Source organism: Xiphophorus couchianus, chromosome 6 (genome assembly GCF_001444195.1).
Source record: "Xiphophorus couchianus chromosome 6, X_couchianus-1.0, whole genome shotgun sequence".
Classification (NCBI taxonomy): Eukaryota; Metazoa; Chordata; class Actinopteri; order Cyprinodontiformes; family Poeciliidae; genus Xiphophorus; species Xiphophorus couchianus.
Window position 1 is genome coordinate 8,547,253 of NC_040233.1, and position 266,428 is coordinate 8,813,680.

General features: G+C 40.2%; 20 protein-coding genes and 5 long non-coding RNA genes across 40 annotated transcripts; 15 read left to right on the plus strand and 10 right to left on the minus strand.

Annotated features, from left to right (window-relative positions):
* Positions 1-357: 357 nt before the first annotated feature.
* tox4a (TOX high mobility group box family member 4 a) lies at positions 358-5,471 on the plus strand. Its single transcript, XM_028021234.1, has 9 exons — positions 358-794; positions 880-945; positions 1,071-1,367; positions 1,460-1,705; positions 2,434-2,778; positions 3,377-3,457; positions 3,546-4,226; positions 4,621-4,763; positions 4,858-5,471. The coding sequence occupies exons 1-9, from the start codon at positions 690-692 to the stop codon at positions 4,919-4,921; spliced, it is 2,028 nt and encodes a 675-aa protein (XP_027877035.1). The 5' UTR covers positions 358-689; the 3' UTR covers positions 4,922-5,471.
* Positions 5,472-5,477: 6 nt separating this feature from the next.
* Positions 5,478-12,561, minus strand: LOC114146842 (E3 ubiquitin-protein ligase RNF135-like). Its single transcript, XM_028021235.1, has 7 exons — positions 12,070-12,561; positions 10,513-10,830; positions 10,365-10,442; positions 9,378-9,459; positions 9,185-9,274; positions 8,384-8,434; positions 5,478-7,694 (listed from the first exon to the last, which is right to left on the minus strand). The coding sequence occupies exons 1-7, from the start codon at positions 12,325-12,327 to the stop codon at positions 7,159-7,161; spliced, it is 1,413 nt and encodes a 470-aa protein (XP_027877036.1). The 5' UTR covers positions 12,328-12,561; the 3' UTR covers positions 5,478-7,158.
* Positions 12,562-14,752: 2,191 nt separating this feature from the next.
* LOC114147168 (zinc finger protein 674) lies at positions 14,753-20,972 on the minus strand. Its single transcript, XM_028021744.1, has 4 exons — positions 20,544-20,972; positions 20,168-20,298; positions 19,196-19,289; positions 14,753-17,851 (listed from the first exon to the last, which is right to left on the minus strand). Exons 1-4 carry the CDS (start codon positions 20,791-20,793, stop codon positions 16,878-16,880), a joined length of 1,449 nt encoding a protein of 482 aa, XP_027877545.1. The 5' UTR covers positions 20,794-20,972; the 3' UTR covers positions 14,753-16,877.
* Positions 20,973-23,675: 2,703 nt separating this feature from the next.
* Positions 23,676-34,456, minus strand: casq1a (calsequestrin 1a). Its single transcript, XM_028021725.1, has 11 exons — positions 33,972-34,456; positions 31,767-31,860; positions 30,874-30,974; positions 29,708-29,819; positions 29,438-29,511; positions 28,649-28,779; positions 28,500-28,545; positions 28,293-28,347; positions 28,035-28,135; positions 27,843-27,917; positions 23,676-24,827 (listed from the first exon to the last, which is right to left on the minus strand). The coding sequence occupies exons 1-11, from the start codon at positions 34,206-34,208 to the stop codon at positions 24,372-24,374; spliced, it is 1,482 nt and encodes a 493-aa protein (XP_027877526.1). The 5' UTR covers positions 34,209-34,456; the 3' UTR covers positions 23,676-24,371.
* Positions 34,457-37,150: 2,694 nt separating this feature from the next.
* LOC114147132 (crystallin J1A-like) lies at positions 37,151-41,556 on the plus strand. Of its 4 annotated transcripts, none has more exons than XM_028021691.1 (10): positions 37,151-37,297; positions 37,807-37,873; positions 37,984-38,160; positions 38,319-38,417; positions 38,503-38,595; positions 38,673-38,829; positions 38,988-39,103; positions 40,164-40,241; positions 40,326-40,465; positions 40,552-41,556. In XM_028021691.1, the coding sequence occupies exons 2-10, from the start codon at positions 37,807-37,809 to the stop codon at positions 40,648-40,650; spliced, it is 1,026 nt and encodes a 341-aa protein (XP_027877492.1). In that variant the 5' UTR covers positions 37,151-37,297; the 3' UTR covers positions 40,651-41,556. The 4 variants fall into 4 exon arrangements, with proteins under 4 accessions (XP_027877492.1, XP_027877493.1, XP_027877490.1 ...); XM_028021692.1 differs by having other exon boundaries at positions 37,152-37,297; positions 37,792-37,873; XM_028021689.1 differs by having other exon boundaries at positions 37,164-37,184.
* A 2,961-nt stretch (positions 41,557-44,517) lies between these two features.
* LOC114147046 (uncharacterized) lies at positions 44,518-48,497 on the minus strand. Its single transcript, XR_003596012.1, has 3 exons — positions 48,394-48,497; positions 47,593-48,070; positions 44,518-46,661 (listed from the first exon to the last, which is right to left on the minus strand). It is a non-coding gene; the product is annotated as an uncharacterized LOC114147046 (long non-coding RNA).
* LOC114147045 (uncharacterized) lies at positions 46,659-47,497 on the plus strand. The gene is made up of 3 exons (XR_003596011.1): positions 46,659-46,853; positions 46,929-47,044; positions 47,118-47,497. It is a non-coding gene; the product is annotated as an uncharacterized LOC114147045 (long non-coding RNA).
* A 62-nt stretch (positions 48,498-48,559) lies between the features above and the next one.
* Positions 48,560-54,029, plus strand: eif2b5 (eukaryotic translation initiation factor 2B, subunit 5 epsilon). The gene is made up of 16 exons (XM_028021578.1): positions 48,560-48,849; positions 49,055-49,179; positions 49,258-49,443; positions 49,536-49,713; positions 50,030-50,110; positions 50,186-50,263; positions 50,352-50,664; positions 50,749-50,894; positions 51,417-51,561; positions 51,648-51,749; positions 51,831-51,932; positions 52,525-52,615; positions 52,700-52,823; positions 52,899-53,024; positions 53,107-53,217; positions 53,758-54,029. Exons 1-16 carry the CDS (start codon positions 48,691-48,693, stop codon positions 53,818-53,820), a joined length of 2,130 nt encoding a protein of 709 aa, XP_027877379.1. The 5' UTR covers positions 48,560-48,690; the 3' UTR covers positions 53,821-54,029.
* A 1,672-nt stretch (positions 54,030-55,701) lies between these two features.
* On the minus strand, positions 55,702-58,192 carry mul3 (mitochondrial E3 ubiquitin protein ligase 3). Of its 2 annotated transcripts, none has more exons than XM_028019489.1 (5): positions 58,079-58,192; positions 57,815-57,941; positions 57,647-57,734; positions 57,443-57,563; positions 55,702-56,267 (listed from the first exon to the last, which is right to left on the minus strand). In XM_028019489.1, exons 2-5 carry the CDS (start codon positions 57,929-57,931, stop codon positions 55,775-55,777), a joined length of 819 nt encoding a protein of 272 aa, XP_027875290.1. In that variant the 5' UTR covers positions 57,932-57,941; positions 58,079-58,192; the 3' UTR covers positions 55,702-55,774. The 2 variants fall into 2 exon arrangements, with proteins under 2 accessions (XP_027875290.1, XP_027875292.1); XM_028019491.1 differs by having other exon boundaries at positions 57,815-57,968; positions 58,079-58,171.
* Positions 58,193-64,989: 6,797 nt separating this feature from the next.
* On the plus strand, positions 64,990-96,199 carry LOC114146735 (vasoactive intestinal polypeptide receptor-like). The gene is made up of 13 exons (XM_028021047.1): positions 64,990-65,264; positions 68,660-68,753; positions 70,654-70,767; positions 82,267-82,373; positions 82,486-82,583; positions 84,567-84,696; positions 88,471-88,624; positions 89,269-89,329; positions 89,980-90,046; positions 90,136-90,227; positions 90,681-90,810; positions 91,776-91,817; positions 91,971-96,199. Exons 1-13 carry the CDS (start codon positions 65,205-65,207, stop codon positions 92,160-92,162), a joined length of 1,341 nt encoding a protein of 446 aa, XP_027876848.1. The 5' UTR covers positions 64,990-65,204; the 3' UTR covers positions 92,163-96,199.
* Positions 96,200-96,247: 48 nt separating this feature from the next.
* Positions 96,248-103,005, minus strand: LOC114146734 (kelch-like protein 40a). Its single transcript, XM_028021046.1, has 6 exons — positions 101,506-103,005; positions 100,325-100,485; positions 99,990-100,097; positions 99,209-99,394; positions 97,642-97,791; positions 96,248-96,726 (listed from the first exon to the last, which is right to left on the minus strand). The coding sequence occupies exons 1-6, from the start codon at positions 102,628-102,630 to the stop codon at positions 96,615-96,617; spliced, it is 1,842 nt and encodes a 613-aa protein (XP_027876847.1). The 5' UTR covers positions 102,631-103,005; the 3' UTR covers positions 96,248-96,614.
* A 1,413-nt stretch (positions 103,006-104,418) lies between these two features.
* hhatla (hedgehog acyltransferase like, a) lies at positions 104,419-114,137 on the minus strand. Of its 3 annotated transcripts, none has more exons than XM_028021057.1 (13): positions 113,969-114,137; positions 112,997-113,124; positions 110,809-110,876; positions 110,601-110,714; positions 109,991-110,011; positions 109,575-109,769; positions 108,766-108,975; positions 108,029-108,200; positions 107,008-107,152; positions 106,877-106,912; positions 106,578-106,779; positions 105,772-105,913; positions 104,419-105,596 (listed from the first exon to the last, which is right to left on the minus strand). In XM_028021057.1, the coding sequence occupies exons 2-13, from the start codon at positions 113,100-113,102 to the stop codon at positions 105,454-105,456; spliced, it is 1,554 nt and encodes a 517-aa protein (XP_027876858.1). In that variant the 5' UTR covers positions 113,103-113,124; positions 113,969-114,137; the 3' UTR covers positions 104,419-105,453. The 3 variants fall into 3 exon arrangements, with proteins under 3 accessions (XP_027876858.1, XP_027876859.1, XP_027876860.1); XM_028021058.1 differs by having other exon boundaries at positions 113,965-114,137; XM_028021059.1 differs by lacking the exon at positions 109,991-110,011.
* A 2,309-nt stretch (positions 114,138-116,446) lies between these two features.
* LOC114146746 (CTD small phosphatase-like protein) lies at positions 116,447-133,722 on the plus strand. 4 transcript variants are annotated; one of them, XM_028021061.1, is made up of 10 exons: positions 116,447-116,537; positions 116,640-116,895; positions 117,206-117,490; positions 124,903-125,051; positions 125,227-125,259; positions 127,782-127,883; positions 129,254-129,310; positions 129,642-129,734; positions 130,621-130,806; positions 131,030-133,722. In XM_028021061.1, exons 3-10 carry the CDS (start codon positions 117,415-117,417, stop codon positions 131,153-131,155), a joined length of 822 nt encoding a protein of 273 aa, XP_027876862.1. In that variant the 5' UTR covers positions 116,447-116,537; positions 116,640-116,895; positions 117,206-117,414; the 3' UTR covers positions 131,156-133,722. The 4 variants fall into 4 exon arrangements, with proteins under 4 accessions (XP_027876862.1, XP_027876863.1, XP_027876861.1 ...); XM_028021062.1 differs by lacking the exon at positions 116,447-116,537 and having other exon boundaries at positions 116,543-117,083; XM_028021060.1 differs by lacking the exon at positions 116,447-116,537 and having other exon boundaries at positions 116,543-116,895.
* A 1,108-nt stretch (positions 133,723-134,830) lies between these two features.
* On the minus strand, positions 134,831-156,323 carry LOC114146742 (1-phosphatidylinositol 4,5-bisphosphate phosphodiesterase delta-1-like). The gene is made up of 15 exons (XM_028021053.1): positions 156,064-156,323; positions 152,680-152,838; positions 151,711-151,939; positions 151,389-151,518; positions 149,259-149,487; positions 148,169-148,370; positions 147,469-147,613; positions 147,227-147,379; positions 146,986-147,138; positions 146,756-146,909; positions 146,220-146,336; positions 145,937-146,115; positions 145,723-145,855; positions 144,863-145,012; positions 134,831-135,324 (listed from the first exon to the last, which is right to left on the minus strand). Exons 1-15 carry the CDS (start codon positions 156,293-156,295, stop codon positions 135,233-135,235), a joined length of 2,457 nt encoding a protein of 818 aa, XP_027876854.1. The 5' UTR covers positions 156,296-156,323; the 3' UTR covers positions 134,831-135,232.
* Positions 143,000-144,122, plus strand: LOC114146749 (uncharacterized). The gene is made up of 2 exons (XR_003595956.1): positions 143,000-143,816; positions 144,061-144,122. It is a non-coding gene; the product is annotated as an uncharacterized LOC114146749 (long non-coding RNA).
* A 4,566-nt stretch (positions 156,324-160,889) lies between the features above and the next one.
* On the plus strand, positions 160,890-176,305 carry LOC114146744 (serine/threonine-protein kinase OSR1-like). The gene is made up of 17 exons (XM_028021056.1): positions 160,890-161,127; positions 161,666-161,778; positions 163,737-163,845; positions 164,126-164,267; positions 165,350-165,405; positions 165,565-165,674; positions 165,778-165,879; positions 167,304-167,437; positions 167,529-167,577; positions 168,592-168,657; positions 168,862-168,984; positions 169,334-169,369; positions 169,531-169,680; positions 170,711-170,810; positions 170,879-170,947; positions 171,080-171,144; positions 173,051-176,305. Exons 1-17 carry the CDS (start codon positions 161,058-161,060, stop codon positions 173,123-173,125), a joined length of 1,569 nt encoding a protein of 522 aa, XP_027876857.1. The 5' UTR covers positions 160,890-161,057; the 3' UTR covers positions 173,126-176,305.
* LOC114146239 (solute carrier family 22 member 13-like) lies at positions 175,024-183,652 on the plus strand. The gene is made up of 8 exons (XM_028020140.1): positions 175,024-175,034; positions 176,678-176,762; positions 177,023-177,117; positions 177,192-177,406; positions 177,492-177,600; positions 177,778-177,875; positions 182,566-182,674; positions 183,577-183,652. Exons 1-8 carry the CDS (start codon positions 175,024-175,026, stop codon positions 183,650-183,652), a joined length of 798 nt encoding a protein of 265 aa, XP_027875941.1.
* Positions 177,893-180,328, plus strand: LOC114146748 (uncharacterized). Its single transcript, XR_003595955.1, has 3 exons — positions 177,893-178,226; positions 179,687-179,833; positions 179,935-180,328. It is a non-coding gene; the product is annotated as an uncharacterized LOC114146748 (long non-coding RNA).
* On the plus strand, positions 182,556-192,473 carry LOC114146743 (solute carrier family 22 member 13-like). Its single transcript, XM_028021055.1, has 11 exons — positions 182,556-182,674; positions 183,577-185,266; positions 185,332-185,435; positions 185,758-185,912; positions 186,627-186,795; positions 187,855-187,975; positions 188,350-188,444; positions 188,546-188,760; positions 189,904-190,012; positions 190,774-190,980; positions 191,749-192,473. Exons 2-11 carry the CDS (start codon positions 184,892-184,894, stop codon positions 191,816-191,818), a joined length of 1,620 nt encoding a protein of 539 aa, XP_027876856.1. The 5' UTR covers positions 182,556-182,674; positions 183,577-184,891; the 3' UTR covers positions 191,819-192,473.
* Positions 192,474-194,626: 2,153 nt separating this feature from the next.
* LOC114146777 (solute carrier family 22 member 13-like) lies at positions 194,627-199,303 on the plus strand. Of its 2 annotated transcripts, none has more exons than XM_028021125.1 (9): positions 194,627-195,236; positions 195,312-195,415; positions 195,622-195,776; positions 195,885-196,053; positions 196,124-196,244; positions 197,067-197,161; positions 197,346-197,765; positions 197,846-198,049; positions 198,135-199,303. In XM_028021125.1, exons 1-9 carry the CDS (start codon positions 194,865-194,867, stop codon positions 198,181-198,183), a joined length of 1,689 nt encoding a protein of 562 aa, XP_027876926.1. In that variant the 5' UTR covers positions 194,627-194,864; the 3' UTR covers positions 198,184-199,303. The 2 variants fall into 2 exon arrangements, with proteins under 2 accessions (XP_027876926.1, XP_027876927.1); XM_028021126.1 differs by lacking the exon at positions 198,135-199,303 and having other exon boundaries at positions 194,632-195,236; positions 197,346-197,560; positions 197,640-197,765; positions 197,846-197,971.
* Positions 199,304-204,053: 4,750 nt separating this feature from the next.
* xirp1 (xin actin binding repeat containing 1) lies at positions 204,054-221,286 on the minus strand. Of its 4 annotated transcripts, XM_028021124.1 has the most exons (9): positions 221,145-221,286; positions 220,532-220,676; positions 220,397-220,451; positions 219,458-219,748; positions 219,164-219,242; positions 213,249-213,400; positions 213,053-213,097; positions 206,764-211,194; positions 206,188-206,330 (listed from the first exon to the last, which is right to left on the minus strand). In XM_028021124.1, the coding sequence occupies exons 1-9, from the start codon at positions 221,269-221,271 to the stop codon at positions 206,328-206,330; spliced, it is 5,328 nt and encodes a 1,775-aa protein (XP_027876925.1). In that variant the 5' UTR covers positions 221,272-221,286; the 3' UTR covers positions 206,188-206,327. The 4 variants fall into 4 exon arrangements, with proteins under 4 accessions (XP_027876923.1, XP_027876922.1, XP_027876924.1 ...); XM_028021122.1 differs by having other exon boundaries at positions 204,054-211,194; positions 213,053-213,094; XM_028021121.1 differs by having other exon boundaries at positions 204,054-211,194.
* An 8,559-nt stretch (positions 221,287-229,845) lies between these two features.
* LOC114147125 (cysteine/serine-rich nuclear protein 2-like) lies at positions 229,846-245,047 on the plus strand. The gene is made up of 5 exons (XM_028021684.1): positions 229,846-229,991; positions 233,654-233,904; positions 240,385-240,647; positions 240,731-241,033; positions 242,071-245,047. The coding sequence occupies exons 2-5, from the start codon at positions 233,682-233,684 to the stop codon at positions 242,950-242,952; spliced, it is 1,671 nt and encodes a 556-aa protein (XP_027877485.1). The 5' UTR covers positions 229,846-229,991; positions 233,654-233,681; the 3' UTR covers positions 242,953-245,047.
* LOC114147127 (uncharacterized) lies at positions 235,269-237,348 on the plus strand. Of its 2 annotated transcripts, XR_003596027.1 has the most exons (3): positions 235,269-235,307; positions 236,768-236,914; positions 237,016-237,348. It is a non-coding gene; the product is annotated as an uncharacterized LOC114147127 (long non-coding RNA). The 2 variants fall into 2 exon arrangements; XR_003596026.1 differs by lacking the exon at positions 235,269-235,307 and having other exon boundaries at positions 235,314-236,914.
* Positions 245,048-247,065: 2,018 nt separating the features above from the next.
* Positions 247,066-254,444, plus strand: LOC114147126 (Golgi reassembly-stacking protein 1-like). The gene is made up of 9 exons (XM_028021685.1): positions 247,066-247,254; positions 248,210-248,290; positions 248,662-248,865; positions 248,991-249,077; positions 249,201-249,331; positions 250,222-250,354; positions 250,964-251,072; positions 251,183-251,326; positions 251,410-254,444. Exons 1-9 carry the CDS (start codon positions 247,192-247,194, stop codon positions 251,838-251,840), a joined length of 1,383 nt encoding a protein of 460 aa, XP_027877486.1. The 5' UTR covers positions 247,066-247,191; the 3' UTR covers positions 251,841-254,444.
* LOC114147124 (WD repeat-containing protein 48) lies at positions 253,846-265,070 on the minus strand. 2 transcript variants are annotated; one of them, XM_028021683.1, is made up of 18 exons: positions 264,946-265,070; positions 264,147-264,287; positions 263,972-264,047; positions 263,668-263,880; positions 261,723-261,811; positions 261,463-261,564; positions 261,154-261,378; positions 258,954-259,028; positions 258,710-258,812; positions 258,536-258,633; positions 257,925-258,032; positions 257,684-257,780; positions 256,725-256,820; positions 256,509-256,614; positions 256,322-256,409; positions 255,637-255,713; positions 255,365-255,557; positions 253,846-255,268 (listed from the first exon to the last, which is right to left on the minus strand). In XM_028021683.1, the coding sequence occupies exons 1-18, from the start codon at positions 264,991-264,993 to the stop codon at positions 255,173-255,175; spliced, it is 2,031 nt and encodes a 676-aa protein (XP_027877484.1). In that variant the 5' UTR covers positions 264,994-265,070; the 3' UTR covers positions 253,846-255,172. The 2 variants fall into 2 exon arrangements, with proteins under 2 accessions (XP_027877484.1, XP_027877483.1); XM_028021682.1 differs by having other exon boundaries at positions 263,972-264,050.
* Positions 265,071-266,428: the final 1,358 nt, after the last annotated feature.

The window sequence follows — 266,428 nt, forward strand, 5'->3', positions numbered from 1 at the left end:
TATTGGCTTTCTCGTTTACTTTCTTTTTTCAATCAATCACTCAAGTTTATTTGTGTAGCACATTTCAGCAACACGAAGTGCTTTATTTACATCGAGCAAACATTAAAAAAACCCATCATAAACACATCATACAGGCAACAGTTGTGAAAACCAAAAACAGACATTACATTTTCGCTGGCCAGGAACTTGTGAAACATGTCCTAAATTATTCATTTTATTTAATTCTATTAAAAAGCGAGAAAAGAAGCTTTAAACCTCCCCGTTTCTTCGCTAATAAATTATGGCTCCGAGTGAACAAAGTTAACCGTATCTCATTTTTACGAAAGTCCACTAACGCAGCACCAGCTTCTACCTCCATCCCCTAGAGGGCGCTAGTAGTATTACACCGACGAACATACTTGTTTAGGGTCGCTTGTCAACTTTAGGCTGTAAAAAGACCAACACGTTAAATTTAATGATCAAAACGGACTTTATGTAGCTGTTGTTAACTATAAATCACACAAATATTATCTCATTTAAGTTATTTTAATATGTGTCCGGCTGTAGCAGCATGCTAACCGTCTGTTGGATGCTAGTTAGCTAGCTAGCTGCTAGCGACTATTGATACAGATGTTAGCCCCAGTTTGTGAGCTGAATAGAGGAATAGCTTCTAAAAAAGTGTGATAGTTGGACTCGAGAAACAAGTCTAAATGGATCTCAAGTTTTACTCTGAGCTGGCGGATGACTGTCCTGCAAATGTTGACACGGAGTTTATGGACACCCAGCCATACGGCGGATACTCTGAGGAGAACAAGGTAACGTTACATCCGAGGATGCCTGGTTATAAACCGTCTCTGTTGTACTGTAGTTAGTTAAATTTTATTTATTTATCTGTTGCAGTTTTCTGAAGGCAGCGACAGCTATCTAACCATTAGTGGAGCTGGGCATCATTTCCTATCAGCAGAGGTTAGCGAGTCACTTCATTGATGAACCATCTAATTTCTAGTGGTGTTTTTAACCCATTCTCTCTCTCTCTCTTTCTCTCTCTCTCTCTCTCTCTCTCTGTGTGTGTGTGGTTTTTGTTTTTCCAGATGCAGCAGACATTTCACACTCCTAGTCTCGGGGATGAGGTGTTCGAGATCCCACCGATATCCCTGGATCCAGACCAGGCTCTCAGCATCAGCGAGGCAGTGTCCCACTTTGACCTGACCGACGGCTCAGACGACACCAGCGGGTCTTCCAGCTCCAGGAGCCTGGTGAGCAACCTGGTGGTGGAAGCCAATGATCCGTCGTTCGCCTCCACCTTTGGGTCTCAAGGTCTGGAGAGGCTGAACCTCGGGACAATGGGTCAAGCTGGAGGGGGAGCCCTTCTCAGCTCCTCTGCCCTGGTGAGTTCTGGGATCAGTCAGTCAATCAATCAGTCAAATCTGAATGCTGTTTGAAACCTGGATTTTTCTTTCTCTCTTTATTTTCTCTTCAGGAGATGGGGAACTCCAGCGGCTCACATTTCAGCCGCTCTCCTCCCATGACCATCGACGTTCAGCTGAGCGAATTAGGTCACGGTCTCCTGGAAGGCAGCCAGCTGACCGGCATGAACCCGTCAGAACTGACGCTGGAGCTCGGGGGAAGTAACCCGGGCCATCATCCGGATGCGCCAGAGGAGCCGCTGCTAATATCCTCGTCTCCAGTCGGTTCCCTGCAGGACGAGGACATGGATGACTTCAAGGTAACGACGATTATATGCGGTGGATTGTAAACGTTGTCACGTTCCAATCAAACTTCAAATTGTCTTCCTTTTGATTTATTGTTTTTTTATTCAGTTAATCAAATAATTTGCTATTCCTACTTCAAAGCACTGAGACAATTTCAACAACTTGACTGAAAAGGTACAAGTAGAAGCAGAAGGCTTATATTTAGGCCTGTCCTTCTCATCAAATTAAACTAGAACGCCCCTCCGTAAATCATTCCAACTTATAAAACCCCCAAACATATCACCTCTTGTATGTAAAATCACTTAACAAACATAAAATGGCAGAAAACAATCCAAAACAGATGCATGTTAAGGTTTTTACGCCTGTAGCCGTCAGATATTTCCTTATCAATGTTTTGAAAACTCATAATGAACTACACTCTCATAAGTCTGTGCTTTCATAATTCCTAAATTTAATTCCAACAACATAAAAAAAACTTTTTCTTTTCTTTTTTTTAGCACGATGTTTTGTAAATTTACATTAGAGATCCATTAATATCATCTGCAAACAATTGAGAATCCTTTTTTTTTTTTTTGATTGGCCAACCCCAAAATTAAAAACTTTTCTTTCTTTTCATCCTCAAGTCCTGCTTTGTTTGGATCTATCACATCAATTCCTAATAATTTATATTACTGTTTTTATTTGTAACTGTCTGCTTCACTGATTTTTACATTTTTTTGACCCACTTTCTCTCTTCCTACAGAGAAGCGTGCTGGTGGACTCCCCCGTGTCCATCTCCTCCTCCCCGGTCCTGTCCCACATGTCCCCCTACCCCGCGTCCCCGTCCTCTGCCTCCCCGGCGGCAGCGGCCAGGCGGGTCGGAGGGAAACCCGCCGCTCTGGCCTCGGCAGCCGAAGCGGCGGCGGGAGGAAAGAAAGGAAGGAAGAAGAAGGATCCCAACGAGCCGCAGAAGCCCGTCTCGGCGTACGCTCTGTTTTTCAGAGACACCCAGTCGGCCATTAAGGGCCAGAACCCCAACGCCTCCTTTGGGGAGGTGTCAAAGATCGTGGCGTCCATGTGGGACAGCCTGGCGGACGATCAGAAACAGGTGCTCCGTTTGCCTTCTGTTGATATCTGGAGGATTAACGTCTAGAAACAGGAATAGGGCAATGTGGCTTAGAAATAAAGTCAGATTTCTATTGTGCCAGATCCGATTTTAGTCTTTTGTTTGTTTTTTTTTTTCTTTTGCCTGGTTTCTTTTCTTAAAAATGAAATGACAGAAAATGTTTTCAAAAACTTACTTTTATGTCAGCTATGGCTCCTGAGTTGAATGACGGAGAATTATAACGAGGCTACGAGAACATAGTCATATTAGCAAAAGAAAAATCGACGCAATTTGACCAGAAAAATATATATATATATATATAAATATATATATATATATATAATATGTAACCTGGCCTTAATATTCCACTGCATTGTGGACCTGAACTCAAAGTCCAGTTAAACAGAAGTTGTAAAACAAGATGGCCGCCCTGGTTGCGCCAACATCTCTCTGACCTTTTGAATCCCAGGAGAAAAGAAAAGAAAAAAACAAACAGATTTTTCCAAGAGTTAAATTTTCTAAAACCAAAAATTCACTTAATCGATTAGATCGATTTCTCGCTCAGCTCTAATCCAGAACGACGGTTTGTTGTTTCCTGCAGGTTTACAAAAAGAAAACGGAAGCAGCCAAGAAGGAGTACCTGAAGGCGCTGGCAACGTACAAAGCCAGCCAGCTGTCTCAGGTAACGCCATGCTGTCCTGCGAAGGAACAACAAATAAGTGTCTCGCTCTCCCACTGATATCCCTATAACCTGGATTCCCTCCCTGCAGCCAGCCTCTGTGGAGATGGAGACCTCCCCCCCTGTGGTGGATCTGACCCTGGTAGCCCCTCCTCCTGCGGGCCAGCAGACCCTTCTCCTGTCCTCAGCCAGCAGCAGCAGCAGCATGGAGGCCAACATCATCCTGGACGTTCCTCCCCAGTTGGGCGCAAACCCAACCGGCGCTCTGAGCGCCGTCCTGCCTCCGACCCAGACCGTCACCAAGATCATCATCCCCAAGCATTTGCTGCAGGCCGGGGGCCAGGTGGTGACGCTGTTATCCGGAGGGGTCGGCGCCGTGCAGCCCACCCTCCTGGTGTCCAGCGCCGCCCGCCAGCCGCCGCCTCTGCAGCAGATGCAGAACGCGCCGCCCCCGCCGCGGCTCCAGCAGATGGCGCCGGCCCCTCCGCCGCTGCAGGCCAAACCCAGAGAGGGAGCGACGACGACGCTGGGCCAGCCGGTCAGCATGGCGGCGACGCCTCCACCTCCGCTCCAGATCAAAATAGTCCCTGCGTCGGTTCAGGACAGGTTGGCCACCAGCGTAGTCGCACCCACCGCTACTGCTACTGCTGCTGCTGCTGCTGCTGCTGCTGCTGCTGCTGCTGCGGCTACCACCGTGCAGCCGGCGCAAGACGGGAGTTCTGCTGCAGCTACAAGCGACGACGACATCACCGAAATTCTGGATTCAGACGAGGTAAACCTCTGACTCCGACCAGCTTCCATGCAGCCTCCGTATTTCTAACATCGGGTTGCCCTGTCCACCATGTTGACCGAAAGGTTTGATTGATGTTTGCGAGTTAGGGGGCTTCTGAAGGCTGCGCTGGTTTGTAAGTAGGGATTAGAATAAAAAGCAGTGCAATACAAATGCATGCCACACTTTTCAGTTCTAAATCTATAAAAAAAAAAATTTAAAAGTAGAGATGCAAGTTATCGATTAATGAGTGAAGTCGGTTAATTATGTGCATCCCTAATCCAAACTGTCAAATGCAACGATAATGTGAAACTCTACCGCACATGTATCGGTAAACGCACGATCTCCTGCTGCAGGGCAGCGTTCACATGTGCAAACGCTGTGCTCCTGTTTCCAGGACGTGATGGAGGTGAGCGCGTCCTCCGGCGCCGTCTCGGTGAAGAGCATGTGTGTGAGAGCGGGCTGCACAAACCCGGCCATCGACAGCGAGGACTGGGACCAGGAGTACTGCAGCAACGAGTGCGTGGCCACTCACTGCAGGTGTGTAGACGTCATCTCGTTTGTTTTTTACTTTTTGTTTTGAGCCATCAGAATAAAAAAGAAAATGTAAAAATTCCAACACGTTGTTTCGTAGGGATGTCTTCAAGGCGTGGTGCTCCATCCAGAACCAGAACCAGAACCTGGGGACGGTGAAGTGAAGAGCGCCCTCTACTGATCGACACAGACACAACAACTGAACTATATCAGTTACTATTTTGCTAGTAACACTAGTCAGCTGAAAAATCTGTTTTTGTGTTTTGAAAAACTGGAACAAAGATAAGTGGTGATTGTTGTCACTGCTTTGGATGTAAATTGCATCCAAAGCTGCTAGATTGTAGTTTAGCAGCGAGTTTTCTGGGGGAAGAAATGACAAGTGTCAGTAAATCCGATCCAGAAGTGGAGACGGCCAACGCTGTTACCGGAGGATCTAATGGCAGCTAGTACAGTTTGAAAAGTCAGTAACATTTTACTTTTTCTTTTTTTGAAGACAGAAAATAAATAAAAATCATTCCCAGTAGTGAACAAAATAATAAGCTCCAGACCAGCTTAGCATTAAATGCCTTCATTTGTTTGTACATGTTTGGTATTTGATGATGGCTTCCCATGTGGGCTAATGCCTATTTTTTGTATGATCTTTTAATCAGGCTGTTTAGTTGTTTCTAAATTCTCATGTTTATTTTTTTTAAATAAAGAAAAAAAAAAACTGTAGCAGAGGACCATTTGATTCTTTATTTGTTTTAAATTACATTTTTTCAGGATGAAAGGTTACCTCTAAATCTCCGGAAGCGAATTACGGAGCCTGTCGGTTCTCGTCAAAACTATTACGCTGTTTAAAATTTTAGATAGATATAAACCAGGCAGTTTGAAACAGCATAATGGATACATAACATAGAATGAATATTTCTCTTATGCATTTCTGGAGTTATGCACGTCTTAAATTTGAGTTCTGGGCAGATGATTTCTTCCTGCCGTGGGCCGATGGCCTTTCACCGCACAAAAAGAAATAAGGCTGCAGGTTCACCGCCGGAGATAGTTTTCAGAAACAACTTCCTTAAAAATCAACCTGAAACGGTTTACTGTAAGAAAAGAAAAGATGGATGAGAAAAATAAATACAAAAGAACAAGTGACTTGAACAAAAAAGCTTGTTCGTTTAAACCTCCAACCAGTACAAACTTTATCCCAATTGTAAGCCAATGGAGCAGACGTCTCCAGACGTAACTACAGTCTCTCCTTCCTCCACCCTTTTCCATTAATATTTTAAATTTGAATCAACCTTCTTAGTTTTCCCTGCACGTGTAAACTTCTTGAACCCATTAGGACCATGGGAAAGCAGTGAGTTGGTAGTTAGCATAGTTTCACATCCAAAATGGAGACAAGTTTTATACGTCAACTTCCTCAGCAGTGCAGCACTTCTAATTGTGTGGGTTTATGGTCGAGAGGGCTTGTTTGGACAGTTTTGCTATTTACTGCCTCTCAGAAGGTCAGAGGTCATTCCTGGATGAACTGAAACAGATAAATTCCTTTGGGAGGGAAAAAAGTGTTTAGTTCTCAAACCCCCCATCCTGGTTTCCTTCCTGTGACTTGATCCCAACGCTTCAGGCTGGAATCAGGAATAATTTATCTGAAATCCCACATGAATTGTTTGGTTATCTGATAACACTATCAGATGACGAGAATTTCTTTCTGTGAAACGGAACCCAGGATTTTCAACGTTGTTTAGATAAAATTACAAGATTTTACTTTCAGAATAATCTAATTAATTTTCTTATGAATTCTTTAAATCATTGTAATTTGAAAAACTTTTTGTGTCAAGTATTCTGTATTTTGTTCATGACTATTAGGGCTATTAAAAATTACAATAAAGTCAAAATAATACAAAAAGTAACAATATGAGAATAAAGTCATATTACGAGAATAAATTGGTAATGTTACTTTGTTCTGGTAATGCTACAACTTCATTCTTCATTCTCGTATTATTTCAACTTTACTAACGTTAAATTATGACTTTATTCTCGTAATTTTATTTGATTTTCTCTTAGTATGGCCCTAATACTCCAATGATCACTATTGTATACATAAAGTCAATCAAACAGTGATTTAAAGAATTCCTTAGAAAGTGAATTAGATTATTCTCAAAGTAAAACCTTGTAACTTTATCGAAACAACTTTGAAATGCTTAAAAAAAAACCTTGGTCCATTATAAAAAATTAAATAAATTCTTGTTTTAATTTTATTTTCTTAGCTCCGTCGTAAAACATAACATTCATATTGTGAAAAATAAAAACCCAGAAATGTCTACTTATACAATCAAAAACCTCTTTATTTTAATATTTGTTCCTGAGCTGTAATGAAGCGCAAGGCCACCAGGCTCCATGTAGTTTGAGTCTTATTGCTTCATGAAACCTTCACAATGGAGGCTCTGCTGGGCGGGTCGACGTGATGGAGGCCCAAACCCAAACACACAGGCTGCGTCAGCTCCGCCTTGAACTCGTGCAGCAGCGTCTCGGTGGAGCCCACGGCGCTGAAGCCGATTCTGCCTTCCTCAAAGTTCACCTCCACCGCTATTCTGCTGCTGCGCAGCGGTCCGGACAGAGCGGTTTTGTGTCTGTCGTGGAAGGCGAACAGCTCGCCCTGCCCGCTGTGGGACAGGCTCCACGATTCCGAGTTGTGTCCGAATGCGCTGCTGCCGTCTCTGCTCCTTCGCGGGACGCTCCGGTAGGAGACGGCGATGTCCCAGCAGCCCTCGGCCTCCACCTCCCAGACGTGGGCGCCGGAGGAGAAGCACGGGGCGGAGAGCACCTGCGGGGCTTGGTCGAAGCGGCCGTCGCTGTTGGGATAATGCAGCGCCGCTCTGACTCTCTCCACTGTCCGGAGGTCAGCAGAAAGTCCAAGGATACGACTGGCGGTGTCCAGGTCCAACATGACAGTCCCTGACAGAGCAGGTTTCGACAGAGGGTCACACTCACACATTCCCACATCTGTGCATACATTTAGAGTATTTTTTCTCAAACTTTTTCAGGCTGAGGAGACCACTTGACTCACTAACAAACTCTCACCGACCACTTAACCTGACACGGCTGAATGAAAATATGAGTCTTTTAACTCATTGTCTTTTTTTTTTTTTTTTTTTGCCTTTGTAATTTAGAAGCATAATAAAAAAATAACAGAATTTTGACAAAACAAAAACATTTTTTTTTAACCCTGACATAATTTTGTTTTAGGTGTTAAGATGCATTTAGCCAGCAGGGGGCGCAGCAATGCTCACCGCCTTCTCACCGTCACATCCCACTCAGCTCAGCCGCAGACCTACATCTACATGCTATGCATCACTAATAGTGTTTTAAAAACAAAAGTTTTGCAACTCACCCTGTGAAACTGAAAAATATTCCTATGGACATAAATTCCTCCGATCATATAAATTGTCCTGCTGTTCTCGTTTCTGATTCAGCTTTTCTTTTAAAAGCAATTCATTTGTTATTATTTTTAAACACAATCCTTTGGTAGGCTAACTGCAGCATCGTACTTTGAGCTCGCCTCACGGCAACTAAACGGTTGTTTACCTTGTTGACCAGTAGGGGGCGCCGTGAGTACCACCTGATTTAAAGGGACACATCCATACCTTCGTCTTTGTCTTCTGAAAGCCTCTTCAGAGGATGATCAGCCATGTGTCCTATGCAGGAAGAAGATGGGACTGAGCATGAACATGGGCTCCACTTTAAAACTGTTCCGTTTTCGGGGTTGAATGATGAAAAAACACACCTTTAATAAAGAATTGGAAGCAAATATTTACTGAGCAGGCTCCAAACTATTTACATTGACAACGGACGCAACTTTGAACTTTCTGAGATGTATGTAGACAAATTATGGGCGTGCCTTTGTAATGGATCAGATCGTTTACACAAGCACAAACGTCTGTTAAAAACAGAAAATGCCGACCAGAAATCAGTTTTCTGCCATAGCTCTGGCGCCCCTTCTAGCATAGCACCCATACGCATCACAAACAGTGCATACCCACTTTTTGCGCCCATTGCTGTTACATTTTTGAGATGTGGTGCAACACTAGCAGAGTTTCCCTAAATCACCTGATTTCCTGCCTTTCAAACTCTCAAACTTTTTTTTACTTTCCAAGGTTAGCTCAAACTTTCTGAAACGTCAGAAAGTTTGTGTCCTCCCTCACTCCGAGTCGACAACTCTCAGGTTGAACGTAACAGCCGACGTTTTTTAAAAATGTTTGGATCAGAAAGTTGAAACTTCTAAACAACTAGTTGTTTTTCCATCTCTTAGTCTAACATTCCCTATTTACTAAGCAAAACCTGGACACGGAGACTGACGTCTTTTAGTAGACGCGAGCTAGACATCTTTTCATCATTGAACCCAATATTGCTGGCTCTGATGTGTGTGTGTGACGGCGGAGTTTCACCTGCGATGCTGGAATAAATGTGATGCACATGGCTCTGCTGCCTCTCCAGCGCGTCCGCCAGCGTCTGGTTCTCCACAGAGTAGCTGTAGGCTGGTGAGAGACAAAACATGGACGTCAACGGTTTTATCTGATAACGCAGAACGATCGCGCCCAGTTCAGGGCCCGGTTCAGGGCCCGGCATCGTCTCCCTCACCGTAGTAGAGAACTATGAACCACAGAGAGAGCAGGACCACCGTGACGCCGTTGAGACGATCAAGAGGGTTTCCTTTCCGTTTCTGGATTTAAGAAGAAAAAATAAATAAATTGAAATCTGACTGGCAAAGATGTTTGTGAATCATAACATTGTTTAAAATATAAAATGTAAGGCAAACTTTATTTCAGTTACACAGATCAATAAAGGATCCAAACAAATTGTGTTGAGGTCAATTTTATGCTCAAATTAAATTCTTAACCAAAATATACAAAGAAAGTTACAAAAAAAAAGAGTTCTAAGAAATTTTCCAGCTGCGTTTTCTGGCATTTAGTAAATAGAAATAATTTTGCTGATTCTATCTGACCTAAAGCAAGAAAGGTTTAGTCCACCAGTGAAACAAAAATGTGTCTCTTTGTACCAAGTGTGTGAAAATTTACTGTAAACAATGTTTTCCAAATTTAGGCTTTGAATCAAACGTTAGGTTGCACTTTATTACAAAACTGTGCAGTTTGAATATCAAGCACTTTCAAGAACTTTATGCAGAAATCAAGCACTTTGCAAGTCTTGAAAACACCTAATTGAAACTCAAGCCTTTTGAAGGATTTCAAGCACTTGTACGAACCATGCTAACATAAATTAGTGACGTTTCAGTCATAAATTTCGATTAAGTTTCCTGTGATTTTGTGTGACACCAATTTCCGCTGCAACTCCAGTTTTCTGGTGTTCTATGGAGTGTCTCCGTTGACGTCGCAACACTTGAAGACTGAAAATTGTGTCTATTCTTCTGTGCAAATTAGCCCGGGTACAGTCGGATTGGGTGGAGAACATCTTTGAACAGCCATTTTCAACATTTCCCAAAAGGTTTTGGGCCATTCTAACACGTTTTAGGATTTAGGCTTTGACCTAAATCACTGCGTTGTAGCTCCAGTTGTAGACCTTCACTCTAAGTCTAACCAAACCCAGTGAGCTTTAGAAAACATCACTTACCTCATATTGGCTGCTTACAGCATCTATAGACTCTTTCATTTGCTGCTGGAGCGTCATAAAGTGCTGGTCCATGTGGTCCTGTTGAATACAGATACCCCAATCAGCTTTCACCCGATGACGTTTGCTGTAGGAGCGACGCTGAACTCACAGTTAGCTGTCGCCGCAGGACGGCGGAGGCGTCCGAGGCCGAGCCGAGCCGCTTGCTCTCCAGGGCGCACATGTTACAGATGTAGCGCCTGGACGAGCTGCAGTAGTACCGCAGCACCTGGTCCCGGTGCTCCGGGCACTTCCTCTCCAGCAGGTCGCTGAGCGGATCGACCAGGGGATGTCCGGTGAACGCCCGCAGCTCCAGGTGGTCCTTGGCGTGCTCTCTGCACAGCGACACCTCGCACTTCAGGCAGGACTTGAAGGCAGCGGTTTTCGTCTCGGGGCAGCAGTCGCAGTAGACGCATTCAGCCAGCGTCTCCTGCGAGGAAGCGATCGATCAGCCAGAGGTCAGAACAGATACACACGGGGCCGCAACTGACGATTATTTTAGAAATCAATTTTTCTGCCGATTGTTCTGGTGATTAATCGGATGAGAAACTGGAACACTGAACCTTTTTCGTTTCAGCTTTTAACTCTATTTTATACAAGATTAGAATACTTAAAAAATGTTAACAAAAACACAATTTAATTGTTTTTTTAAAGTAAGAAAACATACATTGCATTGCTTAAAATGCAATAAAGTAGCATTGATCGTTTGTAGTAATGCATCTGCATACTGCTTACATCCGCAGATGTTAGAAGTATGTTTACTTCTAACATCTGCAAGTCAAACTTTCTGCTTGACTTGATGTTTAGTCAAGCAGACATCAACACACTGTAGGACTGATCTGTTCATTAATTTTTGATTAACCTGTTAATGATTGGATAGCAAAGGGTACTTAATACCTTTCTTTTACAGAATTTGAACCAATTGAAGCTAAAGCTATGCCACTTGAGGACTTCAGTATAGAACAGATCTATGGACAAAGAATGATTTTTTTCTATCTTAAATATATTTTTTGTACAGTTTTGGCATAATTACTGGTTTTATAGAATAGACTTTATTAATCCCCATGAGGAAATTGCTTACTTCCTGACAAGCATTTTATATATATTTTTTATTTTTTATTTTATCTACAACTACTACTCAGTGGTAGTTGTTATTGTGTCTTGTCTCTATGCTGTAACTGCAAGGTAATTTCCCTGCTGGGATGAATAAAGTAATTCTATTCTATTCTATTCTATTCTAAGCTACTCCATCCAAGGTATAAATAATGCATAAATAAACAAAATAATAATATATGTTGCTCTTTCAACGACTGCATTTTTTTAAAAGGCTTGATACTCTAGTTAATGATTAATCAATTGCTAAATTAGTTGACGGTTATTCCAATAATTGATTCATTACGATTAATGTAATTAATCGTCCTCCTGGATCAATTTTCCAGAAATCAGCTCTGCTTGGTAAACAGCACTGAAACATCGACTTTATTATTTTTTAAAATGTTTTTTGTTGTTGTCTTGTTCTGTAAATGCAACACGAAAGTACTGTGTTGAATAAAAATCAAATGAAAGTTAGAGTTAGAGGCTTACGTGTGTCGTAATGCATGTCCGACTTCAAAGAAAGCTATAAATTTATATCAGCCTGGTCCGTGCAACCGAATTATTTAACACATACCCTCCTCTTCTTGATCAACCTGAAGTCCTCTGCGATGCTGGCCAAGGCATAGCTCTTCTGCAGCTCGACGACCTGTCCAAAGTCCGCCCTGCAGTCCGGGCAGCGGAAAGGTGAGTCCGTGGAGTGGTCCAGCAGGTTGGTCAGACAGTCCAGACACATGCTGTGTCCACAGGGCAGCTGGCGCGGATCCTTGAAGGTGTCCTGACACACCGGACACCTTAGCAGTTCCCCCCACCGGGTTTGATCTGCATCTTCCATCCTTGACCCCCCTGTTGCTGAGCATGAGTAGAGTTAACTACAGGGATGTTCCCGCCCTGCTGCGCTGTTGATTTGTTTACCGCTATATTTTGGTTGTTTAGAAAAAGTTATGAACTCAGGCACAGAAACGCGGGTTCAAAGCGGCGTTAAAGGGTGGCTACATCGGTGCTTTTGCTTGAAGTTTAGAGTGAAAGTGAAACTCACAGCTCTACTTCCTGGTGGGGCGGGGCCTACTAGGTCACGTGACGGTCCCAGTTCAGGCCACACGTGAAATGAAGAATTGCAGTTTTTCTTCTCGCGTCGTTACGCGGATTTGTGAATATTTATTGTCTGGACACAAAAAAGTAGTCCAGTGATATTAACATAATTTTTTTTAATTCTTTTTCTTAAAATTTGTAATTTACGTTGAGAATTTACGTCAACGAGAAATCCTACAAGCACGTTGTCTACAGGTCATGAACTACGCAGATAAAAGCGTGGCTTAGGACCATACGTCATCGCGTCCGCCATATTGAGAGTGGCAGACTTTATAGCAGTAGTTTTAAGAAATGAAATACTGACGTTTACATTCAACAAAATATTCATCATTTTTACATAGAATTTGCTAATTTTAGGATTAATTTTATTGAGAGTGAACGATATCTAGTAATCAAAATAAGGCAGACCAACCAATCTGATCAAATATGTTTAAATGCACAACTAATTCTAGTTCTAGCACAATTATTTTACAGTATAATATTTACTAGTTATGAACAAATTAATCAAAAGACAGATGTGCAGCAATTTTAACTAAGGTTATGTAATAATTTCCATCATGTATTATAATTAACACACACTTAATAATTAAGACTTACTTTTTACTCCTAAATGTAAAGAATGAGGAAATATTGGAACTGAACTAATATACCAAGTGTAATACCACGTTAATTTTTTTTTTATTTTTTAACGTGGTATTACGTTAAAAAGTAAAATACGTAATTTTACGCATTACGTGATATACGTAAAACATTACGTATATCACGTAATATTTCACACAAGCTTTGAAAAGCTTGTCCATTTTCAAAACACAAGCTTTAATCTATTAGGATTTCACATTAAAAACTTTTTACACAAATAAAATACTGAAAATTGTTGTCAGTGTTAGACTCACCTTAACTCCAAGTTTGCAGCTGCCATTTCCATTTCACCTTTATTTACCAAGAGTCGCTCAATGAGATGAAAAAAATAAATAAAAAAAATCTGAAGCTCTGGACAATTCAGCAGCACAGACGGGTTTAGACACACCTTCAAGCATCAACAGGTTTTATGTGCATCTACAAAAACGTGCTTATTTTAAGTTCTTTTAAAAGTAAATTAACTTTCTAACCTATACCTTTTTGATATAAACTTGCAGTGAATTATTTTTTATTTTAATGCAACACTGTCATCTTAAACGGTTTTTGTGAATGTGGTTCACTTCATGTCTGGAGAGTTTTAAATTGCTTAAAAGATCACAAATTACACAGCAGTTAACACAATGTCATGCTTTGATGCGTTTAAAGTTGAATAAATCTTTCACAAAATTCTTAGGTTTGACAAAAACATTTTATTTACCAACAGCAGTTAAAAAAGATGAAAAACGGACATTTGTCAATATAAAGTGTACATCTTGAGAACCATAAACACTTCTGAAAAAGTCTTTGCAAAGCACACATAAGGTTAGATTTATCATTCGTTTAGATTTAAATGCGTTTAAAAATAAAAACCCATCAAAAGGTGAGCTTGACAGCTCATCAAGGCCATTCAGACACAAAGTTATAATCTCATGACAACACAACCGAGAATGTTCTCAAGATTGCAATTTTTTTCTGACCCGACTAAATCCAACAACATAAATGAGATGTTTTGAAGAACATCTTGAGAGATGAATGATGGGTCAGCTGAAAAAAATTCCTGAACATTCACTGGAGTAGTTCATATTGCAACCAAATGCCATATTTTAACTTCTTAAACCTGCAGGTTTGACCGAATTCTTGAGCAACTTTAAAAGACAACCAACGTCTGAATGACCGTAATGAAACAGTGGTGATGGTTCAGTCCCTCACCTCTGGAACTGGTTTTAAAAACAAACCAGCCCGACAAAATGAGTTTTTTGGGGGTGGACGTCTATATATATTCAGTAATCTTTAAGCAAAAAACCCCATAAATGTAAGGTTAAAAAAAAAACCCCAGTAAAAAGTAAAAAACAACAAAAAAACAACATACATAAGTATACACATAAAGTTTAGCATCTCAGAAACTGTTTGGTCCCGTTACCCAGAAACTCTTGCTGTTGTTCTCCAGGCGCAGAGTTCCTCGTGCAACAACAGACATAACTGATTTCCACTTCCTGCCTCAGTATTTCCTGCTTTCTGCAAACATCTAAAGTGGGCAATATGGCATTTAAAAAAAAATCTTTTCATTCACCAACTTTGTTCACAGAGTAGCTTCACTTTCATATCCACATGTTACTGTTTACTCCCTTTCCCATCAATAAACTATGGACTTAAGACTTTATCATTATAGGTTTTTCTTTGTGATTGGCTATTTTTATGATTTATTGAGATACATGTTTATACAAACAAACTATCACACACAATAGAACTATGCTATTTTCTTAAAGCTTTGTATTTGACATTATTTCTGTTCACTTTGGTTCTGATCTGTTTCCGCCACTCGACTCATAAAATTTGAAAGACTATGACTGGTTAATAAAAAACAAACAAGCAAAAAAAAGAAAAAAAATGATCACAGAAACCACCATGGTCCATATAAACAGTCATGTGGCAGATGGCTCCATTTCATACTCGAAAAAGTCGAGGACACACACAAAAAACAAAAAGAAAAACAAACTATACAGGAGCGTAGTGATCAGCAGCTGGAATAAAACTGGCGCTTATACCCTTTCATAGCATGGTCATTAGCCTGGTTTGTTATAGAGAACAAAAAACACACATATGGCGAGAAAAAAAAAACAAACTCAAAATGGATCGGTTCAGTTTGTACAAAGCAAAAGCAAAAACAGGAACTAAAACAACCCGTCTAAAACTGCAAGTGAGTCTGTAGAGTGCATAGCAACCTGCTGCACCTATCCGATTGTGAGGAACTATAAGCTTAAAAAAAAAACCCCTAATAATCTGAAACGCCATCAAAGAAGATCATAAATCATGTGACCAAAGACAGTGACCGTTTTCAGTTGGACGTAAAATTTGGACCAACAAACAAATGCAAAGATTTTTTCTTTGAAGGAAATCAAATGAAAGTAGGCCTTAAAGTGTTGTGACACAAAACTGAAAGCAAATGTTATAAGTTTAAGGAAAGGAATGGCCATTTGGCAAAAACGAGAATGTCAGTGAATTGTTAAGAAATCTACATTCAGAAAACACAAAGGTAAGTCATCAGATTCATAACAAGTCAGAGCCTCTTCCATACTCGTATTTCCACAAACAGAACCTCTTTAGCTGCCTGGTATGATTGAAAAAGCACCAATAAAAGTGGCATTGTGAAACCAAAGAAGGCCTGGAGTGGAACTTAGTGGGGCCAGAGAGAAATTAGTGTCAGATATCTTATATTTTAAAGGGTAAAAACACGCCACAGCTTCTTCACAAAGTCCTGTGAGTTGTTCTGTGTTGGCAAACCCTGTCCAATGTGCTAATGGGCGACAAAGGATGCGTCTCAAAGGTCCCGTGACGGTAGCCCCGGTGCATTTTCTCTTAAAACCATTGGGAGGCTGACCAATGCTGTCGCAACATCAACCCACAAACTGCCAAGAGAGCTAACCATTACCCGAGTCAACTGCTTCGACTCAATCACGACCGCACTGTTCAGCTCAGAGTCCTCTCAGAAAACGCACTCGCAAAATGTTCTAGCATAAAGTGTTCTGCGAAAGGGTCAAAGCTTTTTGGAATTAGTTAGTTTCAAAAAACCAAACTATGTTCGTGTCACATCCGTGTGGATTTTAAATCGATTTTAAACATTCACCGATTCAATCGCATTTGCTGGGCGTTAAGAGTTGATCTGATTTACTTTTCCTCGCCCCAGAGCTGAAACTCAATGACTGGACAAATCCAAGAGGAGAAACAAGTAAAAAGTAGAAAACCACATTCAGCTGGATTCAGACAAAAATGACCCCTTGACACCAGTACTGGTGTCGCTACAGTAGAAACAAAATATCAGGAGCTGATATGGATTAGATACAGCTTAAAGCAGAGGTCTCACACTCGTGGGTTCAAGGGCCGTGTCATGCAACTTTTAGGTGTCTCTTTGCATTCAGCACACCTGGTTCCAAAGTTAGCTCATTAGCAGAGCTCTGGAGAGCTGGACTGAATGTTAGGGACGCAGTTTCACCATTGAAGTCAAGTGTGTAGGACAAAAGACGCATCTAACAGTTGCAGGACTCCAGCCCTCAAGGAATGCAGTTTGAGACCTTTGACGTAAAGTGTCCTTTCTTCTGCGTTAAGGGACAACAGTCTCCATGAGCAGTCCAGTGTTAGCAGTCTGAGGTAGACAATGGCGCGTGACCGCCGCCGCCTTCACAGCGACAAGCCGGCGATCTTTCTGAATGAGGGCACGAAGAAATCGCACTGGCTCAGTTTGTGTTTCTCCATATTCCTCATGATCCGGAACATCTTCCCGCAGGTGATGCAGCTGAAAGGCTTCTCTCCGCTGTGAAACCGCAGGTGCGCCTTCAGATTGTCCCGCAGCCGGAAGCTTTTGCCGCACTGCGGGCAGGTGTGCGGCCTCTCGCCCGTGTGGAACCTCAGGTGGCGGCGGAGGCTCTTCCTCAGCGCGAACGTCTTGGAGCACTTGGAGCACCCGTACGGCTTCTCCCCAGTGTGGAAACGCTCGTGTCGCCGGAGGATCTTCCGGCGCTTGAAGGCCTTCCCGCAGTTGCTGCAGACGTATCCGTCGCGGGAGTGTGTGACGATGTTCTGGAGGCGCCAGACGTCGTTGTCGCACCTCGTGAAGCAGCAGAGGCGATGGCCAGTGTGGGGACCTTGGTGCCGACGCAGGTCTTTGGGGATAGTCCTGCCGGATTTGTTGTTTGCGTTGAGAGTTTTCGCGGCGTCGTCACCCTCGGTCTTTATCTCTGGTATTGTGAGCATGTTGACCAGCTGTACCTCGCAGGGAAGAAGCAACTTTTGATCTGGAGAGGTGAGCTTCAACTTCATCTGCAGATGGTTTTTGGAGTCTTTCGGCGAGTGGATCCGCTCCCACACTCCAACCTGCGCTGGGGTCACGGCCCCGTCGGACGGCGACGGGCTGTAGGCGGTCCCCTTGGCCGTGCTCACACAGGCTTGCTGAGGCTCAGCTTGAACGGGCTCCTCTGAACTCTCAGCTTTAGGAGCCGAAGAGTCTGGCGTAAGGATTAAGGGGCAAACAAACTTCACCGTCTCCCCAGAAGCCGTGTGTCTCGTATCGGGTTGAATCAGAAGAGGCTTCTGCTTAGCGGGTGATATCTGGGTAGAGCCACACTGCAATGTTCCAGAACCTTCGTCTGCAGAGACTGAAATACAGCACAGTTTCTTTTATTGTTATGCTTAGTGCCAATATACACAAGTTCTCTTGCAAAAGGACCCTTTGACCTTTTTCATATTTTGTCCCTTTATGACCACAAACTTTAATGTATTTCATGAACCACAGAAAAACAATGTGTGATTGTGAAAATAAAGGGAATATATAGCTTGGTTTCAAAATGTTTCACTAAAATTAAATGAAAAAAATAATAATAGTGAAACCATGTGTTATGTTTCTCTCTCTACCCTAAAAGGCTTTTAAAAAAATCAAGCGCAATCAACTGCAAGCAGATGGAATATTTTCACAAATTTACATTTTCTTTCTTGTTTTTTTTTAATGAAGACGAGATCTCGAAAAAGATTTAGGTATAATCTTTGACTGGGACATTTTAGTACATGAATACGATTTGTAATAAAAGTAATAAAAATAAAATAAATTAAACCAGGCTGAATTTATGCTGAGATTATTGCTGCTTGCTACGTATTTAATTCCTGAAGACAACCGGTTGTTATGAATATATGATTTTTGTGTTCTTGCTAACATAACCATATCTACTGATAACACATAAGACCGGCTTGGGTTACACAGTCGTCCATAAACGCATACAACACGCCAACACCTTCTAGTGAGGGTGCAGAATGAGGAATATAAAAAAACACAGTACCTCTGCTAAAAAATGAGTTTGTGTTTTACACTGCACCATTGGGTGTTAAAAATCTTTCAATATATAACCGATAACCTCCTTTTGTCTTAAGGCTGAATGAATAAATACAACTCGGCTCTGGTCTCACCTGGAAGAGGTGAGATAATATTGTGATATTTGGAGGTGCTTCCAAATATCCCAATATAGATATTGTGATATTTATAAGCTGAATGCTTCTTTTAAGCACACAAAAAGAAGCTGGATGCAAATGACCGCCACACTTTTCAGATTATCAGCCATGTTTCCCGTCACAGATATGGACCACATTGTGCTAGCTTCTCAGACAAAGTGGTGAGAGGATTTTGTGAAAATGTTTAAGAGCTGTAACTTCAAACAATTTATAAGAAGCAATCGGACTGAAAGGCAAATTCCAAACGTGACATTTCTGGTGTAGTCGACAAGTAAAGTTCAGTACAGCATTAGACTTGAAAGTATTTCTACCATGAGAAATAAAGTAAAGCTACAGTACAATTACCAAACATGATTTATATGAACATATTGCGTCCCATTTCTTACCAGTAGCTTACTGTAGCTGTAGGTGAAACCAACAGTGTGAGGAGTGTTTTTTTTTTGTTTTTTACTCCATCAAGATAATAATAGCAATGTTCATCAGTTCATGCGAGTGCTTACCAGGTAAAATATCCTTAAGTTGACAGTCATCATCAATGAGAGAGTCAAGCTCGAGGCCGCTCAGCTCCAACGCATCCACAGAATCTGCTTTAACCTGATCAAATAAGAACAGAAAACAATAGAACTTGTTTACCAGACCTAGTGAGATTTCCTGTTTAAAGGCAACACATTAAAGTAGAATGAAATAATTTATTTCAATGTTATTTGTGATGCTCATTTTCTGATCGGCTGCCATGTCAAACTCTTTAAGCTGCTTTGCTCCATAAGCTAGCGTCTAAAGCAAGAAATGTTAGTGGCTTTAACAGAAAAAAACCAAAGGAACTGCAGGAATAAAATAAAATTTGATGTGACTAATATGAAATATTACATATTTTCTTATAGTCAAAAAAGGAGATTGTGATAAAAAAAAGTAATACCTGGTAATAAACCCACCACAAAATGTCAGATAAAATTTTCCACCACAGGACTCATGGCCATCTAATATCAGGCATATGAGGCAGCATTTATGCTAATGTTTGTAATAATTATTGAATGGTGGGTAAAAAAACATTGTAAGAATTGATGTTTCTTAACATATTTTGTAGCACTGTCTGTAAATGTGCAAAAGGGCTCCACCGCTGGAGGTCAATGCTCTTTGGGGAGCCATGACATGGAAAAGTTTGGGAACCCCTGTACTAGCTCACTTGCAAACAAGTGCAAGTACTGGTTACCTAGCAACAACTTCTTGAGAACAATGCCACATTGCCTCATAACTTCTTAAAAATAAAACAGCAGCAGCAGCATGGAGTGAAAACTGTGGATAAAACAGGAGTGGTTATGTCACTACTAGTTTGGAAGTATTTCAGATATTTAAAACAAACAAAAAAAACCGTAATAATTATCGATATCGACCGATATGAATGCTCACATCGTGATACGTTTCTCAGCGATATCGTCCAGCTCCACTTATACAGGCTGTAAGCCCCCACCGACCTGATCCTCCTGAGGTGCCCAATGAGGGTCAGTGTCTTCAGCCAGAAGGACTTCGGACGGAACCAGACCGCTCTCCACTTCCACATTATTGGTCTCCCACAAGCAACTCGCACCAAGCAGAAGGGAAGAGTCTGGAGAGTAGAAGAGGGGGAGGGGTCATGACACCGAAGGAAATGTATTCTTTAGCGACAGAGATTACTCGGAGAACTAATCCGGTTCTGCAGGAATGACTGATGCAGGCAAGATATGCGAAAATGCACCGATTGCTTTAAGCATTTAAGCACAAAAAAGTATTCTCCGGGTTTCCTCATGCACCGAAGCGCAGCATTAATCCTATCCCATCATTGTGCATGGAAGTCAAAACACGCAAACCCACCGAGCTCCACCGTTGTCTTGATATCCTCCTCCACTTGCACGCCGATGCTTCGCTTGCTGCCCCCGTTCCACACCGCGCAGAGCGACTCCAAGCTTACGTTCCGCTGCTCTTCCTCTGCGCGGCCCGCGGCCACAGGCTCCGCTCGGAATCTGCTCTCAAACAGTTTGATCAACTCCACCGACGCCGCCTTGACCAGAGCCCTCAGCACCGTCTCCACCTGCGCCTGGATGTTCACGACGTCCGCAGACATTTTGGCCCCAATGGCTTCACAGAAGTCAAGAGTTTATCCCCGAAAAACCCGTCCTAGGCGAAAGTCGCCATTTAGCATTTATTTACCAACCGCAGCCTGACCACATGGCCTTCTCTAAAAGGAAGAGGCGTGTTTTGGATTGAGCGCATGCGCATCACAACCAGAGAGCAGCTGACAGGGACGGAGCAAAAATATCAAGAGCCCACGGCTGAAAGTCTGCTGTGGAGTTAAATTTGTTTCATAAATCAATCAGAAAAATAAATAAATTAATAAAAAATAATTTAAAAAATCAGGTCAAACAAAAAAGTAGTATTCAATCAAAAAAAACAAATAATATCAAACAAAAAATATAGAGTTGTGATCAAAACTTTTGGATTTTCAAAAAAAAAAAAAAAAAGTTTCAAGCAAAAAATTTATCTCAATCAAATTGTAAGAATTATTATTTTTTTAAACAAAAAAATTGCTTAAAAAGCTTTTTTATTATTATTAAAATCATTCATTTTTGTTTGAAACTTTTATTTTTGCATATCATAATTTTTTGATTGACAGCCTAAGATTTTGGTTGAGTCTAAGTTTTTTTTTTTTTTTTGATGCTCTCTTTTTTTTGGTTGAACTCAACGTTTTTTGGTTGCGAATCTCACATGGACATCCTGGACGGGGCCTAAAGACAAGCGATGTAAGACGTGTTCCTATTGGTTAGCGCTGACTAAAACGGATGACTCCGACTCTCTACGATCTCAGAACTCTGTCCAGAACTGCAGGGCTTCGGTGGCCGGACACAGAATGTGAATGGTAAGTAATCTTCACAAAATTACTCCGTTTAGCAGCTACTAAAGTGTCCACCCAGTTTTCAAAGAAGAAATCTTACACAACTTGTGACGACAAGTTTTTAATATTTTGTCTGTCGCGATCCCCGGTAGCATATCGTGCTAACTAATGTTAGCACTAGGTAAAGTGCATAAACTAGGCTTGTTGGGGAGTCTGTTGTAATATTCGCCTGTCTTTATGTTGAATTCGTTAACCAGAGCACCTCTGTCGAGTGGCATTAAGGGTGGAAAATACCAAATGTATCTGGAGGAAATATGTGTTTAAAACTGTTGTGTAATATTTCGTGTGTGTATTAACTAGCATTGAAGCTAAATTGGGAAAACAGCGGATTGCTGCACCTATCTTATTAGGTCCACATTAATGTGCACCACACGTCAAGTGACTGTACAGATTATTTTTTTACCAAGCACATAATCAGTGCTGTGGATGAGGGGAGGCATTGTAACTCTTAAATATATATTTTCTTCCAGGTGCAAAATGAAAAACCAAGCTGGTAGATCACAGGCCGAAGGAGGATATTCACATAATTTCTGTCTTTTTTATTATTTGGTGTGTATGTTAGTTTTTATTTTTTTGAATTAGACGTAATATGCCTTTTGCTGTGTTATGTTATAAAATTAAATTGGCGTTCTCCTAATTCCCCATTCTAGTATGACCAGCAGAGCTGAAACAGGACAGCGCTTGTAGGCTGAACAGAGCGATTCCTCCAGCTGCTAGAGAGGATCAGAACATGAGGATGGAGAGACCAGCAAGTGTTGAATCAGAGATGGCCAGGTAGGTAAGTGTTGCTTTTAAGGGCCAGGTGTGTTTGGCTAATCATATTTCTCCAATTCTTCTGCCAGGATGTTGGTGGTAATTTTCCTATTTTTATTGCAATGTGCCATTATCAACACATAAGCATGCATTAGTTTTAAAACCAATTAAGAAACCGACTTGGGGAAATATAGTCAGCGCTAACCAATAGGAACACGTCTTACATCGCTCGTCTTCAGGCCCTGCCCAGGATGTTCATGTGAGATTCGCAACCAAAAAACGTTGAGTTCAACCCAGAAAAGGGAGCATAAAAAAAACTTAGACTCAACCAAAAAATTCTGATATGCAAAAATAAAAATTTCAAATAGAAATAAGTGATTAAATTTAAAATAAAGCTTTTTAAACAATTTTTTTTTGTGGCTCAATAATATTTAGATCTGGTGACTGTGCAGGCCATGGGAGATGTTCAACTTCACTTTCATGTTCATCAAACCAATCTTTCACCAGTCTTGCTGTGTGTATTGGTGCATTGTCATCCTAATACTCGGCACCGCCTTCAGGATACAATGTTTGAACCATTGGATGCACATGGTCCTCCAGAATGATTCGGTAGTCCTTGGCAGTGACGCGCCCATCTAGCACAAGTATGGGGCCAAGGGAATGCCATGATATGGCAGCCCAAACCATCACTGATCCACCCCCATGCTTCTCTCTGGGCATGCAACAGTCTGGGTGGTACGCTTCTTTGGGGCTTCTCCACACCGTAACTCTCCCGGATGTGGGAAAAACAGTAAAGGTGGACTCATCAGAGAACAATACATGTTTCACATTGTCCACAGCCCAAGATTTGCGCTCCTTGCACCATTGAAACCGACGTTTGGCATTGGCTATAGCAGCCCGGCCGTGTATATTGACCCTGTGGAGCTCCCGACGGACAGTTTACATATATATATCGATATATATATGTATATATGTATGTGTATATAACAGATATGAACTGGACAGCTAGACTCACATACCCTTATAATAAACACCTTCATTTAAAAACAGAATTTTGCCTTTGTTTGTGTTGTCATGAGTCATACTTAAATTGGTTTTATGTTCTGAATCGGAAAGAGGGGAACACTTTTCTATATTTTTTTCTTTATATTTTAAAAACAAACACCAACTAGCAGATTTGATCTGCTTGCCTTCCTTACCTTATCGTTTCCTCCTGAGAACATTGTTATATCACATACAGGAAAAGCCAAAATGCAGAAAACAAACACCCATGCTCACCTATGTAAGAATTATACTATAAGTGAATTTCTTTCCAAGTTGTTGTTTATTTAAGACTTCACAGTAAATTAAAATTCTCTCGTTACAAAAATAGAATCTGGTTGTTGTCATAATTCATCATCATAGAAAACATCCATATGATGTACAGTACTTTCATTGTACAGCATCACAGTGACTGAACACAGTAGACTGGTGGAGTTTGAGACCCAACGTGACAGACTGTTAGCACCCTTGAATCGGATATTATTCAGTTCAGTACCGGGGAAAACAAGAAAATATCTGAATGCACATAAAACATGCAAACAGCAAAAGACAAGACATTTGGGCTTATATGTTTTGCATAAAAACAACAAAACCCTTTCAATTCTATGAATATAAAAACTTTAATATGTTCAAAATCAAAAGCAGTAGGTGACAGAATTTTTAAAGAATATCTTCTTTTATTGTACAAGACATGTGGAAATAAATAGAAGATTTTTTTACATCATAGATCAGTAACTTTGTCAGGGAGAACGACAAAAAAACTAATGGAATATAGTGATTCTGGTGAGCTGCTGAGAGAGGATGATGAAAAGATGAAGGATTTACATGAACGGACGACTTCGTGATCAGAAATTGTCACAAAAGCTGTTGATTCAGCAAAGTCATCGATGCGATGGTAATGTTGACTCTTTAAATGGCATTGGTCAGACTTAGAGTTTAAATTACGACTCAGCAATCTAATCGTCGTCATCATCGTCGTCATCATCATCGTCGTCGTCATCGTCGTCATCGTCATCATCGTCGTCATCGTCATCATCGTCGTCATCATCATCGTCGTCATCATCGTCGTCGTCGTCATCATCGTCGTCATCGTAATCATCGTCGTCGTCATCGTCGTCATCATCGTCGTCGTCGTCATCATCGTCATCATCGTCGTCATCATTGTCGTCATCGTCATCATCGTCGTCATCATCATCGTCGTCATCATCGTCGTCGTCATCATCGTCGTCGTCATCGTCATCATCGTCATCGTCGTCATCATCGTCTTCATCATCGTCGTCGTCATCGTCGTCGTCATCGTCGTCTTCCTCAGGATCAATATCTCCCGACAATACATCTTCAAGCCACTCTTCCAGCTCATCCACAGAGGGTAAATCCTCCCCATTATCAATGTCCATCCACACGCTGTCAGCCTGCACAGCAACAACAGCAGCAAAGGAATGTTTCTCAATTCCGTTTAATTTAATTCAAATTCAAATTGAAAATCAACTCAGTTATTTGTGAGCAGGGAAAAAGAACTAGACCTCCCCCTTTTTGTCAGTTGTGCCAATTTACCAGATCAGCTGTAAGATGTCAAGTCTAGTTTTTGCATCAACTTAGCAACAGCATTAAAAATAATACGTTCCTATGCTGTCTAGGTCTAGTAGTTGTTTGACAATTATCTCGACAGACTCACAATCATCTGATCCGCCAAATCAGCTGATGAGGCAGACTGATGCAATATGGTGATACAACAAATCATTAACATCTGTCAACTAAAGGAAGGGGATATTACTGATAACAGCTTAGCATAAAAGTATTTATGATCATGAACGCCTCAAACAGGTTCACTGACAAAGACAATGTCCAGTTCACTCTCAGAACAAGCTCACTTTTGTAGTGAGAAAAAGGTTTTGTACAAGGACTGGGAAGCCCATCTGAAACACTCATACTCTTACAGCAGCCCACCCAACACAACATGCCATGGGGGTCACAGCTGTAGATCTTTTTAGCATTGGCAAAACACATATGGACTGGACAACTAGACTCAAGTTAACCAAGCAGAACCAGTGATAGATTAAGAATCTGGTATAGCTTGCCACAGTCTGAAGAAAAGCCAAACTACCCCTCTTAAAGTCAGAGGTAATTGATCAAAACCTATTTTCCAACCCTTGTGTAAACGTTCCAAGTGTGATCCATCAACAGCTGGAGCACTCTGGCCATCCCCTTTTCTTGGGAAGATGGTAGCAGTTCATCCTGCAGTTGGCAGGTAACCAGTTCAATCCTCGCTCTGTCTGCCTCTGTCATTGTGTCCTTGGGCAATAAGGGTGTAAAAGGGCCTGGTGGCATCACTGCATGGCAGCCTCACCTCTGTCAGTGTACTCCAGGGCAGCTGAGGCTACTATGCAGTAGCTTGCCATCACATGTTTGAATTAGTGAATAACTGAATCACTGTTAGGTGCTGTACAAGTACAAGCACAACCCATTTACCATTTTACAATTTTCTTAACAACTGGGACCTCCATCTACTACTGATTCTACTTCTTCAGTACGTGACTGATCTTTAATGTGGCACTAAAGTCAGGTGAAGCCATGACAACCAGAGCTCTCAGCATCTTGGGAGGAGTCACTGCTCCTCTTGGTGCTCTGCTGACAGTTACCTCACCAGTGGTGATGAACCCACCTTACATTTAGTTCTTAGACTCTGTCTTCTCACCACAGACTATGGTGACCAGATTGAGAAGTTCCCAATGTGCTAATTGTCTTGGCCTATATCCTTCATTCAGGTTTGGGTCCAATCCCAAAATGAAATATATCTTTATGTTGGCCCTTTTTTTTCTCCTTTCTTTTTGCCAAAACGTCCTCGAGGCCAAGAGAGAAAAAAAATCACTTTTCCACAGCCTTTCTGAATTCCATCTGTGCCAGAGTTATAGCTTCTGCAACCACAAAAAAGGCAGTGCTTCTGGTGACGTGGTGCTTGTCTGCCGTTGTTTAGGAATTCTCACAGACTACCGAGTCCTAAAGCAGGTGTTCTCAGGGCTGGTGTCCTGCAGCTTTTAGATGTGTCCTCTGGTCCAACAAACCAGAATCAAATGGCTGAATTACCTTCTGAGTAGGCCTTCAGATTCTCAAGAGTCCTGCTAATGACCTCATTATTTGACACAGGTGTGTTGAAGCAGAGACACATTTGGAAGGTGGCGGTAATGCACCTATAAGTTGTTTGCCGACCGCCATAAAAAGAGGAAAGAAGAAGAAGCAGAGACACATCTAAGAGTTGCAGGACACTGGCTCTTGAGGCCGGGAGTTGAAAACCTCTATCCTAAGGGCATGACGTTTTAGCTTGGCAACTTCGGCCACTGCTTGTGCCTATTCAAAGGTCCTGTGCTTTTTATCACAATCGTTACCAATTGCCTCTAGACCACAGCTCCTGGAAGCTGCATCTACTGAGTATCCTGGACACGGACCATTCAGATTCCATTGTCTCAACCTTTCTCTAAACATGAGATAAATTATCCCGTGGATGGGAGTTAAATCACTCCTGAACTGGGTCCTTCATCACACATTCCTAGGTCACCCTCCACTCAAATAGATTTACCTGGTCTTTATGGTAGCTCTCCTGATATGGAATCCAATTAACAAGTAGATGCTTATCAATAGCCAGCTCTGCCCCTCCCTTTAACCACCTTTTGAAGACATAAAGCCAAAGGTCTGATCTTGTGATTTCAAGACTGGCCATTTACATTTGGATGAAGGTGGCGTGGTACCAAGTGCACTCATTGATCCCTTTATGTCCAGACATGTTCTGGACATCCCATACCTAGAACAGACATCCATTCCTCCCAATCATACCTGTGCAGGTGATTCCATCATTGCCAATGGTATGATTAAAGTCCCCCAGGAACACAAGGGAATATTCAGATGCCACCCATTCCAGCACATCACCCAGAGGCTAAATGAAGACCAAGTTATCAGAACTGCTCTTCAGCACATTGGCACAAGTTATATCCATCTATCTCACAACTCTATGTCACTAAAAGGGAAGCCTCTCACTCACTAAGGAGAACTCCAACATATTGGAGCTCAGCCAAGCGCCTATGAGCGTCCCCCAACCTGCACAATGCTGGGATCTAGTGGATTAGAAACACCCCAAAGAGGGATGTGTGTCCAGTACAAAATGTGGCAGATGGCTCCTTTTCATCTTTTCATAGGCGGTCAGAAAAGATCAAAACTGTGAACGGGTGAAATTAAGTGATAACACAGCAGCTGCACCTGTTTATATGACATTCTTATACATACATGGGCTTAAACTATTGCCGTACGGATAAGCTATAGTCAAAAACAGAACCCACCTTAAGTTAAATGTGCTGCAACAGTAAAATTAATTAGCAACATTTAAGAACAGATAAACTATACAAATGTACAAATATTTTCCTATGACTAATACTTACATCATCAGCTTCAATGACACCAATCTGTGGGTGGGACAGGTCGATTCCGAAGGTCTTTTCCCAGTGTGGCAAAAGCTGAAGAGGGAATCAATGAAATAATTATGGCACTACCACTGTTGCCAACTTTTGAATCCAGGTTTTCACTTAGATTGCTCAGTATCATTTATTGTATTGTATCATATTATTTCTTACCAGAGGGAAGTCGTCAGGGTCAATCCAGAGAATGCTGAGGTTGGGGTTGTCGGTGTTATCCTCTGCAACTTGTTTCAATTTGTGCAAGAACTCAAAGCCATCTGTGGAGCAGAAGACCACAGTTCAAGTAAAACTTTAAAAGCTGTTTGCTTCTGTTTTTCATGATATACTTATTTCTTTATAGACATATATGTTTCTGACCATACAAATGCATCTGTTTATTACAAGAATTTTCTATTGAAATGCATTTTTCTTTACCGATATCGGACTCTTCTGCAAAAGCGACAATATGCTCTCCACCAACATCATCATCCTGTGAGCAAAATAAGGATAATCTGTACTTTAAAACACTTGAGATGAAGATAACAATATCAGAAACTAATAAATATATGTATTAATACATTTACTTAAAGCCTCTCCATAAAAAAAAAACTGGTGCAAAGCTGAAAGTGTAACATTTCTTACCCAGATCTCATATAGGTTGCTGGGTTTCAGTTTCCTCAGTGTTGGTCTAAACAAACACAGAGCCATTAAAATAAAAGCATATTTAGCTTATTCCGATTGTTACGCTTTTAACTAAAAATATCTTGTAGCATGCCAACAATAGGAGCTACCTGTCATTATTTTCAATGAATTTCACCAGTTCTTTCTCAGAGTAAGGTTTTCCTGGGATGACCACAGGATTCTCAAGGAAGGATTCATAGAAGTCTACTTCATCGAGCTTCAACTCCAGGGCCTTAGCAACCTGCCACAAAACAACAGTAATTGGATTTATAACCTGACCATGATGGCTGTATCAGTGACGCGAATAAATACTGGGTATCACTGAAAAACACAATGCTCAGCAAGGAAAATATGCATCCTGCCATTTTAACAAATAGTAGCAGGATATAGTGCTAACAGCTGATAGCACGCAGTTTTCAGATTGCACATAGAAGCAGAACAATAAGCCTTTGCAGGTTTTATTAAAGAAATAATTTTGCACATTATGCACACAAAACATTGCATTGTTTATGTCTAAGTTAAATAAAATGCAAAACTGAATGAAAAGCAACAAAAATGGCAGAAGTGATGCAATAAAAACAAAGTACATTCTGTAGTTTAACAAGTAAGTAACAACTTACATTTCTGCTTAGGTATATTCGCAGTTGTTCTATAACAATCTCATTATAGTGTTTCCAAAAAAGTTTGCTGTGTCTTGACTTTGACTAGACCCTTCCATGTCATAGTTTATGTCACGGTCAGTGACTATTTTGTAAACTACCTATCTATTGAGCAGACGGCTTGTCGTGAATGAATCTGAAAACACTTTGGTGTACAGGGAGGCTTATGCACGGCGTTCATATTTTTTCAGTTTTTTAGCTAATGGCGATGAAATCTTTTCACAATTAAAATGACCTTACCTTAGGATTAAATGTCGCAAAGAACTTGATGTGAGGATGGAACTCTTCAGCGGCATCTGCGAACGCTTCGAAATCTGAAATATTACAAGTATTTGTCAATCTATTCCAGCAGGTCAGTCTTTATATGTGAGATCACAAACAATGTACAGCTGCTGCTGACTGTGAGTTAAAATCAGACCCGTGAAATTATTCCAGGCTTTATGCTGCTGAACTCATATCTAGCTACACAGTTACTCGATACAGATAGTCATGCCATCACAATATTCTTACGTTCTGACTTGTGACTCTTAAAGTAGCCCACCAGTTTGATGTCCTCTTCGATGCTTTCAAAGCCTTTCAGTTCTCTGCTGTTGTCAATAATTTCCACAGGATCCTCAAGAACCTGAGGGGGAAACGAAGTGGGAGGGAAGAGAAAAGAAAACCGCGGTGAGAATATCTGGTTGGAATATCCATGTAGCCAGCAAATACAAGCCCTGATCGGAAAAAGGCAAGATGGCATGGACAAATGCAAATAACTACTAACAGCAACAACGACTAAAAGCTATTTACATATTGTCTTTATGTTTTGCTGACTTATGCATTTCAGGTCAGATATATATGGTTGAAACCAGATGTAAACCAAATAAAAGGACATACACACACATTTTTGGACATACACACATTTTTTTCATCACTGTCTGAAGTTAAATCAGACCAGATTTCTCCTGTTTTATCTTAGTTAGGATTACCAAAATTATTTCTATTTGCTAAATGGCAGAAAACATAGTTTATTTTTCAAACGTTTTCTGTAACTTCCTTCAAATTCAGAATTATTACTGTCTCTTTAAGCAATGATGGGAAGCCATGATGATGATGTCATCAGTTAACTCAGACAGGTTAACTGAGCTATTTGAGTTAATTGGAGGGATATATGTGGATTTATTTTAAGGCCACACCTGGAAAACACTGTTTTCTTGTTTGACATGATGGCCAGATGCACACACGGACAAAGATCTTCATTTTTGGAGACATGTCCTGTGTTTTTATTCAGTGTATGAAAATATCTGGTTTCAATCGTAGTAGATAACTGCAATCATGATTTGATAGAAGATCTTTTTATCAAGGCTTGCTGATTTTTCCTTGTCATAAACCTAACTTTATTTCTATAAATCATCTTAATTGTGGTAATAATCTTTGTGTACTATTTGGCATCATTTCTTTTTTTTTTTCTATAGAAAGTTGTAATGGGAGTAGATGTCAGCTCAAAGTGGTCTGGTTACGCTGGAAATTTCTTATTAATATGTCACGTGAATGTGAAAATGATCGTTTTTGTATCCATTTGCATCTTCAAAACGCATCTTGACTTTTTTCCTGATTTCAGGTTCTAAGTATTTTGCTTTCCTTCTTCACGCTTAAGTAAGGCAGGCTATTAACTGGGAGACTATATCCTCACGAACATCATAGATGAACTCCACAAGAGTGTCTGCCTCAAGTTCCCCATCGTACTCTATGACTTCATCATCGGTGAAGATGAAGATGCTGTCGGACTCTTCAAGGCCTGCAGAGAAAGAAGACAGTTATTAAGAGACTGATCTTACGCGACATGTTGTAATGTCTGGGAATTCTGGGGAATATGAGTCCCTTGTAAAAAATATTCCCATGCCTTAAAGCTTTTTACATTATGTCACATCACAAAGAGAAAGGTCAATGTATTTTATTAGGATACTGCATAATTCAAGCTCCTTGCATAGCTTAAATGTGTTTAGAAAAACTAACTGTGCATCACCTTAATGTTCAACAAGACCAACAATTTAATGGTTTTGGTCGAGACACATTCCTGTGTTAGAATGGCCCAGTCAAAGTCTTGGCTTAAGTGGCAAAAACCAGTGTTTTTATGTGGCTCTCTAGACTCTAGAGACGGACACATAAATAGAAAATTCAAGATGACATTTCGGTGTGCAGCTGAAATATCATTTTATCAATCAAATCAACACAGATTTTTTTTTTCTGATTACATCAATATGAAATATTTTTTTAATTTTGAGACGTACTTGTCTAATGCAGAGACGGCTTTTCCTAATATTGTTACTGTTTCTTAGTGGATAGTTTGATCAATTTATGCACAACCGGATTTATTTTGGTAGCTGTAACAAGAAACAATGTAAAAAGGTTCAAGCGGTATGAATAATATGCAGTGTTGTACATCATTACCTTCATAAAATAATGGTCTAAGTCATTTTTAACAAAAAATAATAATAATAATAAAAAGAGTTAGGTAATTATTTTAGGAAGGTGACAATATAATACAGATTTCTGCGTCTGTTTACCATCTCTCTATTAACGTATTTACCTAATTTCTTTGCAACGACCTTGTCGAGCTTTGCATCGATGAGTCCAACTCCAATATCCTCGTCTTCAAACTCATCCAGGACTTGGGCTGCACGCTGCAAAAACAAAACACTCCATTACCTAAACACGTTTCATTAAGGATATCGACATATCGAGGAAAATCTGCACTGGGGGAGCTCCATTACCATAAAAGCCTGCTTTTCAAAGAGCTGCTTCTGCACTTTCTAAATCTGTACGAAACATGAACCTCAAGACTGACTGTCGATTCCACCAATGGGCTGTGACCCTCCTGCCTTGAGGAATTGGTTTAAGGTTGTCCAAGTGCATTTAAAGACTAAAACGCATTTGCTTCATCGCTCGCTGACTAGCTCACGTTCACACATGTAAGTGGAGTAAGAGATCTTGAGCAGCTGCCTTTAGCGGCATAAATAGTCGGCGTAAACAAGCCGCCCTGCAGGTTGTTGAGCAGATGATTCTTTGCATTGCTTTGAGCTCGTCTGTCGTAGATCAGAAATTGGAAAAGTGAAGCATTTTAAATTACATTGTTGGCACATTTTTTGGAGAACATGAATTGTCGTTTGGTGATGGGTCGCCATTAAATCATACTGCAAGCTATATTACAAATAATCTATCTTGCACTAATCCAGAGTACCATCACCTCCAAAATGTCCTGCCTTTTGCCGTTTCCCCCCACTGACAGTAATACCTCATTAAGTTTAAATCATTATCTGTTTCCGAGGAGAAACCCAAGCCTCTAACTCCAGCATCTCAGGTTAAATATAAACCGAGGAGCAGCACCAGCCCAGGCGCTATTTTGGTGAGCGACGCTCAGCACTCGGGGATCCGCTGACAAGTACAGTGCTGCAAGTGTCAGTCACAGCGGGGAGCTGAGGTGGCATCACTGAATCCAGAACCCCCAGTGCTGGCCTGCAGCCCTGACCAAACCCACCCCCCACCAAACGGAGACACCAGAACCTGCTGAGATGATGTGATATGCTAAAGGCAGATGCTCACTTCAATCTCTTTGTTCTTCTTAGTTTTAAATGTTTTGCTTTCAATAATTTACCTTCAACTTTATTTTATCCTTCTTCGTTTATATTTCCACCATAGATTTCACTGTCAGTTCATGTTTTAGGTGAGTTTAATGCAGACATTCCAGTCATATTTGCATGCTTGGAGTGTCCAGAGGCTCATTCGTCACTGTAGATAAATACCTCACCATAATAAAAGAATTACGCCCTTATATATCCCATTTGGAATTTGAGAGCCAACGCATTTTTTTTTATTATAAGTAGGTTGTGAAACGTCCATAAAAGCAGATTTATCTATTTGCTTATTTTTGCAACATGCAGTTCTTGAACACGTCTAAGCATCTTCCTTAATATAATAGCCCAAGTTATTTTTGCTAAAAGTTTTTTTTTTCTTTTTCTAAAATTACTTTTGGCAAAAAAAAAGAAAAAAAAAAAAAAAAAAAAGACGTAGGCCATTATTTTAGGAAGGTGATGACATTAGACATGCACCATGTGATGAAATGTCCTAAATTAGCCACATTCTTAGTTTTTTTGTCATGAATGATATAAATAGAATTTCTTTTAAAAGAGCGCCAACTCTTAGTCTTAAATCTTGTAAAAGGAAAAACAAGGAAAGACAAAGCCATGCCGTTTTTATGAGTTTTAATGAAATGTCAAATCTGCAAACTTTGTTAATGCTAAATGCCAGCAATGGTTTTTGGGGAGTATTTGATGATTGTTACATTATAGATCATGTGCAAACTGACTCTATGATCCTTGATAAGCCGTTCTTCAACACCTTGAGAGCTGATGCAGAAGCTTTATGCTGGATGGTGATGTAATGTGGAGAAAACTGCTGAGTGTCCAGGCTGACAGGGGTCCTAATGTTTGATTGACATGCACATGCACTCAACATCATGCACAGTCTTTGGGGAATAAGAAAGAAAGAAACAAAACAAGGCAATGTGTGGATTTGTTGCCCCCCCCACCCTCATGCATTTACATTTTTGCAAATTATGCAGACATTCACACTTAGGTTTCTTAACTAAGAACATTGTTTGATTTTGAGCCTTTAAACCCAAAATGAGCTACAAAGTTAAAAACTCCACCTTTTTAATAGTACTTATTAATTCTTTTAGTATTATGTTAATTTTGGGTCTATTTTAAATTATTCCTACATATCCATCTCAACCCACCTCGAGGGCCAACTCCTCAGTCTCAAACTGTCTCTGGGCGACGCGGCTGGATCCGGGGTGGTCATGGTAGTACACCACCATAACATCGTACTTCCTCATCACGGACTTATAGTTCTTGGCGTCCAGGTTGTGTACTCGGTCCTTGCCGTCATATTCGGGGAAGTCCAAGCTCTCCGTGGCCAGTGATTGCCCGCCAAATGACAGCAAGACTGCCACAAGCACCCATGTCCACTTCATGGCTTCTCTCTGAGACGATTCAGATTTCTTTTAATTATCGTACAATTAACTGAGTGGGGTCAAAAAATGTCTTTTCTTTGCTTGCAGAACCCTTTCCAATCCGCGTCACCCAGAAGAGAGCGGGACTAAACTCCTGGATCCACCTTATGACAGACCCCACATGGGAAACTGGCAGTGGGGCACAGGGTACAAGAGGGGCTGGGCTAAGTTTGACATAGGTGTGACGGCGTCCGCCTATGGTGGGGTGTAACTGAGCAGGGGTGAGGTGGTTGGTGGGGTGACAACTTTGTGTGTAGGTGTGTTTAAATATTAGCCGCATACCTATAAAACTGGGCCAGAGTGAGACGATGAGGGCCCAACTTGTCAAGAGCAGGAAATTTTGAAGACAAAGCGAAAGCTGCTGGAATGAAGTGCAGGCACGGTGTTTGGACGCTTCTGCTTTTCTTGCCAAACAAATAAAAAAAAAAGAAGGTGCGATAGATTTAGAGCTGGCCGCAAATGTAAGACACTCTTCTCCCATATTAAGTGAAGGATGAAGTCTTGGATCCCAGCTAAAAATAATGGAAGTAGGACAGAGAGGTACATATCAGGAGGGGCTGCAGTCGGTGTCTAATTTGCTGCTGCTGGCATTGGTGCAGTGCTAAAATGTGGAGCTGGGTCACTCAGGGACAAGAAGAGAGAGGGGAGAAGGGGGCCTGGTGAGGCTTCAATGCAAATGTGTCAGTCTTGCAAAAACATAGATTTTTGCAAGACTGGTAGTCTGACTTTCCCTCCTGCAGCTTTTTGGTATCCAAAACAAGCATCCTGTTCATTCTGCCAACTGACCACTTGCTAGTGATGTAGAGGCCACTGGAGAGTACAGTGCCTTGCAAAGATATTCATACACAATGAGGTGCATAATGTCAAGAGGAAGGAAGAGGGGATGTGGTTTCTGAAGATGCTCTAATTAGATGAGACCAGTATTTAACTTTTTAGCCTACATAGTTTGGCATGTGGAATGCTACAAGCTAAGCTCTACCTGTGGAGGAAAACTAACCATCCGCCACGTGAGAACGCTTTATTAGTGCATAACTGTGGAGTGGATACAAAAATGAGACAGGTTAAAAGTTGGATAAAATTAGAAACCGTGTGAAATAAGATAAACAATGTTGCAGCGGAAAAAGTTGACACAATGTTCAATTTGTTGGTTAAATATAGAGAAAAAGTTGAGTTTCTGCTTCTTTTCTCTCGGTGGCGTTTTAACAAAGTTGTGTGTTCTGCGGTTGATGGTCATTTTGTTTTTATGGGAATGTTTCTGAGGGCGTAAAACTGTCATTAGTGCATCTTAAATGAAAAAAAAAAAAACGTCTTGTTAAAAATAATAATAACAAAAATCTTGCTTCCCTTTTATTCTGTAATGAAACCCTTGCTTGATGTTCAAAAGCAAGATGGATGGATCTGTGTGTGTGATGATGTTTGGCCTGCAGCTGAAACAGCAGCGATTTGTGTGGTCTCAGCACCTGTAGAAATTCAAGCTGAAATGTGGTTCTTCGTGTTACTGTAAACATCTAGGGTTGCATGAGTCAGAGGCTAAATGAGAAGAGAGAGGGATTTATGTGTGTGTGCGTGTGTGTGTGTGTCATTTACACCTCAGGTGGTGACAGATTTCATTACGGGTTTTCTGTTCTAATTTCATTAATTGGGCAAAAATCAAATAACATTACAGCTAATTGGTGGGTCAGTATGTTGGATTTCCCTTATAATCACCATTCTGTATATATATATATTTTTAAACATATTTCTAATTTACACTACAGTTTTACTTAATAATGTTTTCCTGGTCATGCAGTGGTCATGTCTGGAACTGTAGTTACGTCAGCTGTCCAGTAGAGGGTGCTCTCTGACGTTAAAACACCTGTTGTTTTGACTCAGTTCTTAAAACTTGAGGAACATTCCGAAGATGCAAAGACGATACTTTACACACGGCCACCTCAAAGGTCAGCATGTTTTCAGCTTTTACTGCTTATCCTGAAATACAGACACGTACAATGTGCATAAATCATGGACATATTATTGAAATGCAAAAATACCTTCGACATTTTTATTTTGCCTTCACTTCAAAATTAAGCAACCATAGCCGACAAATGTCTCTGGCTCTCTCAATTTATAGCCCAATCAGAGTTAGTGTGACATTTACCTGAGTAATGTGATTTCATGAGTACTACACCGGACTTTTTATTGAGTATTATTATTATGAAGTGTTTCTGTATACTCTACGTACTGTGAATAATTGCACTTAAGAAAAATATATGCTTTGACCAAAAATGCACCAGACACAAACCCACAGTTTATGTTATAATTAAATTTATTCTTTGACAACGAGCTTCATTGATGTTATTTTCTATCTGCTGAGCCTGTGATTTGCAGATCAAGCAAAGATACACTAAACTCTATATGTATTCACTTAAAGTAGTTATTCTAACACATATGTAGCTGGTGTATTAGTTATAAGTTGCATATTTAAATACAATTTAGGAAAGTGTTTTTTTGTTTTTTGCTTAAAATGAATCATTTTATAATGCTCCAATAGTTTTATTTTAATATTTAAATATGAGAATTTGCACGTACATGCAAGACTGGTAGTCTGACATATTTGTCTGCCTCAGTTATTCAGAATTTCAATAGCATTTTTACGAAGTACTTTTTTTTAATTCTTCTTTGATTCTTGGAGGATTACTTTTTACTTTTACTTGACCAAAAATACGTTGAAGTAGACCTACTCTCTTGCTGGCTGCTCTGCCCGTCTCTGGATATAATGTAGTTGTAGTAGATATAATTAATGAGATTCTATAGCCTTTGTAATTATAGGTTTAATGAATTTCTTGCTCCTAAGCGTACAAACGTATTAATCACGTGATCAGGAATCGGCGCAGGACAACACGCTACGTGAGGGGCGGGGTTATCTTAACTGCTACCGGTGTGGGCGGGGTCAATATGGTAAGTTTGATAACGCTGCAGGAACATTACGTATCCATAAAACCGTAATTATTTACACCCGAGAGCTGAAACAACCCGCGGAAGGATTTCCACCCACTGACAAGGGGGCGAAGGTCAGTCTTTTAATGTCCAGCCTATTTTTATGCATGTTAAATAACATTTTATTTTAACGTCGCTGTCACAGCAATGGAATAGTTGTTGATTGAGAAACCTCGCAATGAGTTTTGAGCTGATAATCTTAGGGGTTAAACCACAAGCAGCGAACTGGAGCGGACCTCACCACGTTAACCCTGCGTTCAAATAAACGAACGAGTGAACGTCAGTGACCTCTGACCACTGCTACTATTACTGCATTGGTGCCCAGCTCCAGTCCAGGACGGCCAGAGTCAAGGAAAAACAAAAAATGTACATTTCAGCTTTTAGTTTGAACTATTTCAGTTTTGGTCCTCCATACCTGACTGAGTCCTCTTTAGAAGGTCATTCAGGTGTATCGTCAGCATATTTTCTTAAGATGATGTTAAACAATGTGATAAGCTGATATAAATGTTTTAAGGTTGTTTTTTCCCTCTTGTTTGACAACGATATGGCAAAAATAAATCGTATGCAGTCCATGTCTTGACAGATGACTTCAGCTGTGGCCAACAGAGCAATAGGAGCCATTGTTGGATCAGCTGTTGCAGATGCTGCAGGCAAAAGTTTTTCCATACTCTAATCCTTAAGAAATAATTAAATACAATTAGTGGAGTTTTTTTTTTTTTGTGATTATTTTAAAATTATACGTGTGATTCATCTGCTGCAGCTCAGCCTCTCCACTGGGTGTATGATCTCCAGAAACTGAAGGGGATCTTGGCTCAGGATCCGAACCCGGAGTTCCGCTCCGAGTCGGCCAATCCCTTCTATCGCAGGCAGACGGGCCAGCAGAGCTGCTACGGAGACCAGGCTTATGTGCTGCTTGAGTCCCTTTCAGAGTGTGGAGGTGGGCTTGCCTTTTTTATGTCATAATTCAATGTTCTACTTTTGGACTTAAAATGAAAGTACATACTCTGCATACAGAAGATGGTGATTATTACTTATAGCCCATTAAGTATTTGAGACAAACACCTTTTTGTTACCTTTATTGACATTTCTTACCAGGTCTGAATGTTGATGATCTGAAGCAGCGGACTCTGAAATTCTTTGGGCCAGGGTCAGAGTATGACACGCCGGTCAATGATCCGTACCGAGACCGGAATGGTAAAAAATCTGTCCACTTAATATGATTAAGGGCAACATTTTTGATAAAGTTACTTTATCAATGTGGACATTATTTTATTTCCAGGCCCAAGACCTCAGCTGCCTATTGAAGGACCATGGAGACAAGCAAGCTTGAAGAGTTTCTTAAAGAACGTCGATGCGGGCAAAGAGGAGACGGGTAACGGACATTCACTGGTTGACGTCTTGATTTTAAGAGGCACATTTTGTTCAAGCATTTGGTTGTTTTCGTTGCAGGCTGTGAGATGGACTGTCAGATTGACGGCATAGCCAAGCTGGCTCCTATAGTGGCTTTTTACGCCGGACAGCCGGACATGCTGGAAAAGGTTGAACAGGCCATCCGAGTCACCCAGAACAACGACGAATGTGTCGCCGAAACTCTGGCGGCTGCAAGGTCTGTACGCCCGCAAGCACCGTTTGATTACTTGATCTTACTGTTGCGTCTTGAGGGTAAGCGCTTCCACCAGACTGTGGGGATGGTGTGTGTTCAAGCAGCGCGACAGCTTTTGCAAAGCACCACATCTTAGACGACAAACTGGATTCTTCCCTCAGGTTTCTGGAGCATTTCATCCTGACTGGTCCAGACCCAAAAGCTTTGGATGTGGTGCTAAATCAGCTCAGTGACCCCAGCAGAAAGCAGCCACAGGACCTGGACAGAGCAGTGATTGGTGAGTGAACTCTGCAGGCATTGTTGCTTTCTCTCTTAAAGTCACGAGATCGAATCGTGGGATTTAAGGCACCATGCTTCCTCATTCTGTGAAAGGTTTGTGCAACATTTGTCTCAACAAAACCTGTCTGGATGTGAAGATAAAGAGCTGTTTAACATTTGTCTTGATTGGTAGTATTCTCTCATTTGCTATCTTATATTTAGGGCTGTGAGTAATGATGATCCCAGTAATTGTTTAATCTAACGATTATTTTGACAATTGATTAATTGCATAAACAAATGTGCACATTCTGCAAATGTTTATTTCACCACTTAATCCTTTTTATTCAGTATTAAAAACACATAAAAATGCAAATAAACGATTCGTTCAATTCCTTTCTTGAATAGAAGAATAAACATTTTATTGCATAAGATGCAAAGCCACATTTCTTTAGTAAATACTTGGTCTTCTGTAGCAAAGGATGCATGTGCAGCTGAAAAACACTTCTAACATCAACAGGGAAAAAGTTCAGCTCTCTCTGCTCGACTTATCAATACTTAAAAATAATATATAGGGCTGATCTATTGACTATTGTTTTGGATTAATACCGATTAATAACTGAATAGCAAAAGATGTCTGATAGTAGATTTTTACAGAATTTGAACCAAGTAAAAATATGCCACACTTCAATACAGGCTAATAATTGTTGGCTAGTTTTTGGATTAACCAGTTAATAATTGGATAGCAAAATGTGCTTAGTAGGAGTTTTTCTTCTTTGTTTTTTTTTTTTTTTTTACAGAATTTGAACCAGGTGTAGCTAAAACTACTTGATGAGTTTTGGTTAGAGCATAATCACAGATAAATGTTTTATCTTAAATGCAAACTCCATATTTCTTGTAAAGTTTTGGCTTAATTGCTGCTCTGAGTGTGTTGTTCTTCCAACACTTTGCCTTTTTTGAGTCTGTGTGCTCCAGTTAACACTTAATCAGTTACTAAATTTGTCGAGAATTATTTCAATTCCCGATTAATCCGTTTAATCGTTTCAGCTCTATTCATATTCCTCCCACTCTGCGGCTTTCAGGGCACCTTCATCAAGTGAAGGAGAATTTGTCAAAGTCTCCACAGGAGCTGATCCCCGCTGTGTTTCTCAACACATGAGGTGTGTTTAACAAGCTTCCACCAACTTCACTAAACTCCAGCCTGACTCGGATCAGACAGCTAACAGGTGCAATACTCGCTGCAGGTTTGCCAGGTGCATTCCAGGCAGCGCTGCATGGAGTCCTGACAGCCAACCAGTTTGAGACGGCCGTCAGAGACACCATGAGCTGTGGAGGGTGCACCTGCAGCAGAGCCTCCTTCATCGGAGCATGCGTTGGAGCCCAGGTGTGACCGTCTCTCAATTCATCGTTCCAGCCTCTCGTTCTCTCCGGGCTTTTGTCTGATTTTTGTTGTCGGTTTGAATTTTTCAGATCGGGCTTGAAGGAATCCCAGCGTCGTGGCTCAGCAGAACCTCACGATCCACCTCCGTGCTGGCGCACGCCAAGAAGATCACCGGCCACCGCCTGTGAGATTGCAGTCCGCAGCATGAGGTGGACGAGAACGACGTGAACAACTGTTGGGCTTTTGCAGAGCTGCTAATGAAGGCTTCTGTCTAAACTTAGGCGTGACACGAGCCAGATGTTTTTGTCTCTGTAAAAGTTAGACATGTTGGGTTCAAATGTTCCGGAAAAGAGTTTCATTTTTCTTCACCAAAGTCTTCTCTACATATTAATTTAAAACTTGATCAGGAACTGTGTCTATTATTGTTGAAAAGAACTCTTGTGTAAAAACCCCCATTCAGTTTTTTTTTGGTTTTCTTTACATCTTTGATTTAAGCACATGTAACCAGAGTGATTAAATACAATTGTCATTAATTAAAGCTTATTAATGCCAATTAATTCTTTCTTTAGGTTATTATGTGTAGCCCACATAAATGAAACTATGACTACTTAAATCATCAGTGTAAACAGAAAAAACCACTGCAGGTCTAGAGTAAAATGACATCTTACTGAATGAACAACCTTTGATGGTGTTAGCTGTAGAATTGAGCTTTTAAGTTGTTTTCATGGTGGAAGTTTCAGCTTCAGTAATTGATAATAGTCCAAGTTCTTTGCAAATAAAAGCAAATCTGTTTTAAAAACACCCAAATCCTTTCTGTGCATTTTTAAAACATATTTTTGTCTGTTAGATTTTGCCGTAATAGAGAAGTTTTTGTGTGAATTTTCTAATACTTTATTATAGAGGCATGGTAAAAATGTTTAACAGACTTTCTGCTGCAAATCTGTTAGCAGTCTTCGTCATTGCTGGACATGACATTTCACATAATCAAAAATCATAGAAATAAACGCTGTAGATGTATAATATCGTGTGCAAGGAATCCATATGGAGGCCAACTTTTAATATTATTGAAATAAATTAGCTTTTTGATTCACTCATTTGAGATGTGGACATTTACAATTATTTAAATCAAGTTGTGAATAACTTTTCTTTTTAATAGCAAATCTGAATGTGTTTTATTTTGCCAGTAATTTTGATGTCTTGACTTCTGGTTTGATGCACCAGTTAGTACTGCACTTTGTTTTTACTTTTTATGTGTATTCTGTCTGTTACAAGTAACTTTTACACACAACAGAGGAGATTGTTTTAAGTTAATAATTCCTTAGCATTGATTTTAAAAACGTATTATTTCGACTGGCAGATTATTTCACTTATGGGAAAAATGTCTTATTAAAAGTATGACCTGTCAGTGGAAATAGTACTTTTAAAAAAATTAATATTAAGGAATTATTTACTTTAAAAAGCTCCTATCTTGCTGAAAAGTTACTTGTAAGTTAGTTTTGTCTTACTTCATGTACTAAAAAACTAGACCAAAAATACTTAGAGTTTGTGTTTTTGCAGTGCATTTATGACGTGTTAAAAGATCAAGAAAAAAAAAGCAACTGGCTGAGTTTTATTTTATATCAGAATGCCACACTTTTCAAATATTTATAACGAAAAATTGTTTAAAAAAATCTTTCTGCTTAAACTTTACAATTATGTTAATTAAAATTCAAACAAAATACGCTGAAGTTTGTGTTTGTAAGGCAACGAAAAGAAAAAAAACGTTTAAAATCAGTGTAAAAGCTGTGGCGTCTCTCAGCTGCTCCTCTGTGAGGGGCAGCCAGTAAATGTAGGGAACAGTTTTAGTGTTGCCAAACAAATCGTCCAGCAGCTTTGCAGAAGAATCCTCGGCTATTTTGAGAGTGGGAAAAAAAACACAGAAGTTCAACAAGAATTTATCATCGATCACACCGTATACAGCTGAAAGGATATAATATGAGCTGTTCTGACCATCTGTGCTACCTCGTCATTTCCTACAGTAGCATGGATAAATAGCTAAGTCGGTGTGAGTCGGTAGCTATCGTGTCTAAAACTTTTACCGTGATGTTTACAAACCGAAAACTATAGCAGGCTGTGTTAATGTTAAATATTATCATTTCTGATCACTCATTTCTTTATGTGACGAGACTGAAGTGGAAGCTTAGAAGTTATGCTTAGCATAGCATTGGAACAATTTACACGACAAAAACACAAAAATATCACTTCATCAGAATATCCTACCCGTTTCAAATGAAAAGCTATTCTTGAATACTGTTTATCTGTATTTATCTGTATTTGTTTTTCTTGAGGCATAACAAATGTTTCACTCGTTGTACAGTGTATCTGCGAATAGTTTTTTTTTTAAAAAACATCCTCCCAGATTCGACAGAAATTCATTTGCAGTTTTAGGTTTGACCCAAAGAGCACATAGAATGGAGGAAAAGGATTTCTTTTTGGCAAAAGTAGAATCAAGTGCAATGGCAGAAAATGATTTCTTGTTGGAAACGATAGAAATTTTAGAGAAGAGCTGCGGAAGTTCGAGAGAGAAAATGTGCAGCTAAAACAGATGGTGGCAACCTTGATGACAAAAATCGAGCGCCTCAAAGCTAGCAAGAACAACAACGCGACAAGCTGGCAAGCAGTGAATGAGATGCTTTTAAACCGCAAAGAACTTTATAAAAAACAATTTAGGTGTCTCGATCTAGACTTAGAGGAAGCCAGAAATAAAGTACAGCGATTGAAAACCGATTATGAGGCCATGGTGAGAACCAATGTGCTCCTGGAACAGACACATAAGAATCTAAAAGAAAATGCAGAGGATTCGTGGAGAGAGAAGACCAAAGAAATTGAATGGCTTGAAGCAGAAAACGATGAGCTCAACATAGAAATCGTTGTTTTAAAAGTAAAGCTCGACAGGACTAAATCCAGGCTGGCAGAAGAATTAAAGAATGTCACACAAACTGAAGAGACCCTGCTGCTGGAAGAGACACCAACAATATTTCAGAAAATTGGGCATGCTTTTATTAACATGTACGAATCAGGAACAGGAACGTTGTGAAACTGGATGCCATCTTGGACTTTTTAATTTCTGAAGGGGCTCTTTGGGGGTCGCTGGCACCAGGAGCCTTGGGGGATAGCGTCCAGCAGCAGAGGGAGAACTTTGGGGGTCGCTGGCACCAGGATGCCAGTCAGTTTCTCCCAGTGTTTTATTGTGTTGATTGTTCTCCATCTTGACTTAAAACTTTCTTGGCAATCTTCTTTAAGGAATGCTGCAAGTATTTTGCTATTTAAGTTATATTTAAAAGGGAGTTTTTTTGAAAAGTGATTTCATTCTTGAGACGTTGAAGGGTTTGACTTGGAACCTGCACCTGTCCTGTTGTCGCCTTCCCGACCTCAATTTCCTTTTGCATGATTTGTTTCTGTTTCAACCAAAAACTGGATGAATAGTCTTCAATCTGGTGTTTTGTCAACAAAATTGTTCTTTTAAATGTTCAGTAGACTTTAAAGTTTGAGAATGAAGAAGACTCCTTCCCTTCGATCCTGAGCTTCTTTCTTTTCAGTTGGGTTTTTATTTTCCATCACAACATAATGAAAGTTGATGAAAATAATTAAATCTGATTTCCTGTTTCTCCTTTTTATTTGTCTGAACAGGGAGAGCTCTGAAATTAGTAATTCAATTACAGTAACGTATGTATTGTAGAAGTCCATACTAACCAGGAAAAATTGGCCGTTTGTTCAGGAGTGGAGTGATTAAACACAAATTCAGATGTTCTGACCATCTGTGGTACCTCGTCAGATTTTCCTACCGTTGGTGCCACGAGTCCAAAACATCCACAGTGATGGTTACAAACCGAAAACTATAGCAGGCTATGAAATATTATCATTGCATAACATTCTTCGAGTGACTAGACTGAAGTGGAAGCTTAGGAATTATGCTTAGCATAGCATTGGAATATCACATCCTTCATCATGAGAATATCCTACCTTTATAAAACTATTTTAAATATAGTGGGATTTGTAAGAATAAAACTGTATCAGACAGGTGAAACAGGTTTTTATTGGAGTTAAATTAAACAGACATTTACAAATACAAATCACCGCAAGTTCTTTTTTGCGTATTAATAAGTTATATGGCAATCTGTTATCAAATGCAGCGCAGCCACGATTTATCAACTGTACTGCGCAGGTCACTGTTCACCTGAAATAATAGGATATGCTTAATATACCCTAATATTACATCATAGACACTGCTTCAATCTCAAATAATATCACTACCAACATGATCTATTTAGCACAGTTCCAATAAAAACGTTAATGCTTTTTGGCAGAATCTGTGTGACTTTATCCATAACAACATAGAAGCACAATTTATGCTGTTATGGGAAGATTTCTTACTTGGTCTCCCTGAAAAATGCTCAACAATTCTGAGTTTCTCATAAAGCCTTCATTGTTACTAGCTAAATATCATATTCATTGTTCCAGGAACCATATTTTCCTAACTATAGAGCGCACCTCACTATACGCCACACCCACAAAGTTTTTTTAAAGAAACTGGAAACGTGTATATATATAAGCCACACTGGGCTATAAGCCGCTGATGTCTCCGCTGCTCTAAATCTGCTATTAAGGACGCAGCCCTTCGTCTCCAACGCCTAACCACGCTGAGCTTATGTGCAGCGGCTATCGATCTGTACTAGGGCTGAAATGATTCCTCGAGTTATTTGAGAACCTCGATTATTAAAATTCCTCGAGGAAAATTTTTCTGCCTTGACGTTTCATTAAGTTATAATTTATTATTTAGCACACCATGTTCCGGCCGGGTTATTACTTGCGTTGCATGGAGCTCTCACTTCCACCAGAGTTGTTGACGAAAGCTAAGTGTTAGCAGGATAACGTCCAGTTTTCAAATTCGGCTGGGAGGATTCTATTGATTGATGATAATGTCTGGGTCTATGTCGTTTTTCGAGGGACCAATAAGCATCCTTAAAATGACTGTCACGATGCCTGGAGTACGGCAGCTTTTCTCCTCCCGGAGCTGCTCCCCTGTGGCGGTTCAGAGCAATCAGTGGGGAAGAGCGCTGCAGGTGTATTTATACAGGTGAGCAGATAGACTGAACACTGCGGGCGGTTCCGCATTAGATGATTAGCATAAGAGTAGCTTTACGGAAAAACCGGAAAATTTATTTCATATCATCCCAGTCTCAACAAACGGGTGGCGAAGCGCAACATAGCTGCACGTAGCTGGTAGATGTTTCTGTGTGTGACAAAAATGACACAAAATATGTCTCGGGTAATTGAGGTCCGTTAGTTTGCCATAATAACAGTTAGCTTGTCGGAGGACAGCTCTACTTCCGCAAAGGGGCTTGGTCGGCGTCATGTCAATTCCTCTCTCTGATTTGACAAACGTGACTGTGTTATCTTGACTTATGAAACTTGGGTCATTTCTTTTCTTTGCTTCGTAGTGAACAAAGTCATAAAAATAGTCAAAGGGAGGGAAGCGACCTTGGTTTTGTTCTTTATACCATGAGCCTGCAGAGATCCATTTCTCGTGTAGTGCAAAGGGAAGCTATCGGGCTGATTCCATGTGATGTATCCAGGTATGCAAGTCCAGTGAGATATCCGTCCTCTTTGGCTCCTTGTATCTCCATCAATAAATCCCCAAAGTCTCGTAACCTGACATTATCTTTAGCTGAGATTTTAGGGAAGCCTTCCAGTCTTTGAAACAGAGACCTTTCAATGATCTCTGGAGCAGCATAAAACTCACATAGTCTCCCCCATGCTTTGTTCAAAGCTATTTGAGGATCTCCAACATGAACTGAACTGTTCACTTGACTCTTTTCCAAGCCATTTAGTCATGAGGTCCAATTCCTGAGTTGCCTTGAGTCGAACCTCACTAACAGCACTGTTAAACGAAGAGTACCAGGCTCGATAATTTCCAGGCTTATTATCGAATTGGTAAAGACCTGAACTGACAAAGTTGTACTGAGCCAACGGCTCAAACGTCAATATCCTGTTTACTGGTTCTCTAGACCTGGCAGCCAATGGGACATAATTAGAATAAAAAGGTTGGCTGTCTTTTTTGCTGTAAGATTGTGGATGAGGTTTGGATGAAAACATTGGTTCACGTGGTTCAACGTTTTCAGATTTCTCTGTTTTTACACTGTGTCACTTTTGGAAGGTCCTTAATGTGGTGGGATGGTGTTCCACCCTCCCAACTATGTGCACCAGGTGTATCAAGTAGCGTGCAGTTGATTGGTGGGCGGGGCAAATAGTTTTATAGCTGAGCAGGCCGCTGCCAGGTGTGTGTCTTTGTTTCCTCTACTACATGACGGCTGCCCAAGTGGCTGGTGTGCTTGATCCGCTCATCTGAATTGTAAGTGCCATTTTGTACCATCTGGCTGGGATTGTGGTTAGGTTTTGGTGCTATACCTGCCGTGCGTTTCTGCAGCGTTGCTCGGCTGGTGTTAGCGGCTGCAGCTGGAGGTTGTTGCGGCGTGCGGCTTCCATCTAGCCCTCGCTTGCTGATCCGCTCTCTCCCTGGGTCGGCTGTGCTACTACTCCTGGGTAAGCTACCTGTTTAGATTTTAATTTACTTTACCTGAATCCACGGGTTTTCTAATGCGTTTTTTTGGTTTAGGATTGTTTGGGAGTTGCAGCGCTTGGACGCTCTGCTGTCTTGTCTTGTCGGTGTTTGTTTGGGCCGCTCTGAAGGCAACCTGTTGCTGATTGGGCAGGCTGAGCAAGCGGGGCAGGACTCCTCTGGCCCATTTGAAGGGCACTGAAATTGGACAACGACGATTTGTTCCACCGTTTAAAGTGTTTGTGTTTTCCTTTTACAGTTTGTTTGCTTATTATTGAATTTACTAATGAGTTTGCTTTTTTTGTTTTGATTTACTAATTTGTTTTCTTTGGCATTACATGTTTTGTTTGTTCATTTATTTTTTTTGGAATAATTCAAGTTGTCACTTGTATTTCACATGATCCCTTTTCATTTCCAGGGACAGTAGTGGGCCCGAAGCCCGAAGTTTTAAATGAAATTGTTTAAATAAAATATTGTGAACTATTCTGTGTTCTGGTGCATCTTGTTTTAAAAAGAACCCCCTGCTGGTCACATTAGCATGTGAATCAGCATGCTGTGGAGAAGCTTGATCTGAATTTTAGACTGAACAAAACTCGCTAATTCGTCCAATTTTCACCATTGTCCGAATCAGACATCCTGGTTTCATCCTAAACTTGAACTGCCTCAGCCTGTTCTAAGACTTGAGCTTCAGCTGCTGCTGCAGCAGCCTCTTTTTGAAACTTTAACATTTCCAACTCTGTGTCAAGTTGTACAGTTTCCAGTTGACTTTGAGCATCTTTTAGCTTTTTCTGCCTCTTTGACAGCCTTCTCCAGTTTGAGTTTAGCTTCGTGGCTTGCATATAATGCTCTTACCTTGGCAGCCTCTGCTTTGGCTCTAGCTCGAAATACACTGGCTGAAGATTTAGACGTCTTTGTACTGGAGGACAAAGATGACCTCCTGCTCGTTGCCATTTTGACAACTTGAAATCTTGCTTTTTCACTGTAGTGTTCTCGTCAAGGATGTGACAACTCTGACGAAACACCAAGTTAAACCACAGCAAATGATGAAGAGGGAGACATGAAGTAAGGTTGACCATTTACTTTTGACTTCATGGTTTTACATGCTGCGGTGAAAACTGTAGACAGATTGAACACAAAACATACAAACTTAGTTCTGTCTAAACAAACCTTAAAGTACATGAATTTAACCTAATTAGGAGCTCTGCAGTTAACTGAAATGTACCATAAGCAGCCAGATGAAAATACCAGTAACAATAATTGAACGTTAGTATTTTAGCTAAATAATTTCCAATACATCTTAAACGTTATGCATCTTATCATAAACGTAACTTACAGCATTGCTTCAACGAAGTTTATTCGTGGATGGCAAAAGATTAAATGCTGAAGATAAAATAAGGTTCAGACATGTTCGCTGCAGCTCTGGGGAAAAACGGGAAACCTCGGATAATATAGGAAATAGCGCCCCCTTCACTTCCGGAGTGCGATGTTGTCCGTCCCCGCCTCTTTCTGTTTGCTGCAGCGAGGTTCTTCTCGCTTTCTGGCATGCACGTGCGGCAGCAAAACCAAGACTGTCCCTTCTCCGCCACCGTAGTTGCTTCTGACGACATAGCTGGGCTCCTGGGAGTCAAACATGGCTAGTAAAGGGGGAAAACAGAGCCGCTCAAGCTCCGGCTTTACTGGGAGGAAAGGTGCCGGGGAGCAGGAGGAGGAGGAGCAGCCGCTGCAGGCCGTTTTAGTCGCTGACAGCTTTAACCGGAGGTTTTTCCCGGTGACCAAGGACCAGCCGCGGGTAGGCAGCGAGCTGTGCTAGCTGACTATGCTAACACAGGCTAACTGAGTGATGTCCATGCTGAAAGCAGCGATTCAGTCACAAAGATGCAGGCTTGTTGTTGCATGTTTACCACAGACACCCGAAGTTTATTAAGTTTAAGACGTGTTAATGTGTAAAAGCAGTTTCGTAACTTCTTTACTTTGTTCACTCTTAACTCTGTCAGGCTCTGCTGCCGCTGGGAAACGCTGCTATGATCGACTACACCCTGGAGTTCCTCACCTCCACCGGCGTGCAGGAAACCTTTGTCTTCTGCTGCTGGATGGCCAGTAAAATCAAGGCCCACTTATTGTGAGTGTATTCATTGTGTGTGTGAGAGACTTTTGTTCAAAGCTAAGATGTCGAGATGAACCTGACTCTGTCCGACAGGAAGTCAAAGTGGTGTAGACCCTCCTCTCCTAACACGATCCACATCATCACATCAGAGCTGTACCGCTCCCTTGGTGACGTGCTCCGGGATGTTGATGCAAAGTCTCTGGTGCGCTCTGACTTTGTGTTGGTTTATGGAGATGTGGTGTCCAACATCGACATTAGTCAGGCCCTGCAGCAGCACAGGTATGAGATCTGCACCTGTGTTGAACTTAAGATGGATTAAGTGATGAGAGATGACGACTTTTGGGTCATTTTATTTATCTTTTGCTCCTCAGGCATCGGAGAAAGATGGACAAGAACATCTCGGTCATGACGATGATCTTTAAGGAGTCCTCGCCGGGTCACAGGTCCCGCTGTGAAGAAGATGATGTCGTCGTGGCGATGGACAGCAAGAGCCAGCAGATTTTACACTACCAGAAAACACAGGGGATAAAGAAGCTGCACTTTCCAATGGTAATTGGCTATTTTTTTTAAAAAATGATTACAGTGGACAAATGATCATATTCCTTGTGGATTTTGATATGTTCTCATATTAAATCCTCGAACTTTAAAGTATTTTATTGTTTGATGTCACAGATCAACACAATTGTTAAAGGGATGCATATCTTTAAAAGTTTTTGCAAAAATGACACAATTTTTGCTATGCTTAATTGTAATACTGTATAATCCCTCTAACTTTTGTGGTTGTGATGATGAGACAAGATATCTAAATGTTGAAGGGGAATTGATGCTTTTTGACAAGCTTATGATGGAAGCCCCTGTTTCTCAGAACATTTTCCACAGTGGGAGTGATGAGTTTGAAGTCAGGGATGACCTCCTGGACTCCCACATCAGTATCTGCTCTTCGCAGGTCAGTTTTAATCCCAATAGACCCTAATTTTGTGACTGGCTGCGGTAACGTGTGAGCCTTCTCGCTTCCTTTCAGGTTGCTGAACTTTTTACAGATAACTTTGACTACCAAACCAGGGACGATTTCGTCCGAGGGATATTGGTCAACGAAGAGGTGCTGCACAGGATTTTCACGTTATATAAATATATTTTTTTTTCTTTTCCATAGTACCGTGACTCTAATTCTTTGTCTTGGGTTACAGATCCTCGGCAATCAGATCCACATGCACGTCACCAAGGACGGCTATGGCGTCCGAGTTTCCAACTTGCTCATGTACGATTCCGTGTCGTCGGACTTCGTGCGTCGATGGTTTTACCCCCTTACGCCGGAGTCCAACTTCACGGACCAGGAGGGACGCAGCTGCACCTACTCTCGCCACAATGTCTACCGGGGATCCGGGGTCAGCCTGGGTCACGGCAGCCAGATGGTGGAAAACGTTCTTATAGGCTGCGACACCAGCATAGGTGCCAACTGCTGCATCTCCAACAGCGTCATTGGCGACAGCTGCACCATTGGTGAGCTCTCTAAGCAGTGTGTCTGGGGAGGAAGAGTTGTGCAGGTTGCGGGAAAAAACAACATATATATTTTTTCTGCTCCAGGTGACAATGTGACCCTGGACCATGCCTACATCTGGAATGATGTTCACATTGCCAGTAATGTGGCGATCAGACAGTCTGTGGTCTGTGACAAGGCCAAGGTCAAAGAGGGGGTGACCCTGAATAAGCAGTGTGTTCTGGCATATAATGTAAGCGAACATATGTCTGGTCATTGAAATGTAATATGACAGAGTTTTCCTAAAAAATAAACAATTAAAATAAATTCAGTTTACTTTTGTCATTCAAGACACTTTTTTGTTTCAAGTGTCCAAACTTATAGGGGCCCTTTATCTGTGTCTTTTCACTGTATTCGCTGAAGTTGTCACCAAAGAAACACTTTAAACCCGTATTTGCTATCACTGTTAGTGATGTGCATAAAACAAAATCCATAATAGATAAACAAACGATGCTTAGCCTAGTGGGGGAACAAGTAAAGCCTGGAGGCCCGCCAGGCTTATAAATGCACTGGGAGAAACCCTGTTTAATGTTTTGAGGAGATGACGATGCTAAACGACTCCACACGTATCTGTGTTAGATCAGTTAAAATAACTAGAGCAGCAGGTTTTTTGTGTTTTATCTTTTTATATTGAGGCTTTACCTCCCAGCCCTACGTAGCGGCGATAAATCGTAAATGAACACATTTGCGATGATCGGTGTGAACCGTTTTCCAGGTGGTGATCGGGCCGAACATATCTCTGCCAGAAGGAACCGTCGTGTCCATGCACCACCCAGACGAGGAAGAGGATGAGGACGCTGACGAGTTCCTCAGTGATGACGCCGAGGTTGGGCAGAGTAAAGACAAAACCAAACAGAAAAGTGTGTATTATTTCCCCATGATACTCACGTGTTCTGAAGTAGTTCACATGCAGTGGGATAAAGTGTGTCTTTAACGTGCCTTACAGTTTTTAACCCAGCGGAGGTTGGAGCAGAAGGGAAAGGTTACATTTGGAAGCCCGGCGGTCTGGATGACGCGGAGGAAGAGGAGCTGTCCCAGTGCCTGTGGGGTAGGAGAGCAGCTCTTAGCATCTCACCCTGACGGCCACAGGACGTTCGTCCTCCGTGAGGGTTTGCTTTTCGTTGGCCAGGTTTGGTGTTGAACCCGGATCCTGAGAGCGACAGCGAGGACAGTGAACCTGACGACCCCGATGACCTCATGATTCCCTCACCTGAGATGGACGATGTTAAAGGTGAGAGCTCAGCTGAATTGTGAAAATTACAATCAGTTCCATTCAGACAGACTATCATGAGCTTTATGGTTCAAATATATATTCCTGCTCATAAACAACAGATGAACAAAGAATTATCCCTAAAACCGAACAGTGAAAAACTTGTCTTATAAATTGCTAACAATTGGGATAGTAACAATCATTAACCTAGACTTAATATATGTCCAAACAAAACAGAAAATAACAGCAGCAGAGACACAACTTGCATTGGTCAAAACTGGTTTGAAGCAGCTACACCTTCAACCACTGTGCTACTTTTACTCTCCATTTCTTTTCACCAATAGGTGGCGCCTCTGAACTTCATATTAAAAATGAGAAAATGAAACTTCTCGACCTCTATCTAAAACAAAACTGCTAACAAACATGGGTGATGCATATTATATGTTGAGGATTTTATAATAACACCACTGCAGAAGTATTTGCCAAAAACATTTCATTTAAAATGCGTATTTAAATGAGTCTGGAGAAGAGTCAGGGGGTTTGGCATGAGAAACATCAGGCACCTGTTACTCTGAAGTCCAGAGAGTCATCATTGTGGTTTTCTGTGCTGCAGTCTTCCAGATGGAGGTGATGGGGACTCTGCAGAGAGGTCTGGAGGAGAACATCGGCTGCGACAACCTGGTGCTGGAGATCAACTCTCTGAAGTGAGCCGAACCTCCGAACCCGCTCACAGCAGAGCCGCTTCCTTCACGACCTTTTGTTTATCTTCACTCTACGTCTGTCTCCAGGTACGCCTACAACATCAGTCTGAAGGAGGTGATGCAGATATTAACCAGCGTGGTGCTGGAGTACCCCTTCCAGCAGCAGGGCCCCAACCTCACTCCTTCACAATACGTTGCTCTGCTTCTACCCGTATGTATCGCAGCAGACATTTCTCATCAATTTTGGAAGAAAACTGTGGTTTTCATTTCTCTCCCCTCTATTTAGCTGTTGAAGAAATGGGCACCAGTCTTTAAGAACTATGTGAAGAGAGCCCAGGACCACCTAGACTGCTTAGCTGCCTTTGAGGAACACTTTCTGGAGCAGGAGAGCCACTGGCCTGCTATGGTCAAGGTCAGGACCAAACAGAACAACTGATGTTATCATTTAGACGATGGCCATCCAGTCTGTATGCGTTGTGCTGTTTGCATCTAAGGTCCTCATGAGCATGTACGAGCTGGAGATCCTGGAGGAGGAGATGATACTGCGCTGGTTTTCTCAGGGAGCCACGACAGACGCAAGCAGACGGCTCCGAAAGAACCAGGGGGTGAGTAAGAACTCGGGTCAAGGAAACGCTGAGATAACTACAACTTAGGGCTGGACCATACGGCTGAAAAAGTCATCACAACTTAAATGCTTTATATCAGTTTATTTTGGTTGGTTACTTTATTGGTTAGTTTTCTGTTTTAAATATCTGAAAGACTGTGAAATTGGAGGCATGTCAATTACTCTTTCATCCACAGTTGTCACTCCATAGTGTTGTTTTTTTTGTCTATAAGCAGTTATAAGTCATGTTTTCTAAACTTGAAACTGCTGCTGCACAAGTTGCTCAATAGGTTGTTGCTAGGTAACCAAAGAGTGAGTCCATTGATGCCAACAACCTTGCTTTGCCAGTTGTGAGAGCTTGAGCAGCTAAAGCCTTTCCTCTGCCTACTTTTTTTTTAAATTAGCATCATATTATGACCTGAAATGCCCTTTTTGGAAATATTTAAAATTTTCTGCCTGCTCCATTCACTGCCTCTGTCTTCATCCCCAAACCTTCAGTAAATCAGTATATGTGACCTTGATTTCTGATGTCCATTTCCAGCTTCAGAAGTTCATCCACTGGCTGGAAGAGGCGGAGGAGTCTTCAGAAGAAGACAGGGAGTAACGTGGAGCACTTAGTGACAGTTTTAACTTATAAACTCTTTAGCATAAGCTGCCGTGTGACGGATGCAGCAGCTTCGATACCCTGCAGATTCTGATCTGTGCAGATAAAGCAAACACCCATTATTATCACAGACCTCTAACTCGCGTCCAAAACTCTTGTGATCGTAATGCTTGTAAGAATAAAGAACAGGTCATTCTGCTCAGACTTAAGTGTTGCCATTTCTTTGACTTTTCTCCTTTTCCGAAACAAAAGTGATGAAACTTTCGTTTGGAGTCAAAAAGTCTGTAAATTAAAAGAGTCCTATCCCGTGCCACAAATATCTATCTGTGCAAAAGGACTGGAATCATTTTCTACTGGTAAAATTATTAAGTTTGAATTAGATTCACCGTAAAAATATTGGAATGAATGTATGCTTGGACTGGGTACATCCTTAAAAAGTCTTAAAGCCTTTAAACCTCAAATTTGTTTTTTAAAAATGTAATTTGGCCTTTTATGTCAATAACTGGCCTTGGATTTTGCTTGGCAGGACTATTTAATTCTGCCTGGGAAAAATTTGAGTAGTACTCAGAAATCTTGACTTTGTTCTTTTTGATTCAAAGTGGTCGAGGCTACCTCTAGCTAGCTAATTAGGCTCACTAACTAGCCTAGGCTACTTAGACCTTTTTTGCACCTATCATGGGTAAGTGCAAATGTATAGGTTTTTTGGTATTGAATCTAAAGTTTAACTTAAAAGTTTTTAATTAAAGTTAAATGTAAAGTTTTAAAAGTTTTTAATGTTTTAAATTTTACTTACTGAAACCTGTAGATACCCTTTGGAGCAGGAAAAGCTGCAAAAAAAATTTCACCAAAAATTGATTTAAAGGTACACCTTTTATTAGAAGAAAAACTTGTTCCCTTGATTTAAAAGCAGCAGTAGAAATGGCCCAAAAATAATGCAACTAAAGCTTGTGTTGCTTCACATCAATTAATATACCGTATTTTCCGCACTATAAGGCGCACCTAAAAACCTTCAATTTTCTCAAAAGCCGACAGTGCGCCTTATAATCCGGTGCGCCTTATATGTGGACCAATATTGAGCCACAACAGGTCTCGCAACTACAGTAAGCAGCCGCCGACTTCATTTTCCCCCGTAGAAGAAGAAGCGCGCAGTGCATGCTGGGTTTTGTGTAAAGACCCCAAAATGGCTCCTATTAAGAGACACGCTTACGACGCAGAGTTTAAGCTCAAGGCGATCAGTAGAACACGGGAATAGAGCAGCAGCGAGAGAACGAATCAATGGTGCGGAAGTGGATATATATTGTGATTGCACTAACTTTTGATTTACCCTAACAGTACCAGACTGTTTTTTCCGTGTTTATTGAATCGAGGAAAAGTTCCCCTCCACTATATGTTATACCTTGCTGTTGTTAAAAGATAAACTGTGTCACGAAAATACCACGTCACTTACTTTACCTCGGGGAAAATAATACAACAGCTGTTTATTCATTTTGGGAATGAACGGAGTTTTCAGAACGCTGGTTTGTAATCTATTAATAAAGTTTGACTGACCTATCTGACTATTTTGTTGACATTCCCTTTAGCGCAGCTCCAGCTAATGGATGCATAACGTAACCCCAGCCTCTACTGTAGCGTCTATTCTATGCACCTTGTATATGAAAAAAGTTTTAAAATAGGCCATTCATGGAAGGTGCGCCTTATAATGTGGTGCGCCTTATAGTGTGGAAAATACAGTACTCACATTATAACCCTCGGTAGCCACTAATAGCACTAACTGTCATTAAGGCCAAAGGTCATTAGGTCAAAAGCTTTAAATCGGTCCACTTGTGCAAATTTTTAAAATACGTTCCAATATTATTAGGAATAGAAAGTATGCATAGTGGGTTTTTTTGGTCTTGATTTTTGTTCTTTTTTGAGTGGAAACTTTAGGCAGAGCTTTAAACCAGCAGCACTGCGCCTATCTGGATCTGTCGTCCTGTTTTCCGAACGCTTTGTACAAGACGGCGGCGAACAGAGAAGCCCCGGTGAGGCCGGTCATAGCCGTCAGCGTCTTCCACATGCTGGCCGAAGCCTCGTGTCTGTCCATGAAGCTCCTGTAGTCGCTGGGCACCAGGATGTAGCTGCGTCCGTCCTGCGGGGCCCGCAGCCTGACCACCCGGCCACCCTCCAGCACCACCTCTCCGAACCCCGTCAGGCTGCTTCCCACACGCAGCATCTGTTCGCTCTCCACCATGGCCATAGGTTTCTCGCCACTCAGACCCTGCGCCACCATCTCCGCCAGACCCTCCTGAGCGCGTCTCATTTTGGAGTAAACCCTCTCCATGTGGCACCCCGAGGCCTCCAGGGGGTTCTGCACCTTCACGTGAACGTCGGCGATGTAAGAACCGGGCTGGACTAAACTGAAGGGGACAGAGTTGTTGGTCTCATTCTTGTTGATTGTCCGGGAGTTCCTGAAATAGGAGCTGTAATAAATTACTGATATTTACATTTAAGTGACATTTAGCTTGATGGACCAACTGAATATAATGAGGAATTGTGAAGTGGAAAGAAAATTACATTTCAAACCCACATTAAAGCCACAAAAAATAGCTGCAAAGGCTTCGAAGTGCGATTATAGTTTTAGCTTTCTTGCTCATTAAAACCTAGAATTCATAGAAACATTAAAGTAACTTCAGAGAGCCATAGCTCCGGTGGGAAAGTCTGTTGAGAGTACACAAGAAAAACATGGAAAAGGCAACGCACTGCAAAGAAATACCATTGCGTGCCACACTGAGTACTTCAGTTCTGCTGTGAAACACGGTGGTGGCAGCATCATGCTTCCTCTGATGCAACAGAGGTTTTGTTTTCCAGCTGCGCTACAGTGGAATGATTTAGGCGAAAACATATTCATGTGTGGCAGAATAACCCAGACCAAATGTAGAATCTGTCGCAACACTTGGAAATAAATGTTCTCAGATGCCTTCGGTCTTATCTTCCTGAGTTTGAGCTATTTTCCAAAGAATGGAGAAAGCTGCTGTAAAGTCTTTCTACAAGTATTGTAGTACAATTGTGCTAGCCTGGTAAAACCCAAGCTAGACTTTGCTTCTTCCAGACGGTCTCTAGACCATCAGTCATTGAGAAACAATTGCTTCCTGGAGGCATGAACTCTTTTAAGTTTTACATTTTTCCCAATTGCTAAACGTTTGACTGTGAGGCATACAATGCGCCGCTTTGACACTATGAAGCTTACCCAAAATTGCCTGCTCTGTAAGCAACCATCCTCCACTGCAAAGAGTGCCGAGCTGAACAAGGTGGCTGTTAATGCTGATTCAATATGTGGAAGTGTGACCTATAGAGACTTAACAGCTTCGTTCACTTCCTCCACTTCCATTGCTAAAACTACAGGCAGACTACAATTCTAAAACAGCACGGAAAATCACAACTTCTCCAACTGTTTGATGATTCGGTTGGAATTGTAGCCAAGAAATCCAACTCAAAAGGAGAAAGCCCAGATAGAGCACTGAAGGGGGATGAGAGTCAAGCAGCAATGGCCAGACTACATTTACGCTCTCCTCAAAATCCACTGAAAGATGCAGTTGTAACGATATATTCAAAATCTCAACCTTTGTGAGAGAATTATAGTTACCAAGTCCTGGTGAGATAGTTCCAGTATTTCCAGCGCTCTTCCACCACAACCTTCTGAATCACACCATGGCATCGAGGGACAAATTTGCTTTGCAGGACCTCCCCATCAGCCTGAACAACGCCTTCACACAGACAGTCACAAAACTGAAAGTCTTCAAAAACTTCACATTGTAAAAAGTATAATAATAATATTAGACAGATCTACCTTCAACAGCAACATACTGGAGTCGTTTGTGCGAAGATGCGTTCAGCACTTTAAGTAAATGATCATCAGGTTTGAAAACTGGGATTTTCTAAAAGGTGACAAAAACAAATTTCAGTCGCCATGAAACAAGGCAGAGCTTGTCTTATTAATAACAGAGGCCAAACTTGCCTTGAGCATTTTTATCTCCTCCTTCTTTTCCCGGTAGAGCTTATAAAACAAACCGGAGAAGGCAATGCTAGTGCCCATACCGATCAACACCAAGGGGTTTGGAGAAGAGTCACCCATAGCTGAACACCTGGAAAGTGAAACAGTTTAAAACAACCTGCATGGCAAAGCAGAGAAAATGTTGAGGATGGCAGTGTTAAAACATGAGTTTAAAACGGACCCATTACACTGCATTATAGTTTCAAACAGGATAAGTTAAAAACAAACCTTTATCTAATAAAACCGAAGGGTAAAGGAGTCACATATACGTGCTGGAGCAACAGAAAATGAAACAAAGGCTTATTTTGTAGTTTCAATTCCTTGTTTTCTTGATGGCGTCACGTCTGCTCAACCAATAGAATTCCAGCTGTACTTCTCTTGTCCAGCAGGTGGCGGCAGCGACGTGAGAAGTTCTTCCATTTTCATTCACTTAATCCCGTTTAAAGGATAAATAATCGGGTATTTTGTCAGAATTTGGCTCTGCACTGTCTAAATTCAGTGTTTAATATCATAATATGGATTATTTAAACAGTAATGCGTGGCAATAAAATAATTTTTCTACACATGATTAAACATTTCTAGTGTCTGCCCATTCGTTTTTAACCTGCAAAGTCCTGTGATACTCTAATTTATGGATATTATTGAAAAGTTAATTGATTTCAGTAACTCTGCTTACTAAGTGAAACACATTATAGAGAAGAACAACGCCCAGAAAGATATTCTCCAACCTTTATTTCTTTTAATTATGATTATTATTCACAACTAATGAAAAAATGACAATATTATAAAATTACATCAGACTAATAATAATAATAATAATAATCTATTACAGACTTCCAGTCTTAGTGGAAAGTATTTATTACTTGATCCTTTTAATCTAGTGGGGGGGAAAAAAGAGAAAATGCTTCTCATGAATAATATTTTAGAGTTCCTGACAAATTTCTAACTATTTGCAAAGTTATATATAAAAAGTCTAAAGGTGCAAGAATTAATCTTTTTTTTTTTCTAATTTAAATTACTTCTTTAAGTAACTCTCTAATGTTCTTCCTTGTGCTCAGTGCTCTGAGAAGACAACCACTACTCCATATTAGTTTTGTGTATTTTCTGCTTCTTGGTGTGTTACTGGGTAAACCTGCCAGCATAAATGATGCATTTATGACTGGGATCATTTCTAGACTGAGTAACAATGCATTTATTTTTTAGATTTCCATCAACTTTTCTGACAGACACTGGAGTGTTTCTAAAGTACTCGTGCGGATTTTAACTGGAAGTATTTTTCCCTCATTTTCTAATTCCAGCTTTTATATGAGAGAAATGACACCATCTGGCTCATTTGCTTCAATTACAAAATGATTGTTATTTCAGCTTGCCCCCTCTTTTGTGGAAAATATAAAAATGAACACATTTGCAGTACACCTGCATGTTCAAATCGTTCACGCCGGACCAAAAAACGAAAAAAAAAAAAAAAAAAGTGTCACAAATGTGGGCTGAAAAGCTGTGAAGTGCTCACGGCTGCTGAAGCGTGTAATTATGAGTTACAGATCCTTCCTCAATCGCAGGCTTTCCAGACAAAGCTTGAGTGAATTTTGAGTCTGAAAGAGACTGAATGCTGCAATTTCCTTCGCTATGGTAACCTGGGCCACCAATCTGAGCACTCAGAACCTTATCAAACTGACTTATAGAGATAATTACATCCTATATATAAAGACATGCTTTGATATATTCAAACCATAATTCAGAAGCGTTGAAGATACAAGCATTAGCTTGGTTAGCAGTAACATCTTGAGTTTGGCTAAACTGTCCAGAAAGGATTCAAGATTCACTTTGTTGTCTTTTCTTTGAGTTCTTCTATCGCAAAAAAGAAGAAACTACAATATTTGTTGCTCTCCCATCAACTACAGCATCTCCAAGTCTTCAAGAGTGATAGCAGCTCCAGACCATCACACTACCTCCACCACATTAGATCTCCTTTTTCTGAAACCTTCTGTTTGACTTGCACCTGACATGACGAGAAAAACGCCTTCACTTTAGTCTCCTTAGTCAACAGAATATTTCCCCAAATTTCATCAAGATATTTTAAAGCGAAAGGTAAGACGAGCCTTTCTGCTTTTGCTTTAATCAACATGGAGCTGCAACTATATCCCTTTTTTTATTTTTATGTGATGCTATTTCTGGAATTCTGCTCATCAAGGCTAAGAGCGTGACATTCATGTCATACTTTTGTCATTTTTTGGCTCTTTAGAAATAATGGTAGATGCTTTATGTAAGCTTGATGTATCCATTCCAACACCAGTTCTCACGTTTATTTAATTTCTCTTTTGGAATCAACAAAGTAATTTTTGCATTTTGAATTGAATTCAATGTGTGTTTGGGATGATGTCATTGTTGGCACACGTAAGTTTCAATGTACCTGTTGAACTGAAGTGAAGTTGAAGAATTAAGAATGAATCCTTTGTCTCTTTGCTTTGTCCAAGGCACAGGAATCGCTTGCAGCAGATTAGCCCCATTAGCATAAAGCTGCTAGCACTAGGCCTGAAAGTTGGACGCCTCGCCCTGACTCCTTCAAACACTTGGTAGCATTTTGGCCATATTTGGTTTTTGTCGACTTTGAGCTTTTGTACAGAAGGCAAGTCACTTGTCTAGATTAGGAGTAGCACATTTAAATGTTGCTATTCTTACGGTTTGGATCAGATGGTTAAAACATTTGGGTGTTTCAACAGGACCATGAACCTGAACACATATCCACAGATGTTCTGGAATGGGTAAAGCAGGTTTAACCATTGGTTTTCGGAAAACATGGATTTCTCTTGTATATAAAAAAAATCCCCATCTCATTTAAATTGACTCTACTAATGCTGATAAAAAAGTTAAAAATATCCAGCCAGGATTGTATTAGAAGTTTGTTGATTGTGGACCTGCATCTTCTTAAAAGGCATAGAATTAAATATTTCTGAGTGTAAGTTTATATTTGCATCTCTATAATGTTGACCAGGTGTGGATTAGAAACAAATTACGATAATTTCAAGCCTTACACTTAAAATACCGTATCTATAACTCATTAAAATCGACTCAGTGCTAACTGTTAGCCGCTGTCTCGCACCAAACTGAATGTTTTGCATAATTTCAGGAGACTGATGTTTACCGTAGAGAGGCAGGTCCAGAACACACATTCTCTCAACTCTGAAGCAGCTAATCCTCTGATTGCTTTTCACTCAGGCAGATTAGCGGTGACCAGTGCGATCTCGCCATTAATCACAGAGTGAAGTGTCAGGCTCAGCCGGCTTCCTTATTCTCTGCTTCCCAATGTGTGCTGAGCAGAAATCTGCTTCTCTTTCTTGGCAAACATCACCTGCCTGTAACCACACACCTGCCGTACACGGACATTAGAATAAATTATGGCACCCAGTAACATGTTCATTTATTTTCTAAAAGAAAATCAAGATCCAAACATAAAAAGCATTTCCTGTAACATTTAACAAAAGGTTCCAAAAGCTATTTTCCTCAGTTTTAATTGTTTAGTTATACCATTTGATGTTTTGGTTTTTTTCAGTATTGCTAACATTCAGGGCTGGACTTGGAAGAATAAGGGCCCCTGGGCTGTAATTTACATGAACAAAAAATGTTTTACTCATATAAATTACAAAACATTAACAGGTAGGTCTATATATTTGCAGGTACAAATTGATAGATGGTTTGTTTAAAACGTGGCGGATGGCCACATGTCGGTCTAAAAAAAAAATTCCTAATTTTGACATATTGGGGTTTAGTTTCAATTCATAAAAATCCAACAATATTTTAATAAAACACCACATGCAAAATGAGCCCATGGCTTTAATATGAACATGTGCAGTATAAACAAAAAACAATTTCTTTGGGCCACCCCAAAACTTAGAGCCCTGGGCAACTGCCTCTGTAAGCAATTTTTAAAATCTGGCTTAGCTAATGTTAGCACCAATCAACCAACCTGGGAGGAAGTCAGAGTACCTGGAGAGAACCCATCCATGCACCGGGAGAACATGCAAGCAGGAAGACATTTTTAACACATGACTTTCTTCCTGCTCGGAACGAGGGCTCCCAACTTCTCCACTTGTCCTTATACGTCTAAAAGTCACACAGGCTGTCACGGGGTGTCCTAATTTTTCTACATGACTTTATGTGAACCAGCACTTTTCCCTCTCCTCTGCATGCCACTCTCACACAACGTTTTCATTCCTGTTCCCCGACAGAAAAAAGTCACAGAGACTGAAAATGGAAATTCTCTCACTGAAGCAGATTACTGCGTTTCTGGCTATCGGCTCCACAGAAATAGAAGCAAATCTTGAGGGATATCTCTGACTCCACGGGTTTTTATAGCGTAGAGGGGAGGAGAAGAAAGAGACTGCGGTGCATTAAATAATTTCAGTTCTCGCATAGCCTCCTCTGTCGCTTCATAACGCCTCATTGTGATTCAGGTGTTGCTTCATCTCCGGTACATCTGTCCTTGACGGCCCACTGAAAGGAATAACGGCATTCGAATAGATGACGTTGGTTTGCCCATTGTTGGAAGGCTTTTTAAGTAAGGAATATGAAACTTTGCAGCTGCAAGACTGCGTCAAACAGAAAAAAAAAAGAAGAACAAACTGATGGCCACAGAGGAGCCAGCAAGTTACCTGACTGGAAAACAGCTGTGAAGCATCTATGGAGGAATGCAGGGGCTTTACTTAAGGATTCCCACAAGACAGGGCAATAAATTGGGGCAAAATAGATTCTTGGGGTTTACAAATAAAACAAATGTTGTTTCAAAAGCAAAGGGGAAAAAAGTCCAATAATCCTTTATCCAGGAACTAGAAACTTTAAATCATCTACTTGAGGCTTTCTTTCGACAGTGGCTTTTGTTGTACTGTGCCTCCACAAAGGACAGATTTCCACACTCGCTCCCTTAGTTCAAAACCAAACTACAAACTCCTTTTCATATCTACATATAATCCCTATAATGCTTTTACTTTTAGTAAGTAGCATTATTTTTTGGGAGGGTCAACTATTTTTCAGTTTTTAACTTGCTCTGTACAACATCCTTGTATTTTGATTTTTTTTAAATTTTATTTCAGACAGTGGGGAAAAAAATTGCTTCATTAATACTCAAGGTTTGGGATGCTAATTTATGTTCTAACTCTGATTCACTCCGGTCAAATTTAAGACCTTTTAAGGCTCCTTTTTAATGCTAGCTTGAACGATACTGTGTTTATTGGGATTGACTGGGAAAACTTACTACATTACAATCAAGCATAACAAAAACTGTGACTCTGGTTTGCGCTTTTCACATTGCATAGCTACAACTTTAATCCCCACAGTCCCAAGTTTTAAAAGCTCTTTGTTGTCACACAGCCTTGTATGGGCTAACAGCAAAAGTGAGTCAGTGAACGTCATCCAGCCAACTGCCGATAAATTGGCATTTCTTCATGATACAGCTTGCTAGCTAGCTAGCTAGTTAGCTGTATCATCTCGAGTCACTAAAACGAAATTAAAACGTTTGCGTGCGGCTCAAACTTTTGCCTGACAGCAAATACCCATGAGAAAAAAAAAGTACATTAAATATACATGCCTCTACAAAATGTAAGACCTGTGAATAACGAATTAAAGAACAACTTAATTCAAAATAAATAAATACATTTAAGACATGCGTGGACAGTTTTTTGACGCTTTGTCACAACTTTTGTCCCTGACCAGCCCTCGGTCTTTAGCAGAACAGCTGGACTTGTACTGAGATGGGCTCTATTTAAAGTTAGAGGAGTTCTAAGAAAATTTGTTGCAATTGTTTTTAGAGTGTTCCAGGCCAAATCTAGAAATATATTCATTGTGTTATAACAAACGTTATAACGCGACAAAAAGTGGTGGTGGCGGAATCTATGGTACGAAACCTTATATATTTGACTTAGCAATAACAAAGCTGTTGCTTTTTCTGGAACATTTCTTCTAGTTGCGAGCTGCTGCTGTGATAAAATCGCGCTCCTCGTTGCGTTGTGGTTGTTTTGGGGGACTTGCAGAAGATTTATGACAGCACTTGTCAGAAATGAGCAGCAAACCCTTCTCAATCTGGTTTACACCGCCTTGGGACTCCCTGCTCCGAATGTGATTTCACCGCCTGCTCCTATCCTGAGCTCGACGAGTCTGATGCGTCTTCGTAATTATCCTCGCTGCTGCCCACAGAGAGGGATCAGAGCAGCTGTCCGGCAGTCTGCAGCTCAGCTGATCCTTTTTGGATCAGCATCTCTACGAGCCTCATGCCCTGCGTTGCTCCAGCTTGTGCGTTATGGCAACACTTTGCGAAGCGATGACCTCTAATAGGTGATTCATTTTTTGAGCAGCTGATTCTTCATGAGTCATTTCCGTCTGATTAGCATGATATTTACTATGTCCATCCTGGTGTTTAGGGATGGCTAGATTTTTTTTCATACAGCATTTTATTCCCCCCAGAAGCTGACAAAAAAACCGTAAGATTTTTCAATGGATTTGTCCTGTAAAGCCACTAAAGCATTTTCTTTATTTATGTATTGTCCGTTAACAAAAAAAAAAACAACAAAAAAACAAAACCAAATGGATGAAGAAGTTTTTGCTCCGTGTTTTTCATCCAAACATAAGATTATTTTGTCCAGAAATGCAATTTGCCTGTGAATGTTTGAACCAGGATGTTCTCACGGATTACCTGTTGCTCCACGAAGGTTATGGACTTTTGTAATTCTTTACTGCCAGGAAGTAAAAAAGAAATGGGCAAAAAAATAAATAAAAAAATCTTCGGTTTATCTAAAACTCTTCAGCGAGAGCTCTGATGAGTAAAACAAGATAAATCTCATTCCTTCATGTTTTAGCTTCCCCCATTGGCTCCCTGTTAAATCCAGAACTTTCTTTTTAATACATAAAAGCCCTTAATAATCAAGATCTGATTGTTCCTAACAGAGCTCTTTTCTCCCAGACCGCAAATTCACATGTTTCTTTTTTGAATTAGAAGAGACGATGTAACAACACCGATGTGTCCGTGTGACAAAAATCTCCAAACATGTTTGACAGAGAGGACATTTTGTGTGTTATTGGAAGGGGTTTTTTATTGTTTTTTTTTTTTTTTACGCACCTTGTTCGGCGATGATTTCTCATTGGTTTGATTCGACTGGAGGAGGAAGAAGAAGAGGAGGCGGAGGAGGAGGAAGACTTGTGGCGCGGAGCAGATCTCTCCACCAGGAGCGCAGAGCGCACAGAGTGAACACAGCGACCCATTCAAAACCTGCTTCGGATTATCACAGATTTCTTTTGAAGACTTATTTAACATTCTTCATATTTTTATATATATATATATTTAATCTTCTGGTTGATTTAGAGGATTATGTTGGTGCGGTTCTTTAGGAGCATTTGCCTGTTTTTGTCCTGCGCGCTGTTGGATCTGGTGAGTGTATTTAAGCTCTCTTGAGTTTTCTCACGACTTGAACTTTTCGCTCGTTTTTTTTTCTCCAAGCGCTCTCGTCGGTTGGTCTGCTACATTGGGAGATGTCAGACTGACCGTCTGGTTGTAAATCGTGTTATATGCAGATGGTCTCCAAAGTGGCTGCTGGATGTAGCGCGCACCAAACTGCTCCGCGGATCATCATCTGATTTCACACACTGATCCGTGTTTGTGGATGGAAATGTTGCGATTTTACCGTCGTTTTATCACCGGAACGCGATGTTAATATCTTTGTGTGTGTGTGTGTGTGTGTGTGTGTGTGTGTGTGTGTGTGTGTGTGTGTGTGTGTGTGTGTGTGTGTGTGCCTCCATTTCCTCTCCAAGTTCTCACTTGTCAGTTCATTTTTGCCTCCAACCAAAGCCGCAGTCCTCCACTGACTCGGTGACGTCTGCGTATTTTGAGTTTCTTTGCATGACCAAGGTTAGAGAAGTCATCCAGCGGGGAAACCATGGCAACGACCTTTCCTTCGTCTCTCTTCTGCTCCCTGGTTTTCCACTTCCATCATCATCCGCTGATCGGCCCGGAATTCAGCTGGAGGTCGGATTTCTTTGAGCAGCAGAAAGTGCGTCTCAGCTCTTTGGATGAACGGAAAACAGAAATTAAATCAGGGTATTTCTAAACGTGAGATCATCCTCCCTCCTCACTACTTGCACAACTTAACAGGAACTCTCATCCCTCACTGTCAACATTGCCAAATCATCACTGTGGGAAATAACAGAAGAGAAAGTGAAGCAGCAGGACTCATATGGGCCCTGTTAGTGGTGAACTACATCAGTCTGATGAAAGGCAGGACTCATCCAGCAAAGCAGAATCAACAAATCGTCATGAAAAAAAACTTCTGTGGAGTATCTTGTTTTTGAGTTTTTCTGCAAGTAAATAACCCGTGGCGTTTGAATGCAGCCCCATTAACTCTAAAACTAGTGCGCCAGTCAATCTGAAAAGTGTGGCATGCCTTTGTGTGCAGCCTCCTGTACTGCGATAGCCATAAAACACATTTGTGCAACCAATTTCCTTCAGAAGTCAATAGATTAGTATTTTCACACCTTGAGTACTTATTGAAAGCAAGTCCGAGAGGAGTGACGCGCGTTGCATGGAGCCCCCTTTACTCTGGTACCCCAAAGTAGGGGTGGGCGATGTGGACTTAAAAGTTTTATTACGAGATTTTGTTGTACTATCGTGATAAAAGGTGACAATACAAACTGTTTAGAACTTATTTTTTAGGTCACTGACACAACAATCACAAAAACTGCTCTTGAAAAAATATTCCCACTTTTTAAATTACGCTTAGATTTCATGCGCACAGTTATTGTATTTGATAATGTTTTCATATTGGAACTCACACTGAACAAACAGTGGAGAAAATAGTAAAACTAACGATCAAGACAGACACTTTTGTTTCTGACATCATTCGAATTTTTCATGACAACAATAAATTTAAATTCTTATTAGAAAAATTTATTGCAATAAATGATGAACTATATAAACGCTTACCACTACTCCAAAGTAAATCGCAGTGCAACTAATTTTCTAGAGATGCCACCTAATCAAAAATATTTGAAAAGTGTTTACGCCTTAGGATTCTCCTACAAATATAACAGGAATTTGTATTTCAGTCCCTTTTGATGCCCTGGAATAAAACCCAGTGCAATCACCTGCCTTTAAAAGTCATTGAACATGAAAAAAAGTTTTTAAAAATGATTGAAAACCACTAATGTGCCACATTGTCAAAATTGTGGAAACAGGGCATGGAAAACCTGAAGTGGACATGTTATTTTCAGAAACTCAAACCAGCAAATAAACCACATTTTGATGTATTGTTGTCTGAAACAACTTCGAAACACGGTTAGAGTGTCAGGAGTGTTTGAGGTTACATCACTTTGTGCTTTTCAGGAACAATAATCGCACTGTGAATGCACGCAAACCAGGTCAGCTCGCCAGCTGGGTCAATTGGTGTCGGCTTTGTATGGAAAACACACACTGTCTGCAGGTGTATGCAAATGTTTCTCATTGTCAAGCCAAGGAAAAAGCTTTGCCTTATCTACGGTAATGATTCCATTGAAATCTTGCCAACATTCTCTGTGGTGGAAACAAACAAATTAACCAGAGAGCAGCCCACGCTTTTCACAGGCGACCACTTGGACTGTTGCAGTGGTTCCCAAAGTGTGGGGTGCGCCCCCTACAGGGGGCGCAGTGCCATTGCAGGGGGTGCAAGAAGCATTATGGATGAAAACCCCCCCAAAAAACCCAAAAGTGTTTTACTGTAAAGATAGTTTGTAGTTTGTTTTGTTGCAAACTGAAGTGTGAAATAAACTTCAGTGGAGTTTGAAAGCAAAATATGTGTATAGGTTTGTCTGGTTGAACGACGTGTGTGCCCAGTTGATTTTTTTTTTTTCTTTTTGGGGGGGGTTATTGTAATCCATAGGAGGCCCCAGAAAATCTTTGGGAACCACTGGACTATAGTAAGATTTGTTTTCCTAATATTTAAAGAAAGCCACAATTAGTCCCAAGGTCATAGAGGGGGTAAAAAAAAAAAAAAGTAAAAATGTTTTGAGAGGCAAAATTCTAACACTTCTACTGAACCCGAGCACGTCGTCCCCCATGGTGAAACATGGTGGTGGCTGGGTAATGCTGGTGTGGCTGGTTTTCTTCCAACTTGAATAGGAACGTGGATGGAGCTACTTATCTGAGATTTCAATAAGAAAACCCGCAAAAGAGTTGAGAGTAGGGGTAAGAGTAGATGGAAATCCACGCAAACATACGGCTGGGGCTACACAAGAACTGTTTGGATCAAAGCGTGTTCACGCATTAGAACGGCCTAGTCAAAGAACAGACATAAATCCAATGGCGAATCTGAAGAATGCTTAGAAAATTGAAGTTCGCAGACGCTTTCAGTCCAGTTTATCAGAGTTTTAGCTAGTTAGCAAAGAAGAATAGACTGTAAAGACTTGTAGCTGTCTCCAACACATCAAATGTTTTGTGAGAAATTTTTATTTAAAAAAAAAAAAAACACACTTGTTCCACCAGTTTGTGTTGGTTTGTCATTAAAAAAAAATGCTGATAAAATACATTTATTTATTAATTTATTTTCTGGGGACAATATACATTATTTAACATGTTGGTAAATACGACGGAATTAGACAAAAGGCTATTTTTCGTCTATCGATGGCTAATTTTGTCTAAGAACAAACAAAGATGATACAAAACAACAAAATTACTTCATGAAGCCACGAAACGTGAAAAGAAATTCGAGGTGTGTGGACAATTATGCAAAGCTCTCGTGTTGCACAGCACTTCCCGGAAAACGCAGAGAAGACAAAAGTGAAATGTTGTGTCTGCAGGTGCGTTCGGCGCAGAATCCGATGTGTGGCCTGATTCTGGAAATAGACAAGGAGAGAGCCATGTGCCAAGATCAGGTTGGGAACAACACGACAGGTATGTGGGCGCCGTACGTCGTTTCACTAAGTTTGCTTAAGTTTTACTTCACTTTGGTGGCTGCCATTATTCCGTCCCATAATCCTTTGCCCATCACAGAGCTGGGTTGCAAGCCGTTCAGACCTGGCTTTACGTTCTCACCTGCATGGCTGAACACAAGTCCACCTCACTCCAGCTTGTTATCATGTTCAGTCAATGCTGTTTTTGACTCTCCGACGTCTCGCACAAGTATTCATGTCTCGTTAGCTTGTCACTTTAAAAACCATGGTTGTCAATGTATTTCTACGTGACAGGCCAACACAGAGCAGCACACCAAAGCTTTCCAAAGTTTTCACTGGAAAAACTCAAAATCTTACCAAGTATTTTTTGTTTCTAGTGCAAATATCTTAGCAAGGTTGAAATAAGACAAAACTGACGTACAAGTAACTTTTAATCAAGAAATAGGAGAGTTTTTAAGTCACTAATTCCTTAACATTGATGAAAAAAGTGCTCCTTGCATTGGAAGATTATTTTACTTGTAACATGGGTAAAATAAGTAAAATAATTGGCTAATGGAAATAGTACTTTTTCCTCAATATTAAGGAATTGTTGACCTAAACCGCTCTCCTGTTTCTTGCTGAAAAGTTACTTGTAAGTTAGTTTTGTCTTATTTTAAATGTACTAAGATATAGAGCAAAAATAGTTGGTTAGATTTTGTTTTTCTTTTTGCAGCGTTCACATGTCTTCGTTCCACTTTACATAACTGAGAAGTGGAAGGAATTGTTGATAAAAAATTATGTACTGTTTTCAAACTCGTAATAAAAATTATTATTAGAATTATTTAGTGGGTTTGCATTCAGGCCATTTACCTTGATACCCTTAAATAAAATCCAGTAGAGCGAATGAAGTGTCCTCTGAAGGCTTTTTTTTTTTTTTTAACCTGTGTGTATTTCAGTACTTTAATCTCAATGTAAATATTTCATAGATATGGAACAAAAAACAGTATTCACTCTCTATTTGTAGAATTACATTTTACTTTGTTGCTTTTAGTTGTTGTTTTTCTGCTTTCTGACTCTCCCCAAACTGTGATGTTATCCCGTCACAGAAAATTCCTGCAAGTTTCCATCAGAGTTTGTATTTGTGACAAAATGTGGAAGAATCAAAGTCACTTGAAGCTTAATTAAAAATTTCTGGAATCACCTCGCACTGTAAGCAAATCGAGCGCTCCTTTGGGACGGGAAAGCAAAACAAATCCACCCGAGCCAGAACTTTCATTTACACGAATCACTTTTTTACAAAAGAAACAATCAACCAACGAATATGCAACAATGAACCTCAATTTGGTGAATTGTTGTCTTTATTCTTGACAGGTTTTGAATTACATGTGACGAAGTGATGGGGGGGGAAAGCACACAGTACACCATGACACTCTGCTTATGATTTCACCGAGTGTGACTGAAACACTGGCGAGAGACGCTGGGAGACTGCTCATTTTCACACAACACAAAAGTCATTAAACTCTCATCAGCGTTTTCACTTACTCGTGATTTGCAGTGAATAAACTCCATCTCGAATGTGTCCTCAGGGTAGTGTTTCGATAGGTTGTGGGAGCAGGTGTGGCGCCGTGGCGACCTGATCCCTAAAGTTACGGCTTCATCTTCTGAATTCAAACAGCAGCGAAGGAAGGAAAGCTGCTTTAATAGTCATGGTGACACTGTGTTACCTCGGGCTGTCCGCCGTCACGGACCCGAGCCACGGCAGCAAACGTTACATGTTTCAGCTGCCGCGGTAACTCCATCTTCAGCTTAATCGGGCTGGCGTTCGTCATTAACGCCCTGATCTTGAGCCCTTTGGTTGTACTCTGTTGATTATGCATCACTTTTGGTCATTTCGGCTCATATTCTTCTGTTTTCCCTGGTAGGCTGCAACATCACTTGGGACAAGATCGCCTGCTGGCCCTCTGCCGACGTCGGAGAGGTGGTCACCATCCCGTGCCCCAAATATCTCTTCTACTTCACCAGCAATGCTCTTCCTCGTAAGACTCCGCCTTATGAATTAAATTGTGTTTGGTGTGAAGCGTCTGCTAATATCCTTATGGTTTCTGTAAAACAGTTTTCCCACATTTCTGAGCAGATTTGCACTGAAATGACTTTTATAACAACAAATAAAACATGAAGTAAATTACCCTATTTAGTGACTTTTCTAGCCGAAGTGAAGAGTCACTTTGGCCAGTGACTTTATACTAATATTGTAGTATTAGTGTAGTTTATTAGTGTATAAACTACACTAATACTACCATATTAGTGTAGTTTATGTTACAGGCATGTTTCTGTCAGCCGTGCTCAGAACTGAAGAAGGCTTTTGGATTAGAGGTGAAACATCTTTAAGAAACACACGAAGTTCATTTGCCTTCTATTTAGATTTGCAAAGCAAAACATGAAAAGTGAAGCTTAGAGGTGAGGAAGTGTTTTCCAGGGTGTGGTACTGCAGTGTAAATAAAAGCTGCACTTCTGTTTTTAAATGACAGAAAATGAGATAATCTTGTGCGGTTTTGTACATGTGTATGAAATTTGTGCTTTGTTTATTGAACTAGGCTACAAAATCCTATCACCAACCAGTGGCAAGCTGTGACTTTTCACATTTTAATTCGGGCTGTGATAATACACCTGGGCATGGATTATATTACAAGTTAAATACAAGTTTTGGGGGTCATAAAACATAATCCAGTGTCTTTTTCAAAGGGTTAAAATGATAAAACTGAGGGAATAAGATATTAAATGCACTCTTAAACATTTTTTATATTGTCATCCAGGTTAGGAGGACAACAACTGTTGAAGGAGATTACATTAGTCCAAACTAATAACCTGATTGTTTGGCCTGTGGTGTTTCACTCTATCTGTACTGCATCACTGCTGATGGACCATTGTTTGCAGTTCGCGTTGCACATTTGAATATGCCTCGTATGGTGGCTTAGGTTCATTTCTCACTATGAATCATTTGTATTCTGATTATTCATGTGCATGAACGACATGGTTGCCCGATGACTCAGTCTTGCTGTTTCTCACGGCGGTGAAATTCGCCTTGATTTATTATTGTGAGTCAGGGCCTTTAAATATTTCAAAGAGCCTGACAGTTTCCCTTTTGCGGTAGATTACATAGGTTTGCTTGGTTTGACCCATTTCAAATATTGAACTTTATCAGTCCAAGCGTTATCGGTGTAATCGCTGTTGCGCTGATGCACAGTGTATCATAAAAGATGTTATAATCTGTGGTAATCTACTGCTGTTCGTCTTGGGTAATTCTGCAGAACAAGATAAACAAACAAACAACGCTTCCTCTGTCAGCGCTCAAATCTGTTCTGGGAAAATTCACGCTTATCTAGAACTAATTCAGTCATAACATAATTCAAGTTTATAGTTCAGCAGCAATGCATTCTGAATTAAAGTCTAAAATGAACCAGTTCATGTTCAAATAAAGCTTCACATTGTTAGATATTTAATCAGATAGTTAGCGTACTTGTTATGATAGCATAGGTGGCCTTGGCATTGCCAGTTTATTTATGTCATTTTAAATCTCTCCTGCTCTCTTTTCTCACACAAACTGTACTTTAATATAGATAAATTCCCAATGTAGCTGTTCACATACCTACATGTTTCTTTGCTCCTAATGTCAGAAAGCAAAATAAATCTAAACTTATGGAGTCCAAAGGGATTTTTAGAAGGGCAAGAATGGCATTTGTCTTTTAGAAAGATCCTGGTTTTTGTTTAAACCTGTCAGTAGATAGAATCATCACATAAAAACACCATTTGAACTCTTATTCCTGCCATACTTACCTGTGTGACAGTCAAAGAAAAAAGTTAAATGTGACAGTGCACCAGGGTGAGGCTGCATTCCTTTGTTCGTTTCTGTTACACCTGCAGACAAGATCACATTCCCTGCCTGCAGCAGGTTCACACACATTAACACAACAACAAGGGCGCAGAAAGAAAACCTTAGCATAAGTTATCAATTTAAATGGCTTTCAGTGTACAGAGTTAAGCTTAAAGAAATTGGAGAGGCATAGAATATCAACAACCAGTGTTTCCATTACAAACGTGCCCCAAAAATATTAAACAATGTCGAAGAAACTCAATTTCCCAATTGCGGTGTTTCCATTAAATAAGAAACTGAATTAAAATCACACATAAATAAGCTTGTTCATGCAATACGTCATTAAAAACCAATGCGGTGCCATCTTCGCCAGCAGTAACATCCGGTTGTTGATCCCATTTGGATACAGTCCAAAATCTGCCTCATCCCAGCTCAGAAACGGTTTAGCGAAAAACACAAGTTTTCTCAAAATTGCCGCATTTCCGTTGAGCAAATTTATTTTCATAATTGCATTTTGCGCTATTTTATGGCCAGTGGAAACGCAGCTTGTCTGACCTGCATCTACGAACATGTATACACACACAGTCCTGTCCTTAAGTTTGTATCTTCATGTGGAGATGTCACTGTTTTTTTTCTGCATTAAGAAGCTAAAATTAGCTGTGAATCGTCTCATGGTGCCGAGATAAACGCAGCTGAAATTTGTCATGTAAAAGTCACAGTCAATAAGTTCAAAATTTTTCAAAAAACAAGCTTAATGTACAACTCATAAATGCATCTATTTGGACACGTTGCACAACTCTGGTTTTAAAGACGACAAGCTTACAGATTCAGCTGATTGCTCCACCCTCTATATTCTCCTCTTTTACACCCGTTATCAATGGCAACAATCATAATCTGCTGCAACAGGAAGTGTCTTTATCAAGCGTACTTTACATATTTTCCGGTGCACTATGTCGTGTTTTCTTAGTTCTGTATCTGTCATACAATATTCCTCATATTTTCGCAGTTATTGGACTCACCTGTAATCACCCTCCCCAGCATAAACACATCTCAACTCAGTCAGTCACATGTCAGATCTTGTGCTGTTGTCACAAACCTATTGGTTCTTGCCTGCTGTTCAATAAAACAAAACCAGTGTTTTAGTGTTTCAAGTCTGAATTTCTTTTCCAGACGGGAGATAACAGACGAAACTTGAATGTCACTCATCTCACTCCCTCTCCATTTTTAGTTGCAAATATTCGCACCTCACCGGCTGTTGCCAGCATCGTCGTGCTTAATATGCGAGAAAGCAAAGCGGAAATGCTCAGAGCATCCCGCTGGTTCAGACGTATGACGTAGTTCTGCTCCACGGTCAAACACCGTCATCCCAACATCCGAGTGACATGAAACAAAACAAGATCTTCTTGCAGCACCATCAAAGAAGGCATGCTGTTTATGTGTCTTTCTTTGATGTGTGAAAGCCTTGCGGGGATGCAACGCTAATTATGTGCGAACTACCCCCTGGACGAGGAATTCGCTGGCTGATTTGTAAGACTGTGTGGGCCGTCCTTCCGAAAATGATTCCCTGCATCTCTCCACTTGTCACTAATTGTCACACTGGGTCATTTTAGTGTAATTATGCTGTAATATTTGAAAGAGTTGTTTATTTGTCTTCTGTAAGCTGAAAAGCCTCAATTTTATGTTGGTGCACCAATTTTGTATCTTTAAATATGAATACATAGTACAAAGATAAAAAAAAAAAAAGAAGAAAACACACCCAAGCAATTACAAAAAGTAAGAACAATAAAAGAGAATTCAAGAAATAAGTAACAAGTTGACTTGACACTGGCATGAATTTATTAATGTTTACAATATGATGCATTGACTTCTTGTTTTCCTTTGCATGCTGGGATATTTCACATTTCATTGTAAATTAACCATGGATAAGCGAAAGAGTAACACACATAGGAAGGAAAGGTTCTGTGATTTGAGATAAAGTAAAAGATTTAACATGACATGGTCTCATAGCAATTGCTCATCATTAACAAGATAAGATTTGCTCGAATATATTGTCATATATTCACTTCCTTGCAGTGAAGAGTTAGGACACGAAGGTCTCATTGTGACAGGCAGGTTGTGTCCCTGAAGACCACCCACTCGTTTAACAGAGAGATATCCTGACTTTTGTAACGCCGAGCCGGGGTCAAGGTTCAACTTTACTGAAGGAAGGCAGTGAATACCTGTGCGGCCATCAACCACAACAGCTACAGCTGCTTCCTGCTGCACTAGAAGTGGATCTATAGAGTCGATCTCTGTTTTTGTAACTAATTTACCAGGCTGAATTCCCCACACTGCTCTGAGGCCCTACTGCTCCGATCCACAACCTCCTTTACCGTCTTGCTCCTCTTCTCTTTCCTATTTATCATTCTCTACAATTTTTAGGACAGAACGATGTGCATGCACATTACAAGTTTACTTACAAGAATAGATGCACATTTATACATAAAGTTTCTTACAAAGTAGCAATACTCTTTTAACTATTTCCACTTTTTTTTTTACATTATAAATAAAGACGTAAATGTACTTTTGTGGTATTTTATGTGAGAGACCAGCGGTGTGCATCTCAGTCGTTGTGTCTTTGGGTAAAACACTTCACTTGATATAGCGCTGTACAAGTAAAGGTCTGTTACCAATACAAAATAACTCATAAATGTGAATTTGAAGGAAAAATAATTAGGGAAAACTTTAGTGTGTTAATCAATCAACCAATGAATCAAATTTTATTTGTATAGCACATTTTAGCAGCGAGGCATTTCAAAGTGCTTTACATCATTACAAACACAAAAACACAAAGTCATGCAACATAGAATCAACAATCAAACCATTACATTAAGTCACGTGCCATCATGAAATTTGTAATTGATTACGTTTCAAATACAACTCTAAACAGGTGGGTTTTTAGTCGAGATTTAAAGGAAGTCAGTGTTTCAGCTGTTTTACAGTTAATTTAGATTAATTGATTAAATAGACTGCTTCCGTAAACAACAGCGGTGGACATAAAAGTCGCTTCTCTTGGCCAACTGGGGGTTAATATTTGATTCAAAAAACGGTCTGATGGGACGCTGGAAAAGATTATTGTTGTGTGCAAGTTGTTGCCAAAACGACAGTTAGCCTATCAGCAAAGCTATTCAAGCCTAAAATAGCTTCTCAATGCTAAACACGTAGCAGCAGCACTGACGTCCCCAACTCTCTCCACAGTCCACATTTCTAAAAACAACAAAAAAACCTTTTCTTTTCTCCCCTCCAGGGGGTCTTTTTGTGGGCTCTAATGTCCCTTATATGAAACTAGGCTGACAGGAAAGGGGAAAACATGCGGCAAATATCGGCGGGTCCGGGAATCGAACCCGCAACAGTCGCGTCGAGGACTCAAGGCCTCCAAGCGTGGGTCGCGCTATCCCCTACGCCACCACGCCCCAAATAATACATTTTCAAGGAAGTTCCATGAACGATCAGGGGTTCAGCACTGCACCAAGCTGATGATTGCATAACCTAAATGGCAGATTAAAAACAATAAATGTCTTTTTTGTTGAACTCAAATGTCTATTTAATCAATAATTTAGCAGCAAAAAGGCTTTTAAAATTGAAAATGTTGCTTATTTTGCCAATATGTTTTCAATTAAAACAGAATTAGTTTTATTCAATTAATTCATTAATTACAGACCTTGCAGTTAACTTGATCAATTTTAGTCCCAATACTAAAAATAATACATGGTTTTCAATATTTCTTACAAAGGGCAATGTCCACTTGTAATACTTACTCAGTGCTTTGTAGATCCACCTTTTCGTGTGATTATGGCTCCAAAGCTTTTGTTATTACAAAGGAAGTCAAAAGGGTAATGAAAATGGTTGCACTGGATTTCGTTTAGGAGCATTTGGAAATGTCCGCTCTAAGTGAGTGAAACTCTGATCGAGATGTTTAATCTAGAGCCAGCAGGAACAATCTATCTCCTGCTTGCATGTCACTTTTTGGAGAATGAAAACGGTCCCGACCTAAGATTTACGACGGGCGTACAAAGAGTTCAGCTGAGAGAAGAAGGCTTCTGTGGGAAGCTCTGCTTTGACCCAGATGGGAGCTGGTGTGACCTAGGCCAAGACGGCACTCCAGGGAAAAGATGGAAGGAAAGATTCATAGGATCAATTAGGCCCAGATGGTTCAGGACATGATGAAGATCAGACCTCACAACAGAAAGAGAAACTACTTGTTGCACATGATATGTGTAAATCAACTTATTGGTGCAAGCCATATAAGTAGGGAATGTCTGGGCTTTTATACATCCTGAACCTGTGGAACCTCTTGTCCATTTGTTCTCATTCACCTTGAGAGTTTGCAGAAACATAAAGGTTACCTGCTTGCGTGTTTTCCTTTGTTTGTGTGTGTATTCTAGAAAATGTGGAAAGAGGGCCGCTCAGCTCTGTGCCGTCGGGAACAGTTGTGAAAGGCCGGAGCTATTGACACATCCCGAGCTGTTCTTTTTATAAGGCTCACGCAGTAAAAACAAGCATTACGAAACGTGGCGCCACGGACGTCGAGGGGCCAACCCATAAATTGAACTACGACAGCTTGCCATTCTCATGAACTCTTTACCTAGTAGGCTGAGCGCAAACACGCAGCCATTCATCTCGGGAGTCTCACCTTCTCTCCGGGCTCTCGGTGACAGAATGCCCGGACGTCAACCTGCGTGCCATAAAACTGCTGATGCTGATGTAATTCCTCTAACATCCATCTTCATCCTCCCAGAGCTAATTAGAGATGATAACGGAGTTCAATAGATTATACTGACAAAGATTTTTGATTTAACGAGGCTAAAAATGCAACTGTTATTTTACGAGGAACTAATTTTGGCTCGACTGTCACGCGTGGCTTTGAAAATGCTCGGCGTCTTGCTTTTTTGGGGAACGATGAAAGCATTCTTCTGGCAATCCCTCAAACAGGCCAAATCCAGCGGTGGCACTGGCTGAAACAGCGGGGGCTTATCTCCTCCTTTGTGTCTTGTCGTATTGTTTGAAGAAGCTAAGCCTCGTTCTTCTCTGCATTATGCCGCTTAGGTATTTGACCAAAGTTTTAATGCCGAAAACATTCTTACACTCTGGAACTGTTTGACATTTCACCAACTGCGCTTTAATTTGATAGAGGCAGAGTAAAGTGATACGGTTGAGAAATGTCAGGAATGTCAAACCTGAAGCAATCGGATTAGTCTGTCGCCGGCGCGTGACACTTTTTCTTACCGTCACAGAATGAGGTAAGGAAATGTTGCAACGACGCATTGAGGAACAAACAATGATTTGTTTTACTGCAGGATTGTGGATGCTAGAACACAAAGTGAGGTGTGTGTTGATGTTGCAGGACACACGTCTGTTTAATGATTAATGGCCTAAATAGAGAGCTACCAGGAAGAACTGTCATATTTCAATTCAATCGGTTTTACAACAAAGGGAAGTCAAATCACATGTCATTTGGACCTACTTAGGTCTGATTTTTACTTTTTTTTTAAATATATGTATGTATATATAACTGGGATGTTCCACACAGTTCAGTGATTAGTTGATATGCAGCAGGTTTTAGTGTAAAATATTAAACTTTCTGTTTAATCAGAAAGTTTAGGTTTACTGCGTGCCAGAATTATATGCAAATCGGTATTTTTGCTCTAACTGGAATAGTTTTCAATTAAAATTTGCGAAACTTGGCACGTTATATGGCAATACTGACACATGCGCAGATCTAACATTTTAAGCTGTTCTGCATAATGGTAAACAAACGGCAGCCATTGTGATGATATTTCGTCTGGTGCAACGTGCCAACTTTATATGCAAGATGGGACGTGGAGGTGCCTTGAGTCAAGCTGAGAAATCTAAAATTATTCAAAGGCCTCATAATAACATATCTACCTTGGAAATAAGCAAAGAATTGGGCCGTGATCATCGTACCATCAAACGATTTGCGAATAACCCCTAACTTTTCAACGGACGTTCTGACAAAGGGAAGATTCGTAAGATAGCACCTGTTTTGCATCGAGCAATGAGTAGAATCAAGAGAGAAATCCGCCATAACCCTCTTGGAACTAGCAAAGAGGTTTTTGAAAACGCAGACGTTCCAGATGTACCCAAATCAACTCGATGTCGTATCCTGAGGAAGGTGGAAAACCAGAAGTTCGCCCACCATTAAAGGATGTTCACAAGAAGAAGAGGATGGAGTGGGCAAGAAATCACATGAAAATCAATTTTCAAACAGTTTTGTTCACCGACGAGTGTAGAGCGACCCTTGATGGACCCGATGGATGGATGGAGGAGAGGATGGTATTGCAAGGAGGGTCCACGTCCCCATCGAATCAGGCGTCAGCAAGGAGGAGGTGGTGGTGTGATGTTTTGGGCGGCAATCATTGGAAACAAGCTGGTAGGACCATTCAGAGTTGCAGATGGGGTGAAAATGACTGCCAAACTCTACATTGACTTCCTCAAGGAGCACCTGGAACCTTGGCACAAGAAGAAGAAATTGTAATTCCGGAAAAATATGGTATTCATGCATGGTAATGCCCCATCCCATGCTGCGAGGCTTACCAACAAATATTTTTGCGAAGCATGGGAAAATTATGGAATGGCCAGCCTGTTCACCAGATTTGAATCCCATCGAAAATCTGTGGAGCATCCTGAAAAGGAAGCTTTACTCCGGTGAGAGGCAATACTCTTCCAAGGATGACCTCTGGAATGCCGTTCTGACTGCTGCCAACTCATCTCATCAGATGACATCGGAAGTTTGACAGCTTTGATGGACCAAAGACTTTTTTCTCTGATCCACAAAAATGGCAATTACATAAAACACTGATTGTACCAAGAAACCTTTTTGACTATGTTTGCTCTGTATTATTGTTGTTTTCACATTAAATGTTCCTAATCTAATAAATGTTTTTATTTTCCGTCCTCACTTTGCCACATTTGGTACTTTAACAATGATTTGCATATAAACATGGCTCACTCACACAGACTAGATATTACCAAAAAGGCTGCCATTTGCTTACTATTGCTCCATTCAGCTTGAAATTTTAGATCTACACATGTCTTAGCATTGTCATGTAACGTGCCGAGTATCGCAAATTTCTATTGAAAACTATTCGACTTAGAGCAAAAAGACCGATTTGCATAAATTCTGGCACAAATTAATTATGTTTTACTGTTAAGCAGGTACATATTGTTAATTTAAATATGGCACATAACATTTAAAACTTAGTCAGGAGTTATGTATAAATGTCAGTATGCCAATTTGTTTTCACTGAACTTTTTTTTCTGCTTACCAAAAGCCAAATAAAAAGCCTCTGTAGTTTGCTGGTTTTAATGCTAATAGCTGCTAACTTGTATCAGTAGATCTTGAGCAAATCCCACTGGGGATTTGCTCAACATCCCCAGTTGGAAAATCCCACTGGTTTTCCAACTGTCAAGAGTTTCGCTTTCCAGAAGCAAACTTTACTTAATGGTTAGCTAGTTGTTAGCCTGGCTGGTAAAAACCCAATCCCTGTTCTGTGTTATTTGCTTCGTCCAGAAGGTGTGTACACTCCGCTATTGATATTCCTGGAGGTGTGGACTCTGTTGACGTTTTAAATTTTACCCAGTAGCTAACATTTAGCTGTGACGTATGACATGCGATACTATGAACCTCACCGGCCAGCACGGTCTGAACTGCTTCGTTCATTTCCTCCTCTGCCATTGCTAAAACTACAGGCAAACTACAGCGCAGAAAATCGTCATCATTTCTCACAACTTCAGCCAGGCTAGGCTAATGTTACGGTGTCTTGCATGTAAATCACTTTCGTAAAAGTCTATGTATCCTTTTTTTTAAACTAATTTATTTTTTACTGGATACCAAAAACGGTGACATTTTTCATTTTTACTTCAAGTCACATTTTCTGAGTTAGAAAAAACAAAAACCTTCAGACTATTTGCTGCTGAAAATGGTGAATAGTAGATTTTGCAGCAGCTGGAGCTCACCACTGGGTGATGAACTGATGAGAAGCAGAGCAAGACTTGATGAGTTATAGCCCCATCAATGATTAACAAAGCCAATAAGGAGAACACACACCATGTTGTTCACTAATTCTGGTAACCTGATGCAAACTTCGTCCTGGAGAGATCCGTAAAGGCTTGTCTGAAACTGAACTTTAAAATGAAAGTTGCCCATCAGTGTGTACTCAGCCTCTGGAGGACTAACATGTTCAAGAGTATGTCAATCCTGCGATACTAAAAAAAATGATCTTCTACTCCAAAATGGCCGACAAGAATATTTATAGGAATGGTTCTTATTGAAATACTCAATAGGTTTAGAGATTTGTGTTAACTTGGTGCAGGTACATCTGTATACATGCGAATTTAATTTAGAAAATAATTAATTTAGGTAATGTTTTTTAAAAAAAAAAAATACACACATACAATAAACAAAAACAGACAAAACAACAACAAGACATAAACTCATACATAGACTGATTACACAAACTTTTCAGGTGTTTAAATCTGTTTAATTTTGTTGCTCTTACCCAAAACATAAAACTCAGCTTCTTAGAAAATGCAAGTACCACATAAAACCATTGAAGAAGGTGTTTTAGTCACAGAAATGTCAGCCATACTTTACTTGGCATTATCAGTTAGGTGTATTTTTTTTTTATGGGGGTTAATATCAGCCCAGATTGTTGGTCCTTTTGGTTTCCTGAGTCTTTAATGCAGTTATTTGTGCTTTTGACAGTGTGGACAGGTGCCAGGTGGAAAATTAATTTATCATCTCTATGAAGCTCAGCAGCAAAAGAGAAAAGAACGAGAAAGTGCTTGTGAAAAATCCATTCGCACAACGAATGAAGACAGAAGGTTAAAAGATTAACTGCAGAATGAAAAACAATAACAGATATACAGAAATTCACTTTTCTTTTAATGTAACCTAAAGAATATTATTTTCTACATTAGTTTGAGTTTCCGCTTAACTATTTTTTTTTTCTACATTTTAGCTTCTTTTATTTTTATATTCCCTTTCTTCTCTCATCCGGTGTGCCAAGTTTTATTTTTTGCTTAAATCTCCTTCCCTGCGTCCTCCTTTACTGTCCTTAACATCTTCCCAGTCCGTTCAACTCTTCAGTACTCCTCTCATCTCCTCTCTCCTCTCCAAAGCTCCTTTTTCTTCTTCTTTTCCCCCTCGTCATCTTCTTTCCTCCATCGACCGCTAATCTTAACTGGCTTAATCCGTTCACTGAAGGGCAACTTTCTACTCCTTAGCTATTTGTCTTCAGCTCTTTCTCCTCTCCCCCCCTCAAAGAAAAACATCTCTGCTTGACCTCTTTGTTTATGTGTGTGTGTGTGGTCGCAGCGTGAGAGTAATTAAGATACTGATGGAGGCAAATACACATGGGAACTGCGTCTGTATCTCAGAGCCAGTTGGAAAGCCATCCCCCCTTTTTTTGTCCTTTCGGTGTTTGGGAGTATCCCACAGAGACGAGCATATCTCACAGAAACGTAATTAAGAGTGAGTAAATGTAAGAGCTGTTGATTCCCCTTTCAGCAGCCCTACTCATTGCTCTACTTTTACATGACACGTGCGAGAGACGTCATCGCGCCACAGTGAAACGGCGGTAATTCTCCTGTGTCTGCTCCTCAGGTAATCTGTCAAAGACCTGCACTGTGCAGGGCTGGCCCCCCAGCAGCATGGACGCCTACATAATGGACTGCGGCTACAATCCCAACCACACGGCGGAGGAGAATTCGGTCAGTTTGGCGACTCGATGCTGATGTGAATTCATGTGTTTTCTGTTTTATTTTTCTTATCTCAAAATGACTTTTTTTTTTGAGTCTGGTATGACTGATAATGTTGTTGCAGGGAGATTTTTACATCACCATCAAAGTTGGCTACACAATCGGTCACAGCGTTTCCCTTATTTCTCTGATGGTTGCCATCACCGTACTCTGTTTCTTTCGGTAAGGATTATTCTCAAACCAAACATATATTTATTTCATCGTTTAGAGCACAGTTTTCCAACAAACTATCATCCCTACGAACACTGGAGATCCATGGCTGTCTAAGGTTTGACAGTTCTTGACTTTATTTAGGCCTTTATTTATTCATATTATATGGGAAAGGTGACTTTATGTTAGCTCATAGTTTTCATTTTAAGTCCATCTCGGGTCTGTCTGGGCTCAGGGACTGCTTCCTTCAAAGAACCCACCGTAAACCGGATGTGAACGGCTTCAAGTTTATTACAGCCCTTACTTCTGTTGTGTCCTGTCTCCTAGCAACCGCGAAGTAGCTAAACATAAGCTAGTAAAGCCAGAGGTTGAACTCTTGAGGTTTTTTTATTTATTATGTATTTAATCCTTTTTATTAATTAAATTATGGAACTCATCAAATTAAGTTTTTCTTCTTTCTTTTAAAAAAAAAAAAATCATATGTATACGGGCATATTTTTTTTAAAAATTGGACACATCTGCGTTAAGCTTTTAATTTTTTTACCATCAGATTTTATCAAACAAAATTGTTCCAAAAGGGCAAGCCTGCTAATTTATCAGTTTTGGGGTTTTTTTGAGCGTTAAATTTCCACAGCCTTCGTCGCATCACTGTGACGTTTTCCCAGGCGACCTTTGGAGGATGCAGACCCTGAATTAGGACAGACTCTATGCATATCTTTTTACTTTTCAATTTCATAATTGGGTTGTGTATGTTTATTTTACTATATTCTTTCTTACATTTCCACATTATTATTATTATTATTATTATTATTTTATTTTATTATTTAGAAAAAATGGCCTAAAAGGTTCCTATCTAACCTATCTCAAACTTCCAATCTAATATGTTTGTCTTGCGTTTAAAGCTTTATCAAAACTGTAGTAAGAAATTATTTACACATTTTTTTGGTAATTTCTGATAAAGTAACGCCCATTAAACTTTAAAAAGATCTTTTTAACCATCTGTGTTTTGAATCCTTACATCACAGTTAATTCATTTGTCAAGTGTGCCCAAGTGTCACTTGTTTGAAAACCACAGAGATAGACCAATTACACCATGCTCCTTTCCTTTATTTTCCAGAAGCTTAACACTGGTAATGCTAGTGTTAAGAGAATTTTGAAAACTTTGACATTTCTTGCATGAACACTGCAACGCTATTAGTCGTAAGTGACTATAAACTCAAGCTACAGCCTATAGTCTAACCACTTAGCGGGGCGGACGATGTTTACAACATCCTCCAGTTTTGACCCTCTGTCTCGACTTCCTCTTAAACAATAATGCGACACTGATAAGTTTAGCCAGAGTGTGTTTGGCTTTTCTTTTTGTTTAGCAAGCAGCCTTTTCTTCTCACATTTGTGCTGTTTGCACATGACGGGCTAAACAACAAGGCCTGTGTTTACTCCGGCGGGTCACGAAATGCCATTGGCCCGCGCCGCGCAGCAGAAACACAGGATGTCATGAGGCTTTGCTGTTTACGTTCAGCTTTACATGCAGCGCTCGGGCAGCTGGCTGATGCTGCGCCGCGTCTCATCTGATCTGCTCAGATGATCCGCCTGGCGGTTTCACACAATTACACCAAAGTCATCGGCCTAACCGCTGTTTGAAAACACTCGGAGTGAAGAATTCGCATTAGTGGCATGTCATCAAATCCCTGAAATTGTTCGACTCTGCTGGTTGTCAACTTGGATGTTTGCACATCTGTTTCTGGCTGATAAATATGCATTTTTTCTGGGAAAACTAAATCTTTTATGTGTTTAGCAGATACTGTATTTAGTTCTTGACTACTTCAGGGTTTATGTGTTGGCATTCAGAAGCGGCAACAGAACTTTGATTTACGACAGTCAACAGTAACAAACACTAATCTACTTCTGCTTTGCTTGGGTAAACCAATGCAGCTCATCTAAATATAGATCCTCCTTTTGGAAGTGATCCTTTTGTCCTCTTTCTTTCTTCTGCAGGAAGCTTCACTGCACAAGAAACTACATCCACATGCATCTGTTTGTATCTCTCATCCTCAAAGCCGTCACCGTTTTTATAAAGGACGTGGTTCTGTACGAGGTGGGCGAGACGGAAAACTGCCAGGCACTGGTGAGTAAATCCGTCCAATCAGCTGTCTGATCTGCCAAACACCGACCAGCCTAAACACATGGAGATGACCAACGGTGTTTACAGAGCCGGCCCAAGGCATATGTGAGTTAAGTGGCTGCTTGGGGCCCACAAGAGCATCTTTTGATTTTATTTCGTAGTGACAGATTGCACATTTTTCCACAGTGTACACGTTCTATTTCACGTTTTAAAACCAAAAAAGTATTAAACTTGCTAACTTGTTTACTGTGATTTCAGTGTTTGTCTGTAGATGTTACTTTCAAATAGTTAAATTAAAACGCCACACTTAAAGATACCACTCTGCGTTTCAAAAATGTGAATTAATTAGAACGCCTTTGCTTGTTTGCTACTCCTGTAACAAGGTTAAAATCAATAGTCATAATAACACTGGTATGATGTGCACTGCAAAAAAAAAATCTTACTAAGTAATTTTGGTGAAGTTTCTAGTGTAAAAAATCTATGTTCACTTAAAATAAGACAACACTAACTTACAGGTAACTTTTCAGCAAGAAATAGGAGTTTAAGTCAATAATTTCTTGATATTTATTAATAAAAAAAGTACTAGCTCCACTGGTAGATTATAACACAAATTTCTTTCCCTGTTATAAGAGAAAAAACCTGCCAGTGTAGCTAACCATTTTTAACCAATATTAAGGAGTTATTGACAAGCTCCTATTTCTTTCTAAAACAAATAGCTAGTTTTGTCTTATTTCAAGTGTAATGAGATATTTGAACTAGAAACTACTCCAAAAATACTTGGTTAGATTTTGTGGTTTTGCAGTGTAAGCTGATCACAAATGACACTCATAATAGCAGGTATGTTTCAGGTATAGTGTAGGCTAGAAATTATATAGTATCTGGTTTTAACATGTTTGTATGAGGGGCCCTGAATTAAAATCTGCTTAGGCCCCCAAAAAGGCTTGTGTCGGCCCTGCTGAAGAGATACGTCCTAAAAAGTACAAACCTTTCAGGGAAACGACACGGTTAGTTCATTTTTCTCCCAAATCGTTGATTTCCTCTGTTACTTGAAGAAACTTCTCTTTCAGACTTTACTGCCCTAAAAGTGTTTGCTCAGAGTTTACCCAACGTTTAGGGTGTAACGGTGTTTGCAGAGTCCGTTACACTCCTGAACCCAGGTTTTCTAATTCTTCTGCAAAGCAGGATGCTGTGAGAGTTCCTGTTTGTTTAACGCTGAGCCTGGGACGCAGACACCGTTGGCAATAAACTGCATTTACAGGTGCGATGTCTTCTTAGAAGCAATTTGTCTTGACATCACTGTTGCCGCAGGCGCCCAGGCAACAACAGGAGTCCGATAAACGTCTTGTGTCGTTCTAGTGCAGCACGGCTGTTTCAGTGGGACGTCGGTGGAGTTTGGTTTTTTTCAAATCTCACTTTGTCTGATTTATCTCCCTTATCTCTACCTAGAATTAGATCATTAGACTGTAAATAACCTGCTGCTCCGAGGGCTGATTGTTAATGGCTGAGTGGAGATATTTCCTCTCAGGGATTCCAAGATTACTCAACACCAAACACAGCTGCTCACTTTCGAAGATGTTTCTGAAAACACTTTAAAAAGTGACTTTTTATACTTTGGTTCAAGTTAGTTGGAATGAAGAGCTCAAGTGGTTCTAAAGATTTGTTTTTATGCTTGCTGCCTTCTATTTCACTCTGTGCCGAGCCAGTGTCTGATTCACAAAGCAAAAAGGTCCAATAATACCAGCGCAGCCGTCGACTTTAGCAGGTTGGAGTGATTTGAAGTCCTTGTGCGTCAGATCCAGGTTCACGATCTGAGAAACAGCAGGATTTTAAAAATGTTTTACAAGTACAGCTATAGGTCATAAAGGATGGAGGAAAATATCACATTTACAAAATGAGATACAAAGAATTTGTTTGTACAAATATTACATGCAACTTGTACAAAACCTGACTTGTATTAAATTGTCCTATTTTTGCCTCGTGAATGAATGAAAAATGTTTCTAAATATATATATATATATATATATATATATATATATATATATATATATATATATATATATATAAAATCAAAAACAGCCTTTTCTTTGGAGATTACAGAATTAATATTTAACATCACCAGAACCACATCACCACAAAGTTGTTCTTACGCCGTTTCTCTTCCCCTGCGCCACAGTTACCACCAGCATTCACACAGCTGTGAATCGTTCGCGCTGTGCCTCATGGATGGCAGTGGTCTTTGATAACGGGACACTCTTTTCGTTTCGCCTGCAGTTGGAAGACGTGTGGCTCAAACGGATTTCCATCCGTTTCTTAATGCATGGCCGATGCCTCATTTAAATGAAGATAAAAGGCATCAGAGCAGACAGTGGTGCAGAGCTCAGATTAGCTGGAGCAGAATGTTCTGCTATAATCTGATGAATCATTCCTTGCAAATGCCTTAAAGAGCGCAAGCTTTATTCTACTGGGAGCAACCGCCAGGCTTGAAATCGACAGACAAATGTACATTTCAAAACATGATTTCCAATTCATTACGTCTGGTTGTATGATGTAAAGGCATCTTAGGCAGTACTTTTCTTTGTCGTCATGAAGAGTTTCAAAAATAAACCTTCATAAACTCCCAATTTTAACTACGTCATCATTGCTCTTGATTATAATTGCGTTTTTACATTATTTAAGAATGATATACAGCCAGAACAATAAAATAAGGATATTGATTTTGGGATTTAATAGAATAATGAATCTATGGCTCTTTATATTATTTTAATTTTGATAGAATAGTTAAAGTGTGCACATGTGGGAATAAATTGGTGCAAATGAAAATTTGGTAACACTTTATTTGAAGGGGTGTGTATAAGACTGACATGACACTTTCATAAACATGACATAACAGATGTTGTAAACAAGAAGCAGTCTTCATGAATGTTTATGACTGTTGTCATGAAGAGGTAAATTATGACAAAAGGTACCAAAGAGTGCATTAAAATCGCCAACTTTCCATTATTTGGTAAATAATGTCACTTTTAGTGCAAAGTTGTACTAAAACTTGCATTAAACGTCCATTAAAATCGCCAACTTTGCATTGAAATTGTCACTATTTACCGAACGTCTCTTCATGTCATAAACATTCATAAAGACTTCTTCATGGTCATGTTAGGTGTTTTATCATGTTTATAACAGTGTTACGTCAATCTTATACACACCCCTGTTACCAAATTGAAGCTAATTCAACGTAAACATGCTCAAAATATGATGATTCCTACATTATGTAGATCTGAAAACAATCCGTAGGGAAAGTTAAAAACATCCCTCAGAGCGCCAACGCGGACACACAATGTGATCCACTGTGGCGTGCTGGTATTTTCTTCCTCGTCCGAAAGGCTAAACAATTAACCGGGCTGAGGAGTTGATATTTGAGGGAGTCAACCTTCCCAAGTGATGACATCAAAATCAACAACCAAATGAGAAGAATGTCTAAAATTCAGTCAGACAACACACAACACATTCTGTTTGAGCCACTTTAAACCAAGCTAACATTAAATTGCACGTGGCTTTGACTTTTTAAGAAAAGACAATAGCAAGCGGAAACAACAGTGTCATCGGCATAAACACAAATTGGACAATTAATTGGCAAATCCTTTGTAAAAAAGGAGAAGAACCTTTCCAGGCTGCAAAAGCAATTTCTGATGAGAATTAAAGTTAATTATTTCTGTCTTGAAATACATTTACATTGTATTCGCAGTGAAAGCAGCGAGCCACAGACTGGCGCTTGTGTTGCAGGTGGGCTGCAAGGCGGTAGTGGTCTTGTTCCAGTATGGAGTCATGGCGAGTTACTTCTGGCTCCTGGTGGAGGGCCTCTACCTTCAAGCTCTGTTGGCAGTCTCCTTTTTCTCAGAGAGGAAGTACTTTTGGTGGTACATTTTGATTGGCTGGGGTAAGTCTCCCTTTTTTAAAGAACTTATATGACATGTTGGCAAAGTAAATGTTGATTTCAGCAGCAGCGTCTCTGCACTTGCAGTGTAAGATTCAAGAAATTTTCAAAGAGCCGAACTAAGTTATCAAAAACATAAAACTGATTTTAACCTAAAGATTAAACTTTCCCTCTTTGCGTCAGTCATTCAATAAAATCCAAACTTTCTCACAGAAGAGCTGCCAGAATCTGACGTTTCTTGCTTTCACATCTCTTTTAGCCCTTTAAAAACTATTGAGATGGATGATCAGTAACCATGTTTTATTTTGCCCAAAACACCAATAAAATATCTATAAATAGGCTTGAATTGGTATTTTCCAACAGGAGAATGGAGAGAACTCTGTGACTTCCCTGCAGAGTCCCCAGATGAGCCAATATTGGCACTGAGCTCATAAGAATCCTGTAAAAATAAAAGATAAGCATACCCAGAATGCGTAACGGCTTCGGCTATAAAGTAATGCAGGCATGGCTCGCCCACATACTAGGCCGTCTTGATGTTGCGAATGGTTTGTTTGGATGCCCGTGGCAGTAGCTGACGACTCCTGTTTGAGACGGGGAATGTTTTAACACTGATGTTACAGATAATATTGTCTGCTGTCCGTTCACAGGGGCTCCAACCATCTTCATCTCTGCTTGGGTGGTTACAAAAGCGTATTTAAATCCTCCTGGGTGAGTTAAGCGTTCTGTCGTTTTCTAAAAACATTCCAGAAAACGACAGCTTTTCAGTGCGAGTGGCTGCTTTTGGTGAGCCGGTGCACGCACTGTTGGAAAGCCAGTTCCCTGTAATTTAGCTGATGGTTTGACTGAAGACTCAACGACTTTTACAACTAGTAAAAACAAAGAGAGCCTTGGAAAGAAGCTGCAGATTCTTAGACTCTGCAGCTAAGCATCCTTGTGAAGCATCCTCATGAAGAAGGATGCTTCACAAAGGCTCTCACTCCAATTTTTCTTGTTGATTTTTTTTTTGTTTTGATCGTAAAGCTTTCACATCTTAGAAGTAAATAGCATTGTTGTAATTAGCAAATGTAGGAAAGTTTCTTAGCACTTTTTTCTTTTTGAACCATAAACTGGACAGTTTGCCAACTGTTTCTCCAACACTCGACAAAATAAGAGAATATATTTGTGAATTGGAAGGGAAGTCATACATAAGATTCCCTCCCCACTCAAAAAATAAATCTTGCATTTCTAGTCAGTCCGCAGAGTCAATAGTTTAAAAAATGTTTTGTGGGTATATTATAAATGTAGTATTGCTTCCTGCTTTTATTAATCTATATTCTCTCTTTTTTCTTTCTTTTTCTTTTTTTGCTCGTCCGTGCCAGATGCTGGGACACAATCGACGACGCGTCATGGTGGATCATCAAAACGCCCATCTTAGTTGCCATTCTTGTGAGTTACATGAGTTACATCAAACGTAGGCTCTTGACGTTTCAGGTGACGCTCCCCGTTAACCAGCGTCCCACTTCTCTGTTCATCAGATGAACTTTTTCCTCTTCATTTGCATAATCCGGATTCTGCGGCAGAAAATGAACTGTCCCGACATCGGAAGAAAGGAGTCCAACCAGTACTCGTAGGTTTTCCTTTGCCAAACGGCAACACGTCTGTTGAGGCAAAGGTTAACGTCCAGCTGTTTCCTGCTGTTAAAATTTGCCGTTAAGTTATTGCTCTTAGCGAACTAAGCTACACGATACCTTCCAGATGCATTCAGGCATTTTTTTTCAATTTTGTCATCTTATAAACACACAGTTTGTATTAGACGTTTATGTAAGTAGAGCAACACAAAGTAATGCACAACTAAAACATTACTAGTTATGCATTGCTATTGCTAAAACAGCAGTTATGATTGACAGCGCTAAGACCCTCCTCCTGGCTCTGATTGGTTGTTTCTGACTGCTGTATTTCTGCGGGTGGCAATAGGACCACAGGAAGGAGACAGAAAAGCTTATTATACCGTGACAATGGGCACAGTTTTAACAAATATGTAAAAAACATTGTTTATAAATTTTCCTCTTTCTGCTTTCAGGAGACTGGCTAAATCCACCCTGTTATTAATCCCTCTGTTTGGGATAAACTACATAATATTTGCCTTCATCCCTGACCACATCCACCCGCAGCTCAGGATGGTGTTTGATCTGGTTCTGGGATCATTTCAGGTAACACACCTAATCGCTTTGTAAAGCTTGTTCCTGTTTGTCTTCATTTCAAACAGACAGAAAGTCTTTATTTAAACAGACATTTACTGCCAACATCCAACGTCAATATCAGGAGAACCACAAAATAGTGTGTTTTAATAGTTACTATTGTGCATTTGCAATAAGTTACTTGATTTAAAACATGGGGTGTCCAAAGGGGGCCATTTGTGGCCCTTAGAGGAGTTTTGTGTGGCCCTTCATGCAGTTCAGGAGTGGTATAAATGAGGCTGATGCCCATGGAGATTTGTTGTGTTTTTTAGTGACAATTTTACATCTTAAATAGAAAATTTTAGGTACAAAACAAGTGTTTTTTCTTTCATTAGTCTTTTTCTTTTTTTTTGCTTTCACTTTTAACGCCATCTAACAAATCTCCAGTGAGGTTTTACTCAAAAACAGACTCAATCCCACCTCATAACTGAAGTGGGCTAAATCTCACCGAGGGTTTTCAAAGACAGTTCTCATTTTTTGTTGCTGGGGATAAACTAAAGATTATATCTTGACCAACAAGTTAGGAAACTGTACAACATTCATTTACCGCAGAGCAGATAAAAAGAAAAGAACAATAAAATTACTTTTGCATCTTTAATAAATAACTGGCCTCTGAGTGTTTTCAGCTTGGCGATTTTGGCCCCCGGTGCAAAAAGTTTGGACACCCCTGATTTACAGTACTCCACCGGACATGGATGTTGAGAGCAAAGTGCAAAAATGGAAAGTTGGAAAATCCTCCCCGTTTATAAACCGTTTTGGCTCAGAATGCTATCTCCCGGGAACATGTCCCAGACGTCCGCATGATGAACCTCCTGTCTCAGCCTGAAGTTGGTCTTAATCTCGCCGTCATTATTCATGCGCAAATATTTGGAGCATTTCCCTCGGCTGTGCTGTGGAGCGCGGCTTTCTCTTCCTTCACCTCTGCGTCTCTCCGACAGGGCTTCGTCGTCGCGGTGCTGTACTGCTTCCTGAACGGAGAGGTGAGTAAATTCAAACAAAGTTTTTTTATTTTTTTATTTTAGGTGTTAGCTCTTCTTATTTAAAATGCCACAGAGTCTGTTATTTTTTAACCCACCCTTCCTCCTCCTCGCTCTCTCCATACTGTTTACTCTCCCGTTCGGCCTCCCCTGCAGGTGCAGTCCGAGGTGAAGCGTAAGTGGCGCAGGTGGATGCTGCAGCGGTTCCTCGGCGCCGACACTAAGTACCAGCAGCCGTCCATCGGGAGCAACGGCAACAATTTCAGCACCCAGATCACCTTGCTGACCAAATGCAGCCCCACCACGCGGCGGGCTTCGGCCTGCCAGGAGCACCTCTCTGCAATCTGACCCCCTTCTGGTTTTTATTATCGGTTAATAACGTGTGTGACTCACACGTACTGTTGCCATACACTGGGTGTACAGAGGCCATGATAATCCTAACATGGATTTTCTTTCTGTTTTTTTTTTTTTGTTGTTGTTGTTTTTGTTGTTGTAATCTTATATGCTGGCTACAAAAAGCAACAGGTGCTCGGTGTTTTTTCTCGCCAGAGCACAAAGTCATCTGACACCTTCGACAACACTTTCTTATTAATGAAATGTAAAGAAGGTGCGCGCCTTTTCTTCTTTACTTTTCTTTTTTCCAGATCATATAAAATCTGCTGTGATCACAGAGAGAGAGTTCATTGAACTGCAGCGCGGCTGACTAGTGGCACAAGGTCACCGACTTTTCATCCCATCGTGAAGCGAGATTTGTGAAAGAAAGGAAGAAGGATGTCCCTTTCTTACTTCAAAATAAAAGCCTCAAACATTTAAACCCAGGTACAAGACTCTACATATCAAGAATAATTGCAAAGAGTTCGGACCAAAAGAGAACTGAGATTCAAGCTGATGCGTTACCTTTGCTTGACAAGCAACTTTTAGACTGATTCTGTTGTGGAGCTCAGATCATTTTTTTGTCCAGTCAGAACGACTTTCTCACTGAGGAATACAACACAGAGAGCTGGAAGGGTTTGGGCCGTGCACGTTTGAGCCAGCATGTGACTCATAACACGCTAGCTATGAAGAAGCGGACGCAGAGGCTGAAACAAGTGGTGACAAGCATAATGATCATCTTTAGAACTTAAAAGTGGCACAAATCTACTTTGGTTCCTATTCTGTGTGATTGATTTGGTTGATTTACGAGCATTTTCAACACTCGTGGATGTTGTTTTTGGCTGCTAACGCCCAAGTTTCCAGCACAGCTCACATGCAGATGACATACAGATCTACTGTCATGCATGTTAAACACGTAACAAAGTGCATAATCAGAGAGGAACCTGTTTTCAATACTTATAGCTGCATTTTAATATTGTCCGCTCATTCATTCATACCTTAGATCATGTTTAATCTGGAGTCATGGTAAGGTAGATACTTCAACATGAGTCTGTCTCCTTGGCGATCGTTCTTGGCCATCATGGCAGATGATGTCCCCCCTTTTCTGGGACAAACTTAACTTAAATGAGAAATATTAGCATCTTAATATCATGAATCTAAATTGGTTTTTACCTCTACAAAATACTAATATCCAAGGGAAAGATACACACATTAGCACCAAAAGCTATACAAAAAAAAATATACAAATAGGAGCCCCATTGACAATATCATTAAGTACTGGCTCTTTGAATGAATTGTGAATCGATGATTTATGTTCTGAGCTTGAATAACAATTTAATCTCCTAGATAGGATTGATCGGATCGCATAGCTGTGATAAATAGGTTCTGATCAATTGAAAACAAATGACATTGCACTTGGTTGTTTAATTGTAAATGTCTGCCTTTGAGAATAATCACATTATATACACTTTAGCAATTCAGAAGCGGTAAATTCTCAGCTCAGCATGTGAAGAAGTCGTCCTGAACTCAACCTTTAAGCTAACGGAGGAGCAACGTTAGCTACCCTGTGGTAAAATGTCAAGGATGAGTTAAACTGGACCAAATAACTGTAAAGAATAAAATCTAGTCAATCTCAAACATCAGAGGCTAGAGGTTACATGACTCTTAGGTGTCTGCAGTGCTCTACAAACTACCTACCAAGGAGGCCAAACACTAAATTGTCACTCTGTTTAGAATCAGTCAAAAATAGCACAGTGGGTAAGAAGTGTTTTGCTTTGAGTGAGATTTAAATGACTGACATGAGAAAAGGGGGAAACGGCTAAGTATCACTCTAAAAGCGTGAGAGTTGGCAAAAAGGCCAAGCAAATAAGCAAGCCAGAGATCAATGTTGACAACAGCAACGCTGGCTACGGCGTAGCAGCATGCTAACTCAGGCAGGGACAACTTCCTCGCTGCTCTGCGTTTAAAAGGAACTTCATTATCATTTGCTGATTGATCATCCAAAGAGAAGCAAGAGGATAAGTTTTGTTGCAAAGGGGACAAAATGTATGGACATCAGTGATAGGACTGTTCTGACCAGGAGTCACTGAGGAGGCGTCCATTAGCACAGCTAGCGTACTGGGTGTGATTATCCTGTCTGTGACGGTTTAATATGGACCATACACTCGGCTGAATTACTGCCGGATAACATTCCAGGGGAGAGATGGAAGCTCCGGCTTGTGAAACTTTGCTCAGATAACAGAGGCTTTTAGTTTCCTCACAATGGACGGAGCAGATATGTAACATCAGTGAATACTGAAGCCATCTTCTGTTGTCTGGACTGCATGGATAAATGGCTTAGTTGTGGTTTTCTGTTAATATTCCGTACTGTTGTTACCATTTGTTTCCACTGACAGTTGTGTATGTTGACATTGACAAGATAAATTGCCTTTTTTTTTCATCTGTTCATTGTTTCCTAAGGATGAATCTTTTTATATAAAAAGATGAAAATGTTTTCCTCAGCTTCATTATAATTCCATTACGACTCCCTTGTGAGTTTATTTTATTTAATTTAATTCAGGGGTTCTTTTTAAGTTTAGGTCAGGCTTCTAAACAGCTCTTTTACAAAGGTTTTACAAATAGAAATCTGAAAAGTATAAAACATTCATTGTGATTATAGCTTCAAGTCCAATTTAGCAGATAGACGCCAATTTTTCTTTTCCTATTCTAATTTGTAAATAACTCAAGCCCAGTTAGAGTGGATGGACGTCGTCTGTGAACAGATGTTTTTACAAATTTTAAGTCACAAACTCTCAAATGACATTGTATTTATGTTTTGACTTTAAAAACTTAAACCATGATGTCTGCTGCGTTCGTTATCGTCTTCAGCACTGAAAAAAGAAAACGTGATCCAACTTAAAACGTTTTTTTAATTAGCTGCACGTAACCAAATTAAGTTTACCAAAGTAAATATATTAAATTCATTAAGTTGTCATGTTTAACAAATGTTGATGAATTAAGTTTAAACTTAATTTGATTATATGTAACAAATTAACAAATTATTTTTAATTCTCTTTTCAGCTTACCAAACATCTGAACAGAACTGCTAGATTTATACTGAGAATAAATTACTTAGAGCTTAACTCTATTTCCTAAGTAAAACATTTCAAAAGGGATTTGGTTGGGAAAGATTTCATGTTGTAGTATCAGACTAAAAGTAGCTTTGCCCGCCACACTTTTCAGATTCTGTGATTATGTGTGTAGAAAAAGCTGTGGACAGTTTCCTTCGCAATGATGTGCTAATTTTGATGGTGTACAACACAACGCCCATAAACTACATTCGTATGGTTGTGACACGACAAGATGTGAAAAAAATAAGGAGGTGTGAATATTTTTTGTTAAGTATAAAAACCCATTTACCCAACTGATAAAAAAAATAAAACTGAAACTATCAGAGTTGGGGACATGGGGACTGTAGTTCTGACTTCGCTACTTTTTTTCATAAAACCTTAGCATTAGCATTAGCATGCTAACATTTGTAGGAGCAAATTATGACAATGATCGCTGTAGACTTTTCCTGTTCAAAGGTGTAGGCTAATCCAGCTTCAAAAACTGATGACCACTCATGAGCTGCTCAATGTTTGCTCCAAACACTTTATCCTTAATGTGTAAATATCATATTAGGAGACGTGTGACTTTCCCCGTGCTGGTTAAACTACAAACGGAGCTAAATATGTACCTTGAACTTAACGTCACAGAGAGTTCTTGTTGTATATATATTGCTATGCTGTAAATAAGCAAACACAATTATTTTACGATGCAGTTTATGGTGATGCTTAGTACTCAGGTGTCAGCTAGAAATCAATGTTTACATTTAAAACTGCGTTTCTCACTTGCGCTATTTGCATCATGTCAGTGTAAAGATGACAAATGTCTCTTTAATTTGTTGTTAGAGGAAATGTTTTGTGTGTGTGGTGTAGAATTTAAGGTCGTTACTGAACAAATGAAGATGAATATAAACATTTGCACTCTGATTTGGCTTCAGTACCTTTTCTGTTCAGCCAGTGAATCAACCATGAAAGTAGTTTTTTCAACAGTCTTTTATTTGAATGCAGCATTATAGTATACGCAGTAAACAAACTTAATGAAACAATACACCAAAAGGAAAGATACACAGATGAAAATGTCTTCTTTTTTTTCTGAAGTTGGTGAGATTTGTCCTTCTTCTTTCGCTTTAATCAGTTGGCATGTCTCTGTCTCCCCCTGCTGTACAGCACGTGATAAAACAGCTTCACTCTGATCTCACAGCTCATTGCTTCTTCTTGTCTTTAAATGTTGCCCCTGAATCACTTTGTACCCCAATCTAATTTTAGGAAAATGTCCACATAGAAGAATTATATTTCCTCCAGCGTACAACATGAAACCCGACAGAGCAGCAGTTCAGTTTGATCATAACTTGGTGAGGCGGAGAGTGTTGAGTCGCACTGGGAGAAAGGTGGATCCCTCTGCATAGCAAATCTCTCGCAAAATCCCGTTCCAGCACTTCTCCGGCTCATCATATCTGCAGTAAAGACACACGTGTTAGTGCTGGTTGTACTCACCATAGCATCGTGAAATGGTGTAAAGCAGCAACAATGTTCCCAGCGTGCCAGACGCAAACCTTCAAAGAATGATTTCCTCAGAGAAACTCTTGTAGGGTTTCATAATGATACGTGTTGCAACAACACACAGCAGATAAAACACTGGCTAATCTTCCTAGGAGTAGATATCCAAGCAAATGAAACCCAGAATTTAGACACAGCAATGTCAAAAGAAATAAAAAATATAGAATCCAACCTCTCCATTTCAGACTCTATGCGCTTCTGTCTGCACTGTTCGTTCTGAGCGCTTCCCATGATAAGAAAGGCTCTTTGTTAAAATGAATGTGGCAGCAAGACTGAGGTTTTTAAGCTTACAAACTGGTGGACCGCTGGAGATACAGTATGGGCTGGATGACGTTGTTGTTTTTTTTTACATATATGTTTTAGACATTGCAGATTAACTGACTGGTACATCTAAAAAAATTGGATATTGTAAAAAAACAAAACCGTAAACGTATATACAGAAAGTGAAACTCAGATATTAAATAGATTAATTACACACATCTCAGTAGAAACTGATCAAATCCATGCTATGCCGCACAGATGCAGTAATTGACATAAGATGAGCCCCTATTCAGTATTCAATGTTTCCAAAGCCTGAAATATCTGTTTAAAATACTCTGCTCTATTAATTAATTAGATAATCATTAATTATGAATTTTAGCATCTGTGAGTGATAAAAATAAAGACTTAAAATATTCCGCTCTGTCATGAATTTATATGAGTTTCAGGTTGTTTTTATTTATTTTTTTACCACAATCTTTATGTGCATTTAAATCACAAACGGTCAAAGAAACAGTGAAACATCACAGCCATCATGTAAAGTGGCCTCTCACCTCCAGATATCGGTCATCTCAGTTGGTACAGGCTCTTCGCTGGTTTCGCTGGGCGTCATGGCGTAGCCTCCGATAGCGTACAGGTAACTTCCTGTTGAGATGAGACTGAGAGAACTGCGCTCCTGAGGGAACTCTGTAATCTCAGACCACCTGCAGGTAGGAAGAAACACAATCAACAGGAATTTAACACTGTTAATATACTGTATGACTCTGGGTGTTATGATCCCAAAGTGTTATTTCTGATATATCATCAGAATAGTATATATGCTCTTGAGTAATTTAATAATATTGACCTGATGCACTTTAAAATGAATTTTGGAAGAAGACATACGCACCACTAGAAATATTTACACATAAATTAAGTGTGTTAGTTAATACATGTTTAATAATGGCTACATTTGAACAATGTTGTATATTGTTCTATGTGTAACTAATAATACATCAACATGTTAATTAGAAATTAACAAAATTTGTTGATTCATTAACAGTTGTTCTTGCTTGAATGGTAGCCCAAGGCTAGTATATTTCATCATACATGATTATGGACATATTGAATATTAAAAATTGACATTGGTTGAGAAAGTGTCATTGCTGGAGCAAGAATTAACGTTTAATCCAACTTTGGCTAATTTAGCAAAGGCTAAGTGCTAAAGGCTAGCTTGCTAAACTGTTTAACCTTAAAGAAGATTGCTAATGAACGGTAAGTCTTAGCTGTGGTTGTCAGGAAGAGTATTTACCTGCCAACTTGTTAGAATAGTGTTAAAAATATAAATATGTTTAAGAAAGATTCTATTTATTAACTAATTCAGCGTCATTGCTAATGCTATATTCTACGGATGGATTTAACTACAGGGGCTAAGAAATAAACACGGGGCAGTCACATTAAAGCAAAAAACGTTCTTGTTATAACAAGATTTGGATCTCTTTAAAATCAAAGTGTGTTCTCGTTTTAACGAGAACAGTCGTAACAGTAAAAACAGCAACACCTCCAGGACTGTTTTTGTGTGTCTAGAAGAAACCGAGTCAGAGCGGTCAGACTCTTTACGCTTTTTTAAGAAGGAATGCATTTTTATAGCTTTGTACAACAAGAACGTTCCTCGTTTTAATGAAACATAAGACTTGTTTTGTTGAAACGAGAAAGCTTCTCGTCTAGTTTATAACAAGATCTTGCTGCTGGATTTATTGCTCTGGCAGCTAAAGGCTTCCATAAAACTCAAATCTGCGTACATGCGAAGTTTTCTTAACGCCGTACCTTGCCAATGAACGGCATATCTCAACTGTGTTTGTCAGAGAAAATATTTGCATGCCACCTTGTTAAAGTAGATTTTAAAATGTAATTATTTCAGTAATCTCTTGTGACGTAAGCACAAATCAAGTTTTATTTTTTGTTTTTTCAAATGAATCCATGAGAAATAATAGCGAAAGGGTCGTAATTAAAGTCAACCCCAAAAGATAAATGCAGATTGTCACAATCTAATTCCACTGTTTAAAGCTGTAAAAAGTTTGCTTGTTTTATCAGTGGGATGTGTCATAAACACTGGTAAGAAAAAGAAAATGCTTTTCTCACTTGTTGGCGGTGATGTTGTAGACTTCCACAGAGCTGGTGAGGCCCGAGTCGGTCACTCCCGTGGCCACGTAGATCTGGTCCCGATGGACGGCGATGCCAAACAGAGACCTGGCCGTCGTCAGAGGAGCCAAGTCCTTCCACTCAAACTTGGTGGGGTCGTAGACGGAGACTCTTCTCATACATTTCCTGCATGAAATAATGTAAAACAGCACGCTGAAAAAGTTGGGGGCCCATTTTACAAACACTTTTGTAAAATAGGGCCACATTTTATAAAAGTTGAGGGGAAAAAAAAACATATTTAAAAAGAATTACGGATTTTTTTATGAACTGTAAAAGTCCAAGATCTACTTCTGTTTGCCGATGTGTGTCACTGTGGCATGCCTGCCTTCACTGTGCTACTTGGAGGCCTTAATATTTACTGACTTACAATATATACAGAAACAAAAGAAAATGATTTGTCTTGGTACTTTTTATGCACGCTTTGCACTCTTTTAAACGGATCGTGTTCTATGCCATATATGTGCATCAGTAAAGCAAACTTTACAAACTTTAAACAGAACTGTTATGATGAATGGTACATCATCATATCATAACAACACATAAAACAGCACTGAACTAATGTGTTGTTAGTTCAGTGCTATCGTGACACAATTGAATAAACTGGAACAAATCAACTAGAAAAATAAAGACCAGATAAGGGAAGTTACAAAATTAGCATTGAGCCATTTTCTTTCATAATCAATACGTGTGACGCTGAGCGTTGTACGAGCCACTTACTTACTTGCTCTCAGACTTTCCACCAATAACATAGACAAGGCCGTTGTGTGCTACAGTCCCGTGACCGTACACTTCATAAGGCAGCGGGTCGGACTCTCCCCATTTGAATGACCTGTGAGCAAAGAAGACAATGTGTCTCTATGAGCACATCATATCAGTATTAAATGTGAACTCCAACACCAACAGAGTTGTTGTTTGGAAGCAGTATAAAATAGCCAGATATTTCCAGATCTGGATAGTTTAGATTTCTTTGAATGGCTACAAATCTATGGGAAATCAGCCGATAAAATAATGAACCTATCAAATCACTACAAGTTCTTTAAATCGAGATAAACTCACTGTCTGTCATAGATCATGACTGAACTCAGAGCGTGCTCTCCCTCCTTCAGTTGTTTTCCACCGACAACAAAGATGGTGTTTTCAACCTCGGCCAGGCCGAACAGACACCGAGGATTTGGCTGGGAAGGCATCCCCAGCCACTCCGAACTTACTGGGTCAAACTGTGGATGAATGCGTCAGTGTGGAGAGAGATTTTTGTTAAAGTTAGACTTTTAAAAATGACAAACATGATCAAATTGTAGAGCCACAAAAGATAAAAATGTATAAAGTAGAAACAGTAGTTTTCTGTTACTTTTTTATGGCAGAAAAGCAGGTTTAAAATGGAACGTTTCTGCAACAAACAACAAAGAAGCCAAGTTTTGTAGCAATGGTTTTCTACAACAAAGAGGACCTATTATTATTATTATTATTATTAATATTATCATTCATGATGACATATGATCACAAAACATAGAGTATGACTGTGTAGGTTTGTGCGTTTCAGCATTAACCACTCTCAAAATGTTACCACTGCATGTTTTCTGAGATAAAATTACCAACAGTAGCAATTCTTCTTTTTCTCAGTGCCTGAGCCAAGACACTGAGAAATTTGTAATCAGCATGTTACCATTACTGATAACAACCATATGTATAGCACTAGCTTGAAGTGACTTTTAGGGTCAAACTTTAGATGGATCACTTTAGTTTGACCAGTGACAAGGACGATGCTTTCAGAATAATATTCTGACTTGTAGATTCCTTTAATACTGTTAAACTTTTACAAGTAAGAGACTGATGTTATGTTGAAAATAAGACTTCCGGTTTTTTCCATTCACTGCTGAAAAGACATTTATTGCAGCCACCGCTTAACCCAGCATTTCTCTTCACTTTGTCTTCTTCAGTGAAGAAATCTCCCTAGAAATATTCACCTCAAGGAATCACATTTAACCAGGAGACTTGTTAAGCATTGATGCTTAAATTGGCTGCTTTATACATGATTTCATCTTCTTTGGAAAACCTTGATTTCTTTGCACTCTTATTTTTTTTAGCTTTGTACACAATAATCAATAGCTATCCAGATCTACATCACAAGAGAAAATGATGACATATGACCGTTAAAGTCTCCCAGCTCTTTAACAGAAAGCAAAACAAAACGAAACCAAGCTAGTTTCTAAGCTTTGAGAGACAGATGCTCCCTTTACCTGTAGGAAGTAAGACATGAACGGTTCGTCCTTGTCTTCCTCATTATAGAGAAGTCCTCCAACCACAAATACCTGGTTCTGCTTTGTCACCAGGCTAGAGTGGTTTTTGGGAATCTCTGTAGATTCTGACACTACAAAACACTCGTTTCCCACCGGGTCATAGGCCACAGTGCCAGTGTTGTTGATCATAAGTACAAGGTCCATCTCAAACATCCCAAAGCGAGGGTTGTTGTTCAGGACTCCTGGCAGGTATGCCTCCTCGTCATCCTCCCTCTCATCATCGCTCCTCTCTCCTCCCTTTGCCCCATCGCTGCCAAGCCTCTTCGGCTTGGGGAGGCGACCTTGCTGGGCATCTGTGACGAGATCCAGCTCCTTCTTGATTTCTTGGTTAAATCGGATGTACTGGTGAAGCTCAACGTTTTCTTTGAAGTAGTCTATGGGAATGAGCCTGAATCGGACGCAGTGTAACAGCTCAGGGAGTTCCTTTAAGCGCGTTGTCTCGTCTTGTTTGATCCACTCCATCAGGGATTCAAAAACCTGCTCCTCCCGTTCAACGTTCAGGGCGTCTGAAGAGAGGATGATGGCTAACTCACTGGGGCTGAGCTGGAAAAAGTCCTGGTCCCTGGCAACAACCTGGTAACGTTCACAGATGAACTCCCTGGCACCAAGAGCGAGTCTCGGACAATCCAGAAGAAGCCCTAGTTTGAAGATGGCAAGGCAATTTCCCAGCACCATCTTCTCTTGAAGGTAGGTCAGACAAACGGAGAAGATAGAGGGGATCTGGTACATGTTAGCAACCATGAAGATATCCTGGACATTCTGCTCTGTCAGATTAATGTCAGATGTGTACAGGTAGCGCAGGATCATCTCCATGACACTGGGGTCCACATCTTTAAGGACTATCTCCCTCTTCTTACTCTCCTCTAGCTCAGACAGGAACATGGCCTTGAAGAAGGGGCTGCTGGCCGCCAAAACCAGACGGTGGCAGGGGAACTCCTTGTCCTGGATTTTCAGGACACAGTCCACAAACTTGTCATTGTCCAAAAGATCACACAGTCCATCCTGGAGCAAGGTCTGTTGGTACATCCGAGGCTGCCGCATCGGGTCTATTGTCAACGCCGCCATTTTGCTGGTGGGGTTTTGTTCCTGCTACGGCACAGCGGGACTGCCGGTGCTCACTGGCCTGCTCCGACTGCCACAAATAGCCTCAAAGTGTGAGTAAGATTATGGCTTCAGCTGTCTTTGACTGTCACTGAGTGCGGAGGTCCGTGGTATTTATAGACTGGATCCCCACAAAGCAAAGATGGGGCGCGCACACAGAAAGAGCGCGCAGAGGAATGATGGCGGCGGTTAAATCCAGCAAACAACTCATCAGGCAGCTGTTCTGATCTTCAAACTTTAACACACTTTCCTATTTTTAATGTATCACATTGTGGTCCTTCTGAATTACAAGCAGAGGAAGTGACATATACTTTGCTATTAATATGTATTTACCACATCCATGACTCAAGTTAGTATTAAATTTAAAAAAAAGTAGAAATCTACATTAAAAAAAGAAATCTTGTATTGGAATTTCATCATGCGGAAATTATTAAATGTGTTAACATTAAAGCTTTAGAATGAGAAAAAAGAAAGAATAAAAAATGTAATATTTGCAAATGAATAATAATATTAATCCTGTTTCAGGACTTAATTGAAACTTTGCTTCTTTTTTTTTTCTTAAAGAATAATAGCAGCAGTCAGGTCTTTCCAGAATACATTACACTGCGTGGTCATTGCATTGGGACTCGAAAATCACTTATTTATTTCGTAGTGGTGAGTAACTATCAGTCATGGAAAAGTCAAATATTGCTAGAAAACACTGACATCTAGTGGTTAAAATGACACACTGAAAAAAATCTGAAGTTAAAGACAGATCAAAAGTTGTTTTTTTTAGCACACTTTAAATATACAAAATTATTGCCATGTTGTTGTTTTTTTTACATAATAAAATACCTGCTTTTTATTGAGGCAACCTGAAAATACCTATAACTGGTAGAACCATTAGAAACTTAAGAGAGAAATTGGAGAAAATAAGCTATTTTAATAATGATGTTTATCAGAAGTTTCATAATTTAAGTTTTTGTATTACTAAAAAAATAATTGTATTTGTATTTACATTTTCCTTTCGAGAAGCTGAACAATAAACAGGTAGTGTGTGTTGGGTAACAGTAATATTATATAATGTAACATGAAAAAACATAAATCTAATCAATAAAAATGGTCTAAATTTAAATTCCATTTCTAAACTGTATTCACTCAATTTGTAATATAAACATTTACTTACCTTACATGATTTAAATTACGGGGTTTTTTTATATTCTGACTTCATCTTTAGACTCAACACACTAATGTTTGTCAAATTATATGTAAGTCAATTGCAAAACATCAGCACAATCGACTAATAGCCCGTATTTAACATGTCTCAATCCAGAATCCTCTCCCAGAATGCATGCTTAATTTCTGGAAGCTCTGACTGGTCAGTGCCGAATACAATTGAATAATATGAATAAAACAGTTTCACATATTTTACGGATGGACGTTTTTTTTGTGGACGTTTGCATGTTTTTAATTGGCTGGACTGCATGTGAGAGTACTGCATGTATTTCAGGAAGATCCAGGAAATATGCAGAGGAGAACCGAGGCTGAAACGAAACTTAAAGATTTCAGATCCAATATCAAAAGCTGCTTGTCTACCACAGAGTTAAATTGTCATTGTGAGTGAAAAATAAAGTGCCGCTCTATCGTGTCTTTAAATATTTTAGTGGCTAATACGCCCCAAAGACCTTTACAAAGTGAATGGTAAATCTTCAAAGTATTCATTTAGACAAGCAATAAGTCACTTGAGGTATTTATAACAAATTTACCTCGGAGCAGGATGAAATAAATCTTTATTTCAGGACAAACAGTTAAATAAACAGCCATTCACATGAAAGCACCGAATGACAAAACATATTACAGTCTTTATAAAGTTTCCCTCATTACCTTCCACATTGGAGACAAGCTGCAGGTTTTGTTGACAGGCACTGAAAGACTGACCCAGACTCTGTGTTCGCTCTATTGTCTACCAGAGCAAAGTGTGCGCCTGACGTGTGTGAGATGGTTGGAGGAAAGATACACCAATATTTATCAGTAATTTCCTGTGAAAAAAAAACACCCTGTGAAGTGGAAAAAGGCAATCATCTTCTGCACGTGGTTCAAAGACTTAAATACATTCAGCATCCTAAGACATCCAATACATATCAACTATTAAAAACAAAAGTCTATCCTCTACTGTTACTAGTACAAATACATTACAATCATCTGAAAGCCTTGTGGAAGACCTCCACAGCACCCTTTGTTTGTGTTTCTTATTGCAGGTTTCTTTCAAGTTTCATTCCCTTTAGGTTTGTGATAATAGCCTCTGAAGCAGCTAAAGGAAAAAAACAACAACATTTGAATAAAATAAACTACAGTATACTGCAGGCGATGAAAGGCAAGAATGTTCAAATCTGAGAATAATAAAATGGTAGAGTACAAACTGAGCAAAGTAGCTGCTCATTAAAAAAAAAAATTACTTTACCTATCCTCTTAATTGTTTTCTTTGCAAGGCTTGCGATCGGCATAATAAACGTTTGTTTATAAATTTGTATTTTTGTAAAATACAAATACAAATACAAAACATGTCAATCTTAGGTTTGTGCCAAAGTATGTTTATGATTATCTGCTGCAAGTGCACTTCAGGGTACTTTATGTCCAAAAATACTGACTCACTTTTGACAAGCAAAAGCTTCCGCCCTTGTGAACAATAAAGGTGCCAACCGGCTGTCACAGTCTAGTTTTGTTACAGTTGGCGAGGCTAACAGTGAAACCTCGTCAGGGGCCTGCCATAGAAGTAAAAAATAAAAAATACAGTGGTTTTATGGTTGATTATTCAGCTTTCTCTTTGCCATCATCCACTGGCTTCACTGGGTCTGGATCCTCCAGCAGGGCCTGCTGGCGCTCCCTTTCCTTCACCAGCTGCACACCACAGTAAGTCACAAGCAGCACGGAGAGGGTGGACAGAGGAAAACCTGAGGAATGAAAGTTTAGAAAAACGTAACAGGGAAGACTGAGATTACATTAAAGACTAGTCTCAAAGTAGCGCAGCATCAAGGTAAAGCTAAAAACCAAGGTACTGCACCCTTGTCCTTTTGACCTGGGATATTTAAAGCTTTTTACACATCTTTACCAGTGTGTTAGACCCACCTTTGAAAATAATCCTTCTGCCCACCAGCTTGGCAAACTCCAAGCTGTTCAGGGAAAGAACATTGTAGAGGACAATAGCCCAGAAATTGGCAGCGTTGAAGACACCCCTGATCCTACGAGACATGGCTTCACCCATAGCTCCCTACATACCGAAAATAAACAGAAGTGACAGAAATGACTTCCTCAGATCTGACATGGTCAGGTAAATAAAGAGCTAATGCATTTTAAAGCTGCGCATATGTAACTTTTCTTAAAAAGATGTTTTTTGCATATCTATTGAAACTGTCACTAGTATACGAGGCAGATAATCTGTGAGAAATCAGTCTTCTCCACCTTCTCCCTGAGCTACTATTCCACTGCTCCCTGTAAAAACAACCAATCAGAGGGTTAGCTGCTAAATGTGCTAATGGCAGAGAAATAACTTACTGTTATAGGAAAACTGTTTATCCACTGTCATAGGTTGCCATTCTAACTAGCCTAGCATTCACAACAGGTTCTGCTGAGCGGAAGAGTGATTGACAGCACTAAGACCCGCCTTCTGGCTCTGATTGGTTGTTTCTAGTAAGTACTGGCAGCACTGGAAAAAGGCAAAGGAGTTTGATTTCTTTACAGACCATCTGTCTCGTAGCATACTGTCACGACATTATGACAGTTTCAACAAACATGTAAAAAAAAAATCTCACAAAAGTTACACACTGGACTTTCCAGAAGTTTTATTTATATTAATGGACAAAACTACACTCAAACAATAGTATTATTGGAAATTTTAATATATAGAAAGGGGTTATTTTTTGATCACTTCTCACCTCCATGATAGAAAAGGGTGGGATGGAGAAGAACTTTGCCACCCACAGCTCAAAGTTGAGGCCGAAGCAGTTGAAAAATGACCAGATGTAAACCAGCTCACACGGGCCCAGCCACAAGGTGGTGATGGCAAAAGTGCAGACTGTTGCAAGAAGTTCTTTAAAGATCTTGTCATGACTCTCGCCAATGTAGTCATAGACATACCTGCAAAATTTCAATTCAGATTTTATACCGTCTCAAACAGAAATCGCATTATGTTACCAAACAGTCAGGTGTCTGGAAGTTAAATCCAAAAACTCACTTGCACAACCAGTCGTTAATGCCTCTGTCAAAGTGCCTTTGAAAAAAAAGAAGGAAAGACATTTGTTTTGTGCAACAGCTAAACAGTCACCTGATTTCTCAATAAGCAACTAAGGAGGAAGTGACACGTACGTCTCAGCAAAGACGTAGAGCATGGTGATACACTTGGGAGGCTGAGGCGGGTCAAGGTGGTCCAGTGTAGCCACAGTGTTGATGACACCAAACATAACAGCTGCTTTTATCCAGTCATACACCAGGTTGGAATAAGCCAGTCCCGCTACAAACATAGCAGATTAGACAATCTGTCAAAACATTACATTTCTATTCTGCGCAGTTTTTAAGACGTTGAACTCGACTTTTGCCAAAATAAAATTTTTATATGCCTTGAATTTTTTACAAAGCGCCACATTAACACCACACACTTCGATATGTGGTTTTAACAAGCTAGTTTTTACAAAAATGGCATGTTTCTATCTATCTGTATTTCCTCTGATGCCTCTAAATAAAACCCAGTAGAACCATAACTCTAAATTAAAACCAGTAGAACCAATTGGATTCAGAAGTAATCTAAAACAGAATCCAGTTACATGTAACTCTAATCTCACTTCACTAACAAACAGCTTCATAAAGACCAAAGCACCAGCAAACAGTTCAGGAAGAAAGTTAGGGAGAAGCTTAAAGCAGGATTGGGAGATAAAAACAATTTCCCAATCTTTGGACAGCCTGGAAAGCAATCCATCATTGCTTTCATATTCACCTGTGTGGTGAATATTCACCATTGGCATTTGGCTAATGGATAAGTTGTGTGTGTGTTTGACACAAGGTATGAATGCTGGACTTCCTGGTGCAATCGCTTGCAATGGAGGAGGAAGTCTGATCGGTCTGCGTCTAAGTCGGTGAATTAGGATCTTTCCAATGTGTCACTGCTGATCCAGAAGTAGCCTGAAGTTTGCTTGGCACACGGTTTGGATAGACAGCATATGTAGATAAATACTCTGCAGTTTATGGTTGTGACAGGATGAAATCTAAGTGGCTCTGTAGAGCGCAGCCAAACCGTGATGCTACTACTACTTTTGAAATGACATTCTGAGAACTAGATCAAGCAAGGATTTGTGCAAAAGGTTTGTGTGGTAGTAATCTTTCAGTTGCTCACCCAAACACCAGTCAGACAGCTTGTTGACCAACTTCATGTCGCTGGGTATAGTCAAGATGTACAAGTAGTGGAAGAAGACGTCCACCACCAGAATAACTCCCAGGTGTAACAAGGCCTTGGTGGTGATGTTCCACATCTCCCTCTCCTTGCGGGTTAGCTGAGTGTTGTTAGCCTGTGGAGAAGCAATGTAAACACATAGAACATACTAGACTACACTGTAAGAAAAGCAATCCATAAATTATATGATAGAAATTCTAAATATCCGCAGTTGCAGATCATAGAACCTAAAACATTATATTGCCATAGAAAATACATTGAATTACCATTACTCAAGACACGTAAATTTCAAATAATTTTTAGTTAATATCTGTAGAAAACACAGTTCTGAACTGTTAAAAGTGACAGTTGCCCAAATATTACACCGTAATATCTTCTATGGCCATATTTACTACGATATAATTCTGGCAACCACAGCTGCCGGTAATTTACCATAAAGTGTGCTTTTTTTTTTTACAGCGTATAATGTTAGAAACTGAAATCAATTTGGACAAGTGCTTAAGTCAACAAATGGTTTTTGTTCTAATATTACCAGTGCGTGACTGCACACACTACATTCAATGACTGAATGTAGTGTGAAGCGCTTTTGGAGTCCTGTGGACGTGATAAGTAAGAATACCCATAAAGATTGCAGTAGCTAAATACCTCGGGTCAATGGATCCGCACATGTGTGACCTTACCTGGGCATGAAAACGGTCAAAAGTCATAATAGGTCCAAAGAAAAAGAACGGGAGGTAGAAGTTGTATTTCAGGAGGTCGGAGAAGGTGTAGTTGCCCTCTTTCCTGTCACAGTTCTCCAAGGCAAAGCTCATGCAGCGCATGATGCTGAAGCCACAGCCTCCATAGAACAGGATGTCTTGCAGGTCAAACGATCCGGTCACCAAGGTCTCCTACAGGGGGAGTCAGCCATTCCTGAGCTTCAGGCACAGAAACTTTATATTGGGTGCAGAGATGTTAGTGTATTGTCTCGTTTTATTGGTATTTGATGAACATGTTGACAGAACACAATTGAAGTTCTGTGCAAAAACTGTAAACCACCACTTATTTCCTTACATATTGCAAACACGGTGCCAGACTTTCTTGTATTTTTCTTAAATGAGCTTGAGTAAAAATCACCTCAGAAGAACCTAAATTACTGTTCTTAAAGGGCAGCCGTTGCTGTTTGCTACACCACCATTAGTGTGTGAATGTGTGTGTGAGTCACTGACTGTAGAGTGAAACTCACTGGGGAACTATGGACTTAATAAAGCCCTATACAACTACAGGCCATTTATCGTTTGAAGACCATTAAAAGTTTTACAAGAAAGTCCAGCTCCTTGGAAGCAAAGTATGTAGAAAAGAAGAGGTTGAAATCTTCCCCAGTGCTATCTGCAAAGTAAATGTTGTGTTTGGCATTATGCAAACAAATGGTATGTTAATCCTTCTTCTGTAAAACTGGCATAGTCAGTCATCTGTGTTAGGGAAGCCAAAGAGGAAACAGCCCACTCACCTGCCAGGTGTTATACGGCTCCAGCTTGATGGAGGCCAGCGTGCCCAGACCTGCAGCAAAGCACATCCACTTCTTCTTGACCAGGGCGATGCTGTACAATATGACGCAGTGGGACACAACCAGAGTCATGAAGGTCCAGCCCATGGTGACCAGGACGGCCAGCCCTCCGTACGCGGCAAAGATCAAGGGTCTGTGCTGCAGGGTGGGGGGGAAGAAAAACAAAAAACAGGCCAGCATTAAAGGGATGTTTTGACTCATTTATCTTCACTCCTAATTAAATGCCACACTACAAGTAGTGGTGTTAGTAAAAAAAAAAAAAAAACAGTTTCAAGGGGATTATGATAGAGGCGAGGAAAAGGAAATCTACTGTCCTACAAGCAATTTAAAAAAGACAATCACCAGTTTATTAAAGTTACCTTACATCCATCAATACCAATCTTCACAGTAAGCATGTAACAAGACAAGAGACATCTTTAAAACATGGTCGTTTGTTTTAAGTACCTCAAAAATAACAGTAGCAAGCAAAACCAGGCAAGCAAACATCTCAAGAGCTCAAGGTGCAGTTCACGCTCCTGCGTCACCACGAGAATATATCGAGTCTTAGGTTATATCTGCAGCCCCTTTCAACAATGTTCATAAGTATGCAACCTTTTGAATGTCTTGCACTTGTTTATTGCTTTTGCAGATCAACCATGCTCAACAATATTTGGCTCTTTTGAGAGAGGGAATGTACAAAAAAAATGACTTTGTCAAAGTGAAAACTGATTCCTAAAAACAATGACCGTTCAACAACAAAAAATAAGTGATTGTCTAATTATTCAGCCCCTTGAAGTGTCTGACCTAATACCTGCCATGTACATCAACACAAACCCAATCAAATCTGACTGACTGCATTTATTCACAAGACAGATCATATGCAACACATACGTTAAATACAGTCCACATACAATCAACAAAAGACGTGCAGACAAACCAAAGTGCCGTCTCAACGGCATTGCCTCTGCTCTGCAACACACTCCCACACACCTTTGGAGCGAGCAGGGTAAATATCTTGGCAAAGATCACGTGACCGGTGAGCGCAAAAAGGATATGATTGCGGAATGTAGAGAACCACATCATCCACTCGAAGTCCGCAACATCCTGTGAGGCGCAGAAGAAGAAGAAGAAGAAAGGTGCATCGGTAGCTGCTGCAACACCCACTCATATCTGTGCTTGCTGTGAAAGGAGAACTCACCATTTTCCTGCCAAAATAATGCCATCCTGGCTTCACACCTTCCTTAAAGGCCTTTCTGTTTACATTATCTGAATGAAGGGGCAGACAAGCACAAACATGAGTCGAGTAATTTCGCAAAAATTATCCCGCCGCTACTCAGACGTCCTGTAAGCGTTGGTCTGATTATTGGATTATCTGCAGTGTGAATTTAGTAATGTGAGAACCCATTCGGTCCATTAGATGATATCGAATGTTACATAACCCACTTCGGTGCTGAGCTTTCTATTTTTGAGGCGGGAACCTATAATCGTGAAATAATCTTGTTGGAGGAGATTAGTCTTCTATGAAGCCTGAAAAAAACCCAACTTGCAGCATGTAAAGAAATAAAGTCAAATTAAAAAGAGAAACAGCACTTGTAACATTTAGTTTCTGACTGGCTGGTGCTGGTGTAGCTTTTGCCCAATTACCCCAATGGCTGTGAAAAAAAAAAAGACATAATGATGTGAGGGCAGGTCGGGGGGAAAAAGCCTCTTACTTCTTGGAGCAGAGCCAGACTTTTATTGCCAGTATACAGAGCTGCTGCAGCATGCAGACACAGACTGTGGAGACGAGGCAGGCGGTAAACCGTGAAGCAAAAAAGCAGGGGAAGATGACTGGCAGCAGGAAGGTGCCTTGACTCATCATTTGACAGCACAGACGGTGATAAACAGTACCAACCACCAGATTACGCTCGGTCCATTCTGATCCATGTGTTCAGGAGGAGCGTAAGAGGAGTTCTAGCATGTAAGAGACGGATTATTTGCACATTAAACATTGAAAAATCCTCGGTTTTCCCTGTTTTGAAGAAAAGGGCTGACCGTCTTTAAATTGTCATGACATTAATAAGAGCATGCAGCAGCTGTTCCTTTGGGTAAAATGGCCTCATTTCAATCTATTGTGTGAACTTTGGTCTACTTTTGGATTAAATTGATTGGGAAAGCTAAAATAGGTGAAGACCCAGTTTTTGAAAACAATTTCATTTGAAAAGAAATCCCACTTTTGTAGATTTTGCAGTTAAATTTATTTAAACGTTGTTTTACACCAGTGAGCAAGCTTGCCGGGCCACTTTCTAGAAAATTACCCGTCTGTACCTGGCTCTGTACGCCTGTACAGAGCCTTAAAAAAAATGTATTCACATCCCTTAAGCTGTTCCACATTTTGTCACCTTGCAACAAGAAACTTTAAATTTACTGGGAATATTTTGAGAAAGAAGAACACAAGCTAGTGTTCGTAACTGTGACGTGGAATGGAAGTGAAATTTTTTACAAGTAATCTAAAAAAAATGAGCCGTGCATCTGTATTCAGCCGTCTTTTGCTGATACCCCTTTAAAAAAATCAAGTGCAAATAAATTATCTTAAGATATTGCCTTGGTTATTAAACGATCCGGCGTTAGGATGTAGTATCCCGAGCTTTGGAGATCTCTTGAGTCACTGTTAGAATTTGGCAAAACGGCAAAGAAACATAGCAGGACAAGGAGAGAAATAACCAGAGCGGCAGCCCAGAAAACCATGGTAACTCTGGAGGAGCTGCAGAGATCCATTTGTTAATAGGACAACTATCAGTCAAAAACAAAAAAAAAAACTCCAAAAATCTGGCCTTCGTGGAAGAGTAGCAAACAAAGCCACAGGTGCAACACTGGTAAAAAAAATATTGCCAGCGGGTTAACAGAGAAATGCAATTGCGATGACTTCCTCAGTGTGGTTTGTCAGAAAGAGAAGGAGCTTCTTAAAGAGACAGAGACCCCATTTCAAGGTGTTAAATTGATAAGGAAAAATTATTTGAAGTCATGTTTGATATATGCAGCATTATTATAACAACTAAATGTAACATAGTTACTTGATTGTGGTACAAAATGGTACTATGTGCATGGAAAATATATAATATCACCCCCTTATACATGAATGGCTATAATAGAAGAGCTTAGATCAAAGCAAGTGATTTAATAGCCAAGTCAAAGTCCAGACACTGAATCTCGCGTCAATCTATCACACACAAAATAAATCCCATAAAATCCCCTGAAGTTTGTTGTAACTTGACAAAACAGTCGAATTAGAGAGTACAACAGCCCTCTAAGATTCCTGTGTGGGGTTTTTGTGTGTGGGTGTGTGTGTGTGTGTGCGCGTGTGTTTGAGTGTCTTTCAATTCCCCCTGGAGGGGTTACACACTCACCACTGGAGGCTTCAAATATCCAACTGCCAGCCCATATCAGAGCCCCTGCGAGCACAGCAGAGTAGAGATACAGCTCATATCTGGGGAGAGCAGCCTTGATCCCCATGGCGAATCTGGGCGCTGGAGGCCTAAAAGTGTTGAGAAGTAGTTACAATAACCCACCATGGTAACTGAGATCGAACCAACCCATATCATTTCTAAAGAGGGAACGTTCTCAAAGGATTTGGGAGAGGAACTGACTCTATTGACAACCAATGAAAGAGCTGTTCAATCCACGCAAGCTAAATTGGAATACAAAAATACCCCATTAAAATATATATATACATATAGTATATTTTTTAAACGAAGTCCCACTTTACTAATAAACCTTTACGATCGAGAGACTGTAGACTTAAATGGGACTGAAAGAGGTCTGGCTCCTTGGAATCAGCACCGTCAGCTGCGCAACCCTACCTCTCCTTCCTATTTTAGCTCTCAGTCGCTCTGCCGTGCAGCGGGGCAGCTGCAGTGCTATGTGATCTGAGCCCCGCTGCATGGGGACTCACTTCACAGAATAATTAGCTCTGACTGGAATAACCAAGAATGGCGCATCGGGAGTTGGAAAACTGAGGACGGCTACTTTTTTCTTTTTCTCTTCCCACGAGGAGAACAGCGACACTTGCGCCCTGCCTGCGCGTTCATCAAGTTCATTAAGCGCACTCTACTCTACTCTAAAAGGAGTTGGGCTAAAAAACTCCGACGTGCCCGTGCCAATATGTAACCATGGCTGTGCGGGACCCTCAACAAAGTGCTCTGCATACAAATGAAGGTTTTTCTTTCTTTCTGTTTGTTTTTGTTTTTGTTTCACTGCACGACAAAATAAAGACGCGTGCGCCAACAGACTGCGATTGTTTGGGATCTCATTCCAATTTCTTGTAACAAATCGGATAACAATAAATAAAAAAAAAATGTAAAAAAATTACTCTTACCAACCTTGTGTCCGCTTTGCACAATCACGACTCTTCAATAAAGAGAAGAAGTGAGAAATGAAGCGAATGGCGGTCACTGCAGGTTCACTAATTCATCCGTCCCTGTGCGGGCTTGGCGCTCCCTGACACCAGCCAAGGCCGGTCAGGATGTTGCGGGCTCAACCGAAGGAGGAGGAGGAGGAGGAGGAGAAGGAAGAAGAGGAGGAGGAGGAGGAGGGAAGTAGAAGGAGGAGGAGGGGGATATATTTATGCTTCACTATAGAACCGCATTGAGGGGTGGTCCACAACCAGCCCGTCAGCACCAGAGCGAAACACTCTGTGGTGGGAGAAATGAACAGGGTGGCGGATTGCATCCAGTGCAGCAACAGCAGCTCTAATCAAAAACGAATCGCTAAGCAAACGGTGATGGATTAGACGCGATTGGATATTTGAGGAAAACAAAGGAAACAAAGCAATGAAACACAGAAAGCCTGGGTTTTGCGGAAAACAAACGTGGTCTTTTTGTTTGTTTGTTTTACTCGACTCATTTAGCCGTTTTCTTGTACTCACTTTAGTCATTTATGCAGTGGCGCGACGGACATGGGCGCCACCTTAGAGAGGGCGCCAAAACAAAAAGGTGTATAAATGATTTCTAGTCAGCATTTTCTGTAGCCTATTTAACAGCTGCTGTTAAATACAGAAATTATGTGATTTATAACAGTGGGTGGCACGCCTTTAATGTGTTTGCTTACACCTCGGAAAGTCCAAAGTTGCGGCATTTATGCAATTTTGTGACTCAAAAAATTTTTTTTTTAATTTCTACGCACAATACTGTACTTAGATAAGGTGTTGAAGATTTCTTCTGTATTTATTTTTTGTTGTTATTAAATGATTCAGATCATAAAAAATGTATCAGACAAGAATAACAAAATACCAAACCCTGATCCAAATTCAGATCCATTTGTTATTGATCCTAAATCATAACAAATTAATTTAAATAAATTCGTTATGTATTAAGAAAAGTTTTAAAATTAGTCTACATTTGAATATAAATTTTTATTCATTTGTTATTGGGGATTTTAAAAAAAATAAATAATAAGTCTTTAATCGTGAAATAGAAAGTTGTGCCAAATATATTCAGCTAAAAAAATACCCCCAGCCACCAGATGTTGACTTTAAGCATCTGTACACTTGTATTATTCAGCAAGGAAATTATCTAAAGCATTTCCGAATGTCTAAAATAAATAAATAAAATAAAAATAGGGGGTTCTCGTTAAAGTTGACTTCAAATCCAACAGTAGGCCTACTTCATGTTTTTATCACCACAAATTCTTGATAATGGTTGTAGTGGCGATTGTTTGTCAAACCAAACATCCAATAAAAAGTTTCATCCGCCACTATGAGGTACTGGGGTCCAGATTCTTCACGCAGGCACAAAAAGTTTCATGTCCAAACTTCTTGATTTTCTTGGTTGCTTTTATTTTCCTTTTCAGCAAAACACTTATAACATTCAAACTTTCCTTTGTTACTCCTATCTACTTCTGTCTCTGGTGCCCTGTTGCACTGGTGCTCTGGTAAAAACCATAGGCCCCAAACCCAAATGCCTGCTTGTCTTTACATGGCCCCTACACTTATAGAAAGTGGATTGATCCACCACACTTTCTGTCTTCAGAAATCAAATAAATAAGAACAAATAATAAAAACAAAAGATAAATAGAATTGACAATTATTAACCTGCAAATAATACAAAAAACTAGAAATGTAAAAAAATAAACTAACAAAATTCAGATGCATAAAGAAATAAAGAATAAATAGCTCCAACAAATGGTTGTTACTACCAAGTGAAAAATAATTATATATAAAAAAAGAAAAACAGAGGAACTCTGCAATTATTAGTCCAGGTGAAATTTTATACTTTTAGTTATTCACATATTTGTCAAGCTTAATGTAGAAGCAGACCCCTTGCTCATATGTGTCTCATGTTATTGACAGGCCTGTTTAATGATTTATTAATTGGATCTAAGTAATAAATATGAATTCTGGAACCAGTACACCCGCTATATGTAAATGGGGGAAAAATATGGATCAAAATCAAAAGACAGAAATTTAATTAGAACCAACCACATTTAAGATGTGAATTTTGAGGGTGTTTTGAGTTTAAATGAACAGCTATGTCTTGTTGGGCTTTATTAACTATTTACTACCTGTTATTGACGCTGTCCCAATGTTCCTTGGTTTCCATGATGCTGATGGTTCAGTACTGACCTCAAACACATCGAGGTGATTTTTGAACAGTAACAGAAAGAAAACAGTAAAAAGTTAAATCTGAGCTCTGTTGTAACGCCTAGCAACGGAAGAGGATTAGGGCCACCGAGAAAAAAATAAATTCTGAGTTTAAAGTCAGAACTTTAATCTCAGAATTTTTTTTTACGGTGGCCCTAATCCTCTTCCGTACCTAGCAAGTGTTTTAGCATCCTAAATGCATTTCACTGATTTAAACACTAGATGGCGCCCCAGGTTTTTCAGAAGTCCTTAAACGTTGACAAAACACTCACCAAACGTTACGGGAAATAGCTAAACTAGATGCTCGATGTGTAAGTAATGTTGGATAGTTTTTGCAGCTCAAGTAGATTGTATTTGAGTTTATTTTATTAAATGCATGTCATTCGGATTTCGTAATTTGTTGCGTTCGATAGTGCAGGAGGGGAGAGCAGCGTCCAGCCAGCCGCACGGATTGAGCAACGTAGTGCGGTGAGTTTGAGCCGCCCGCCCGTCCACCCGCTGGAGAGAATCCATCACCGAGACAAACCGCCCCCTCCCACTCCAACGCCCCCGCGTCAGATGGAACTCAAAATACATAAAGCCTCCATGTTGCACAGGGAATGTCGGGCCACCAGATGTGAAACGCTGCTTAAAAAGTGCATGTCTCCCTTTTAAGACGCCGAGCCACTTGTGAGTAATTCATGCTTGTTTTTTATTTTTTGTATTTTTAATTTTTTGGGACGGGCAGCAATTCCCCAGAAGGAGCTTCGGAGTGTTTTCAGCGCTGCTCCAGACAGGGACGGCCTCGCATTGGATATTCGGAGCTAACTGGCTAACCCCAAAGCTGCTTTCCGACTTTACTTAGTTTGTAGTTTAAGGTCGGTTTTTAGTTTTCTTTATTCTTTTTTTTTTTTTTTTTTTTGACAGAAACATTGCCGAAGCGGCTCATAAGCACTAACTCGAAACGATTTTATTTTATTATTATTTTTTTTTCGGACAGCCATAGATGACAGCCTCCGAACAGCACCGTGCTAGCTGGCTGGCTCCCACCGCTGCCACGACGCTTCGCCTCGGACGGTTTCCTGGCTTTGTGGCCGAGCTGCTCGCCCTCGGCGTCAACTGCTAGCTTAGAGGCGCTAGCAGACGAAGCAAGCGCGTTACCACGAATAACATTGTTGCAAGACGAACCGAGAATAAACACCCGCCTCAATGGACCACATGTCCATAATAACTCAAGTTTCCAACCCGAAGGAGGAGGAAATAATCTCTTTTAACCAAGAAAAAGGTAAGGAGAACTCAACTAAGGGTAGTAATGCTAGGTGGCTAACTACTTTTATTTGCGCTTGCTGGTTGTTTTGGAGTCACCGACCTCTGACAGTCCGATCAAAACAGCTGCACTGCAATTATAACGCTTGCAACAAGTTAAGTTAGCCATCCTTGGGGAAGTTAGCTTAGCGTTACTTTTGAGTGCTTGCTTGGATAATATGAGCGCTCAGGTGTGCTTTTTGCACTTTAAAAGTTGGTGAAAATTTTAACAGCGATCCGCGTTAAATTGAACGCTGCGCTTTCTCGGTGTAATACAACAACAGCTTATCTAAGTGCATCAGGCTACTTTAAAAAAAAAAAAATTGGACCACATTATCTGAGAGCGGACCTGTAATGTAAATGAGGGAAGGCGATTCTTGGAAGTTACTACAGGCGCTGCGTCCTGGTGACGATAAGCCTGGAGTTTGTTTTTAGCATGGTACCTGAAATTAGAGATGCACCAGTCAATCAGCGAGAGGTCGGAATTGGCCGATTTTTACCCGTCTGTGATTTGAACATCAAATACAGAAAATTCTGTTGGTTTTTTTTTTTCTTTTCATATTTGTTTTATTTGCTGAATAGATTGAAACTTAAAAACAGTTTCAGTTTACATGAATGTCACCCAACAGCACCTGCTTTGTAGCGCCTCTGTGAATTGAATTTGATAAAGGAGACGGCATGGTTAATTGTTTATTAAATTCTTTTTTTTTCTTGCATTACAAACTGTGTTGCAGCCCTTAGGAAAACTGTCAACTAAGTTCGGCTGGCCTTTGCGATCAATAAATGAAATACTAAAGATCAAGAATGACGAAGGAGAAAGGGAAGACATTAGGACGTTTTGCAAAACCCAATAAAATATCAATATTTTGCAACCATAGGAGGATCTCAGTTAATAGCTCAATTAATTGCGCTGTTAGGAAGGTAATTACTCTTTATATGGGAGAGTAATTGTTTCATTTAAAGACATAAACCCTCAGTTTTTACAAACGCTTGTCATACAACTTTGAACACCTTTAATACTTTTCTCAGGATGGAAAAAAAAAAAACAGAAATCCAAGCTCTTACTAAAAATGTATTAAATGTGTATGCTAGTGGGAAATGGAGACCGGCCTACAAAAACTGACTTAAAATTAGAAAATTTGAGTCTGGATGAATATAGAAATGTTGTATGAACTCTGAAGTTGAATATCTTTGGCTTTAAAGCATGGCTCTTAATTATAAGAGTTATAATTATATTATAATTATCTAATCCTCACATGCAACATTCTTCAAATGTACTCTTGTGCACTAAGAAGTCTTATTACCAGTAATTTTGTCAGGACTATCCCATCATCCAGTGAACTGTACAGCCATCTAACTTGGCCCTTTCATACTTTATGCAAAGCAAATGTATTATTTTTAGTCCGTGCCGCCCAACAATGATCCTCACTGATGCTCTTAATATACGTACTCTGCTCTGACCGGGGTGTCACCCAGGTTTGTGAGGTGCGGGTCAGTCGCTCATGTTGCCATGTTGCTTATCAGATCGTTAGTAATGTGAGAACTGAAGTTATTTGGAGCACAACAGCGTATTTTCCTCACAGGGTGCAGATACATGGTGCGGTAACCGAGGTGGAGTCTCTGTGACCGAGACTTGTGTGGGCATCATCAGAGATGATGATGGGAGGTATGTGGGACTTTAAGGAGATTAACATTGCAGGTGGGATTTAGCTTAGCCTTAGACAATATCACTGTATCTCACTTTATGATGCAGTGATAAGCAGCCTTGCCACTTGAGGTTACTGCTCAGCTTAAGATGCAGTAATTTTACCAATATATGAAGTAGTGATTTCAAAGACAATATTCTGAGATTTTGGTATTTTCCACGGAAATTTTATTAAACTTTAAAGTTTATTCAACAATAAACATAAAATATTTTTTGAAAGTTTTTGTTTTCTTCTTAAGGTGCTAAGCAGTTAAATGTTTTACAGAAGTTGTTTTCCTTTCTGACAGTTTGAAATAATGTTTTTTAACTTCTTACTATTAGATCAAACCAAAGAGAGAAAAAAAAATCTTGGTAAAAATATTCTTTTAGAAATGTGCTTTATTATAAAATCTGATTACTATTTGTTTTCTAAATATGTGGTTTTGTACTGCCCATATGTTTATCAATTTGTTTTATCTTTTCTATGATCTGTTACTGAAAGTCTGCTGTAAAGAAATGTGGTCGAAAGCTCATTGACCAGCTAAATATCATCCAGGTATTTTTGCTTTGATCAGGTGTCATTATCTGTCCTTTTATATTTTTATATAAATATATATTATATAAATGGTCAGATGGAAAAAAAAAAACAAAACTGCAGGAGCCATGGCAGTACACACAGATGCTTTAAATTCACACTGGTTTATTGCAACGCTGTTTGAAAATAGCTTTCAACTAAGAGTCTGTAAAGTAGGAGAGAGTTGAGCCTTGACACAATGTAAAGCAATTCCTGCCTATTCCTTTAGTCAGCGAGTCTTTCAGTCATTTCTCCCTGGAAATAGGTTAATAAATTATCAGGTTTTGTTTTGTTTGCTCTTTATGTTCTGCAAAAACCAGTGTTTGGAGGGCTATAATAATTTTGATGTAAACAACAAGAAAGATTTTACATTTTTTTTGTTGTTTTTTTTAATAGGACTATCACAATATACAGGAGATTTGTTTATCCAATGAGCTGCTTGATTGCTGCTTTTATGAATGTAAATGGTGGTCTTCCATTGTTTGAACTGGCACAAAAACTAACCAGGGTTCTTAATAACCTGACATGTGTGACCTGTGTACACCTAACCTACTGAATAGTAGTAAAATCAGGGAGAAATTGGTTGGTTTTCTATTTTTTTCTTTTTTGCCTCGCAGGAATATTGACCTAAATTTCATGTGAGTAATAGGAATCGGAGATTTATCTTCATTGTGGAAAAGAAAAATTGTAAAAGGTATTTCAGGGTTTCCCTCTGTGTATTACAAGCCTGGCGGGCCACCAGGCTTAACTTGTGCCCCCACCTGGCTAAACATTGCTTCTTTTTCTTTTATGTCTTTTTAAAATGTTTGCATTTTTTTAAGACTTTATAGTTGGTGTTCAGGTATTGATCTTCAATACCTCATAATTATCAAGTGATATTTTCAAATTTTCTGTCAACTTTAAACATTTTTTAACTCAAAAACACAATGGGCGGCTGGATGATTGACTGCCTTAGCGCCCAACCACCAGGCTGAGCAAGTTTTCGTGGGGAAACCTTGCATTTAGATTCATCATGACAATAGTAAGTTCCAATTAATAACATTTTTAAAAGCCCCCAAAACTACCTGAATTATTGTTTTACTATTTCCTCCACTTTTGTTTCAAGGAGAGAATCAATAAATGTGAAAATCTGATCAAATACAGTGTAATTTAGTAATAAAAGTCACTTTTTTCAACTGTCCTGAAGAAGTCTGTTTTAAATTTTTTGAACAGTTTCTGTGTATTTTTTGACAGCAGTGAGATGCCAGCCATGAAGTTAGTTGCCTGAAAAGACTGCGAAGAAGTTGTAAAAACCTTTTTACTGTCACTGCTTATTGCAATAAATTCTGCAAAATATGGGGATTAAAATTTTACGTTCATATCGCCTACCGTTGGTGAGTAGGGGTCTGATGGCTCTGTGACTAGAACAAAGTCACTACAACATTTTTGTCATCTTTTATTGTTTAGCTTTGTTTAGGACTTAACTTCCTGTTAAAAAATGATGACGCATACACTTGCATTGTGATCCAGTCATCCTATATGGTTCTGATGGGCTGTGGGTGAATGAACACTCTACTGGTGATTCACTGGAAGGTGACGGCTGCCTCACTGGTCTGGTTTACTTTTCAGAGTCGGAGAGCTGAGACAAAGTCCAGGGGATAAGTACAAACAGTGTTGCTGATGAGGGTATTTTTTTAGTTTGAAAGGAAGCCCAGTCTGTTTGATTACCTCGTCTTTCCAAAAGTTTATTCTGCTTTAGGTTTCACCCTTCACTGTTTCAGACTATAAAACCAATTTAAATATCATAAACACTAAACTTGACTTAATTGTACGTTAGATTCTCCAAGTTATCAGTAATATTTCCTTCCCCCTTTTTAGAAATGTGTAGTATCAGTAAGCTTAATAAGCAAGTACATCCTAGTAGTGATGTTTGTCAGAAAATGAATATTTTCAGTCAAACTATAATTCTTGTCAGTAGAACAGTTTCTAGTAGAGTTCAAAGTTAGCAAATGCTGTCAGTCTGTAATTCCTAACAAACTCTTAAATTTGGGACCATTTTGTTCATTTGTGTTTCTGTGTGAAGTTACATTGGTTGAACCTGCCAGTTGTATCAGGTGAGCAGCGATCTGGTAAGCTTTGTGTCAGACTAGCACCGACGACGCTCCGCTCCTGAACCTCACAGGTCTTGTGGTTTAGAAATGATCCCGGCTGATGAGGCGGATCAACGCAGTTTACATGTCTACCTTTCTAACTTCTACCACCCCCAGGATATTTACTTTTTCAAAAAGTAATCACAGTAATATGACATCTTTCTATTACAGCCAACGATCACCAGTAAGGGATTCACATGACTGCTTTTTGGAAAAGATCCGTTTAGACTAGAAGAGGCGGCTGTCTAAGTGGCTCTTTGGACCTTCCACTGTGGCTGTCAATAACTTTGACTGGTTCCTAATTTTTAGCCAATCTTGTTAAATACAAATAATAAATGCAGGATTTTAACTGTTTTTCTTGCAATATTTGCACTGAATTTCCACAAAGGATGACAAAAAAGTACCAGTAGTATGTTTTTAGTTCTGTTTTATTATTAAGTTGGAATCTGAGCTTTAAAACAATCCCTTCCTTTATGTTTCTTTATTTTAAATCCTAAAAATAGAACTTAAACACTGTATCTTTAATAATAATTTTTGTAAAGCGTCATGTGTCATTTACAACTCTAAATGAGTTTTATTTGGCTGTCCTAAGAGCAAAATGTCTCTTTAGATTGTAAAAATTATTTAATCTTCTTTGAGGTTTTTTAAACAGTGGTACTGTTTAAAAAATTAGATTTTTACACACTGAGGCCTGAGTTTGACTAGTGCATTAAAAAATGTGACTAAGTTAATTTATGTAGGGCTGAAACAATTAATCGTGATTAATCCATTATTGAAATAATCATTAACTAATTTAGTAATCGATTAATCGTTAACTGGTGTATACATACTCTAAAACTAGCCATTTTCTGAAAGAACAGTCAAAGCAGTAATTGAACCAAATCTGTAAAAATAAAATAAAATTTTGTTTTAAAGAGGAAAAACTGTCTGTAAGTTTTTTTCAACGTTTGACTGCCTTGCTAACTTCTGCTACTCCAAGAATGTTTTGACTTTTTCACAAAGTAAAGACACTTCCCTAGTGCGATAGTTTAAACTTCACCCAGTTCAGATTGCACAATTTTTCAAATCCAATTAATCAAGTGAAAAATCGATAGAATCTTCCATTAATAAAATAATGATCAATTTGTGACTTAACAAATAGGTTTATTACTTTCCCCAAAGTCCAGGTATGATTGGATAGCCTGCTTCTGCTCTTTTAAAAAAAAAAATCATCATCTGAAAGTCACTTCTGAAAATAAAATGTTAGGTTTGAAGTGAGACAATAAGAGGAAAGCAATAGTTTTTCACAGCACTTTGCATCCTTGTTGAGTCTATCTTTCTGTTTTAGTGAAGGGACTTAAGCCACTGATCAGATGGCCTAAATACCCAGCATGTCTTTGCTCAACAGGCTGTAATTAACGTCAGTCAAAGCTGTAGGAAACGACAGAGCAGACAGCATTACAAGTAACTGCGACATGCTGCTGTAATCTGCATGTGCAGGAGTATTTTATTCCTCCAAACACAGCTGTGAAAAATCGCCTCAGGGAACATTACAGTGAACAGAGTGAAACATTTCTTCTTTTGGGACTGATGCGCTTCCTGTTTTATTTGTTTAAGGTCAGGAGTCCAAAGTGTCACAATATTAAGATGCCGAAAGATTTGACGTAAAGATTTTTGCTGTGCGCTGGCCCTCTGGCTGCATTCTGCTGGGGGGAGCTGTGGGGTTAATGGCTGGAGAGGAATGCAGCCAAGTATAGTCTCTGTGGGGTCTGAGGGCCTCCCTCTTCCTCCTCCTCCTCCTCCCTCTTCTCTGCATGTTCAGGCTGCTTCCGTCACTCACCTGCCAGCTCAAACAGGAGGGGAAACTATCGTGAATTTAAAAAAAAAATTAAGGATCTTGTCCAATCAGGCGATAGACGCCACTTCTGGGGGTTGGGTAAGGAGGATTGTGCAGCTTCTGAGTCGTCCCTATTAATAAAGACTCGGCGTCTGATTTAGTCCGTGCTACACAGTTCAGGAATGAGAGGCGATTTGCAATTGGAGTAGAGCGCGCTCTGAACTGTCGCAGCCTTTGAGTGATGTGGTCATCCAGCCAGCAGAGTTATTTTCTGATCAGTTGTTCTTCCAGAGGTCGTCTCCAAAATCAACCCGAATGCACCATGGTCGCACTGTTCAGGCTATTGTTTGGTTTGTTCAATGGCCTCAACGCTATTGAGCTAAGTAGTTATCTCATCAGTCTACTTTTAACAGGAATTATTAAATCTAAATACTTTTTAGTAGAGATGTTAAAGTCTGAGGGCCAATTTGTTAAAATTTAAATTTATTTTCTTTAATCGTCTATGGTTTATCTGCAGGTCAAATACTGAAAAACCATTTTTTTCTCCTTTTTTTGGTTTTATTTATGAAATATAAATACATCAACCAACAGCATGTAGTTTGATGTGTTTTGTTTTGAGTTTAATAAAAAGCAGATAAAGATTAGGGATAGGGCTGCAGGTAAGGTTTGGTTTTAGTAATTGAGTTTTCTGGCGACTAATTGCATCAAGACATTTTGGGCACATAATGCAGATTTTTCATTTGACCACTTCATCCATTTTTCATACAGTATTAGAAATGCACTAAAAGGTGCTTTCCAGTTAATCAATTAATTATTAAATCAGTCGACCATTATTTCAAAAATTGATTCGTCACGATTCATTTTATGAATCATTTTATCTCCGTTCAGGGATATGTTTGGTGAATAAATGGGGAAAATCATGCAAGTCCTTTTCAGTTTGAAGTCACTCTTTGGATCAAGGCGCGTGCAGCACCTTTGACCTCTTGTCATGTTTGTCCTTGGGAGAAAAATTGTAACGGTCCAGTCGGATCTCGGATACTTTCAACTGAAAACCGTTTTTGTTTAGGAAAAGCCTTATGGGTGGATCTGTAATTTCCCGCCTGCTTGCCTACCTGTGATCGACATCTCTGCTAGCATTTCTACAAGTTCACCCCCTTCTCCTGTACCCACGCCTGTTCTTTTTCGACAGCATCCCAGTCGAACAGCAGCCTGAAGAAGCAGAGGAGCCGAAGCATATTCAGCACATTCTTTTGTTGCTTTCGCAACTACAATGTGGAGCCACCAGCCACCAACAGCACTCTGCCTCCACCTGTTGAGGAGAACGGATCGCCTCCCAAGGTAGGATAAACCCAGGCTACGTCGGACAGAGCTTACTCTGCAGGTTTATTTCATCTTTTGTGAATAGCGTCTTTGTTAGTGTTTGATTCTGTGACCTTTATCTGTTGTGTTTGTGTGTGTTCTTCTAATCCTTACCCTGGATTTTGTTTGTGTGTTATTTTCTCTTGTGTTGTAGTGTGACCAGGTCGAGGTCATCCCTGTCCCTAGTGTATGTATCATGCACATTTTATTTTTCTTCCTTGCATGCAGGCCGGTGGGTTGGTGCAGCCTCTCTGTTTGGGCTCCTCACAGAGCTTTAAATCTGCTTCATTTGCTTCACTTTCTATTTTCAGCTGATTATATCACAGGATGTGTGGAAGGTGTGTGATGGATGCACCTATTTCACAAAACTGCTGAGCACTTGCAAAAAAAATTGTTATGTCCCTCTTTAAATTAGGGCTGTAACTAATGATAATTATATCGATTGTTTTGACGATTAATCAATTAGGCGATTAATCGGATGAGCAGATGAGCACATTCTGCTTATTTCGCTTTTCTTTTTTTAATTTAACCACCTATTCCTTTTTATACAATATTATAAGTGCATTAAAATGCAAATAATAAATAAGACAATAAACATTTTGTTGCCTAAAATGCTGGAACGTAGCATTCCTTTAATGATCGTTTGATCACTTGTAACAAAGGACGCATCTGCAGCTAAATCAACGTGTGAAAAGCTCAGCCTTTTCTGCCTGACTTGACATCAGTACAGTATAATGTTGACCATTTTTATTTGTAACCAGATCAATAATTAGATACCAAAAGTGGTTAATAGGATTTTTTTTTACAGAATTTGAACTGGGTGAAGCTAAAACTACTTGAGTCTTCACTGGAATATAATCACAGATCATTTTTTATATGTATATTTAATGCTAAATGTATATATTTTGTAGTATTGGTGTAATTGCTGTTGCTCTGAGTGTGTTGCTCTTCCACCAGCTGGCCTTCTTATGACTCTGTATACTCCATTTAATGATTAATCGATTACTAAATTAGCCGACCATTATTTCAATAATGATAAATCACGATTAGTTGATTAATCGTTTCAGCCCTACTTTAAATGTTTGGACTTTTTAATTTTATTTACTACCTCAGATTTGTTGCAATAGTTGAACACAAAGTTGTGCACAATTGTGAAGTGGAAGAAAAATTATAAACAGTCAGGAAAATTGAATGCAAATGCATGCTTGATTTATTTTTGTTTTACGTCACAATTCTGCACTAGTTTGTTGGCCTATCTAATAAAATCCTGCTAAATTATATGAATTATAGTAGTATTGAAATATGAGTTCTTTTGCAAGACAGTTGACATGCATGAATGACACTTAGTCCACTAATAAGTTATTAACAACTGTTTCAGCAGCTCGCTTCAGAAACGTCCATTTTTATAAGCTACCCTGTCATGCCACTAATAAATTAAGTGAAAAAATGACTCAAACACTTCATTCATTGGCTTGTGAGCTGACTTGGGGTAAAACTAATTGATCCCTTTAGTCAAAGCTCTGATCTGCTTACCTGTGACCGGCTAAATCAGATTACTCATCAGCGAGGCTCTGCTACTCTCTGCTACGCCACCGTTACGACACGGAGGCGCATTTCCCGTGTAGGTTGGGTTTACTAGCATTTCCTGACAAACATATAACCCCCCACAACCTCTTATAATGGGGGGGGGAACACAAAAGTGTCAAATAAACAACTAACAGCCTGTCGTCTCATCACAGATATTTTCGTTTTGCTCTTTCAAACAAATCCAATCCAGCCTAGCTTGGATGTCGCTAATGATTTGTAAAGTTTGAGACGATTTCCTGCTACTAGAGTTGAAGCACGGCCAATACTAGAAGATGTGATGCAACGCGTGTGTGGCTGTTTGTATCTGCTACTTTTAGTACACAGCAACACCTTTTCCAACACGTCGGAGCTCAGTTTATACTTTCCAAACCCGCCAACGGAGACAAACTAAATTAAAGATGATCTTGCTTTCAGATTTACATCTAAATCTGAAAGCTTTACTTTCAGATTTGCTAAAATATATTTATATGCAAGCCTGCCTGTCTTTACAAAGTATGCTGTTTAATAAATTAGAATATTATTCAAAAGTTAATTTTTTTCAGTAACCATAAGGTGAAACACATTATTTAAGATTAGTCACACACCCATTGTTTTCCGGCCTTGTTCTGTTAATCATGGTGAATTTCCTCTGACAGTTAATGAAAACACAATAATTAAGATTAGAATTTTACATCAATGGGGTTTCTGCATCATGGGCTACAACTGGGAGCCTGATAACTAAAAGATCTGGCTGCCATTTTACTTCATAAACTCTGGACAACCTGCAGTCTGAGAACAAAGATCTACGCCAGGAACATCTGGAACAATCAGATCTCTGATCCCTTTAAACAAACCTGAAAGTCTGCCCTTCAGTCAGACGTTTGATTGCATCTCATCAAATACTTTGCATGTGTTTGGGAGTAGCAGGAAAATTCCCACTAACGAGGGATTGACGTGTTTGTCATTTTAAAGCTTTGACCCAGTTTCATGCGTAATTCTGCAATTGGCTTAATTCAGTTTCCTTGCTGGCCGTGAAAATGTGCCTTTCTAACACAATATGTTTGGGAACTTCTGCAGGACGCCAAACTTAATGCCAGGTTTCTCTCAGTAGATCTGACATCATCCGCTTCTTCCTCTCTGCAGCCGCCAGCCAAATACCTCCTACCAGAGATGAAAATATCCGACTATGGTAGAAAGTGTGTGGTGATAGACTTGGATGAAACACTCGTGCACAGCTCCTTTAAGGTAAGTAGGGACTGAAGTTCTCGTTCTGCTCGTTTGTCACCAGTAAATGTGTCTGTTCTTTCTGCTTAGCAGTATTTGTTTTAAATAGGAATGCACCAATAAATTGCCACAATTTCTTTTAATTTCGGGAGATTGGTTTTCAGCAAATACGTTTTTGTCCACCAATTTTACCTGCCTCCACAAAGGTTTGATAGTCCGCTACTAGCTGCGTTTTCATATAATTGTGCAATTTCTAAACTAAATTTGCTTAATGGAAGCACCAATTTCAGGTAAATTTACATTTCTCAAAAAAAATAAAAATAGAAAATGTTGGCGCTGGGATGAGGTGGTATTTTTTTGGCCATATCAATATTGGTTTGTTTTGCAAAACTGCAATGGAAAAACTTTATTTGCATGAAGTAAAATACATAGTCGCCCTACTGTTGCCAACTTAGAGACTTAGCTGCTATATGTAGCAACTTAATCAGGCAAAAAAAAAAAACAAGATAAAATTGGTATGGGATGGAATCAGCAGGTCAAAATTGGTGATCTTCCTTTGTGCCATTAATCAAAGTTCTGGCAAAAATCATCTGCATATTAAAGTTTTGTTTATTCCAGGGTGTCTGCATCCTTAAAAAAATCTTAAATTCATCATAAAAAATATACATTGAACTTAAATATGTTGATCACAGGTTTTAAGTCCTGTCATGGCAGGGCTATTCAACTGTGGATGTTCTGTGTAGTTTATTTTTTTTGCAGAACTTTTCTGTCAACCAAACGTTTGGGATCTCATTCTCACATCTTCATTTTGTTCTGTGACATGAGACGGTTGAAGCTACTGCTAACTAGCTAGCTGGTTTTTCTTTTTTTAAATTCTATAATGTGGGAATATAAATTTATCGCCAGTTGACTGGACGACGGTCGTCTTCGCCACTGACTCACCTCTGTTGCTAACCAATGTGATGTTATATGGATTTTGTGCAAAAAAAAGCTTGTCAAAATATTTCCTTTTTTTTTTTTGTAAATTTCTGTCATGATACTGGTCTTAAATCTCATTCATAATAGTCTTTAAAACGTCTTAAAACACCTGCAGAAACCTTGTCAGGCTCTACACCTCTAGTTCTGTGTTTGTTACAATTGTGGCATTATCTGCGAGTAACTCTGCTCAAATTTGATCGTTTTACCAGCAGGTCTTCCTCCCGCCGTCTAGTTAGTCCTAAAATAGCTGCTTCATTGTCTCGGCTGCTGGATTACCAGGCAGGTTAAAGAGAGAAGAGCGACTCATCAGTCAAACCATCTGCTAGGACCTTTTGTCCAAAACTGCTGCAAGCAGGACCTCTGCTGTTCGGTTGCGGTACTGTGATCCTCATGCTTTCTGTTTGTGTCTGCAGCCCATCAGTAACGCTGATTTTATTGTACCGGTGGAGATCGATGGTACCGTTCATCAGGTATTGTACACAACCAAAAACATTTCTTGTGACGCAGACGAGTGACTCTTAGAAGAGCTGGGGGATTGGTGGGGAGTTTCTGTTTGTTTCCTGTGTGAAGACCCTGGAGAGACTGACTGGTATCCAGTTCAAGTAATCCAGGATAGGCTGTGTGTATCCTGGTTGGCCTATTCATGATTACTTGCACTGGGTGTCGGCCAATGGGCGGAGAGCGAGGGACTTGGGAAGTACTTAGGCTAACATCGATGCTGCAGCTGAACTATGTGAAAATGTCAGATGGTGGAAATGAAAGAGTTGGGTTTTTAATGGGATATCTTTGGTTCTGGTTCAGGTGTATGTGCTGAAAAGGCCCCATGTGGACGAGTTCCTCCAGAAGATGGGAGAGTTGTTTGAATGTGTGCTCTTCACAGCCAGTCTCGCTAAGGTTTGGGGGATTTATTATTATTATTTTTATTTTTCTGTTTTGTCTACTAACTAGTGACACTTCATTTTGTTATTGTGCTCTTTTGGTCTTCTCATATTGTTTGATTTGTTGTCGTCCTTTTTTTTTTTTTTTTCTTTTATGTATCTTTTCCAATAATAAATCGGTAAGTTTTCTTACGAGATAATCAAGTAACATGCCTGTAATTATTAGGGATGCACTGATCCACTTTTTCACTCCAGATAACAATATCTGAGCTGCATTGACTTAAAACGTTTATTAAAAAGAAAAGACACATAAATGTGCTAAATAACAAATTTAATTGATTACTGCACAAGTACTTCAAGCTTGGGCAAACATGTAAAAACAACTTTAATTGGTTCAGTCAGTGTAATTAGGAGTAGAATAGCCAATGTAAAATAAATAAAGAAAATTAAATAAACTGCAACAAACCTACTTCTTCCAAATTGTTCAGAAAGTGAAATTAGTTATTCTAAAGTGAATGTTAAATGAATTATAAAGCATAGAATTAGACTGAATAGATCAGCCCTTATAGATCGTAGACATTGTCACCGATACAGATATTAATATCGGATTGGTGCATCTGTAGTAATTATTGCTTTAAGAGCCATTTTACATGCTGAGTAAAAGGCTAGGAACAACAGCGCTTTTTGTGAGCTAGACTAGCGTTTGCTGACATCTTCCTTGTTTAATATTTAATCGAGGATGCCATGCTTTTTCTTTTGAAACAATAGTTTTGCATTTAGTTGTTCTGCTTAGAACTGTGGCTTGAAACATCTCTGTGCTCTACATTAAAATAAAAATAAAACGTGTGTATTCATGTTCGCCAACGTGACGCGTTTGTGTGTGTGTGTGTTTGTTTGGACAGTACGCGGACCCTGTGGCCGACCTGCTGGACCAGTGGGGCGTTTTTCGAGCGCGGCTCTTCAGAGAGTCATGCGTGTTTCACAGAGGGAACTACGTCAAAGACCTCAGTCGGCTGGGGCGGGAGCTCAACAACGTTATTATTGTCGACAATTCGCCCGCCTCCTATATTTTTCATCCAGAAAATGCTGTAAGTTCTTGTTTATCATCTGTTTCTACTTGGGTTTTGCATTTTGTTACATTACAATAACAAAATTCAATGTTTTCCATATTTATTTTAATAGCAGCTGTAGTCCACCTCTGTGTAATCTAAATATAAATCCAACTATTCTGCGAAGTTCTGAGGGTTATTAGAATACGTCCTTTGAATCGTACGTCAAGCCGAGTGTTGACGTCGCTCCTTGTCCGCCCAGGTCCCAGTTCAGTCCTGGTTCGATGACATGAATGACACAGAACTCCTGGACCTGCTGCCTTTTTTCGAGGGACTCAGCAAAGAAGACGAGGTTTACGGAGTCCTGCAGAACTTCCGGAGCAGGTAGCAGGACACGCCGGCCTCCTCTTCCTCCTTCTCTCCATCGGTCGCTCTCTGTCCCTTTCTCCAGCCCGTTGTCGTCTCCGGCCCCTGGACGACGACTCTACGGCAACGCGTCACTGTGGAAACCCTCTCTCTCTCTCTCTCTGTTTCTCCTCCTGGTGACTGGCTGCCTTCCGAGTGCCATCAGAAAAACACACTTAAAAACCTTTATTACCCCAGGACCACTGTGTCTCTCAGAAAGCGGACAGAGCGGAGGACAAAATACTAAGAGGAACGAACTCTAGTCTTTATTTTCAAATCGGCAGACTTTTACTATTCAGTAAAGTGCTCATTTTTAAAAACCAAAAGACAAAAAAATATCAACTTTCCATCTTTAGACTCTTTTTGTGGTACCACACAAAAGCCTGGAAACTATTTTGTCCTCATATTGTTGCTATGCAGGCAGTTTCTGGTAGTAGAAAGGACTGAGACTCTTTTCTTACAGAATGAAGTGCCTTGTGTGAATGTCGTTTATATGGGGAGTCATTTTCTACATGGCAGAATATGCTTTAAAGTGGACACAAAAGTATCTATCTAAGGTTGTACTTTGCGTTTTTTTTTTTTTTGATCATCATCCGCTGGGTATTTGTCTTGTAGTACTTTTTTTCGGTATGCTTGTGCCATTATATAGATGTGACTTTGTTTCTTTTGACTTTTATTGTTATTTGTAGAGCTAGTTTTTAGGAGAACGCTTGCAGTTGAGAACATCAACCCCTCACCTGCAAGCTGTGTTTGTTTGGTTTTTTTTTGATCATTTGATCTGAAAGCTCAGATAAAACTGTGCCATTCGTTCATTTCTCACTCATAATCCCATATTGCATTTTATTATTTGCCAAAATGAGGAAATGCGTTTCAACACGCTTCATATCTTTGCCAGAATTTGAGTAGACCATTATAGTTTATTTTTTGTGTGTTGAGATGATCTGTCATGTTTATCAGATAATTAGCTCTTTTATGTGTGCTTTTTTTTTTTTTTTTTGAAAGTCTGGAGGTTGTTGCAGCAAAATGGTCCTAGTGCCATGTTTTGGTTTTTTTTTGTTTTTTTGTCAGACTCGAGGATATTTAGGAAGAGTTTGTTGCTAAAAATCACACCTTCACCCTGATTTACGTGCGGTCGTGGCCTGGCCTTATCCAGCCCTGGTGTAAAAACCAGCGAAGACCATATTTGATGTTTTTCTTCCCAGACTTTTTCTTTTTAAAGAGGAAAAAAAAAGACTCTTCTTCACCTCAGTGCCTATGTTTGAGAGGAGCCCAGCAAAACCGAATGCTGCAACATTAGCTACCATGGCAATAACCTTTTTTTTTTTTTTTTTCTTCCTTGTTTTCTTGTTCTTTCCTGTCTTAGTATGTTTGTCGTTTCTAAGAGCACTTGACAAATCTCGGTAGTGGAGGTTTGACTGCAACACACGAGTTGATGAAAGACAGCCTTTTTTAAAAATCAGATTTTAAAGTGCTGGAACAGTTTTTAATGTTGCACGGGTGATTCCAGTGAACAGGTCGACTACATCGCCATGTTTACCAGTTTTTGTCAAGGCAGACTGTGAAAAGGATGCCACAGCGAGGGGAGGGGGCCCTCAGTCCTGGTCCAGGTTGAAATGACAAGACTACCAGGGCAATGAAACTGGAAAAAGAGGGACTGTGAAGAACCTAAAATCTTTTGGCATTGACGCCTTACTGCCTACGGAGACACAAAAGCAATTCTTCCTCCTCGATTCCAATGTTACATTTTACAAGGTTGCTGTTGCGTCTGTGGTGTTTTTATTTCGGAGTTTTGAAGCCGAGCTGCACATGTAGATCACGTGCGACACAGCCGAAGCCGTTTGGGCTCTGATGCTGGGATTCATTAATGGGTATTTTATGAGATGGCTACACTACTTCATAATTTCCTTGGGGTGGGTTGTTTTTTTCCCGAAATTTTCAAGGTCGCTGCTCTTTCAGGAAAAGGGAAAACTTGATCATCTGATCTCTGTGTTTTTGCATTTGTCTGTAGTGAGTGTTCAGGTCATTATGGTTTCAGTGCAATGCTTTTTTTTTTTTCCAAGTATATGAAGCATTGCTTCTACTCTTCTCTGCCTCTCACTGATTTATTTATCTGAAAATGTTTCATTGTAATATTTTTCTACCTACATCTTGTCAGTATTTGGTATAAAAATAGCATGTAATCCATCTTTTTTTCTGTTATTTGTTCTTTTCTCTCTCTTTCAGACCTTTTGTGTCCCTTTTTTTTTGCCTTTTGGTAAGAGCCCTAACTCGACCCTCGTATCAGGGGGTGAGTTTGTGTGTCCGTTGGTTTCCGTAGTTTTTTTTTTTTTTTTCACCATGTATCATTTTCACTTATAATCACATTGATCAGTTTGTATTAACACCAAAGTTCGAAAACACTTGAGTTTAATCCACAGTGGTTTTTATTTGGATCAGGTTCTTCACTCTTTTTTTTACACGCTGGATTTTGTTCACTTGAGTTTTGGCAGTGTTTGTCATTCTGAGCATTTGTTTTTTTTTTTCTTTAATAAAATCTTCATTGGAACTAAATTTCTCATGTCTGGATTTTTTTAAGCATACAAAGCTCTGAAAAAGTATTTGCCACTTCTTTTATTACACTATGTTAACCGCACTGCTGACTCAATAAATCAGGGTCAGTCCAAACCTTTTTGGGGCCCTAAGCGGATTTTCTTTTGGGCCCCCCCCACACCAACCAGTCATACCTGATGCTTCATTATTTCTAAGTTACTCTGTGTGTAACATCGCTATCATTAGCATCTTTTGTAATTAGCTTACATCATTACCGTGTGATTATGGCTGTTGATTGTAATCTTACAGGAGTAAAAAACGTTTTAAAAAATGAAATTTAAGATGCAGGGTTTTTTTTGTGTGCTGCATAATTTTTTTTATTGGAAAGAAACATCAGCTGATAAACATAGTTGCAATGAACAAGTTAAGTTTGATATTTTCCCCAACAGTGTCAGCTGCCATCAGCAGGAAGAGATTAATCCATTTACGTACCAACTATAAAAATATAAATTTATTTTTTAATAGCATTTAGTTTCTATTATTCATTGTTATTTTCCTTTAATTTGCTACTGTGAAATGTATGATATTCAAAAAGTGGGAAGCTACTGTAGGTCTCATTTGGATATTCCAAATTTGATCATGCTAGCTCTGGGCTCTTGAACACACCAGATCCATGTGTTTGATCTGGAATAAACTTGAAATGTTGGATTTTTAAAAAAATGTCAAAAGCCACTTCAATAAAAGATTACTTTCTTTTAAGACTGTTATGTCTTTACTAGTTGTTGCAAAAAGCTTATGGGTGTCTGCAGGAATGTTTGGTGAAATAACTTAATGAAACTTCAAAAACGTCAAAGTAAACCTTTTTTAAATTTAACAGGAATAATTACTCCCTTTTCTAATTAATGTCCTGTTGAGATCATTGAGCTTTGACTTCTTCACATTACTGTAGCACTTCCTTGACTGTCTTTTATTGACACTTTGTGTACAAAGGGTGTGTCAACCCAAAGTTCACTTGGCAACAATCTTATTCTGTGGAAAGACGAAAGGCGCTCTCCTTGTGCGAGTCTCCTGAGGCACATCCAGACCGATCTGCTGGACAGTCTGATACAAAATAAATAAAAAGCACAAGTTTCACTTTCAAAGTGTTTACTGATGATAAAGAAAAAAGTCAGATTCCTGCACATGAAAACTAAATCATTAATGGCTGAATCTATTGGTGAAAACAAAGCATGCTGTTTCTAGGCCGTTTTTCTTTAAACTACATAAAATAATTTAAAAAATATATTCTGATTAAAATTGAGGACATGCATTAGTTAAACCCATTGTATCTGCAACGTGACTGACAATGAATCTATAATCCTCATATTACTTCTGCAGTCTAATTTTAAACTACTACAATACCATCTATGAGTTAGCTTTCCTCTAAAACAAACTAAATAAAAATCTAAAAACATGGTTGCTGTGTGAACAAGGTTCGTTTGTTGCAGTGGCGCAGGCGGAGGTTTGGGGTGGCGATACGCAGTCTGGTGGTTCATTCAGCATCCAGGACCATGACGTGCACAAAGAGTCCGGCTGAGGGGAGCTTGTCTCCGTTCCTGGTGAGCAGAGGCACGTGTCTGTATCCTGTGTGGGAGAGGGCAGATAAAGCAGATGTGCTCAGTGATCAGAAAGCCAGAAATAAGAAGAGCTGTCTGGGTAGAGTCTGAAATGAAACCTGTGTTTCCTCCCTCAGAAAAGGAACAGTTCATTTTTCTGTTCCTTTACAAACAGAAAACAAAGTCTTGAACCGTGTCACATTATGGCCACAAACTTCAGTGTAATTTTATGTGATAGAACAACACAAAGTAGTGTTTGGTGGATTTTTTTTATTTTTTATTTTTTTTTAAATTATGCACTGCATTCTGTTATGTCATGTGGCTGCAACTAGGGATGCACCGATCCACTTTTTTCACTTCCGATACCGATATGAGTTTTAGTATCGGCTGATCCAATGCACATAAACAGTGCTGAATTGATTTAAAATCTTTCTTTCTTTTTTTAAACAGAGACATAAATGCACTGAATTACAAATTGATTTGATCAATCTCCACCAGTACTTCACACTTAAATACACCAAAAGCTTCACAAGCTTGTGTAACAGAGTTACAAATGTGTTTCTTTGTAAATTATTATTTGTTATTCATTTTATATTGTGAATTTGTGAATTTTATCTTATTCAGTTATTTTTATTTATTTCGTTGTTTTTGCCTGCGGGGGTCGCCCTTCTGCTCTCCGCCTCGTTTGTGTTTCCTGGGCTTCCGTAGTCTATCCCAGCCCTCGTAGCTCCTCTGCCCCCCCTTTTCCCTCAGAGCGTTGTTCTGCGCTGCTGTGGGTAAGTCAGAGGAAAGTTAGCTGCTGAGATATGGTTGTTTTTCTGTATGGATGTTGTTCATGTTGAGGTCTTTACCATATGCTGTTTATTATTGTTTGTTAGTGTGTTATTTTGTAGTTTTGACTGTCATTGTGGGTTTTTTTATAAACAGTTTTATTATAATTTCCTTTTTATTTTGGCGCGAACGACCGGTGCTAGTCCAGCACAGCCCGGTTGAACATTGTTTTTATTTCCACATTTTTAGAGTCGGAGTGCAGGGAGAAGGAGTTGAGGAGGTTGTTCATTTGTTTTCCCTTCTTCCCCCAGGTATGTTTTTTTATTTTTAATTTATACTCTTTATCTCTGTTTATTTAACTCTGTCCCACTGTATTGTGTTGTTGTGGCCACCAGGTGGCGGTTTTCTCCTCTTGTTTTTAGTTTACTATTTTTGTGAGAAGATTTCTTTTTTTGTTAACTTTTGTTAAGTCTGAGAGCGGTGTTCTGCGCTGCTGTGGAGTCGGAGTGCAGGGAGAAGGAGTTGAGGAGGTTGTTCATTTGTTTTCCCTTCTTCCCCCAGAAAAAAAAAAAATAAAATATCTGGTTGAGACCCACCTGAACGACTTCTGAGACTCATTGATGCCACCTGTTACACTGGTGCCGTGACCCTTTGGATCTACAGATCAGCTCGACGCTCTTCGCCGTGGTTGCTGTGCACCTGTCCTGATCTGCAGTTCGGGATCCTTTTGTGGTCAGGTCAATAAGAGACTTGGAATTACAACACTTTCTTTTACGATCACTGAGTACATACAAAAAAAAAAAAAAAGAAAAGAAAAAAAAATTATTTTATGGTGTGCTACTTTTTTAAATCCAATTTAAGTGATTGTTCTGCTTTGGTATTTTTCTTTGATTGGAAACAATACTGTGGTGCCTTTTATGGTTACAGGTAACTGGTGTATCAGAGATGGATCAGTTTACTACTCCTAAATTACCTAAAGGTCGGGGTGTGTGGTTCAGCCGTACTGCTGACAGTGGAGATGTAGGACATTCAAAACTCACATATGATGCTAGTGCAGAATCAGGGCTAGGTCAGAGCCAAAGTTGTACTGCTATTGATGGGTTCATGAGGGAGAATCCCCCTACTTCCACACCCTGCAGTGATGTTGATGCCCTTCATCACCTTACAGACATGGTTGGCCAGTTAGGTGCACAAATTGGTGAATCAATTGTTTCTAAACTAATGTCAGCTGGTGTTGTAAATATGAACAGTGAACCTCAGCCTTCTTGTGTCACTCAGAACTCACGTGGTGACAGTGACAGACATGACCCATCTCATTTGACAGTCCATGTTAGACCTGATAGGGTACTTCAGACATACAGAGGTGACCACACTGACAAATGTTCAATCCGTGACTGGATTGACTTGACTAGAATGCACCTCAGAAAACAAGACATACCTACCTGTGGTCAAGGAGAGGAGATCATGTGCCACTTAATGGGCAAGGCAAAGGATGTGGTGCAGATTGCATTGCGCAGTGATCCTTCACTTGATGTTACAAAGAATCCTGAACTGATATATGATGTTCTTCTCCATTACTTCAGTGAAACCCCATCATGCCTCCCCCTCGCCGATTTCTATGCTACTCTGCCCAGACACAGGGAGAACCCGGTTGATTATTGGATAAGACTAAACAAGGCAGCAGACTTAGCTCTTGAGGGTCAGCGTAAGCGTGGGAAACAGACGGAAAGCATGAATGATGAAGTGGCTCTCATGTTCGTCAAACACTGCCCTGACCCGGAGTTATCCTGCATTTTGAAGTGCAAGCCAGCTCGTGAGTGGACTTCACGTGATGTTCAGTTAAGGATTGATGACTACCAGAGAGAGTTGAGGGCAGCTAGCAGAGCATCTGGTGTTCCACAGCTAAGAAGCCAGGTTGCTGCCATCAGCCCAGAGCTGCCTACCCCGGTGTCACCTGGTCTGGCAGCTTATGGGCCTTGTTACTCTCCTCCTAGCTCATTACTTTCACCCTCCTTTCTCCAATCTCAGCATCATTCTTCGTGCCAGTCTCCAGCAGCTTCCTATCAGGGTGGTCTCCAGGATACTAGAAACAAAGACTCAGTGCCAGTTGTTACACAACATATTCAGCAATCAGAGGAGAGGCTTCTCACTCGAATGGTCGACATGTTTCAGCAAATGATGGAGAGAATGCAGCAACGCAATACTTTCCATCCTACCCGGGGTGGGAGGTTCCAGCGTGCGCCTCGTGAACAAAGCAACAGAGTGGCAGGTTGCAAAGTCTGTAATGACTCAAGTCACACAACTACTTCGCACTGTATGTCTGAGAGGCTGTGTTTTGTCTGTTTTGCCCCTGGCCACACCAAACTGAACTGTCCCATGAAGAATCCTTCCCAGCCCCAGTCGGAGGGAAACTAAAGGACCTGTATTCGGAGGGAGGCAATGCAGGTCACACTAATGACTCCCAAACTGATGACATGTCAGATGCTGAGACTGTGTACACTTCAGAGAAGAACTCATGCAGTAGCTCAGGAGCTGTTATTTATCAGAATATTCACAGAGTTAGCAGCAGTAACAGTCTTTTCTACACTTCTGTGAACGTGGGTGGGACATTTAAAATGGGCGGAATGCTGGACAGTGGTTCAATGGCCTGTAGCATCAGTGAAGCAGCTGAAATGAAGCTGAAAGAAGCTGGAGTGTTAACTGACCAAAACATAACTGATGTGGATGTGGTTCTTGTTGGATGTGGCGGACTTCGTGTTAAGCCTAAATGTGCTTTTGATGTGGAGATGGAAGTGTATGGCTGTAAAATGGTGGTGCCAACACTCGTTGTTCCAGGCCAGCATGATGACTTGATACTGGGCACTAATGTCATAAAACACATCCTGCATCAATTCAAGCAGTGTGATTCCTACTGGAAGACGGTGTCCACCCCGTGTCCTTCTGGGGATCCAGAAACTGAACGTTTCCTGTCCATGCTGTCTGGTCTTAATCCATGGAAGGATGGAAATGCTCCTGATAAAATCGGTACTGTAAAGTGTAACTCAGCTACCTGCCTTGAGCCTGGACGAGAGTATCTTGTGTGGGGAAAACTACCCAGAAACACTTCTGTCTCTCCAGGCGGCACCATCATGACAGAGCCCACGTCATCCCGCTCAGCACCCCGAGGTGTTCTGGTTGCAAAGCTTGTGACCACATTGTGGGGAGACAGGTGGGTTCCATTAAAGCTCATCAATATGTCCGAAAGACCTGTGTTATTGAGACGCAACACAAAGCTAGCTGATGTCTACCCCGTTGTGGCGCTGGAAGACATGGATGATGCAGAGTGCTCAGAGGTTCGACTTGCTAGTTCTGGACAATCTATCATGCCACCTACTGTGGATGCCAGTCTGGTCACAGATGCGCTGAGATCAGTCGGGCTCGGTGATGTTGATATCGAGTCTTGTGAAGTTTCTGAGGACTGCAGAACAAGAATGGCTAACCTTGTTCTGCAGTATGAGGGTTTATTTTCCCGCCACCATCTTGATTGTGGAGAAGCAAAGAGGTTTGTGCACCGTATAAACCTCTCCGACACCCGACCTTTCCGGCTTCCATACAGGCGAGTGCCCCCTGGCCAGTATCAGAAACTGCGGCAAGTCCTGAGTGAGATGGAAGAGAAGGAAATTATCAGAAAATCCACAAGCGAGTACGCATCACCTCTAGTTCTCGTGTGGAAGAAAAATGGAGATCTCCGTATCTGCACAGACTTTCGCTGGTTGAACAAGAGAACCCTGAGAGATGCCCATCCCCTTCCCCATCAGGCAGACTGTCTGGCAGCATTGGGGGGAAACAGTCTGTTCAGTACCATGGATTTGACCTCTGGGTTTTATAATATGCCACTTCACGAGGACGACAGGAAGTATTCTGCCTTTACTACTCCTATGGGCTTATATGAATACAATCGTCTGCCACAGGGTCTCTGCAATAGTCCTGGGAGCTTTATGCGCATGATGACCAGCATATTCGGAGACCAGAACTATCTGAGTTTACTGTGCTATTTGGATGATTTGTTGGTGTTTGCGCCTGATGAGGAATCTGCCTTACGGCGCCTGGAGATGGTGTTTGCTAGGTTGCAAAGCCACAATTTGAAACTGGCTCCCAAAAAGTGTTTCTTTTTGAGGAGATCTGTTAAGTTTCTTGGCCACATTGTTGACGAACATGGTGTTTCAACGGACCCAAGTAAGGTTGAGATCATCGCCAACATGACTGCGGCCCAACTCATGGAACCAGATGGCGTGACTCCATCTCCGAAGCGGATAAGATCCTTTTTGGGGATGATAAACTACTACCAACATTTCCTTCCCGGGTACTCTGCCATCGCCAAGCCACTGTTTGATCTGTTAAAGGGTGACAGGAGGAAAGGCAGACATCATCAGAATAAACTGCCATCCAGAAAGTTGAAAGCCTCTGACTGGACTACGATACAGGAACAAGCCTTCGAACAATTGAAGTCCTCACTGACGCAAAGCGTTGTGTTGGCTCACCCAGATTTCACTTGTCCTTTTGTGTTATCCACTGATGCATCTCTGGATGGCATAGGCGCTGTTCTGTCTCAGGTTCAGCAGGGTGAGACACGTGCTCGGCCCATTGCTTTTGCCAGCAAGTCTTTGTCCCGGTCACAAAAGAACTACCCAGCTCACAGGTTGGAGTTTCTGGCCTTGAAATGGTCCATCTGTGACAAGTTCAGCCACTGGTTGAAAGGCCATAAATTCACAGTCTGGACTGATAACAATCCATTGACTCATATTCTAACTAAGCCTAAACTGGACTGTTGTGAGCAGCGCTGGGTGGCTAAATTGGCGAGTTACGACTTTGACATCAAGTACATCCCAGGCCCGCAGAATATTGTGGCCGATGCACTGAGTCGTGAGCCATTTGTTCGAGAGACTGTTGGCCGCAGGCTGCTCGCTGAACCCTATGCCAATCTTCTCGCTGAAGTTAGAGATGTGTCAAACTCCTCAATCCAGACTGTCTTTCGATCATCCAGTGGTCAGAAAGAATCCTCCTCAGTGAGTGTTAACGCTCAGTCAACATGCAGCCCACTAAAACTGTTCCCCCAGTCTGTTGCAATGGAGGATGTGTCTGCTGTGTTACACTCACAAGTGGAGTGGGATGCTGGCGCGAGAACCCGTGCCATTGAAATGGTCCATCATCTGCCTCAGCTCATTCCATCTGGTCGAGAAACCTTACCTGCCTACACTGAATGTGAACTCCGTGACAGACAGTTGGAAGACAGAACTCTCTCTCGTGTTCTATACTATGTTGAGAGGCGTAGAAGACCCTCTAGGAGAGAGAGGTTTGCAGAGTCTGTCTCTGTGACGAAGTATCTAAAGCACTGGGATAAATTAACTGTACGAAATGGTGTGCTGTACAGGCTTTCTCGGGACCAGAAAACCAAAGCGAAAAGATTCCAGTACATTGTACCTGACTCGCTCAAGACCGAGGTACTTCATGGAGTTCATGACAGAGCAGGTCATCAAGCTCAGTTCAGGAGCCTCGGCTTGACAAGGCAGAGGTTTTTCTGGCTGACTCTGGACAGAGATGTCAGAGACCATGTTCGACATTGTCTGCGATGCATTGTCAGTAAGACCATTGAGCCTGAGGGCAGAGCTCCATTGGAGTCTATAACATCAACCAGACCGCTTGAGCTTGTCTGTATTGATTTTTGGTCAGCCGAAGATTCCAGAAACAGATCTGTTGATGTCTTGGTGATTACTGATCACTTTACAAAAATGGCTCAGGCATTTCCATGTAGAGACCAGACAGCTAAACAGGTGGCGAGGGTTCTCTGGGACCGATATTTCTGTGTCTTTGGCTTTCCTGAGAGAATTCATAGTGATCAAGGAGCTAATTTTGAAAGTCAGCTAATAAGTGAGCTCCTCAGGGTCTCAGGTGTCAGAAAGACACACACAACACCATATCATCCGATGGGGAATGGAAGTGTGGAGCGGTTCAATCGCACTTTAGGTGGCATGATCCGTGCATTGTCCCCTGAAGAGAAGGCTGACTGGCCACGACGTTTACAGACACTAGCCTTCATGTATAACTGTGCGGTTCATGAGACAACAGGTTACCCCCCATTTTACCTCATGTTTGGCCGGGTCCCTCGCCTGCCTGTCGATGTCCTCTTTCATGCTGTCCTTGATGACTCTGCTGTGGGGAACTATGACAAGTATGTGGCGTGTCTTACCAACGACCTGAAGGAGGCCATGACGATTGCTCAGGACCATGCTTCAAAAGAACAAAGAAGACATGCTCGGTTGTACAACCGGAAAGTTAAGGGCACTGACATTGCCGTCGGTGACAGAGTGCTCTTAGCCAACAGAAAAGAGAGGGGTAAGAGGAAGCTTGCTGACCGATGGGAATCAACCATCTACACTGTGACAGATATTAATCCAACGACACATACGTACAAGATCTGTGACACAGTCACTGGACAGAAAAAGGTGGTTCACAGGAACATGCTGATGCTGGCCAGTTTCCTCCCAGTGGATCCCACATGTGAAGTATCTGATTCTGCTTCTGCCTTCTCACTCTCTGCTAATGCATCCTCAGTCCCAGAAGCAGATGACTTTGGAGGAGAGTAGGAAATGTTGCATGAGAGCTACAACAACACCATGCATGAGACAAGTGCTGGCTTTGATTGTGGCAGTGTTGGGGACTTACCTGGTGTTCTGGAAGGGGTGGTGAACCCTTCGCCTGATCCGACGCCTATGGATTCCGAGAGGAGAACCATTGAATGGATAACACAGCTGTCTGAGCCGAATTCATCAGTGGGGGAGGTAGCTGACTTACAGAGTATGACCTCCAGTCCCAAACACTGCTCAGTTTTGCCCGTGAGCTACACGACAGGTCAATCTGTGGGAGGTGACTCTGCTGCCTTGACTGCTGTCCCGGTGGATGTAAGGGACCCAGATCCCAGCGTTCGTATTGTGGGCCATACAGATGGTGCTTCTGACATTCTGCATACTGTTGACCAGACCTCAACTGTGCACTGTGATGACTATACTGCACAGACGGAAGTTAGGTCCAGATTTGGTCGCCTAGTCAAACCTGTGAACAGGCTCATACAGACTATGTCCAGGCAGGATGTCGTTCAGAACAAGTTCGATGTTAAAGCTGTTTGCAAATCAATGTTCCAGGCCTATCCTGATTGATTTCTTCGCCAGCTAAACTATAATCTTCTTGGGTCTGACGTTTTTTTGTTTTGTCTGGACATGATATTTTCATTTTGTATTGTGTGATGAGCCTGTACTACACTGTGTGTTGGGGTTTTGTGGGGTGTACAAGGCACCCTGTGGGCAGTTGATGGATTGGGGGATAAGCGCTACCCTCATACCACTTCATCCTTATGGGATACGTTAGTTGTCTGTGTTCTTAATGCTGACCCCAGGTGATCTGTGATTTATGTTATTTCCGATGATGTATACTGTGTGGTTGATGCTCGTGTTCGATAAAATTCAGTGGGGGTGAGTGTAACAGAGTTACAAATGTGTTTCTTTGTAAATTATTATTTGTTATTCATTTTATATTGTGAATTTGTGAATTTTATCTTATTCAGTTATTTTTATTTATTTCGTTGTTTTTGCCTGCGGGGGTCGCCCTTCTGCTCTCCGCCTCGTTTGTGTTTCCTGGGCTTCCGTAGTTTACTCCAGCCCTCGTAGCTCCTCTGCCCCCCCTTTTCCCTCAGAGCGTTGTTCTGCGCTGCTGTGGGTAAGTCAGAGGAAAGTTAGCTGCTGAGATATGGTTGTTTTTCTGTATGGATGTTGTTCATGTTGAGGTCTTTACCATATGCTGTTTATTATTGTTTGTTAGTGTGTTATTTTGCAGTTTTGACCGTCATTGTGGTTTTTTTCATAAACAGTTTTATTATAATTTCCTTTTTATTTTGGCGCGAACGACCGGTGCTAGTCCAGCACAGCCCGGTTGAACATTGTTTTTATTTCCACATTTTTAGAGTCGGAGTGCAGGGAGAAGGAGTTGAGGAGGTTGTTCATTTGTTTTCCCTTCTTCCCCCAGGTATGTTTTTTTATTTTTTATTTATACTCTTTATCTCTGTTTATTTAACTCTGTCCCACTGTATTGTGTTGTTGTGGCCACCAGGTGGCGGTTTTCTCCTCTTGTTTTTAGTTTACTATTTTTGTGAGAAGATTTCTTTTTTTGTTAACTTTTGTTAAGTCTGAGAGCGGTGTTCTGCGCTGCTGTGGAGTCGGAGTGCAGGGAGAAGGAGTTGAGGAGGTTGTTCATTTGTTTTCCCTTCTTCCCCCAGAAAAAAATAAAATAAAATATCTGGTTGAGACCCACCTGAACGACTTCTGAGACTCATTGATGCCACCTGTTACACTTGGTGGAACGTATAAAAATAACTTCAAGTTGTTCAGTTAGGAGCAGACAAGTCAATGTAAAAAATAAATAAGAAATTGAAAATGACAAGAATAAACTCTTTCGAATGGTTCAGAAATTAAAAATAGGACTTTTAAAAATAATGTCAAACTCATAAAAAAGCATGATGTCCCGAGTAAAAAGCACAGAATTAGACTGACTAGATTCACCCTTATAGAGCAAAAAACAGTCATTTATACCTGATTTAGATTTATTTATTTTTTCAATATCGGGACTAATATCGTGATTAATATTGGATTGGTGTATCTCTAGCTGTGACATCACAACAATCTGTCCTTCAGGGAGTCGTTGGTTCTTACAGGCACTGAAGAAGAAGAAAAGGCTACGAATACAGGCAGAAATAAATTAAAACGTACCCAGTTTGAGGCTGTTGAACGGAAGTGTGTACTGTCCGACGAACTCGTTGTCAGACGTCGAGTCGTGGTCCTCTATGAGAAAGCGAACCAGCGCCAGCTCTGGCACGTTCACGTCAAACCGGAAGTTCTCATTCCAACTTGGGTTGAAACCTTAAAACAGAAAGCAGAGACGTGACGCAACGCTGACATTGTGAGTTATTTGTAGTGTGAAGCTCATCGCGGGAGGCGCTTGATGCGGTACGGTATGTCTGTTGTGTAAATACGTGCGTTTTTAAATATCGAGTAACAGAATTTCTTGTTTCATCATATGGTAAAAAATTGTTTTTAGCCGGTATTTTAAGTTACAAACATAAACTGTTTGCAACCGGCAGTATGCTTTTCTTTTCTTTTGGCTCACTGTGTTTTTTTCTTTGTACGCAATCCCAGCTCGTGAAAGTAGAGGTTTATTTCCATTTAACATGTTTATCAGTAAAGTTTCAGCCTTCATTCAGGGGGAATGCTACGTAAATAAACGCGAGAGTCTCGCGCTAATGGGAGAAATGGCTCGGGGCCTTTTGCAAAAACAAAAGAGAAATCCTACACCCGCTAAAATTTGACGCTGTTCCATTTTTTATTTCCCATTTTTCTGAGAAGGACGTTGGCCTCTTGTCTTCTTTTGAGCTTTTCAGGTAGTTTCCTTCAATGTTTTTTGGTGCAGCGCCACCACAGGCGAAAGCGGGAACAGGTCTTTCAATTAGTTTGACACTGTAGCCTGAAAGCGAACTGCAGCAGCTGACAAGGTAAATTTAGCAACTTTGGTCGCCAGTCAAACCGAGTCTACCAGACTGTCAGGTGTGAAAACAACCTAAGACCACATGTACCATTGTTCGCAACAACACTGGTCTCTTTCTCTGCAACATCAGCCGGCACCCCATAGATCTGCACTTTAACCAGCGGGTCCACGATGGAGGATTTCTTCTGGTTGACTTTAGGGAGCTGCTGGCCTGATATAACCTAGTGACAGATGCAAAACACATTAGGACTGAACAGGTTCCCAAGGTAACCGCAAAACCTTACTGACACTGGGGACCTCACCATGACATGCAGTGTCTTGTGCTGCAGCCAGTCTCCTCGGGTCAGGGTGATGGGGTCGAACTCGGTGGCACCGTCCCTCATGTAGGCCGGTTTGAGAACGTAGCCGCCCTTGCCGTTGATCAGGAATCTGCCCTGGTTTATGTCCAACTCTGTGCAGGCCGTCTGGAAGTTCAGGGCGACTGGAGCAGAAGTGAAAAAAGGAAAATAAAAGGAATGTGAGGAATGTAAAAGAAGGGCCTGTCTTCCTTTGGTAATTAGTAACATTGGGCGTCGGGTTTTGTACCAATTTGGCAGCCCGCGTTCCACAGTGGTACTGGGTTGTAGTTTGAAGAGTCGGTCCTTGAGCCTGCGGGATAAATGCGGCTCAGTTTTTCCACGTTGTGGCGGATGTAGGCATTTGCTGCAGAAAAAAAAATAAGAATAAGTCATTTACAATTTCTTTCAAAATGACCCCTTAGCCCTTCAACTAGTTTTCAGTCTCTAAAAGTGTTCCCATCCAGGATTGCCCTGAATTTACCCCAATTGATAATTCTGTTAAATATGACCAGAGTGCATTTCTGCTGAAGTTGTGCCGTACAGATGTTCAAAGCTTGAGTTATTGTTTTATAATCCAAGTCTGCTTTCAACTTCCCCATAACTTTGTCCCCTACTTTGTGTTGCTCTGTCACATAAAAGCCCAATAAAATACCTTTAACTTTGTGTGTCCAACATGACAAAATGTGGAAAAATTCAAAGGGGGATGTGAATGCCTCTGCATGGGGCTGTACCTGTGGACTCCAAGCGTAATAAGGAGTCAAATGCTCAACATTGTGTCTTTACCTGACTCCTCTGCCAGTTTCACGGCTTTCCCCTCTTTAAACGATGATATCTCGTAAAAGCTCTGGTTTTTCCTGGCGTCTTCGAAGCCGTTGAAGTGGACGCTCTTGCAGTAGATGACCATGTCGGACAGCTCTTTGGCTAGTGTCAGGTTTTTCTTTTAACGCAAAGGTCAAAAATTAGACATCAGACAAAAGACCGATTTACGAACATAGCTAATGTAGCCCCCTCACCTTGCTCTTCTCCGCTGGTTGGTCGTCTGCCTCGTTACTCGAATCTTCTTCTTCGGTCACATCAGTGTTGTCAGCCTCCTCAGTGACATCAGCGAAGCTGGCTTCCAGTTTGTTTAATCTCTTTCCTTTAATCAGGAATTTCCCTTTCAGCTCCTGAGGAAGAGCACATGCATCCACACCTGTAATCATAACGCTGCTCCTTTCACAGCTTTAAAGCTCATTAAGATAAGCTGGCACCAACCTCAGGCGATGGGAAGTTTGCGGGCATGCCGTCACCCAGGGGAGTGGTGACGAGCGCGCTCCCCAGGATGGAGCTCATGTGTTGGGCCATGACGGACTGTTGCTCCACGCTACAGTGGTTCTCCAAGGAGAGAATTACTGGGTAGTCAGATTTCTTGGGGACAACCAAAAAAAAAAAAAATTTTAAATTAAGTGTTACGGGAAGTAATTGAAGATGCTACCTCAGATTGGCGCTAGCTATACCTTGAAAGCATATTCTTTGATGGTTTTGATCGCATCTTTGAAGAGGATCTTTGAGGTTAGAGTGTAACCGTGGTAGATCACCGGCTCGTTGTCTGATCCATCCCAGCAATCCAGCTCCACACAGCGGCAGCCCTTCAGCAGAGCTCTGAGGGATTAACGGCCGTCTTTAGAAACTCAGTACACAGGTTATCTAAAAGGTGTAATCAAGTCAAATCTGAGACTTGAAGAACTTTTAATGCAACCGTGACTGAAATTTAAGACCGAAAAAGCTAGAAATATAGGGAATGGTTGGGTGATCCTGCTGTATTACAATTACAAACCCTCATACAACAAACGTTGTCCAGCCAACTATTGTTGTAATTTCAATTTGCACAATTCTATGGTTGATGGAAACGCAGCTATTGTAGCTTACCCCCCATGAACGTGTGAATGTGTGCGTGATTGGGTGAACGACAGATGTAATGTAAAGCGTTTTGGAGTCCTCTGGACTGGATAAAGTGCTATACAAGAGCAAGCCATTAGCTGTGTAAAGTTAATGAGGTAAATTTTTTCTTAAGCTTTTATTCCTGCAAAAACACACTTCAAGCAATACCCTCCTGCTGCCCTTACCTCATCCCACTAGGACGTAGACATAAGTAGTGGCAAACGCTGGGAAAACTTGATCTTTAAAATACCGAAGACAGAGGCTTGAGTTGGTTACCTGACGTAGGCCTCGGTGCTGCTGGGTCCTTTCAGCTGATCCTCCGTGAGGTACGTGTTGTGTGAGGAGGAGATGAAATAATGGTTGAGGGGCTGCTGCATGTCCTGGTACACCTTCTTATGGTCCGGATTGAAGACCATGGCCTCTGGATCGTGGAGGTACATGAGGAAGCCATCTTTGGACAGCAGACTTTTCCCTTTGGCTAAAAGCGACCAAAACCAAGACAATTGTTATGAATTCATTTTTGACATCATAAATACACAGATAAAACAAGTCACTTATATGAAGTAGGCTATAGATACTCCACAGAACCACTGCTGGTCAACCATTTACATTTCCTGTAATGCGGAGCTAGTAAGCTGCAGGCCAAAACAGCCCGAAGCAAAACGTGATATTTGCTAAAATCAGAGACCATTTACAAAATAAAAGAGGCAGGGAACATTTCAAGGATCAAGCTAGTAGCTAGTGACTACATTTTTACCTGTTAATGAGAGCATGCATTTGGGAATACCAATAAACCTAACAAACCTGTGTCCATGTCTCAATTTCAATAGAATATGCTAACTGCTTAGTAACCAGCATTATAAGCAAATAAGAGAATGACCATTTCTTAGCAGTTTTAGCTTTCGTACACTAAAGGAACATGTTCACCGACATAGGTAGTATAATCTTCTACCCAGCATTATCTGTGTAAGGTTAAATGGTAAATGGTCGGAAGTGCAAAAAGCAGGTTAGCATTACAGCTGACTTGAGATGGAGAACACGTGGTAGCCATATTGGATTTTGAGGTCTGTTACTGAGGAGAAACGTCCAGCTTTCTGACTTGGAACTTAATTGGACGTTTTTGTTTCATTTTCCAAACTGGAACTTGGAAATTTTATCTTCGAAGCAAAAACGTGTGAAAAAATGTAGCCTTTAACTGAACATGCAGAGCCAAAATACAAGAGGATGTTTGTCCCATTCTCTTTAAATTTATCTTAAGGACCAATAGATAGACTAAAACTTTATTATTATGCAAGTACCTGGAAATCTTAGTATCTGCATAGGTTGTATTTGGTTGTAAAATGTCTTGGAGTTCTAAGGTACTGACCCTGTTCATCTGGCTCGTACTTCTCAATGATCTTCTGGGCGTCGGCGAGGGTCACCTTCTCCCTCTGCTCCTTCGTCAGGAATTCCACCAGATTTCCGGCATTCATGAAGCCTGTGGTTTTGGCGTACTCCCCGTAGATGACGTCGATCTCCTCCCGATGGGTCAGCAGATTGTAAAAATGCTCAATCTCCGCTCCGGCGAGGTATCCAGATTCTGATTTGTCACATTTCTGTGGTTGTTGGAGTGCAACATCAAGGTTAGAACATTTATATGAAATAGGCTATTTCATAATAGAGTGAACACCTAAACAATAAAGTTTGCACCATGATTCACAAGCTAAGACGCTGTTATGTACACACAAACCATTGCATACACAATGTGGGGGGGGGAAAAACTACGACTTTGTGTATATAAAAACAAAACAATATATGTGGGGAACAATTCAGCTTAATATGATCAGATCAAAATTGATTTTATTAACTATTGCACGAGCAAGACACGGTACCCAGCAATTTTCTTTGATGTGTTCTCTGTTTGCCGCCTGCGTTACGTAAAAACTTGGAACCATTAAAAATGTGATTCTTTTTTTATTGAATTATTCCAGGATTATTTGAAGTTCCAGGGCTTTGAGGCAGCATGTGTTACTCTGTAGCCTCAAGTGACCTTTCGGTAATGCTGTTATTACGTGTTAAGAGTGTGGCCTTTGGAGTAGTTGCTGCGAAAAGTGATAGTTTTGTTTTTTTTTACTTTGTTCCACAACACACTGTATCTGTTTCTTCCATGAGGAGCAGGAAGACCGATTTATCTGACCACAAACCACATTTCCAGTTGATGGTCCCTCCTACGTCTTCCTTAGAGGCACATTATTTTCAAACTGTCTTGGTGCCTTGCAAAAGCATTCATAATATTTGAACTTTTCCACATTTTATCACATTACAACCACAAACTTCATTGTGTTTTACTGCAGCTTTAAGTCACAGACGGAGGCAAAGAACCGCATAACTGTATGAAATGGAAGAATACGATATGACCTCGGTGGTGGTGAGCTTTTGTATTCACCCCCATTTACTGCAATATCCCTACCAAAGATGGCTCTCCACTGACGCTAACAAGGCAGGGAGAGTATTAATCCAAAAAAGCAGCCAAGAGGCCCATGGTAACTCTGAAGGAGCTGCTGGGTTCCACTGCTCAGGTGGAAAAAGAAATCTGCTGATGGCAGAACTATAGGTCCTTGTATAAATGTGAAAAAGTAGCAGGGACAAAGATGGTTCCAAGACCAACATGTGCCGTTTTCCCTTCAGGAATTATATTCTGCTTTGTGTTGGCCTATCTCAACGAGTCCAAATAAACACATTACAGTTTGTAATGTGCAAGAAAAATGCACATTGTTTGTTGCAAGAAAAATGTTACACATAAACTCAAATCACTAAGTGTTCGTAATGGACTTCCTCTTCCCATCTTTGGTCAGAAGAGTAAGCCATTGTGCTGTCTGACAACGTCACCCATACTGTACCTATTTTTGCCACAATGCATTCTGCAGTGCAGGATCTGAAAAGCAGCAATTTAAAGGGACAGTGTCGTGTATTTTCTAGGCACATAATGCCATTTTACAGCACAATCAAGTAACTATGTTAACTTTAGTCGTTACAGAAATGCCATATACATAAAATGTGACTTAAAAGAAGTTTGACATCATAATTTAACACCTTAAAATTGGGCCACTGTCTCTTTTAAAACCTGCTATTTCTGAAACTCTGCCTTCAAAAAGTCACCACAACATCGCTTTTCTATTAGCCCTTTAACAAAGTTTTTACCAGTGTTGCACTGAGAACCTGTTTACTGAGCTCAACAAATGCGTAGTTTGTCCAGGTGTTTGCTAATTGCACCTGGCTAGTCCGAAGGAGCTGAGTGGGGGAGTCTGAATGGTTGCTGTGGAGATTATACGATTTCTCAAACATGCATGAAAGAGTCAAGGCCACACTCCAGGTACGTTTATGATGAAGGAATAAGAACATAACATGAAAGGTTTATGCTAAAAATCAATATTTGCAACGGCATTTATCATAAAATGAAGTTTTGAAGGTATTGCAACGTCTTAGCAAGTTCTTGCCAGCAGTACATCTGTATCACCTTGAAGAGCATCTCTGCGTAGTCATCATCCAGCCCAATGTTGAGCAGCTGGAGGAAGTTCTTCATCTCTTGCTGACTCAGTTGACTATCTTTGTTCTTGTCTGCTTTGCTCAGGCAGCTGAAGATCCAACTGTGAAGTTTGCATGTAAGGAGAATACAATCTGAGTGCTTGCTGGTACAAGCTCACTGGTTGGTCCTCGTCGCCAGGCCTTGATTTACAGCCTATGGTGACAGACCGAGGACACATGGCTCAACAAAATGCAGACACTTTTTGGAGTGAGTTTCATTCCAGATAGGAACTCATATGTTTGTGAAAGGATACTGATCTTTAGCCTGATTGGCGGAGAGGTTGTCTAGCCTGGAGATCAGTTTTTCCAGGCCCCTCACCCAGCACCCGGACTCTTCCTCCGAGCTAGCTATGAGGTCCAGGTTCTTTCGGCGGCCCTTAAACACGATGGTGAAACAGCGGCCCTCCACATGCTCTTCTGTGTTCTTCTTCAAACCCTCCGATTGGCGGCCAAGTCTAACTGCTGCGATGCTGTCAACTGGAACTAGACATCAGAAATACCCCAGATGTTTAACGGTATTATAGCTTTTATATTTTATATATAGCATTTATATGTTTCTCTAGTTCTTGCTGCAACATTGGTCCTTTAAATTTTGAAATGTACTTCAGGTGATAGAAGGGCAACTTTGCAACTGCCTTTATGTGATTCTGAAGGTTCAGATCTGAGTCTAACTTAATTCTTCCGGATGATAAAGTGTGTACCCTTGCAGAAACAAAGCATATCCTTGCTTCTTAATATCTTTAAGAGTCAATGAGCAGCTTTGCAACAGCTAGTCATGGTGCTATGACTAGCTGTTGCAAAGTTGCTTTTTGCAATTTAGTCGTCAAGGAAACACCAGTAATGATGTTACCCAATGGCGCTTATCAGCCTGTGACCACATCAGTTTATGGATGTCATTAAAGCAGAAATATAACAGGGGCTATTTTAGCTCGCTCCTCCTCTTACTCAAAAAAAAAAAACTACAACTATCTCTTCAGACACACCCACTAAACTGATATCACGCACAACCGATAATACGACGTAAAACACTAGTTTTACGGCTTTGTGAGCAGTCGTCCACTCTTCTACACATCCATCTGTACTGAGACGTTATCAGAGATCGCGCTGTGTGTGTTAGCGTTGAAATTATAAATCTGCTTAACAAATGCTAGTAGCAGGAGTAAAGGAGGATTATGAATCTTGGTGAGACATATGATTGCTGGGCGACACGGTGCAGGACTCACAGGTCTGACTCGACTTGAAGGTTTTCTTAGATTCACGCCATATGGTCTTGCAGTCCTCCTGGAGCTTTAGATGACGGGTCTTCTTCCAGGACGGGGACAGGACCTTGAGGAGGTCTCCGCCTTGCAGGAGGAACTGCAGGTCTGGATCGCCCTCCATTCCTAAAGATGAGAAATATGCCTTTAAGAGAAACAATGAGGAAAAAGTCTGCGCTGAAAACCATGCATGAAATGATTGTAAGGGTCAAAGTGTACCCATGTTTCTAAATGTAAGGATCCAAAAATGCAAATATTAATTGTGATAACATTCCTAAGGTTGAAGTCTAGAAAAAGTGACAGAGTGACTCTGGCTGTATGGAGCGTAGTGCATTGTAGTGGTGGCTGGGTTCTGCTGTTAAGCAGATAAAGACGGCTACTATACATTCCCTCTTTAGGTCAACAAATTCAAATTTGGCTGTTTGCAAATATTTTCAGTTGCAATAAAAACCACAGAGTTGATATTATAGATTTAGTGGCCATCACTCTCAATATGTGGTAGTATTTTAGCAGCACTGCTACCTCCCATTTCCTACAGTTATCTCAAAGTAAGATCACTCAGAACAATTAAAGCCTTTGCTGAATTGCCACAACAACAACCATACTCCTTAGACATACAATGGGACGCCAAACGCGTGCAACATAACCCGGATAACCCATCCGCCTCAACACTCAGATCATCTGGTCGTTGTGCAACATACCTAGAAGTTTTGCATTTGTTTGTATCGCCTTCTGGTTGGAGGCATGGTGAAGCAATTCCTCAGATTTGCTAAGTTTAGTTTGTCTCCGCACGCAAGACATGTTGCTCCAGGCTGCAGAGAGGCTTCGGGAGAGTGTTGCCCAGACGCAAGAGAGAGAGACAGAGAGACCGGTCTGTGTGTGTGTGTGGACTGAAAGGGCGTGTACCAGCAGCTAACCCCGGAGTTTACTTCAGCTCTCCCAGGACTTCCCCAAGAGACAGTCAGCTGACAACCGGGATGACCTACTTAAACCCGTGAAACGGACGACTGTCAACTTGACAAGCTATAAAGTTAGTCTGGTTTTTGCTGCTTGTAAAGTTAAATCTACCCAAAAAGTTATTTTATTACAAGGAAAAGGCATGGAGGAAAATATGCCTACATTTCTCAAAAACAACCACAGGTTCAATGGAAATGTTACAAATTAGCCAGGAAACAGTTGAGCTACAAAACCTTATTCCGTTTAGCTGCTTGCTAATAATTAACCGCTGCTTTGAAGCAATTAGCATTAACGAAGCTACATACAAAACGTAGATACACAGGATTTTAAAAAAGATATATAAAAATACAGGTAATTGATAATACAAGGAAAGCGCTTGAGCCTTCTCCAAGACATATTAGCGTTGAAGTTGACTTTAAATGAACTATTTGCATATTTGAAAAATATGCCAGCTATAGCATTTAACCTGTAACTGCTGCGAGTTAAAATGTAAGTGATATAAAATAATAATAATAAAAAAATGACATTGGATTAGCCCCTGAAGTCACCACTAACAATGACGTCACAGCAGGGTTGAGTTCTAAATTGGACATTTGCTAATGTTGTGGTGCTAATTATTGCTGACATCAGCATATTTATTTCTATCCATTCCAACCCCAAATGAATATGTTCACAGATAGTGAATGTACACCTCTGTGTGACCTTCATTATTGCCAATTAAAAAAAGGCATACGTGCAACCTTCACCAAATTTTATATGCACAGCAACCATCCTGGATAATGAACTCCAGGCTGCAATAATTGACTTTTCCAGTCAGAATTCCAAGTGCAGAAGGCATTTGTTGTTTTATTTCCAACTGGGAACAGGGAAATCCAACGTCTTGTGTATAGAGAACAGACCTATTCTGACAAATGTTAGCCTCCAATTTGACTAAAGGGCCATTTCGCCAATTTAAATGAGTCTGAACCTTGATTCCAGTAAGCTTGAAACCTACAGCAGGGGTCTCCAACTCCAAAAACATCTGACTGAAACAAATTGCTCATTAGCTGGGCTCTGCTGATCTTGAGAATGTGTTGTCTAGGTACTTCAGCCACTTGGTTGTGTTACATTAGAGCAGGGATGTAGCTAAAGATCCAAGAGAGCTTTTAAGGACAGGAGTCATAGAACCCAGCTTCACAGATTTTTCAAACTTGAATTGTTTTAAACTCGTAACAGAATCCAGAAGTATTGTTTCTGATTTGTGAAAACTCAAGAAGGGGCCATTTTAAATCTCATTTTCTACATCACCTCGGGTGGGACTGAGTTTAAAGAACACAAAACTAGTCAGGGCAAAAGTATATACAGAGTTATTAATTGATGACGAACGTTAAAGCTTCTGATTTGTCAAACCCTAATTCAATTTGAAAACATTTATTAAATGGTGGATTTCAGGCTTTTAACCATAATAGTGGGTCCAGCATAAGAACTATATTTCCTGTAGCCTACAGCTCAAACCCTGACAAACTAACATATTGTAACATGTGAAACCAAAATTTATTTAGCAAGAATTCAAAGATGATTTTTTTTCTTCTTACTATGAGGTAAAGAACCCCAATAAAAAAGCCTTAAATGTATCCCTTTCCATTCCAAGTTTGATTTAGTATCTAAACTGAATGACAATTTCAATAGCGCCATCTTTTGGAATGTAAGGGAGTGACATCGTGGGGTTTGCGTGCTGCTGGACAATCCATACGAAATTCAAATTTTACAGGTAACCATTGTGGGGAAAACTTACGAACATATGGGAGAGGAAGACGTTAGATGTTACAACACCCGCATGACTCTGACTTTTACGATTGTAAGGAGGGGAACCAGGGAAAAGATCAGTATTCTGCAGAAAAGCAGGATCTCCCCTTTCAAATTGTAGTGCTACGGCGCCATCTTGTGGTTTAGTTGCGACACTTCATATGCTGTGATTTAACAACGCCTTATTTGCATTACTTGTCGTTTACAACCTTGTAAAGAAACAGGCAATTCATACTGTGCACACAACGATTCAGTTTGTCGCTTTCTTGACTTGCTGTCTAACCAAAGACAAGGCGCTGTTTTGGTTTGGCGACACTTGTGTTTGTGTTAGTAACAAGGTGCGTAAGAGGGAGCCACACCTTTAGGCTGAAAGTGATCTTGAAATGTACCACAGTGGCTGCAGGGGAGCATAGTTTTACATTAAACAAACAAAGAAAGTGCAGAAAGTTGCACAGTTTAACTTTTAGTTAAAAGTTAAACGCTCACGTCTATGGGCTATCAGGTTAATACCTGTTGTTGGATTATGAAAGTAATCGGGACTACTCCCAAGAGATGCAAGCCTCAACTACAACAAGCAAAACTAATAAAGTAACCAAAAATCACTTTTACCTGTTAACTTACTTTCGATCCCATTCTTCTTCATCCTTACTTTTGTCCCTCCCCCCCTTTTGTTGTTATTTTGCAGGTTCTCTCCTGGTTTGCTTTGTTTCACGAGTAGCTGCTCTCTGTTTTCATGTGTGCAGTTTCCAGTAAGGGGAGAAATCTCTGTAAGCCAACAAGAGCTCGATCTGAGCGCAGGGGAATGCTGCAGGCTCCAACACCGGTTTGACGAGACTGTCATTCAAGCTGGGCTGCTGATGTCACAACAGGGCAGGTTACAACCCACACTGTGCCATCAGACAACGAGTAGGTTAAGGCGACCTTGTTTCAAAGTGCTGTTTTTGGTTTTTATTGTTTATTTAATCCTGCTGAACCTGCCTTTGAAAACAAAGTTACTTTCCTTTCATAATCTTGTATTTTAGAACAGGACACCCTGTGATGGTCTCCAGAGGCAGACAGAGAATGAATGAGGATGGAAGAAACACCCACAACCTTGTAGAAAGAGTGAAAACTCATATCTCACGCCCTGTTGGTGCCTGGGGCTAGTGAATTTAACGAGAACATGTCAAATGTGTTCACGTTTAACACTAAGTAAATATGTCCAGATAGTCTGAATGGAGGAGCTTAATAGTTATAAGTACAATTGGCTCTCTGCCAGCCACATAGTAGAGAGTGTCTTTTTGAGGATGTGGGACTAATGAATAGGACAGATGAAATCTTCACTTCCTATTTTGCTTTCGTACTGTTTTTTTAACCATTCTTTAAATTATTTTTTTTCAGCTCCAGTTGCCTTTGTTTTGTAGTGAAGTGGCAGGAAAGTGGGCAAGGAGGAAGGCATAAGTGGCAAGGGTCAACTGGCCGGGACTGGAACCCGTGAAGGCAGCGTGGAGGGCTGGCCTCCATAAATGGGTCGCACGCTTTCCCCCTCGGCCGCGTCCATTTGCTAGCAGCTTTGCCTTGGTGGGATAATAGCGGCGCAGTCGGTGTAGCGCAGAGGCTCCTGTAGCTCTCAGCACTTCTCTTTCAGACCTGGCTTACCCTCAGCGCACTGTCAGCGGTGGAGAGCTTCCGGATGGCTCTCAACATGCCCCCACCCCAACCATCCCTCCGGTAAAACCATGCAAGGACCACAGTACACAGCATATGGAAGGCTTTGAAAAGCCTTAACAACACAGAAATATAAGTAAGATGCTAGAAAAAGTGACTTGAGTTTTCCCACACCTGATGCTGCCCATTAGCTGGATGAGAGTCGGGCAATATAAATTTCCCATGTGCATTGAAAAGACAAATTCAGCTTTTTGTTAAACATAAGTCATAATGTGCAAAATAAGAAATTATGGTTGTTTTGAAGGTACAACATGAGCTGGTTGGCTCAAGCTGCTTTCATTAGAAGTAATTTGATCATGTTACACAGTGCTGCAGAAATTCATTTGGCCCCTGTACAAAGTTACTTTGGTTGAGCTTTGGTCACAAATGTTTTGGATCACTAAATAAATGTTAATGTCTGACAAAGATAAGCTGGTGAAATACTAAATGCAGCTTTCAAGTGATTTAAAGGTGCTTGTTAAATCAATCTGCTCCTGGATTTAAGCCTGGAAGTTGACTAAGCCGCATCTAAACCATTCATTTAATTTGTTTGAACTAGTCAGAGATGGATTTGCTGGTTTGCTTTAGATCATTGTCTAAAGTAAACCAGACAATGATCTAAAGCAACCATCTTTTCTTGCATAACCCAATAAAAACTGGTTCCATCAGTTTGGGTATTTCATCCAGTTCCTGCAGCCGCAAAGCGGCTCCATCACCATCAAACTGTTACCAGCATGTCTTTGTGTTTTTTCATTTTTTTTAATGAATTTGTGTTTTTGCAAACATTGCACTTTATATATGAGTTATAGACTCATATTGGGTGAGTTGTAATAATATTTTAGGATTTTTAAGAATATTAAAAATACTCAAGTATCTGAAAATGATGAAGCTATTTCATTTTTGCGGGAATAACATGGAGCTACTGGCCAAGAGACGTTTTAAACCTACTATTATCATTTGATATTATCAGTTCATACCCGGTTTATAGGGTTCGTTAATGCTGTATCTATTAATGTACAGTAATTTGCATTAGCGAAGTAAACTTTTTTTCAGTGGACCGTTTTGGTCCGGAAACCAAAACAGTTTTTGGACCAAGAGCCCACATTCTCGTAAATCTGGCCCTGGGGATGATATTATTTTTCTGAAAAAAAAACAAAACACTGTTTTAGTTTTATGCCAGAGGCAACAAGACACACGCTTTTCCTCAGGTTCCACTGGCGTTTCATCTCTCAAAAGTCCAGAGAATGTTTCCCCTAAAGGAGTTTTTTTAATTAAATGCCTTAACTGGCCTAGGGAATTTCCATTCCCTTGGCCAGTAGCTTCATGTTATTCCCGCAAAAATGAAGGCGTTTAATTAACAGACGTGATCTGCAGAGGTGATGTTCTTCTCTTACTTCCTGGATGAGTCGCTGATGCATTCCAGGAATAATTCTGCCAGGACGGTAGCGACTGGGTAGGTTCACACACGGTTAAATCTTCATTTATGTTTATTCTGGTTATTTCTGTGTGATATTAACGCTAGTTTGGTTATCTGAAATATTCAAGTGGGAAAAAAATTAAATAAAACTCTTTTCCACAGACCTGTATCTTTTCATTTTTTAAATGTTTGTGCTAATTCAGGATTTTCTGCTTAAGGTTAACTTATGTTATAAACCTTATGTTTATAACACTGCTAAGGTTTGAACTGTTTTCTGACATTCACATTAAAGTGTTATACAGTATTTACTATCGACACAGAGTGACCTTTATCTCATAAATCGTTCAGCTATTTAATACTTTAAAAAAAAACCCTCAGAGACAGTTAATCATAAAAAATATTTGTAAATATGTTGAAGCCAACAATAAAAGCTGACAAAGATGAGCTACAACTTAAACCTCATCTCAAAGAGAGAGGTGTGTGAGCCTGTGCTCGTGAAACAAGCAAGAACAGGCCTGTCTGTTTCCTCACATACCACTAATACCATCCGTGCAGCTTTTCCACCCGTCTCAGGCTGCTCTTTCACTCCACTGGTTACAAATGTCCTCTGTTGTGAATATGTGCAATGATCAAAGAACCAGTTTCATTTTTAAATACTCGTCTAATGTCTCACCTGTGTAAAATGTAAACTTTAAAACATGCCCGCTCACAATCAGCCTTTGGAGTTCTTCAAATCTTGCTTGACCGTTTATTTATTTAACGCCTGAGGTTAGAAAGACCGCACGGATATTTAGTTCATGACTCAGCGTTTCCTTGAAATTGAAAGAATGATATAACATTAGAGGTGCCTAAGCCATTTAGGGTTCCACCAGTACTGGTGCAGACGCTGCAGCTGTTGGACATGTAGATGTTTTAGCTTTATTGTGAGCTAAAACGACGAGGGAAAATGATAGAAATCCGCTTTTTTTTATTTAGGTCTCGCAGTTTGAGTTTAAAGCTACTACTAGCCACACTTTTCTGTGAAATCCGCTAAACAAGCTGTAGATATAGTTTGTTGCATCATGATCTGTTTGCCGTAAATGTTTGTTTTGCTGTCTTACTGTAAAACTTCATCTAATCACGATGAAATGTTCCCTCCTGAAACAGACTTCCGAGCAACTCGTGCATCCGATGACATCACAGAAGGTGTGGGGAAGCTGCCAGTCATTTCAGGTATTCCTGTTTGTATTTTTTCTTGCATTTTTCATTCGCATTTTTAAATAAAATCTTCCATCAAAGTTGTTTACATGTGTTCTGTATGGACATATTCATTTTTACTACTTCATTGCACTTTTTCATTTTTTAAACTTAAAATATGATGTAATCCTGCAGTAGAAATCCACACTTTTTTTTTTTTAGTGAGGAAAAATGTACACCCTGGATTGTGTCTTAAATGAGGAAATAGTATTATCTCAATTGGAACAACATTAACATCTCATACATGTGCAAAATTATTTGGGTCTTCAATATCCCCAGTGGTGGGGTACCAACTCAAATGTTGGGGTCCTCTTTAGAAATCAAGACCAATAATGAGATATTGCCCCTAGTAAAATTATATGTAAATAACTTAAGAAACGTTGACACTGCATAATAACAATAGGATATCAATTGCACAGATGAGAGATAACAGAAGTAAGTGGTAGGGCTTTGTACAGATATTTAATTAATGCTACATTACCATTTGTATGTGTCGTAGAGGATCACTGAACTCAACTTTCTTATACGGGGCATCAGTGTTATTTGACCAGTCCAGTTTGTTATTGGGCTGAACTTTTTAAAAGAGATTTCATCTCTTTTAAATGTTTTATCACGAAAATAGAGCAATTCAAAAATATGAGGTTGGCATATAACAATATATATATAATTGATTTTTTTTAAGAGGACAAATTTTTTCTTAACAGAAAAATCCTTTTTTTCTTCGTTTCAGTCTTTTCTCTTGTGGTAGACGCCAAAAGGTTTATTAATTTTTACATTATTTCTCGAAATATTTGGGGAGAAGGGCTTTATGATGTTTATGAACTGAAAACGGCACAAGTATTGGGGATATCAGCGCCATCTGTTGGTGATATTTTATTAATGTGGATAACAACAAGGATTGTCTTGGTCATGACACTTCGCCTACATATTTTTGAAAAATAACTGTTTTTTGGGTTGCGGCTAAACCATTGTTTGTTTGGGTGCCGACAATAATGTTTCTTTTACTGGCTTTAAGTATGAAGCGTGACTGCTGCCTGAAGAGGGCGACGTCTTGGTTCCTCCCTCTCCGGCTGACGTATTACGTTGCGTCAGACGCGCGTAAAGTTGTGTTGACAGGGGCGGCGGCAGCGGCAGGAGTTGTCAAAGGAACAGCAGCAACCAGCCTCAACGGACCCGAATGGAGTAAAGTAAAATCTGTCATTTTAGGCCGCGTTTGTGTTATAGCTCCCAAGAAGCGCTTTTACACACCACTGAGGAAACAAACATGGCAGACGAACAGTCCACCCAGTCCTGGACCATTAACAGGGATGACTACGAACTCAACGAGGTGATAGGTGAGTAGCTTAGCCTGCTAACGTTAGCATCATAGCCCTGTCTTCACTGCAGCGTTGGCTGACAACTGCTGCTAGCCTCGCCAGCTACTAGCGTTGCATGTCTGCTGCAATCAGAAGTCAAGTCCCAACCCGCAGCCCTTCATGCAGGCCGGTAGTTTTCCTCGGGCAAGGCCACCTGCTCTTGTTAGCTGGAAAGCAAACAGGAGGCTGTCTCCTAACTGAGCTACATGAAGCTAAACGACTTGCTAGTAAAATTTAGCCGGCGAGTGAGAGATTCGCTGTGAGAGGATAGAGGGAGGTGCTATTTGCTCGAAGTATAATCCTTACATATATGTATATAACAAAGTATACGATAATTTTTAGCTTTAGAAAAAAAAAAAATACATTTCGGATGTGAGAAGTAATGGTAGCTGCGCTGTGTGAGGCTTGTGTGGTCTTAAATATAGTAGTTATTATCCCTTATTCCGCATCAAAGTTTAAAAAAAAAAGAACTATTTGAGCTACTAGTTCTCCTCACTGCTAATGTTGATCTCGTCAGGGAGTGGAGCCACTGCAGTTGTTCAGGCAGCATACTGCAAGCCAAGAAAGGAGAAGGTGGCCATCAAACGCATCAACCTGGAAAAGTGTCAAACTAGCATGGATGAGCTCCTGGTAAGACACCTTTGAAAGCAACGGGATTGTATTTGTAGTCCTGCAGGTGTACAGGAATGCATTTCCGCATGTTTTTATTTTTTTTTACTGAAACTCGCAGATTGTAAGATCATATCAAGTAAAGACTGATTTTGTTATACTTTATACTACACTTTAGTGTAACTTCAGATACTGAAACAGAATTTCTTAATATTTATATACCAGATAAATGTGTTGGGACCTACAAATAAAAATGCACAGAAAGTTTTGATTTGTTTGGCCCAGATCAGTCTATTTCCAGTCTATTACCAATACACTACGCCTGATTTCCTGCTAAGTGCCAAAAAGTTTACCAAGGTAATTTAGTGACCTGTCGGTAGAACATCATGTGTAACATGCTATAAAAAATATACATTTTACAAAAGTTGTAAAAAGTGTTGAATGTCAGATTAATGAAACTTGGTGAAAGCTGTGAGATATGCAAGAGCAACAGTCCTAACTTTGGATGCTGTTACTGAATGCAAATGTCTCAAGGTCAGTTATTTTTAGTATCATTGACGTGTTTAAACAGGAAATCAGTGGAAGAACTAAAATCCAAGAACCTTTTTTCAAAAAAAAAAAAAAACGTACAATGCGTGTCTAAAATACTTAATGTGTGTGCTTCAGTCGGGCTGCATAAGAGTGAGAGAGCAAGACTTTCAGCAGGTAACAGTAAGGCTGACTATTAACGCTCAGTTACTCTGGTTTATTCTTGTGAAATATGCCATTTGGAAATATAGGCAATTGTTTTAGTGATGCTAACTGTGCCAATATAAGTTTCTAAAAAATGGTTTATAATGGGAACTCTTCAGTAAATTTTTATTGTAAAATAAAATAAAAACAAAAACTCTGTTTTTGAGTGACTGCTCTCTCACAAACCGGCCTGTCGTTGCCTTGTTCGTATTATAAATGATGACCGTCATAGCAGGAGAGAAAGTTCTTACTTTTCTGTAAGACAAAAAAAAAATCTAAATCAGATAAAACTTGTTTAGCAGAGATTGAAGAAGAGTTTCTCTTTTTGCACTTGGTCACAATTTTTAAAAAGTTGCATTTTTTTGGTGAACAACAGGAGCCATTATCCGTGTGTTTTTCCTGGTTTTTTTTCTTCGCTCTGACTGACTATAATCGAGGCTCCTTTTTTTAAAAAAAAAAAGCAGCTGAGAACTTATTGCTCTTTTATTTTTCAGATGAAAACATTTATCATCTGGTATCATCTACCATTTTCCTAATTTACCAACACAAAAAGGCTTGGCACATTTATGCTGTGCAATGTATGACTGGATATAATAAGCCACCTATTGGACTTGGAATTCAGCAGCGAAATAATCACTGTGGGTGGAACGTCAGCGTTTGTTTAATCCGGTGAAACAAGAGCCTCAAAGGTCAAGGTGCTTAATCACAACTATGCAAAACTGTGGCAGCTATTATTGCTTCTTAAAACTAACACAACAATTGGACATATCAAATCATCTATGAAACTGTTTCGGGATACTTTCTTTACTTTTACTCGCAGCAAAATGTTACAGTAGATCATCAGATACTACTTTGCTCTCTTTGAATCATTGCCTTTGGTTTTTTGTCACACACTGCAACATCAACATCTGTGCTATCTGATGTGAACATTGTTACGACGGTGCTTTGTTGAGCTTCAGCCTAATCTAACTAGGTGTTCTTACATTTCCAGAGTCCTGAGTAAACATTTGTCTGCCCTCTCTATTTTAAAAAAAGAAAAAGAATCCTATCTTGTGACTCTATGATGATCTAACCAAACGTAGTCAGTTATTTTTCTTGTCCAGACCTGATTTAAAGCGTGTACACCTGTTTTATGTCTTGGCTGTTTTAACAGGGAGATTAAACTCTTATAGACAGACTTGGACTGAATCCTGGCTTAGTCTAATGGTTGAGCTTTTCATGCTTTTTTCTTTTCCCCGTTTGTGCAGAAAGAGATTCAGGCTATGAGCCAGTGCCACCATCCAAACATTGTGTCTTATTATACCTCCTTTGTGGTGAAAGATGAACTGTGGCTGGTGATGAAGCTGCTCAGTGGTGGTAAGTAGTTCTGGCCAACTTTATTTAACCTTTTTTGCTTTGTCAGATCAGGTTTTCGTCTTACCACAAAGCTTGACGAAAGAATAGATTGTTGGCCAGACTCCAGCTGTTCTTAGCTGCCAAACCTTTCTGATAGTCAACCAAACTAGTCGGGAACAAACAATAAAAGTGTCGCCTCATTTTCTAACAGGAGGTTTTCTGTGAGTTGCACTCTTCCAGAGGCTTAGCAGGTCAAAGAACGGCCGGTGCGTCTCGTGACAAGCCTCTGCCTTTCTTCCAGGCTCCGTGTTGGACATCATCAAGCACATCATCTCACGCGGCGAGCACAGGAACGGAGTGTTGGACGAGGCCAGCATCGCTACGATCCTGAAGGAAGTCTTAGAGGGGCTGGAGTACCTTCACAAAAACGGACAGATTCATCGGTGAGACCAGACGAGCCGGCAGCAAACAAAACGCCGGCACACGCCGCCATCTGGCTCGGAGCTTTTCGCCTCCGCAGTTTGAACTTGATCTCGCTCTTTTAATATTTAATACAGTCAAACTGCATAATTGAGGAGGTTTGTTTAACATAAAAGTCCCTCTCGGGGAACATCTTGAGGCACAACTGAAAAGAGAGGCCGCTCTGTTCCCCCTTGCCGGTGCTGTGCCACGTTACGAGTGTCACTGCGTCAAACTGGACAACTTTCTATTCAAGAAGCAATTCCCCATTGCCACATGGATTATGTTGGAGTAGAATATGTCCAACACGTCACATGATTAACTCTGACTTTTTAGACTTTTTCTGACTTTAAGTTCAGTTGACTGAGCAGCAGCTGATTGGGCTCAGATGATGTGACTAACTCACTTAAACCTAATCTGTGAGGATGAGGCCTCAGGACCCGAGGCCTCTTTAATATATTTTAGCTCTTTGTGCATAGTTTGCACCTGCTTAACAAAGAGTGCCCACTTACCCTTAAAAAGTCTTAAATTTAGGTTTTTAAAATTAAGGCCTTAAAATGTCTTAAGTTCATTAAAAAAAAAGTAAGTTGGCTTTAAATATGCTAATCAGGTCTTAAATTTAGTTGTGGCAGAACTATTTAACCTAGTGTTTATTTAATGTTTTTCTTGCGTGACTTTTAAGTCAGGCAAAAGTTTGAGTTGCGTGCAAATGGCTTCATTGTGTTCCGTGATACTAGATGCTAATATACTCTTCGTAGCTAGCTAGGTAGCTTTTTTTTTTTTTTTGCGTCTATCATGGGTAAGTGCAAATCTCTCCACAGCTGGCTGGACAACTTTGATATTTTACCACTGGCTCACTTCTCACTCTTACGAGCCAGCCCAATAATTCCCTATATTTGTAGTTTTTTTTTGTCTTAAATGTTATTCATGTTAGGCTACGAAAAGGTCTTAAAAAGTCTTAAATTTGAGTTGCTGAAACCTGTAGATGTCCTGTTTTATGGTGTGTGTAAAAACCAAGAGCAATAGGATGAACACACTAATTAAATTCCTCACTCTTTATCACCAGAGACCTTAAGGCCGGAAACATTCTTCTCGGAGACGACGGCTCAGTGCAGATAGCTGGTAAAGTGTTTTTCTCCCGTTTCTGTTCCTGTGACTTAAACAAGAAGTCACACTTTGAAGTTTGCATTATAATATGAAACGGTTGGAAAAATACGGTAGTCTCTGCGTAGATTTTTTTTTAAACATCTTTCTTTTCTTTTCTTGGCACTCACACCATAGACTTTGGTGTGAGTGCCTTTCTAGCCACAGGGGGAGACATGACGAGGAATAAGGTTCGGAAGACGTTTGTTGGGACGCCATGCTGGATGGCGCCGGAGGTCATGGAGCAGGTGGGAGTTGTCCTTCAGTTTCATCTTGTACTGAGTCTAAAACAGGAAAAAAAAAATTATGTTCAACATTTTGTCCAAATGGCTTTTGTTTTTATATCTGCAGGTCCGTGGCTACGACTTCAAAGCAGACATCTGGAGCTTTGGGATAACCGCTATCGAACTGGCCACTGGGGCCGCGCCGTATCACAAATACCCACCAATGAAGGTGACTGTGCACTTAGCACAGACCTTTATTTGCTAGTTATGCAAATATTTAATGGTTTCCTTTTGGCTCGAGGAATCCAGAGAATTTCGGTTTGCATTTGGGCCTCTGCTTGTTGTTGAGACGCTGGCTCTGGAGATTGTATTAATTTATAATAAAGAGCAATCTAACATTTGATTAAAATCCTAAATTTGAAAAATGTAGGAACTAGATATTTTATTATATTGTAAATAAATACATAATAAAAATCAGACAAATATTTTCCTCACTGAATGAAGTTAAATCAGACAAAACTTTTCTTGCTTTAGTTCAGCCAGAATTACCAAAAATATTTCTATTTGTTAAACACGGGAATACTAAGTGAGAACATTTTTGGGATTTTTAAATTTTTTTGTAACTTTCTTTGTATATTGTGTTCAAGCATTTAATTTGAGCGTAAAGATAATTTAACTTCACATAATGTGATTGGATTGTTTCAATATAATGACTGTTTATTATCCCTGATAGCTCAATGACTAATTGATCTGTGTAATTGAAGTAAAGGTCATCTTATGTTTTATACTTTAAAAAACATTTATATTTTGTTAACGTATTTTTTGTTCTCGGACCAGTCAGGTGTACAGCGTGTGTATGAGAGACATTTAAAAGTATGAAATTTTGTTAGCATTCTACAGCTGGAACAAAGTAAACTATCATGACATAATAATCATAAATTATGTCATATTAGTTAATTGAAACTGCCATTTTTTAGTTCAGTTGTATTGTTTTTTTTTTATCTCAAGTGTGCTGAAAAAGTTTGAAAACTTGCCTTGAAAATGCTTGAATTTCGATGTGGCAAAAGTGTTCGAACCCTGGGTCTACAAAATCCAGAGACTGTTCATCAGTGCCGGACTTCGGCTCGTCTCTGTTTTTATGTTCTTGCTTACTAAGCAGATTAATGTCTGGATGGGCCAAAATTTTCTCCCAACTAAATAAAAACAAAACTGAAATATTAGTGTTTGGACCAAAAGAGCAGAGATTAAAAATAATCACCCACCTTTTAGTCCGTTGGATTAAAATGCTCTGACAAAGCCAAGAATCTGGGGGTGATCATGGATCCTGATCTGAACTTTAATAATCACATCAAATCTATTATAAAAACATTATACTACCATCTAAAAAATATTGCTAAAATTAGACGACTCATGTTCCCACAAGACGTTGCCTATTTTTAATTTTTTTTAAACTCTATTCATTCACTATATTCAACATTTTAATGTTTATTTTTAATCTGCCTGATATTTTATTTTTATTTTTTAATGTTTTTAATTTTCTTGTACAAGCATGTTGAATTGTCTTTGGCTGACAGGTGCTATATAAATAAAGTTGCCTTGCATTACTAATGAACCCGTCAGCGTCGTCATCACCTGAATATTTGTGCTTTCCAGGTGTTGATGCTAACTCTGCAGAACGACCCTCCTTGTCTGGAGACGGGTATTGCGGACAAAGAAATGGTGAAGAAATACGGCAAGTCATTCAGGAAGATGATCTCCTTGTGTTTACAGAAAGATCCAGAGAAAAGGTCAGTTGGTCTCTTGACTCTCTTATTTTCTGACCAGATGCTCCGTTTGTTCCAAAACATCTGAAAAGCCGTCTGTCGGACTCTTTTTCAGACCAACGGCTGCCGAGCTGCTGAAACACAAATTCTTTACGAAAGCCAAGGTGAGCTGTGTGTTTATTCATAGGAATTAGGGATGGAAGTTATTGATTAATGAGTTAATCTAAAGTTGATAGATCTTATCGATTGACTAACGATTAAATGATAAACTGCCATTTTCTTCTATCAAGATGGCTGACCGTCTTTTTACAATATAAAGGGCTACATTTTTCATAATGTGCTGAATTAAAAAAAAAAAAAACAGTTAAAATTTTACATTATTTTGTGTCAGCTGTATTAAATATTGACCGAATGAACAGACAATTGTGGTTCTCATATTATTTAAGTTAGACATATTTATAAAATATCACAAAACAGGGAGCTGTTAGACTGCTGAATAGAAAAATAAAAGATGAAAAGAATAAAATATTCCCTATTAATAGAGGAATATTCATGCAGAAGTATTGTCTGTGGTTGCCCTTGAAAGAATGAAGTGCATTTACTCACGTAATTTTTAGTTGGGAAGTTGACGTTGCTCCGTCATGCAACTCGGCTCATTCCTGTCAACTTTTGAACTCGAGAATACGGGAAATGTCGCCGTCCGGTGCTTCTGGCAGAGGATGAGGGGATAAAAATACCGGGTTTCCCGGCCAAAACGGGAGACTTGACGAGTTTGGCTCGGCGGGATGAAGCGGTAATAAGGTGATAACTGAAGGAGTTGCTGACTATTTATATTTTAAAACAAAACCGCATAAAATGTATCTTGCATCCCACACGGTACTCTATTTGGGCCGTTTCCATTTCCCGTGCTGATATGGCTCCGCCGCCATGTTTATTCCTTTGTCAACTGGCTCCATCGGCGCCCTCTGCTGCCTGGATGCCAAACTACAACACTGAAAGAATGTCTAAGCAGACATCATTAGTTAATTAGATTATTAGATTGGAACAAATTTTAACCTAATAAACTATTGATTAATAGTTGGTCACAAGTGATTGTTTGTATCCCTAATCAATTTATTATCAAGTTTTTGAAATGAATGTTTTTAAATGTAGATTTATTTTGTTTTGTTTTGTTGCAGAACAACGAGTACTTGGAGGAAAAGCTACTGATGAAAGGCCCCACAATATCAGACCGATCTAAAAAGGTTTGGCACTTTTTACCAATACAGATGAATTTAATGTTTACAGAAAAAAAGTGTTTTTTATGTGACTATGGTGCACTGGTTTAACAAGGGTGTGACACAGTTTCACAACCATGGCGTGTGACGCATGCTGAGATCGGCCTCGGACACGCTCAAACAGCTGTCCACAGTAAGCTCTGCTTCTCTTTATCGGGGTGCGTCCTGCAGGTGCGTCGCGTGCCCGGTTCGAGTGGCCGCCTCCACAAGACGGAAGACGGCGGATGGGAGTGGAGCGACGACGAGCTGGACGAGGAGAGCGAGGAGGGAAAAGCCGCCGTGGCCGCCCTGAGGGTGAGACCCCGCTTGACAGCCGCTCTGCTCGGTTTTATAAGACTGCTTTTGCAGACGGCGCTCAGATTCTAACAACCTTTACCCTCGTAGTGAATGTGTTTCGCTCTTGTATTAATTCAAGGTGGGGGGGGGTTACAATGGCTGAAAGTGATTTAAATAACTGGCCTGAACTTCTGCTTAAATCTCTGTTTAGTGTTAGTTTTAAATAATGTTTGGGCGTTGGGCCTGCTTCCCTGTTTACTCCTCAATCCTATAAAACTCCCAGCAGTTTATGGATGTGGACTGGTGGGGGGATGAAAGACAAATCGCATGTATTCCATCCTGATAATCTATCATGTCCATTCTGCAGTCACCCAGAGTGAAGGACGGCTCCCAAAACATGGAGGTGAGTGTATTTGTGGTGGACATGACCCGAACACTCTTGATTTTCATCACGATGCCGACACACAGCGATCTGCATGACTCTCATTTCTTTCATTCAGTAATTTATTTCCACATCGAATGTAATAAAAAGACCTCCCAAATTTATCTGCAAATTTCTGTTAGCTTTTCCCGCCAGCAGATGGCGCCACCACGCATCTGCAGCCTCCCGGAGCTGCACACGAGAGACCAGCAAACCTGGCTGCAGCAGGAGACGAAGCTCCGCCGCAGGCTGCCACCCAGCCGGCGAGCCCTTCACACGGACCTGCGGTTCAGGTATGAACAGGAGAAACTTTCATGATTTGGTTATTTTCAGGGATGAAACGATTAATAGCATGATTCGCGGTTAATCGGTTATTGATTTTGATTGTCAACTAATTTAGATTAATCAATAAATTGTTAAATGGAGCTTGCAGGGACCAAAAAAGGAAATTTTCTGACAAAAAACCCAACAACTATTATTTAAAGCAAAAATAAGCCAAAAATTGTACAAAATAAATACACATTTTGCATTGAGGATAAAACACCTTTGTCTGTTAATATGTTTTACACAAAACTCCTCAAGTGGTAGTTTTAGCTTCCCCTGGCTCAAGTTCACTTAAGGAAGGCTATTTTTGCATTTAAAGTGATAAAATATGTATTTTTGTATGCCTTTGCTTTTCTTAATGTGGTTTGAATGTTGTATAAAAAAGACTTAAGTGGTTAAATGAAAGAATGTGCCAATTTTTTATGCAATTAATCGTCAGAATAATTACTAAAATATTTAGTTGTTGTTGTCATATTTATTATGCAAGGACAAATATTCTGGCTGTACTGTATATTCTCAACAAATTAGTGTGAAGCAACTATCTGATTATATCGCTATTCTTTTGCTTTTCAGTTAATATTTCTTATAACATTGTACAGGGTTTATTGTTACTTAAAAAATAGAATTTACGGTAAGGATAAAGTGTAGTTTTTACATTGAGATGTAGGATTTGGTTGATTCCTGGTTAAAAAATCTTGTGATTTTTGGGACTTTTAAGAATGAATTCTAGCAGTTCTTTTGCAGAGTGGAATAATAACACAACAAAAACGGTTTATTATTTCAGTCGGGTTGCGGTCCGGGCCACACTAGAAGCTTAATGTTGGCACACCTCATCCATTTTTACACCAATTAATGTGTGTTTGAGATCACTGTCCTGCGGGTTCAAAGAATGGCCCAAATAATTCATCAAATGTCCCGAATTAATATGAAACTTGCATTTAAACTGTTGTTTCCTGCTTGTAAACATTCACGCTTTAAATTATTTGACTTTTACTTCAGGATCCTGCAGCCTCCAGCGTTCCCATCAGCCTCGTCCTCAGACTGAGGAACAACAAGAAGGAGCTCAATGACATCCGTTTTGAGTTCATGAGTGGCAGAGGTAGGAGACTCGCAGAGGTCTTTCTGTCACATCCTGCTCGAAGCCACTCACGTCGTTTCTGTCCGCAGACTCTGCTGATGGCGTCTCTCAGGAGATGGTCTCAGCCGGTCTGGTTGATGGGAGGGACTTGGTCATTGGTAGGTTGACGACTTTATTCACTGTGATACGTTTTTACATATTTACAGCTCTTGCTTCAATAATATTTGAAGTATTTGTCTGTGCTTTTAAGCCAGCTCCTGTTAATCGTTTTTTTTCTGTCCTCTGTTTAGTTGCTGCCAATTTGCAGAAGATTGTTGATGATCCTCAGAGTAACAAAAATGTGACCTTTAAACTGGTAAGCCAAGAGACTTTATTCTGCTTCAATAATTATATGGATTTTTACCAGGAGTAACCTGGATTAACCTGAAAAAATTACTTTTTTCAGAGTTAAGTGCTTAGTTGTACAGTCAGAGCATGCATTAGTTTGAGTATTTGATGTGTAATTGACAAAGTACAGTGAACCCTCGCTATAACGTGGTTCACCTTTCACGGCCTCGCTGCTTCGCGGAGTTTTTTGTGCAGTTTTTTTTTTTCCACAGTGCTTTGTGTTCTGCGTCCTGATTGGCTAAACAGTCTCCGCGCTTCTTCTCTACCTGTGTGCCAATAACGTTACGGTATTTAAATATATGTAATACAGCTTGGCAAATTTTGGCAAATATTTTTGCCCAGAAGAAAAAAAGAGCGACAACAACTAACTATGTAACTATGTTCTTCTCTCGATAATAACTATGTTCTTCTCTCGATAATAACTGTGTTCTTCTCTCGAAAAAACACACCTGCACCACAGGCTTCAGAAGAAAAAGCCACTAGAGAGCGGAGTCAGGCCTCAGCGTCACAGTCAGAGGAACAATGAAATACGCGAGTCATAATTTGTCCTACTGTACTTCATATTGATGACTAAAATAATTATTTTACTGTAGTTATTTGTAAGAAAGCGTTCTATTTGTAAAAAAAAATGCTTAGGCCTGATAAAAGGTTTGGTTCTTTGGTTTCAATGTAGAGTATTTAATTATGCTGTATAATAATTGTAAAAAATAAAGGTAACTACTTCACGGATTTCGCCTATCACGATTCTTTTCGGAACCTAACCCTCGCGACAAACAAGGGTTCACTGTAGTGTAAGGGGAAGCGGTGCCGGTTTTAAGTTATTGTCTAAATAAATCAGAAAAGCAACATGCATTTTTATTTATTTTGATACCACTAAATGAAATACAGTGCAACCCGTTGGGTTAACACAGTATTGTCCAAACGTTTTGCTATCAGGGCCTAAATCAACAAAATTTCAGAAGATATTTTCTTATTTGTACCAGTCCACATATACATACCTGGTGGAACCAGCGGCGTATTGACCGAGGATGCCAGTGCTGATAAACGGGTTGCTGCTGTATGCAAACCGACTTGATGTAAAAAGTTAGCAGTTTTGCGAAAAACACCAATGTAAATACTCCTGAAAAAACGACCTCATCCTTGCGTAAACACTTTTGAATGCGAGTTTTTTTTTTTTTTTTTTTCAAAGTTTGTGTGTTTCAAGAACGAACTTATTCTCGCAATTCCAATTTGTGCAATTTTATGGTTAATGGAAACACACAGCTAATGAAAATCACGTCAACAAAAATATAAACAAGCATCCATCTACATAAACCGTCTGTAGTTGCAAGCCCCCATACTTAAATTGTGATTTAGGACCGGACATAGTTTTTCAGACCGCCACTAACAGCCCCAAAGATACACTTCTGCATCCTTGAAAAGTCTTAAATTAATTAATCTAAAATTAAGGCCTTAAAATGTCTCAAAAAGGTACGTTTGCCTTTAATATGTTAATCCCAAGTGTTAAATTTTGTGTTGATAGAACTATGTAATGTTGTATGTACAGTTTATTTTTTCTTGTGGGACTTTTCTGACAGCCAAACGTTTGAGTCGCATTCACACGTCTTCATTGCATTCTGTGACTCAGGACGTTGAGGCTACCGCTAACTAGCTGCTAGCATACACTTTTTAGCTAGCTAGCTTTTTTTTTTTTTTTACATCTGTCAATGGCAAGAGCAAATTTATCACAAGTTGGTTGGATGACGTTTGTATGTTTCGCTGGAAATATAGGCCTTAAATTTCATTCTCGATGACCGTAAAAATATTTTGAGTCTTAAATTAGAGGTAGTTGAAACCTGCATGAAGCAGAAATCATGGTTTTTGTTTGTTTCCAGGCATCTGGTGTGGAGGAGTCCGAAATTCCCGACGATATAAAGCTGATTGGATTTGCGCAGCTCAGCATCAGTTAAGTGGAGCAGAGTTGGCGAAATAAGACTGAAACGTATGGGTTTTGCACAGCTGCATTGTAGTCAACTCCAAGGACCCACTACTGCCAAAGAGAGGAGACTGAGGATGATGATGAGGAGGAGGAGGAGTGAGGTTGGCAGGAGTGTGACTCTACTGCAGGATGCACGAGGACCACACCAAGGGGCTCAGCTCATCACAGGAACCACACTTGAAATGTTTACAGTGCGCTTATAGAGTTTAACGGGAGAGAAAAATGCAATCAACTATTATCAGCTCCTAATTTGTTTTCCTTCTAGTCCTCCTCCGCGTACACAAGCACAATCCAAACCATCTCCTGCCAGTACTGGAAACTGATGGCCTTTTTTTTTAAAATTGTATTTATTTTTTCTCTCTTTTCTTTCTGTTTTTTAAAATCAGTTTGTGCCACAAAGCTCGAGAGTGTCGTGCCACTGTCACGCGGCGCTTTCTGCTACACTGAAACTGAAAGTTCAGCCTTAGCTACCGTAAACTTCCCTCTCCCCCGAGTGTTTGGTAAACGAAGAAATTACTTTCTTCATAAAAAAAATAACATATCAAAGAAATCTAAGAGTGTCCCTTGAAGTTCGATACTGTACCTAAACGCATCGCAGCAAAGTTCTCGGATCCAGACTCCTGTACGAAGCGTCAGAAATGGTGTAAAGAATCGGAAAACATCAGCAAGGATTTCAGCACTGTTAAAACTATTCTCATGTGAGCAGCAGCGGCTTCAATTCTTTTCTTTATCTTTTTTATGAAATACTTTATCAACTGGTATTTTCTGATGTAGTGCACACAGGTTTATTTTCTCTCACTGAGCTCTGCCTAATATTCTTCTTCTATGCAATAGTGCTGTCTATTTCATCATATTTCACCACCGGTTGCTGTTTGTTGCTACTTTGTTTTTGCATAAAACTGCTATATTTAAAATTTTTTGTGCGTGCGCCTCCAAAAAGGAGTTCATCAAAGGTCAACCAGCAGAAATAGGCATCTTTAGGAACCTGCTGCAGAAAGTTACAATACTAAAAACCCGACTCATCAACAGTTTGACGTGTAGGATGATTGCTATCCATTTTTTTTCCTGTAAGAAATAATTCAACCTTGTGGCAACTGATGACCTGACAGCTGCAGAGAATCCTGAATGCTGGTGACGGGTGTCGAGTCCGAGGTGACTCATGTTACACGCTGACTACGAGTGAACTTCTGTGGAGGCATGCATGCTCAAAACCTGGAAATGTTCTTCCAAAGTCAAATAAAGCTTATAGGGGCAGCTTACTCTCATATCTGTTGGGATTGTCCTTTTCTATGCAGTGGATAAAATTTTTTTGTTGTTTTATTTTGAAGGTCTTTCTGTACTTCACTGCAATTTAGCTGCTACCACATACAACGCAAATGAATACTGAGTCATGGCTGTATACGTGAAATCTGGTCTACACTTATGGGAAACTAGTGTCTTTAAAAAACTAGTGACATGTCCTAACATACCTGAGTAGCAACAGGAATTTATACCCAAAATGCAGATGTACATAACGTTCATACTTTTAACCCTCCCGCAGTCTGTGACTGGTTACATGCGCTTTTACGAGGCATTTTTTTGTGTGTGTGGTTCTGGGAACTGACGGTCTGATGGAACAAACCTTCCCCACTGTAGGAACATTTGCTGCGTTCCTCCCGAGTGTCGCGCTAAAGCTAGGTTCATGGTGAGGCTTGCATGGGGGGATGCGTGCCTAACGTGTTCACCCGGCGCGCTGCCACGGCGCCTTGTCGCACACCTCTTTATTTGCGTGCAGATTGCGCTCGTCACCTTGGAGGTGCTGCTGCAGAGCAGGTCGCCCTGCACTGGCATGTATATAAACCCTTTTATGGAGGCTCATTTTAGGAGAATATGGCGTCAACGTACGAGTCGACCTTAAACTCCAAACCGCTGGCTTGGCTCACGAGCGCTGAACGTAAGCTCCACCTTCCAGACCGCGGGAGGGCTAAAGTATCTTGCCTGTCCTCAAACTGTTAATTTCCCAACAAAAAAAAATCCTAACTTCAGTCACTAGACTGTATCAAAGCTGCAGCGTGTGTTTTTGTTCTGTGCCTCTGCGATGTTTTCTCTGGTTTCCGTATCAACCAGTCAGTGTTGATGTTCATTTAAAAGCCCCTGAGTGCCCTCATCAACTTACTGACAGGGACAAATGGGACAAATTTGTTAACTCCTTCTGTGCAAAAAGCATAAACTCATTTTTGTATCTCTTTCATTAACAGAAATTGTTGCAGAATTCTATTCTGAATAGTCCAGAAAAATGCAAACTTTAATTTGACTACATTTATTCAATAAAAAAAAAACAAAAAAACAATTGTTGGCACCAATAAAAAGTTAGTCTAAGCATTTTTTTAAATTTATCTTTACACTTTTAAGTTGATCAGACTTTTTAGGAATTTTATATAATAATCTGACTTTTTGCATCTCTGGGGTGTAAATATAAAATGACCGGAGATGGTAGAAAAATATAAATGCGATACGTTATATGGATATCGCCAATATCGACTCCAGTACTTTAAGTATGATGCACCATCAAACCTCTGACCTTTAGAAATGTCTGTGGTTTTTCCTTTTAATTATTTTTATTTAAACCTGCAGAATTTTGATAAAGTTTAAAGGTGTCTACAAAATGCGTTAGTAGCATATTAACATGAATAACAGAAACAACAGAAAAACAAAAGATTTGTGTGCATTGTTTATCAATATATTGTTTATCCTTTTAGGAAAATCAAAGCAAACCTTTTGGGTTTGTTTTTTTTTTAGAGTTAAGAATTTACAATGCAATTTCAAGAAGGAATTTAAAACTAAAGTATTGATCTTTCCAGGCTAGTATCGATTTGATGCGATACCAACATGGCATCGATATTGATATTTTGGATCGCTCCACCCACTGGATTCAAGCCCAGATCCTCTGACAGGCCGGAGGCTCTTCTCTACATGTTGGTCTTTCATTTTGACACACCTGGAGTGTTTGTTGCCGTAAAGCTCCCATCATTTCATGGTTGCCTGTGTCACGTTGTATTTATACCCCCGGTAATTACTTACTACAATTGGAATACTTTTTAGAGGTTCCTGGAAACTCTGATCAACTTAGAATATAAATAAAAAAAAAAAAAATACTTCGGTCACAATTATATAAAGATGATCATTAGTTTCTTGGCACAAAATTTGTCCCAATTAAATTTACGTGGAGTTTCGATGTAACGAAAACAAAAAGATTTGGCTACATCAATAAAAGATCCATTTGTTTGAAGGTTTTCTTCATCTCTTTACTGTACCTGTTATCAAATTAGTCCTCATCTGTGCATAGCTGTTAAACATCAGAAAAGCTGAACGGCACATTTTGCTCTTTTCACTCCCCTTCACCTCCATTAGAATAGTAAGGAGGGAAGTTTAATCTAAAACGATCTGAAATCCAAATATTTTCAGCATCAAGTGAATTATTGTTTGAAACATTTCAGAGGCCACCTGCTTGAAGTTTTTTCTTCTTTTTTTTTTTTTTTTTTAGGGTCACCGTTGATGTCTTTTGTTTTATTATCCAAATAGCTGCAGCGATCAATAAAAAGGAAATCCCAGAGAACCTGTTTGACAAGGTTCATCCAGTTTATCTGAGATAATATTCAACCAAATTTGACTTCTAGAGTCAAAGAAAAATTAACTACTCTGCACCTGAGCGTTTGGCAAAGTATGAAAACAGCACTGTCATCATGACGGTGTTAATTATGAGTAAATACAGGAGTTTATTTATCTAAACCAACTTGGATTTAAGTGAAAATGTGGCTATTTAAATTGAACCAAAACAAAACTATTTCTTTGACATTCGGATTTTAGTGAATTTACATTTGCTCGACAGGTAAGCGAGGAGAAAAAAGTGGAAAGTGGAGGAATCAAAACGATTTTTACCTCGGCAGTGCTGATAAAACATTTCTTCATCATATCCTTTGCCTGGTAAGTGAGGCACCGTCGATTTGCTTTACATTTCCATGACAACTTATGAAATAATTAATGTCTTACATGTTAAGGTTTTCGTTGAACCTGGGCTACTTCTGCCTCGTTCTCAACGTGGGCAAGTTTGGTCTGGACATCTTCCTGGTCCAGTTTCTGTTCGGGATTTCCGAGGTGCCGGCACATCTCCTCTGCATCTGGTTCTTGGAGTTTTTGGGACGGAAAAAATCGCTTTTATCAACTCTCCTCGTAGCGGGGGTTGTTTGCCTTTTAACCCTGGCTTTTCCTCAAGGTAAACTCTGCTAAATCGAACTCTGCGAGAATAATCGTGGAGCATTCTCACAGTAAGAAATGCTTCTGCTTCACCTGAATTTCAGACAGCGCTGTAGCCGTGACAACCCTGGTTACCATAGGGAAGTTCTTCTTGAACTGGGCCGGCTCAGTGTGTCTGGTTTACATTCAAGAACTGTTTCCTACTTCTATCAGGTCTGGCATATGAAAAAGTAAAATAAATATAAATATATAAAATATATATATATACTGTATATATATATATATATATATATATATATATATATATATATATATATATATATATATATATACACACACACACATGATAATTGTATATTTTTGCAACTGAAACATGCTCTGTTCTGTTAGGCAAACTGCAGTGTCTTTGGGCTCCATTGCCTTTAGAGTTGCAGGGTTGCTGTCGCCGTTGCTCAACATGCTGGCTGTGTACCACCACTCCATTCCCAGAGGCGGAGCTAGAGGGGGGGCCGGGGGGGCCAGTGCCCCCCCAGCCATCTGATTGGCCCCCCCAGCGGCCCCCCCAAATGATCGACATGTCACGACACCCAGTCATTCCTTCACAGTAGGTAGCACTATGTACCACAATGGGTTGTGACACTTGTGACTGTTGTGACTGCTCAAAAGCAGCAGGGGGCGATATGCACCATTTACGTTTATTGTGATACACCATTTGGACACAACAGAGTTGACCCAACAGAAGAAGAGAAGGAGAACCGCGAAGAGACGATAGAGAAATATTGTACAGCTAAGAGGAATACAGTCGATTTGACTCCAAGACGGATAATCTGACTTCAAAGGTAAGTTTTACAATGGTTTACTACTACCAATAAAAAAACCCCGTTAAAAACATTTTGTGCTCAGCCAGGAAATAGTTTCTGGTAGTTGAGTTACTACTATAAGTTGCGAGCATCAAGCTATCAATGCTACAGCTATAGACATACGTAGACGCCGACTTAGTGAGCGAGTCGGCCAGTTCCTATGATACGTCACGTCTGCCAGTCAGACTCGTAATGCACGCAGAAGCAAAAAGTATTGTAAAGACGCTGACGCTGACGTGTTTCAGTGTGTTTACCACTCACGTCTGCCTGAACAATGTCGGGAGGATAAATACGGGAAGTAAAAAAAAAAGTATCCAACGTGGTGCATGTGTTATCAGACAGAATGGATCACGACATTCCTGATTATATGACCTGCCAAAATCCTCTGGTCTGTAATGCTCTTTCTTTCTAACAGCGATTTCTTATTAGCTCTCGCATTAAATAAAACTATACAGAATGAAAAATGTTAGCTATACTAAGAAAATAAAAATCAGAGTAGTTACTTCTGGCCAATATAATTACATGGGAAATATTTATTGGCTCAGAAGCTGTCGTTTGGCCACAAAGTCAAGAAATTCTGTTCATAAAATTGTGTTCTTTCTTTCTTACCTGTGAAAGGTAATGCTAATGGAGCCAGCTTGTACTATAAAATGAGTGAAAAAACTCCACACAAGTTCCCCACTGACATTTGCTATTTTTACTAATTCTTTTCTAAACATTTTCTATGAAACGGCAACACTTTGTTAGAGGTTCCGTTTCCCCTAGGAAAGGGCATGAACTTGTGACAATTTAATCTGTTACTCTTTTTGCTTTATTATGTTTTCCATGAAATGTTTAATTTATTTAAATTCTTATGTGTTTAGCTTTGTCATTTTCTTTTATGTTTTCTTTTATCTTATCGCTGATGTTTAGCACTTTATTTCAGCTCTGGCTGCTGTTAAAGTGCTTTATAAATAAAGTCGATAATGATCATGAACAAAAACAGGTTAGTCGGTCCAGTAGCTGAGAAGTTTGAATGCTGAACATACAGCCACAGTCTGTTTCCCCTGACCTACACACTGGAAGTGGGGATCTATTAACACTAAGTAATAGGAAGTGATACTTGGCATAACATGACTGGCTTGTTTTTTTTCCTAGGGTCAGTTGAGAATGAAAAGACAGGGAGGCAGGATAGACAGCTTCTTTATAAAAAGAAGCAAATCAGGCACAGATCAAACAGGGTTCAGCTCTGACATCAGCAGTCCTGGTAGCTCATGTCCTGAGAACAGTCACGAGAAAGAAAGTCTGGCAAACACCAATCCACCATCACCAGGTCAGAGTATCTACAGAAACAGTCAAATTCCTGCCCCGTTTTAGGTTATTTTTACTTGCTGGCTTCTGCTAATGTGTTTCTTTAATTGTTGGTTCAATTATGTTAATGTACTGTTTTTACAACGTAGTTCCATCAAAGGAGGAGTCTGAAAACACAGAAAGCTCTGCGCCTGACCAGGATGATGATGAGCCAGAAGGGGCAATTGCAGGAGATACCACTGATCTCTTCTCAGCAGTGTCCAGCACTCCTTTTGCTTTTCCAAAAGGACCCAGTGGTAATTTTACTTACACTAAGACCTGCTTAGTAGCTGCACAATTTACATGACATAATGATCATGTAAATTATGTGTACATAACCATTGTGTTTGTATTCCAGATATTTCAAAGTCAAAAGAACAGGGCCCTGTTCAGCCAAGTTTGACAAACTTCCCCAGAACTCAGCATGGAACAAGAAAGAGAACTTTTCACAGCTCCTGGTACAAAGACTATTCTTGGTTAGAATATTCTGTTATTAAAGACTCCTCCTACTGCTTTGCCTGTAGGCATTTTTCTTTGCCTAATGCACCAGATAGTGTCTTTGCTTCGCATTCCGGCTTCAGTAATTGGAAAAAGGCATTGTCCAAGGAGTCTGGATTTAAGCTTCACTCAAAGTTAGAGCACCATGTAAATGCAATGTATGCATGGAGTCAATATAAAAGGGCTAATGAGGGAAATACAACCATGCTAAATTCTATAAACACAAACCGGAAAAAAGTGGTGGAAGAAAACCGTTATTATATTAAAACAATAGCCGATGTTCTTCTTTTGACTGCAACACAAAATATTGCTCAAAGGGGTCATCGAGAGTCTGGGGACTCTAGAAATAAGGGAAACTTTTTGGCTATATTGGATGAAATAGCAAAGCATGATCAGTTAGTTAATTGAAAAAAAGCTTAGAGGATGTGCCAATGCAAAATACACAAGTCATCAAATCCAAAATGAAATTCTTCAGGGCTTAGCAGAGATGGTACAGACTGAAATCATAAAAGAAGTGAAGGAATGTGAAGTGTTCAGTGTTATTGCAGATGAAACAAAAGACTTGCAAAAAAAGGAACAAATGTCTTTGGTTGTACGATATTATTACAATGGTGTCATCCACGAAAGCTTCCTATGTTTCCAGGCAGCTGAAAGCCTTAATGCAGCAGGTCTTAGTGCAATGATCATTAGCTGTCTTGAGAAACATGGTCTGGACTACAGGAATAACCTAGTGGGACAGGGTTATGACGGTGCATCCGTCATGAGTGGGAAGCATTCTGGTGTATCTGCCAGAATTCAGAGCAATGCCAGATTTGCATTTTATGTTCATTGTAACGCACATTGCTTGAATTTAGTCCTTGTTGATGCTACCAAAGCAGTCCCTGAGGTCGTTGACTTTTTTGCACTTCTACAGCAGCTTCATAACTTTGTGTCTGGCTCTTATGTTCATCTGAGGTGGCTTGACGTACAGAAAGAGTTGTATCCAGCAGAACAACCCAGGGAGCTCCAGGCACTTTCAGATACGAGGTGGGCCTGCAGGTATACGGCATGCCGTACCATGAGAGACAGACTTCCAGCAGTTCTGAGATTGTTGCAGGATATTGCACTTGAAAGAAATGGCGAAAGAACAGTGGAGGCAAGGGGCCTGCTTCTTCAAATAGATATCCAATTTTTAGGTCTTTTGGTTACCTTTTGTAAAGTGCTTGGTGATGCCAAATGTCTTTCCGACATGCTTCAGTCCAGCACTCTTGACTTAGCAAGAGCTGTAGATCTAGTAGGTGCTCTTATAGACACTTTCCAGGACTACAGAAATGAAAAGTACTTTGATGAACTATGGAAAGAGGTTGAGGAACTTGCTGAGAAGAGCAAAATCAGTGTAAAAATTGACAGAAGAAATCCAAGATTAAGTTCAAAATTTCTTGACTCACTTGTAATGAGCACTATAGGACAGAGAAAATGTGATGACGAGGGCTTCCCCAGACCACTCTTTAATCAGGTGCTTGACTGTCTCATAGCGGAGTTAAAGAGGCGTTTTTCAAAGAAAAATTGTGAGATCATGCAAGGAGTGCAGTCCCTAAACCCCAAAAGTGCAACTTTCTTGAATGAGGAGCCTCTGATTGCTTTTGGACATATCTTTGAGTCAGATTTAGATGACCTGAAACATGAAGTGCACCAAATAAGGCGTTTGCTTGATCAGAGAATAAAGAGTGATTTAGGCACACCTTCTACTTTGCTTGATTTTATTCTGTTTCTTGAACCTTATAAAGAGGTTTTACATGAATTATTCAGACTTTGCAAGATTGCAGTAGTTAGTCCAGTTAGTACTGCTTCTTGTGAGAGAAGCTTTTCTGCTTTAAAATTAATTAAAAGTTACCTAAGGACAACAATGGCTGATGCCAGGCTAAGTCACATTGGAACACTTAGCATAGAGTCAAGGAGGGCACGGGGCCTCAACATGGATGACTTTGTAACATATTTTGCTTCATCTCACAACAACCGAAGGATTTTACTTTTATGAGTGCATGAAGAAGTCTTGTGTTTCTCGTCATGATTTGGGTCTTCACCGACTGGTACTTGTACCAATGATAGTTTAGGAGTCAGTACATTTGGTCATAGCTGCATTAAGTTCGAAAATAAAATGCACATGTAGCATCTATTAAATAACAGTTTCCATGACATACAACCTTCTTTTTTGAGATATTGTAATTGTGAACTGTGTGACACTGCATTCTCATTGTAAGTCTTGTCTTGTTACAATGGTGTCATTTAGAGGTTAATGTCCACTTATGCTTTGTGTGGCATGCATTGATAATAAACTGCAAATTACATGAGCAAATCTCATTTCATGAGTCTTTATTTATATATAGTATGTGAATGAAAGTACTTTTACTGTATTGTCATTGTCATAGTCAGTGGACCCCTTACAGATAGCCCTGGCCCCCCATTCGCCCCCCCAGAAATAAAAGTCTAGCTCCGCCACTGTCCATTCCCATCATAGTCTTTAGCAGCCTGGCTGTGCTAAGCGGAGCGCTGGTCTTCCTGCTTCCTGAGACCAGCAGAAAAGATCTTCCTGATTCAACCACTGATGGCAAGAGCAACGGGTGAGCTCATATCCTGCACCTACTTCCTCAGGTGCAGGAAGTAGCGTGTGTGTGTGTGTGTGTGTAACCCATGTGATCTGAGGCACCCAAGTGTTTTTAAGTTTTGGGGTGGCCCATATAAAACTCCAGGCTGCAGGGATTGCAACACGAGATACAGCTGGTGATCTCTTGAAACATTAAGTATATAGAGTTCTGAATACAAACACTAAAACAACTTAACATTTTGGAGTATTTGGAGATAGATTGGAACAAAAACTGAAATATACGTGCTCTTAAAAGTGTACATACCCCTTTTGAAGTCTCTCAACAACAACACAAGCCAAGTTTATTGTATAAGTTGCACAACGCCGCAACTTATACTTTTTTTTTACTGCACCTTTTGACTCATTTTTCGACATTCATTCTTTCAGAGTTTACATCTGCCATCAATTTAGGGAACTGAAATAAATAAGTAAAAATCTCCAAACATTTCCACGTTTGCCGCCTTCGGCTAAAGACACGGCTTCCATAGAGGTCGATCAAGAAGACCTCACTGCGCAAAGGTATCACTCAGGAGAAGGGACCAAACAAAAACATCTACAGCATTATGAATACGTTGTGACCAATTGGTGGTGTTTATAGACTCCAGCTAAAAAAAAAAAAAGTGAAGGTGCAACTACAGTAAATAATAAGTCTAGGGTGTGCAAACATATACTAACACATATTTTGAAACAATTTATCATTGCTTCTCTTTTCACAAAACCCTCTAAAACCCTTGAAATGGTGTGTCCAAGCTTTTGATAGCTACTCCATGATATAATGAAAGTGGAAAAAATCTTACAAAAAAAAAAGCTTAGTTGGCCCTATCGTTTACAAGATTTATCAATTTCACTGTCTCACTCTAGTGTCCTTTTGACCTACAGGGATTTGGCCAACGAGAAGACTGGACGTGAGATCTTCGTGGCTGAAATCCACACCAGAAAATCAACCAAACTCTAAATGACAGAAAACCTTTTTGTTGTTTTTGTTGTTGTTGCTTTTTTTGGATCCTAAGTTTAAGCCTACGTGCTCAAATCCACCAACTGGGAGAGGATGTCGGAAGAGTCGTTTGTTCTGCAGCCTGCTGAACGGACAGGTTTTGTGTAACGGGCGAGCGATCAGTTCTCCGTGCAGAATAATTTGGAAGCATCAAGTTCAATAAATCAAGAAGATACAAACTAACATTTTTTAAAATGTAAAATAAATTGTGTTCTCTGTTAGGATTTTGGGGTCAGGGACAAAATATATTCTACCCATAGGGTAATGTTAAGAGCTGATCTATGTTTCCCAGTACACAGGGAGGATGACTTTGTGAGTTTTAATTAGAATAAAACATAAATCTATCCTTCCTGGTAACCCTGAAATGCTTCTCACAGACTGTGTATAACCTAATCTTGAAATGTTTATGCACATGTACATTTTCTACCATTTTTAATCTCAAACTGACTTCATAGTAACTTATTGACTGGTTGCGTAACGACCCGGATGGATGACTTGTGTCTGGCAATAAAACAGTCGACGTTACATCGCTGGAGTTTTGACCGCTTGCTACTTTAAAACATTACATATTTAAAGAATAATTTGAGTCCACTCTCAGACAGATTAAACTCCTGCTTCCTTAGAGAAAGCAGGAGTGGCTAAATTAAGAGAATGTGCCTCTCTACACCTATGAAAATGAAATATCTTTTTTTTTTATTGCTGACAGCTTTACAAACCTTCAAACTATAAATAAAGTATCTAAAGTCCAAAATGTTATTTAACAGATGTCAGGTAAGACTACTGACCGTCATGATTTGACGAGTCAGCACGCAGTAAAAAAAAAAAAAATAGAACACTTTTTATAACCTGGAGATAATCGGTTGTTTTGTCTGCGTTTAAGTAAAGTATTTGTGCTAGGAAAAGCTCAAACTTGAGGACTTCTACTTGCTGTTTTGGTCAGTATGTTTCCCAGATTGCTTAATCTTTTGTTCAGAAAACTCAACCCTGTACAACCAAAAATGATTTTAGGATGGCATCCAGTGAGAGATGCCAGGATGATATAAATCTGGTTTAAAAAAAATACCAGGAATACTGCTTCTAAGTGAAAGCGCCGTCTCATCTTTCCTGAATCACGCTTGCATGGGTTTAAACATTAATGGGCTCTTTGTTTAAAGGTCATTGCCTTGCAGCATCACCGAAGTGCAAGTCTGCGCCCTGACCATGGCTGATTTTGGGGAAATCCTGCGTAACATAGGAGAGTTTGGATTGTTTCAGAAGACCATCCTCTTTGCTCTTTGCTTCCCAAACCTCATCTTGCCTTTCCACTTTGCGAGCGTAATTTTCACCCAGTCCGACCCGGAGCGCCACTGCAACACGGACTGGGTCCTGGGAGCAGCTCCTAACCTGACCACAGAGGAGCAGCTGAACCTCACCGTGCCCAGGGAGGAGGATGGGAGCTTCAGCCGCTGTCGGATGTTCGTCCCTGTGGACTGGGACATCCAGGATATCAGGGAGTTCGGCCTCAATGAGACAACAGGCTGCAGGGATGGATGGGTTTATGGCAGCATGCTGTATGAATCCACCATAGTTACTGATGTAAGCGATAAACCTCTTTCACTCAGTAAGTTCCAATGTATCTCTAATTGTTTTGTTTTGTCCAGTTTGACCTCGTCTGTGACCAGGCTCATTTGTTGGGCATTGCGCAGACAGTGCTGATGGCTGGCATCCTCGCTGGTTGTCTCTTACTTGGACCTTTCGCTGAGTCGTAAGTCAACACATGGGGAAATTTAGCCAATGAAATGTTGAGCTTGTACACACAAACGTGCGAACAAGGACAAAGTTGGAAGATGTTAAACTTTCAAGGCCGTGGCGGCTGCCGACGGGTTCCACGCGTTGGGTTCAACCCGAATGGCGGAAGGAAGTCTCTTTTCGCTGTTGTTCATCGAGCTCACGTTTTCAAAACAGTAATGTCGAACAGAAAGAACGTGAGCATTTCATGAACTAAGCACTTTTTTGAAGAGAAATTTCTTCGGTGTTGTATTTCCACACTCTACATTTCCATGTGTTAACTAATACGTGTGTTTCAGGTTTGGCCGTAAACGAGCGGCTCAGATCCCCGTAGTTCTGATGCTCCTCTTCTCTGTAACAACTGGGTTATGTCCGACCTACCCTTTATATTTGGCCTCCCAGTTCGTGGCGGGAATTGGATATGGAGGCTATCGACTAAACGGCGTCATCCTAAGTAAAGTTTATTTTATAATATTTTTTTCTCCTAAATTGACTCTGACAAAAACAATAAGGGATTGACTTGTCCAGGATGTAATGTGGTAGACATACATACTAGAGATGAGAAATCTGGAAATAATTCAAGCTACAACGATTTGTCATTTCCAAAATGGACACTAGAGGGCTCTATCGTGGCATCCCAAGAGGAGCTAATAGATCACAGACAGTTTCTGGAGCATCCAACAGTTGGTCATGACAATCAATCAATCAATCAATCAATAAAATTTAATTTGTATAGGACATTTCAGCAACAAGGCATTTCAAAGTGAATTTTAAAAAAACTCACAACAGCAGCTGAGTTTGACAAGAAGCTGCACACTGCTTCCAGCATTGCTTCCATGTCCTCCATTGTTGTGTTGCGTTTGTGTTGCGTACCGATCACGTCACACTACTTTTTGGACTCTTTGGCCGCCCAAGTATATGACAACCCCACTTCCTAGAGCTGTTATTCAGTTGTAACGGAAAACCACCTGAACTGAGTAGAGCCTTGCTGGTAGGTGCTGGTAGTAAAGGGCATGCCACTGATGCCTCGTAAAGGCATCTATTGCTATCAACTTGTAATTTATTGTAACCACTAGGCTATGCCAAGACTATCTTGCCTGTGACATTATTCTTTCTTTCAGGGTTTTTTTTTCCACAATCAAAGTGTTTATATGTTTTGTGCCTTTAGGCACCGAATGGATCGGCGTGTCCAAACGGTCCTGGGGAGCCTGCATCACTCAGCTATGTGGTGCCGTTGGACAGGCCATCCTGGGTGGCATGATCTACTTCATCAGAGACTGGAGACTGGCTCAACTGGTCACAGCTGCTCCGTTTACTGTGATCGCCTTTTACATATGGTCTGTGGAAAAAATGTTTGTATTTTAGCGTTTTCTGGCTCGATGCGTAATTCCACATTTTCCGCTCAAGGTCCGACCAGCAATTTACATTTTTTTCTAATTATTACAACTCTTGAAAGAGAAGGAAATGTGCTACATGCTCTCTGATTTATTTTCAAACCAACAGAAAACAATTGATTTACAAGATTATCCTTGTGTATGTGGATTCCTGGTGTTCTTGTTTGTTAGGGACAACAGCCACCCACACATAGCTAAGATCTGCACATAGTTGAAACCAAGACTAAAAATAATTAATAGTTCAGAAAGCAATTATACCTTAATATGCATCAATACACACAGTGGAAACTGTTTTAGCGCTATGGCAGAAGCTAGCATCTACATTGTCTCTCCTTTTGGTGGTTCAGCCAATCACCAACAAGAAAATAAACGGTGCTCCTGGATTGGCTGCTTCGCAAACACCAGCCAATAGCATGTCAAGTTGTTTGTATGTATTTAAGTTAGAGGTGCATTTTCTTTAGAATATTTCAGATATCCTCTATTCAAAACTCTGTGAGTAATTTGGAGTTACAGAGGAAAACCCGCGAATACTGTAAACTCAAACTTGATCTGACTTTATTTTCTAAAAACAAAAATGTGTCAATGCACATGCTGTTGTGCTATTGGATGGTGTGTTTAAGTGGGAGCAGGAATAAAGAAATGAGCATTTTCAGCTTTCAACACACTGATCACAGGTCAGACCCATTAAGGGAAAGTTGTCTGATCCCCGTCTCCGAGCAACTGATTGATGCATGTTTAGCTTATAAAGCTGCTGTTACACGTAGTCTTTCAACACATGTTGCCATATCTGAAACACATCTTGAGTAGTTCTAAACATAAAACCTTTCAAAGTTCTGTCAGAGTCACTTTGGAGATCAAAGTGCGCGTACAACAGTATCTGATGTGTCAAAACGTGAAACTGGCGTTTAAGCCTCCTGGTTCTATATCTTCATACGACATTGACATATGAGGCAGATGAACAATAAAGGAGACTAATGAAAGTATCTATTTAATTTTTCACAGGTTTATTCCAGAGTCAGCCAGATGGTTGTTGGACAGGGGACGGACAGACGAGGCTAAAGAGCTGATCATCAAAGTGGCGGCCATTAACAAACGCAAAGTTTCAGACTCTCTCCTGGAAAAGGTTTGTCTTTCTGTCTCTGTCTGTCTCCAAACAGACAACAATAAGTGTCATTTAATAAAAGTCAAACGGGTTTAGTACAATAATCGTAAAGAAATGAAAACGTCGTAGGACAGTTCAGTGCCTTGTGACGAACATCTTCGTGACTTTAGAAAATAAAGTCAGATCAAGTTTGAGTACGATGTGATCAGATAAAAATCTTAATCAAAATACACTGAAGTTTGTTAACACAATCTGATTAAATGTGGAATATTGTTGCTTTTGCAATGAAGGTCTTGTTTTTACTAACTCAGCAAATTAGAACAGGTGAAAAGTTTTCATACGAGGTGATTAGTTATAATCATGCAACTGTTAACATGATGTCGTGTCCATTACAGATTACTATCAAAGAAAATGTGCAAAAGGGAGGCATAATATGTCTTATTAAGTCTCCTGTGCTGAGGAAGTATTTCCTTACCATCATTTTGGCATGGTAAGTTATACTGCGCAACACATTTCCTGTGGAGTTGTGATATCTAAAGAAAAAATTAGAAGTAGGACAACTTAATGTTTGAATGTCTTTGTTTTCCGCAGGTTCTCCCTGACTGTTACCTACTTCTGCCTTTCGCTGAATGTGGGAAACTTTGGCTTGGACATCTTCCTGACTCAGGCCTTGTTTGGGCTCTCTGAAGTACCGGCTCACATTATTTGCATTTGGCTGCTGGAGGCGGTCGGGAGAAAAGCGTCACTGATCACCACACTTGTGATCGGAGGATTTCTGTGCCTCTTGATCCTCGCCGTACCTCAAAGTAAAGCCTCTACGAACTGTTTATTAACCCGGTAGTTTTATATATATATATAACTTACTTCATTCTGACTTGTTTTTACGTTGCATGGTTGCATTTTCCTAACCAAAACTTGAATTATTTTAAAAAATGTTTACTTATACAGGGGCGGAGCTTCAGGGGGCATGGGAGGTGGTGGGCCCCCTGCCCTGGCCTAGGGGGGTCCCGGATGGGAGGCAGAATGTGATGTCAAAGATCCAAGCCTTTATCACGTCTGATGAGAGCTGGAGAAAGCTGGGAGTATGTAGGATAAAATAGCCTGGTGCCCCAGTAGGTTATATAGTAGGCTGCCAGTCATTGTTGACTCATGGTAGCTAAAACTTTGCAAGACCGACTAATTTTAGTGACATAGTGGGTGTAAAATATTGAATAAAATGTTGTACTACATGACTGGCTTTATTTTCACTCTTACATTTAACTTTATGACACACAAAATTACAAGTGTATCGTCCACATTGTCTCCAAGTGTATTCTGGGTAAAACTCGTCACCAGCCGTCCACCAACATCATCATCAGTCACTTAGCAACCGATAGCAAACCAAACAAACCCTTTTTAAAAGAGAATGTGAAGGGGGGTGTGCCGTGGTGGCGTAGTGGATAGCGCGACCCATATTTGGAGGCCTTGTGTCCTCGGCGCGGCCATCGTGGGTTTGACTCCTGGACCCACCGACATTTGCTGCATGTCTTCCTCCCTCTCTCTCCCCATTTCCTGTCAGCCTACTTTTATATAAGGGACACTAGAGCCCACAAAAGACCCCCTGGAGGGGTAAAAAAAAAAAAGAAAAAAAAAAGGATGTGAATATCTATGCTTTGTATTCATGATATTATAGCCTCTCTAACGTACTTGGGGCGTGCTGTGGTGGCGCAGGGGGTTAGCACGCCCCACATTTGGACTCCCGGTCCCGACGACCTTTGCCGCATGTCCTCCTTCAAAAATGGCGCCGGCTCAGCTGGCTGCCTGCAGACGCAGCTCCCGTCGTGTGTGTGTTAATCTGCGTATAAAAAATTCTTGCTGTAACTGCAAAATAATTTCCCTGCTGGGATGAATAAAGTAATTCTTCTTCTTCTTCTTCTTGTAAGTTTTTATTTTTTTTTTGTCTTTTCCAGGTAATGCCATCGCTGTCACTTCGTTAGCCATTGGCGGACGTTTTTTGACCAACTGGGCCGGATCTATATGCAACTTGTACGTTCAGGAACTGTTCCCGACGTCTTTTCGGTAAGCTGACTCCCGTTAATGTATTTCCCTTTAAAAATGATACCGTTCTCCAATCTGGTCTTGTTTTGATGGAGTCATTTTAAATGTGAAATGTGACGCCTAGTTGTTCCGTGTTACGCCTCAGACTCTCGCTCAGGATGTACTGTAGAAAGTATTCAGCCCTCTGGATGTTTGACCCTTTTTATTGCTTCTACAAATCAGTCAGGATCAACAAAATGTGGCTCTTTTAACAAAGGAATTTACAAGAAAAAGAAAAAGAACACCTTTAAAGTTGAAACTGATTTCTATAAAGCGATGACAGTTGAATAAAAATATGAAACATGAAATAAAAACTACTGATTAACCAGTGAATGGACCTTCCAGACACATGTTTCTTCAGCTATCACAAATTGACTGGACTTTATTGAATAAGGCCAGTTACTTTAAAAGCGGTGAATATTGATGGTAGCACTTATTTTATGTTTCATATTTGTACAGAATTGTCATTATTTTTTGTAAAAATACATTTTTATTAGCTTTTTTCTGTTAATTTCTATTGAAAAAGCAATATTTTGTTGATGATTATTGATTTGCAAAAAGCAACAAAAAAGAGTAAAACATCCCAAACGGTGAATGCTTTTCGCGGGCGCTCTAGTGGTTAGCGTTCAGTGCTAATTTCGTCCCTGCTGTAGTGTTTGTATTTTTCTTTTAAAGCAGCACAATAAGCAGACAAAAACTATTTGTTGAATAAACCTTTGAGGAACGACTTGTCCTCGCTCTAGACAAACCGCCTCGGGTTTGGGCTCCATCGCGAGCCGAGTCGGAGGCTTGCTTTCCCCGCCGCTCAGCATGCTGGCCGTGTACCGCTGGTCCATCCCTGTCGCCGTCTACAGCAGCCTCACCATCCTCAGCGGAGCCCTCTGCTTCCTGCTTCCCGAGACCAGGAGAACAGAACTCCCCGACTCCACCCGTCAAGCCGAAGGCGACTGGTAAGAAAGCTGGATTTGGACGACGGTGTCAGCGACAATCCATGTAGTCGCAAAAACTACACAAATGTTTGCCTTTTTTGGTTCATCTTTGTTTATGAGAATTTTGTCTTGTTTTATGCCTGATTGATACACTCCTGAGTTTAGGACCACTGAACCTAAAATGTCTAAATCGGCTCATAAATCTGGTTTTTATGGGACGTTACTCCATTCAGACCCCCTGATGGCGAACTCAAAAAGACTTTCTGTCTTTGACCATGGCATGACTGTTGAACAGCAAAGGCTACACAGTAAATTTGCATTTCTTAAAAGGTCCTGAGGGGGATTGGGACAAAACGCCAAGCAGCAGACCTCAATTATTTAGGCTGTTTTCACACCTTATAGTCCAGTAGACTTGGTTTGACTGGAGAACAAAATTGCAACATTTGTTACATTTTGTTTCGTTTTCAGCTGGTGCAATTCACTTTCACGCTGCACTGTGTCAAACGATCCAAACCTCTTGCCTCTGGTGGCGCTGACACAAAAACCTCCGAAGAAGAAGAAGACACTGAGCGCAGTTTCGTTATTCACAAAAAGCAAACAAAAATGGAGTAGCATCAGATTTCAGTGGATGTAGGATTTCTTTGTTTTTCGTAAAAGACCACAACCAATTTCTCCCGCTTACGCTAGACATGCGTGTTGGTTTTGGTTGCATTTACCTCTTTGTTGACGATCTTTTGTTTTTTGTTCAAATACTGTTGGTTTTGAAGATCTTCTCTTTTCTCACCACAGGACGAAGAACAAGATGAATCACCAACAAGACTCAAATGAAGATTTACAAATCAAATCAACCAAGTTGTAGTCTGTACGGTTTCATTTTTTTAGTGCACTTAGTGGTTTCATTGGAACTCCAGTGTGTAGCTATGGCTAATCAGTGGATTTTTATTTTATCTCCTGTAATTGTCAAACATCCAGACAGTTTGATTGTTTATTGATAATAATGCTCAATAGTTAAGAGAACCTTGTTTCTAGCTCCTAACTTTCTACTCATTCCAGGTGGTATTTAGGTTACAACCTAATCTACTTTTGCAAATATGAAATAACCAATCTGGTTTTTGTTTGTTTGTTTTTTAACTCGTTTTTTGTGGGGAGAAAAATAAAAATAATTTACAGCCACAGAAAAAAAGAAGCATGAAATCAGGGTATAAGACTCTGACTAATGGCGGTGCTTTTACTTTGTTGTCACATTTGTGTCAACATGAACAGAAAACCCTTTTGACAGAAGCCTTCATGTCTCATTATACTTATTTGCTGTTTTATGAAAATGTTGAAAACCTTTACGTCTTACAGCTTGTGCTGCTTAATCATTGCATTGAGTTTGTTTTTTGTGATTTCTCACATTAACTGCACAGTTTTCAATAATAATATATTGACTGTTTTTAAAAGCCATATATTTTCGGGATGAATTGAGTTTTTGGGCTCTAAAAATCATCAACATTAAACATATTAAAACATCAGTGGATGTGTGTTGTTGAGGCATCTGCCTTCTAACGGAGTACAAGAAATCTGTTGAATAGTTTGCAGCTTTTTTTCTACCTTCATACTAAAAAAAACAAAAAACAACAAATTTCTCTAAAAGTAAAGTTGTAGTATTTTATTAGGATCCCAAGAACACATACTCACTGATCAGTGTTTTAGATTGAGAATCCGAGACGATTCAGAATCACCATTTGACCCAAACTGTCTCTTAAGGAGGACTGTCCCAGTCGGTGTTGCCAGGCAACAGCCCAGATTTCTACTGTCCTTCCTGTTCCTCTCCATCGTATGTTGTTTCTCATCTACAGTCACAATTTTCAAGCTACAGCTATGAACACTTAGTTTTGTTTACCTGCAAGTCAGTATCTATATTTTTAGGAGCAGAAATAAAAATCTATATTTCCTTTTTATGAAAAATAGCTTTCAGATACTGGAGTAATCATTTTACCACTGATGAGACAGATTATTACTTGATAAAGATAAAGTACACCCACCTGCTGTCTATTTTAAAGAAAGCGCTATAATCTGACACCTACTGGCCAGATGTTGTAATCATACCCTTAATATTTAATATATTGTAAAAGCTATATATTGTAAAAATATATCGCTTTTATTGGCTTCCTCTTTTATTCCGTAACCTGCACAAATTAAAGTAGCCAGTTATGCACACTATGTAATTACATGTATATAAACTATTTATAAAATACAAAGTATTTTCCATATTTCACTATGCTGAGATAAAACTACATATAAACATGTTGTTCCTACATACTAGAACAGATATGTATGTATATATTATCAGTGTTTTATTTTCAAGTTCAGAGTTGCTTTTCGAAAGCACACACACACACTTACACACACTTGCTGACAGCTTGTTTTAAACCATGTGGGGCTGACATTTAGCGTAAACCAAACCATTTTTGTTTCCCTGGTTACATTTGAACTTGTTTGCGTCATTGATGTTGACATGAGTTGTGTCAACCTTTCAATGCGTCCTGTTTACACCGACACACTGAAGCTCATGTGGTTTCGCCTTTAAAGCCACTGGAGTTCTTTTACAAGGTAATTTATTGGCTCTCGCTTTTATTCCGTTACCTGCACAAATTAAAGCAGCCAGTTATGCACAGTGAAGGCTTTGCGTAACTGTAGATATGTGGAGGTGAACTTATTTCACTTTAATAACTTTAATTAAACCATTGTAAATACTTTTTGCATTTACAAAAAGTCTGAATATGTATTTGACCCCCTTACAGATTCTCTTCCGCATTTGCTTTTTGTCAGACCTAAATGTTTCAGATTATCAAACATATTGTTTTATAAAACAAAATTTACATGACTAAATTGAAAAGTATGTTCAAATAATGAAGCAGCAAAACTGGTTGTGCTAACTTTGGTAGCAACAGCTGCCAACTAGGATTTGTGATTAACTGCAAAGAGTTTTACATCAATTAAATTGAACTCATCTTGATCCTTTTTTATCTTCAGGGTTAAGCAGTATTTTGTTCAGTTTTGGACAAGACCATAAAAAAAATCATTAATTTAGTTTATGTTGTTTAAAAACTGTGTTTTGTTGTTACTCAGGTTAACTTCTGACATTGGAGTTAGCTTGATGACACAAAGACTCAAACATTAAAGTGTGAAAAAGCCAAAGCAGAGAACATTTATAATTGGTGGATCTAATATTTTTCCACAAAACTGTATGTTCACAACTGAAAAAATTGTATATATATATATATATATATATATATATATATATATACAGTACAGACCAAAAGTTTGGACACACCTTCTCATTGAATTCAATTAGAAAGTGTGTCCAAACTTTTGGTCTGTACTGTATATATATATATATATATGTAGATATAGATATCGGGTATATACGTACATACTGTAGATATATATATATAATTTTTTTTATGAAGTCCTTTGAACTTCATGCAACATTTTACGAGTCAGCTATACTTTGGACTGCATATAATCCATCTGCAATGTATGCAAACAGGCTTATCTAAAGTGTCGTAGAAAATTGTAAGAAAATTCAAAGGTCATTGTTTTACTGCAAATTTTAGAGTGCAGAACGTCTGACAAAGCAACATAAAACTGTCTTGGCTGAAGTTCAGTCCAAATTATTTTTAATCACAAAGAGACATCCAGATATATGGATGTACTGTCAGCAAAATCCGTAGACATGCCTGCTGATAAGTGACATGTTCCTAGGGATTCCTGTGGAAAGTAATTGAGCCCTAGTTTTTTTCCATTGGAAACCGTAAAATTAAACATGCTGTTGTCTTGCTTCGAGGTGAGATAAGTAGTTAAACGTTAACGCCGCTTAAATCTGTTGTTTGGTCTTCACACATCGAAGTGACACCAACATGGCAGACTTTGGAGAGATCCTCAGGAACATTGGAGAGTTTGGCTTGTTCCAGCAGCTTACTCTTACTGCACTCGCGTTTCCAAACTTCTGCCAGGGTTTTCTGATGTCCAGCTTTCTTTTCATCCAGTCCGACCCAGAGCGCCACTGCAACACGGACTGGATCCTCAGAGCTGCTAACCTGACCACAGAGGAGCAGCTGAACCTCACCGTGCCCAGGGAGGAGGATGGGAGCTTCAGCCGCTGTCGGATGTTCGTCCCTGTGGACTGGGACATCCAGGATATCAGGGAGTTCGGCCTCAATGAGACAACAGGCTGCAGGGATGGATGGGTTTATGGCAGCATGCTGTATGAATCCACCATAGTTACTGATGTAAGTGCTAGAGTATAAACTCTTAACTTGTCATTCGGTCAATCAAGATCTACTGAACCATCTAAATGTTTGCAGTTTGATTTGGTGTGTGGCCGGTCCAACATGGTGGGAGTGATACAAACGGTGTTTTTGGCTGGAATCCTCCTGGGTTCTCTCATGTTTGGACCTTTTGCTGAATCGTAAGTCGGAATAACAAAGCAGACTCCTCTCCACTTTTTATAATGTCAGGTTTCTAGAGTGCCTTGCAAAACATATGTCTAAACATCTTGACATTTTTCACCTGGTGAGAAGTTGCAAACACAAACTTTGCTGTATTTCATTGGGCAACACATTTTCCACTGTCTGGCTTTCATTACATCACTTTGGTCTCTCCTTACTTTTGAAGGTTCGGTCGTAAGCGAGCAACTCAAATTCCAGCGGTGATATCGTTTGTGTTCACCTTAACAACAGCTCTGTGCCCCAGCATTTACTTATACTTAGCGTCCATTTTCATGATGGGAATTGGAGCTGGTGGATATCGAGTCAACTGTATTATACTGGGTACGTATATTTCATTGGTCTCGTTTAAATTGTGCATGCTTTTTAGGACCTTATCCATGCAAAACGTGTGCCTGCTGCTTCTGGCATTGTGCTTTTTCCTTGCTGCAGCCACCGAATGGATCGGCGTGTCCAAAAGGTCGTGGGGGGCATGTGTGACGCAGTTCTTCGGCTCGGTCGGACAGTGCGTCCTGGCTGGTACCGTCTATGGCATCAGAAAGTGGAGAGTGGCTCAACTGATCTCTGCAGCGCCTCTTGCGGTGGTTGCTGTCTACATATGGTGTGTTAGGATTTAAAAGTCAGCTGTTTCCAGATACTTTCAAAGTTACACTTACCTTTTTCCTCACCAGGTTCATCCCAGAGTCAGCCAGGTGGCTGTTAAACAAGGGACGGACAGAGGAAGTGAAGCAGCTCATTGCCAAAGCAGCCGCTGTTAACAAACAGCCGGTCCCTCACTCTCTGCTGGAAAAGGTTCAGGATGCCAACTAACTGTTAAAGTATTACTTTTCAGTAGAGACTCACCGACTGAGACGGTTTTGTTCTCGAAAACTCATCTGCATTTGCAATCCTGATACTTTATAGCAGATATATTATAATAATCTTACATGATTAGTCTTGTGATTATAGTTGTAGCCTCTCTTATCTTTTTGTTTAGAAGAGATATTTAGTCCCCAGCCAACTTTCTAAAGCACGATATGCTGCTTTATCATGGTCTTAGAAAGGTTAAGGACGTTTCCTGAAATGTATTGAGTTTTATTATTTGTTTCCAAAGATATGTCTGACATCAGACACATACAGCTGCAGTCCTCTGTAAACTCATATCTTCCAGCTACTGATAAAGTTTTTGTCAGTAGCATTAGTACTGATAAAAAACTGCAGTACTGTGATTATCTGTAGTGCTAGACAGATAGTTTACCATCATCTGTCCAGCTAATACCTAGGCTACAGCAGATAACAGTAGCTTACTGTAGTGTTAGCCTAGCATTACAGTAGCTAGCTGTATTACTAGGCTAATGCTAACACTTTCTGTCTATTCTGCTGTGACGCAGAATTAATTACGCTTCCAAGGTATTTCATTGAGGTTCCAGTTTCTATACTTCCATAAATTATTGGTTTGCTTTAAAGTCTTCAAAATGTGTCCTTTGTCAAATGGTTAGTTGGACGGTTTTAGGTAATAATTTTGTCTTAATGCTTTGAAACAACTGCTTCAACTGCGTAGTCATAATATATCAAATTGTTTTAACTGTATTTATCTAGGATCGAGTCCGATCTTAACCAGAATTTCTACCACAGGTTACCGTGAACACAACCCCAAACAATGGTGGCATGAAGATCATTTTCAGATCCCCACTGCTCACCAGATATTTCCTTACTGTTGTCCTGGCTTGGTAAGTGAGTAATGCAAAACAAACAATGGACATCGCAATGCTCTGTAGAACAAGTCGATATCTTTACTGCGCTAAACCAGAAGATCCGAGTTTGGTTTATTCCAGAATTATTGACCAGCTATGAACCTGAAATGTTAAATTGGTTGTTTCTGACTCTGACTAACTGACCTCTGCCTGTTTCCAGGTTTTCACTGAACCTCTGCATCTACTGCCTGTACTTAGACATGGGAAACCTTGGCTTTAGCATCTTTTTGACCCAGTTCCTCTTTGGTGCTTTTGAAATACCTGCTGTTCTATTCTCCATGTGGCTGTTGGAGATTTTTGGGAGAAAAGCGTTATTCATATTTACCCTGGTAATAGGAGGACTTTCTTCTTTGCTCATTGTTGCTGTTCCTCAAGGTAAACCTTTTGGTTGGATTGATATTACACAATACGTGCTTGGTCTATTTGTCATTCTTTCTTTTATCCCCCTTCCTAGAACATGCTCTAGCTGTTACGTCTTTGGCTGTGGCCGCTCGCTTCTTCCTGGTCTGGGCTGGTTCTGTAGCACTCAACTCCTGGATGTAGACGCCTACATCCAGGAGTTGAGTCCAACATCAGTTCGGTAGGAGCTCTTCTTGTTGTCAGCGAAAAGCCACTAGTGTTCGGACAGCATTAGCAGTCGAGTCATCTAATACGTTTCAGACAAACTGCCACCGCTCTGGGCTCGATAGCAGCAAGAGCAGGAGTGTTACTGGCGCCGCTGCTGAACATGCTGGCTGTGTACCACTGGGTCATCCCCATCGTCTCAAGCAGCCTGACAATCGTCGGCGGAGCCCTCGGCTTCCTGCTCCCAGAGACCAAGAAAACTGAGCTTCCTGAGACAGCTGAAGAGGCGGAGAAAAACAGGTAGACGAGTGTGGTCGACACCGATCTCTGGAGAAGCTACTCGCCATGCGTCATCCTTCACTTCTTTTTACTTTCTGCCTTTCAGAGTCGCAGCATCAGGATCCGATTCACCTTCTGAGGAGAACACGTTATGAACTTTTGCCTGTCTACCTGTTTCAAAATCCATTACTGGCAACATTCATGGTTACCATTTACCTAACTGTAGCTACTTTGAGAGAGGAGAGGCCAACACTTATTCTGCAAGAACAGAGATTTGTTCTTTTACCTGAGGCTCCAAGAACAAGAACAAGAACTGAGTTCTTTGTGGCTCAAATCCAGAACTCCCGGGAAGAACACAACCATCCTGTTGCTTTACTTCTGAGCTATACAGTGTCAGTTGTTTTGCAATCAGAAGGTTGAAGGTTTGATTCCAGCTTTTGCTTCCGGCCAAGTTACCTTCTGAGCTGTCTGTTGATGTATCCAGGGAAAGTGCTGCATAAATTGAGACCATTTACCATCTTTCTATTACACAAAGTCATCGCAAATAGACCAACCACATATAGTGTAATATCAATCCAACCTCGACTCCCATCCTCGTTTCTTTTGCCGCATGTCTTTCCTCTCGCTGCTCCCTTCATGTTGGATTACTGAAATGTGGAGGCTACTAGTGCCGAAAAAATTCTTTAAAAAAATAAATAAATCCCCCATCAGTCCTGCATTTCCACGAATGACCATCGGGGGCGCAGTTTTTCAGCAAGATAGCACCCGTTAATGCAGTCCATGGAAATATGGGCTGCCTTTATCACGCAGATTACATTTTCTTCTTTGTTTTATCTTTATGTTTACCTGGAATCAAATAAAAAATTCCTACCCCTGCCTCCTCTCCCCTCAATCAAAAAAAAAGAGATAAATATATCCTATTTACGTTAAACTTAGAAAATGACTCAACCATGTCATAGTTCATACATTTGAACGTTTATTACACAAGTCATTGATGAATACATTCAGAGAAAGGACTATTCATTTACAAGATACATTTTCATATATCTTCTCTTAAATCTTTCTTACGTTTGTGTCTATTAACAAAAAAATCTTCCTGCAAATCATGTGACGTTATCCATAATATAATATGTACATAAATTGTTCTTTATTGAAAGAGTACTTATCAAACAAAAAATTTCTAATCTGATTGAATTTGGTAAAAATATGTAATTTAGTTGATTTGTTCATAATGTGTATCCACTGGCTTGCCAGGGTCGGATCTGTAAACGGAAGTCAAAACAAAAGCCCGACATTACCCAAGCAAATCGTCCATCCAGCTGCTGCTTTCTGATTTCTGCTCAGTGTTGTTGCCTTCAGAGACCAACAGATTATCTCCAAACACATCAGCATCGCTTGGTTCTGCTACGGCGAGTAACTGTGCATCTGTGGCAAAAATGTCTCCAGCAAAAAGATCTATCTGAGTGGGAGGAGCGACAGTGGACGGTGCGTCAGATCCGAGCAAATCGTTCAGTGAGTTAGAAACGTTGGAGATGTTCGGTTGCACTGGAAACAGAGCTGTGCTGTCTGAGGTATGACTAACTCCAAAGATGTCATCAGGAAAGGCAGAAAATTGATTTGTTGAAACTTCTTCTCCATTTGGGTCAGGCGCGTCGAAAAGAATAGGCTGAGAGAAGAAATCGTTGCTCGAGCCGAATATGTCGAAGTCAGCAATCTGGTCATTTGTTTGGTTGACTCCACTGAAAGGGTCCAGGTTGTCTTCTTGCTTTACGGAGAGTAAAGCCGAGTCGGGGTCAGGTGGTGGATCTGTCATTACGAGGGAAGCCTCTGCCTCAGCTGACAGCAGCTGAGTGTCCATCAAGCTGAAATCATGAGGAAGAGCTGCAGCAGTCTCAGTTGAGGCACTCAGAGGGGAGGAACCTGCCAGGCTGGAGCTCTCAGACAAATCAAAGAAGTTGGTCTGATCTTGTGGATTTTCAGCACTGGAGCTGAAAAGCGTTTCACTGCTCAGGTTTCCTCCCGTTTCATCGGGTGCGTCAAGCAGTTTGTCTGAATTTGGAGAAGATTCGTCGGTACTTATCTGAATGGATCCTTCACCCACCTGGGTTGAATTCACAACTTCTCCGAAGTTATCATCAACAACAGGATAAGTTAAATGTTCATCACTGCTTCCTTCAGGTGTCGACTCAATGACTGATTGTTCTGGGTCTGGGTTTGGTAAACTCGTATCAGTAAGGAGGATTTCAGGTTGTTTTTCTGGATCATTTGCAGACTGATCTGTAGCTGCAGTGATATTTAAATCTGATTCTTGATAGGCTGGGTTTTCATCAGTTTTCTCTGGAGTTAGTAGATGCTCACTGGTTTCTTTGATGGATTCCTGGGACAAGTTGACCTGCTCTATAGATGTTGTGATAGTTTCCTCAGAAAGCTCTGAGCTTGTCTGATTTGGAGCTTCTGGTTCCAAAGGTGCAACTTCAGAAATGTTCTCCCCCTTATTCTCTTCCGTCTTAGTCTCTGGTTCCATCTCTGCTGTCTCATTAGCGGTATTGGTTTTGGTATGTTCCTCTGGCTGTGCAGGTGTTTTTGTTGCGTCAGAGGATGATTGAAACAGTCTTCCAAACAGTCCACCACCAGGTTTCACATCAGTTTTCTTTGCATCCTTTGTTTCTACTCTTGTTGCTTTGTCGCTACCAGTTGATGTAAAGAGCTTCGTCAAAGGACTCCTTCCTTTGGACAAGGATCCTAGTTTGGTTTTTGAGTTTGTTCTTGGTAGAGCCTTCTTCTGAATTGCAGTGTTTTCTTTCTCACTGTTCGAACTGGCTGTTGTCAACTGGTTTTCATTCATTTCAAGACTGGCCTCCTCTTCGGTCACATGTCCCGCAGGATTTTGTGGACCATTCAGATCCTCAGAACCACATGTGCTGACCTGACCCGTTGAAGCAACATCTGCTTTCTCAGATGGTTCATGTTGTGTTGTATTATCTTCAGTCAAACTGGATATGTCTGTGTGACTTTGACAATCAAGTGAGCCTTTGACCTCCTCCACATCTTCTGGCAGGGTTACATCATCCATTCGTGGCATTTCCTGCCTGGTCTCCACATCAACATTGGACTCCTGGTTTGGTTCAGTTGTTGGGTCTCTGTTGTCTTGACATAGAGTCATCTCAGGGGTCACATTACTTTCTTCAAGTCCATTGCTTAAAGAATCTACTTCCATGTCATTGGTCTCTGTTTCATGCTGGGAGCTACTTGTAAGGCTTTGCTCTGATTGCTCTGGGGAGTTTTCAGATTCAGCTCCAGAACCGATCTGCCTAGACTGGTCACACAAAGCCACATCAACCTTCTGAGCAAATCGGACAGATTTCCGAACTTTATTTTGAGAGGCTTCCAGATTGTTAGAAACTGGACTGCTGTTCAGTTTTGAAAGGGTCACCACTCTTGTCTGAACTGCTCTTTGGTTTTTCACAGAGGTGCGCAAAGGAATTTCACGCTCCATTGGAGGGATGGAGATTTGGGCTGCTTTTGTTGAATCCTTCATTGACACTGGTTTCCCAGGAGGCGACTTTTTAGCTGAGACCAAATTTACTGTCTTAGACTGTCCCTTCCCTGCTGTGTTTGTCATTTCTCTCCTATAGTCAGGTTTGTCACTCCTCCAACGCTCTGATTCACCGACGGTAGCCGGTTTGCCGGCTTCATGCGCCTTATTTTTCAGCACTGGTGCATTTGTTGGCTGTGTCGGATTGGCCCTGGTAATATTCCTCTCTGGAGGCCATCTTACTTTGAGCTTGCCCTTAACATCAGCAACACTCTTATCCTTGCGCTCGTTTATGCCAGCCGTCGGACTGAGCAGCTCAGCAGGCGTTTTTAAGTTGTTTTTGGTCATTTTGGCATCGGGCTCATCTGTTCCTGTATTTTTGTGAAGCCAGCGGTCTTTATGTTGTGTGTGCCCAAATCCTTCATCATAGTTCCCCCTTCTCTTAAACAACTGCTGGTAGTGGGAGATGCAGTAGAACTCTCCATAAAGAGATGAATAGTTGTGAGTGCTGCAATGCAAACAAAAAAATAGTTTGTTTGGTTTTTTTTAAATCCTTCTTACTCTGGCTGTTACTATTATGACGGCCAGCTATAAAGGATTGTAGAGGATTCTTTTTAGCAGGTTTATAGTAAGATGTGTCTCACCTGAGCTTCTTCTTGCAGTGCTTACAGCAGAAACAGTTGTGGTGCAGGGTTAGCTTGTTGACCACCATTCTTTCCACCGGGTACACCGGTGTCAAGCAGGCAGAACACATCTCGTTGGCAGGTGACCGGAACTGTGATGACGAAAACATAATTTCTTTTACGGTAAAGTTATGTTGCATGTCTATGTTTGGCCTTGGTCAACGCTGCACTTACGACACTCTAAGATTTCTTCCGGATCAAAGAGACACATTGGAAAATGTCAGACGTCACACCAGCGAGACTGCTACAAGCGTTTCAGGAGTGTCTGATGAACATGCGACTTAAGGTTTGGGCAAATTTTAAATAATAAAATATGATGAGTTGAGTGACACAAAGGTCTGAGTCATTTCTTGAGATAATACGAGATCGAAGCTACAGTGAAGGTTCAGAATTATGGAGACATCTCCAGTCATCCATTGCTGCTGTAAAGAGTGCTGTCAAAACATATCGGTTCCTTTAATGGAGGTCTTCTGGTCATCTATTTCAGTCTCACTGAAATATTTCAGGTCATCAAACTAATTCTGATAATCATACAGAGATAATGATAAATGCAAAAATAACCCTCTTAAACACCAATTTTATTGAAAAAAATGTATCCAAACCAAACTTTGTGTTGCTTTTTGAGATCTTTTAGGTAACTTTGTGTTGTCCAAAAGACTTTATGAAAGTCATGTTTTGATTTTAGAGGTCAGGCAGTAGTCACTCATCAGCAACATGCGCTGAAAAAAAAGAGATTTTGTTGTTGATGTTCAGGCAAATTTATTAATTGCATGAGCCACCAGTCATTATTTTATTCGTTTTAAATTATTTGTTTACTAGACTAAGTAGTGCTTGTATCTGTGGATCAATGAAAGCCACCCGCTCCAAACACTGCAGCTCTGAATGTGAGGCTACAGGCAGCGATACAGGAAGTCATGCTAAATTATAGTTGTGAACTGATAAGTATTAGTTTCCACAACATGATCTCAATCGTAAGGAGACCCACAATTTGCTGTTTCTGTTAAAAGTAATCAACATTTCAAAAGGGAAGTCATTTTTCTGCAGTTTTTATTTTACTTAGGTAAAATAACCTATATTTTACTAATTAGTTTTATTTTGTAACCAGGTTGCTGTGTATTGCAGTCTTCTGCCCAGGTCCCTCTTGAAAATGAGATCTAGATCTCAGTGGGATTTATCTGGTTAGATAAAGGAAAGGAAAAACTAGATTTTAATTATTTTATTATAACTCTGGAGGGGTTTATCTGTTGCTCATTGCCAGGTACGTTTTAAAATCTTGTTCAATTAGCTAAGATTACAGCAAGGATTTAATATTTACATATCTTCTAGCTTTATTTGATTAGAAAAATGTAACTTATGCAGTTCGTATTGTGCTGATCTTGAGATTTGAATGTGTCCTATTTGTTACTGATTAAAATAGTTTGGCGTTTAAAATTTTGTTTTTTTAAGGATCCTTTGAAGCATTTAAGTTTTTTGACTGTTAAAATGTAAAGGATAAATATCCCAACCCTAAATACCTTAATGTTTTTCATTCTGCATCATGGCCAGCACGTATTTTATGTTAAGCTTCAGTTTTGGGACCTTCTTATATGGAGGATGGATCCTGCCAAAATGATCAGTAAATATTCTTATTTATTGCATCCAAAAAATAAGAGCTTTCCCAACTAATTTGATTATACAATGTGACAAAAAATAATATTTATAATTTTCAACAATATTAATTTAACATCGTCACTGTCATTTCATTTCCCATTTTATTTAAAATCTTGTTTTATTAATTAGTTTCCTAATTATGGAGTATAAAAAGTCCTTTTACCATTTCTCAAACTTTAATTTATTTGACAATTTTCACATCAAAAAGTACATTATTATTAGTTTTAATAGACAAACATAACAGGTACTTTATCAGGTGGTTACAGTACAAAAAATTAAAACAACTATAAAACAAATGTTTAGCTATTGAAAATTAACATTTTTGTTGTAATAAACTTGGCAAAATTCTTTCACGAAAATACAACATACACACCCTAATGGAATAAGTCTCCTGAATTTACAGGACTGAGTCATTTATTTATTTATTTCTTTAGCTTCGGTTGACTGAATGTTACAAACACTGTTTCATTCTGCTTGGCGTTGCTCAACACCTTATCTTCGAACGGACGCCCGGATCTTTGCATTAAAGGCGATGTCGTCACTTCATACCTGGCAGGACCTCCAACTACTTCAAACAAAGCCGACGTTTTGCCATCGGGCTGATTAGTTACAAACGTAGAAGTCACAGAAGAAACAAACACGTTGCCGAAGCTGTCGCTCTCCTCGTATGTTTCGCTAACAGTCTTGGTGCCAATTATTCCTGTATTTTGCTCTGGAACAGCCTTTACTTCAAGCACGCTGACTTTGCGTTCTTGGCTGGGACCGTTACTTGATGACTCGAGAACAGAGGAATCCAGATCTTGCTTTGCATCATGGCAGCCACCCGGAGCACTCTTTGTGTCTGGTTTAAATGTCGACATGGTTGGCTTTTGTTGCTCAGAAGGCTTCCTTGCAGAGCGAATGGAGATGAATGATGGTGAAGACTGAGAGGAGGACTGTCTGATAAGCGGCTTACTGTTTGCATTTTGGGGCTCCTCTGGTGACTCTTTTCTAGGACTTGGATTGGTCTTGCTCGACACTATGCTTATTTTCTTGACGCTATTGGCGGGTTGAAAATGTTGCTCAGATTTCAAAGATTCGTCAAAGAGTCCCGACAAGCCTGCAATGTCAGCTTCAGATTTCAGATTGGAAACAGAGTACAGTGCCTTTTTGATTGTTTCTTCAATGTCAACAAGTTTGGCTAATGTCTGTTCCTTCAGCTTCATTATCTCCTTGCTAGCTTTCTCAAGATCTTCAAACGCACTTTCAACTGAGGAAATGCTTTCAAGATCATCGTCCTGTAATTCTGCAACTTTCTTTTCTTCTTTTTTACATTTCTTGGCATTTCTTGACGTGACCATCCAAGGAGGGACGTTGCTGTATAATGACTTCAGGGAGGTGGCATCTACACTGCACTGCTCTCCTTCGATCTCCTGCACCTGAGACAGGATTCCTTTGAGTTCTTCTCGTTTCCTCAGATTATCAAAGATTTCCATGGCAGTCTCCGCATTTTCTTTCATGATCTCATCTTTGTGGACTGAAAGTCTTTGCAGTCTTTCCTCCTTGGTCTCTCTTACTTTCTTCTCTCGTAAAACAACGTTATCCAAGAGTTCCTGCTTGTTTTGTTGTAGGTCATTTTGCTGTGAATGATTTATTTCGCCTGTTGTATTAGTTTGTGATGTTTCCACTTCAGTCTTGCGTTGATGTCTGGGAAGGCTAAGTTCATGTTCATGATGCTGAGGCAAATTATTGCCAGTTTGCCTGGGATCACTACTATTATTATAACTCACTTTAACCTTTTTGGACGGCAAAACTCTTTTGTCCAAATCATCTCTGTCCTTTTTTCCAAAGTTCTTAAGAGCAGCCCTCAAGCTCATGTTCATCTCCTGTTTTCCATCTTCTGCATAACTTTTCATGCACATCTGAATCTCCTCAGCTGCATTTATTTTCTGGATCACATTTCTTTCTACTTGCATTTTGTCACTGTTGGACATTGTTAGATGAATGTTGGATTTCCTCTCCGTGAGTGGCATTTGGAGCTTTGTGTTATCGATCTGAATGTTAGACTGAATTGGCTGATCTTCATTTGACAAATGTGAGCCTTGTGCTTCATCACCATCTCTCTGCGATCTTCCATCATTCCTTTCCTCACTTGTCATGTCTGTAGATTGAATAGGAAACTGCTGGCTTTGTTTTGGAGAAACCTCTGCATTCACGTTGTCGTCAATGGGGCAGATGACTTTGGGAGCAGAAGTTGGTGAGGTGTTTGCTGCTTCCACTGTTATCCATTGTGGCTTTGGTGGTAATGCTGGCTTGTGATTCTTTGGTTTCTTGCTCTCTGCTATGAGTGGAGGTGAGGTTACTCTTTCCATGCTGGGTGATATAGAGGGTCCATTTGCTAATGGGTTATGGGGTGAAAACTGTGTTGGGTTCCTTGGCTGTCCTTCACAGGTTACTGAAATTGAAGGAGACAATGTTGTGTCAGATAAAGGAATAGGCACCACAACACACTGATTGTGAACAGTCTTGCTCTTCCCTGGGCATGTCCTGCCTGAATTCCTGTATATCATTGCAGCTTTATAGTCTCCCTTGGATACATTTACACTAGATTTCTCAAGAGACTCCAAAGCCAGCTGCACATTTCCTCTCACAACATTTTCCTTATCTACAAACCTCTGCTCTGTTGCTGCACTCTGCAGAGACCTAATGGCTGCCTTCACATCTCCTCTAATGACTTCTTCTATTTCATCTTCAGTTGTCTGACCATTAAAATCACAACCTACAAATAAAGGCATTGGTTGCTGGGCACAATTGCTGACTACAACTGCACTTGGTTGACAATTTTCAAAGGAAATGTGGCTTTCCTGATCCTTCTCTGCATCACTGACCTGTGGATAAGTCTTGATTTGCTGGCATCTCGAGGAAGACGAACATGTAGATTGTGCCACAGTCGAAGAGCTTTCCTTCTGCACCAACACCCCCAGATTATATATTTTTCCAGGAACAATGACCTCCCGCTCCACCTGCATGCTTTGCTGCTTGGCCATTTCAAGGGACTTTTTAGTTGCTCTCACATCTCCAGATAAAATCACTTCTTTCTGTGGTTGGCTTCCTTCGTCTACAGGACCGTGAGCTGACAAGTCCATTTCATAGATGGTCCCGGGTTTAATCATCTCCCGCTCCACACTCATGCTTTGCTGTTTTGCACGCTCTAATGATTCCATTGTTGCCTTAATGTCTCCAGGTACAACTTCCTCTTTATCCACAATCACTGGTTTCTTTGCAGCCAGTTGTTGCTTTGCTGATGACACATCTCCTGGGATTATTTCTTCTCTTGGAATACAGCAATCGACACTGACAAAGGGCTCAGCTGAGAAAACCTTTTTGGTGTTCTTTACATCTCCTGGCAAAACATCACAAACGGTTCTCTCAACCTGCTCTTTTTGCTGGCAGAGGTTTCTCTTTGCTTCCTGCACACCCCCCTGAACTGTTTCAACTCGCTCCTTCACCCAAAGGCCACAAGCAGCTTCAAATTCAGATTCCTCAGTATGAAGACTCTTCAAGTAATGAAGGTCTCCCTTTTCAATGCAGCTTTTATATAAATTCACATTGCCCTTTTCATTTTCATCCACTCTACACAATGTTGCAGCTCTCTGATTATTGGCAGTAGCCAAGAGATTTCCGATTGTAGTTTTCACATCTCCCCTTTCCATAACATGACTCTTAGTTTTCATCTCACTATTGCAGATTAAAGAAAAAACGGACATTTCTCCTCTTTCCTCTCCAGACTCTTGCATTATAATTCCCTTTTTGAAATTCTTGTCCTGAACAAGCAAGTCATCTATCATCTGAGCAATGTTTTGTATCCTTCGATCTCGCTCAATGTTGGCAGCTGTCGTTGACTCAAAGACTGGCAGCTCCACCACAGTGGTGTTGATTTGACCCTTTTCGACTTCTCTCAGAAGAGTAACTTGTGGCTTGATTGTTGGTTTGAGCAGAAGTTGCAACATGATGTTTCTAATGTTGCCAGCAACAATGTCCTCTTTTTGAATTTGCACACCTTTGCTGGATTCCAGGAGGTATTTTGCCATGTTAACATGCCTCCTTTCATTTTCTTCTATTATTATGCCACTGGAGTGGACAAATTTGATTTCATACAGGTATGAAAGCGTGTCAGCCACACTGTTGGCAGTGATTTTATCCAGAGGCGTGGTCTCGAAAAGCCAGGTAGTGCACTTCACATCAGCTTTGGGTATCTCCTCGGTGGCTTGTGCTAAAGTATCTTTGGACTCCTTGATCTTGTCCAGTGGCTGAGATTCAAACATCCACGTGCAGCGCTTCACATCTCCCTTCTGGTTGTCTTCTCTGTGGACTGTTTTGACTGGACTCTGCTCCTGAGGTTCGCCTTTCAGACTGTCGAGGGTCTGATTCTCAAAAAGCCAGGTGGAGGTTCTCACATCGCCCCGTTGCACATCAGTGACACTAACCATTCTCACAAACTTTTTGTTCGATTGCTCAGATTCAAATATTTGTTTGTTCAGCTGGACACTGCTGCCTCCAAAGTCTTCAGTGACCAAAACAGGAGGTTCATCTCGTTCAGTGAGGGAATCCAGAGGCTGCGTCTCAAACTTCCATCTGGCTGATTTTACATCCCCTTTCTTGACATCTTCTTGTGTAACAGCTCGAATCACATAAACTTCATTCTCCATCTTGATGGCGTCGAGTGGTTTTGTCTCAAACATCCACCTTGCCCCTCTGATGTCACCACTCATGACCTCTTCTTTTTTGACAGTGGTCACTTCATGAAACTGCCCCTCTTTGTCTCTGATGGCATAGAGAGGCAGAGACTCAAACATCATGGTGCTGGATTTCACATCAACATTGCCCATAAGGTCTTGCACTGACACTGACTTCTCCTCAGTTGGTTCCTTTTGGATTTTGTCCAGTGAAGAGGTTTCGAAGACGAACCTTTTGTTTTGAACATCTCCAGTCTCAAGAACTCCAACTGCCTCCATGCTTACTCCATGCTCATGTTGGTCTCGATTAATGTGGTTCATAGGACAGTTCTCAAACATCCATGTAACTTTATGCACTGAACCTTTTTCAACGTGTTCACCTTGCTTCTGTCCCTCAGCTGTTAACATGATTTCTGACCCAATTTCATCAAGAGATTGGGACTCAAAAAGTTCCTTGACACGTGACACGTCTCCTGACTGAAAGTTGACCTGACTGATGCATCTTAAGTTTTGTTCTGCATCTGACTCTTTTTTTATCCGATCCAAAGTTTCTGTTTCGAATAGATGCTTGACTGTCTGAACAGCAACCTCTGGTTTGACAGAGTCCCTCTTAGTGCTGCACAGCTTCAAGCTGTTCGGCTCACCATCTCTGATGGTGTCCAAGGGTTGTGACTCAAAAAGCCAAGACATAGACTTGACATCTGTGTCGACAGCGTCTTTATCCTTGGTTTTTTTCATTTTGTCATACAACATATCCATTGGTTGTGTCTCAAATAACCATTTGCAGGTCTTGACATCACCTTTGCAAGGCTCCTTTTCAGCCGAAGAGCTTTGTTCTGTTTTATTGAATTTGCAGTGGATTCCATCAATGGTCTGGGTTTCAAAAAGCCACTTTGCTGTCTTAACATCACCTGTAGTGTCCTCCTGTCTGGTGATGCCTTTGATAATCTCAACATCTTTTCCATCTCCCAGCTGATCTAAAGGCTTGGTCTCAAACATCCACTTGTAGTTTTTGACTTTCCCGTTGATGAATTCCTCCCGGCTGACTGTCGTGACCTTATGAAGGTTTCCAGAACTATCTTTTATTGCATATAGAGGGCTGGTCTCCATCACTGCCTTGTTGGTTTCCTGCCTCTCAGCCATCTGCTGTTCCAGCTGAGCAATTTGACTTAAGGGGATCGTCTCAAAAAGTTGCTTGAAACCCGTCACATCCCCCTTTTCAATCTCTTGTTCTTTAAACAAAGTATTCTTTTGAAAGCTGACATTTTCAAACATGAGCTTTTTGCCTTTCACTTCCCCTTGTTCTTCAGCTGACAGACTGATTTTCTTCAGACGCGCCGCTTTGCAGCTGTCACTGAGCGCCTGCATGGGCTGAGTTTCAAACAGCCACATTGAAGACTTGACATCTCCCCCGATGATTGCTTCTCTCTCCAGAGAGTTTTTTCCTAGGGCTGCCCTGGGTTGCATCTCAAACAGCTTCTTTTTGTTGACAACATTAGCTTCGCCTGCGTTACCGGCATCTACTCCATGAAACGTATCTACTCCTGAAACCTCTGTAATCGTGTCAAACGACTGAGTTTCAAACATCCACCTTTTCTGGTCGACGCCTTCTCTGTGCCCTTCCTCCAGCGATATACCCCGGATGATTTTCACTCCATCACTTCCTTTATTGATCGTGTCCAAAGGCTGGGTTTCAAAAAGCCACCGGACAGTGTTGAGTTTGCCACTATTGATCTCCTCCCTACAGATGGATTTAATTTCGTGGATATTGCCGCTGTTGTCTCTGATGGCACAGCAAGGTTCTGTCTCAAACAGCTTCAAGGTTTTCCTGACATCGCCTCTCTGCTCCTGAAGCTCAGATTTCAGTTTCAGGACGCTACAGTCTTCAATGGAATTGCACCGGCCCAAGTCGCTCAGTGGTTTGGACTCAAAAAGAAGTCGAGCCCCTCTTACATCGCCAGACTGAATGGGTTCTTTCAGAAGGGCCTCTACCAGTTCACCTTCGTCAGCTTTGGATTTACTTAGAGCATCTAAAGGTTGGGTTTCAAACAACCATGTGGACGTTCTCACATCCCCTCTGACGGACGTTTGTCTTTTAGTCGCCATGTGTTGGGTGCTGTCGATGTGCTCAAACATCGTAGAGGTGCTTCTGACGTCTCCGCCTTTTAATTCCTCTGTATCCAAGAGTTTCTTAGTTTCGTGAGGATCTCCGATATTGTCGAGAGTCCAGTTTTCAAAGATCCACCTCATGGACTGAACTTCTCCCTGATAAGCTGCGTCTGCTGCCTGAGTGTTTTCTGCCTGCACTGCTTGCATTATCTCATCATCGACAGCATCGTCAAGACTTGCTTGCAGGCTGGGGTGGATATGTTTGTAGAGCCTCTTCAGCTCACTCTTCTGCCGTTGCTGGTAGAACGTGGAGAAGGTTTCTTTAGGTGGAGGCAAAGGGAGGCTACTCAGAGTCATTGGCCCTTCATAGTCAAAGGGTCTGGGTGGGACAGGAGGAGGTGGAGGAGGAGGAGGCAAGTCATCTTCCTCATGAAATGGTTGTGAAACTGTGATTTTCCTTTCTGCATCAGCCATCTTGAAATACATAAAAAGACAGATGGAACAGTATAAGGACTAAAATTGTCAAAAACTGTATTACAAATAAACATATTGAGAATGTATTTACAAATAAACATATTGAGAATGTATATGTAGTTATGGGAGCCATACTTTACCTTTTATTATGCTTATATGTAGTTTTTCACAGCAAACCATCTTCTATCACACCAAAGTTAAGAAAAGACTCAACAGTTGTTAGTAGGCACAGTTTACACACATCCAGAACATTCGATATGACTTACAGGAGGTAAGCCGTATCTGAGGTTTTGAGACCAAAATAGATAGACTTTTTTTTTTCTTCTTTTCTTTATTGTATAGTTAAGCCTGAAATGATATATAGCCCTGGCAGCTAATCTTTTCATTTTGCCAACATGTTTCTTCTGACTGAACCTGATCTAGAATCTAGGGAGCGAGCTAAAGATTAGGGTGATGACATGAAGTCCTTCCAACTTCAAAGACCATAGAGCTCACAATCAAAGATAAATCATGGGGTTTTTTTAGTTTTTTTTTTAGTTAAGACCCTCTTTACTTTGATATCTTTTGATAGATGCCGGTCTCATTTCCAGACAGACATCAAACTTTTTGGTCGGTTAAAAATTATGGTAAATCTATATATGCAGAGGGAATAAAAGATTTTGGCTTAAATGCATTAATTCAGGGGTTTCAAAGTCATTTTCATTTTGGGCCATATCAAATCTAAATGTTAAAGGGCCAGTTGTGCCAGAATATATTGACAAAACCAATTAACTGTTAAAATATCAATAAATAGCTGTTCCTCCACAATTTTGTGATTTATTTTAGTGGGGGGGGGGTTGCAATCAAAATTACAGATTTAGAATTTTTACGATATTTGTGCTAATATGTGATGTTGAATGTCATTTCTTATTACTCACCATGTCAGCTATAACTTGAAGGTTGAGACATTGGATTGAAGTATTACACTTCAATACAATATTTTCGACCAATTTTGAGAAAATTTGCAGTAAGATTAGAAGAAAATATGCAAATTTGTTGATTTTGTGTGAATTTTGCAGACTTATTGTAATGATGTAATGTGGCGTCTAGAGGGCCACATAAAAAGCTACGGCGGGCCAGATTTGGCCCTGGGCCTTCAGTTTCACACCTGTGCATTAACTAATGGATGCTTCACCCACATTTCATTTCATAGATTAATAAAGAAAGCTCACTGATATTTAAACCAAATTCAAATCAGATCAGATGGTCTCCAAATCAGATATGGATCCAACGCAAATGCTTGACAAAAAGGTTTTCTTTTTTTTTTATCTCTCCATGTAATGTATGACGGTTTTTCATTTTAATTTCATTTAATTTCATTTTCATAAAATTTCAAGGGTAACCTGATGTCTTCTTAGTATCATGTCTCTTTAATAAAGCTACATAAGACAGTTGAAAACTTCTGTTATATATTTACCTATTTATGATATTTGGTTCATTAACTACAAATATACTTGTTTAGTTTTACATTTAGTTCAAATGTGTTTTCTGGACTTTCTGGTTTTGCAGAAAGACAGATAAGTACATTTAGAATTTAGAATTCAATAAAAAATCACCAAATATGAAAATGATCCTTATCATGGTTTTAAGTTTCAGATTAAGTTTGCCTTTTTATTCAATATTTCTTTCCCATGCAAAATAAAGCTGCCATACATGCTTTGTGATTAAACACCTTTTCTGATTTTCTGTTGTATTAAAAAATAATAATTATTTTTTATTCTTATGATGTTTAATATGTCATGCGGGGAAAAAAACCACAGCACACATTAGTGAGGAAACATACTACTGAATAAGAGATGTGAATTAAACGACAAACTACCTTGCTGGTTTTAGTCTTCGTTCGTGGAGTTCCTCTGAATTCCTGCTGAACACAAAAGAACAACTCAGGATAGTAAAACACAATAAATGTGAGCCAAACATGTATTTTTAAAATCATTGGGCCGTTCTAATGATTCTCTTCTGGAACCAGTGCCCTTGTTATATGGGGAGGAATGAGAAGCATTTCAGGAACTCACTGGCTGTTCTGAGCCGCCCACCGAGTCAATGGCCGCTGTTCTCGACAGATATAGAGCCAGTCTGTCTTTGACTGAGGAGGAAGTAGATATCCTATCTCTGGATTGTCCTGTGGAAGTGCCTCCTTTGCTCAGTGATGGATTATATTTATCATCTGCAGAGAAAAAAAACCCATCAACTTTATTTTCATCTTGAATTAAGATGTTTAGTTGTTTGGACCTCCACTTTAAAAGTTGGATAAAACTCGGGCGACAGTCTGTGTCTCTGGTCTGTGAGACGTTTCATGATGACAGGTTTTATTTTTGGATTCCCCTCACGGTGTCATGGTGACAAAGGCATCCATCTAATCTCTGCTGCAGCTTCAGATGGACTCACAAAAGCTTGTGCATTCTGCATCATTTAGTGAAAATAGGAGTATTTCTTAATAGGCAAATCTTCTTCTAAAGACTTTGATCCTAAATATGCCAGTGCAGCGTTCCTGCTGCCTCAGACCGTCACCGGACCGCATGCCATGGACTGTCTATGGAGCTCAGGAGGGACAAAAAACAACAACTGCTAGCTCAGCTGGAGTGTCCCAGAATGTTTGCACATTTTTCAGCGTGCGCTCTCTGCCATCAAACGTTTAGCACCTGACCCGAGGAATGCAACGGCTTGACCTCGTAAGAATCCCAGAAATGAGATCAGTCGTGTTTTTGTACCTGAAGGTTACAATGAGATCTTCACTTTTTAAAAAAACACAACAGCTGAATTTGTAGCCTGTCGCTTTAAGAAAAGACACAACAAACTGAGATAAACGGATAGTCAAGCTTTTTTAGGAGAGGTCCTGCAAAAAGCTGTGAGCAGTATTATCCTGTCTGCAGTGGATACGTCTCTTGGCTCCTTTGCTTAGCATGAATGTAGTTTAGTTGGACCTGAAGCCTGAAGCTAAAACTGGTTTGGTAGGGGCAGAGACCAAAATGTACTTCCAACGTCTTGAAAGATCTCAGTCCATGCAAACCTAATTTATGAACCTTTAGAAAACTGTCAAATATGCTTTTTTCGGTTATTTAAGGAGGAGGATGAATTATCTTCTTGTGTAAAACCCAAAAAACAGAACAGACAATGGATCTGAGTTGGGTAGTAGCTACTTACGTTTATTCAAGTAACTTTTTGGGAATAAAATGTACTATTAGGAGTATTTTTATTGCATTGTACTTTTTACTTTTACTTAAGTATTTTTTTATGAAGTATCACTGCTCTTACGTGAGTAAAAATTCTGCTTACTGGGAGTAATTTCCCTAGATGAAAGCGGCCAGAATCTTGTTTTAACCAAAGCATTGCCAGGCACAGACCCACATCTCCAAATTTCATAAGTTTTACATTGAAAAAAATAGATTTCGTAAAAAATTTGCCTTTTGCCTGATTTTGTTATTTTGTACTTATGCTATTCATATAAATTATTTTCACTTTGGTCTTTAAATACCAACATTTCCACATAACTTTATAGTTTGGTCCATCTGATAATGTAAACTGATCAGTTACTCAGGACATGAGAAGCCCTTTTTACTAAATACTTGAGTAATCTCTTGGACGGCTGGTTTTTAGTTTTACAAGAATAACCATATGTTAAAGTAGTGCTACTCTTACTTGAGTACAATGTCTGGATACTCTACCCACCTTTGCAATGGATATAAAAGTAATCCAGTGTATTTTATTGCTTTTTACACTGCTTTAGTTCCTGGTAGGTCTGTACTTTGACCGGAACTGCTTCAGATGTTTCATTATATGTTTCACACAGTACGATGTTACCTTTATGTGTTTATAACAACGATTTTAGCTAAATGAAACCGATTAAACATCATTATAAGTTTAAAGTCCAACAACTAGGGGTGCTGCACAGACCACCCATGTGTAACTAATGGCCAGATTGAAACGCACCTCGCTTGTCACCCATTAAGCCCTCACAGGACAAAAGGATGGACCCGCGAGCTGGCGCCTCTCACGATCCTGGACTTAAAGCATTTTCATACATGAGTGGACAGAAAGAATGAAGTCACCGAAGGCCTTGCGTGCTGAAATCCTGGTCCATCAAACTCTGAGGTCACCCATCACCGGTGTGTTCACAAAACATCTTGGTATCAAATCAACACAGATTAAAAGCTTGATGGCTTTAGGGATTGTAGGAAATCTGAGCACCTTCTATGTGATTCCCACAACTTTACAGCCATTTCCCCGGGAATGGAAAGGAGCTATTAGTGTCACATTGATGGGTGGGTGTTGACGACTGGCAGCTGTGCAAGTGGCGGTGAATTGCAGTTGCTATTTGTTCTTCACCACCTTCCCCGCCATCAGCTGTTCAGGATTGTTGCCCCATTCACAGACTGCAGTAAAATCCTTAACACTAAGGGAAAAGAAAAACTGCTCATCTGGATGGATTCCTCACTATCTAATTAACACATACATAACATATCACTGTGTAGCTCCCATTAATATAAGCAAAGTTGGGTTTTACTGCTCTTACTTTAAGGTGATATCTACAAATAATGAACCAAATCTGCAGCTTTCAGCCTAATTGGGCCATGAATGTTGACCAGCCACAGGTGGAAAGAATAGCCAAGTAGAGTAGTACTACTTCAACATATTTTCACTTAAATATAAGTAAAAATAGCAATTGAAGATATTACTCAAGTAAGACTAAACAATTATTTGGTAAAAAAAAAAAAAAAAGCCTACTCAAGTATTAACTGTTCAAAAATATTCAAAAGAAAAAAAATTTCTAAATGAATTTCTTTCAATATAAAGATAAAGGATAAAACTTTAACAAAAACTACAGATGTGTGTCTAAGTCTGTGGTGATATTTTGGTTAAAACATGTTTGTTCTTCATTCAGTGAACTTACTAATTAGTGGGTAGAAAATCCAGAAATTTTACTGAAGTAAAAATAGTGATGCGTCATAATAAAATTACTCAAGTAAAGGTAAAAAGTACAGCGTAGTAAAAACACTCCTACAAGTTTTTATTCTTTTCCAAAAAGTTACTCAAGTAAATGTGACTGACTAAATGTAACTAGTTACTACCCAACTCTGTGACCAACTGGTCCAAAACTTGTCAGTAACATCAGCCTGCTGGTTGGGACAGTAAATAAACATCAACAGAAAGCCACGACCTAAAACATGTAGATGTGAAAGCTCTTACTGAGGGATGAGGATTCAAAGATAGCGAGGTGCTTCACATGTGTTCGGAAGAAGCAGCAAATTTAAAGGGAAATTTTACTTTCTACAACATGTCTGCAGTTCATTCAATCTCTGAGAGAGCAAGACTTTCAATAGAAAACAGGAAGGTTCGATACAGAACAGCAAACCTGCCCAGTTTCGTTGTTTTTGTGGTAATAGAAATTGACGGTAGCAATCTACATTCTCAAGGCGACAAACACAGCTAGCATTTTAAGCATGCTGGCCGGGCTAGTTGCTATTGTGCGAGGTTAAAGATAGTTTAAACTGTTGATAACAACAAAATGTTTTTCTTGTTGTAAAATTACAGAGTAACCCTGTTTTACAGTCAATGCTCTCACACAGCAGTATGACATTGCTTCTTCCAAAAAGTAATTCATGATGGTTCAACGAAGGAAGGAAAGAAAAAATATTTCGCTGCATTGTTCAATTATCTTCCTATGCAGCAGCTCCTACTGAGAGCTACAGTACATACAGATCAGAATCAGGTAAAAGTTTTGGAACAACTAGAGATTCTAATTTGGCCACAAAACGCTGATCAGTGCATCGCACTGAAAGACCCCATCTGAATATCTGATTAATGCCAGTCTTTGTATTCATAAATAGGAGGAGTAGAATAATCATGAACTAATTAGAGATAAGATTCTACATTTGCATGTGTTATGTGGTTCATGCACTGAGAGAAGGAAATCCTTATTTGCTGACCAAATACAGCAAAACACACATTAGAAATCGGACAAATCGGCTTCCCACTAAATATTTCATCAGCACCCTGGGCCAAATGACAAAAACACAACTAGTAAGATTTTTTTCTTTTATATAACTTCTCTTGGTACATATTCACATCAGTCTATCATCTCCTCCCATTCAGTCTAATTGAACGTATACTCACAGAAACACTGTCCAGCCTTGTGCACCGTTATCTCCCCGTGTGTCTCTATCTAAACGCTCAAGCTCCTGCGATGTGTCGCCTAGCCTGTTTCCTCTCTTCCTGCGAGCCTCTGACTGAACCTTTCTAGTCCTGAGCTCTCGAGGACAGCTGATTTTTATCTGTCCCAGCGTTACAACTTTGGCTATTTTGGGACAGTGGGCTGGCTGCTGCTACGGGCCTGACTCAGTCACCCCTGTTGGTCACTGACAGACTGGGACACCCCACCACCTCCCTTTCCCACAGCTACATTGTCACCCACTATTACGGGCTCTGGGTGGGACCGTATGTGTGTGTGTGTGGGGGGTGTAGGGGTGTGTGTGTGTGTGTGTGTGTGTGTGTGTGGTGGATGCGGGTGAGCATGTTAAAATAACACACTGGAAGTCACGGAAGGCTCTATTTTGGTAGAGTGGTCGAGGGTACTAACGGTCCGACAGATTCAGGGCCTTGCAAAAATATTTGTTCTGTGAGTTTCGTTACATTTTATCACGTTACAGTCAAAAGTTTTAATGTATTTTATTAGCATTATATGTGACAGATCAACACAATGCCACCATGATTCGACACTTTTTAGAATCAGCTTTTGATGCAGTTACAGCTGCACGTCTTTCCGGGTGTGACCCTATCAGCTTCCCAGATCTAAAGGAGGAATTTTTGTACGTTATTCTTTACAAAATAGGTCAAGCTTAGTCGGCTAGGATGGAGAGCAATATGAATTTCGAAGACGTTATAGAAGTAGGTTATAAAAAAAACTATGTTTTTTAATCTGTCTTCTTCAAAGTCGCTGTAACACAGACTGCTGCAGGAGAGCTTCCATCACCATCTACAATAACTCTGAGTATTTTTTTATTAATATGAGTTACAACAACATTTATTTTCCCTTTGGGATCAATAGATTATTTTTCAATAGATTTTTCAATAGATCAATAGATTGTATTTTGGTTAGCGACTGACTAGGCCCTCGTAAGTCTGTAGCTAATTCCAATCGTTAGCCAGATGCTAACAAACCTGGGGGGGGGGAAAGGAATAGCTAAAAGAATTTGTTGTGAAAAATTTAAAAAGTGGAACATTGATAAAAAAATAGATAAAAATAAACATTCTGAATACTTTCAGCAGGTCCTGAATAAGAATACTTTTCTCCTGTTGTTGGTAAGAATTTTTAACATCCCAATTTTTTTATGTTTTTGTTTTTCAGACAGCACATCGTGCCTTTAAATGCCCACTCAACCCTTCTGTCTTTCCCTTACTCATACTAACCAACATCGCAGGGCGAAGACGTCAGAGTACCTAAGCAATTTCAGTTCCACTGCTTACAGGGCCAAGGTCTGCATGGCGGACAGAGCTGTCGGCGATGGCCTCACTCCTATCTTGAGCCTGTGTGCAGGACACATAGCTATGTACCTACACCACAACATCCTTGTCTTTATTTAGCTTTTCCCCCCTTCCCCATGAAAACAGCACAGGGGTCACCGCTCAACAACCTTTTTCAAGACTCACCCCATGACACTTTAAATCTCACTAAGGTGGATTGTGACGTATTTGCTGAAATCTAAACACATAGATCTATTTGATATGCTGAGTAAATCTAGATATTAAAGCGCTGCAGTGCCACCATATTTCTAAGAACAGACACATAAACTGTATTTTAAAGGAGCTGGTTGCACACTGACACACCCAGGTATGCATATAAATCATGGTTTTCAGGGGATTCAGACACAGATCCCGCCTGTCTTCTTGGATGTCAGTGAGGATACACACAATATGAAATGGCTCCGCTCACCGTGTGTGTGTCTGGACGTGGGTCTGTAACTCTCTTGGAGGCCATTCGGAGCCTTTCGACCGTCCACCTGGGTTGTTCTCTGTGGGTGGACAAGAAGTGTAGTTAATCTGTCATTCATGTTCTGATCTCACTTACTGTCTACTATTAAGACGAAGCCTAAAGTTTTGGGATTTTTAAAATAAAACGTATAGTTAGTTAGAGTGGCTTAGACTATCCTGTTTCAGGGAGCATAATAGGTAGGCACTACTTTGTTTTGGCCAGCTCCATATTTTCTCAACAGCCACAGTCTCTTACCTGAACCGTATTTTCCTTCGGAGAGGTGTTGTAGCTCCTCCAGTCCTGCAGAGGACAGTCTCCAGCTGCTTTACCGACGCTTGTGGACGGGGAGTTCAGCCCAAGGCCGCTGTGGTAGTCCTGCTGCAGGCTGGCCTTGGACTCGAACAGCGCCCGCAGAGCTCTGGTGCCAGAAGTCTCTCTCTGCGGGAGGAAGTCCATGGAGCGACTCCTGGACAGATTAGTCCAGAAGCTCCCAGAGTCCCTGCTGTCCAGCCTCCTCCAGCGACTGTCCACACAGGTTACTGACTCCTGAAGACACGCAATGATTTTTAGGTGTTTTTTCTTTTTTTTTTTGGTCGCAATGAGAGTCTAGCCTCAGATTAAGGCTTCAGCTAATTTGAGTAATCGATTATTCTTTTGATAATTGTGATCATCATTTAATTGGATCAGATAAATTGACACATTCTACTGATTTTCCACTTAATCACTTAAGCTTTTTTATTCAATATTAGGAATGCATTGGAATGGCAACTAATTCAGTTCATTATTTAAATGACAAAATAAACATTTACCTTCCTAAAAATGTTTATTTTAACATAGCATTCCTTTAGTGATCACTTGATCTTTGGTAATAAAAGATGCATCCGCAGCTCAATACTTTGAACATCAACATATGAAAGGTTCAAGCTTTTCTGCTTGACTCAAAACCAATGCAGAGTCAAGCTGTAGCATTTATGAGTTTTGACTGGAAGTTCCTTGCAAACAAGGTTTTTTTTTAATCTTAAATGTGAGATGTATATATCTTTTTCAAAATTTTGGCTTAATTATTGCTTCGAAGGTGTTGTTCTTTTAGCAAATGGGCTTTTTTTCTAACTCCAGTTAATGATTAATTGTTTATTAGATTAGTTGACAGTAATTTCAATAATCAATTAATCCGATTAATCGTTTGAGCCCTACCTCAAATCCTTGCTCTGCTTTTTCTGAACTCTTGAGGTCTGCACAGCTTTGGTAACTGTTGTGGGGGGAAATAGGCAAATACATTTTTTGACATTTTCTGGATTGTAGGAATGTCTTCGCTGAGTGTGGACTTACTGCTGCACCAGCTGGGAGACAGACTTCCTGTTCCAGTTTGCTGTCGATGATGCGACCCGTGATCGTTCCTGAGTCCCGGAAAGACTCTTGAGGGACTGAGTCCTCCTCAGGCCAAACGTCTCCATCGCAGTGTCTCTACCAACAGCTACCAACGAGGAAAGAAGAGTTCAAACATTTTACTACCGATCATGCCCTCAGCTCCAAACAACGCGCTGATACATTTAAAGCCGATCAATGTCATTTTGATCGATTGCTTGAATGAAAATCCCCCCCAAAATCATTACCAATCAATCATAAAGCTGAGGTTTAACTTTACTGGAGTTACTCTGTAACAGGCTCAGACTCTGACGGTCAAATGACTCTGTTAATGTTTATAAACTTGGTCACTTCCACTGCAAATCAAGCTGCATCTCACTGCACAAACAGCGAATGATTTAGTCTTTCCAAAAACACGGTGTGAGTTAAGTAAAGACAAAGCTCTATGCTGCTTTAAATAAATAAACATTTACATAACTCTTTAGAAGTTCTGTATAAATTCATTTCTAGAAGCATGCAGCTACAACACTATTTATGACACGACAATTATCTGACAATTCCAACGAAAAGCTCATACCCGAGGAGTGGAAGATGACAAAGAAGAAGACGAAGCAGCCACTTGCGTATTGCTGTCCTTCTGTCTGAGTTGTGCCTTTTGGAGCATCTCTCACAAGACACGGCAATTTCTGGTGGCCAAAGTCCATTCACACCTTGTGATACAGGAACATACGGAAATGACTATTTTTTTTATCACGACATCACCTGATGAATTTATCTGATCCACATTTTGTCGCCACAACCACAAACGTCAGAGCATTTTGTGTAATAGAGCAAAGAAGGGGCTAATAATTGTGAAAAGAAAGAACAAAGCAATGGTTTTCAAGGCTCTTTGCAATTACTAGCCTGAAAAGTGTGGTGTGCGTTTGAATACTTCCTATAATTAGAGCTGCTAGTCTTTTGGGGGGGGGAGGGTTGCTAGTTTTGCACACCTGCAGACTTACAACATTGCATTTCTACAATGCCAACTATGTCAGTGTCTGGAGTCACAACTTTTTAAGTTTTGCCACAGATACTCAATTGAATTTAGCGAAACTCTGATTAGCTTCTGTGTCCATGTTGAAGAAAATCACAGTGTCGTAGCCTGTGCAATTATTTCACTTTACAGCTCAGTCTGGGCTTTCTACCTTTGACTTGGATTCCTCTGGTAGCATTTCTACTGGTCCAACCAGCAAACAGGAGAAGTCATGAACGATGATGTTGATTTCCTGCATTGTTTTAGAATTGTAGCACGTGTGTAGTTTTAGCAATGGCAGCCGAGGAAGTGCAAAAAGCCGTTCTGTCTGCATTAGCCGGTAAGCTTCATAGCGTTGAACTGGTGCATTACATATCCATGGAAAAATGTTAGCTATTGAGTAAAGCTTAAAACTTCTGCATAGTCCACGCCTCCAGGAAGCTATCATATCTTAATATCCGAGGGTCCGGACCCTCTGTCTGAAGCAAGGCGTAGTACAAGGGGCTTCGTTTTACCAGGCTAGCTTCTAGCCTAAGTGGGGATCATGTATTGATGGAGGCTAAAAAGTTCAAAACTGCTCTCATATAAGGAGGCGGCTTCTTCCTCATGTTTTCTGCCTTCAATATGGCTTGTGGAAAATTACAAATGGAACTTCTCGTTACTCCCTGACAATGACTTTATTTGTGCCACTCTTCAGTGAAAGACAGATTTTTTTAGAAACGAATACTTCAATCATCCATCCATCCATTTTCTGTTCACCCTTTGTCCCTAATGGGGTCGGGAGGGTTGCCGGTGCCTCTCTCCAGCTATGTTCTGGGCGAGAGGTGGGGTTCACCCCTGGACAGGTCGCCAGTCTGTCGCAGGGCAATACTTCAATCAAGCCTTTTTATTCAGACACATAAATGGTTCATAATGATTCTCCTAGAGTTGCATCGAGCATCTTGGTGGCCTTGACGTAGGTGATTGACTATAAACAATGTTCTAAGCTTGAGATAATATTTTGTAGAGTATCCCTGCTTTCGGCTTCTCTACAACTTTCTTCCTGACCTGTCATTTGTGTTTCTTGGCCTTTGTGAGGCTGTTTGTTCAGGAATGTTCTGTGCGCTGGGTTCTTCAGCATCTTTTCAACCCAGGAGAAGTTTTAGAAAACGCCCTTTCTTGTTCAGGTGTCGAAGAATTGCTCAGACATCTGTCTGATGATCTTTCATGTTCATGTTGAATGGGACTATTTAATGTTAAAACAATTTACTTGATAAGATTTTACATCTTCAGTGTATTGCAATATTCGGTACACTGAGGCAACGGCTCCTTGGACATTCAACAATGGTCCTTAGTAACTGTAGATAAAAATGATAAAGAACCAACACATGTTTTTTTTAGTATACACATATGAACAAATGCAGGGTTTTGCAATTGTTTCAGTTTTTTGTTTTCATGGGACAATTGCATTAGACTTCAACAACAAAATGACAATAAAACTACTCGTAATATTCTCTCAGGTAATTTTTTCGTGTTAGATAGTTGATTTAACAAACCTAAAGGTAAAATAGTGTTCTAGACAGCCGTAAAATTTAGTATTGAAAAAATAAATAAATAAAAAGATACTGGGCATATGGTTGTCGTTTCCTTCATCGACCAGGAGATGGCACCAAACCAACATGACTGCTCTCATAAAACAGTGATAAGTTCTTGTTTAACAGACAGAGCATTATTTTTCGTGTTTGTTTTTTTTTTAAACACGTATGTTTGCCACGTACGTGTATGCCACGTGCATGGATGTGCACTTCACAGCCGTTTTAAGGCTATAAAAGATACCCAAGCATAAAAGCTTAGTTTCTATTTTCCAGATTGGTGCCTCCAGCAAATACATAAATACTTGACAAGGGGCTCCATTAGTGAGCTAAATGAGAGACTCCTTGTCTGTCTGTTCTGCATGTGTTTTCCCAGCTGCAGTGGAGAAGAAGAAGGGCAATGAACATTTGAGGGTGGGGGGGAGTCACCCAGAGCTCACCCACTCTCAGTTTCACAGAGCAGTCAGTTCTGGCTCAAACAGCTGACAACAGAGCAGGTCTCCTTCCTCCAGCTGCTGCATGTTCCTGCAGGAGGCTCACATGGAGCCGCATGTGAGCGCCACCGAGAGCAGAGCACGCTGCGCTGGGAGCCAGAGAGAAAACAGGAGCTCCCAGACTACAGCTGACAGCCAGGCTCACGCCAATAACTCCCCCACTCTGTAGTAGTGCAGGTGCACAGCTGAACTGCAGAGGGAAGAAATTCATCTCCAGTCAGTGATGAACTTCAGTTTTTTGTGCGTGTGATGGAAATGCCTTTTGTCCCCTCAGTGCATCTCACGTCCAAGTTCGAAAGTTTATAAGAAAGGTCACCACAGCTCTCTTGTTGACAAGAGGCTCGTTGTTGGAGGAGGGGTGTCAAACCCATTCATGCTGCTGCTTTGTTGTTTCAGCTTGAGCTGCTCACGTACAGCCAGATAAGATCATTTCAGTTGAAAGTTTTAAAGTTGTGTAACCTACTTTGGAACGTGGGCTGCAGCTGTTCTCGCTTCTGCAGCGCCGCGATGCCTGGATGGTGTTTTACACCGCAAGGACATGCTGCCAAGATGTGCCTCTTTTTTTTCTTTCTTTCTTCATGCAATTAACAGTCTATAGCTAACAGCTGAGCATGGACGCCTTTTATGTGAACGCGTGAAGCCGTGTTGCACGGGGGAATAAGTTGTAAGATGCTGATACACTTGGCACAGATCCAGTCCGAGCCATTAGAGTCACAGGAAGCTCTCGGTTTCACCACCTCTTCAGACCAAACAAAGGCAGATGTCACAGCACTTAAACTGTCACTAGGTGGAAATTTGATCCACGTCTGTATCTGTTGACATTTTGAAACTACAGAGACTTTCTCACGCATTATTTCAAGTGTCGTTTAAAGGCGTCCAGAAAAAAAAAATGATAATGGGGTTTTTAGAGCGGAAAATTGCAATAAAGCATTTCCTAGTAACATTTAAGCTTTTTTGTATTCAATGATGATATATTATGCTTTCTTGGGCAGGTTAGGATAGATCTATGGGCTATTCAAAACATGTTTATTGCATTTTTGTTTGCACAACATCACTTTGGATAATAAGGTCTCAGTCTGCTCATTTCTGTCGGTTTTGAGCGTTGTGTTAGAATGGGCTGTTTTAGGGCGTCTTGTCACTTTAAATCCAACCAGCAATTATGCAAGTGGTTTCTGGACAACAACAAACCACTTGTCTTTTCCAGCAGCCATTGTACAATGCAGACAGTGTTAAAGTAGCCAACCAGAGGGGCTGCAACTTCGCTTGGGTTGCTAGGTAATGGACTGGGCTTTGCTGGGGTTGCTAGGTAACAGGGAGTGCTTGCTGATCTGTGATATTACATTCAGGAGGTTTTTGAAACAGCTCATTTTCCATACACCAAAAAACATTAACTTATTGCCAAAAACCAAGTGGGTGTTGTTTTAAGAACTTCAAATCCAAATAGAAGTACAAAGATGTGTAAAATGTGACTTTTGAATAATACATGCCCTTTAATAAGACCTCTAGGGCCTGACCTTTAAATCTGATGGAAACCAACGTCGGTTTACAGTCACATTTGTCCTCTGGAAACAGTGGTGTATTTACGGCTGCAAGTACACAAGCAGTGTGTCCGCCTATAACAAGAAGACAGTACTGACGGCATTGCCGAACATCATTCGGCTGTCAGGATGACAGAAGTGCGTTGCGTCCTGAAAATCTATATCCTGATGCTGTGATGCATTTATGAGTTACAAGTTCTGGCGCTAAAAAATTTTCAGCACACAAAACATGAGACATAAAAACTGCCGTCCATCCAGTCTGATTGGGTTTGAGCTATGTTGCAAAGAACGGCCAAAAAAATAAATAAATAAAAATAAATACAGCCCTACGACGTGCAGAGGTAGAGACATGCACCAAAAGAAAGCTGCAAAAAGCACATCATGCTGTTTAGATTTTATTGTTAAATACATTTTTAAATCATTCACCATTTTTCTTTCATTTCGCAGTTAAGCACTTTGTGGTAACAGGACTAAATGTGGAAAGGTTTAAGGGGCACGAATACTTTTGGAAAGAACTGCATCTGTTCATCTATTCTCCTGTGATGCAAAGGATTACACTCATGTTGCCATGATGAAATGATGACGGTTCTGATGCTCACAGTGCTGCTGATGGAAGCAAGCCGGTGATTCATCACATTCCCTCTAAAATAGAAACCCTCGGTTTATATCTGCTCCGTGTCCATGGTGACGACTGTTAAAGTGTGACATCAGAAGCCTTTAGAAATCTCCGTCTTTCCGTCCCTCCGTTGTGTCGGGGGCCACAGGGAATTTTATTTCCCCGACTCCATCACAGAACAACCCCGACGCTTCCTGGAGAGAAAACTGGGGCCGAGTGGTGTGGTCCAGGAAACGGGGTAAACCCCTGAAGTCGCGTTCACAGGAAACAGGAGCGGAACTGGGGCAGACTTTCACTCGCCCCGAAGCCCTGTCAGACTTTGTCGGTACGCGGCTGTATGTGGGCCATCGCTGGCACAGCTCGACTGAGGAAACCGGCCTACAACAGGCAGGCAGGCAGGCAGCAACCTGAGCAGCAGCCAGAATGTAGGTTAAACGTAAGGTTACGTAATGTGGACTGAAAGCCCACTTGTGGTTTGCTCTCGTTGCAGATAGGATTAATAGGCACTGAATAGATCTATCTGTGTGCCAGTGTTGAGAAACACAGGGTGTCTGCAGGTTTCAGCAAGTCAAAGTTAGCAACTTTTAATGGCAAGTTGAATGAAACTTCTTTTTAAAATTAGTGTCATACATTTACAGGCACTGTGCCTTGAATGAAATGTAAGGCACAGATTGTGCTAGATTGTAAAATGTGCCGTTTTACAATCTAGCACAGCAAAACCCTCCGTAGTGTCAAGCTTAAACATTTTTTTGTTTGTTTTTTCTTTTACCCAGAATGCACCTAACCTAGTTTGGGCAGTGTTGTCCGGTCAACTGCCGATACATTTACAATTACCCAGGACAGACGCAGATTGGCTAGCGAGCTAGCAATGGTATATTAGCAGCAAGTTACTAGTAGCCTTTATCATAGATATAATAAAGACTTACCTGCTTACTTATTTACTTATTTATTCTTCTTTTTACTGTGTTTATGACCTCGACTGCCTCCAGCCACAGAACTCAATGAAGACGTCTGTTTGTGAGAAAAGATTAAAAAAAAAACTACACATACAATATTAATAGCCCTGCTGCAACATGTGATTAATGTAATTAAGACCGTATTCCATTTAAAAAATAAATTTGTGATATTTTAAGTCCTTAATTTTAGATGCATGAATTTAAGACTTTTTAAGGACGTACAAACAACCTTGAAAAAGCGGCAGTGACATCACTGACAGACATGTTAAGAAATCTGGTCAGCAGTCTGGATCAGTTGACACTTTTGTTGTTGCGCTAATATAGTTAATAAGCAAAACAATCACTGTACATATGCCATTGTTGGTCTAACTCTATTCAGGTTATCGCTGCAGTCTGAAGTAGCACATTAATTTTCCACCATGACTCGTTTCTGTTCTCTTCGCGCTGTAAGAGCGCAGGCTAAAAAAAGGATCCACCCCCACGTCACCCCCCCTTCCTGACACATTAGGACACATGCAAGTCACAGTGTGACAGCCTGCTTGGGCAACCGGAAACTCCAACTGTATTGCACATATGTATTTTTGGTCCAGGCAGTGCAATTGTCCTATAAATAGCCTCAAAGCCTAACAGAACTCTTTGATCATGTGCTGTGAGTGAATCGCACGGCGTGGATGAGCTGCGGTGTTGCTAAAAGTCCACCGTGAGCCGCGTGTTGCTACCTGTTTGTGCTGTTTCACTGTACTGATCCTCCCTCTGTCTCTCCCTGGTGTTTACTCCTCGTGCAGGTCACTGTCAGCGGAGCGAAGTGAGTGCAGTGCACTGTAGTGATCCCATCTAAAGTGGGTCACTTTCTTGTAACACACTTACACCGAGAGCTGAGGTCAGCAGCCTGTCTGTCCGTCCTCTGGTCAGAATTTTTGGACTAACAGGTACTTAGGCTTCCAGAGCAACTTCTTTTTATTCAACTTGTTAGAGTGACGTGGAGGTCAAACCGCAGGCTCATTTGGTGTTTTAGTCTTTCCCTTCATCTGTCTATCCATCTGTTTATCTGATGCACTGTGTGTCTGTCTTCTCGAGAGCTCCGCTTCATTTTTCTTTCTGCAGAGTAGCCTGTGATTATCTTTAAAAGCAGAGGCACTGGAACGTTAATCCTTTAATTTTCTCCACTCACTAGTTTTTCCTTCTTCTTTTTTTGTTTGCACTGACATTTCTCCCCCTGGCACTGTCATGTGCATAAATAAACTTCAGTCATGTTGGCATCTGTTTATAAAGCGCAACGCCAAAATCTGAAAATGGGATTTCTTTAAGCAAAAAAGATTCTGCGGATTTACACCAACATCCATAATCCGCGTTTAAATCTGCAGCGCCTCTTCGCCGAAGGAGACTTCCTGCAGTTTTTGGAACGGCGGCGTTAGAGGAATCATGTTTCAAAAAAGCAACACCAGGACCAGGGAGAGTGTGTCACCAGAAACAAGTGCTTAATCACCAGGTTCATGACAGGTTTGCAGGGCTTCAGACATGTCCCCTATGTGAATAGCAAACGAACTGGACTTCTTTACCAGCAATCCACATATTTTCTGAGCCCCATAAATGATAACATTTAAGTAAAATCTGTTATTGCTTTCTTCTAACAATGGCTTTCGTCTTGCCACTCAGCTATTTGTTTAACTGGCCATGTTTAACTGATACCTTTTGCACATTGGTCACTTTGGGTGCATAAAGTGCTGCATAAATAAAGATTGATTGATTGAAGATGACATGAGAGTCCTGTCTCATGTGGATTATCACTGAGACAAAGACAGAAGTTGAAGTTGTGTCAAGCTCTTTGCCTTTTTCAACGAATGATTAAACAGTGTTGCTCAGGTTGCTTGGGATATTCAGTTAAATGTGGATGCATAAAAGCATATCAAGCATATCCAGTCAGTGGGTTTGGGGTACATAGAGCATATACACTCATATTCAGTAAACTAGAATATGATATACAAAATATCAACCTTTAAACAGGTATTAAACTTATGTTAAGCCCACATTTCTGTTTTTAAAATATTTGTTTTATTGGTCGGATGTCATATCCTAATTTTAAATGTAATGTTTTTACTAGCTGTAAAAAAAAACAGCATAACATCAGAACAGAAATAAAGGCTTTCAAGCATCAATCTGTGTGCAATTAATCCATATAATGTGTTTCAATTAGGGATAAAGTTCTTGAAATAAATCGACTTTTTAGTCAATCTAATTTATTGGGTCTGTAGGTGACTTGCAAACATGGATGATATTGTTAATAGTTATAATGAGGAATATAAAACTTTTTATGTTTCACTTATGATTTTGAAGAGCTGTCATTGAAATTTTACCACAAAAAAAAAAAAAAAAGTCCTGAAACACTTTCTAGCTTTTGTGTATCATCCAAGAATATCAGTAACCATCCCATTAAAATCCTTTTGGACAGATAAAGCGCTGTTCTCAATCTGATTAAATTGCTAGATTTCACTCATGATCGTTACTATAAATTTATTAACATCCTCTAAATATCAATGAGCCTCTTTTTCCACTTTAAGAGCAAGCAAACAGAAGAGGTAAGTATAAACCCTGGGCTGTTTTCCCAGTCACCAGCTGGAGGGTTAAAGGTTCTTTATTTACTAGCTCGTCAATACTGGCGCAAACTGCTCCAGTGTGAACACAACAGACAGAAATCTGTGGGCAGCACCGAGAGTCTTGAGTGTCTACCGCCTCTGCGTGTGTCACAGCCTGCGTCAGGACAGACAGAAAAGGCACACAGAGGAACATGCCCCGAACAAGAGGAGGCTCTGCGCGGCGCTTCCTGCTTCGCTTAACCTGGCTGTGCGATAAATGGAATTTCGAAAAATGTAAAGGTTTCGGTATGCTAAAGTCTAACATTAAGACTAAACTGTCAAAATGTTTTTTGAGGTCTAACTATATTTCAACGTTGGCTTAGTCGTGATACACAGAAAGCGGTAAAGATTCCGTTAGCATAGCTAACGGCCCGGGCGGTTGTGCGCAGGTGCGAGATTCCAGGCAGTTTCAGAACGGTGAACTATCTTGACCCAGTCTGTGTCTTTGGCTGCTCCCAGCCAGTCCTCTCATATTCACACTAGTACTACTGTGCAGCTTCACATAAACAGAACAAAATGCTCAGCTGGCCCGACGGCAGCCGAGAGCTGTAACTTCGTGACAGTCTCGGACCTTCTTCACTAGCATGCTCATCTTCACTTTATGGTAAGTAACCTACAAAAAAAAATATCTACATGCGGTTGTATTCCTCTGTGTTACAGTTTGTAATTTGTTCAGCCATCGTTGCCTAATCGTTTTAATGTTAAATATGTAGCCAAAGTGAATGTGATTTGTGGGCAATTAATTGGTAATTATTGGCAATTTTACAGTTTTTATGATTAAAATGAACATATGAACTTTATAGAAACTTCCACCTCTTGTTTCAAGAAGTTTATGACTGTGGTGCTGTGGAGCAGTCGTCTTGGAAGAGTGCCCAGTTTTAAATGGAGCCTGTGGCACAGCAGTGTTTGTGGCGTACAGAAAGCGGGGAACACTGTTGTCATTGTAGCTGACGTGAACCCTGTATGCGTGAGTGTGCGTGCGTGTTCCTCGGCGAAAAGGTCAGGGGGTCAGCTGCCTAATGACTGTTATTATGCCAAACAGGAAACGACCCCTGCGCTGCTTCAGTGCAAACCCAGTGTGACATGCGCGCAACATTCCTGCAGGGAACACGAAAGGAAAAAAAAGAAAGAAAGAAGAAGAAGTAATTCTCAGTAATGTAACAGTGTAACGTTATTCAGAACATGCATTTATTGACAGTGGGTCTTCTGGTTCACGTGCACGCGCATGTGCACAGTGTGCCGCTGCCGCTGCTTTGAACCTTTAAATTATTGATGCGGTCTCAGTGGATACCTAGATGTGCAGCGAGTCTTCCTGCTCTGTCAGATATGTAATAAATGGGATGGAACTGGGACAGGAGGCTGTCCTTACACTTACTCTGTGCCGCAGTATTAATTGGAAATGCTGCCACTGTTTCTTTTGTGTTAAATCTGTGGAAACATTTGTTTCGCAGGAGAGATAAAAACCCTGACATGCAGGGAGTTTCACTGCTTGCGTGTTCTTCCCAAAGAAGCTGACTGAGTTGTCTCTTGTTTCACCTCTGTTTTGTTTTTTTTTAAAACAATGAATCCAGGACATTTTCTTCTGTTGATACACACACACATGCACACACACACGTAGTCTCACTGGTTCAAGTCACCAGAAAGCCTAACCTATTATGAAGTACTTAGGGCAAGAAAATGGCCATTCATTCATACTGAGCTATGTTATAATATGCTTTCCTTTATGATAAGTGAATTATCTATTTTAGCTTCTTTGTACAAGCTGTACATTTGTTCAGAGGTGAAACAATCAAGCAGCCACAGACCCTTTTTCAATGGGATTCAAATGCAAATATAATTTATTAATCCCAAAGGGAAATTAAATTGAATTGGTGATGTGATCAACCAGACCTTAGAAAAGGCTTACGAAGGCAGTAGCCCAGGGCACCAAGCGTTTTGGAGGAAAGAGGGGCGCCCCAAAGAAAGTGTCTTCTGTGTATGCTGTAAAAACATTTTAAAGTCATATGCTCATTTCACTTGTGATGTTTTTCTTTTTAGCGTTGGACTTATATAAATTTAAACTGGACTCAAATATTTTAAGTTTATCATATTTTCAAGTCCAACATGAAGACGTTTACCGGACATTTTAAACCAATCAATCAAATGTGTAGGCCTACCTATTAATACCATGTAATTTACATGAATAAAATATTTTTATTCATATTTTCTGGAATATGGCACCAAAACAGGCTTCAGCCCATGAGCCTTTATTATTCTAAATCCGGCCCTGGCTGTGTGCAAGTTAAACACTGAATACTTGTCAATTCCTTAAATGCATTAAAGCTAAAACCTCCCACCGTTTTCAACCAACGTCTAGTATTTTAAAGCAACGTTTTAGTTTATTAAACTGTAGATACATACGAAGACATGTGCTTTGATGCATAAAAGGTTCTAATCTTGTTTTCTAGTTATTGTGTTTTTAAAAAAAAATAAGAATCTCTCAAAGTTAAAATTGAGACCTAAAAGAAAAGTAGATCCCCAAAAAAAGCCTGATTAGTGCATCTCTACTCACATTAGATTGTAAGATTGCGGTACATTTGTTTTTGTTTGCTTCTTTTCTCCAAAAGTGTGACAGCAAGCAGAATGATGCGCCATTATTAAAAAAGAAATGTTGTAAATAAAAATAAAATTTGGACCTTATGTTTTCGCTCTGTTGTGATTGTGTAATCAGACAAACTAGCTTAAATTAAGGCTGCAGTACATTAGGAAATCAGTTTGTCTGTTTTGTCTCAGCCCAACATCAGTCAGCAACGTTCACCGTGGGAAAACGTTCATTGTTCTCTGACAGCCCTTTCTTTCAAGCGCTCTCTTCGGCTAAGATCCGTTTCCCTCAAAGCGCTCCTGTTTGGATTCGTTTTCCATGTTCGTATCCAAAAATAGCAGCCTCTTGATCGCCCAGCCCTGAGCATACAACCGCTGGACGCTCCGTTTCCATGTATTCTTCACAACAACAAAAAAAAGAAACTTAAGGAATCACTGGAATGTTAATTACTCTGCAGGGAAACGAAAGAAGAGTGGTGAAGTTGCTTTGCCGCTGTTAAGTCTCCTAAGTGTCGGCTAGTTGTAAGTGAGAGGAGGATTTTCTGAGTTAGCTTGTGAAACATGTTTAGTTTCTAGGTAAATCACTATCAAGATGGAATTAGCCTAAACAAACTGGTGGCTGGGAACCGGCTCCACCAGGAAGTGCTTCTCATTCCTGCAGTTGTCACTTGCAAAAAAAAAAAGAAAAGTGCAAAGCATATTTAGTGTCATTGTTCATTGATATGAGATTGTTACAGTATCAAAACTTTGGCTAAAAATACAGTGGAGAAAACAGATGGACACATTTAAACATTTCATTCCAAACAAAAAGGCATCAATTATTTCTTTTTATGTGACATTAATTTTACAGTTGGAATAATATTTTCTATAAAATAAATGTGTTATTGTATCTTTGATAAATAGACACAAGCAAAAATAAAAAAAGCACCTCTTCAATTTATCTTTAATGTACAGAATAATGCATATTTTGTCAATCTGTTTTCTATACTAAAGACAATACACCGTGTTCCAAGTTATTATCCAAGTGATATTTTCTCAGATTTTCTTAAATGGTCAACGCAAATGATGGTCAGTATAATTTTCAAGTCATGAACTATTACAGTATAAATCAAATTTTACTGAACAAAGTTCCCCATGAGAACAGTAGTTTGTTTTTTTTTCAAAAATAAAAAACTCAAAATGCCCTGTTCCAAATTATTATGCACAGCAGATTTTCTAAACATTTTATGGATTATAAAGAACTGCAAACGTCATTATTTGGTCACATGTACTAAAATACAACTTAATTTCAACATGAAAAGAACAACAAACAAAACAGGAAGTGAATAATCTTTTTTCGTCCTATAAATGCTAGGACCTATATATTTTAGGAAGGATTATCAGATGCCACATGTGTCAAAAATTAGCATTAGCATTGATCTTTAAAAGTTTTTAAGCATAGCAGATGCTATAATAAATAACAAACCTTTTGGATTAATGCACAAGAAGTAAGTATGCAGCAACAGGTTGGAGAGGGGCAGCAGTGTGTTTTGCTACAGGATACTAACTTTGATATTTTTAGGACTTTGAAGCACTTCAATTTGAAATCCAAAAACTCCTCCTCCTCCGTTATTCGGCTGCACATTTATTACAACGCAATGTTAAGTTATTTAAACCCGTGTTTTTGTTTCTTCTGTGTTCATACAGAACGTTTAGGAACCGCCACAGCCAAACAATGAGAGACATCCTTAAGAGGAAGTTTGCAGAAGTGGAGGAAAATCCCTGCTACTCCCCTCCCTCCACCTTCTGCTCCGCCTCTTCTTCTTCTTCTTCTTCTGCTTCTCCATCTTCCCTCTCCTCTCCTGCCTCCTCTGAGTGGGAGTCGGACGGGGAGGGAAGCTCCTCCGAGAACCAAGACTTCACACCTCACAGTCCTGTGTCAGCCTCCGGATCGCCCAGTGAGTCGCGTTTGTTCCCCTCCTCTCGTCTTTCAACTAATGCAAACCTCCTTCCTTATCGGCGCATTTCCTCACCGGCGTTTTATAGGAGTGTCTCTTATCAACCTGGAGCAGAAGTTATGACTGACTGATATATTTAAAGCGCCGGCCTTTAAGCCCCGTTGCAGATAAGACGCACAGAGAGGGACCGGCTCCTGCAGAGCGTAGATCACTTGCTTCAGCAATAAGAAGTAGTGGGATCAATTTGAATAGCAGGATCATTTTAAACAAGTCGTATGAAATGGCTTCGTTTAGATAGGAGGCCGCTCGCAATTTATCCTGTTCAATCTCGAACTAGAGACGTATTTAAACACGAAGGATGTCGTAAAAGATATATTAAAATGATAAATAAAAAAGGCGAAAAATAAAACTCCCAAACAAATAAAACCCCAACTACTTCCTTCCCTCTGTGGAGAGCTAAGAGACAACCAAATAATCCTCACAAAAGCAAGAAGCGAACTCGACTATTTAGAGAGGAAGGAAATGAAAACAGAAAAAAAGCAAATGTAAACAAGAAGAACAAGAAGATTTGAATCCATCATATTAGGAATAAAGCACGGCTAGTCCTGCACCAAAAGACAAAAAATTAGGGAAGAGTGAGGATCACTGTGGGCACTGGTGTGGAAACAAACACCGGGGTTATGGAGATGTTTTCAGAAAGGTTACAGTAATCTCTTCCTCAGGACAAACACCGCCAATACAGCACAGTCGAGGATTAACAGATTTAGACTGGATGTGTTCAGACAAACAGAGCAGATGATACTAAGTCAACCATCTGGGCTCGCTTTTCTTCACGTTTTGCTGCTGGGAGTTCAGACTTGGATGTGTTTCATGGTGTTGCTGAGGTCAAACACTGACCCGACGGACGCTGTCGTAGACCGCTGAGGGTCCGATTGCTCTGCAGCGAAAAATAAAAGGAAGAAGAAGTTCAACTTCTTTCTGCAGCTGATCAGTTACTTGTTTACACAAGCCTTTCTTGGCATTTCCTTTTCACTTGTGTTCAACTGTCGACAGAGGCGGAGCTAGAGGGGGGGCCGGGGGGGCCAGTGCCCCCCCAGCCATCTGATTGGCCCCCCCAGCGGCCCCCCCAAATGATCGACATGTCACGACACCCAGTCATTCCTTCACAGTAGGTAGCACTATGTACCACAATGGGTTGTGACACTTGTGACTGTTGTGACTGCTCAAAAGCAGCAGGGGGCGATATGCACCATTTACGTTTATTGTGATACACCATTTGGACACAACAGAGTTGACCCAACAGAAGAAGAGAAGGAGAACCGCGAAGAGACGATAGAGAAATATTGTACAGCTAAGAGGAATAGAGTCGATTTGACTCCAAGACGGATAATCTGACTTCAAAGGTAAGTTTTACAATGGTTTACTACTACCAATAAAAAAACCCCGTTAAAAACATTTTGTGCTCAGCCAGGAAATAGTTTCTGGTAGTTGAGTTACTACTATAAGTTGCGAGCATCAAGCTAACAATGCTACAGCTATAGACATACGTAGACGCCGACTTAGTGAGCGAGTCGGCCAGTTCCTATGATACGTCACGTCTGCCAGTCAGACTCGTAATGCACGCAGAAGCAAAAAGTATTGTAAAGACGCTGACGCTGACGTGTTTCAGTGTGTTTACCACTCACGTCTGCCTGAACAATGTCGGGAGGATAAATACGGGAAGTAAAAAAAAAAGTATCCAACGTGGTGCATGTGTTATCAGACAGAATGGATCACGACATTCCTGATTATATGACCTGCCAAAATCCTCTGGTCTGTAATGCTCTTTCTTTCTAACAGCGATTTCTTATTAGCTCTCGCATTAAATAAAACTATACAGAATGAAAAATGTTAGCTATACTAAGAAAATAAAAATCAGAGTAGTTACTTCTGGCCAATATAATTACATGGGAAATATTTATTGGCTCAGAAGCTGTCGTTTGGCCACAAAGTCAAGAAATTCTGTTCATAAAATTGTGTTCTTTCTTTCTTACCTGTGAAAGGTAATGCTAATGGAGCCAGCTTGTACTATAAAATGAGTGAAAAAACTCCACACAAGTTCCCCACTGACATTTGCTATTTTTACTAATTCTTTTCTAAACATTTTCTATGAAACGGCAACACTTTGTTAGAGGTTCCGTTTCCCCTAGGAAAGGGCATGAACTTGTGACAATTTAATCTGTTACTCTTTTTGCTTTATTATGTTTTCCATGAAATGTTTAATTTATTTAAATTCTTATGTGTTTAGCTTTGTCATTTTCTTTTATGTTTTCTTTTATCTTATCGCTGATGTTTAGCACTTTATTTCAGCTCTGGCTGCTGTTAAAGTGCTTTATAAATAAAGTCGATAATGATCATGAACAAAAACAGGTTAGTCGGTCCAGTAGCTGAGAAGTTTGAATGCTGAACATACAGCCACAGTCTGTTTCCCCTGACCTACACACTGGAAGTGGGGATCTATTAACACTAAGTAATAGGAAGTGATACTTGGCATAACATGACTGGCTTGTTTTTTTTCCTAGGGTCAGTTGAGAATGAAAAGACAGGGAGGCAGGATAGACAGCTTCTTTATAAAAAGAAGCAAATCAGGCACAGATCAAACAGGGTTCAGCTCTGACATCAGCAGTCCTGGTAGCTCATGTCCTGAGAACAGTCACGAGAAAGAAAGTCTGGCAAACACCAATCCACCATCACCAGGTCAGAGTATCTACAGAAACAGTCAAATTCCTGCCCCGTTTTAGGTTATTTTTACTTGCTGGCTTCTGCTAATGTGTTTCTTTAATTGTTGGTTCAATTATGTTAATGTACTGTTTTTACAACGTAGTTCCATCAAAGGAGGAGTCTGAAAACACAGAAAGCTCTGCGCCTGACCAGGATGATGATGAGCCAGAAGGGGCAATTGCAGGAGATACCACTGATCTCTTCTCAGCAGTGTCCAGCACTCCTTTTGCTTTTCCAAAAGGACCCAGTGGTAATTTTACTTACACTAAGACCTGCTTAGTAGCTGCACAATTTACATGACATAATGATCATGTAAATTATGTGTACATAACCATTGTGTTTGTATTCCAGATATTTCAAAGTCAAAAGAACAGGGCCCTGTTCAGCCAAGTTTGACAAACTTCCCCAGAACTCAGCATGGAACAAGAAAGAGAACTTTTCACAGCTCCTGGTACAAAGACTATTCTTGGTTAGAATATTCTGTTATTAAAGACTCCTCCTACTGCTTTGCCTGTAGGCATTTTTCTTTGCCTAATGCACCAGATAGTGTCTTTGCTTCGCATTCCGGCTTCAGTAATTGGAAAAAGGCATTGTCCAAGGAGTCTGGATTTAAGCTTCACTCAAAGTTAGAGCACCATGTAAATGCAATGTATGCATGGAGTCAATATAAAAGGGCTAATGAGGGAAATACAACCATGCTAAATTCTATAAACACAAACCGGAAAAAAGTGGTGGAAGAAAACCGTTATTATATTAAAACAATAGCCGATGTTCTTCTTTTGACTGCAACACAAAATATTGCTCAAAGGGGTCATCGAGAGTCTGGGGACTCTAGAAATAAGGGAAACTTTTTGGCTATATTGGATGAAATAGCAAAGCATGATCAGTTAGTTAATTGAAAAAAAGCTTAGAGGATGTGCCAATGCAAAATACACAAGTCATCAAATCCAAAATGAAATTCTTCAGGGCTTAGCAGAGATGGTACAGACTGAAATCATAAAAGAAGTGAAGGAATGTGAAGTGTTCAGTGTTATTGCAGATGAAACAAAAGACTTGCAAAAAAAGGAACAAATGTCTTTGGTTGTACGATATTATTACAATGGTGTCATCCACGAAAGCTTCCTATGTTTCCAGGCAGCTGAAAGCCTTAATGCAGCAGGTCTTAGTGCAATGATCATTAGCTGTCTTGAGAAACATGGTCTGGACTACAGGAATAACCTAGTGGGACAGGGTTATGACGGTGCATCCGTCATGAGTGGGAAGCATTCTGGTGTATCTGCCAGAATTCAGAGCAATGCCAGATTTGCATTTTATGTTCATTGTAACGCACATTGCTTGAATTTAGTCCTTGTTGATGCTACCAAAGCAGTCCCTGAGGTCGTTGACTTTTTTGCACTTCTACAGCAGCTTCATAACTTTGTGTCTGGCTCTTATGTTCATCTGAGGTGGCTTGACGTACAGAAAGAGTTGTATCCAGCAGAACAACCCAGGGAGCTCCAGGCACTTTCAGATACGAGGTGGGCCTGCAGGTATACGGCATGCCGTACCATGAGAGACAGACTTCCAGCAGTTCTGAGATTGTTGCAGGATATTGCACTTGAAAGAAATGGCGAAAGAACAGTGGAGGCAAGGGGCCTGCTTCTTCAAATAGATATCCAATTTTTAGGTCTTTTGGTTACCTTTTGTAAAGTGCTTGGTGATGCCAAATGTCTTTCCGACATGCTTCAGTCCAGCACTCTTGACTTAGCAAGAGCTGTAGATCTAGTAGGTGCTCTTATAGACACTTTCCAGGACTACAGAAATGAAAAGTACTTTGATGAACTATGGAAAGAGGTTGAGGAACTTGCTGAGAAGAGCAAAATCAGTGTAAAAATTGACAGAAGAAATCCAAGATTAAGTTCAAAATTTCTTGACTCACTTGTAATGAGCACTATAGGACAGAGAAAATGTGATGACGAGGGCTTCCCCAGACCACTCTTTAATCAGGTGCTTGACTGTCTCATAGCGGAGTTAAAGAGGCGTTTTTCAAAGAAAAATTGTGAGATCATGCAAGGAGTGCAGTCCCTAAACCCCAAAAGTGCAACTTTCTTGAATGAGGAGCCTCTGATTGCTTTTGGACATATCTTTGAGTCAGATTTAGATGACCTGAAACATGAAGTGCACCAAATAAGGCGTTTGCTTGATCAGAGAATAAAGAGTGATTTAGGCACACCTTCTACTTTGCTTGATTTTATTCTGTTTCTTGAACCTTATAAAGAGGTTTTACATGAATTATTCAGACTTTGCAAGATTGCAGTAGTTAGTCCAGTTAGTACTGCTTCTTGTGAGAGAAGCTTTTCTGCTTTAAAATTAATTAAAAGTTACCTAAGGACAACAATGGCTGATGCCAGGCTAAGTCACATTGGAACACTTAGCATAGAGTCAAGGAGGGCACGGGGCCTCAACATGGATGACTTTGTAACATATTTTGCTTCATCTCACAACAACCGAAGGATTTTACTTTTATGAGTGCATGAAGAAGTCTTGTGTTTCTCGTCATGATTTGGGTCTTCACCGACTGGTACTTGTACCAATGATAGTTTAGGAGTCAGTACATTTGGTCATAGCTGCATTAAGTTCGAAAATAAAATGCACATGTAGCATCTATTAAATAACAGTTTCCATGACATACAACCTTCTTTTTTGAGATATTGTAATTGTGAACTGTGTGACACTGCATTCTCATTGTAAGTCTTGTCTTGTTACAATGGTGTCATTTAGAGGTTAATGTCCACTTATGCTTTGTGTGGCATGCATTGATAATAAACTGCAAATTACATGAGCAAATCTCATTTCATGAGTCTTTATTTATATATAGTATGTGAATGAAAGTACTTTTACTGTATTGTCATTGTCATAGTCAGTGGACCCCTTACAGATAGCCCTGGCCCCCCATTCACCCCCCCAGAAATAAAAGTCTAGCTCCGCCACTGACTGTCGACCCCAAATGAAGTCAAGCGCCGGTAGTACCCCCGCCTAGTGGCCGCTTTGGAAATTACAAGGGTTTCAGCAAAAGTCAGACTTGTTCTTCATTAGTCTTTTAAAGATTTTTTTTATTTTAATTGTGCTTGCATAGTGATTATCTGTAAGCTTTACACACTTTTGTATGTATCTGAGGCTGAACTGAACCACTAATTTTGTGGATAGCCAGCTTATTTACAATGCCATATAAAGTGATTCATAATCCTTGGATCCTGAAGCCGAGAATCTTCTTGCCAAAACACCACAGTGCTAATAAATGTCCCACCATGCAGTGGAAAATGATACATGGTTTTCAACATTTTGGCCAGAAATTGCAGACACCAAGTATATTACTGTACTATAAAATAAAAAGGAGAGGCAACCAAATACAAAATAGAAAGAATGAGAAAAACAATATTAAGCAAGGAAAAGACAATAAAAATGTTCAGCTAGCAGAGCTGATGTGGGTTAGGAAGACTAATAAAACACGGCTGTGTTAATAATGATAATGAGACGACATTAAAGTTCTGCGAAGCATACATTAATAATGCTGATAATAGTGTTAAAACTTAGATTGCACACATAAAATCTATGAGGTTTGTGGTTTTAATAGGTGACACTTGCGGTATATATTTTGTTTTTATTTGCAGATATGTTTCTTCACAGAATGCTCACTGCTTTATCTAATGTTTGGGATGTTTTTTTTAAAAACCTAACCAGTTTGGCCCATCCTGAAGAAGCCGAAGCTCTCAAAAAGGCCAAACAGCGTGCGCTTCGACCAGGTGACGGTGTTCAGCTTCCCCCGCTGCCAGGGCTTCACCAGCGTGCCCAGCAGAGGAGGTGCCACCCTGGGCATGGTGCGCAAACACAGCGCCCTCCGAAGGTACACCGTGGACGAGCATGCAGTGGAGCAGCGCAGCAGGCGCAGAGAGAGGCACAGAGAGAAACTAATTCAAGAGAGGTTTGAGGCACTAAAACACCAAGTGAGTGCTCTTGGTCTCAGCTTTGCACTGATCTCGCTCGCAAAGTTTCTCGTAACTAGAACCGCTGCTGTGTTTGCTTCCAGCTGATCATAAGTGGAGCTGTTGACCAAAACGAGGGGGAGAAGCTGACGACGGATCAAGTTCTGGGTGGAGACCCTGACATCCATGTTAGTGAGTCTGATTTGGAGGACGGAGGCTACCTTCAGCCGTTCTCTTCCAAACAGCGACAGGCCCTCCTCCTGGCAGCGGGGGCGAAGGTCATCGACAAGGAGGAGAAGAGGCAGCTTCACGCTCTGCGGCTCTCCAGGGAGGCCTGTGGCTGCGACTGCCGGGGCTTCTGCGAGCCGGAGACCTGCGCCTGCAGTCAGGCAGGCATCAAGTGCCAGGTACAACACTGCAACAAGTCGTGTTTGCGTTAAGGACCATAAGGTCTTGGGAAAATATTAACAAAGACTGAAAAAAAGATATGTCTGCAACAAGGATGCAAATGTCAAATAATGGTTTGTTAGATTAAAATAAGTTCCAGTTGATAAACTTGTAATGTCTGCTTTGACCTTCTTTTAGTGTTGTAATTTGGCCACCATTCAGAAGAGGGCGCTGCTGGTCATTATTAAATGAAGCTAGTTGATACAGAAACAAAGATGGCGGGGCCATAACAGAACGGAAAAGGGAAACGGTCCAGACAGAGTCCGGTGTGGAATGCAAAATGGCTATTATTGCGGTTCTGTTTTGAAATGTAAACACTCGACAAGTTCCTAAAGCTATCACCTTAATAGCACTCGTTCAGCGGAGCTGCATGGCAGAGCTCAATTAATAGTCTATCAATAAGATCAATCAGCTTTAGATTAACTCGTTAAGCGCTAACTTGCATCCATAGTGTGCTGGATAGCAGTGAGCTCTAAAGCCAGGGTGTCCACGCACCCTTAAAACGTCTTAAATTTCTTTGTCCAAAATTACCACCTTAAATTCATTTTTAAAAAGTGTAAATTGCTAAACATGCTAATCACAAGTCTTACATTTGTCATGGCAGAACTATTTCATGTAGTTGCTTTTCTCCTGGGACTTTTTTGTCAAGCAAAGATTTGGGTCGCACGCAGCATCTTCATTGCATTCTGTAACTCAAGGCAGTTGAGGCTACCAGCAATTAGCTATCCTTTGTGCCTTTATTGCTGGCACAGAGCCAGATGGATAGTTTTTGTAATAGAGCACGATCTCCCAACCATCCCCTATATTTAGTTTTTTTCAGTCTTAAATTGTATTCAAACTTCATTAAAAGAATGTCTTTAAAAGTTTTAAATTTGACCTCCTGAAACTAGCAGATGCCCTGCAAATCATATGAGACAAATTAGTGAATGAAGGATGAATTTGATGATTTCACAGACCCTTTTTGAGAAAATGTTGCTGGTTTTCTTTTGACCAACAGGTGGACCGCTTCAACTTCCCCTGCGGATGCACCAAGGACAGCTGCGGAAACGTGCAGGGGCGCATCGAGTTCGACGCCCGGCGCGTTCAGACTCATTACATCCACACGCTCATGAGGCTGGAGCTGCAGAGGCGACTGTGTCGTGAAACGCTGGTCTCGGGGGAGCAGGCGGGTTTGACCGAGGAGCTCAGAGACTGTTCAGGACACAACGAGGTCGGTGCAGAGCAGAGCACGCAGGAGAGCAGGTGTCCATTCAGGTCCGGCCTGGAGGAGGACCTGCTTCCTTTCGCCATGCCCGCCGCTCCTTCTTTCCGCTGCATCCCGGACCAGCTGGTCGTTGAGGAGAACAGCTGCAGCAGCGACATGTCCGAATCCTCCCTCTCCTCCTCCGAATGCGACGCAGGACAATTCTTCAGCGGGACCCAGACTCTTCCGGACAGAGGCTCAGATTTGACCCATGACTCCGGCAATAAGAACTTCTTCTCGTGCGCCCAAAACCGGCACAGATGCAACTCTGCAACCTCAGACGACGACAGACCGCATTCGCCCGTTGCGCTCGCGGACAACATTGACGCCAGCAGGAACTATCTCGACGAGAACGCCAATCAATCCAGAGACTTTTTCAACGAGGACTCTTTCGAGGACTTCCCTAACACCCCGTCTCCCACAGCGGGCTACTCCTTCAGCGGATACATGGACCTGAGCCTCTCCTCTGACTCCGACCTGGAGTTCTTCCACAGGGACTATCCCTCCGGACCGCTGCACAGCTCCTTCAAAGAGCACAGACACTCCGACAGCTTTCAGCACTTCCAGCTGTTCAGCTCGGTGAATTTACCACAGCAGGAGTCGAGCATCCAGCTCCTAGAGTCTCTGATTGGCTGATTCAGACACTCATCTTTCATACCCAATTTAATGAAACACCCACACTAGTGCTTTTTTTATATATGTGTATATATATATATATATATATAATAATTTCTAAATACAAAGACCTATTTTTCCTTATGGAATATTATTTTTGCCTGAAAGTTGTTATTTTCAAGAGAAATCATACTCGAATAATTAGCTTCATTTTTATTAATTCCTTGAAATAAAATTGTAATGGGATGTATTTAATTTTTACTATGACCAACAATATCATGCACAAAGCATGCATATGAAATGCAATGCAGTATCACATGCAATGAAGAGCTAGGTGTTGTAGCATGATAATTAAAACAGCAACTCTATGGATGAGGATAAGCCATGCTCTGCTGGATTTGGGAATCATTCTCACATCACTCTGATTATTTCCCAGAACCCTGAGTACCTGTTTACTGGGCCGATACGTATTTGTTTATTTAATCACTGATTATTTCCATGAGTAGTAACTCATAAAAAGGTGACATAATTATTAACTGGTGAAAATGGCAGAGTTTTTTTCAGAATAATAAGTAGTATTGTAATGGCAGCAGTTCGAGTCGAGAATCAGTAGTTTGCCTTTACTTATGAGTGTATGAAAGCAGTGGTGTGTCAGATGGTCCTATAGAATAGACTCCATATTTAAAGCTTTATCTATTTAATTTTGTTTTTACAGCAGACATTTTTATTCCACAGTACAGAAAGCACCTTCATGTTTAGTATGCGTGGGCCGGTTAGCGGTTAGCCCTTTCAGTGAGATGCTTATGAAAGTGCGAAGAGCGAATTTTAGGCCTTGTACACACGTAGCCAGGTCTTTATAAAAACAAATATCTCCACCACATCCTTTAAAAAACATATCGTACACGTGGGATCGATTTCAGGACAGTTTTTATCGACATGAACCCGCTCGTACTCAGTTCTGATCCAGAGCGTTGTTTTAAACACGCCAAACCCTTAAGTGTAGCGCAAAGTTAAAACATGTCTCGGCTTACAACTGCGACTTCCTGTTAGGAATTAAACATGGCGCCAGGAGGTTCAGTAATCGTGTTTGAACTACTTTTAAATAGCCTATTTAATTAAAACACAAGACGATGTCGGTGGGGAATTACGTTTTGCGTTCCCTCTCAATATGCTTACTGCAATACTTGCTGGTCTATTTTGTATACAGTCACAAATGTCAATTTAAAATTTCAAATCTATACACATTTAAAGAGCCACAGAGGAAATGTGTTTATTCTTACCTTTGGTGCAAAATATTGATTGAAAATTGATTTATTCACTGCATGTTTATTTCTAATTGTGTAAAGGTTTCGCATGAAAACGGCCCTTTAGACCATTCAGACCACCAACACAAAAGAGACTCTGTCAAATGACTTATTACCCTGCATTTCTGTATAAACAATTGCTTTTAGGGATATAAAACTGAGCTTTTGTGTAGATGAAAGGCCAAAACGCATGAAAATGAATTTATTTTCCCAGAAATCTGGCTACGTGTGGAGTACTCCTTTTTTTTTACCTGCTGGCTGAATAAAGGGTTTCCATACTTTTTCCACTACTTGCTCAAGAATCCTCTTCTTGTTTTAAAGGAAAGTGCATCACGTCACACATCCGTTTTTCTTGTTTAAATGCCGTGATACTGGTGTTTTTTAAGTTATTATGCTGTGTGACTCTCATGCTGGCCCAAGCCTAATTGTTGCTTTAGTCCCTGCGAAGCATTTCTGGTCCGTCTGTTTGAGCAACACCAAAAACAAATGCAGCTGGTGTACTTTTTATTTTTTTGCGATATGTAAATATGTCGGCTGCTATAAGCTCTGTAATTCCTCCCATTTCAGGGTTCTGCTGCAGCCAACTTGCAGTCAGATGTTCATCTTCATTTTACCATTGACGCCATGTTTACAGCAGTGTCTAATAAAATCTGCTTCAGCTCTGTAATAGTGTCTGTAACCGTTCAGTGGAGTCATGGATTTTGTATATGACGCATAATGTTCAGAGATCTTTAAATAATATATTTGAAAAAAAGATATTGTGCTATTGTTAACTGAGCAATGATTCATTAAAACAAATGTTTCATTTTTTTTAACTATGGAGTACGTCTGCATTTTGTTTTCTGCTCTGAGTCTGCGAAGGAAGGGGAGCTGCTTTCCTTGATCTAGTTCGCCTGAGTTTTATGTTTTGATAGTTATTTTTACTTTAACCAACTTTTGTAGTTAGTTTTGTACTCTCTATCGTCATAACATAATTACTTCAAATTCAAGGACTGTTGTATTTGTTACTTTATGTATAAACTGGAGCATTTTCATTTTACAAAACAGTCTGGCTGGCATTGTCGATACATTTTTTTTAGACCCCAGCACCAAGGAGAAAGCAACCAACGTTAGCAATCAAATTGGAATCAGGAATTTCACTAAAAGTAGCTTTGCTGCACTTCCACAAAAATCTATGAGGGAGACCTCAACTTCAATAGGGCTGTTGTAAACAAATATTTTAGTGATAGAGTAATCTATCAATTACTCTTACGATTAATCTAGTAATCGGATAAAAAAAAAAGATAAAATATTGGTAAATCTGGCATAACACCGGTGTTACTATTGGATATCAATGTCAGTCCACCGTTCAGAAATTTAAAAATTTCTGATATTGGTGGCAGCCAATATCGTAACGTTCCTGAATGGTACATATCAATGAAAACATGCCCGACTCTGAAACATGGTGGGTTTTGTCTCCTCCAGTGTTTCTTCTGTTGTCTCTTTTGGGCTTTTTTCTGGGGTCTCTTCTGCCACCCTGGATTCAATCTTGTCCAGCTTCAGTTTTAAAGCAGTGATCTCTTTATTTAGCTCATTATTCTCTGCTTCTAGGTTTTCCTGCTGTTTAGACATTTCTCTCAATGTTTCCTCGGTATTTCGTCTTATTGACATCTGTTCCAGTTCCAGGAGCACATTTGACTTTGACAGGGCGTCATAGTCACATTTTAACTGCTGAACTGTATTTCGTTCCATCTCCAATTTGAATTTAAGATAACTAATATCTTCTTTGTAATGCTGTTTCAAATGTGTTTTTTAAAAACTTTATTTGCAGAAACATTTGTTATGCCTCAAGAAAAACACATATAGATAAACAATATTCAAGAAAAAGCTAAGGGGCTTCGGTTCCCAACTGTACATTGAAAGCAATACAGATTTCAATTGTTTTAGTGGCTATTTTTTGTCAGAGTCTTTCATAGTCAGGATATAAAACTTAACTTCATTGTAAAATGCAGCAAGGCATGGCTTTCTCTACCTGGAACAATGAATATGATATTTAGCTAGTGACAATAAAGGATTTATGAGAAACTCAGAATTGTTGAGCATGATTTCAGTGAGGCCAAGTAAGAAATCTTCCCATAATATCATAAATTGTGCTTCTATGCTGTTGTGGATAAAGTCACACAGATTCTGCCAAAAAGCATCAACAAAGTTACAGCGCCAAAACAAGTGGACAGCAGTTTAAGGATATGAATCACAAAACGTACAATTTATATCAAATTCTTTCTTGAATATAGAATTCTCATAAAAGGATTAGTGCAAACATCTGCGATAGCTTTTCATTTTAAACGGGTAGGATATTCTGATGAAGTGATATTTTTGTGTTTTTGTCCTGTAAATTGTTCCAATGCTATGCTAAGCATAACTTCTAAGCTTCCACTTCAGTCTCGTCACACAAAGAAATGCGTGATCAGAAATGATAATATTTAACATTAACACAGCCTGCTATAGTTTTCGGGTTATAAACATCACGGTATAAGTTTTAGACACGTAGCACCGACAGATACCGACTTAGCTATTTATCCGCGCTACGGTAGGAAAATTTGACGAGGTAGCACAGATGGTCAGAACAACGGCTCGTGTTAGACTAACACTTTCCGTTAAAGAAGAATTAAATTTGTCATTGAAATTCACACGCTACAAAATGACAAAAGTGCCCACTGGGGGGCCAAAATTGAAGCATTATCGAACTGAATTTAGGGCCCCACACAAAACTGTTCCAAGGGCCAAGTTCCACAAACCGTGTTCCGGTTTAATGGCATACGTACGCATGTGCAGTGTAGGTCAGTTTTGGCACTCGATAGCAGCGACGCTCGATTGTTTTGGGCTGCTAAAAAAAATGGTTGCGAAGTGTCAACCTTAGCAATTCTCTGTCATTTTTTTAAAATAACACTAATAAAATTAATAATTCCTTTCTGCAATGGGATTATCGCAGAGCTCAGAGGCCCCCGAGGGAGGGACGTACGGATACCATGTCCACGGCGTAAGGCTGGCTGAGTCTCCCTGTTTACAAAGCGCAGCAGCTTAGCTGGTGTATGCTAACAGTTAGCTAGCCGAGGAGCTGCGGCTCAAGAGCCTCTAAAACACGAACAATGATGTGGCATTGTTCGCCCGTCGTCCCGCGGGGAGAAAATGACAGGATAGAAACATTACTAAGAACAGTCGTTTTGTGACGAACAGGTTGCAATTACCGTGTTTGTCTCGTTTTGCAACCGGTGCGTTGAGCTAAATAACTAGCTGAACGACAAACCAAGAGGATAAATTGATGTAGTTCATTCAGCTGGTCATGAAGCAGCGACACAGAATAAATAGCGTTTAATTAATCGTGTTTCTGAAATGATTTAGCAGAAAATGAACGAATATAGCGAGGTGGGTCTTTTTAAACCGACATAAACAAACTAAAGCTTTAATACAGGTTATTCAATTAGCAAATTAATAACTATAAATAGAACCTATTCTGCCAGTATACATAAACAACTAAGTATAAGTCCATACAGTTGCTATTGCATAGATATTTTTGAATAGTTTTTGCTTGGCAACAGTTTTGTTCCTTACATTAAACAGACCCAATGCTACAAAAAACTAATGTAGTCGTAAAATTTGACATTATTTATCATCCATATGTAACTCTGGTGACTGTTTTGCAACAAATAAAAGTGGTTGTAATAACATTTTCTAAGTGATTTCCCAGACCTCCACTCAGTAACTCAATCATAGTAACCCAAAAGAGATTTTTGATTTAGTAGATGCTAAGCTTTGAACAATCCTGAGGCCGTTTCTTTTCAATCTGTGCTGTAACACAGTCGCAGATTACATTGATTCACTGTACTGTTGGTTGCTTATGACATTTGAAATGCACAAACTTGCTCATGCTTTGCCCAGGAACACAGCAGCAGCAGCAGCATTAACGTGAGTTTCTGTTATCTTTGTTGTGACAGATTCAGCCTAATTCTCCTGCAGAAAGGGCGGGACTGCAGCCCTTCTTTGACTTCATTCTGTCTCTGGACAACAAGAGACTCGTAAGTTTTACGCAGTAATGTCAACTTTATATACTCTACAGCTGCATAATGCTTTGAATCACAGTCGCCATAGCATATCATATATGTGTGCAAAATCTCTAATTTAGTGTTATTATTTAGTAGCTGTAGCCATCATTTTTATTTTTATAGAATAATAGGCTATTATATTAGATTATGCTGTGTAGTGGGTTTTTTTTAAATCACTCACTGTGTAAATAACATGAAACCATGGTATTCTTTCTTAGGTTGATCACACCATCAAAAATCTCATACCACCATTCGCTCAATACATAACAATAGAAGAACAGATAAAGTGAGAATGCTGTTTAAAAATCTCTGTTTTGATTCCTGTTCACTTGTCTGTGGGCCAGAGTGAGGAAAACGAGCAGCTGAAGGAGCTCCTGAAAGCCAACATGGAGAGAGCTGTGAGGATGGAGGTGTACAGCACCAAAACCGCCGGGGTGCGAGAGCTGGAGGTGGTGCCCAGTAACATGTGGGGGGGACACGGCCTGCTGGGCGCCAGCGTTCGCTTCTGCAGCTACCAAGGAGCCAGTGAGAACGTCTGGCACGTACTGGTGAGCCACTTCCTCACTCTGAAAACTCATTTCGCGACTGTTGTTTCAATCTTGATGGACTTAAAATAAATGTTGTTTATTTTTGAGTTCCGTTTTGTGCTTCAAGTCCAACCCGTTTCTCCTAGGACGTAGAAGCCGGTTCACCAGCGGCACTGGCAGGTCTTCAGTCGTACAGCGACTACATTGTCGGGGCAGATCAGGTGTTGCAAGACGTAAGGCTCCTTTAATAGTCCCTCTTTATCGCCATGTGTCACTGTACCTTTTAATTTACATGTGGTGTGTTGTTTGGCAAATTGGATAATAAAGCTAGGTCAATCTGATCTTATGATTATCAGTCGGAGGATTTCTTCTCGCTGATTGAAGCCCATGAAGGGAAACCCTTAAAGCTGCTGGTGTACAACACACGAACAGACAACTGCAGAGACGTGATGGTCACACCCAGTGGAGCGTGGGGAGGAGAGGGCAGGTAAGAGGCAGCAACATTTCTTGACTGTCACAGTTTTATTACACAAATAGCAGGGTATCCGCGCATCCTTTAAAAGTCTTAAATTCATGTATCTACAATTAAAACCTTAAAATGTCTGAAATTCATCAAATCTAAGTTGGTCTCAAATATATTAATCGCATGTCTTAAATGTTGTGGCATATGTAGTTTTCTGTCAGACAAAAGTCTGAGTCACGCGCAGACATTTAAAATTCCTTCTGCGATTCGAGGCGGTTGAGGCTACCGCTAACTAGCTGCTAATATGCTCTTGATAGCTAGCTAGCTCTTTGGCGTCTATCATTCGTAAGTGCAAATTTCTTAACACTTGGCTGGACGACGTTAGTGTTTTTACCACTGGCTCACCTCTGTTACCAACCCATGCTGGCCAGGTGCGTTCTGCACAAAACAAGCTTTTAAGCTAGGCGTCACCGAGGTTAAAGCTGTAGAGAGCCATACGCAGTCACACAAAACCACTGCTAGGAGCCACAAACAAACCTCAGAAATGTCACAATTTATGCTGTCCTTCATTATAATACAACCTTTCACTATGTTTATATATTTTTTTTGGTCTTATATTTAATTCAAGGAGGCATTATCGAGTTCTTAAAAAGTCTTTAATATCATTTGCTGAAACTTATAGATACACTGATTAATGCTTGTGTTTAAAGTGACAAAGGTTCATAATTACATGAATAGATATACTTGTGTTTTTTTTCCTTTCTCCTGCCTTAGTGGTTGAGTTTTTTCTTCTTTTTTTCAAATGATTCAGTGACTTGTCCCCAAGATTACACTAAAAAACGTATGAGATATGCATTCCTTCGCCGTTGATGAGGGCAGAAAATCAGGACGCTCTTAAATATGTTTGTCTTTAGCTTGGGTTGTGGCATCGGTTATGGCTACCTGCACCGCATTCCTGCAACTCCAGAAATGTCGACAGACAAGCCACCCATCCCAGTTGCAGAAGAGAAATCCTCTCCACAGGAGCCAACACATGGGTACACAGAGGTAAATGTGAATATATACATATATGATAATAGTTATCACTTCTTCTTTTGTGTTTGGGATAATATCTTACAATGGTTTTGTTCACGTGATGCAACCTGTAGTTAAGCCTGCTACAATAAGCCGGCATTTTGAGAAACGCTGGCAACATTTGACACCCAGTACAACGTAGTTAGTTTGCACTACCTTCCACTTTTACTTGTTTTCCATGTATAAGCTTATTATTATTATGTTTTGAAATGCAATTGTGGTTACAGAGACTTCATAGTCCATTTAAATTATTGTTGTTTCGGTTGTTTTGTTTGCTTATTTAGGATATTAAAAGTGTTAAATGTTCTTTAGAAATAAAAGGGTGTTTTATCTATGACTGGGTATACTTGTATAAATAATCCATTATTATTATTATGAGTTGAAAATGGTCTCAAAATGACAATATTATTGTTCATTACAACAATTTACACAAAGTACACTTAAAAAGTCAACCACAGTAAAACTGCAAGTTTTCTTGCCGGAGAAACTTTATGCTCACAAACAACACCCACCGTTGAGATAATATCAGCAAAGCACAGCTGCATTATTTCCCTTCCATGTAATGAAGTTTTTGTTTTCCAGGCGCCTCTTATGGCCCCTTCAACCCCCAGTGAAGATTTGTTAGACGTGGAGCAGATCACCCTCCTAGACTCTGTCGTACCTCCACCAGATCAGACAGTGATGGACTCTGGTCGGTTCAGATTCCTGTTTTACTCATTTATGAACATAAAGAGGCTCCGTATGATCTCTGAAGATGGCTGAAAATCTTCATCCTGCATGACTGGCGATCTTTTTCTCCAGGTTTATCCGATTCCGATGTGGCAGTGATGAGCCCTGACCCTGCAGATCTTTTGGACAGGCTGGACGTGTCCACGTCTTCCATCGACATGACCAACACTTCCCTGGCGATGCACGAGGAAAAGGAGGGTGACATATCTGGTGTTGGTAAGTGAACAGACGAATCGAGTGTTTTCAGCGATGGAAATAAACTACAATTGATTTTCTTTTAATGTTTTTTTGCCGTGCAGAGGAGCTGGAGGACAGTGCTCTGCCCTCATCATCTGCAGAGAACCAGAGTGAACTACAAGAGCATGTCTCCCATGCAGCTGTGGAGCTCACCGCTTCCCTCGCCGCTCCCGACACTTGGTCTGACTCCGGAGTAGCTCCAGCTGAAACTTCTCCTCCGCGCACCGAGTCCGCAGACCTTCAGAGCTTCGTCGTGGAATCCAGCGGCACCCTGAGTCCGCCTCTGGGCGTGCTGTCCCTTCCCGAGGAGACGTTTCAGCCTTTCACTGAAGAGCCTCCGTGCCCATCTCCAGTAGACCTGATCGCGACCGCGGCTGCTAATGGGGCGGACTTTCAAGTCTTAGGCGATGCGCAAGCGTCGGTATGTGAGTCAGCAAAGCCTGTAGATTATCAGGACGGTGGGGAAGAACCTGAAAAAACACATTTTGATTAAGTTTTCCTTCGGTCATATAGAGGCAACGCTAATGCATTGTGGCGTAGACAATCAATATTTACCTTTCTTTTATCCATTTCTATAAAGGAAGCCCTACATTGCTGTGGAAAAGCATTTCAACTAGGGCTGGGCATTAAATTCGTTTTTCTTTTTTTTTTTTTTTTTTTTAGAAAATAAGTTGGGCCACAAGATGGTGGCCAAGTTAGCTTCTACTTATTTGGACTTTGATTTCAACTCTTCGACGGAATATAAGCGCCAGGCTAAGATTTTTTTTTAAGCTACAAAAATATGGTCATAAAATTACAAGAATTTAGTCGTGCAATGATAAGTGTTTAATAAATAAGTCATCGTTTTAATAGTTTTACAATGTTTTTTTTCTGGAAATATTATGACTATGATGTTGTAGCCTGGCCCTAATAAAAATCCTAGAAGCCCCTTTTTAAAGATGTTTTTTTTGTCATTTGTAATTCCTTTTTTAGAAAAGAAAATGAGAAAAAAATAGATTGAAATCAGATTCCGTGTGAAAAACTGATTTTGTTATCAAGCTAAATTGCCCAGCCCTACTTTTTGTATTTCATCAGCTTATCTGGAAAACAGAAAAATACTTTTCCTACAATGCCTGTAGGAAGTAAGACTGACAAAGTTATTCCAAATTGTTGCACTACAGGAACAAGCTGAGACTTTAACATGAGAGAAGGGCGATAAGTACAAAATGAAGTTACTGATTTTTTTTTTTTTTTAGCATAAAGTTTATTTACTTTAGTGGAAAATTAGTGGACACGGGTTTTTGAAACGTTGCTTGCAGCGCACTAAAGAGACGAGTACTTGAATAGTTCCAAAGACAAACGAATCGACTACTGCAAAGCACAGCTGCACCTTCACGTCTCCAACACTACGAACTTCTCTGACACTACTAGACTGCTGGCTGGTAAAATAGGTCCTACTGGCGCACTGTTCCATCTCTGCTAATGTTTTTGAACTAGTGTTGTTTACAGAGTGATTACTCAGCTTTAAACATTGGACGTGGGACACTTTTAGTCGTGGTCGTTGATTGGAACTTAAAGGGCTTTTCTTATAGCAATGTTTGAGATGTGATTTATTTTCTTTTGTTGTAATATTTAGAAAATGTTTCACACCAGCTCTGATAAGGTTGGTGTGTTTTTAACAAAGTCTTTAGTTTTAATTATTGTAATTGCTGTTTTTCAGCTGCATAGCTTTTGGAGAGTTTCATTCATGTATAGCTAGCTGTCTGCCCATGTTTCTATTGAAAAGAGATGCACTGACAAATTAGTTGGTAACCTGACTATTAACTCAAAAATTTGATATTTTTTGGATGAACACGCCATACCATATCACTTGCAGATTGCATAAACAACACTCTGCAGTGTGGACGTCGTTACAGAGCGAGGAAGACTTGAGATTTGGCCTTTTCAGGGTCAGTGGATTAAATCAATGATTTTGTCTTTATTTTAAATTTAATGACAGCATTGTGTGACTTCACCCTGCTACTCATACCATAATTGACCAATCAAAACAAGGATATATTGAAGCCTGTTGATTATGGTCCTTAAGTCTGTATTGTCAGGTCAACGCTTTACAAAACGATATGAAATCAGACCAAAACAAATCTCTCTGATCTGTACATCTCTACTACTGGGCATCATTGACACCTGTTACTTATGTAGTCTATGCAAAAAAAAAATTTCAATTTCTAATGTATTTTTGATGAGAAAAGCTTTTGTAAGTAGAAGTCTGAGATTATTGAAGTACTCTTCTATTTTTTTCCTGTTCTCTTTATGGGGCTGAATATTTTTCGTTAAAGTAGGTGCCATCATGTAAGGGTTGATGTTTTTAGGTACGTTAGTCAGGAATGAATGCATGATGAATGTGAAATGGGTGAGCTGATTGTTAAACAATCGATTTAAAAGAAAGTGTCCCTTGTTTTTATTCCACACTCATCAGCTGATCACATTACAGCCCAACAAACATCCACTTGTCATCCCTATAGATCTGTCATTCCAATTTATTTCTTCGAATGCCTAAAATATACATATTTCACAAATTATTACAAGGAATATTGCAGTAGTATGGCCTAATTGAGGTACATTTCCTATCTTTTTTTTTTCTCTCTCTCCAGGTTTTCTTGTTTTGGCCAATCAGAGCTTGCTCCATGTGTTTTTCCTTTATGGCGTTACAAACACACACACACACACGTCATGGCAAAATTAACTCCAGAAGATTTACAGTGAAAAGATCTCTGCTCCGAGACCTCCAAGAGAGACGTAGCCGTTAGCGTTTATTTCACTTTGGTGAGTTTCCCACAGTGGTTGGATGCTCCTAATGCTCTTCTATTGAGATCCCCCTTCAAGTTATAGTTACTCTTAGTAAACCTAAATGACATGTACACAAAGAACAGTCCTCACTGCCATCAAAATCACTGCTCGAGTTATTAAGATATATACCTTATACTTGTTTCCAATTCCTAAAGTGACTTGGAAAACAAACTAACATTTGTCAGGGTAAACTGCGTTGCTGTGAATGCAACTCTTAAAAATCAAGTTAAGTTACTTTCATGATGACCAATCTGCTCTGGCAATTTAAGAAGAAAAAAAAAAAGTAGTTTTTTTTTTTTTTACAGAAACTGTACAAAAAAAAACAACCTGTTGCTAAACCCAAAACTCATTTAACCCCCCCCCCCCCCCCAAGAAATTGCAAATATATTTACAGAAAAAAAAAAGAAGGAACAAAACATTCATTCGTGGAGAACAGCACAGCTAAAAACAAAAGACGAAGACAAAGAGTGAGGTTCTGCAACGATTAGGCGTCTGAGTCGGTGGGTGAGTTCAAAGTGAAGGTAGCGGATGAGGATTTGTTTCGAGTCAGAAACCAAGCGTAGTCCTGACGGCGGAGGACGGGTGCAGAGTGTGTAAAACGGGGAAGAGTTTCTGGAATGTACTAGAGCCAACAATCTACTACATCCATACACACTCAAACACGGACGAACGTCAGTCGCTTCAGGATGCCCGACAGGCGAAGATCCGAGGAACAGAAAAACAGGTAGCTGAAATTGTGAGGGGAAAAAAACCCCCCCGGTCATTCCTTGAAGTGTGAAACAACCAGTACTGTTTCCTCAGGAGTGTGTTGGCTGTGGTGGAGTGTTCTGGTCACTTCCCCTATGATAGATACACCATGGATTATGTCCTCAGACGTTTACTGGTTTCTCACTGCCACGGCGACTCTGGAGCACGTGATGGGGTCGAGTGGGGACTACATGGTGGAGGTGGGTGGTGATTGGCAAATGACAAGAGTTCTGCTTGTAAAAATGACAAATTTCATGTCGACTTCTGCCTATAGTGAAGTGTCAAGTCCCCTCCACTCTTCCAGATAAAATGTTTAACTGTCCGCAGGTCCATGTTGGGGTCTAGAACCTATTTAAAGAAAAAAAGATTACTGAGATGAAACATTTCTTTCGAAAAGTGCATTTTAAAAAAAGAAGTTATTTTGAAGAGGAAACTTTTGCGTACCTGGTCTTGACACATTAGCTCAATCTTCTCCTCGGCGAGCATCGCCATGTCTTCTTCCTTCTCCTGCTCTCCGGGTTTATCGTTGGCCGAGGAGCTGGTGGTCTGCGACTCGTTGTCCAGGTTTATGATCTTCTCGTAAACGTGCTCCATCACCTTCCTCACCTGGAGCATATCGCTGGCCGAGAGACGATCCCTGCAACGCAAACCGCAGGTACGTAACGGAGCAAAGGCTCAAATGCTACTCAGACGGATAGAATCCACTGGAGGCTTACTTTTTTAGAGTTTTTGCACCAGAAGAAGAATGGGGCTGGAGGTAGAATGGGATTTTGTTGAATTTAGGCATATTTTTCTGAAACAGAACAGGAAGAACATGTTAGAGCACAACGTCCCTGCGGATAATTAGCATCAGCGAAGGACATCAAAATTCTGACGTTAAATGTGTAGCTGTTTCAAATCTTGTTTCTAGAATGCAGGGAATGTTTCCTCTGATATTATGATTATGTTTTTGCATTAACAGATTAATAATTGGACAGCAAAGGTAGGATTTGAACCAGATGAAGCTGCAGTTAGAACATTTGAGAAGTTCTGGGCAGACTATATTTACAAAATTATTATTATTTCTTATCTTGAATGCAATATATTTTTTGTCCAGCTTTGGCTTAATTACTGCTCTGAATATAAAGTTTAAGTAACTTTACATTCTCTGTTTAATGACTGATTACTAAGTTAGTTGACGATTATTTCAATAATCGATTCATCGCGATTAATCTGATTAATCATTTCAACCCTAGAGTCTACTTGTATTTTAGTTCTTAAAGGGAAACGAGAAGTGGCCAAAGTTGAAAACAAAAGGAAAGTATCTACAGTGTTCTGATTGGTGCATGTTAAAAAGGGGCTCCAATTAAAGTTATTGCACTATAAACTTGAGAAACTCCAGGTTTTCACGTTAATACTCACATCTACTGTTATATCAATGACCCACTGTGGGACTGTCTCATTCAGCAGCATGGATTCAGTCTCGCCGCCTGAATCCCTACATAGCAGCCTGCAGCAGAAACACAGAGCAGTTAGAGAACCATCACTTCAACAACACAGAGGATTCTGAATGCAACGTTTACTCGTGCGTTGCCAAGTTTGTTCGAACCTAAATAGAGTTCTTCCTCCTGCTTCTCCGAAGATGACGGGCGTGTGAGGCGGGACCTGAAAATATCCGTTTCCTTTCTGCACCCTGTTCTCCTGCTCGCCGTTCACTGTGAACACGCACACACACACACACACGGCAGCGATGAGACGGGCTGACCGCCGCAAACACACAGAGAGTCCTCAGACTGTTGGATATAACAGAAAACTATCCTCTCACCGTGGTTCACCTCGTTTTCTTCCTCGTCCATGGGGTTGATGCGCGTTCTGGGCCAGAACTCCAGCAGAGCTTGGAGCAACAAGCCGCCCAAGTTCACTGCAAACAAGGAGGACACAGGATTAAGGTTCAGATCAGTCGTAAATGTTATGACCTCCGCTGAATAAAATGACAATCATTCATCTTCTTACAAATCGATGGTAGTTTATCACACCACGATACTTAACCCTTTAGATGGGCCACTAGAACCCCACAAGCTGTTACATTTTACAAGGCTACAGTTAAAACTACACATGTTGAGATTAATTAAACTGATGAAAAAAAAAGAAAACTATGAAAAGGAAACCAACAATCAATACATCAATAAAAGAAAAGACAGATTTTTATTGTTTATAAAAACGCCATGCTAGAATCTGAAGAAACGGGTCTAATCAGTTGTTCCCGTGGCAACAAGACTATTCATTCATGTGACATACTCATGAAGCAAACACTAAACATATTCTGTCTGAACAGATTCCAGCCAGCTACATAACAGTTATCCAGAGCTTGCTAACAAAATTAAAAAGATGCTGCAACTCCACTTATCCCGCTCACAACGGCAACAAATGCATAAACTTTAACGTTTTGTTGTTTTTTTTCCCTCCGGTTTCTTTTTCTGGACCACTAAACTTCTTTTGTCAGGTTTACTTTTCTCGCTATCAGGAATGATCGCTAGCTATCAATCATTCCTGCCGTACCTGTTAATGGCCGCTACACCACTATGTATGATGGTTTGGTCCAATACATACAGTATGTCAATCCAATAATGAAAAAAACAAAACAAAACTGAGTTAAAGTTAATAATCACAAAGAGTCCTGCATTTCACTAATCATTCTGAAGCATGAAGGCAGAACCAGACACACAGTAGTTGCAATTTTATGGCTGATTGGTGTATATTTTAATATAAAGAAAGATTTCTTACACTTCGGATCAGATCCATCAGAACTTGAAAACCCAGCGTCCTTTGCAGACACCCAAGCAGCAAAGCAATCGCTCTCATCCAGAGTAATTGTGAGCATCTAATGGAAATAAACAAAAAATAATAACAAAAAGAGTGACAAATCATATTGTTATTGTTATCAGAAGCATTAACGAGCTGTGTGAGTTGGGAAAGGGAATACAAGTCAAAGCTAATAAAACAACAACAACAAAAAAAAACTCACTCCGGTTTTCAGATCAACAGAGAACCAGTTTGGCACGTACACCATCTTGAATCGCTTTTTAATCTCCTCATCAAATTCCACTTTGCCCAAGTCTTCTCCTTTGCAAGCCTCGGAAAAAAGCAACAAACAAAAGGATAAACATGACAGTACATAGAAATCATGTTTTTGGTCTGTAGTTTGATTTTAAAGTCAAAGTTCATTATGTGGTTTTTTTTTTTTTTGGTTCACTTTAAATCAAAAAATGAATAAAAAGTAGCCTCTATAGAACAAGGTTTGGTTAGCTAGCTAACTTTTTAGCATCTATCACGGATATAATGACTCACATTTTTTGAATGCCAATTTTGCTTAGAAGCTAAATAATAACTTTACTTGTTTTTGAACGGGGAAACTTGCATTATTATGCCATTATCAACATATCACTTGAAAGTATTCTCAAAACAACGATATTATCGTTTATCATAATTTGTGCGACAATATATCATCCAGCAAAACTTGTAATCGTGACAGGCCTATTCTCTATTCTCTTCTTCAGGCAGCATGGAAACCCTGCTGGAAGTTTTCCAGGAAAGCCAACAGATATCTGGGTGAACAACAGGAGTTGGTCGATTTACCTTGAGCACATCCCAGTATGCCACATTGTTGTTGGTGTCTTTGGTGAGTATGTGTCTCTTGTCGTTCAAAATGTGGCACTGTATAATACTGGCACCTCCTGGAAAACAGGAGTTATTTAAAATGTGAAAATGAGCTCTGGAGAGCTTTCCCTGATCCAATCAGTCATACTTTACCCTTAATAACTTGTTCTGGTTGAGTGCACAGTGGAGTCAGAGGGGTGGTGCAGTCGTTATCGTACTCCCCTGATGATCTGAAGTTGTGCATTCCCTTTAGAGACTACACAAACAAATGCAAACAAAATAACTGCAAAGTCTCATAAAGGAAAAGAAAAAGCATTTAAATTCTTCCTGACTTCGTTGCAGCTCCAGCTCTGGTTAACATGCAGCCGGGCAGCCGGTTAACGTCACGCATGCTTACCCATTTATTCACAGATGACTTGGTGGTGGAAACCCAGATCGCTGGAGGTGGGTCAGCAGATCTGTCCAGCTCCATCTGAACAAAAGAGAAAAACATCAAGGTTGACTGGCTTAGATGTTGATTTAGGATCACAAAGGGGAGAAAATGTGGGAATAATTTCAAATGATGCAAACAGTGAGAAGAAAACAAAGCATTTATGAACACTAGGGCTGCACATTTTCGTAATTGATTATTCTATCAACAATTAATTAACAATATGCTAACGATTTTTCATTTAACCAGTGCAGCCTTTTTTATATACATAAAATAGCACAATAAGATATGGAAATAAATAATTCAGTTATTGCCTAAAATGAAGCAACAAGTTCACAAATTCTTTTAGTGGATTTGAGTCGTCTGAATATTAGAAATAAATTGCCACTTGAGGAGTTTTGGGTCAAATATTTACAGGCATTTTTTTTAAAACACAAAGTATATATATATATATATATATATACATATATATGTATATATACTGCTCAAAACAATAAAGGGAACACTTAAAGAGGCGTTTAACACTTAAAGTGTTCCCTTTATTTTTTTGAGCAGTGTATATATATAGTACAATTGTGGCTTAATTACTGTTATAAATATGCTTGAGGTTTTTCAGCAAAATGTGGGTTTTGAGTCTGTATACTCCCATTAAGGATTAATAGATTAATATATAAGTTGACGATTATTTCAATAGTCCATTAATCGTTTCAGCCATGATAAATACATGAACATTAACGCCTAAACTTAAAAAAGACTACAAAATAAACATTTTTGTTTCACTTTTTCAGTGTACACCGTGTTCTAAATTATTATACAAGTGATATTTTCTCAGATTTTCTTAAATGGTCAATGCAAATGATGGTCAGTATGATTTTCAAGTCATGAACTATTACAGTATAAATCAAATTTTACTGAACAAAGTTCCCCATGAGAACAGGATTATTTTCAAAAATAAAGAACTCAAAATGCACTGTTCCAAATTATTATGCACAGCAGATTTTCTAAACGTTTTATGGATTATAAGGAACTGCAAACGGTCATTCTTTGAATGTGCAGCATTGAGTGGTCACATGTACTAAAATCAAAAGCTATTTCAATCAAAAACATCTTAACAGACCGAGTTACATGTTAACATCGGACCTTCTTTCATATCACCTGCACAATTCTTGCATCCACTGAACTTGTGAGTTTGTGGAAAGTTTCTGCTTGAATTTCTTAGCAGGATGTCAGAAAACCTTCCCAGAGCTGCTGGTTTGATATGAACTGCATTCAGATCTTCTGCTTGAGGAAACTCCAAAGGTTCTCAATAGGGTTGAGGTCAGAGGTCAGAGGAGGATGGTGACCACACCAGGAGTTTCTCCCCTTTTAAGCCCACATCAGCCAATGACACAGTGGTATTCCTTGCAGCATTCATTGTCATGCATGAAGATGATTTTGCTACTGAAGGTACGGCTCTTCATTTTGAACCATGAAAGAAAGTGATCAGTCAGAAAGTCCATCTACTTTGCTGAGGTCATTTTCACACCTTCAGGGACTCTGAAGGGGCCGACCAATGATTCTCTCCCCACGATTTCGGCCCAAAAAATGACTCCACCACCTCCTTGCTGACGTCACAGCTGTGTTGGGATGTGGTGGCCATCCACCACCAATCCACTACTGCGTCCATCTGGACCATCCATGGTTGCACAACAGTCATCAGTGAACAAGTCTGTTTGAAAATTAATCTTCATGTACGGCTGGGCCCACTGTGACCGTTTCTGCTTGTGAGCTCTGGTTAGGGGCACAATAGTAGATTTTCATACCTTGTCATACGGCACTACACTATCTGATGATTTTTGTCAGCAGAGAGATCCTTTCTCTTTCCCATGTTGCTTGAAACCTGTGGCCTGCTTAATAATGTGGAACATCCTTCTTAAGTAGATTTCCTTTAATTGAGCTCACCAGACAAACTAATTATCTCAGCTCTCTGAAATTAGTTATAGTTATATTGTGTGTCAGGGCTTCAAAGAGCCCTGACACACAATACTGTAAATTTAATAGCACAACAACAAATGTAATCTTTATGACACTTTAATACAATTTGCATAATAATTTGGAACACGGTGTATTCTGTATGAGATGATCTGATGCATCAACTTTCCATCAGATCAAAATTCTGACTTCTTACTTTGAGCACCGGAGCCTTTTCCTCGCAGATGAGCACACGGATGTCCGGGTTTCTCAGGTCCGTGCAGTAAATCTTCTTGTCCCTGCCTCCAGAGTATACGTGTGTGAAGGCCTCGTTGACCTGCAGGGCCCAGACGCCTTCGTCGTGTACCCTGTACGTGGCGATGCACCTCTGCTGGCCGAGTGACCACAAGCGGATGGTCCCGTCCGAGCTCCCCGACAGGCACTGCGTCGATCCGAAAAACACAACCGGGGATTAGATATCGGCGTCTGCTAGCGACTGACATCTCGGTTGTTTTCAGGAGGTCACCTGAGTGCCATCGCGATTCAGGAGCAACGACTTGACGTTGTCTGTGTGACCTTTTAGCTTCATAAGCTTTGCACACGTTCGAGGGTCCCACACTCTCAAAACCTGAGGCAAAAAAATTAAATAAAAAATGTATTCTGACATTATTTTCAAAGGCATTCACTTTGGAGACATGGAAGATGGAATACAACAGGAAATGACAAAAGCTTTATTTGATTCCTAAACTCTTATTTTTCAATTGAGTGCGCGTCGCAAGCTCAGACCTTTTCAGTAGAGCCGGAGACTATAACTGTTCCCATCTGGTTCATAGCCAGACTATAGATGGAGTCCTTGTTCCCACTCAGCGACGAAGCTGTTGAGAGAGAAACTGCAGTGAGCCTCCGGGGAAATCTCAGCCGGAGTCGGTAGAAACGACACAACATCAGAAATGAACGAGGAAATCAACCGCTGACTGGCACCTTAAACCTATGGCATCTTTTTCCAGCTGGTGAGTGAATCGCAGTTAAAACTGCCAGGTCAGATAGACAACAATTCTCTTCAGAGTGGATGTAACTGTAACTGAGCGAACTAAACTCAAAGTTAGATATTTTTTGTATGTGATGTGCTTGGGGAAGCCAGATATGAAGGAGGACACGACATATTGTATGACACGTCACGTCTGAAATCATTCAAACTGCAAGACAGCGAGAGAGAGTAAGGCTTTGAGAGGTAACAGGAAGGCTGAACCGAGTGCGGTCAGGTTGCCTTGCTTTGTTTTTAAATGTTTGCAGCCATTTGAAAATATTAAAGTTAACAAGAGGGTTTATATTTTCTATCTCAACTAAAAAAATATCTGAATATCAGTTCAGATATTGTATAGATTCATTACGCATAAAGTGAAATATTTAAAGCTTTTTCTTCCGTAATGGTGATGATTATTTATTATAGTTTATGAAAACCCAAAATTACGTGTCTCGGAAAGTGAGAAAATTGCATAAGATCAATTTTTTTAAAAAAGAGAATATTTTTAAAATTTTGAAAACTATGCACTTGGTCGGGGCTCCTTTTGCATGAATTTCTGAATGCGGCGCGGCATGGAAGCGCTCAGTCAGTGGTTGTGCTGAGGTGTGACGGAAGAATGCTTTGCTATCGGTCTTTAAGTCATCAGGAATTGTCTCATGTTCTTTTTGACTCCATCGATTCTCTGTGGGGTTCAGTCCAGGAGAGTTTGCTGGCTGACCCAGCCCAGGAACACCACGGTCCCTGAAGCAGCTTTTGCTTCCTTCGAAGTGTGGGCAGGTGCCAAGTCCTGCTGGAAAATAAAAATCAACATCTCTATATAGCTTGGCAGCAGAAGGAAGCATAAAGTGATCTAACGTTTCCCAGTAGATGGCTGCATCCGCTGTAGACTTGACAGAACCCAGTGGACCAGATCCAGCAGATGATATGACAAACCACCAGACTGGAAACGTCACAATGGACTAAAGCAACATGGATTTTGTGTCTCTCCTCTCTTCCTCCAGACTTGTTGATGTGCAAATAAAGTGCTAGACTTTACTTTCATTTGAAAACAAGAGGACCGTGGATCATTTCCCAACAGTCCAGGTCTTTTGCTCCCAAGCAAAGATGATTCTGGCGTCGTCTCTGCTTCAGGAGAGGCTTCCTACGGGGAATGCAACATTTGAATCCCATGTGTGGGATTTGTCTATGCATAGTGGCTCTTGACGAGGTGACTCCTGAGAGACCCTTTAGAGACTCAAGAAACCTGTGCAGGTGTTTTGAGTTAATTAGCTGATGAAGGTGTGACACCACAAATTTCTAATATACAACTTTTCCACAATATTCAAGGACATTTGAGACACTGAAATTCTGGTTTTTGTTATCTGTAAGTCATCAGAATTAGAAGAAATGATTGACATATGTCACTGCGTAATGAATATATTTAATATTCAAGTTTCACCTTCAGCCATGACTGACAATTTTTTATTTTTTTTACTTTTTCAAGATGTTCTAATCTTTGTCAAATACAAAGTTTTGTTTTATCTTTTCAAGGGCACATTTGCTAATCATTAATATAAAATATTAACGAGTTTATTTTTATGCTATAGCTCGTGAAGAGAAATCAATATTGGCAGGTCGACGTTGCGGAAAACACAGATGTTACTACACTACAAAGTTCCAATCGACATACTCGTGATTATTCACAGTCAAAACGACATCAGAACTCACTGGTGACCGTGTTGTTGGAGGCTGTGAGCGCCGTCAGTGTGTTCACATCCCACAGGAAGATCTGCCGGTCCAGACCGGCGGACGCCACAAGTTCCTTGTCCTTAGCGTACGCTAAAGCTTTTACGTAGTCCTTGTGCGTCCGTAACGTCGACATGCAAAATCCTTTATGAGCATTCCACACTTTCACCGTAGTATCTGATGAAGCTGATATCACTAAAAGGAGGAAGAAGTGCGTCAGAATGAAGAAATTAAGCACTGAAAGCTATAGACAGCACAGCTGGTTGGATACTGGGTGAAAACTCACATGTTTTTCCATTGCAGCAAAGAACTATATCATTAACCCAGTCAGTGTGGTGCTCCATAGATGCAATATATGGGTCCTGCTACAATGACAAAGAGCAGAAATTAGGACTGCTCCACGACTAACAACAAAACAGTGATTTTATGCTCCAGGACTCGTATGTGATCTGAAACTCTACTTTTTGTTGGTAGACGCTCCATATTCGGATGATCGAGTCTCTCCCCGCGGTGAAGAGCCGGTTCAGAGCAGGGTCTAACTGGAGAGCATTCACTCCATTGCGATTGTACTTCTCCACCTCGTCTCTAATCACATAGGAAACCTGTGACACAAACAAGACAGAGTGATCTTTTCTCCTGCCCGGGAAACTTTCTGGTTCAGTCCACACACATCACACCCATTTCAAAGCTGCAGCTCAATGTGTGCGCTGATTTTGTTTGTTTTTTTGTTGGGTTTTTTTTGTAACATGGCAGGTTGGTTGAAGCAAGAGCTCAATATTTTTGCACCTTGCAACACGCTGTCGTTGAAACCTAACATGCGTTCACGTTGTCGCACGCAAAGTACACAACATCACCACCGAGCTAAGTTCCAGCAATTAGACGGAGCCGGAGTACCTTAGCTACTGTCAGAAATAATGCAAGCATCAAAAAATGGTGTTTAGACAATGCGTCCAGCGTCTGTGCTGGTTTGCAAATATTTATGTCGTGATTCGCACTTTTCCTCCTAAGCATATATTTTGTGAAGTCTTTCAGCAAAAAGAGCTAAGCATTCAGACGTACTGGTTAGCAGCTGGCGCTAACCGCTCACGCAAGCTAAGCTAGCTCTGTTAGCCGGCTTGAGCCATGACTCACAGCCGCAGCGCTGTTCTTGGGAGTCGCTTTTCACCGACACTCGGACATTTCTAAAACACCTCCTTAAGACAAGAACCCCAACGCGGTCACTGCCGCGCAGTCTCCAGACATGCACCTCGCAAAACGTACCTGTACTTTCCTCCGCCCAGCAGCATTTTGCCTGTGATGCGTGGCCATCTTGCATGTTGACAGTCAGTTCATGCGTCATGTGATGCTACATCCGGGAAAAGAAAGAAAACACACACACGCCTGAGCTTTCTGGGTAATGTGGTTTAACTTTTGATTTCTTATGAGTAGTTCACCTACCAATGTGTTCGGTAAGGAAGTGGAAACTAATTTAGAGCTTAAATAAAAAATAATTGACTCTGGAGTCACAACACTGATGCTGTTTATAGAAAGGGTCAGATTAGTGCAGGGGCGGATCTACAAGGGGGGCGAAGGAGGGAAGAGAAGAAGAAAAACGTTTTGTTTTCTTTGTCCAGAAGCCTATTGTAGCCTTTAAATTAAATATTAATTCACAAAAAATGTAATTATAAGATTGATCTTATAGGTCCCTGAAAAACTTAGTTATGACGATGCATCAAATAATGTCCCACTGAAGAGATGTAAAAAATATATATATATACCTTGACAGCATAAAGTGAGTGCAGAAATATGGCCATAAAATATTTTTTAAAAACAAATTCTTAAAAAGTAGAATGACATTAAATCTCTGGCTGAAGTTTTGCTTTTGACAGCCCCTCAAAACATTTCTCAATTTTGGTGAATCAGAAACCTCACAAAATAAGTTACATTTCATAAAATCTTAGCTGTTATAAGTAAACCTGATTCTTGAAGTCCTGGGATTGCAAAATACACCAGCAAAAGCTCTCAGAATGAGGTTCTGGGATGCTTAAGTACAGAGGACATTTTAAAGAAGGTTAAATAAAGATGTCTTTATTATTATTATTATTATTATTATTATTATTATTATTATGTTTGGCAGATGAGACAAAAGACACGGTCAGTTTTAGTCCAGATTTGTCAATCCAGTGGATAAAAAACATTTAAAAATTGAAAACTTTTACAAATAGTGTTGTAGATGAGGGGGTTGAACAAAAATGCACACAGCAGTTTTCAGAATTATTTATTTAGACAATAAGAATCAAAATCCAAATAAAATTCAAGCTAAACAACTTGAGGTTTGTGGTTGTATAATGTGTAAAAGCTCAACTCAACATCTGCCAGATGTTATCCAGGAGTGCGCCATGTCTGTTATCGGCCACTAGGGGGAGTCCTATATCCTTACAGCTTCACATGGACCGAAGTGCGTAAAACAGGATAATCCAAAGCTTGAACACTTCCCATCCTTTGACACACACACACACACACACACACACACACACACACACACACACACACACACACACACACACACACACCCCTGCTCTCCCCCAACGAAACTCGGTGTAAAATTCAGAGTGAGGGAATCTAACTCCCAATTAGGTTTTGAGAGGGCGGTCAGAATTATGTGTGCGCCCCAATATGTTGTTTCCATGTTAAATCAGAGCTTTATGGAGCATTAAGTAGGTCATAATAAACAGTTTCAATCAAAACACAAGTGTAATGCACA

Bases quoted from the DNA above. Each gene is read 5' to 3' on its own strand.
- LOC114146742 (XM_028021053.1), bottom strand. From the start codon at position 156,295: ATGACAGTCTCGTCAAACCGGTGTTGGAGCCTGCAGCATTCCCCTGCG. The intron at 147,380-147,468 runs GTATAGCTAGCG...GTTGTCCCCAAG, and splicing joins TCAAAGAATATGCTTTCAAG to AAATCTGACTACCCAGTAAT. The intron at 135,325-144,862 runs GTACGTTTTAAT...TCTCCCACACAG, and splicing joins GTTCAACAGCCTCAAACTGG to GATACAGACACGTGCCTCTG.
- LOC114146239 (XM_028020140.1), top strand. The intron at 176,763-177,022 runs GTTCATCCAGTT...TTTGCTCGACAG, and splicing joins CAGAGAACCTGTTTGACAAG to GTAAGCGAGGAGAAAAAAGT. The intron at 177,876-182,565 runs GAGGCGGAGCTA...TGTCCATTCCCA, and splicing joins GTACCACCACTCCATTCCCA to TCATAGTCTTTAGCAGCCTG.
- LOC114147126 (XM_028021685.1), top strand. From the start codon at position 247,192: ATGGGATTATCGCAGAGCTCAGAGGCCCCCGAGGGAGGGACGTACGGA. The intron at 249,332-250,221 runs GTAAGAGGCAGC...GTTTGTCTTTAG, and splicing joins GCGTGGGGAGGAGAGGGCAG to CTTGGGTTGTGGCATCGGTT. The intron at 250,355-250,963 runs GTAAATGTGAAT...TTTGTTTTCCAG, and splicing joins CAACACATGGGTACACAGAG to GCGCCTCTTATGGCCCCTTC.
- LOC114147168 (XM_028021744.1), bottom strand. From the start codon at position 20,793: ATGTCTGCGGACGTCGTGAACATCCAGGCGCAGGTGGAGACGGTGCTG. The intron at 20,299-20,543 runs GTGGGTTTGCGT...TCTACTCTCCAG, and splicing joins CAAGACAACGGTGGAGCTCG to ACTCTTCCCTTCTGCTTGGT. The intron at 17,852-19,195 runs GTAAGCACTCGC...GCTGTATTTCAG, and splicing joins ACTTAAGGATATTTTACCTG to TCTCTGCAGACGAAGGTTCT.
- eif2b5 (XM_028021578.1), top strand. From the start codon at position 48,691: ATGGCTAGTAAAGGGGGAAAACAGAGCCGCTCAAGCTCCGGCTTTACT. The intron at 51,750-51,830 runs GTAGGAGAGCAG...TTCGTTGGCCAG, and splicing joins GCTGTCCCAGTGCCTGTGGG to GTTTGGTGTTGAACCCGGAT. The intron at 52,616-52,699 runs GTGAGCCGAACC...GTCTGTCTCCAG, and splicing joins CTGGAGATCAACTCTCTGAA to GTACGCCTACAACATCAGTC.
- LOC114147125 (XM_028021684.1), top strand. From the start codon at position 233,682: ATGAGAGACATCCTTAAGAGGAAGTTTGCAGAAGTGGAGGAAAATCCC. The intron at 233,905-240,384 runs GTGAGTCGCGTT...AAACCTAACCAG, and splicing joins GTCAGCCTCCGGATCGCCCA to TTTGGCCCATCCTGAAGAAG. The intron at 240,648-240,730 runs GTGAGTGCTCTT...GTTTGCTTCCAG, and splicing joins TTGAGGCACTAAAACACCAA to CTGATCATAAGTGGAGCTGT.
- mul3 (XM_028019489.1), bottom strand. From the start codon at position 57,931: ATGGGTGACTCTTCTCCAAACCCCTTGGTGTTGATCGGTATGGGCACT. The intron at 57,735-57,814 runs GCAAGTTTGGCC...GTCACCTTTTAG, and splicing joins AGGAGATAAAAATGCTCAAG to AAAATCCCAGTTTTCAAACC. The intron at 57,564-57,646 runs GTAGATCTGTCT...GTCTGTGTGAAG, and splicing joins CCAGTATGTTGCTGTTGAAG to GCGTTGTTCAGGCTGATGGG.
- LOC114146743 (XM_028021055.1), top strand. From the start codon at position 184,892: ATGGCTGATTTTGGGGAAATCCTGCGTAACATAGGAGAGTTTGGATTG. The intron at 185,267-185,331 runs GTAAGCGATAAA...TGTTTTGTCCAG, and splicing joins AATCCACCATAGTTACTGAT to TTTGACCTCGTCTGTGACCA. The intron at 185,436-185,757 runs GTAAGTCAACAC...CGTGTGTTTCAG, and splicing joins CTTGGACCTTTCGCTGAGTC to GTTTGGCCGTAAACGAGCGG.
- xirp1 (XM_028021121.1), bottom strand. From the start codon at position 221,271: ATGGACTTTGGCCACCAGAAATTGCCGTGTCTTGTGAGAGATGCTCCA. The intron at 220,677-221,144 runs GTATGAGCTTTT...CCTCGTTGGTAG, and splicing joins TGTCATCTTCCACTCCTCGG to CTGTTGGTAGAGACACTGCG. The intron at 219,749-220,396 runs GTAGGGCTCAAA...GCGTGTCTTCAG, and splicing joins AAGCAGAGCAAGGATTTGAG to GAGTCAGTAACCTGTGTGGA.
- LOC114146842 (XM_028021235.1), bottom strand. From the start codon at position 12,327: ATGGAAGATGCAGATCAAACCCGGTGGGGGGAACTGCTAAGGTGTCCG. The intron at 10,443-10,512 runs GTGAGTTCAGCG...TGTATTCAACAG, and splicing joins TCCTGCGGCGACAGCTAACT to GACCACATGGACCAGCACTT. The intron at 8,435-9,184 runs GTGAAACTCCGC...CTTCCTGCATAG, and splicing joins CATTTATTCCAGCATCGCAG to GACACATGGCTGATCATCCT.
- LOC114147124 (XM_028021682.1), bottom strand. From the start codon at position 264,993: ATGGCCACGCATCACAGGCAAAATGCTGCTGGGCGGAGGAAAGTACAG. The intron at 258,634-258,709 runs GTAAAGTATGAC...CCTGTTTTCCAG, and splicing joins ACCAGAACAAGTTATTAAGG to GAGGTGCCAGTATTATACAG. The intron at 255,269-255,364 runs GTACGCAAAAGT...TTCTTTAAATAG, and splicing joins AGCTAATGTGTCAAGACCAG to GTTCTAGACCCCAACATGGA.
- LOC114146746 (XM_028021061.1), top strand. From the start codon at position 117,415: ATGGACCACATGTCCATAATAACTCAAGTTTCCAACCCGAAGGAGGAG. The intron at 125,260-127,781 runs GTATGTATCATG...TCCTCTCTGCAG, and splicing joins AGGTCATCCCTGTCCCTAGT to CCGCCAGCCAAATACCTCCT. The intron at 129,311-129,641 runs GTATTGTACACA...GTTCTGGTTCAG, and splicing joins TCGATGGTACCGTTCATCAG to GTGTATGTGCTGAAAAGGCC.
- casq1a (XM_028021725.1), bottom strand. From the start codon at position 34,208: ATGAAGTGGACATGGGTGCTTGTGGCAGTCTTGCTGTCATTTGGCGGG. The intron at 31,861-33,971 runs GTGGGTTGAGAT...TTGTTTTTGCAG, and splicing joins CTGAGGAGTTGGCCCTCGAG to CGTGCAGCCCAAGTCCTGGA. The intron at 29,820-30,873 runs GTTCGTGAGGAT...TTTCCCCCTCAG, and splicing joins TTGTGGAGTTCATCTATGAT to GTTCTTGAGGATCCTGTGGA.
- LOC114146744 (XM_028021056.1), top strand. From the start codon at position 161,058: ATGGCAGACGAACAGTCCACCCAGTCCTGGACCATTAACAGGGATGAC. The intron at 163,846-164,125 runs GTAAGTAGTTCT...CCTTTCTTCCAG, and splicing joins GATGAAGCTGCTCAGTGGTG to GCTCCGTGTTGGACATCATC. The intron at 168,985-169,333 runs GTGAGACCCCGC...TCCATTCTGCAG, and splicing joins CCGCCGTGGCCGCCCTGAGG to TCACCCAGAGTGAAGGACGG.
- LOC114146777 (XM_028021125.1), top strand. From the start codon at position 194,865: ATGGCAGACTTTGGAGAGATCCTCAGGAACATTGGAGAGTTTGGCTTG. The intron at 195,416-195,621 runs GTAAGTCGGAAT...TTACTTTTGAAG, and splicing joins TTTGGACCTTTTGCTGAATC to GTTCGGTCGTAAGCGAGCAA. The intron at 197,766-197,845 runs GTAGGAGCTCTT...AATACGTTTCAG, and splicing joins TTGAGTCCAACATCAGTTCG to ACAAACTGCCACCGCTCTGG.
- hhatla (XM_028021057.1), bottom strand. From the start codon at position 113,102: ATGGGGATCAAGGCTGCTCTCCCCAGATATGAGCTGTATCTCTACTCT. The intron at 108,976-109,574 runs GTGAGTGGGCTG...CTCCCCCTGTAG, and splicing joins AGCCGTATAACACCTGGCAG to GAGACCTTGGTGACCGGATC. The intron at 105,597-105,771 runs GTGGGTCTAACA...TTCATTCCTCAG, and splicing joins CAGAAGGATTATTTTCAAAG to GTTTTCCTCTGTCCACCCTC.
- LOC114146735 (XM_028021047.1), top strand. From the start codon at position 65,205: ATGTTGGTGCGGTTCTTTAGGAGCATTTGCCTGTTTTTGTCCTGCGCG. The intron at 88,625-89,268 runs GTAAGTCTCCCT...GTCCGTTCACAG, and splicing joins GTACATTTTGATTGGCTGGG to GGGCTCCAACCATCTTCATC. The intron at 89,330-89,979 runs GTGAGTTAAGCG...CGTCCGTGCCAG, and splicing joins GCGTATTTAAATCCTCCTGG to ATGCTGGGACACAATCGACG.
- LOC114146734 (XM_028021046.1), bottom strand. From the start codon at position 102,630: ATGGCGGCGTTGACAATAGACCCGATGCGGCAGCCTCGGATGTACCAA. The intron at 100,098-100,324 runs GTGAGTTTATCT...CTTTGCTCACAG, and splicing joins GTCATGATCTATGACAGACA to GTCATTCAAATGGGGAGAGT. The intron at 97,792-99,208 runs GTGAGAAAAGCA...TCCTACCTGCAG, and splicing joins TACAACATCACCGCCAACAA to GTGGTCTGAGATTACAGAGT.
- tox4a (XM_028021234.1), top strand. From the start codon at position 690: ATGGATCTCAAGTTTTACTCTGAGCTGGCGGATGACTGTCCTGCAAAT. The intron at 1,706-2,433 runs GTAACGACGATT...CTCTTCCTACAG, and splicing joins AGGACATGGATGACTTCAAG to AGAAGCGTGCTGGTGGACTC. The intron at 2,779-3,376 runs GTGCTCCGTTTG...TGTTTCCTGCAG, and splicing joins TGGCGGACGATCAGAAACAG to GTTTACAAAAAGAAAACGGA.